General features: G+C 39.5%; 10 protein-coding genes and 1 long non-coding RNA gene across 20 annotated transcripts; 9 read left to right on the top strand and 2 right to left on the bottom strand.

The window, feature by feature from the left end:
* The first annotated feature begins 2,548 nt into the window (after positions 1-2,548).
* On the top strand, positions 2,549-17,930 carry LOC124644972 (phytanoyl-CoA dioxygenase domain-containing protein 1). Its single transcript, XM_047184669.1, has 6 exons — positions 2,549-2,651; positions 12,700-12,849; positions 13,186-13,302; positions 13,932-14,082; positions 14,799-15,044; positions 17,129-17,930. The coding sequence occupies exons 1-6, from the start codon at positions 2,628-2,630 to the stop codon at positions 17,314-17,316; spliced, it is 876 nt and encodes a 291-aa protein (XP_047040625.1). The 5' UTR covers positions 2,549-2,627; the 3' UTR covers positions 17,317-17,930.
* A 4,218-nt stretch (positions 17,931-22,148) lies between these two features.
* LOC124645467 (cubilin-like) lies at positions 22,149-27,601 on the top strand. The gene is made up of 4 exons (XM_047185277.1): positions 22,149-22,293; positions 26,101-26,232; positions 26,722-26,847; positions 27,378-27,601. The coding sequence occupies exons 1-4, from the start codon at positions 22,245-22,247 to the stop codon at positions 27,434-27,436; spliced, it is 366 nt and encodes a 121-aa protein (XP_047041233.1). The 5' UTR covers positions 22,149-22,244; the 3' UTR covers positions 27,437-27,601.
* Positions 27,602-32,357: 4,756 nt separating this feature from the next.
* On the top strand, positions 32,358-52,170 carry LOC124645226 (solute carrier family 35 member F6). Of its 2 annotated transcripts, none has more exons than XM_047185013.1 (8): positions 32,358-32,530; positions 33,948-34,095; positions 34,333-34,482; positions 37,860-38,007; positions 48,212-48,376; positions 48,727-48,891; positions 49,877-50,003; positions 50,334-52,170. In XM_047185013.1, the coding sequence occupies exons 2-8, from the start codon at positions 33,949-33,951 to the stop codon at positions 50,542-50,544; spliced, it is 1,113 nt and encodes a 370-aa protein (XP_047040969.1). In that variant the 5' UTR covers positions 32,358-32,530; position 33,948; the 3' UTR covers positions 50,545-52,170. The 2 variants fall into 2 exon arrangements, with proteins under 2 accessions (XP_047040969.1, XP_047040970.1); XM_047185014.1 differs by having other exon boundaries at positions 32,358-32,538; positions 50,334-51,074.
* Positions 52,171-60,107: 7,937 nt separating this feature from the next.
* Positions 60,108-65,226, top strand: LOC124645093 (L-lactate dehydrogenase-like). Its single transcript, XM_047184834.1, has 8 exons — positions 60,108-60,716; positions 61,003-61,223; positions 61,393-61,510; positions 61,737-61,861; positions 62,106-62,331; positions 62,511-62,752; positions 64,466-64,709; positions 64,930-65,226. Exons 1-7 carry the CDS (start codon positions 60,620-60,622, stop codon positions 64,637-64,639), a joined length of 1,203 nt encoding a protein of 400 aa, XP_047040790.1. The 5' UTR covers positions 60,108-60,619; the 3' UTR covers positions 64,640-64,709; positions 64,930-65,226.
* Positions 65,227-69,341: 4,115 nt separating this feature from the next.
* On the top strand, positions 69,342-78,360 carry LOC124645096 (L-lactate dehydrogenase-like). Of its 2 annotated transcripts, XM_047184838.1 has the most exons (7): positions 69,342-69,499; positions 71,232-71,359; positions 76,053-76,170; positions 76,248-76,372; positions 76,615-76,837; positions 77,146-77,387; positions 77,563-78,360. In XM_047184838.1, the coding sequence occupies exons 1-7, from the start codon at positions 69,454-69,456 to the stop codon at positions 77,725-77,727; spliced, it is 1,047 nt and encodes a 348-aa protein (XP_047040794.1). In that variant the 5' UTR covers positions 69,342-69,453; the 3' UTR covers positions 77,728-78,360. The 2 variants fall into 2 exon arrangements, with proteins under 2 accessions (XP_047040794.1, XP_047040792.1); XM_047184836.1 differs by lacking the exon at positions 69,342-69,499 and having other exon boundaries at positions 71,080-71,359.
* A 1,696-nt stretch (positions 78,361-80,056) lies between these two features.
* LOC124644988 (kalirin) lies at positions 80,057-225,728 on the bottom strand. Of its 6 annotated transcripts, none has more exons than XM_047184696.1 (47): positions 225,544-225,727; positions 223,359-223,636; positions 222,226-222,418; positions 222,029-222,142; positions 221,269-221,449; positions 220,034-220,257; positions 219,295-219,398; positions 217,904-218,055; positions 214,555-214,769; positions 214,394-214,474; positions 214,118-214,312; positions 213,857-213,979; positions 213,432-213,623; positions 204,763-204,932; positions 168,972-169,131; positions 166,354-166,485; positions 165,715-165,919; positions 164,786-165,014; positions 164,445-164,673; positions 164,135-164,335; positions 159,636-159,901; positions 159,261-159,428; positions 158,984-159,110; positions 158,460-158,671; positions 155,805-155,937; positions 151,266-151,526; positions 151,029-151,190; positions 150,731-150,813; positions 150,524-150,620; positions 132,397-132,658; positions 104,574-104,646; positions 100,088-100,217; positions 99,841-99,975; positions 98,000-98,065; positions 97,830-97,913; positions 96,601-96,798; positions 95,999-96,096; positions 95,166-95,358; positions 93,249-93,446; positions 92,627-92,815; positions 92,137-92,375; positions 88,252-88,459; positions 82,682-83,464; positions 82,172-82,450; positions 81,822-82,055; positions 81,403-81,594; positions 80,057-81,017 (listed from the first exon to the last, which is right to left on the bottom strand). In XM_047184696.1, exons 2-47 carry the CDS (start codon positions 223,538-223,540, stop codon positions 80,907-80,909), a joined length of 8,463 nt encoding a protein of 2,820 aa, XP_047040652.1. In that variant the 5' UTR covers positions 223,541-223,636; positions 225,544-225,727; the 3' UTR covers positions 80,057-80,906. The 6 variants fall into 6 exon arrangements, 5 of the variants coding, with proteins under 5 accessions (XP_047040652.1, XP_047040651.1, XP_047040653.1 ...); XM_047184695.1 differs by having other exon boundaries at positions 223,359-223,574; XR_006986132.1 differs by lacking the exon at positions 97,830-97,913 and having other exon boundaries at positions 82,682-83,708; positions 223,359-223,574; positions 225,544-225,728.
* Positions 225,729-232,144: 6,416 nt separating this feature from the next.
* On the top strand, positions 232,145-241,988 carry LOC124645119 (E3 ubiquitin-protein ligase MYCBP2-like). Its single transcript, XM_047184866.1, has 15 exons — positions 232,145-232,274; positions 232,749-232,858; positions 234,102-234,348; positions 234,427-234,573; positions 234,917-235,123; positions 235,769-236,092; positions 236,176-236,352; positions 236,428-236,703; positions 236,776-236,910; positions 237,061-237,210; positions 238,519-238,671; positions 239,516-239,627; positions 240,526-240,688; positions 241,358-241,491; positions 241,957-241,988. The coding sequence occupies exons 2-15, from the start codon at positions 232,767-232,769 to the stop codon at positions 241,986-241,988; spliced, it is 2,349 nt and encodes a 782-aa protein (XP_047040822.1). The 5' UTR covers positions 232,145-232,274; positions 232,749-232,766.
* A 2,707-nt stretch (positions 241,989-244,695) lies between these two features.
* Positions 244,696-245,478, top strand: LOC124645064. The gene is made up of 3 exons (XR_006986148.1): positions 244,696-244,774; positions 245,148-245,195; positions 245,431-245,478. It is a non-coding gene; the product is annotated as an uncharacterized LOC124645064 (long non-coding RNA).
* A 309-nt stretch (positions 245,479-245,787) lies between these two features.
* On the top strand, positions 245,788-267,823 carry LOC124645117 (E3 ubiquitin-protein ligase MYCBP2-like). Its single transcript, XM_047184863.1, has 19 exons — positions 245,788-245,974; positions 246,114-246,289; positions 246,373-246,598; positions 246,679-247,174; positions 247,295-247,461; positions 247,543-247,727; positions 247,807-248,691; positions 248,765-248,869; positions 249,083-249,319; positions 249,428-249,637; positions 250,662-250,796; positions 251,148-251,326; positions 261,493-261,736; positions 262,929-263,089; positions 263,241-263,406; positions 264,088-264,209; positions 264,804-264,908; positions 265,527-265,696; positions 267,411-267,823. The coding sequence occupies exons 1-19, from the start codon at positions 245,788-245,790 to the stop codon at positions 267,551-267,553; spliced, it is 4,299 nt and encodes a 1,432-aa protein (XP_047040819.1). The 3' UTR covers positions 267,554-267,823.
* Positions 257,617-258,585, top strand: LOC124645062. The gene has a single exon (XM_047184803.1). The coding sequence runs from the start codon at positions 257,702-257,704 to the stop codon at positions 258,452-258,454; it is 753 nt and encodes a 250-aa protein (XP_047040759.1). The 5' UTR covers positions 257,617-257,701; the 3' UTR covers positions 258,455-258,585.
* A 5,151-nt stretch (positions 267,824-272,974) lies between the features above and the next one.
* Positions 272,975-286,888, bottom strand: LOC124645060. 3 transcript variants are annotated; one of them, XM_047184799.1, is made up of 3 exons: positions 286,641-286,888; positions 274,611-274,796; positions 272,975-274,463 (listed from the first exon to the last, which is right to left on the bottom strand). In XM_047184799.1, exons 2-3 carry the CDS (start codon positions 274,755-274,757, stop codon positions 273,288-273,290), a joined length of 1,323 nt encoding a protein of 440 aa, XP_047040755.1. In that variant the 5' UTR covers positions 274,758-274,796; positions 286,641-286,888; the 3' UTR covers positions 272,975-273,287. The 3 variants fall into 3 exon arrangements, with proteins under 3 accessions (XP_047040755.1, XP_047040757.1, XP_047040756.1); XM_047184801.1 differs by lacking the exon at positions 286,641-286,888 and adding an exon at positions 275,042-275,238; XM_047184800.1 differs by lacking the exon at positions 286,641-286,888 and having other exon boundaries at positions 274,611-274,975.
* Positions 286,889-287,762: the final 874 nt, after the last annotated feature.

Here is a 287,762-nt window from a genome sequence, read left to right as displayed (position 1 = left end):
CGTTCGAAAAGTGCTGATTTATCAGCCTAATTTGAATAAACGATTTTGAGTTTGAGTTTGAGTTTGAGTTTGTCATGTAGCAATATAATAATGCCCGTGCAATGTGATAAATAATGAAGTTAAGATAGTTATTAATCATTTGGCCCGATAAAGCTAGACATTATTCATAATGCTCGGGCATTATTTATAATGCCCGAATTAATCACATGGTCCATAACATATTCACTCAACGTTTTTCAGAAACATTACGTATGACGGTTAAATAGCATTTTTCTAGAAGATTTACTGCGGTTTCTTTCGCATCCAGAACTTTTTAATCTACTTTCACACTCGGGTCAAAACATCTTCAATTATTTATCCTACGGAAGGACCTAGTTCATCTCCATTCTCGATTTATAATCTATGTATGTGTATTCCACGGATTTTGCGTAATATAGACACCATTTAAAAGATATTTTGGCTCGCAAGAAACTTTATTCATTGCCGGGACTAATTTTAAAGACTTTATAGAGTTAGAGAAGTAGGTAATGACTAGCTCAAGTTTTAGCTGAAAATGCAACTAGGTACTTTCAGCAGTACCCGAATAATGTTAAAATTAAGAGAGCTATGCTAAGTAGCTTTCTCGCACTTCCTTTGTTTTAGCTTATTATTTCCTAAGTGTAATGTCGTTATAATCAGACTTAGAAGATGTCAGTTAGGTGACAGTATCTGAAAGTATTAATACAGAAAGGGTTCATATTCGAGTACAAAAGTATATAAAATACCTACGTGAAAAGTTGCGCCTATTATAAACGCCCATGCAATCAGAGGAAGGACAAAATGAGTCTCCGAGGAATCTGACAGGATTTATTTTTTATTAGTATCAGCGTCCATTTATCGTTCGCTTAAAGTACACACTGCAAACATATAGTCGGCCGACAGTTTATTTGTACACATACAGTCGTGGACAACTAATTAAAGACACTGTGTTTCTTTTTTCAGATTGCCATAGGAATTTTCTTTTCTATTTTAAAATGTTTAAGAAGGCATTGTAAATTGTTAAAAATAATGACTATATTCAATAATCCCTCGCACCTAGTTTTTTTCGCTTTATCCGAATCTCTGGTGGTATGATCCATAACGAGGCCTGGCCATCTAATTAAAGCCACTCCATTTGCTCAGAGGAAGAAATACAAATTATTAATATTATTGGAGTTACTTTTCTACAACAAAATTCTCTACACTATAATTAAACATTCCAATAAGTATTAATATTTGGTTTATTTCCTTTTACCTCAAGAACAGTACGACATCCCAGAACGAGCAAGCGGTCAGTTTTGTAGAAGTCGCTAAGGGAATTTTCTTCCATGCTTAATTAAAATCTGAATAAAATTGATCGATGGTCCATGTACGACTTATTGCCATGGTATTTTTCGCCTATTACCGGTTTTTGTTTTACAATTCAAGTGGTATGAATGAATCCGCATGACAAAACTTTATTTAAAAAAGCCTAAAACATTTTACTTACCAGAATTTTTGTTTTAGTCGTATTGATTGGACTAAAACGAAAAATTTTAATGAAGGGAACCTAAATTATTACCTAATTTGTGTTCTCGTAAATATTTTACTCACTTTAAAAAAAAATGGCGACTACTTCTGTCTTTCTTTTTTTTTCTTAACTCGGCTTTTACTGTCTTTAATTAGCTAACCAGTAAAGTAGCCGCTACAAAAGTTAGTGTTCAATTCCCATAGAGCGTTAAATCTAAAGTATTAAAGAAAGTAAATATTTTTTGTCCTTAATTTAAAGAACACAATGTAATGTTTGTTTTAATAATAATTACATTACATTTTATACCGTGGCTAAGCTCATGTCATTACCATAACTATTTATTTCACTACGAGTTACGGGGTGTCTTTAATTATGTGACCACGACTGTAAATCAGTATGAAGATGAATGACAGCATGCGAATTACAAAGATCAAGCATTTCTTTACATCAGACCATTGATTTTAATAAAAATTTTCTTTAAAAAAAATGCCTCTGTCAGTTCGGATGACTATCTGTAGGTAATGTACGTTTGAGAGTTGTGTAAAATTGACTGGCTTTTTATGACACAGAAAATCAAAAACCTTTTGGCATTTTGGTATAAATAGTTGTTTGGCATAACGATGCTTTATTCATAGAGCTGTTGCTTTCCAAACTCTACTTTATTATGCTTATGTCACAATATACATTTCATTAAGCTAAAAGTCTACACATATATGTGTTATCTTATCGCACCCGAAAGGCAACATTTTAAAATAACTGGCGTGTCCTGTACGTCGCAAAAAAGTCAATCTTTCACAGATGGCGTGCCCCCCGCACTCGCTGTCGGCGCGCGCGCACATCTCTCACACCGCTTCGCTCTGAGTAACGTCCACCGCTGGCTGTAAATTGCTGTTTAGTCATCGTTGGGGAATGGCACAGACGTTGTATGCTATATTTCTGTTTGACGTGACGTAGGTTCGTGTGGGAGTCGCGACGATATGAACATACGAACCACAGAGTCAGTTGCACAGAGTACTTTTTATATGGTCAGTTGTGACTCGTTTCTCGTAGAAGCCGCTCGTTAGCGCCAGATTTTTACATTGACCAGCACGCTGCCACCATGCACGACACAATACGCCATCAGGTATTTACTCTTCTCCATTTTAATACTGTTTATTGCCCGGCAAATGTTTTATTTGTTTGCTTTTAGAACTGTATTTGCAACGCTATGTTTCGGTTGTCATGTTGAGATTGATGTGTTATATCCTCTCGTCTGTGGCGGCCATTTTGCGCGATTCGGCGCATCTGTGTCAGCACTAGACATGGGCAAAATGTGTCATTGAAAAGAAAAGATAGATATGCATCTTTCAATCACTGGGATATGAATCACTCTTTCATATCTTTATATCAGTAGCTCAGTATAACTCAGTACCTAGCTCGTTTAAACTCGCAACTCGTGTGCGGCTCACTCATTCAAATAGATCATTCAGATATAGTGATAGGTTGGTTGTTGTTTGCATCTTTCTGATATATTGAGCGGTTGCGATTGAACAACTTTTTTCTAATTAAAAAAAAATTGTATTCTTATGACTGTAGGTACAACCTACTTCTTTTATGTTAATTAGTTCAATGAATAGTCAATCGCAATCTAGTATTGAGTATAAGCATTAGTTTAGTAAGTATTAGAAAATAAAAATAGAAATAGCCTTCTGATTTCCCTTCATACTTTACACAGGCTTAGGACTGTCTACCTACGAAATTATTTACGTGAAAATTAAATTTTAGTCCAAAATGTGTATTTCGAGTCAAAACATGTTTGTTCGGATTTGACAAGATTATAATACCGAAATATTCACTAAGGACAAACAATTATAAGCCTTATGCGTGAGCAATAGAGTTAACAACTTATTATTGGGTGTCAACTTATTGTGGTCAAAGTAACGACATTCGTAATCGTATGGGTGCGAGCGAGACGGCTCGCTTGACGTTCAACCAATGGCGCGCGACGAAGCTATCCGACGCCACAGATTAGTTAGTACCCGAGGCGATGACCGACGAGTGAGTGAGGTGTAAAGAAAGATATACTGAACTACTGACACATTCGGATATGTAAAGATATGAAGAGTGATTGATTCAAATGGAATGATTCATATCATTTGTATCTATCACTCCTGAGTTACCCATCTCTAGTCAGCACTTCGTGGGTGGTCCGCGCGATACCGGCGCGTGTATTTAAAATTACAATATCTCAAAAGTCTTAATAAAAGCTTATATAAAGCTTATATCTTTGAAATCGCAAAGAAATAGGCTAACATAAAAATATGTATTAGTCCAGTTTCAATTTGTAATGTATAATTAGTCCTAATTTGAAATCACGATGAGCTATTATTTTCCCAGTTTATAGTAAAAAATACGTCATAAAAAAACAAAAAAAAAAACGATTTCCAAAGTTTTTTCTTTACACTGCTGAATTAACATTAATTAAAGTAAAAAGAAAACAAACACCACTTGCCATATGTTTTATTTACACAAACACGTTTAACAAAAACGCATCGACAGCCGTGAGCCGGCCGACTACTTTTCAAGTGTCTAGTATACGTCACAAGTGGGTTCCAGTTACTTCAAGTGCGTGTTTATGCATAGTTAATGTTCTTTCCCGTTCAATTCGTACAAGTAAGAGCAAGAAAGGTACAGCATTACGTCATAAAGCGATAAGATAAAGCGACGGTTCGCAGAGGACTCCTGGAGTCACTCGATATTGCGTTTTGTTTTAGTACATGAGAAATAATGTTAACCTTATCGAAAAAGAACCTAAATTGTAATGTAGAATACTCTTGGTTCTATAACAGATAATGAGATCGATTTATAATCGATACGCGAATTAATCATTTCAAATTCAAATTAGTGTCGTAAGTTGCTCAGTCAAGGCGAAGGTCGGTCTATCATCTCTGTTACCATAACAGGTGGCCCCACAGGCTCCATTTATATTTATTATCTTATTGAAAGATATACATATATGTAGTTTATAGAGTTATTTGTTTGTTTTGTTAAACCGTCACCGGTGTACGTAGCAACCGTATTCTTGCCAAAACAATCATTTGCATGTCCCTTTTTGCCAGAAAGCTTTGCGAATATTAGGTATTATGAGTCTGTCATTATCAAGTAATATCATATTATTATGAGATTGTTGACTATTACTAAAGCAATAACTCCGGGATACAAATACTCTCAAGTGCAGTGCGAAATCGTAATGCGTACAATTATGATGTTTCTTTAAAGAAAGGAAAGTTTCTGTAATTTAGGTATAGGCATCTTCCCAGCCTTTTTCCAATTAAGTAGGAGTCGGCTTCCAATCTAACTGGATGCAGCTGAGTACAGGTGTTTTACAAGGAGCGACTGCCTGTCTGACCTCTTCAACCCAGTTACCCGGGCAACCCAATACCCCTAGGTTAGACTGGTGTCAGACTTACTGGCTTCTCACTACCCGTAACAACTCCCCAAGATGTTCAAATGACCTGTGAATCAAATGAATAATTTTCGCATTAGTGTGGTTTGGCACATTATGAACCCAAACGCGATTTGAATCATGTACCTATGTATCTGAGTCACACGCGTTTCAGATTTCTGACTAGTAAGCAAATAAGATCATTTACTGAATCCCTGAATTCTGACACATCGATTCAGCAGAGCATTCTCTTTAAAAATTTGAAACCTCCAGCTTGAATAATGAGTAACACTGTTGACTAAAAGTAACACAGTAAATAAAGCATGTTGTTTTAGTACTTATCTCAAATTAATAACCAAATCGTATGCAAACATTCCAACTGAGTTGGTAAAGTCAGATAACGGGGTCAAAGGCCCTATTGGTTCTCACAGCGTAGTGAACGTTACATCATTTCTTGACTATTGTTTACACAAATGTTTAACTGTTGGTACTATGTATACAATGTACCTATGCGTATCTATGTAGCTACTCGCATTTTTGGATATTTGATATATAATTTTAGCGCGCTCAGTTTATTTAGAGTGAAGTGAAATTGATATCAATATATAAACGTAGATACGGACTTGTGATAAGCCATGTAGCTACAACTACTTCCTTACATATTTGAACAATAAAATGCAAACAAATGGAAACAAATGGATGCAAACAAATGTTTCATATCTAAAATACCTACTTATCAAAACACTTTACAATAACTGGTTTATACACTGCGAACAAGACGTAATGTTAACTCCTATAGCTTTGGGAATATTCGTTTATTTTAGATCAAAATAAACTATCGTATCTTGGCATCAACATCGTTTCACACCTAGCGAACACCTGAACACAAATACATTCACACAATGAGGTACAATTCTACCTCGTACTGTAGTGACGTAGTTATATAAAAAGATAGGTCAGTCCTGTTTCACACGCTGTAGGTAGGTACTGAAACTTCGATGAAATTCACTTTGTACGTGACTAGAGTAAACACTTTGGTCACATCATTCGAACTACAATGTTCAGTATTTTTGGAACTTTCCTCTCGAAATATGAGCAAGTTTGTATAGCTGTGATCATTTAGTGAGTAATCCCTTACTGTGGAGCTAGCCAAGCTACGTAGACTAACGTGGGTCGGTGTGAGCACTATGCTAATAATAATTCATCCTGTATACGCTGCACACGTCATTACAATAATTTTCGAGAAATATTATGAAATATGTCTAAAGCGGTTTGAAAAATATTGCAGCCTGTTATGAGTTAAATTGGTTTATCATGTTATATAGCTTGTAGTGGTTCTCATCACCAATTTATATTGTATTGTTTCAGTCAAAGAACGAAAAACAATTGTAAGATGGCGATTAACATAATTGAACTATCATTAAGCTCTGCTTTGTAAAAAAAATAAGCTAAGGAAACTTCATTATTCGTCATTTTCTAAGAGATATCTCTTTGAATGAATACGTAGGTGTACGTGATGGAAAATAAGTTCACAACGCCACAAAAAAACAATACTGTTGAAAGTCTCAGTAGGCTACTAGTAAGCTTTTTTAGACTGTGAAAATACAAATACTAAACTGTAGAAACTTATGAAAACCACTACAAGAACCTGCTCTTGTATCGGAAGCACTCTAACCATCAGCCGACTTCAACTTATACATACACGTAATCGAAAAGATAATACCTAAGTATGCTAAAGAACATATGCAGCAGTTTTATCAACACGTTATAAAACATTTAGTGGTACAAACCGAAAAGCAAAATCAGCACTATATAATCAAAACAAAGAATGTTCTCAAATGACTCACGCGCCGATATGATCCAGATTTTTGTTGGGTGACATCACCCTGGCACAGATCACTTACAATCATTCAATTAGGTACTACATAAGTACGTATATGGAGGTGGCCCTTACAGAGTAACCTCATTGAAAGCATCTATACTAAATTATAAAGCTGAAGAATTTGTTTGTTTGGTCCGATTTCAAACTCCATTTATACATCGAGGAAGGCTAAAGACTATTATCAAGCTAAGGCCAACAGGAGCGGAGCACCAATAAAGAATGGTTCAAAATCGGGGAATAAGTATTTTCCTATTGAGAGAGCTTACGCTGCGTGCGCTGCGTAAATGGGTAGTTTCGCAACAATCATGTATGACAGAATTGTTACCCTATAAAAGTTCCAAATAAACTTTTTGTCCGGGTTCATGCAGAGGTTCCTACGGGATAAGCCAGTCATACATAAAAAAGTGAACTTTTTGCGAAAACTTTGGCAGGGAAAGGATGCTCATTATACCTATTTATTAGTAAAGAGTGTTGAGCACGAAACAAAATATCAGATGTAGTGGCAATATGACACTAACCTTCCTTCCTTAACCATTCCTTTGTGAAGGATTTCTTTGACAATCCCTGTGAATGAATGAATTAATCTTTTCATTTCCATGTTCGACAAATATGCTCTGCGATAATTTGTAAAGTATTATTGATCACTACTAAAACGCGACTTTATATGTATGTATACAATTTGTCTCCTTTTTTAATATAGTCTACATCGTTCAAAAATCAAAGATGACTTTGTAAGAAAGCCTGAAGTTATTTTTTTTTTTTTTGTAAATAGATAGGTCGAATAGTTAGATTCTCTTTGCAGAAAATGCAGTTGTCAATAAAATAAACAAACTACTAAAAAGAGTTTAAATTGTTGTGGCGACTATCGTTCACAGGCATCGTTAGATTTTTTGTTTCAAGTCAGTTTGAAACCCTTTGTTACAAAGGCTCATTCACGTTGATTGAAATAACAATTATTAGTATTTCGCTTATAGAACGGCTTTGACTGCAGTGGACAGTTTTCAAGACTAGAATATTTCATTAAATGAAGAAATATATTTTTCATGTTCAAAAATATCTTTCGATCTCTTTTAGTTCTTGTGGTAACTGGGATATGTTAACGATGGCCGCTTTTCCTACAGTTTCACCCGCGTCAATAACAGAATAAAATAGACCTACATTACTCGGGAAGAGTGTAGCTTTCTTTTTTTTTTTAAAATGGTTTCTCTTTATTTTAGCAGGTGGCAGTACTAATAAAAAGTCGTATAATTAAAGAATGCATGTATAGTTAAATCAAGCAGATGCGAGCATTTAAATAAATAAGTGTTGTTAAATTAGCTGACATTCATGCGCAAAGGAAACAGTAATTGCTTAATGATCAAGATTCGCTTTAAAAATAATTATTGTCCTGTACAGCTGTCAGGAAAGATGTGACGACGGATATATTTCACATTATTTCCCAGAAACTGCTGACCGGAGAATAATGTCCTTTGGAAACTCGTTCTGTAGCTACTAAACCCCAATAAAATTGTGTCTTTGTCAGAGTATATTTCAGTTTCGTTATAGACCGTTCAAATTCGTTATCCATTATTACTTCTAATTAAAAGAACTACTTCATTTTACCAAGAAGTATAAAAAAGACAATAAATAGGTATTCGATATAAGACTCTCTTTTCTGGAAGTCGGTTGAAGATGGTATTTATTTATCTGTTGATATCACGGGTAACTTTAATTAGATTCGTAGTCAACTTTCACGGCACCCAAGGGAGGGTGAAAGAGTATCCTTCTTCGCCATCGCTAGCAGTAAATATCCCGTTGTTGGTGTGACTATTAACTTTCATCATTCATGCGATTCCTTCAAGAGAGTTTATGCCAAATAATAAATAATGTCGGGACACCTTTTCACACAGGGTCGATTAGCCCCATGCTAAGTTGTTACTTAACTTGTGTTCTGGGTGCTAACACAACTGATAAACAATATATATAGCTACACATATACATATTTATAAATACACATTGTAACACCCAGACCACGGCCAACAAGCATGCTCATCACACAAATGTCGACCGAACCGGGAATCGAACCCGGGACCTGAGGTTCGGCAGTCCGGCATGGTGACCATTGCGCCATCGAGATCGTCAAATAACGTTACATTTAATTTTCCTCGACAATATTTGAAGTAGTGTAAACGTGCACAGTCAAACGGGTAACTTGCAAAGATACTTGCAACTTAAAAGAAAGATCTCGATTTGTGCTCCTGTACTTAGGTAAGTATGTTCGGGTATGTTTGTGCTCGATTATCTCACTTTTGGCTGAACCGATTCTGTTACGGTTTTCTGCATAGCATTTATCAAAGTTTTAGGTATATTATTGAAGTTTTATTTTATTTGGAAAGACAATTTTTTTAAATAAATTGACACTTCTTAGACATGAAATGTCATTTTATTTTATTTTATTTTTATTCATCATGGGACAATAAACAGCTACAATATAAATGTTACAAAAATAGTTACTAATAATTAAACAATATTGCAGCCCACTACATTATCCACATATTAGCAAAGATATGGTAATAATGGGTGCCGCGCTAGAATGGCAATACAATAAAATTAAAGTAGAATTAAAATTAACAGTACAATAAATATGAGAAAAGAAAAAAAAAGAAATATCATGCAAGTAAAAATTAATAAATTAATATAGCATGTTGTCATTGGCAGCATTTTATAACAACCTAATAGTAGCTCGTTAAGAGGCTACAGAAATAAATTGCATTCCTTGCACTCATAATCACACACGTGCTTTTATATCACGTTGTAAGACCAGCAAGGTGAAAGATGCGTCCTGTCTGTCCCCATTAATTACAATAATTGGCCCTAATTACCCGTTCACTATGTAATTACAGCTCTCCAATGTTTGAGACAAAGCTATTGTATTAAACGTATACCGTCTTACCACAAAAACTTTTTAACGTCCGTTTAAGACCTGTCTAAAAAAATGACAAATTATGACGTTGACATAAGGTTCATTTTGGAGACACATTTTTTTTAGACAAGTGTAAAACAGTTGTTAAAGTTTTTGTAGTAAGACCAATAGTAACGTCCGCTTTGTACGTATCATTTGATACGTATGTGCAATATTCGTGGAGTTATAAATATTTGACTACGCAATGCGATTGAATTTTCAAAAGAGCATTGAACGTTGATGTTTTTTTCTTAAACCTAAGATTCGTAGTGAATATTTTGATACTTAGTTTCCCTATAATAAGATCATTTTATAACAATTGAGATGTGTTACAATAAATTGTACTAAAATTAAAATCTTCAGATTCGTAGTAGAATTATTTATCGGCTTTTATTAGAATAGCTTCTACCAGCGATTTTACCCTGAAGAAATACTTTGAGTACTTGGATTAAAAGTAGCCGTCGTAATTTCTCAGTAAATGGACTATCTAACACTGAGTTTTCAAATCTAACAGTAACAAACAATAAAGTAAGAAACTACAGCATTATTTATACCTATAATAGTTCAGTTACCTGAAATCTTTACACGTTCGTCACTGTATTTATTTCCCCTTTCTTGAATAGGTATCGATTCTATAAAATTCAGACTACAACTCGCATTTCACTTCGCTATTCACTCTCACTTCGCATTCGGTTCAAAACGTTCTAAAAGTCATCGCATACTTTATCTGTCAAAATCTCGAGTTTAATTTCGTTCAACTCGCAAACACGCTCGCAAGAGTAGCGCTAGTGTAGTAACTCACAGCGGATTCAGATGCGAAGTTTAGAGTGAAGTCTTATATTATATTAATATATTAAAATTTTATTAGACAAGCGTAAAACAGGGTTTAAAGTTTTTGTAGTAAGACCAAATAGATTTTATTTATCTGGTCTGTTTTGTGATGGTATCTGTTCTTTTTTGTCTTCCATTGACGTTATATATGTATATATCAACGTCCTTCACTTTGGTACTTGTTTATAAATAATAATTAAAATCTCTTATGGCCTTACTACAAAAACTGTAACCACTGTTTTACGCTTGTCTAAAAAAATGTGGCTCCAAAATGAACCATATGTCAACGTCATAATTTGACATTTTTTTAGACAAGTCTTAATCTGACGTTAAAAAGTTTTTGTGGTAAGGCGGTTACCGTCTTACCACAAAAACTCATTTTTTTAGACAAGTGTAAAACAGTGGTTAAAGTTTTTGTAGTAAGGCCATTAATGTTTAACGCTGAATATTCTTTCAATTACAATTTTTCTCTAGAAAAGTATACCAAAAAAGTTTTAAAAGATACTCACAATAAACTTCTAAAATAATTCACAGAAAAATACTAAGAAAAATTGCTCCATCAAACTTTTACATGCGTTGACTCATCCTTCTTTGTACGAATTTCATGTTTAAACAAAATTAAATAGTTCCCACTAAATACGTCGAGAAAGTGCATTGACATCGACTTTATTATAAATCCGTACATATTTTAAAACTACCTTTTTTCCGCAGTTTCACCCGCGTCCCAAAGGAACTTCTACCACCTGAACACAAAAACCTGAAAAAAATATTGCCTATGTTCAGCGGGGATAATGTAGCTTCCTACAGTGAAAGAAGTTTACAAATCGGTCAAGTAGTTTCGGAGCTTACTCATGTCAAACAAACAAACAGTCAAATCTTTCCTAATATTAGTGTACATTGCATTTAAAAGAACGCAGACTGTTTGTATGTGCAAATTTTTTAAAATGTCGTGAAATACCTGTCTCAGGAAGAGATTCGAACCCAGTAAACATCTATAACTGGTAACATTCTAGTAAATACATGTCGTAAAATGAATGTATTTATTGGTTTTTATTTAGTATTTGAAACCAAGGCCCTCCGCGTCGCGTACAGTGCCCAAAATAGAGCACCACGTGGGGGCGCGGTAGTCGCGTGCGCATCGCCTTAACGCACACATAAACAATACAATTTACGACCATTTAGTATTAAAAAAAGGAAGAGAGCCATTTAAGAAAGTGTTTTGATATAAAATCCAAACAAGTAATGTCACAGCCGACCTGCAGATCTTTATTTAGAAAAAACTAGTTGTTTCTACGTGGGAACTTTTTGCCAAGATAAAATATAATAGCCTATCTTTACCGGGGATTCAGTAGCTGTAGCTTCTGTACAGTGTGAGAATTTTCAAATAGGTTCAATTTCGGAGCATTAAGAACGTAAACAAACAAAGAAAGTTTCCTCTTTTATTAGTCTGTATTGCTTATCTTACCACCTAAGTATTGTGTGTTTCTACATTTTGTCGACTCAAACTATTGGCTAAGATTACACGTAACGAGAACAACAGAATAGGTACTATGCGATAAGCATATTATTATCCAAATGTATGTCTATATTGTCTGATTTATGGTACTATAGTATATAGCTCCGGATGTTCCTGGATTTCTGCCTAGAATAGCATTCTAAAACTAGATACATTATGAATCATGGAAACTAGTCTATATAATGACGTGAGATTACAATTAGGTGCTACATTCAGGCCCAGTCTAACCGGGTGCGGTTGAATACCAGTGCTTTACAAGGAGCGGCTGCCTGTCTGACCTCCTCATCTCAGTTACCCGATCAACCCAGTACCCCTCGATAGGACTGGTTGTTAAGCTGTCTGACTCCTTTTACCCGTAACGACTGACAAAGATGTTCAAATGACAGCCGGGACCTACACTTTACTGTGCCTTCCGAACCATGGAATTCTTCAGCTATAGAACCAGAAAAATATATTATTTATACACTTGTGAGATAAGGCCCACATTCAGAATTGATCTTACTTCTACAAGCCTATTGCGACTTTACTATTATAATGTTTTTTTTTTATAAATCAAGTATATTTGTGATAATTTCAGTTAGAACAAGACGGCTATACGATCTTAGAAGACTTCCTGCGACCAGCGGAATGTGACGAGATGCTGGAAGCCGGGAGGGAGCTTACCAAGAGTATACCTTCCAAAGAAGACAGGGTCATATTCTCCACTATCAACTCCGCTGAGAAACCGGTGAATATTTGCATAGTTATTGTTGAAATTCAGTAAATATCTAAGGGTATATATAAGATTACAATGTCCTAAATTTTTATCCTCAATTTCTATAGGAACAATCAAGTTTCTGCTCCTCAAGCATAAACATACATGCTCCTCAAGCATAGACATAGCATAGCTACCAAAATAACCCTTCTTCTTCTTTCTCCGAGCCTTTTTCCCAAACTATGTTGTGGTCGGCTCCCAGTCTAACCGGATGTAGCTGAGTACCAGTGCTTTACAAGAAGCGACTGCCCTGACCCCCTCAACCCAGTTACCCAGCTACCAAAATAATCCAATCTTCAACATTTCCAGCATCTGAAAGAAGACTACTTTCTAAACAGCAACGACAACATAAGCTACTTCTTCGAGGACGCCGCAGTCAAACCCGACGGGGAGCTCACCGTCGACCCTAGCATATCATTAAACAAAGTAAGTTTATGTTAACAAAAGTCATGAACACCTTAGCTAGCACCAAACTATCACACCGACTAAAAACTTCGATTAAATTCACGATTCTCTGAAAAAAAACATCGCCGTGCTACAGCCGGCCTACTGTTAGGCGACAGTGTGCGCGTAGGGTAGCAATTAATCTTATTATATAATTAAAATAATGGAAACGTATTTATTTTCTTTCACAAACAAATAACAACTAAGGTACACTCAATCTTTGTTGCATTCTATCTTAGTAAATATATTTTATCAATTTATAAAATACTAGCCGTTTTCCCGCGGTTTCACCCGCGTCCCGTGGGAGCTACTGCCCGCACTGGGATAAAACATAGCCTATGTTACTGGCAGATAATATAGCTTTCTAATGGTAAAAGAATATTTAAAATCGGTCCAGTAGTTTTTGAGTTTATCCATTACAACCAAAGAAACAAACAAACAAAGTTTTCCTCTTTATAATATTAGTATAGACATCATCATCAGTTTTCTGTTGGATGTAACATTGTAAGAAATCGCTTTTAATAGCTATAAGACCTCCAATTGTACTGTTTATGGTTGAGATTTCCTGTTAATTTTCTTGGTGTACAAAATTTTATATCTATATATTTCAGGTGGGGCACGCGTTGCACCTTCAGCACCCGATCTTCAGATGCTACACGTATAGCGAGCGAGTGAAGACAGTCTGTCGCGAGCTCGGCTTCCAGGAGCCGGCTGTGGTGCAGTCCATGTATATTTACAAAAACCCCGGTATTGGAGGCGAAGGTATGCATCTATACACTGCCTCGTTATTCTACAAGGCACGGGGTTCGGTTGAGGGTTTTAGAAACATTATCAGAGCAGCCTAGAGTCTGGAAGTTGGTTCAGTTAGTTGAAGTCCTGTGCAGCTGGCTGATCTCCTTATATAAGAACAGGTGCTTGTTTAGGTGGTGTTTAGGTGGTGTTTATTTTTTATAGTGTTAGATAGCCTTTTATCGAGTATTATCCTTTCGAGACGCAGACGAATAAAAAAGGCTTGTAGGTAGGTATTAATATTTTGTAAGAGCATTTAAAAACAGATTTAGGTAATCTTCACTACTTAGTAAAAAATATAAAATATTTTCCAATACTAGTTAAGCTCTAGAATGCTGAATATTTGTATTATTAATTTTTAATAAATAAATCCTATTAGTATATCGTTATCTCTTTTAAAAACAAGATTATCTGAGCTTAACTTTAATAAAAATAAAGGCAGATACAGATACCTACAGTCTGAGACTATAATAACTTAGTAAGCCTGAAGTAATCCTTCAAATTAAAGCCCGTTCTGCATAATATACATGAAAACTTTGATGAGAATATTATTTTTTAACGAAGAACAAAGCCAAATAAACAAATTCTACTTTTTGCTACTTTAATACGCTTTACGAGATATCTTATTATCCTCTTGTTTTTGTAAGAAAACGCACACAACACCAATAACCAGATCTATTTATCCGCAGTCACTCCGCATCAAGATGCGACATATCTATACACGGAACCGGTTCCTCCCATCGGCTTCTGGATAGCCCTGGAAGACGCCACGGTTCAGAACGGCTGCCTCTGGATGGTGCGAGGCTCCCACACGTCAGGGGTCCATCGGCGACTCATACGGAACCCGGATAAGACCAGCCCAGAGACTCTGATTTACGACCGGCCGGCACCCGTGTACCCGCAATCATGCTTCACTCCTATACCTGTTAGCAGAGGTAATTATATAGCCATTTCATATATCTTAGAAAAATTGAATGAAATTAATAAAGTATGTTATACTACCTCTAGCTTCCCCTCGCGGCTTCGCCCATGTGGTGTGTTGGTACAAAGTGGCCTATGTGTTAATCCAGGGTATCACCTATCTACAAACCAAATTTAAGCCAAATCGGTCCACCAGTTTTTGCATGAAAGAATAACAAACATACATCCATACATTCTCACAAACTTTCACATTTATAATATTAGTAGGATATTAGTAGGGTTAGTTACCCGGGTAACTGGGTTGAGGAGGTCAGATAGGCAGTCGCTTCTTGTAAAGCACTGGTACCCAGCTGAATCCGGTTAGATTTTAAGCCGACCCCAACATAGTTGGGAAGAAGGCTCGGAGGATGATGATGATGATATTATTAGGATTAGATAGGTTTCCTAAATAACCATAGGAAATGTTAAGGTTGAACGAATCATTTTGAAAAACGACGAACCTATTCTTTCCGTTATTGTGCAATAAAGAATAGAATAGTAAACGTTCAATGCTACAGTTTCGTCGTAATAAATACCAAAACATTTGCCAAGGAGAGAATGAAAGAGAAACCATTCCTCGTTTTTCTATTGAATGCGTTTCAATGCAGGTCAAGTCGTGTGTAAAGAAACCTTGAAACATCGGCAGGTTCTTAAAAGAAAAATTATTTCTCGAGAAATTCAATTATATAACTATACTCCACACTTTTTTATAAAGAAAATCAATTTTTCCTGATAAAGGAAAATTTCTATAGAATTCAATCGTCAGACGACCCATTTAGCCCGGTCAAAATAGACATTTGAAATAACATAAATTCCCGGAAAACTGAATTTTGGTGGAGAGCTTGGATTTATCATTATAAATAAAATATTAAAAGTCCCCATCGATCCCATGTGTGCGTCAAAAGTTATTCGAGGTTAAATGTCAAAATTTTAGGTTTTTTGATTTTTTTTCGAAAACGGAAAGTTTTATCAAAAAAGAACATCAGACCAAAGTTGTAGATCTTAAAATTTTCTACAAAAATACCATCAACACTTTTCTCCTAAATGATACCATTCCTGAGATATCGCGATTCAAAGAGTCACACTACACATGATATTCACATATAAGCCACGTATATACGAGGGCTTTGAGTGTCAGACTCTTACTGACTAAAAACCGTCGTGTCGTAAGCCTTTTATGTCCCAGGGCTGCGGTAACTCTTTCGAACAATCCCGCAGCTTCAGCAGGCCTTGGCCCTACTGGGCCCCGCTGGGGTTGCTGACACAGTCTACCTGGTCCAGCACGGCAGCCGGGATGAGAGGTGCGAACTCTTTGTCGTTCCGCCTCCTCCTTCTCGAGCCTGACTGCTTCGCAGAAGGAGGCAACAGCATCCCATTCCCTATCGCCCCGAGCCATGGCCTAAACCAGGGCCGGACGCGAGAGGTCGCCGCCGCCTAAAGCCTCGACGAGGACCCGACGGTGCTCTTCCCACGCACCTGGACTGTGTGGTCCACCGTGCCATTGGGGCTGTCCCGAGCCATTCCTCAAAGACCGACACTATAGTGGCGTGCTCTAATTTACAACATCATGTGTAAAACAGAGATAAAGTTAGGAGTTAGGAGTTAACAGTTTAACTTTCAGTTGCATTGTATAATTTTGTCAGCTTACCATTATTTGTATGTATGTACTTTCTAAGTATATCTTAGACACCATCGATGGGGACTTTTAATATTTTATTTATTATGATAAACCCAAGCTCTCCACCAAAATTCAGCTTTCCGGGATTTTTTGTTATTTGACCACTACTTTTATGTCTTTTTTGACCGGGCTAATTATTATTTAATTTCTAAGATGATTTGTTATAAAAACAGCGTTGCAGAAAATAGACAGCTAAGCGTAGAAAATTCTAAGATAATGCCTTATTACAGCGATGAGAGACTACTGCAAAACTTCTAGTTATTTCTAAATGTAATCCACGTTGCCTTCGGGCTCAACAATTCAATTCTACGTGGCCTATAACGATGCCATATTATGATTATTTCCTATTTCAAGAATAAGGTCACTTATTATTATTTCCAGGTACATGTGTCCTGATCCACGGTAACGTCGTGCACAAAAGTGCTCCCAACAAGTCTGAGAAGAGTCGCCACGCGTACACCTTCCACGTTATAGAAAAGAAGAACAACAAATTCTCAGAAGACAACTGGCTACAAGAAGGGGAGAAAGCACCTTTTGTTAACATATATACCACGCCGCAAATGATTTAAAAAGAAATACTGTTGTATTTAGGACTTAGCACAAATATGAACCTGAACATTTAAGCTGGATTCGGCGTGATCGATGAGATTACAGTTTTTTTTTTTTTTGACATTATTAAGAGCCATGAGTGGCCACTGCAGACTAAACGGTCAGTCGACAGTCGACCCGATGGTTGACATTTTTTTTTAAAGAGATCTTGATTCCGATCAAGTTCTCAAGTCTCAGTCGGTTCAAGTCTGGCGTACATAAGGTTGCTTTATCAAAAGCGTGTATACCACATTAAATGTTGCTTTTCACTTTTGATTCTTGCTCATAAGAATTGAATCGGTTGGGTGTGACAGTCTTAAAAGTTAAAGTTGATGATTTAAAACATTATATTTAATTGAAACAACACTATCTTTTAAAAGCAAGTTTTTTGTTGTAATTAAGATGACAATGAGTATTGCAAGTACCACGTTGGATTCAGTGAAACTGCTTCAGAAACAGAGAACATGGTATTTTGGTTACCAAGCAACGATGTTAACGAAGACTTTAAAATATATTTTTTGATAAATTTTCTGTACACATGTGATACTATGTTTGCCATTTTTTGATTAAGAATAAAAATCATTTTACTTTGTAATTCCGTTAGTTTTATTAGTGCCAATTTTAACGCGGCTCAGTACAAGGTTCTTCAAATAACTTGTAATCATCCAGGTAACCCGCGGCTTGTGAAAAATGTCATAACAATTCCCTCGGTGATTGCAAGATAATTTTATTTAATAATAAAGAACAGCTGATGGAAAAACCTCCATCTTCATAGAAGGTAATTTTCTTCTGACGTAACAACCATCGTTTTTCATAAACTTCGAACTGGATGCAATTCTTATTTCCTTCAGTTTGACTTTGAGAAAAAACTTCTTATTACCTTATTGCTGATTTTTTTTTACCTTCGCATCAGTTATTAAATTTCTCGGAAAATAGTAATTGTGATTGTAACAAGCCATAAAATTGCAGTTTCTATACTAATACAAAAACAAAAAATAACAATAGATAACTTTTTTTTCTATTTGTACCGTGAAGGCTCCGAAGAGACTACCAAACCGATTCCAAAATTTCTTTTACTGTTGGGAAGCTACATCAGCATCCAGAGCGAGACACATAGGATAAGTTAATATTTTGGGAAACCTATATAAGCTAATATAATAAAGAAGATTTTTTTTGTCACAGTATTTTTGTACCTTAAAGGCTCCGAAAATTAAATTATTTTAGTGCTGGGATGCTATACTATTCCCGAGACACTGGGGCTATATTATCCGGATATGGGAATAATCGAATTTCCCCTGGGATGCCGGTGAAACTGCAGGAAGGCAGACATTAGAATATAATTTCAGTGGTTTCATGGTACTTGTATCAGTACTACTTAGTTCCATAACTTAGCCAACACCATTACCTATCTCCCAAGCCTTTTCTTAACTATGTTGGGGTGGTTCTAGTCTAGCCGGATACAGCTGAGTACAAGGAGCGACTGCCTATATGACCTCCTCATTCCTGTTACCCGGGCAACCCAATAACCCCCTAGGTAAGACTGGTTATCAGTACCCGTAACGACTGCCAAAGATGTTCAGTGACAACTGAAACCTATGGTTTAACGTGCCGTCCGAAAGACAGTCATTGGTGTCCAATATTCATATACTTAAAAAGTACACATAAACTTAGAAAAGTTGCATTGGTACTTGGCCTGACCTGGAATCGGTTCCATAACTTAAGTTATGTTAAAAGAATACGACACCTTACTTACGCCATCAATCGACTAGCTTTGTACCCAGCATCATCAGACACAGCAGTTACCCTTTGTGAGATACAAACGTATGTAGAGGGCGCTAGTATACCAACCAATTGTAAACAATTGTACCAGTAGAAGCTACTACACCACTGACCTCTATATTTACTACACAGTTGATTTAGTTCCAAACGCCGTCGGTAGATGTCGTTGACCACTCAACACAGCTGTCTGATTTTAGACGATCCTAGTAATGTTTAATGTGCCTTCTGCATATTACAGTTATATTATGTGAGGATGAAGCTTCAAAGTAAAGTCCGAAATGGCAAGATCTATAAAAAAAACTTTCACACTAATGACAATGGAAGCAAAGTGCAGTTTTGGGAACTCCTTAACCCTGGTAAGCAGCGTCCTTGTATTTCTTTGTTGTCCTTTCTTAAAGGTATTTTTGACGGGATTATAATTAAATAGGTAGGTATGCGAACAAAGGAATCGTGATCATTACCAAGGTACATATTTCAAAAAGCCACATCTTGCAATGCTATGCTTCCCTCAAGAACCAACACAAAAACGTTCAAATATCATTTTACTTTATCAGGGGAGAACTTACCTTGTCAGTTCTAGAGAATGTCGGCAGAGGGCGCCCTCAACCCCTCACACTGTTAAGCTCTATGTGACCCTGGTAGCATTCGGGCAATTTCTGCAAAAATTATACTTTCCGCACGCTAATTTACCGTGCGGAGGAATGGAATCTTTTTAATATAAAATGAAATAGTACGTTTTTTTAAGCGAACAATAAATATGCTTTACGCATACTAGGTACTGGCGTTCGGGGAAAAACGAGATGGTCAGTGCCGGCTTTAGGGTGGGGCCAACCGAGGTGCCGGAGCTCGGGAGGCGACGGGCGAGCAAGCTCAGGCCGCTGTTAGTCGGGACGAAGGTCAGTATTTTTTCTGTATTTACTTTTCAATCCCCAAAATCCCTAAGAAATCCAAAACATTCAATTTTTGTGATCTTCGCGCGAACTTTCACATAACCTTTTCATATAGGTAGGTGCTACATAGACACACGTTGAGTTGAGTACCTCTTCTTTATAGGTAGCTGGTTGATAAGGTTGGAAAATACTCGACCGGAGTACCAAGGCAGCTAGAGCCGGCTCTGAAGATAGTTATGAGGGACTTACACCAATTAAAAACTCCACCGTCTCACGTATATCCAACTCCCGCGTTCATAACATGAGGAGTCACGAGAACGGCTGTGCATGTCAATTTTGGGACATATTAAATACTATTTTCGATCAACGGATGGTGTCCAATCCGAGTTTAGGACTAGTATGTACCGGGGCACGATTCTGCTAATTTTACTTAAGCGACATACGATTCACATCCGACTGAGATCCAATCACCACTCAATTACGATTGAAACGTATATATTATGTGTTTTTCATTGAAATAAACGTTTTTATCCTTTTCTGTCATTTAATAACGAATCATTTTGTCTGCAAACTTTAACTACCGTATAGACCAAAATCACCAAAATGGCAGACCAATCGCAAACCAATGTCGAATGTCGTTGGAATACGATTGGTCTTATATTACTAATACGCAGAATGCCCGATACGGTTAAAACTGCTATTGCGATTCAATTTCTCTTAAATTTTGACATTATTAACTTAGCAGAATCGGGCCCCTCACTGCCTTTTTTTCTTCCCTTCAAAGTATCTAAATCGCCACAATATTTCAGGAGATTTTCTGTATTTAGGAGTGTGGTCAGGGAACATGATAAACATCATGTCAAGAGGTCGAGGCAGGTTCATTATATCAGCTTATTACCCTTATGTCAAACATAAGCAGTAAGTACACTTAGCTTTCAGATGTTCTGATAACAGCAAATGTATAGAACAATACTGTTTTTGTTCGAATTTCCGCATTTATTAACTTCACTAAAACGTGGCATTGTTTTTACGGAATATTCCGAGAAAAAACATACAGTATAATACCCCTGTATTTTCTGAGGGTGAGCAGAGATAATAGCCAACCGTTTTGAAATATGAGACTAATACCTTAAAGTAAGAATTACGCATATCGATGTAAGATATACTTACGTTATTTTGTCGGAAATCATGAAATCATCCAACCCTTTTGGAACAGATTACTTAATAATTACTACGTTCTTTTGGTGTGGGTGCAGTGAAAGGAATTGTAAGACTTAAAAACTGGGAACTGGGGTCCTTCTGGAGCCTTTCGTGTGTCACCAGGGCCGCGGTAACTCTTTCGAACTTTAGCGACAAACAAACGACTTTAGCGCTAGCCCCGTGAAGCCACGACTCCAAGGCCTAAGTTGTCACGCAAAACTGCATCAATTATAAGTCTTCTTAGCTTATTAAAAAAAAAAAAAAAACAAAGAAAATCATCTGCATCACGGGAAAAAGATTCTTGTGGTCTCAGTTAATTTTTAATTCAGTGATTAAAATTTTAAAAATAATATGTTCTAAGTATTTAAAGGGACACAAAAATACATTGTTTTTAACTGATAAATTCAATGCATTATCCACATGCGAGATTGGAACACCGCCGGGAGGACATCGACCTACGAATTCGACAATATTTTCATTAAACACAAACAACATGGACAGAGATAAAAACATTAATTTTGAACTTTTGTGAACTTCGCTTCACATTATATTTAAAGAAGATACCTTTGTTTATTTATTTTTTATACGCATTTTTATCTTTCACGGAATAACAGAAAGTTGTTTTGTTGATGCAAAATATCTTTAGTTCTTACAAGAACTCTGATAAAAAGATCAGTTTGTTACCAGGAATCAGTATGACGCCAGAGCTCCATTTAAGAAAGTTTTTCCAAGCACATACTTTTTGGGTATGGTTCCTGAAAACTTCTAATTCAAGAAACAGCCAAATTAAATTTCGTTTGACACACCCTAAGCATTATTTTTAAAATAACGTGTTACATGCTTTTAGACAATCAATGTTACAAATGTTTGTAACAAACTAAAGTGAAATAATAATGTAAAGTGATATCAGACGCACTCAAATTTAGGGGTGTTAGTTAAATAGGATGATAGATACGCCGTGATACGACGGCCGTTCACACTGACGGGAGGAAGTGCGTATCAGTCCAGTTCGGAGCTCCACAGTGTGCACAGGTCCTACAATGCGTGCCAGCACCGCTCTCGTCTTCCTCACCTTCGCTTGCATCCAACGTGAGTACCAACGTCACCACGCGGCCAAAGCAAATGATTCTTTAGTTGAAAAATCTGCGAATTTTTTCTTTTTTTTCTGTAACTAACCTGCGTGTTTTACAAAATACTTATTGATATTATGTAGAAATAATTATCGCTATGCATAGTCAAGTGTTGTTTGGAAGATAGATATCAAGGGTCATGGGTTCGTTCGGGCAATGTGAGACATATTTTACTATGTTAGTGTGTGTGTAGTTTTATACCGTGTAATCTAGGCAGGTGATCGTAACTTATGAAAAAGTTATACTACTTACATGGGTATTTTACAGCCATGAAGATTCAGTATTAATTATTTACAAAATGTTTTTTGTCTATTGTAGAATCATCAGAAGTTTTATAATTTGTTCAGTATTTTTTACTGATAAAATTCGGCTCTCGTTTTGTACCTTATTAATTATGATAAATGCTACTAATTTCTTATCCATAAAAAAAATATTAATTTTACTTAATAAAACATAAAAAATCAAGTTATTATCTAAAAATCGATATAGTACCTATTTTGATGAAAATAATGGCCTGCCTGAGCCTTTTTATGCAGCGACTGCCTATTTGACCGACAAACCCATGAAAATTATGCTACTTTACACTTCATGATCAGACTGACTGAAAATGTAAGTTATTTTTAACTGTGTCATCAGCTTTTTTATCGTCCCACGGCTGGGCGCAAGCCTCCTCTCACACGGAGAAGGATTGAGCTTTAATCACCACGCTTGCTCAACGCAAAAGCATATTTAAATTAAACAGTTAAAAATAAAATAAAAATAAACCACCATGAAAATAAATAAAAAAGTTAAAAATTATCATAGATTTAAGTAAAGACATAACGGATAGACTTTGAAATACCTTTGAAATGCCTCTAAAAACGTCGTGCATCTACATTTATCAGGTAACATACCTACCTCAGAAACCTACGTCTGGTAAAAAAATCTATTCTATTAAGAGACTGCACGTTGCACTAAATGCATCTGAATACATTGTCCTCGCAATTTGAATCAATCAGATAAAATAACTAGGTCAGTGCTATCTGTAGACGATGCACTAATGCACCAGTTTCTAATAGACAATAAGGTACCTATTGTACACTTTTGTACATGGCAACTAACACTATTAATGATTATATTTCAATGTCACTTTAATACGTAAAATATTATCTATTTAAATAATAATTTTGACACCTATTTCCTATTATTTTCCCCCGGATTCAAGTGCTTTTATGGGTAGTTTATTTTTAAAACAAAGGTTAGTCACCTTATTTTCTTTTCTATGGCCAGTTTAATTATTTAGAAAATGAATAAAAATACAAAGTCAAAATTGATAACCTCCTCCTTTTTGGGATGTGGGTTAACAACAAAATACCTTAGTATTTATCATCTAATTAATACAAAATTTATTTATAAAAAAATATATATAGTTATGTTAATGTTTAGGCCTACGTTTTCTTCTGAAATCCTCTCGCCCGTATTTTATAACAACTGAAGAAATAATTGTTTTCTAAAAGCCGATGCGAACAAAACTTCAGTCGAAACTTTGTAATCGATGTAAAAACTTTTAAAACAAAGGATGTATTAAATCAGAATGGACGGAAGCTGCAGATAAAACATCCCGTAGTTGGCCAAACGCTTACACAGCGGTCAAGGAACTTGCCCAACAATATACTAAGTTTTAAAGTTGTCATTAATTCTTCCCGGACTTTTTACAAAAACAAATTGAATCTGAACAAGGGTTGTCAACAAAAGTACCTACTTACGAATATTATAATACTAAAACAAACTTCCTATTTTCTATTGCTGATTATATGATTGAAATATAAACTATTTACCTACTTAAAGCACAGTTCATTAATTACTTGCGATGATCTTATTAAAATAAGTAACGCTTACAGACTTCCGTAATGAAAACAACTTGGCAATCTATACTTATAATAAATCTGTAGAGAGGTCAATTCTGTACATTGAATATATTTCCAAAATAATTATTAGGGGGTGATAAGTGATCGATACTGATGCCAAAAATGCAATCAGAAAATTTTTTGTCTGTCTATCTGCCTGTCTGTCTATCTGCCTGTCTGTCTGTATGTTCGTTATGGAAACAAAAACTACTTGACGGATTTTGACAAAACTTGGTACAATTATTTTTCATACTCCTGGGCAGGTTATAGGATACTTTCCATCACGCTACGATCAATAGGAGCAGAGCAGTGAAGGGAAATGTTGGAAAAACGGGAGAAGTTACTCCATTTTTTAAGCTTTCGTCGCGTGTGCAGTCGTTATGGTTAAAGCTACACCAAAACCATGTATGACGGAAATGTTCTACTTAAAATTATGTAAAACATACTTATACCGTGGCAGCATATGTCTAACTTTTGTGGTTGGCTCACAATAACACGTGTAACTCTCGATAGCTTAGCAGTTCGAAGCTCTCTGATTATATTTGTCTACTAATTAAAAAAAGTTAACATTATTACGTACTTATTCAATAAAGAAAGAATCATATAAATCGGTAAAGAAACACCAAAATTATACATGAAATACAGTAATAAGCCATCACGCGTGGATATCGAATCATGCTATAAGGATCATTTCTGAGCAACGAATTTGAACTAAGAAGTCAGAGTGTTCAACCTTATTGACCGACAATAATTTTATTGACGACTTTAGAGACATATCTACATCAAACTTAAAATACACTTATTTATACATTACAACTTCAAACATTTTATTTATTTTTACCATCTTTTGTTGTTATTTTATAAAATAGGCAAGTATTACTTATTTTGACAATGTTTAAATATTCGTTCAAGTTTCAAATTATTAATTGTTTACATTTTATTGCTATTTAGGTGAAGTAGTACTTAGTAGGTACGCATAGATTTAGATAATTGGATAGACTGGTTATTATTTCGTCCTCTTTTTGCACAAAGCCCGAATCTAACGACGACGAAGTCGCTGGCAGAAGCTAGTCTATACTAATATTATAAAGATGAAAACTTTGTTTATTGGTAATGGATAAACTCAACAAGAACTGGACTTATTTTAAAAATTCTTTCGCCTTTAGAAAGCTGCATTATCTGCGAGTAACATAGGCCATGTCTTATCGTGGGGCTGTAAAAATTGTATTGGCACCTGTGTTAAGCAAGAATAAAGTTTTTTAATGGGTAAATGTAACTTACAGAAATTGAGACTAGAAAAGCTTTGTCGTCTATAATACTTAGGTACTTACCTATCCACGTTCATGACTGTTGTTTGTAGAAGAAAAAGCAAGCATACATAACTTCGGATGCAGAAAGCTAATCTATAGGTACTAATATATTTTAATTAGGTTCTGAAACCACTAATTTGAATAATTATTTATTTCACTGTTGAGAACTATCCTAGAGTTATTAAAAGACTAAGTATATTTGGTCCGGGTACCAGCTGCATCCGGTAAGACGGGAAGCCCACCCTAACATAGTTCTGAAAAAGGCAGGTGATGATTAAATAAAATTGTTAAAAATATGATCACAATATTAATTGACACAAATGATTCAGTTTAGGACATTTAAAGGGTTGTAATAATAACAATTCTAGACTAACACATAATAAGCTAAAAGTTATATCACAGATTATGTTATATTCTAAATCTAATGTAATGCCCACCCGAACTACGTTTATTTAGACCTTTACATCTAATAATTTAATATTTAATTTAAAGTTTAAATTGTAACATAAATGGATAACGACTGAACTAAGGCTATATTTCGTTACTAATGGGAGGTGCAACATGTTTCAGTGGCATGGTGCTGCGAGCCTGACCAGACACACAACGGGTGCAAGATATACGGAGCATCGTGCACCTGCGGCTACGGGTGCCGTACCGAGTTCATCTACAGGACACGGAGAGCTTGCCTCAATGCGCTGAGAGGTCTGAAATTGTATCTAAACTCCATATAACTTAAAACTAATAAGTGGCATAAAAAAATTGCTCCTCGTCGCTGTCACTGGGTAATGTATTTTTAAATAGATCTTTAACCAACAACAGCACAGACAGTTTCAAGTAAACAAAATGGGCTTGAAAATGACAACGTGAGGTTTTTTTTTTGAGAAATTAAAAAATGTAGTTCCCAAGAAAATGACAGATGGCGTTGTAGGTACCTACTGCGTTACTAGGCTTTTGCAAAAATGCCAAGGTTATAAAATAACATTACACCGATCCCTTTAAGTAGCTTGTTTCAAGAAAGTCTTTCTGGACTTGGTTATACGACCTCAAAATAAGATGTAACGCTCCGTTCCATGTAACGTACCAAGATCAGCGCCATCTAGTCATCAGCTAGGAAAGCAATAAAAAATAGCATCCATCATTACCTCATTACATTCAGCTTTTTCCTAACTCTTCTCTATTCCACGTTCGCAGAGAGGAGTTCAAACGTATGCAGCCGTATGCCGTGCCTCAGGGGTAACTGCATCCAGACGGTGCAGGACCCAGGATTCACGTGCAAGTGTGAAGGCACAGGCTTTTATGGCCAGCGGTGCGAGAAAGGTAATCTCTTAAATACGTACTAATACGAATTACTGTACGTCAGGCGAATTTGAGGGACCACCTAAGTGGGTATATATATTGTCAAAAGCAAGATCAAATTGGGGTAAACCTTGTTATGATACAACTCAAAGAGTATCGGGCAGTTAGGGGGCTTTCATAGAAAATCAACTGTCCCAGCATTGCCAATTGTTCCAAGTTCCTAGTTCACCGACCACATAAACGTTCTCATAAAACTACTGTTTACTTTAAACATAGATCGTCAAAATTCGTACTAAGCAGTTTATATTGTCGGTGAAAGCCATAAGTAAGTGAAAGATTACCAACCAAGTGATTTCACTAAAGTTTTTGCTATAAAAATGACAGTTCAGTCAGGCATAAGAAACATTTCTTTCATACTATGTTTATGAGAATTCAAACGAATGCTTGAAATGAAGCTATTCCTGAGTAGTCTGAGCACTTAATAAATGAGGTTCGTACCCCTTTGAATAGTAACCAGTTTCTGGGTTTTAATGATTTGTTTGTTATTTCAGCATGCCCCACGGTGCCAGTGCGAGGAATGGTGTTCCCCCACGAGTGTATCGTCATCTGAGCCATGGACGACAGGAGCCACGCATTATATTTATTTAGTCATTAAAGCTTAGCTTTGTGTACACTGTACAGTTAAACCCTATCATTACATAAGTTATAACAATATTTTATCAGAACTATTTTATTATTTCACAAAATAAACTTTAAATAAATAGCATTGTTTGTATTTGATCTTATTTTTTTTTTAATTACTTCCTCTGTCTATCTAAGAAATTGAGAAAAATATAAATAGGCTAAAATAATGTGAACAATGGTGCCCTTTAATTCAAAGATTCAATCATTGTATTTTCAATCTCAAATGCAAAAAAGCAACCAAATACAAAGACTTATTATTTGTCTATTATAGTATCCAAGTTAACACCTGTGTTTATACTTAGGTACTATATAATCTCAAAGAACACTATCTATTAGTAAGATCTCAATAGATAAAACTACTAATTTCAAAAAGCCCGCCTTGTCCTAGGTTACCCAAAATGTTAGGTCTTATATTTCTTAGTAGCTTTTGGTAGAATTTTCGCAACGCACAAGTACCGAATACCGAACACTCAGTATATTTTGAACTGAAATGAATATTTTTTTTTATTAAGAATAGGAATATGAAAGTCTGTCGCTTCTTGTAAAACACTGGTACTCAGCTGCATCCAGTTAGACTTTAAGCCGACACGAACGCCAATAGGCAATAAAAAAGGCTCGCGAGATGATGAGAATAGAAATATAGAAGCTATGCCTATGCGTACATTTATTATAATAGATAGTAAGACAATAAAGGAACTAATAATTTACCTACGCTTCTTCTTTGGATCTAACTTTGCTTATCTAAAATCTGTAGGCACCTTCAGGTCCATTCAGTTCATTTGCAATATCTATAAAACGCCATCAAAGGTACCTACTAAAGTAGCTCCCGAGAAAATGCCAATGGTAGGCCTTTTTATTTACACCTCAGCTACACGACTACCCAGCTGCTAACATTTTACTAGAAATATTCTGATCTTGAACTTGATGAACTTGAAATATTCTGTTATGTTTTTGAAACGTTAAAATAAGCCGTTAGGGATGCAAAATACGTCTTCTATATTCCCGAATTTTAACGAAAACTAATTAACTGATGATTGCATAAATATAACAAAATTTTAAAATAGCATAAATAATATCATTCGTCATATTATTATTAATATGTTTTTATTTGTGAGCCTTTAGCCACAAAATTCTACATCGATATTCTTGGTACTCTGTAGCATATGCGTAGTAGAAATGACAAATTATGTTTGTGCAACACTGAATACTTCACCCCTACCCTTTCCAAAGGGTTGCCACTATAAGGAAAGGGTGGACACTAGCCTTCCATCCTTTAGGTCATTTTAAAATATATCTGGCTGCGGGATCGCGCGGACGTCTTGAAACAGTTCACTTCCTGACCTCACTCGGTGTTGAACAGTTGTGTGACTTCGACTTCGACTAACAATGGCCGATGTCAACGAGCGCAATCAACGTCTCGAACAATTGTGGAAGAATTTGGGGCTGGACATGCACGACTCCGGAACTATGATGGACCACCCATTCGACCTGAGCTGGAACTTCGCATATTTGTATAAATACCATGCCAGAAACTGGATCAAGGCCCTGCAACGGGGTGAGAACCCTCACGACGGTCCTGAGAAGAAGCAACTAGAAAATTTAAAAGCCCACATGATAGCCGCACATCTTCATCTGCCTGACAACGCTCCCAAATTACAAGAAAAGGACTTCGAGGACCTGTTTAATACTATCTACAAGCTGTAAACGTTATTCGTCATGACGGCGCCGACATAACGTTGAACGCTACGCTGCTATAAACCCCCGCTTAACTCGTATACGCGCACAGAATTAGTTTCAAGTTTTAAACATTCGAGTCAAAAACGAACGTCAAAAATTTTGGTGTTGCTACACCCATTCCAGTTATAAGAAGATTATAATTAAGAAGCCAAATGGAAGTAAGGAACGCAAGATTTCTTGCGAAGAATAGCAGTTGGCCGATGTGCAGACAAATTGAAGAGAGGATGGAACGTGGAAGGAAAAAAGAAGATCGACGAAGAAGAGACTTAACATCTTGTAGAAGTATGTGGCACAGAAGCCAAGGACAATCCTAGTTTAAAGTATTTGATTAATTTGAAGAGATTTTCGGAAAATTAAGTTCCAACTACGATTTAGTTAATACTAAAAGTTTTTGAAGAAAAGTACATTTGGCAATGTTTCGGTCAAAATTAACAATTAGCATTAATGTACCCCTGTATATCCCGGCTTTGTATGTTGTGGAAAATAAAACAAGAAAATGTAACTGTTGTTTCATTTTTACACCTGCTTTTTTATGGCAATGTTGCCATAATAACACAAGAATAAAAAAATACAAGCACAGCTCAGAGCGGCGTAGCGGACAGCCAGTCCGCTGCCCGGAGCAACAATTTTGCCACCCTCAACTTTAGGAATCCCACCCCTCTACACCACTTGCACAAATGATAACTTAGTAGATGATATAGGTACCTACCCTACATTGCTCGCACCCCTAGTTATGCTACAAAAAGGGACAAATCTGAAATATGTGCTATAGGTACGTAGGTATGACCCTAATCATCGAGTAAGGATTTGCTATAGAAATATCTGTAGGCTTTGATCTTAATAGCATAATAGAAGCCCAGTGGCGGATTAAGAGTATCCGAGGCCCTAAGCACAGAGCCTGTGTAGACCCTCTATTGCTTAAATGGAAATGGAAGGAATGGAATGGAAGGTTGAAGAAAAGCGAGCGTGATGCCCTTGTAATTACAAATGCGCGAGCGAAGCGAGCGCGAAATTTTTTTCTTACTCTTACGAAGGTAAAATGTATCCCAATTTTTTGTTTGTTGACAAATGCAAAAACGAAGGCACATAATTTCTGAATACGCGAGCGAAGCGAGCGCGAAATTTAATTATTTTTAAGACTCAGAACCAAAATTACGTAAAAGAGCTACATTTCTAACCTTCATTTCTTTCTACAAGTTTCGTTGGACAAGTAAGGTGGATATATACGTAAGATCGATAACAACGTCAACGCGACGTTGGTCCGCAGACCACTTGGAAGGCCTCCAGGGACCACCAGTCGTCCGCGGACCACCGGTTAAGAACCACTGATCTAAAGCATCCAAAATTTTCGATATGTTTGTTGTATTGCACTCGTAGTTACAGCGTGAGCTTCCCAACGAGTGTCCGATAGCGACTTCAAAACGCTATCGTTGCCTATTAATTCTTTTAAAACTGCCTAACGATGAGTAGAAGCCGAAAAAAACCGTAGGTATAACAACTGGGGCCCGATTCTCCTAAGTTAATATTGTCAAAATCGAATAGAAATTGAATCGCAATATAATCGGAATAGCAGTTTTAACCTTATCGGGCATTCTGCTACTAATATAAGACCAATCGTATTCCAATGACATTCGATTGGTTTGCGATTGGTCTGCTATTTTGGTGATTTTGGTCTATACGGTAGTTTGCTGTACAATCATTTTGCAATCGTAAATCATTTGCAGACAAAATGATTCATTATTGAATGACAGAAAAGGATAAAAACGTTTATTTCAAAGAAAAAATAGCGGAATGCCATATACGCTTAAAGGCTCGAGCAGACCGGATGCGTATGCGTAACCACGCGCGTAGTCACGCGCAAGCGGTGTGGCCTGTCTCATACATTTCCATACATTACAACTCATGGTTACGCCGTAACTACGCGCGTGACTACGCGCGTGGTTACGCATACGCATCCGGTCTGCTCGAGCCTTAAATCGTAATCGAGTCAGGATTGGATCTCGGTCGAACCGAGTCGAACGTGAATCGTATGTCGCTTAAGTAAAATTAGGAGAATCGGGCCCCTGCACAATTGAAAAAAAATCTCTGCGATCGTACAACAATCAACAGCACTGTGATTTCAGACATATTGTGGATGAATCTCGATAAAATGTAGTTATAAAATGAAACGCCAGCAGGGGATGGAGGCCCCTGGAGAACAGGGGCCCGAAGCACGTGCTTGTAGTGCTTATACGTTAATCCGCCACTGTAGAAGCCTGTAAGCCCTATAAGACGTTCTAAATATCAGTATTATCACTGGTTAACTGTCCGGGACGGTGGCTTTGTATCTACAATCCTAGGCACTTTTGCGAACCGGTGGGGGACTGGACGCCATAGATTCCCAGACCCCCTCCACTCAGGCGAGGTCGGAGTGCCGCTGGGCCTTTTTAGTGGGTATACCGGGAACGTCTTTACCGGGGAGTCCCACATACCCCTCTCCCATCCCCCGACGGGAAGGGGATGCGTAATAGCATTTTTAGCCCAGCGACAACAAAAAAAAAAAAGGCACTTTTGCGAAGCGCCACCAACTTTAGACTCTGGGGTGCTTCCTAAAAGTTTCTGAAAACCCACAAAGCGATTTCGGTGTGAGCCAGTCTTCAAACCCAGAACCCCATGCATAGCAGTTGCCCTGGCAGCCACTGAACGTGCAACTAGGATACTAGGATTATTATTTGAATCTATTTTTCAGCCGTTTGTAGTACAAAATGGATGGGCTGGAAGCGTTTCATGGAACTATGTATTAGTTTGTTGTAATGCTGAGTTCTAGGTACCTACATTGACTATTCATGGAAATGTTTCTTCTGTTAACTTAGCACACAACTCATTGCTGTATTTTTTTCAATAGGCACTTATACGGGTACAGTGTAAATAATGTGTTTTTTAACATCTGCCTTCTTCACTGTATTTAAGCTGGAAGTTGAATTCCAGGAACTAGCGATTTGATATCAACTTAATTATAACAAAGTGAACTTATCATTATTACCACCAACAAAATTATTAACTTCAGCAAACTGTCGGTACTAACTTGGCAACACTGACAAGAAAATTGTGTCAACTGCAAAAACCGACAAGCTTGCTTTGTAAAAGTCATTGTCTGTCTTGCTTGACGCTTGTGGTTAACATAATTTTATCTTTTGTTTTATTTTTCAAATGTTTTATCTATTTAATTAAAGCTAATTGCTAATTATCTATAGTGCTTGTTTACGTGATCATAAATTTTGACATCAGGATAGAGAACGCCCAAGTAAGAAGGTCTTATTTGCTTTGTTTTCCATATTGGTTGCTAACAACTGCGATGTTCAAATGTTTACGAAGCTCAACTTTCTGTCATTGTTATCGTAAAACACAAAATATTACTGTCAATTGTTTTGTAAATACACGAATCCAATATCAATTTCGAACAATATAAGCTCTTATAGCTTAGAATTCAATGGTATTAAAGAAACCGGCAGGAAAGTACTGAAATGCAATTATTGTTTAAACTTCACTTTGAAACTTTAAATAATGTAGAAAACATTGTAGTAAATTAAATTTACCTACACGAAAACACTGTTATCTTATTGATTATTTACATACAATCAGCTATTGGCCTATACGGCATATCTTTGTTCTGGTTACAAGCCTTTAGGTTCAAGAGAAAACCACTTACCATAATTCAATGTAAAATTAAAAAATGTTGGTTAAGTTTGACCTATAGTTTTGGGAAAACAAAAGGATGGATGTGTAACCATGGAGATGCTATAACAGAAATGATAGTGTTGTCATCAGCCCCTCTGCTGAGCAAAGGCTCTCACAAAGAACAATTGAATGTTAATCACCATGCTTGCTCAATGAGGGTTTATGATTTCTGACTCTATAGTCCACGTTTCCTCTGGATGTTTTATTTTACCAATAAAATATCATTGGTGCAAAGTTAAAGCAATACCACTTAGAAAAGTTGCAAGGGTACTTGTCTGACCTGGAATCAAACCCACACCTTAATATTGAGATGTTGGTGCTTTTCCCAATAGGTCAACAATACTTTGACGTTGATAATGGTTTTGGTTTCAAAGTTTTTGATGTAACTGAGTATAGTAGACAGGCCAGAACCATCTCACAAGAACTGCAGGCAATATGAAATCAGTCAGTCAGTATGGGAGTCAGAACGGAATGTTAGTAGTTCAGTCCATTCTACGTTAATAGTACAGTTCTGGCCATTAACTTTTAAATGATTTCTCAGGTATAAAAGATTGCTTTTATGACTTTTGCGTTTCAATGTGAGGCTAACTTTCGTTACGGTCAGTCAACTTTTTTGTCTCAATAGTTCTAAAAAAACTTTTAAGTAAAATACGCTTGTAAAATAAATTGAGGTAATAAATTTTGTCTTTGATTTTTGTAATTATTATTATTGTATAAAATTTCATGTTTTCTAAATCAAGTATTTGAATATTTTCTTGAGTAAGATTACAAAATAGGAACGAGGATTTAAACAATCCTAGAAGTAGCTCACATTGTGTAATAGGCCTAGGCTAAACTGCTTACCATACTGGGCTCAGTTCAAATTAGTTTGGACTAGGAAAAGGATATATTAGTTAATTCTGTACCATATAAAAAGGGCTAGTGTTTAGGCAATTGTGAAATCAGGTTTGGCCGGTATTTCTGCATTTAAGATTATTTTGCAGCATGGCGTGGACAGCACATCAGAGGTTTCTCGGCGTGATGCTGGTGGTGACAGGCTCCATAAACTCACTGAGTACTAAATGGGCTGACAAGTTGCAAGCCAAGGGCTCTGATGGACAGGTCCGGGACTTCGAACATCCATTTCTGCAGGTAAAGTGGACACTATTATTTCATGGTATACATTAAATTAAATATTTCGTAAGTTATACATACAAATGAGCTAATATGTTACATTATGAATGTTTAAAAATAATTACTGAAGGATAATTGTATTATGAAAATACTGTAGTAATTAAGATTTGATTATATAAGCAATCTTTGAATTTGTAATACAAAAATATTTTTAAGTATGTATGAAGAGTTCATTATAATTTTTCTCTCAAACAGGCAGCGGCTATGTTTCTGGGTGAAATGCTGTGCCTGCTGACATTTAAACTGGTTCAGTATAGGACTAAGAACTCGGGGGGCCATGCTCTCACCAATGGCAACCAGAACTTCAATCCCTTCGTTTTGATGCCTGCTGCTATGTTTGATCTGGTAAGTTTCTTTGTGTAACCTTACCTCATTCTAAACAACTTTGGCAGTTGTTATCGGTAGTCAGAAGCCATTAAGTTTGACAATCTGTCTTACCAAGAGGTATTGGGTTGACCGGGTTCAGGAGGTCAGATAGTCTCCTTAAGAAACACTGGTACTCAGCTCCATTCGGTTCATCTGAAAGCAAACTCTATAGTTGGGAAAAATGCTTGAGAGATGATGACTTCTTTCGTTAAACACTAATTAAATACATTTTGTCCATTTTCATCAATAATTGCATATTACATTAACTTAAACCTTGTGATAACGCATATTTTTGTTACATTTGCAACATGTCTGAGTTTTCCCAAATACTTGCGACTATTAAAAAGCTTATAACTCAGCTTGGTGCTAAAAGAATCAACTCAATTAGTCAAGTGAACTTCACATTGTCAGATGTGTTCCCGTATAAACTTAAAGAAAAGTTTGATAATATTTTGAGCAACAACACAGGCTTTGTGTCAAAATTATGGTTTTATTAAAGGGATGGGTGATCCTTTGCCAGAAAAAATAAGTGCTAACTAAATCACCCAAATCCAAATACTGCCCAGTTATCTCAGTGGTTGTTGAAAGGATACTAAAGCTAAAAATGAAAAATTGTTAAATTACCCCGTAATTTCATGTAATTTTGGAATAATTGCTTTTTTTTAAATTATACAATGTTTGTGTATTTTGACACCTATCATACATATTTTAAGTATTTTTCGTGCGTATTTGCGGTCTAGAAATCGGGAGCGAAATAAATATATCTCAATTCTCTAGGCACCGAATTATAAACCCGATGCACCTAATTATCTTTGTTCCTTTTTAGTATTTTTATATAGTAGTCGCTTTTTTTTTTAAGCTTTCTTTCGTGGGTTGGTCATAGTCAAACTTTAATCTAATGAACACCATGATTAATTCTCAGTTATATACTACTATTAGGTATTATATTTATTTATTATATTTTTTATAACTTACTCGCGAAGGTGGGTAAAAATATATGTATTTTTATAGTTACGCTTTCACGCAAAACTATTGAATAGAGTAAAATAAACTTAGCAGAAGATATAGTTTATATTTCTATTTACGTGCGAGAAGTAGTTTGGTTGAGTCACAGGTGAAACCGCGGGAGAGAACTTAATCGGCCTGTATTATAGATTATTGGCGGAAAAGGTATAGAGCGCATAAATGTTCACTGGTACTGTTGGAAATGAACAAAGGAATGCCATTATAATGCATTGCATAAATAATTATATATTTTTTTGTTACTATAATATTATAATGCAATGTTGTTTAAAATGGTAAAATGTGTAATTAATGGTAAAAATTAAAAAATCTTAGTCGTATCATGGAAATTAATTCAAGGAAACAACAACAGAATAAAACGTGATTAACATAAAATAGAGAATAAAGAAAACTAAATGTTGTTGTTTTTTATTGCATAATACAATATTCTATGTGTAATGATGAGGGTGTATTGTGTCCTACGTGTACGGGCACTTTATAATAAAGGTTCTTTCAGATCTACAGAGTGTGAGCGTTCATAACACTTGACGCAGTCGAATAAATAATATTCTTTCACACACTTAGCATATTAAGTATATGTAGCCGGCACCGAGCAACATTCTCCAAAATACGCTGCTTGCTGGTGATCTGAACGAACCTTTACATTTGGTGTTTCGTTGCTTAAATAATGGTATAACTTTCAATGTTGGTTTCAAATTGTGTATTGTAGTAAGTAATGCGAGTGGTGATTGGGATCGGAAATCATATCATTAAAATGTTCCCTCCATGTGGGTATATGGATTGAGCGGTAGTCAGTCTTTTGCTGGCTACAACCCACTAAGGGTCCTGCTTAGTTACCCAGGAACAAAGAGCTGTATCTTCGTTTCGGATGAACTATTTAGCAATGCGTGGTGTCAGACCCGAAACTTAATAAAAGTTATATATCCATGTAGCTTAGATTACTAAATACTTTAGCTTCGGACAAAAATATCTCTTTGGTTCATGGTTCTAACAGCAATCTCATAACATTACTTACGAAATTATTTTTTATAACAAAGAGCCATTTGATTTTATCGCGGCGCGCGTCATAAACAGCGAGATGAATTCTGTGACATCACATGAATATGCAATATACCACAGAGTATTAATTTTAACGATACACACGATCGAGTGTAATGGACGGAACTGATAACACAACTTTTATTTTATCGTTTTACGGAAACTGACTAATGTTACTATACTTAATAGTATAGTTTTTATGACTCTATAAAAATACAAGACCGAGACTATAATCATTTTCTATTGAGAGTATTTATAATAGAAGAGTCAAATCTTGAAACTGATTAATTAAGAATCCCTCAAAATCAGTCCTGAATATGATCAAAAACTAGCATGTGTGCGATACATAATAACGTTTTGTCAAAGGTGATGTTTTCAAAACCGAGAAGACAAATTAGTTTTCATAATTAATTGGTCGGATTTACATCAAAACAATGAGTACGGTACCCAAACACTGTCATGTATAAGATATTGAATTTGTTTGCATAGTCGGCCGATTGTTGATAAAACACGGCCGTGTTGGAAAGGTCAGCTGAGCGATTGAGACATAAACATGTGGTCGGCGGTTCTGCTTAGCGCTTTGTTGAGCAACAGGCTACTGCGAACTTCCACAATGTTACCTGTTGCATGCCCACAGCGATTTGTCATTCATGAGGCTTATAACCTGCGACTTAAACGGTGCTATGTCGAGTAAACGGGAGCCAGTAAAACGTTTTGTGGCTTGTGATGTCGATACATGAACTTAGTTAAGCACTTCTATTACAGGGATAGACTTGGTTAAATCTGATTTAAGTTAGCGTATCTTGAGTCTGTAATTAAAGTAGCTACAGTTTTTTTTCGATCTTTTTGGTACCTCAACAAAGTCACCTAATTCGTGCGAGGGGCGTACTTACGTCTTATTTTATATTAGTCTGGAACTATGACGTATTTCAGTGAAATAATGATAGTTCGGTGAGAACAAAGGAAATATCTGTCGGAACGATGTGCTCTCCCGGTATCTAGCTGCAGCTGAAAAATCAATAACTGTAACCTAATTGCAGTGCTTGCATCTGCGCAGTACATCCCTCTGTTATTTCATATTCCGAGAATCTGAGCCCCGGCTGCCGGCGTTATATGTATAACACTATGTACCTATGTACTCCACCTCCCGTAGTCATTGAATTCACTTACATAAAATTGCTTGCTGCTAATGCTCTGAAACGCTAGCGTACACTATCATCGAACAACTTAAGATACAACAAAAGCCCCTTATTTATTTTTTCTTGAGTACCCATGAATGCTTATGCCCCCTACAGATTGGAACTTCGATCATGTACATCGGCCTGACCCTGACATACGTGAGCAGTTTCCAAATGTTCCGAGGCTCCATCATCATCTTTGTGGCTGTGCTGTCTATGACCTTCCTGGACCGGCGGATCATCAGACGTGAATGGGTCGGCATAGGTAAGTTTGTACATAACGTAGGCAAGAATTTTTATTGAAGTATCCTTTGCGACAAACCAGTGGAAACAATTGGTCTCAAGTATCGGTTCATTGTTGAGGGGCTGGCTAGCAACAGGTCCATGTGTTGTGAGATCTTAAGTACGTCACAACAGCTGGTATAAAATAACTCTTGAAGAAGAAAATTGTTACTTTATTAATTGAAGACTGCTAAGAACTTTCTTTTCATAAAGTAGAATTTATGCACAATATTTAATTTAAATGAATACATGTAGATATTATAAATATTTTTGAAATATTTTTTGTCAAACCTTACGAGGCTGGTAAAGCGCATCAGCGCTAAAGCCTCATACAATAAAATGATAAAAAATGAAGTAAAAAGTTCAGGAGCAGTAGTAATAATTGGTCGGAAAATGACACAAAAGTTATGATTTTGAAATCAATAATACATAACAAGATTTGTTCAGTACTTATTTATCAATGGCCAAAGATCAAGTAGTCTTAGTAGTCTGGTGCGTTTTGTTTTTCACCTAGCGATATTAATTTAATACATAAATCATTGCTTATCATTTCAATGATCATATAATTATTAGTAATAAATAAATAAATCATTTTTGCCACAAAGGTGAAAACATAGAACATTAATTAATTAACTACACAAAAAATCATGATTATGTCACCTTTGTGGAAAACGTATGACGAAAACCGTGTTACCTCTGTTATAAGTGTAACCTGGCTTGAGCGAAATACTGACGGCGAATTCATTTTCAATGTATAGTTTGATGCACTGTTGCTATGCAATGCTGGTTGAGCTTTATCGATCGGCCCGGAGCTCTCGCTACTACATACACACATACGAACAATCATTGTGCCCCCTCGTTACTAGACGAGTACATACATTTGTTATTACTGGCCATGGCGGCCGATAATAATATTGAAACACCAACATTGAGAGATCCAGATTCATAATGTCCTTGATATCTCATAAGATTTTTATTTCATTTTGTTCATTAAAATTACTTCTAGTTGGTCCATGTTTTTTTTTCATTGCAATGAAAAGGGGAGAACGTTCTAGTTTGCCAAGTTTTGCAATACTAGGAAAGGAGAAAAACTTTTAATTTAGTTCTTAGGGTTTCAAATGTCGAGCACTTTGCCTCCGAGGTGCTTCCTTAGAAATAGAATTCTTGAGACTTCTTAGTACCTGACGTTTGCTTTTGCTTGGAAATTTAATTTTCTCTCTGGAATTCCTTTTAAAGTTTTTTTAATCGTTTTTGTAGAGAGAGACGCAGGCAGATTATTTGATATTCTGAAATTCAATCATGTTTCTTTGTGAGATGAGTTGTATGAATATGAATGTAAAATCATTTTCACACTGGCGGATTTTCTGAGCGACAGCCATTGTTTGCTTATACAAAAATAACGTTGTAAACGGCGCGACATGGCCCGACATGGCCCAACATGGCATGACCAAGTGACCGGTGTCGCGCGGAAAAACCGCCAGTGTGAAAAGGTTGTCAGGAGAGAAAGGACTGGTGGACGTCAATATGTGTCTGAAATTGGATGTCTTAAAGTATGGAATTGAGAGATGCTTAGTTGGAAGTTAGTATGTCAGGAATCATCATCATCAGCCTATCGCAGTCCACTGCTGGACATAGGCCTCTCCAAGTGCACGCCACTGAGATCGATTTTCGGCTTCTCGCATCCAGCTCCTGCCAGCCGTCTTGCGCAAGTCATCACTCCACCGTGCCTGAGGACGTCCTACACTACGTTTGCCGAGGCGCGGTCTCCACTCTAGAACTCGTTTACCCCAACGGTTATCGGTTCTTCGGCTAATATGGCCAGCCCACTGCCACTTCAGCTTGCTGATTCGGTAGGCTATGTCGATGACCTTGGTTCTCTGACGGATTACCTCATTTCTGATGCGATCCCTCAGAGAAACGCCGAGCATAGCTCTTTCCATAGCCCGCTGAGCGACTTTAAACTTGTGGACCAGCCGTACCGTCAGTGTCCACGTTTCGGTTCCGTAAGTCATGACAGGTAGGACGCACTGATTGAAGACTTTTGTCTTTAGGCACCTCAGTTTTGTCAGGAATACTACCTACCTATTTGTGCGTGGACAAAAATAGGTGATCCTTATAAGTAAACTTTCACTGGTGATTTTGAACGTGGTCTCGGGTTAGACTTCCGAAGCAGTATGGAGTCCAGCAGTGTACACCAGCGGGGCATCATAACCCTTCGTTTCTCACAGAGCTACATCTGCGCTATAACAAGTTAGAGCTGTATTAAGACATTTTTTTGAGGAGAAGATAGTTAAATGAGTTCTATAACCAAGATAACCAAGCCCTGACCCTTTTTTGGTGCAGTTGACAGTCAGTCAGTATAAAAAATGTTATTTAACTGCACAAAATATTCGGTATCCCCTATACTTGAAGACGAGATCTAAACGGTAAACGTATTTTTTTTATACAGGGTGTGTCGTTCACAATCACATTAAATCCCATCGCATATAGTTTATGTAACCTAATCCAATCAGTGGCTTAACCACAGGAGTCATTTTTCGTTTTTATAATTTACAACATCATGTGTAAAGCCGAGATAAAGTTAGGAGTATCGAATGTTTTGATCAGTTGACAGCTTTCTGTTTTCAAGGGAGAATTTCAGTTGTTTGTAATGACAGACTTTTATATGGTGTTCTAATTTTCGCACATTTTTATTCTATTTACTTTGAAAAATTCATTTTTTAATTTTTACGAATTTTTCTTTTTTCTTTGTGCTAGTCGACATACATATATTAACTAGTATATTAACGCATTTCATTTAATGTGATTGTGAACGACACACCCGATATAAATAATCATTTCACAATAAAGTACGAATTCGGTGGCAAAAGTGCCGTACGACTCTAGGTCTACTCAGCCACACACTGTCAGAATCATCTTTGAACCGTCTAGTTGTCAATAGCACGACTGCTGTGCACGGGATCTCGGGTTCGATTCTCGGGACGGGCCGGAATCCCTTTGTGGGTTTTAGAAACTCACAAAGCAGCCCGGAGTCTGGAAGTTGGCGGTGCTACACCCCCGTGCCTATGACCGCTCATTATCAGTCAGTATCAGTCGTTGTTACAATTCCACGTCAAAAGCCTGGTTTTGAGATAACTCTGACACCAGGGCTCGCTAGGCGATTAAACCTACAGCCCACTCCTTAAGAAGAGATCTATGAAGAATGATGTGAGGACAGAGATAATGATAAACAAATCGGTGTCTGAAATCTGAGGGTTTACAAACTAAACATGTACCTGCATTACAGTATAGACAAATTTTCACACACATACTACTAGATGTTTGGGTTTGTCGCACATCTTCAATGACAATACACATACGAACAATACAGAACAACGAGACGCTTTAAAACATGTTGACAAAACAGTCGTCTGTGTGTTACTAAATAACCGTAACATTATACTTGCCCTTCTTTGTTCGCATGACCTAATTCATATGCAATGTACTATATGTAATCAGATTACTATAATGTGTAAGTTTCGCTTAGTATATTATACATATTATGTAAGGCTGTCGGTGTCGAAGCTACGGGATTGTTCGAGAGTTAACTCGGCCATAACATGTCTACGAAGGAACATGGTGGGTTTTTCAGCAAGTGACTGACACTCCCTCACGCTGCTAATACCACAGCGGGATTTAGTTTAATTTGATGATTTCCCATAAAACATTGTATTACGTAAGAGTTAACTACGATCGACATCTATTGAACACCCTTGTGTAAGTCCGCCGATATACATTGTGCATAAAGTATGAATAAATTGACGGAATGTAACAATTTTGAGATGCTCCAAAATGTTGGTCTTGTCTTATATCTCCTTCCTTCTGCGTTTGGTGTAATCCCACCCTTAGTCCATGTTTGCCATCGACAAAAATGACATGGAGTTCCTGTTAAGGTTGTTGAAAATATGCAATTTCGAAATGGTCAAACAATGTGTTATTAAACGTCATGTGTCAGACGTCGAAATAACCGATTGAGTGCCCAGGTAGATTAAAAAGTTCTCAGCCCTGTATAAATATAAATAAATAATGTCGGGACACCTTTTTCACACACGGTCGGTTAGCCCCATGGTAAGTTAATAATTAACTTGTATTATGGGTGCTAACAGAACTGATAAACTATATATTGCTACATATACATATTTATAAATATATATAATAGCACCCAGACCACGGCCAACAAGCATGCTCATCACACAAAAGTCGACCGAACCGAGAATCGAACCCGGGACTCAGGGACCTCAGGGTCGGCAGTCTGGCATGGTGACCATTGCGCCGTCGAGGTGGTCAAATAGAGATTTCTATAGATGTATGTATTCAAATACAAAAAAACAAAGTAGCCATTTTATGTAGATTAGTTTGAACTTATGAACTGTGCGAAGTTGTAAATATATGCGATAGTTTTTTTTTTTTTTTTTTTAATTTAGCAATCTGCCGTAATTTACGCAAAAAAAGCAAATTGCTGCGCGCTGTGATTCAGAACCTTTTTTAGAAGAAATATCACCAACGGCCATCCATTATTGTTTAGTCAGCATTTTAGTCGTCATCAAAGTACCTACATATATTGTGAATGACGAACCTTGCACTGAAAGACTTGTAACGTCTGTCACCGACCAAAATGTGTATGAAATACATATTTTTAGAAGGATTTTTTTGCCACTTTTTGATTGCTAAAATAGAGAGAAAGCAAATGTGCTTTCGACTTGGAGATAGCTACCCAATATAATAAAAATGTAATGAAATGTGTTTATTGTCTTTGTGGGGCCGAGAACTTTCCAATCGTAGCTTCTGATAGAACTTCACCATCAGCCCGCTAGTTCAGTGTTCATGGAACGTGAACAAAGGATTGCAGCATGTAACCAAAAACATTTTTTTTTTTCATTTTCACATTCATATTATCATCATAGATCATGTAAGACGTAGATCTTTACGATAAAAACCTATTTTGCAACACGAAATAAAAATTTACATAAAATACTCGTTCCAAAATTCGGTAACCTAAATGCAGGTAGCTGAATCTGGGACTAGCTCTGCCTGGGCTAGACGGCTGTGCCCCCCTATAAATCAATAACTTGTGTATGTACAGAGTACAGATTGCAAGCCCCCTCTCCGCCCCACCCCGCCCCGCTCCACGCCCCACGCAATTCATCCCGGGGAGGCGGCCACCCCCCGCCTGCATACAGGAGATTGAAATTGTAAACTACATGTACCGGTTATTATGTTTTTAGAGTTCCGCCGCAAAATTCATAAAATATTTGAATATTTTTGCATATATGGGCGTTGTTGCTTGCACTCACTCATCATCATCCTCCGAGCCTTTTTCCCAATCATGTTGGGGGGGTCGGCTTCCAGTCTAACCGGTTTCAGCTGAGTACCAGTGCTTTACAAGAAGCGACTGCCTATCTGACCTCCTCAACCCAGTTACCCGGGCAACCCGATACCCCTTGGTTAGACTGGTGTCAGACTTACTGGCTACTGACTACCCGTAACGACTGCCAAGGATGTTTAATGACAGCCGGGACCTACAGTTTAACGTGCCATCCGAAACACAGTCATTGGTGTCTAAGATATACTTAGAAAGTACATACAAACTTAGAAAAGTTGCATTGGTACTTTGGTACTTGCCTGACCTGGGATCGAACCCGCGCCCTCATACTTGAGAGGTTGGTCCTTTATCCACTAGGCCACCACGACTTTTTTTTTTGCTTGCACTCACTATGTGCATAGATTCAGAAGTCATGTTATGTAGTACATCAGGATACAAACGATTACCTGTTTTTATGCATTTCCGACATAAAATGACAGTATTGTAGTATAAGGTTTGGGACCTTACTAAATAAGGTTCCATAGTGAGTGCAAGCAACATATAAGTATGTATGTTTATTTAACTGTCATTTTATGTCGGAAGTGCTCTCTTGTTTTACTGTCATGATTGATGGTGTACATAGAACAAAACACTTTCAATCACTACTGCATTATAGTTCGGCCATTCAGAGAATGCGTTCCTGACACGTCGCGATTGAACTGACGACGTAACTTTGCAATGGCGTTGCAGTTACGATAAAAATATTTTTGCTGGTTGTTTACCGTTTTAACAATTGAGGAGCATTAAAACAACATTATTATATCAATAATCAATGAATGTTATTACGTCGTCAGTTCAATCGCGACGTGTCAGGAACGCATTCTCTGAATGGCCGAACTATAAGGGCTTCCACACGAAACAGTCATGTGTACTTGCCATGCGAATATCCGCGATGCGATTTTGTCCGGCAAACCGTTTAATAGCGTAAACATACCTACGAGTGTATCGTTTTTGTGAGCATGGAGCATGGTGATAATAAACTCAAAAGCTCTTCAAATGAAGATTTGCTCATTCTAAAAAATAACTGGTCGTTTTACATTTGCAGACTAATTAAATAGAAAATTTGGCTTAATTAAATATAAAAATGGTTCCGTAACCTGGTCGTGCTTGACCAGTGCGGGGTGTAGGGTGGCTGCAGGGCGGCCGATGCAACCCATCACAGGACTACATATAATTTGATGTTGTGATACCTCTTCGAATTTACGATCGATAACAGTCCCTGCCCCCTCACCTTTGATATTAAAGTGCACTACCTCACACCCGCGCCCACCTGGGGGGTTGATAAGCCCTCCCTTCAATTTCAATCATTAACAGAGATATTTCATTTACTGAAGCAATTCATAATTGAATGTTATTGTTGATTGGTTTCCCCTTTTCGCTAATTATAGTTCGGCCATTCAGAGAATGCGTTCCTGACACGTCGCGATTGAACTGACGACGTAACTTTGCAATGGCGTTGCAGTTACGATAAAAATATTTTTGCTGGTTGTTTACCGTTTTAACAATTGAGGAGCATTAAAACAACATTATTATATCAATAATCAATGAATGTTATTACGTCGTCAGTTCAATCGCGACGTGTCAGGAACGCATTCTCTGAATGGCCGAACTATAGTGCTCTGGCTACTCGCGCAGTATCGCATCGATGCATTGCAGACAAAGGAACTTTTTGCTTAAAAAAAAGTTGGGCACGCTATGGTTACGAAAGTCTGAGACTTGATGTCTATAGAGACATTGTAAGGTTCGCCAATTACAGGATTTCAGGAGCAATTCTATATGTTGCCTGCCTCCCTTCCGTAAAGTCTTATCCTTCTCGTCTCAATCCATTATAAAGTTGTCTGGAAGAGATCGCTCTTGCGTCACCTACTTTAATTAGTCATGAGGCCTACATAATGATGTACATTTTTTTTAATTAAGTGAAAAAAATATTGAATCAGAACTTTGTTATCATACAAATTATGCATATACCTACTATGTAAAATAAATAAATAAATAATGTCGCGAATAAATAAATAAATAAATTGGGGAGCGTACCCAAAAGCCTGGCAGCATTGCCACATTGGATGGCAATGCTTAATTTTGACCCAAAATAACAACCAGCCCTTGGGTCACTTGAAGTGTCAGCAAGTCATTTCGTCTTCGCGTGTATACAATGGTGTACCTAATAAGGAATATATGTCTATCTATCTAGGTCTAGAATACAGAATATTTCTCATGGATTAACCCAATATCACATCCAACTTTATTTACTACGCTTAGACACCTAGTTAATCTTATGGTAATAATACCTGCAAAACCATTTAATAGAATAACTTGGCAAGCTTCCCAGTTGCACTCTCACTTCTACGTGACGACCCGCATGCGTTAGGGTGTTGTAACAACAAAAATATACACAGCTTAAATATGAAAACAATATTACCTAAGTTTATTTACGAAAATGCCATTTTGACAACTAGTCTTACCAAGGAATATTGGTTTGCCCTGGTAACTGGGTTGAGGAGGTCGGATAGGGCAGTCGCTCCTTGTAAAACACTGGTACTGCAGCTGCAACCAGTAAGACTGATGATGGTGATTTACGAAAATGGCATTATAGTGCCTGGCTAGCTAATTTAGTAAGTTTCACTAACACTTCTAAAGTAAAGTGGTAGAAGTACTAATCTCCTTGATACGTCACAACAATATGTGAACAAGACATGCATGGCTTCTTTGTTCGCGCTATGCCACCTGAAGTAGAAACTTCTGGGCGCATGTTTTACTCGAGACCAAAGCAAAACTATACAAAGATTTTAATAAATTGCTGACATCTTTCCAATCGCAACATTTATTCCCTAAAATATATAAATTGACCCAGATAAGGAGAAATTTCTAACAATAAATTTATTTACATTAATTGAAAATAAAATAAAATAAACTTATATATATATATACAACTTAAAACTAATACAGTGCATCAAAAAATTGCTCCTCATCGCTGTCACTGGGTAATGTACCCAAAAGACTGGCAGCATTGCCACGTTGGATGGCAATGCTCAACCTCTGTGCGAAATAAAAGCCAGCATTTGGGTCCCGGGAAGTGTCAACAATAAATAATTTTCTTCTACACCAGGTTAAATAGTAATTGAAAAAGTGTAATTTATGTTTTTGTAATGTATTTAGTAGGTACACAAAGTATATGACGCTACTTGCCATCTGTGCCGAGTGATTCATTCATGTTTGCTGTAACATTATCTATGCAAATGACTCACATGGCATTTGTTTCAAATGTTCCAATTAATGATTATTGTTACTAGTCGCTAATTCTATAAGTCAGTTCAGCGATTAGCTGCGAAATCGTTCTTGCAATTACAAATCGTATTACAAAGCTGATTAGCTGACTTTAGCATAACTTACTATCTATTTTGGACAATACTGCAAAATAGGTAAACTTTGTAGCCTAATGTAATGTGTCTTCGCAAGTGCTCATAGCGTAACTTATAACAGTACCCAAATTAAATTCTTAGACATCGCTCGTAATGTTATGTGCACGCATAATGTGCGCTCAACTTCGTGTCTTGTGACCTGAATCACAAATGTTGCGAATTACTTACATATTTGTTTAGGTGGCTCATCTATCGGATTCTCCGTAACTTATTTGTTGTAGAAAATAATTCTGTTCTGTGCTAGGTAGCCGTGAATATGGTCAATGCCCTCTACGAGTCTGCCAGCTAAACAAATCGCAAACATTTTTGACATAACAATTAACAAGCATTTGGCTTATATGTAGCAATGAATTCGCCATGAATGTAATTGAAACCAAAGCTAATAAGCAAATAAAGCACCACCTATAGACTACAGCCTCTAGCTGGACCTATAGACACGTACACACAAACACCGCTCAACCGAACGAAAAATCGCTGTGGTATCCTGTCGTGTGTGAATCGACAAAAGATACATTTCCCAAAGTATTACAAACAGTAGTACAAAGCTTCGCAAAGAAATAGAATTTAGCAAACTTTGATCCTTAATGTACAGCAATTCTATTAGTGTATCAATGAGAGGTCTTATTATCTCGCCTACGTCAGAGTTGCACTTCTAGGTCGCATTACTAAAAATATCCGCCAGTGAATACGTACCTACGACCTTATCGTGTTATTTTCCGCCAGTTAAGTTTTCTCGGAAATCATTATAAGTTAAAACCCGCGCAACTCTTCATAAATATCTATTTTTGGAAAGAACGGTCGCGTAGGGACCGAGATCTTCTACTAGGTACTTTAATAATAAAATCTTCTTTAGTAGTAGTAAGAAATCTTCTTTTACTTTGTATCGTTCATTCGACGAGCTCGATGGCAGAACTCACAATCTCAATTCTATATATTTATTCATTCATTCTCAATTTTATAAGAATAAAATTTAAATGAATGTCCGTCTTTTGCAATAGCTTTAAATTAGGCAGGATAACCTCTACAGTTGCTCTGTGATGAAGTTGTCGCAATACGCGACTGCTGTGCACGGCGTCTCAGGTTCAATTCCCTGGTCGGCCCGAAATCACTTTGTCGATTTTAGAAACTTTTATAAAGCAGCCGTTAGCCTGGAAATTGGTTATTGATACACCCGTGCACCCTCTCACATTTCGGATATAAATATAGAAAGTGGACTGTCTAAAATTCGTGCAAAGCGATTTGTTTATCTTGTTCTAAATGGTTTTACCCGCGCTTCGATCAAAATCTATTCAATACTTTTTGCGTGAAACCGGAACAGACATCCATACATTTATTACATTAGTGTAAGTAACGACTTAATGTTTCAGTGAGCGTGATCATCGGTCTGGTAGTAGTGGGTGTGACAGATGCTCTGTACCAGAACCCCGGCGAGTCCAAGGGCAGGAACAGCCTGATCACTGGTGACCTGCTCATCATTGTAGCCCAAGTCATCTCTTCCTGCCAAATGGTTTACGAGGAGAAATACGTTGCAGGTAAGCTGATGAACCTCAGTGCTGTATATCAATATATGTGCTCAAAACATGATGTTACAAAAATGTATTGTACAATTATTTTTTTACAATTTAATAGCCGATGTTTTCTTCTGTAGTAGAAGGTCGGAGTGCCCTTAATGCTCATGACAGCTCTAAAATGCCAGAAATGAACTACTAAATGATCTTAAACAACTTGATTTATTTTTAACTATTTTCCAAAAAAGGAGGAGGTTCTCAATTCGGAAGCAGCTTCTATAGCATCTCAAGATAAACAATATTACAATTTATTGAATCATGAAAGATCGTTCTAGAAAGTCACATCTTTATTTCATTGTGACAAATATTTCCAGGACAGAACATTCCTCCACTGCAAGCTGTGGGTTGGGAGGGGGTGTTCGGCTTCTCAGTGCTGTCGGGTCTGCTGGTCATCTTCTACTGGACCCCTGCGCCCCCACACTTCGGCAACAACGCTAGAGGCACCGTGGAAGATGTCGTCGATGGATTAGTGCAGATCGGTAAGATGCAAACTCTGAAAATAACTACATGGTATAAAACAAAGTCGCTTTTTCTGTCCCTATGTCCCATTATCTCTTTGTACGCTTAAATCTTCAATACTACGCAACCGATTTTCTACCGACTGCAATAGAACAAATCAAAAGTGCTGTCCGATTGCAATCGAATTGCAGTCGGCGTGCAGTCGTGTTCTAGAGTTGATTTGCAGTTCTATTGCAGTCGTGTCAACTGCATTCAAACTGCCCTTGAACTGCAATTTGCAGTTGAAATGCAGTCTGTCTAGAGCCTAACATACTGTAATTTGTTTTGGCATAAGTTTTACAGCCCTCCGGCTGCCTGTCGCTAACCCTCCTTGAGAATGCTATTGAGGTGGTTTGTCCGCCATCTTGCGGATAGCCCAATGTCCTGGTGGAATACGCTAGGCCTTAGCTCCCTTGGTCGCATTTTACGACACCCACGGAAGAGAGATGGGGAGGTCCTATTCTGATCCGGCAGAGTAAAATAATTTTTCGATACGGCTTAGTGGTTTCAGGTTTAGGGTACGAACAAACAAAAAAAATGTTTCGTCTTTATAAACTTGGGATAAATTGAGTAACAAACAAGTAGAACAGAATACGCATAGCTTGAAAATACACAAACTGTGAACTCACAAAATAGTCTGCCACGTCGTATCTTTGTTTCATGTTTATCGCGCATGCATTGATTATTCGATTATATTCACTTCACTCAATAATACGTTAATGGAACAGATAAAACACATCCATTGCATACTAGTTGTTGCTGGTGGAAGCACTCGCCGTCCACGATACCACATAGAAGATACACATAAGAAGTGGTGAAGGGTGGCAGTCTAGGGCCTTTTTATACCTCTATAATAAAAATGCTTTTGACGTCTAAAAATTCATGAATTTCGACTTGCTTTGATTAGAATCAGTCAATGTTGCGTTTGAAATTAATTGATATAAATAAAAATGTGATTTATTTTAGGAAACAATCCTTTGATCCTGCTAGCAACCTTGGGCACTATCATCTCGATCGCGTTCTTCAACTTCGCCGGAATCAGCGTCACCAAGGAAATGTCTGCTACCACCAGAATGGTCCTGGATTCTGTCAGGTAAACTTTATTTATTTATCCAATAGTTTATCTACACACCTTCCTTCTTAATGCTTATCAAAAGTAGCTCATCATTCGGTCATGTGATTTGAATATTAAGATAAGTGTGGTCAGATCAAATGGAATGATTATTGTTATTATACTAATCCTAGTTTGGGTTCACTTATTCGTGTCCGTTTTCTGTACTACACATAGTGTTTCAAAATTTTTTTAAATACATGAAAGCCGCAGAAACTGAACAGTTAAAGGCCTTAAAAAATACTCATTTTAAAAACCAATTACAAACCCATGTATAAAGTCTGTTTCGTATTAAGTGAGCATATTCGGCAGGACATTCGTGATATGGATGGTGTCTCTCGCGGTGCGCTGGCAGGCGTTCCACTGGCAGCACCTGATCGGGTTCGCGGTGCTGATCTTCGGCATGTGCGAGTACAACGGCGTGGTGCCGCGCTGCTCGCGGGCCGCCGCCGAGCGTGCCGACGACGCCGAGAGCCCCGTCATCGCCGACGCCGACCGACCCACCCCCGACAACGAACAATAGGGAAAGCAGTCGTTACCAATTCCGTGCCCACCCTCTACGCACCCCATCCAGGGGACTCTAGACTGGCCACTGAATTTGTAAACGCAGTGCAATCAAAGAACATTCTTAACATGTTCACAAAAGACTTGGCTAAATACTCTTTTTGAAACTTAAGAAATTTTAAATCGTGGAAGTCTCAGTGTGATAAGCAATACCATTCAATTATATTGTGTGTCCTTCACTAATGTTTCATAGTTCTGTAGCGGGTGAATACAATTTTATTAAATGCAATTTATTCCGTGTTGACTTTGCTAGTTAAGTAGATATCTCTGATGTAGTGTTTCACGTTCAATTATATCGATACACTTTATAAAACATATATTTACGTTATGTACTTGCGAACAGTTTGTTAATTCCTAACTTCCGTGTATTAAGGGTAGAAATATTATTTTCACTAACTTAGAGATTTCATATATTTTATAAAACTATTGATGTTTTTATCGAATAATGAATGTTTTTATATTATGTATGTTCACTAACGGCCAGTTTCTTCATCAAAAGTTAAAGTTAAAGTAATGTCTAAAGTAAAAGTAACGGTCAAATATGTTTTTTCAAGGCTAAAGTGACAGCAAAACTAATAGAAAAATTGAATTTGACCGTTACTTTTACTTTAGACATTACTTTGACTTTTACTTGGGCTTTAACTTTTGATGAAGAAACTGGCTGTAAGTAATTATACCGTAGATAGGATGATATTAGTCGGAAACAAATTGACTAGGTGTCACTACAGCCTTCGCTAAAGATACTTTATATTAAGAAAAGATTCATGCTACATTTTTGCGAGAATAAATATAGGAATTAAAGAATGAAATCTGAAAAGGAAGACAATAAAGCAGCTGCACCTTCGAGTAGAGTTAGCGTCTCGCAAGAATGCAGGCAACACTAATTCCTTACATATGGCAAGTGCAGTTTGACGCTGCACTCCATATCCGCGGAATTATAAGAGAAATGTTTTAGCTCAATTCGTGTAAATTATATTGATTACGAGTTATTATTGTAGTATCACTAACTTTATCAAGAACGAATTAATATTGTAACGAAGAATAGGCAAACAGCAAGCAATGTCACGAATTTGTTTGTGGGGCGAACTTAGTGTTTAATATTATATGTGTACTATATCTCCAGTAATGGCAGTTTCCATTACGTCATTCGATTTTTTATTAAATAAATAGTGATGTACATTAAATATACAACAGTGTTGTGCTAGCTCCCTAAATTCACTCATAATCTGAGAGGTTTTTATAAAGATCTATATGTCGAATCACGTTTTACATACATAGAAATATAAGCAGTAATTTCAAGTATAATAGGTGTACATTCACGAATTTTTTATTGGTTTTTTATATAAATCTTTATCAGGTATTTTACAATTTATACTATATACATACAATGAGCCATAAAATGAATTGTTATTAATTATAGCAGGATACTATTACTATTGTCACACTATGTTAACTCATATTGTTTACAATTATACTCATTGTTCACTGAACTATACATTGTTATTATGCAACTGTTAAATATTTCTGTATTTATATAAGGTCGGTTCATATCAGTCAATTATATAATGTTTATATCACCGAAAAATACTTATTACCTCTATCTAACACTAAACACTCCAAAGTAGTTATACGAAGATATTATCATGTTATCTATAACACAGGGACACGATTCTTCTAATTTTACTTAAGCAACATACGATTCACGTTCGACTGCGATCCAATCCCGACTCGATTACGATTGAAACGTATGTGGCATTCCTTTTTTCTTTGAAATAAACGTTTTTATCATTTTCTGTCATTCAATAATGAATCATTTTGTCTGCAAATGATTAACTATTGCAATATGATTGTAGAGCAAACTACCGTATAGACCAAAATCACCAAAATAGCAGACCAATCTCAAACCAATCAAATGTCAATGGAATACGATTGGTCTTTTATTAGTAGCAGAATGCCCGATATGGTTAAAACTGCTATTACGATCATATTGCGATTCGATTTCTATTCGATTTTGACATTATTAACTTAGGAGAATCGGGCCCCTGTACTATATTCATATTAATTCTCAGTTAAGATTACATTTCCAGTGTTCTACATATTGTTGTGTTCCGGCCTTGAAATTTCTTCCTTCTATACTATTGTAAATGTAAAGAACATAAAGTCTGTTTGTAAGTTCACGAACTCCATATCCAACCTGAATGCCGTCGCATAACTGCAGGTGAATTGAAGTTTTATACAGTTTTACAGTATATTTGAATTAATTATAACTATGTCAGTAGGCCAGCTTGCAATCGCGAGCAGTTGTAAACATCTAAAGAGTGCCTATTGTACACGATCGCGTTAGGCGAATGAAATTGCTTCGTTTTGTAAATAATGCATTGTATTATACTTCGGCCGTTCAGAGAATGCGTTCCTGACACCTATCAGTTAGTCACGACTAGTGATGGGCACAACATAACACTGAGTTCGTTACCGTTCCTTCAAAATGAACCGCCGCATTATTTTAAGATTATTTTCGTTTTAAATTGGCGGAATCATTTGTTTTATATTTTAGTTATTTAAGTGGAAACCAAAAAAAGGTAATATTCATATAATAAAATTGTTTTATTTATTCTTTGTTACAAGTACATTGAATTGAATGTGCGAACAGAATATTAATCAGACTCCGATTTGCTTGAGGAGGTGGTGTATTCATCATCATCTTCGCCTACATGTATAATTATATTATTATCAATAACAGAATCAATCCTGATATCTCGGTCTAACAAAAGCCGGGTAATCAAATAAAAACAGATCGAAAACACTTGAAAAACGTGGTCTATGCGCACGAAACGACAACGGACGACTGTTTTAGCGTCACAAAATGGCGGCCCATAACGCCATTTGGGGTTACCATTTTTAATCTAAGTATAAAAATGCGGTTTGGTCATAGTTTTATTTTTATATTTCATAAACGTTATAATTAAGTCTTATAGTCCATTATTTTCCAATTCTTAAAAAGAAAATCAAAACGTATTATTTTATATTATAACTGTATAAGAACAGATTACGATACTTGCCTGTTATTTTTAGCACAGCACTACAAAATATAAACCGCTGACATAACCTTGTAATAGCGCAGTATAGATTTAGAAAAATATTGTTTACCAAGTTATTTGACACTCAGTTTGGCACAAAATTATAACATTCATTGATTATTGATATAATAATGTTGTTTTAATGCTGCTCAATTGTTAAAACGGTAAACAACCAGCAAAAATATTTTTATCGTAACTGCAACGCCATTGCAAAGTTACGTCGTCAGTTCAATCGCGACGTGTCAGGAACGCATTCTCTGAATGGCCGAACTATAATGAATCTTGAGAAAACCTAAAAATAAGGAAAAATAAATTGCAAACTCAATATTTTTATTCGATGTGTGCGTAATGTCCATATTTGGATATTACTTATACTATTGTTCACCAGCAGCACTCCATCTAATTAGAATGTAATTAAATTGTCACTTATCTAGTTAGGAAACGGCTCACAAACATTCCATCGCGTCCGGTAAGAGGGTCGATGGCGATAAACGAAATGGCGCTATGTATAATGTAAATAAAGTAGCTGAACATAGGTCCCGCCTAGCGTGAACTTATCTATGTTCCATCACTCCAGTAATTATACTTCACTGTCTTTACTAAATGCACTGCACCAAAACTTTTTGATCAAACTGGACACCAATTCTGAAAATAATTCATAAAAACCCAAAAACTGTCATCTATATTATAAGCTGTATCATAAAGCGACGAACTTTCGTTCAAAATTGCCTGGTAGGTACTTTTGGCTCAATAAAACCACCAACATTATAGGTGTTGGCATATCAGAGTACTATAGACGCCATTGTAATCGACGCTGGTAATGTGTTTATGACAGTTTTACGATACAATCTTCAGAATTAGGGTCCAGTGGTGACGTCATTAAAGAGTCGTGTTCACGCGAAGGAATTTGATTCCGTACATCGATATCAAGCAATATGCTAAGAAGCCGGCTTATGCGATATACCTAATGTATGGCAAACATGTGGACTGAATAGGTTTTTTATGACCTGTATTTAATTGAATGTGCTATTATTGTAATAAAATGTTGTTAAGCAAAATGTTTTTGTTTTATTGTGTTTTGGAAGACAGCACCATCTAGTTTATGAAACGACACACGTATGATAGAATATCTTGACCATTTTGTGCAATTAAAACAATTAGAATTGGAGCAACACTAGATGTCGCCCTACGTCACTAATCTCAAAATCAAAAGGCTAGTTAATGTTGTTTATAAAAAGCAGCATGTATTTTAAACTAGGTATTACAATGGGGTCAAATTAAAACTATCATTCAAATGGTTTAAATACTCTGTAATCATAATTGTAGGAACATTTATTTTCTGTCAAGGACATCAGGATACACAGGCTGTTGGCTAGAATTCTACTATACAAACCAAAAAAATAATGTTTCTCATTCAGCAAATATTTTTACGATAAGTACATCACAATCCCATTATCTGTTCAGAATAATTCATACAATAGTTTGGTGTTAACGACAAAATATACCTCGTCCTCGCCTAATCACTTTTAAAATAAATTATTTGTCTAGCGATTATTGAAATAACACAAAAAATGAATGAAAGATAATAAAATAAATAAATAATTCGGGTTTAGCAATTTTAACTTATATTTTTTCAAATTGCTTTTTATATTTATTTACCTGCATTCTATTTATTTTATTCATTTCGCGCATTAGCTAAGTAGGTATTTGAAATATTCTTTAAAGACAATTAAGCAAGAACGGGATAGGTACGCGTGGTTCCTATTTATAATTCGGCCAAGTCCGAGTCGGCCTCGCGCACGGCATTTCGTAAGGTCATTAACACGGAGAAAAATCTCTTTGTATGTTATTTATTTGATTCTGTTATGTGACATATTATGAGAAAAGAAGTACCTATTTAGTGGTAGACGGACTGATGAATAGCAGATATACGATTCTTAAATTGGGATTCCGTGAAGAGATCAAAAGAGATGACCATTAAAAATATTTCCTATAATGTATCCTACCTTAAAGGATTTATATAATATTAATATACTAACTAAAAAATGAACCGTAGGTACAAAATAAATATCAAGCTTTTCCCTTTTCGTCTGGCTTCGGCTTGTGTCCCTCGGCTGAAAATAAATACAAACAGCTATTACCTAGGTACTTAATTAAGCAAAGAAACATAACGGGATTAATTACTCGTACCTATACTAGAAGACTACAGACATCTATACTAATATTATAAAGAGGTAAATTGTAAGTTTGCATGTAGGGGGCAATCTTTGGAATAGCTTTTTAAAGGAGATTGGGCAAGAATGTATGAAGTTTGGTCCAAATGTCCACCACGAACGAGACCTATATAATTAAATACTCCACTTAATTTAGAGTAACTTTTACTAAGAAAGTAAAAAAAAAACAATGCCAAAAAAAAGTTATAGCCAAAAATGTATTCTTAATTTTCGGTAGTTTTTGTATGTTATCATTATTATTTTTTATTTTATTCCACTTCCATTTCCGCACTTTATCTAAAACTAAGATGAGTAAGACACATTTGCATATAAACAGCCCATATTTTTGTACCCGATGGATGTACAAATCACTAACCAATTGAGGCGCCAGAAGTGCTTGAATATACTCAGCGGTGCCTGGATCTAAGAAAGTTCGATGTAACTGGTGGTGTCTTCTCTTTAATAATGAACAATTCTATTTTATCAGAAGTTACAGAAAGTACGAAAATCGAACATCACGAAAAGTAATTGAAAAAATCTATAAAATGTTTTATTTGATTTTGCTATAACTTTTTTCTGGCATTATATATTTTTTTACTTTCATAACAAAAAATGTTCTATATTTAACGGGCTATCTGGCCATATAGGTCTCGTTCGTGGTGGACATTTGGACCGGAATCGCCCATTGTCCTTTCCAAAATTCTTTCACTGATAGATAGCTACAATGTTCCTGAGTGCCATAGACTATATCCCGGTACGGGCAGTAGTTCCTACGGGACGCGGGAATACGGCTATTGGTGAAGAGACTCACGCAGCGGTTCCCCATTGACCCAGTAGAAGTATCTGATGGTGGACTGTCCGCGCTTCATGGCCGCCTCCTTCAAATCCGCCTTCAGCGATCGACGCAAAATGTTCGCCGCTATGTTCGAGTAGTTCACGTAACTGACGAATGCAGAATAAACGTAAAGAGATAAAGGATTAATGTCTGATCATGTTCATGAATACATAAGAGACAGTCTTGAAGCAAGGCTCCGAGTTTCAATTTATAACAGATATTGAATAAGTGAATGTTAACATACTTCAAACCGGCCATTCTCCACGTACTCATTTTCTACGCAATGATTAGTGTTTCGCAAAGTTAAGAGCAAACAAGAAAATATCTTTTTAAAAGTGATAACTTATTTCCTTCCATGAACGCAAAGTCGCAAATTGGCAAATTTGACAGAAACGTGACGTGTTAAAAATCAGACAAAAACAACACATTTTATTCTAATGACACATGACACCTTAAAAAGGTCTTCTGTGCTCAAACTACTTATCTATGGTACTTACCTATAGGTACTTTAAATACCAAATAATATTTGTAATTATATATTACTAGCTGGTGCCCGCGACTTCGTCTGCGCAGGTTTAGTATTTCGAACAATATGTTTACAAATTGTAGCCTATGTGTTATTCTGATGTATAAGCTATATTATTGTAAAGTTTCATTAAAATCCATTCAGTAGTTTTTGCGTGAAAGAGTAACAAACATCCATACATACAAACTTTCGCGTTTATAATATTAGTAGGATGTATGTATAGATAATGGTGAAATAACATGAAATGTTAAGCTCGATTGCACAATTAGATAGGTACTTATTGCTCACCTAAGTAGCACAAAGGGCTATGTGCCAGGTACAAAAGGTATCAATTGGTACTTAAATGTTTGTTACCATCAAGAAAACATGGTGATATTAAGGTATGCTTATATCAAAATGTACCTATTTGGTGGATTAAATGTGTGTAATACTGCACTATCATATGACAAAAGAAAGGCCAAATATTGAGGAATAGTTGTCTGCGTTTCATCATGCATGAATGCGGGTTTTAAGAAATTAGCGGGTTAAAAGAAATATAAAATGGGTAACATTAACGGTTGAACAAAGGAGTTGCATCACATACTGATGCAAAGACGCCAGGATAAGATGACATTCAGACGACCTCTAAGATTTTATTCGAGTCTGGGAGTGAATAAACACTTGCGACTGGTTTTACGACATACTTATGTCGCCGGCGTTGGTACAGTTCTGAACAAAAGCTTATTATTGTCCCCTACTAGGTACATAATGTACACAAATGCACTTTCTGAAGAGTTTCAAATCAAAAATAAATTTACATTGTTCGAGTCAGGACTATTCACAGTTTAATAAGTAGGTAGATACTTACCTATGTTTACATTGTTTAATTTTGAAGTCCAGCACCTAATTTTGGGCTGTGACCTTAAATCTGTTAAGGGTTGAAGGGCAATCAACTTCTCACTGAGCAGGGTTTTGAACTTGCCTTAGACAAGGATCGATATTGTGTGTTCTAAAAATTAACTTTCTACTTGATACTTCTAACAGTTTTTCAGAAATTCTTGACATTTTGGTTAATAGTCCGTGTTCGTAGTCTTTTCTTGACTATTTTTATCTTTATAAAATAATGTATTTACCTGAAACAATTCTATAGGTACGTATAAGTTGCTGCGCCCTAACAACGTAATGTAAGTATACTTACCTAGGATTATGATGCATTTCTGTAACTGTATAAATTTTGCAATAAATAAATATTATCTTTAAATTTCAGTCATATTATTATAGGTATGTATTCAACATTGCTGCATTGCTTATTGTAGGTAAGAAAATTACATATATTACCGGATAGGCACCTAATAGGCAATTTTATTTATTATCCACCTACTGATAGAGAAGTCATAAAACGTTAAACTAGTTTAAACCAAGTGTTATTTTTTCTTTTATAGAACTGAGCATGTAAACTGATAAGAGCGATAAGATTTTTTCATATGTAGGTCTAGATATAGGCGAAGACCAAGAATCTACAAAACGTTGAATATAGTGTATACGTGACGTGTATGTAGAGCCGACTCTAGCGATCTCGGCCCACTTCACGCACTAATAGAAATAGTAGGATCAACATACACGTCCTACAAATGATCGGTCGGAAAATCCTGGGGCCCGATTCTTCTAATTTTACTTAAGCGACATACGATTCACGTTCGACTCGATTCGACTGAGATCCAATCCCGACTCGATTACGATTGAAGCGTATGTGGCATTCCGCTATTTTTTCTTTGAAATAAACGTTTTTATCCTTTTCTGTCATTCAATAATGAATCATTTTGTCTGCAAATGATTTACGATTGCAAAATGATTGTAAAGCAAACTGCCGTATAGACCAAAATCACTAAAATAGCAGACCAATCGCAAACCAATCGAATGTCATTGGAATACGATTGGTCTTATGTTAGTAGCAGAATGCCCGATAAGGTTAAAACTGCTATTGCGATCATATTGCGATTCGATTTCTATTCAATTTTGACATTATTAACTTGAGAATCGGGCCCCTGGTCCTTAAACCATCGGTTCGATTATCTGTCCTACAAAAAGTCGGACGTGGGCGTCAACGGGAGTATACGAGCGCTTTTATACCAGCGGATTTTCCGCTCGGATTTTCTCATAGCATATGGGCGCCTGAGATCTCACGACAGGTTTGTCGTACGTCGAAAAACTGCGGGACAGACTCTGCCAGTGTGGGAGTGCTCTTAGTGACGTTTTTGCGTTACATGGAATAGGTACAAACGTAGTTGGTTATTATGTAAATAAAATTTATCACCGTCTTGATAATGACATTCACCCCGATATATATGGACGACCTTTTAACACCAATTTGGCAAAGCGACACTAACCAGTAATTAACTGGCTTTTATATGGAGCTTATTTCATATGATAACAACCCATAAACGTCACATCACTCTCTTGTAATTAAACATTCAAGTGTATTTAGTATATCTAAGTACAAGTGTTAATTAATGTGTATTTTGGTTGATTCAACTACAGGTAGTGTTCAGTTAATTCGCAGAGAACATTCAGATTGGAAGTCAAGCACCGCACCTAAGCATATAAATATTAGTTTAACGCTAGAATTGAACCCACGAAACCGAACACAGCAGAATGGAATGGAGCAAAAGCATAGTAGGTACTAGATCCGAATCTCCGAATCAGATATATGACAATGACAGTGAAAATAACTAGGGAATCACATGAGTTGCGTGTACGTGCTCTTTCAGAAGCCTGCACAGACGTACGGGAGCGCCATTTAATTATATCATAGCTTGAATAGTATGAGTCATCCGCGGCCGCGAACGTCCGACCGGTTCCTCGGAACTGTACACACTTACGTGATAACTATCATCTACACAGCATAACTACTCACACCGTCTGATCGTTCTGACTAATATCTTGTGAAATTCAGACGTAACGACGTAGCATTGATTTCTCAAAAAAATAATAATGAATGAGGCAAAATCTGTTATCTCTTAAATAATCTCTTTCAAAAACAAGAATGTCTCATTTCTGACTGCGCTAATGCGGTGCATTCCGAATCCGCTAAATGTGAACCGCTCATGATCAGTTATTTTTGGAATAAGCCGGTTTTTATTTGCACTCGTTCGCTTTTAGGATATATGTACCTCATAATTTTATTCATAAACTACCTAGCCTGGCTACCTATATATCAAATTTTTCATCAGTGAAGGTTTTCTCGCACTTTACAACTTTTAGGTACCATCCAATGATCCAAAACTATAACCGATCTCTTTAATGTTTCAACGTGGCCAATAAAACATCACAGACTTTCAAAAACTCTTGCTGTCAACAGTTTAAGCAAGTCAAGACAGATTGTTTTTATTTTATTTGAACAAGTAATGTTCCCTATAATCAGGGATTTAATACCGCAAATAGGCCGCGGAGCTAGGAAACACGTCTTAAAAGCACAGTATATACATGTATATACCCCTTCCCGTGAGTATTGTGTGCATACTATTAATGTATTGTGATGGATATCATTTATTTATAACATAACTTGCAGGTATGCTGCACAGGTATTTGATTGCATGGGCTCAGAATGCATATCTTTACTTTATCAAATTATGTATATTTACGAATGGCCTTAGGATAACTGGGATCTTCTATGCACCTAAAGTATGTCTAGTCAGCACTTCAGGCAATAAGAAAAAGCTACTTACGGGAGAAGCTTACGTACTCCGGGGCCTGTCACGGATATTTAAAAATATTTAATTAATTACAGAATCTAAGTCTATCATCTGGAACCATGCAAACTACAGCACCAGTGTTGTCGTTCCCCCCGAACCGAGTTCTAGAGAAAAAGATCGGAGTTGCAAACAGTTTACCACGATAGGGAAAATATTCAATTATAACACTCCGAAGGAGTTCGGCTCAGGCGATAAAATAAGTATAGTTGGACTCGATGATATCGGAATGGCTATAGTGTACACTCTGCTTGTTAAGGTAGGTACTGAAATAACCGTCTGTATTTGTTTTGGTGCTAAATTCTACTGATGTTCAGTCTTCCAGCTGGAACTGACCCGGCAAAGATGATCAGTTTAGCATGCTTAGCATTAGGTTACATAAAAATAAATACAATGCTGTAATGACATCTCATCATGTTTTATTTTAGGAAATCACAAACAACATATGTATGATTGACATGAATGAAGAGATCCTGCAAGGAGAGCATATGGATCTCCAGTCTAGCGCACTTTTCCTTAATAATCCCAAGATAACGTCTAGCAAAGGTAATTTTGAAGTCATCTGAGATCATGAAAAGTAAATTTCATAAACCCCACAATATGAATAGCAAAGCTATACTAATATTATAAAGAGGAATAATTCGTTTGTTCGTGTGTAATGGATAAACTCAAAAACTAGTGGACCGATAAAAAAAATGTTTATATAGGCTAGTGTATTTATAGGTAAAAAGAAGTTGATATTAGGTAAAACACTGATGATGGTTGCTCCCAGATCCTGCAGACACGGTGAACTCGAAGGTGTGCATCATCACGACCGGCACGTACAAGGGCCGGGACGAGAACGAGCTCGACTACGTAGCGCGCAACGCGGGGATCATTAGAGCCATCGTCGGACCGGTAAATCATTTCACAACTATTGTTACACTGGGTAAGTATACAGCCAAAACAATCATCAGGAAATATGAGTTTTGCAACAACCGCTGAACAATGCAACTTAGGTATTCATAGTTTTTTTCTAGCTTGGTATATCCTTCTCATGCCTATCAAGTCATCAGGCCTACAAACGTCTTTATCTGTGAACACAATGATGATAAATCAACAAAAAATCATGCCAGCACTCATAAGAGTTGTCCTTCCCCAGCTAGCGAAGTACAGTCCAGACGCGATATACATAGTGGCGAGCGATCCAGTGGACATCCTGAGCTACGTGACGTGGAAGCTGATCGGCATCAGGAAACAGAACATCATCGGCACGGGCACCATGGTGGACACGGCGCGGTTCCGCTACATGCTGGCCGAGAAGTTCGGGGTCGCCCCCGAGTGCTGCCACGCTTACATCATAGGACAGCACGGCGTAGCTAACAGCGGTAACTTCGCACTCCAATAGAATTACTTCAGATAATACCTACCACAGATTACCTTACTACTCTAAATGACATTTCGTGTGTAGTGCAATGGGTATTGTTTGTAAAAACGTTGACTCTTCTGGATTATAGCTAGGAAGGTAATAGGTTTCACGCTAAATATTTTTGTGTGTTGTCCATAGTTCCCGTGTGGTCGAATGTGAGCATAGCCGGGGTGCGGCTGGTAGATGTGAACCCTCAGATCGGCACAGACAAGGACCCGGAGATGTGGAACGAGGTGTACCGTGATGCCGTGCGGTGCGACGGCCTGGTGCGACAGCTGAAGGGCAACGTCTGCTGGTCAGTCGGACTCGCTGTGGCCGAGATCTGCAAAGCCATATTTACTAACTCTTACACCGTGCTTCCCGTGTCTACTTATGTAAAGGTATGTTCAATTATTTAGTTTGGGATTAGTCTTGTTGATTTCCTATGTGGCGTAAATAATAATTTTAGTATATTACGGTGATTCTGCTATGCTCTCCGCGTTCGGTACCAAAAATGAAAGGGTAGTATTTAAACGCAAATCAAAAAATATCCTTTTTCTATGCAATAAGATTCCGAATTCCCATCAAAATTACTGATTGCACAGCAAAATATTCAACTCAAAATATCACTAAACACACTACAATTTATTTTCGCAGCGTACAGCGATTTTTCCTAAAGCAAAAGCTTTTTCATCAATGCACAGCTAATAATCTTAATGCACATTATACATGTTAACTCTTTTTCTTTTAAATATAGCTTCTATTTTTATATTATTTACAGCAGTTTTTCTGAATAAAACGGCATTTTATTAGTCACAGTCATCTTATTATTTATTAATTACCACATAATGAGATCAGCAAAAAAATATAAAATTAAATACAAAATTGTAATTTATTGAATTATTAAAGCCAGTAATTTATTACATTTTTTGCCCAATAGGCACATTTTTAGCTTCTACAGGTGGCGCCACGTACTTGAGTCGGATCGCAAGTCCGATGATATGCTTGCACATATACCTAGTTCTTAAAAAAAATGGGGCAGGTGCATTTTCAGTCATTGTCAGTACTTCCTTTTGGCATACATTTCATAATATAAGTAGTCATTAAAGGCAGAACTATCATATTTCAGAATGTTTATAGTCAGAATCATCTTTTGGCATAGTTTTGGAATTTTTATTTTCCTGTAAGAAGCATGCAGCATGTAAGCAGGCATGCAACATGGAAGTAAGCATGCAACATGCAGCAAGCATGGCTTCTGTCACGGCTCCGGCGCTTCGTGGCTCCGGCGGTCCCATGCGAGCTTATCGTCGCAGATGGTTTTCACGCTCACCACCGCAGTTTCGGCTTACTGGCCGGCGGAGCCGGCCAGCCTCAACCGCGTCGGCGAGCGTTAAACCTACCTGCGCCTCAGCTCGCAGACCGCCTCGCCCCTCCGCGCCTACGCGGTTTTGAATTGCACTCTAGGGGTAGGGCAAACAAGACTACGTGGAGTCGGTTTTGCAGCGATTCGTTTTCGTTACTAGCTTCAATTTTTAAAACAATGTTTTTTAATTGAAGGTTATAAATGGCAATTTGCAAAATAAATTCAATACAAATAAAATTCTACCATCTTCACAGTACGCTGAATGAAATTTCAGTTAATTTGTTCTGCTTTTAGAAATAATGCAATGTAACAGGATTTTTTTGTTATAATAATCATTAAATTTGCCGAGCATGGCTTCTTGAAAATTAAGACAAATATGATAAACAGGTTTTGTTGTACTTACTGGTTAATATGCGATTGGGGTAGTTATTTTGCTATGAAATATGGAAAATTTGCTGTGCAGTCAGTATTTAATGCTTGTATGTAGTATTTTTGTACAAGAATAAATTTAACTGTATTGCATTATAAGGAAAAAAGTAATGTCATATTGATGTGTAATTTCGAATTATCTGCAGTTTGTTAGTAAGTTATTTGATGTAAAAAATAATATAAATGATGAGTATTTATTGATAGGCGATTATTTATTTGATATGCAATTTATAATATCCCAAAATGAAATAACGACTGACAAAATCAGCTCTTCCTTCTTTACTAAGCCGTAATAATACCCAAGTTCCTCTTTGTACACCAGGGCGAACACTGCATCAGAGACGAAGTGTTCCTGTCTCTACCGTGCGTGGTGGGCCGCGCAGGAGTCATAGACATCATCAGACAGACGCTCTCGGATGAAGAGGCGACAGTCCTGCGCCGGGGGGCGGAGAATGTCGCCCACATACAAGAAGCTGCCAACAAAATTATATCTTAGTACATGACTCCTGTTATTTAGTCACGAAATGATGATAGAGCAAGGTTCCTTTAATGTGGAAGGTTTACAGGTAAATACGAATAAACTTTTTAATGATTTAACACTCTGATTCGACTTTCGCTATCGGTTCTCTCAGTGAAGGCGAGGGGGAAACACAGAGGACACTCGTACATACCATTAATGCACTAAATGTTTGAAATGGGAGCAGGAAACTTCTTCAATTTGTGACGATTTGATAAAAACGTTTTTGTTTTATAAGCTTTTTATTATTTAACTTGGTTTCATTTCAGGGTTTGCCTGAGTTTGAAGACAGAACATCTATTTCACTCAAAAGGAATTTCAGACTTACAATATATCTTCCCGGAAGTCGGGGAAAAGGTTGAATGTTTCTTTCGTAAGCAATTTCTAATAGGTATAGGTACTCGTATCTGTATGTTTTTCTTATTATTTTAATATTTTTTAAATATTTATATGTGTATTGATAGACAAGATAACATCTTTATTATTTTGATTATGTGTCTAAATATTGTGCTTGTAAAGAGACGTGACAAAGCCACGTCAAATATGAGCCTTTTGGAGGATAATTATTTTCTTTCAAAATAAAGTCAGACGTTATTCAAAACTGTGCAGTTTTCTTCACGAACGCTACGGCCCTCAGGTGTGTTCATTCATTGAATTCCCTATTATACATATATGTTACAGCCATAGTGATTAAATACATATTATACATAATCACTGGTCATTGTATATAATACCCAGATTGACTTGACAATGTGATAAATTAATCACTTTGTCTGGACATTATTCATAATAGCTGGTCAAAGTTAGCCAGAGTAATAAATATGGTATAACCAACTTACTACTGACTATTATTAAAAACGGTTTAAGTTATTGTCGACTTTTTTATGATAAATCATCAAATGATTCCTCCCGCTGTGGTTTAGCAGCGTGTAGGAGTGTCAGACTGTTAGTGACTTAAACCCACTGGGGTTTGCTGAATCTCTTCGTGGAGCGCGTGGAACAAGGCCGCGCTGCCGAGACGGGCCTGTGTCTTTAAAGAGACGGTAGGACGATGAGCCACCCGAAACTCACCGCCCACAGACCCACGCCTACGATGGTCGGGAGACGTCACTCGACACTCGGCGCCCGTGGTGTCTTCCACGTTCATCTCTCACCCCGGACCATGGCTTGAACCAGGGCCGTGCACGAGAAGTCGTTGCTGCCTATTGCCTCGACGAGGACATGACGGTGCCCTTCCCAGGCAGGGCACACCTGGACTGTGTTGTTCACCGTGTCCTCCGGGCTGTTCGTATAGTGGCCCGAGCCATGCCCGAGCCTCACTTTAAAGGGGGAATTTTCGCTACTATAATGGCGTGCACCTGCACTGGACTAACTAGCCTTTTCCAAATTATATTAAGGTCAGCTACCAGACACTTTAGTTAGTTAACATGAAATTATATATGGTCTTACTACAAAAACTTTAACAACTGTTTTACACTTGTCTAAAAAAAATGTGTCTTCAAAATGAACCTTATGTCAACGTCATAATTTGTCATTTTTTTAGACAGGTCTTAAACTGACGTTAAAAAGTTTTTGTGGTAAGACGGATAATCTTTACATGCTTGTTTTATTACATTATCCAAGTCTATGGCGATATTATATAAAATTGCTAGTTAATGTGATTAATTCTGTGTCAATTATCACTTTATCCAAATTGAGTAATTATTATGAATAATAGCTAGATAATATATATAATATGCAGACTTATTACTTTGGCTGTAATATATACATCATACGAATCTAAGATAGTGAATGTACAATAAGATAGAAGAGAATAATTGATCAAAGGATTTTTTATAATCGAAGGATAAATTTATACCTCTATGTATAATGGAACGGTATGAACTTCAATAGGAATTTCGATCGAGATTCGAAATCGAGATCGAGATTCCTATTATCGGGATCGAGATCGATTTCCGCAAGGTAAATTATATTCGACCTTATAATATATTTATTTAATAAAATACTTATGCAAAATGTTTTGGACAAATCCTATCAGATAGTTTTTATTTATTGCTTGCAAAATAAATAGGTGACTGATACTGAATTTTCTGTTTATATTCTAATGAAGGTGAATGAACTTTGTCGTTAGTTCTCCAGCACTTTGCCAAATGATTTTCTATCATTGTATATATATCAGCCGCGACAATATGGAATCTAGACCTGATGTATTTGAACTCTCTTGTGTCGAAGTGCTATAAAGCTGAAATTGGGCGGGAGACAGACAGACATTTCGTAATTGTAGTCTTGTATAAAAACCTGGCTGTTGCAAATCAGATCGTACGTTTTGTGATTATGGTGTGTTTTTGTGGGAGCGGTCGCTTTAATTCGGTCATGCGCAATGGCGTGGCATCCAAAACGGAGTTTTGAAGGTCACCTTGAGCGTGAGCCGGAGCGGGCTCGACGCGGCGCGTGCTGGCGTCGGCGTCCGACAACAACACTACGTGACCCGGTGCACGGCCGGCCCCGGCAGTCGGCACACCAGTGTGCACTGCCCACTATTGCCTTCAACACCTGTCGTCTTTAGGTACTCCTTCTTCACTTGCTACCTATGCTTCGCAGTCACTTTACTACGAAAGTACGAAGCCAGTGGAGTGACCTTTCATTAGTTTCACCATTTTAAACTTAGAAACTGTTCCGCGCTTACCTAGGTACTAAGTATTAAACTTTGGAATAGTTAAGTAGGGAATCTATTCGGAATTTGCAAATAACTAATGCATATTTCCCTATATCCTGGTGCACTTATGAAATGCATGGGTAAGTATATACCGATTCTTCAAGTGCAGCTGGAAAGAGGAAAATGTTCAAAAATAACAATTGACCTGGCACAGTTCATTATAACCGGATTTAAAAAATATGTATTTTATGACCGAGAGCGATGCCAACATTTGTGTAAATACACTTTCCTCTTTGATTTCCTGAAATTATTACGCTTAGATACTGATTATTTCATTATTACTCACAAAATTAGAGTTTGACATCTAAAGCTTAAAAGGGTGAATTTCCCGAGACCAAAAATTGCGTGGCATCGATGAAATCGGTACTAAAAATCATTGTTATAATATTCTAATATTTTTTTCTAAGTAGGTGAAATAGTAATCTATGTGTAGCACTAAATATTTTGTTAATAGGATTAATTGGTTCTCCAAAAAAAAAAAATTAAACCTCAATATCTTTCATTGCCGTGTTTGTCCACACGTCACCTTGATGTGTACTAGACCTTATTGATAAAAATGTATTAGTTATTTATATTAAAACCTACTTTTATTTGATTCGTGAATAGTTAAAGTATTGTTACGGACTACATTTGTTCAAATATTTAAACAATACAACAAATGGTAAATAAAAAATAGTTTGTCCCAGAACTACCATTCATCGCCATGTCCTAAACATATTTGAGAATATTGCTTTTTCTAACGGTTTGCGTCCCTCCCGCTATGCGCTAAATGTTGCATATTAGTGGACGTCAAGTGTTCGACGTGGAATGACGTGTGTACGTGCCTGCGTTTTCGCGCCATAAATGCAAGTATGCAATTTTTTTATCACTGGACATTTTTTCTTTCATCGCCGTGGATAGGTCTTACTTCTGTTTGAATAAGTTTGTCCTCTTAATTGATCATTCGGTACAATGCCATCTATCTTATGTTTATTTGTGACGTGTTAATTACTGTGAATTATTAACAGATTTTTAGTTTTTTGATGTTTTTGCCTTGATATTCATTGCCGTGGTCTCATTGCCGTGGTTTCCGTGGTCAAAATTTGCTATGGAAATGAAAAAAAATACACAGCAATGAAAAAACTTTCATTGCCATGCCTTGTAAAACAATTTCGTTTCATTGCCGTGGCCGCATGTTTCATTACCGTGACTTATGTTTTCATCGCCACGGCATGATTAAGAAAAAAAACAATTTGTACTATAGTACAAACTTTCAAACTTTTTGTAGTTGACTATATATAGTCAATTACAAAAAGATATTTCCACGTTCACCTCACAAAATGATAAACTTACACACACACCACTTCAGGTTCAGGTTCACTTAGGTTGTTTTACTAGAGGAGTATTTAAGAAAAGAAAGAGAAAGATATGTCAAAACGATGGCTGCAGGAATAGTTTTCATTGCCATGGACGCATGTTTCATTGCCGTGCATGCAAGTTTCACCGCCGTGGCATGAAAATTTTAGTCTTGTATATCTCGTTAGTTTTTTAAGCTATCTACTAGATATTAAGTAAGAATACATATCTTATCAAAAACTTTAGTAAACACTATTTTTTCTTGTTCTAAAGTTGAAGTATAAAAAATCCACGGAAATGAAGATTTTATTGGACCTGTTGAAATTCACCCAAAAACAATACAACTCATGAGATTTTCCTAAAAATATTATAATTTCAAACTGTTTTGAACTGAATTGACGAGTATGACATTTGATGTTTCCTTTGACCCCTGGCTCCTGATCCTGTCCTCGTTGACCGCTGTGACCTTGTCTCGTGGCGAGTCCCGGTGGAACATGCGCGATCAGCGGCCGCGCCTGCCACCCTACATTTTCGCGCGCACGCAACAAAATCATATGGCGATAGTTCCTATTCGTTCGGTCATTCACTCATTCAGAGGAAAACACATAAAAGAAGACCGGTTTTCGCCGCTCATTCAGTCTATCGTTGACGGCTGAGAAGTGAACGTTGAATTTTGTATTCCATTTTTATCTACGCTTAACGATAACTTTGTGTTTGGATAAATATAAATATTTTGAAAAAGATGGCTGAAAATAATTCGAACAATCACAGCAATGGCGCGAGTGATGGTAAGTTTATTATATGGAGTTGCATTATTGCATGATAAACAGATGCCGTTGCATGGGTCTGCGAGCTTTGTACTTTTAATTCATGGAAAACGATTATTATTTCAATCATGGCATCAGTAACCCACTTTGGCGCTGTCATTGACTGACAGTGATGAAATAGTAAATATTATTAGATAAATAATTATTTGTAGCAAGTGGCATTCAAGGAAAACTTAAAGCTGTACCTATTAGCTTTAGTACCTAAGTGTTGTCTGTGAAGGTTACTTTGCGTGCCGTCCTTTTATTACTAGCACTTTTTAATAAAAATATCTCGAGACACAAGTGCTTACATTGTGCACATTTTTTGAGTGAATACTTAGCTAGTAATATTGTTGTGGGGTTTTGTTCTCTGTATACTTAGTGACCGCAGACTTTTTCAAATCGTTACTGTCTCCTGTCCGCCCGTGCTATTCACAACTCACGTCGGATCTGTGTCAATAACAACCTGCTTTCAGAACAAATAAACGAATCTAAAGGGTGTGCGATGAAGCCGCGTAGGTAGCTATATAATTTCCAAAGATCACATCATTCACATCTTTATAAATAAATACTAAAATTCTAGCTGCTGCACCTGAATTACCTAATGACTCGCTAAGTCCTGCCATCGCTTACAATATTAATGATACAGTGATTAATGTGCTCTATCAGTTAGATATCACTGTATACCTACGTATTATCTACATGCGAATGTTTCGAGCATAGTCACTATCTCTGTTGAAAGTACATGTGATATTCAAATTAGATGAAATTGTAACTGACATAGACACACTTTATTCCTTGAAGTTTATGCATAATTAAATCACAATGTTAAGAAATGATTATCGCTTACTTATAGTTAACTACCTAGGCCTGACGATAATGGTTACCTACCTGTGAGAAGCAACTTTTGGTGTAGATAAAAAATGGATAGTACAAATAATGCTTTAGGGCCGTCCAAGGCTCTGTCGGGCTGCGGTATTGTTCGGAAGGTAATCGCGCGCTTTAAAATGGCCTGTAGCAGGGACCGAGTTAAGTTCGACTCGGTATAATATGTCTGACACTCTCTTCCATTGCATCCGCAGTAGAATGGGTCATCTGATGATTTCCCAACTCAAAAAAGAAATGCTATCCTGTAGACGTAAATCTGGAAACAGCCAACAACCTCAAAAAAATGCTTGGACTACTTATTAAGCCTTAAATTATAGCCACTAAACACAACTTGTGCTTTCAACGAATAATCCAAACCGAACATAACTTTGACTGCAATATAAAGAGATAAGTCGGTAAAAGTATTGTTAGAAGTATGTATAATTGTGTCTACTGTTAACATACACACATACATAATATACCTATATATTACTGACGTGATTTTAAGGCTTCTAGAAATAAGTAAGCATGTCGTTAGTTGCATATCTATACCAATTACCAGAATAACCTCTTGGAACACAAAGAGCTGAAATAAACTTGAAATATTGTGTAACCCATGTAGGGAAGGAAATTTATGTGGAAAACTTTGGTATAAAAATGATGTAGCAGATTTGATCGGCACGTAGTTCGAAGGCCACGGTCATAGTTAGCCGAGAGCGAGTAGCGGGAACACAGATGCTAGTCTGCGTTTGGCGTGGTCACACCATGAGGCGTGTGCTGCCACTGTTGGCGTGTCAGTGGTCGCGTCCTCAGGAGTTCCTGGGCTCACGGCGCCTTGTGTTGTCAGGTCAGATGGCGACGATCAGGAAGCTGCTGCAGGCGCGCCAGGACAAGGAGGCGGAGCTGGGCAACAAGGTGACGGTGGTGGGCGCCGGCCAGGTCGGCATGGCCACCATCTTCTCCTTGCTCACGCAGGTATGTCAGCCTTCTTTGTATTCATAAGCATTGCGAACTTTTCTGACGTAATTTTTTGGCAGCATTTTATTTTATTTATTTTTTCGGGTAACACTTGTCTCACTTGTGCGCTTTTTTATTCAACTTATTTTTTTTTACAAAATAAATTAGCAACATGTTAGCTAACGGGAAAATGGAACAATTAAATTATTTTCTATAGCAGTTTATTTTCTATTGATGTATTTTGTGTTATCGTTAGTGTAAATGTGTTTTTTTTTAAGTTTTCCTTGTTTTTTATGCAAATATGCATAGTAGGTTTAGCAAAAATGTTTTAGTAGCTACTTTAGCAGATAAATAAAAAAAGTAGGAACTTTGTTACTTAAGTAATTATTAACCGGCTTCAAAGGAGGAGGTTCTAAATTTGAACGTTTTTTTTTTTAATTTAAAATAATTCATAAATTGATATTATTTACCTACCTACTTGCTGAACAAATACAGTAGGTATCGCGTGTGATGTATTTTACCTATGAATTACAGAATAGGGACAAAAACAAACTTGCCAATTGCAATAACTTGACTGGTGACGTTGATATCCTAAAAAACTGATTAAAATGAACAAACAATTTCGTAGCTTTTAGGCATTACATCATGATTTCGAGTAGTGGGCTATTGTTGCCAAGCTAGATGTGGTTATACCTATGTGTACCTACATATCTGCGAGCTTATTGACGCGCGGGAACTAATCTGAGCTGGTTTTTCCTTGTTTTATGTTTATGGACTTAACGTTCGTTTTTAGGGTTCCGTACCCCCAATGGTAAAAGGGGAACCTAATACTAAGATGTAAGTAGCTATCATTCTGTCGAAATTTTCACTGATGACAACAAATACAAAAAATCTGATTAAAATAAGTATCCCATAAAACAAACGGAATAATTTTGCAAATGTTTGCTCGATATTGATAATAGCAATGCTTTAACTTACTACTTTACCATTACTTTAAATCTAAATAATAAAAAAATAAAAACTTTTTCGCCGTTCGCTACTCTCTATTCCAGGCACTAAACTTCCTCACCGCTGCTAACCCACAGCGGGAGGAGGGGTCTTTTGATGATTTTTGGCGTCGTTAAAAAAAAGGCACTAAGCTATCCTATCGCAGTTACCAAAGTACTGTTGGAGGCCAAATAGACCATTAATTTTGTCGTTTTCTTGTGCTTGCGTTTAAAGATTATTGTACGGAAGCCTTCGCTCCTGACTCGCTCTTGACCGGTTTTATTATCCTGCATAACTGTGTAGGTACGAAGGATAAGATTTGGCAGCTTGCTGTTTTGCAATCAATGCATATTTTACATCTTCTTTTTATTTTTCCAGACATCTTACTATGTAGTTTATTATTTTGATTACTTAAACACATTGAATACGTTAGAGTTGAATAATATTACAAATCAGTATTCATGAGGAGTTATCCTTGAAACTGCTGCATTTTACCTGTTTATGTGTAGTTTACTTGATCGATGTAAAATGTTTGAATAGTTTTTTACCGTATAAAGACTAATTGGCACTGAGCATGGCGAATATTAATTAGTTAGTTGAAGCAGGATAGCGCGACGAGCGACTGTAGTGTTACGGCAAATATAAATAACTTTATCATTGTTTGCCCGGAGGCTAGTAATTCCCTCGGGGCGCAGGTAATCCCAACAGTCTGTCTCTCTGCGATGACTCATGTACGTACTTCACTACACACGCAGGTACTTCACACTGATTCACCACCTTCAGCCATATTTCATCATAATGTCGATAGTTTTACTCTCTCTTTGAAGGGGAACTACCTTCGTTATTAGTTAGAGCCATCATTATCTGCCATGCTTCGACGGTTATCGCTGAATTTATTGTAATGTCTGTAGAGACGACTGAAACCTTGTGAAGGAAATTGCTATTCATCGGGCTTCGTCAATTAATTTATCTTCGGGATCGGGATACCATTTAGTTATACATTAATTACCGTTTTTAGGGTTCCGTACCCAAAGAGTAAAACTCTCTATTGTTTTCGCTCCTCTGTCCGTCCGTCAGTCACCAGGCTGTATCTCATGAACCGTGATAGTTAGAGAGTTGAAATTTTCACAGATGATGTATTTCTGTTGCCGCTACAACAACAAATACCTACTGAAAACTAAAATAAAATAAATATTTTAGGGGGCTACCATACAACCAACGTGATTCTTTTGCTCATTTCAAATAATAGTACGGAACCCTTCTTGCGCGAATCCGACTCGCACTTGGCCGGTTTTATTGCTGTACGTTTGCTTTCTTGAAATCAATCCAAAATGTTCTGAAAAGTAATATCAAGAGGCTTCAAAATTTCAGTGAGTCATGATCACGAGCGGCTCGAACGCATCGCACAAATAAACGCACTCCAGATGTTTGCAATATTTATAGATTACGGAGATAGCAACGCAAATGCTGATTTATTGACTCTGATATCAGCCGCTAATAAACTACGATAACTAGTTTCGACAGACAATAACAACGTAGGGAGGTACACCTAATAAGGTATCTTATCTCAACATGTAAGTAAATAGTATGACTAATTTGTAATTGTAGCCAATTTTTTTTATATCATCTTTATTCTTGAGAATAAACAATCGTCAATCTTTCAACACGGTATCTACTATCTAACAGGCATTTACTTGAAAGTTAGTTCTTAGTAACAGTCTTCACTTTTTCAAACGTTTGTGTGAAATAAGTTCGTTCTCTAAATGAGCAGCTCCGAGCCACACAATGCAATAAACACAGCAAGACGTCATCAAGTCAGACGAACGGCGGCCGCGTCTATTTCTACTTACGGCGAGCTAATAGACTGTGCCTCCTTATGGGGCTACGTTCATTGCCCCATGAACATGCCATCGCTAGTCTACGTACCTACTTACAGCATTCAATTCGTTGTCAATGTCAACAGTCGGTACATGTGTATGTATGAATAAACAACTTTGTTGGAATTATAATTTTAATCGTTTGCATCATGATAAAGGGGCTTATCTTTCAGATTGTTCTGCTGTAGCGAATAGTCATTCCCGTGACTGCACAGCCATTCTAACAATTCGTTAATTAGCTTTATTCAAAGGCTACTATAACGCGATTTTGATAAGGGTTCCTGTGATTAAGATAAACATCTGACGCCCGTTAATGTACAGTACCTTATTCAGTATCTGCTCCTGTCAGTAGGTACATCACATATACTACAGAAACATTCCGAATACTACCGATTCCAAATTGTCTAATATGGGCTTGTCAGCGAACTTATTCGTCAGGCACTCGAGCGCAGCGTGGATGCGCTCCCTAATCTAATCGCAAATACTTGGAAACTGATTATAAATGAGTATAACGTCAAATAAAAACTTCTGACTAATAGCTGGCGTATAAATAGAGCTGCGGAAATTATGATTTCGTATGTGAGTGCATGCGAGGACCATGATCTATACATGCTCAACGATTGGCACAGGTACCTAAGCTTCATTATTTTGCGTTAAGGGAATTTTACGACCTCTGCTGATAATATTATTGTATAAAGTTAATACCATGGTTCGCTAAAATTGGCCATTCAAGAAAATCATAAAGTAATAAGGTAAAGCCTCAGAGAGCATTCCGTGATACTGTTATCGGTCACCATGCGACAAAGGCTAGCTGAACCATATTGATAAAATACCTACTTAAATAACACCGGCAAAGTGCGAGTCAGACTCGCTCAAGAAGGGTTCCGTAGCATTATTTATAAAAAATCACGTTTATTGTATGGGAGCCCCCAAAATATATATTTAATTCTAGTTTTCAGTATTTGTTGTTATAGCGGCAACAAAAATACATCATCTGTGAAAATTTCAGCTCTCTAACTATAACGGTTCATGAGATACAGTCTGTTGACAGACAGACGGACGGACAGAGGAGCGAAAACAATAGAGTCCCGTTTTACCCTTTGGATACGGAACCCTAAACAACATAACAATAAAAAAAATGAAAATGGGTCCAGACGTATTTGAGTAATCGGTGAAAAAAAGATCCCGATGAATTCGTCGCGATTTTTCTCTTTCCCAAAAAGGAAGTTCTCAATCCTATTTGGTCGGTTAAAAATGTATGTCGGTACAAATATTGCTCTGCCTTTGAATTTAGGATAGTTTTGCTTCTTCATCAGACCAAGTTACTTATGTCGTATCAATGTTGCCTCTAAATTGGGTTGTAAGAGTATTTGCGCCTAGAAAGAAACAGTGGCCCGATTCTCCTAATTTTACTTAAGTGACACACGATTCACATTCGACTGAGATCCAATCACGACTCAATTACTATTGAAGCGTATGTGGCATTCCACTATTTTTTCTTTGAAATAAACGTTTTTATCCTTTTTTGTCATTTAATAATGAATCATTTTATCTGCAAATGATTTACGAATGCAATATGATTGTAGAGCAAACTATCTACCGTATAGACCAAAATCACCAAAATGGCAGACCAATCGCAAACCAATCGAATGTCGTTGGAACACGATTGGTCTTATATTAGTAGCAGAATGCCCGATATGGTTAAAACTGCTATTGCGATTCAATTTCTATTCAATTTTGACTTCGAATATTAACTTAGGAGAATCGGGCCCCAGGCCACGACGTGAGGTTACGTTTGTATGCCTTTTTGAATTGGAACTGATATGGCCATTGCTGTGACGTTGCAGGGCGTTACTAACAACATCGCGCTGGTGGACACCAACGAGGACAAGCTCAAGGGCGAGATGATGGACCTGCAGCACGGATCCGCCTTCCTCTACAACGCCAACATCCAGGCCGGCGCAGGTACAGAATACTTGTAAATGGCACAACTGTTTCAAATCACAAAATAAATACATTTAAATTGGTCTGTCTCATCATAGATTACGAGATAACTGCGAACTCTCAGATTTGCGTCATAGCGGCCGGTGTGAGGCAGAAGGAGGGCGAGGATCGCCGCAACCTGGTGCAGAGGAATGTTCAAGTGCTTAAGGGTATTGTACCTAAGGTAAATTTGATCTTTAAGTTACCTTCATCTTATGAATACGATTGCAAACACTGGTACTTAGCTGAATCCGGTTAGACTGGAAGCCGACCCCAACATAGTTGGGAAAAGGCTCGGGAGATGATGATCTTTTGAATACGATCCAAAAGAATCGGGTCACATTGAAGCTCCCAATAATACTTTCTAATCAATTTAGTGCTTCGTGCGTGCATGCGTCGTTGAATAGTTGAATGATATATCCACAGCTTCTGCAATATAGTCCGAACGCGATCCTGCTGATCGCCAGCAACCCTGTGGACGTGCTGACGTACGTGTCGTGGCGCATCAGCGGCCTGCCCCGTCACCGCGTGCTGGGCTCCGGCACCAACCTAGACTCGGCGCGGTTCCGCTACCTGCTCTCACAGAAGCTGGGCATCGCGCCAACCTCCTGCCATGCCTACATCATAGGAGAACACGGCGACAGCAGCGGTGCGTATCACACAATCACCTGTCATAATAAGCGTTCGTTTATAGTGCTCATTTAGAGAATGCATGTAAAGTTACCTCAATGCAAGTTTGATAATATAATTCAGATCACTGCGCTTACGTACGAGTACCACCAGTATGTACGAATGCGACAGCTTCAGCTGCGTTTACATTGACGCCAATAACTTCTATCCTTAAAAAAATGATTTGGCTGAATGCCAGGCAGCATTAGCGAAAGTATTAATACTGGATAAACAACACCGCTCTACTAGAAGCAGTCGTAATATAATCAAGATTGATGAAACCCCCAGTGCCGGTGTGGTCGAGCGTGAACATCGCGGGCGTGAGGCTGCGGGACCTCAACCAGAACTTCGGTCTGGAGACGGACGAGGAGAACTGGCAGGAGACTCACACGCAGGTGGTGCAGAGCGCGTACGAGGTCATCAAGCTGAAGGGGTACACCTCGTGGGCCATCGGCCTGTCGCTCACGCAGCTCATCAAGGCCATCCTCACCAACGCCACCAGCGTGCATGCCGTCACTACTTGTGTGCAGGTTGGCGACTCATTTTTATCCACATTTTCTTACTTGTCTTCTCAAAAACACTATCTGCCTAGTGTATTTCCTACAGTGTTGCGGTCGCTATTGAGTTTGTGTGTTTTAGATAAAGCGACTGCCTATCTAAGGTCATCTTTGTGATCGTGTAATAACATGTGTTGTGTGTGGTTAGGGCGAGCACGGCATAACGGACGAGGTGTTCCTGTCGCTGCCGTGCGTGCTGGGCCGCAACGGCGTGCTGGACGTCATCCGGCAGCCGCTGTCCGACACGGAGCGCAAGCAGATGTACCAGTCCGCCAGCGTCATGGCCGACCTCCAGGCTAAGATCGTCTTCTAAACACGCCTCGCCCAGCGAAGATAATCCTGTTGCGCTCCTATCAGGATATACTGCATTTATCTCGCAAATTTTGACTGAATTGGACGAAACGTGTTTTGTCTATCATTATGAATTTTCTACTTATAAACGTGTTGACGTCTGTGTAGTGTTAGTTTAAATTAAATTTATTTACATGAGTACTTTATACGGTATTAAAATAACATTTTGTATTGTTAGACAATTATCCCCATCTTTCAGCTGTAAGCTGTTTGTATTTAGCTGTGACTGTACAAGCCAACGATCTTTACATAGAAGTAGGTACATCTACTAAAATAAGATAATTTCACTAATAATTTAAATAAATAGCTGTACTTACTTTCAGTATTAATAATTACCAACTTCTGGAAGTAGTTATAAGTTTCCTCGTAAGTGATAGTAAATACCACAAACAGTAATTTCATTGTTAATATTTTTGTAACTAAATATTTAGGAAGAAAATTGAGTATTTGGCTTTAAATCAACATGAATTGATGAAAATAGCAAACATGTTGACCATGTTTTTGTGATTATATAAACTCATATATATACAGAGTGTGTCGTTCATAATTACATTAAATCCTATCACATACACTTTATGATATTCTATGGCGAATTGTAAAAAAAATAACCTAATCCATTCAGTGGTTTAACCACAGGAGTCATTTTTCGTTTTTGTAATTTACAACATCATGTGTAAAGCAGAGATAAAGTTAGGAGTATCGAATATTTGATAAGTTGACAGCTGTCAGTTTTCAAGGGAGAATTTCAGTTGTTTGTAATGACCGACTTTTATATGGTGTTCTAATTTTCGCACATTTTTATCCTATTTACTTTGAAAAAATCATTTTTTTTTATTTTTACGTATATTTCTTTTTTATTTCAGTTAATCGACATATATTAACCAGTATATTAACGCATTTCATTTAATGTGATTATGAACGACACACCCGATATATATTTTTTTTAACCTTTTCTAAGCTCCATACTGATAAGGAAAGAGAAGTGTTTAGAGATACACAAGTGAACGTGAAGAAATATCATTATTTAGTCCATTATGAGTATCATCATCATCCTGCCTGAATCCCAATTGTGTTTGGGGCCGGCACATGTTTTCTTCTTCGTTACTCTTTATCTGCCGTTCTTGGTGTATCATGATGTCAAATAAATAATGCTGATAACGCTTGTCTATCATTTTCAAAGCACTTTTATGTTACAGGTTATGTTTCTTTATTTATGAATAAATGTTGCTTATAAATATGACTGTTTCATTTATTTTAATAGTTTAATGTATTGCAAAAGTTCCAATGAACCCAGTAACAGCGGATGTCTAAGTTTCAGCAATGGTGATGATGAAAACGTATCCTGAAACCCTATGTCATTCGAGGCTTAGACCAGTTTCACAATTCATTTTATTATTTTCAGAATATCGTTTAATTTTCTTTTGTGCTATTAGATTTTACCCACTATTTTACCTATATATCTAAGGGTCAATTCCCACTGAAAGAGCAGCGGCCGGCAGCGGCCGTAAGAGCACGGAAAATGTAAGAGCGCGGCGCGGTGCGGCGCCGCGCGGCGCCGCGCGGCCCGCCGCGCTCGCGCTCAATCCCTTGCAATTACGGCCGCTGCCGGCCGCTGCTCTTTCAGTGGGAATTGACCCTAAGGGTTGATTAAAACACAGCAGTTTTTTTCAAAAGTATGTAATACGATTTTATAATATACATCAGCTTTAGACAATATGATATTTGTAGAAATGACACTGATGGGTAGCTTGCTTATTGATACACATTGAAGGCCCTGGGGGAGCACGCGGCGTGGACCGGTTCACATGTGTCACAGCTTTGTTCCACGACAAGCAAGACTCGTTCTCACTCCGACACTCACAGAATAGTTACATATTTGATCCCTTCAGGCAAATGTACACGTATTTAGTGGCAAAACGATTATATCGCTGGTGTGCGTCAACGTGAGTCAGGTTTGTGCGCGTGACACAGCGGGAGCTGACACCTTGTAGGACACACGGCTTCTAAGTGATCACAGATCATAAAGGCGTTGTCTTGTATGACGACCCATTACTGTCAATCAATACATTTGAACATTTACATCATTTGATATTTTTATAGTTAAAATCATATAATAGGTATTAATCATTTCATTTTGATAAAATCACTTACGAATGCCAATGTTCAAATGAGCACGGTGAATCTATAAAAGGAAATTAAAATCATGCATAATTAAGGTACCTATTTCCATACATAAATGATCGGATGCAAGCCCACTTGTATGTCATTCTGTTTACAATTAAAAAGCAGTATACATTGTCTTAGTGTTTCCTTTATAATATTTGATTGTTGCATATAAACATACATTGTCCAAAGTAATACTTGACTTACAATATCTAACGTTAGGAGTAACATTCGGAAGGCGTGGTCGCCCGGGCAGAGCTCGGCAGTGTAGCGTACATTCCATCGTTAAAACTATCATATACTAAAACATTATATAGGTATCTCACGAATATAAAATAATGCGTCGCGATACATCAAACATACACGAATTAAAAGTTTGCATTTTGGTCACAAATTAAGACGAAGAACGACGCACTAAAACTTAATTCTATATACATTTCATTAGTGTATAATCAATTTATTTCATTTATTTAACAAGTATTACGATAAGATTAGGAATAAGCAGCAAAAATTCATTTTAGCATAAATCACAGACACTTTTCTTTAATCGGCCACTTTAGGAATAATATTAAAAGTTTACAAATCGCCAACAGCTCTCCATTGGTTAACTCGGTCCACATCGGTCGCGCTGACTGGGCGACCGACCGGTCGTAATTTAAAACATGACATGCTTCAAGTCGACAAACAAATTTCAAGTAACTAAAATACCAAACTGAATAGGTGGGCACATTGACTATAGAACAATTACAGTAACTACAGCTATTGAGTGAATAATGAATAAGATCTACATTTGGCCAGCGCCTTTGTTCCTTAAATACATACAATGTCGGCTACAAGAAGGTTCTAACTAACATTGTCGGGCAACGTTCAGCTAGCGCCTCGAATGACAATATCAGTTCGGGAAGCGAGGCGTCAGTAGCGCAGTGGCGAGGCACGCCGCGGTATTCAGCAGTAGTGTGCGAGGCAGTCGGCGGCGCGTCAGGTGTCGCTGGGCGAACGCAGCGAGTGCAGCGCGTTGCCGTGCCCCGCCGGCCGCCGCCGGTCCAGGAACGTCTTCAGCTGCGTCGCCGACAGTGCCGTCGCCGGCGCCTGCCACATATACTCATTGCAAGTCAAGCTTCAATCCGGTTCAATAGCGGAGGGAACTCTACATATGCACATTGCAAACATTAAATCATTATACAACGTGTTACAATGGTTGGTACTCGTAAAACCGAAAGGGGGTTAAATGGCCCCTTATAAACAGTCAATTAACCTATTTTTTGTAATTATTTTATCGTTTTTTAATACTTTTGTAACACTTTGTTTAAGAAGGTATGATTCAGAAAGAAGTATTCCTCGATGCCAGCACGTATTGTGAAAGTTCTGTTTCTGGAGTCCTAACTGTTACTACCTTCGATCCTGGCAAACAGAAATAAGTGGATATTTCATAATAATGGGGGTACAAAGCTGTAGCATGTAAGGGGTGCCTGACCTCGTCGAACCAGGGATCTGCGAGCGCGTCCTTGGGTGTGAGGCGGCGCTGCGGCGCGGGCTCGAGCAGGCCGCGGATGAGCGCCTGCGCGCGCTCCGCCACGCCCGCCCAGTGCTCCGGGGGGAAGCAGTAGTCGCACTTGATGATGTTCGCCGTCGTCTCCTCGATCGACTCGTCCAGGAACGGCGACAGCTACGTCATTACAAATACGTATGCAAATTAGTATAGTATTTGTGAAGGGACTCTTGATCAAAATGAAAACATTAATTAATTAAAATCTAATTGATAGCTTTGAAAAATATCAAGACTCGTAACTGATTTAAAAGCCATCTTTGTTTCACTATACAATTTACGTTTGATTTTGATGTGTAGTTTTTATATAATATGTTGGACCAAATGAGTAAATGAGTGTCAGTTACCCCTGTGAGGAATACGTATAGGAAGACCCCGGCGGCCCAGGCGTCCCAGGCAGTGGCGGGCGGCCGGCCCAGCACGCACTCGGGCGGTGCGAACTCGAGCTGCGCCGGCGCAGGCGGGAGCACCTCGCGCGCCGCCGTGCCTGCGCCGCCCTCGCCCGTCTCCACCGCCGAGCCCAGGTCCACCAGCTTCAGCTGGGGAACAGCTCCGCCTAACTCCACCAGAATGTTTTCGGGCTGGAAAGTATAGGAATATGTAATGTAGAGTAAATTCCAACGTTGTCCAAAACAATGCGATGAAATGATAAGAGAAATATCCATTCCATGCGCGAGGAATTGTAATGCTTGTGTACCCTGACGTCGAGATGCGCGACGTTGATGGAGTGCAGCCAGTCGAGCGCGGACAGCAGCTGGCGCGTGTGCAGCGCGACTTGGTGCTGCGTGTAGAGGTGCGCGTGCGCCGCCGCCCAGTCCAGCAGCGCGCCGCCGCCCACCAGCTCCAGCACCAGCGTGTGCGCGCCGGCGCGCGGCACCTCCGCGAACAGCGCCAGCGCGCGCGCCACCGCGCCGTGCGCGCTGCGCGACAGCAGCCGGTACTCGCGCAGTGCGTCCGCGCCGCGCCCCGCCACCACCTGCCATCGTGTTACACCGAATATCTTCAACATGAACGTGGACGAACGCGGACGAACCAGGACTATTATTATTGCGTAGAAATTATGGATGAATTATTTGAAAGACAATATGGTTAGAAAGAATGTTGCTTGTGAGACGTCTGATACGATACGATGATGGAATTTTGCGTCGATGCCAAATAAAAATGAGATTCAGGGACAAGCATAGTGATAAATCTAATGTAAGCTGACCTGCTTCAATGCGACTCGCTGTCCAGTGCCCGTGTCTCTGGCGGCAAGCACGCGGGCGGTGCGGCCGCGGCCGATCTCCTCCTCCACGCTGTACCGGCGCGCGAACTGCTCGCGCTGCCAGGCGCCGCCGCCGCCGCACGCCGCCGGCCCGGACGCGGGCCCCGGCGCGCCGCTGCGACTGCAGATCAGCCGGAAGCTATACTGTCCCGCGGGCAGCTCCTCCAGCGCCAGTGTGTTGGCGGCGGCGGGCGTCTCTGTAGCGCGCCTCCACTCGCCCTCGCCCACGCGGCAGTACTCCAAGTGCGCGGGCGCCGGCTCGTCCCACTGCACCACGAGGCCGCCGCCCGGGTGCGCGCGTACGGCGGGCACGCCCGGCGCGCCGCCCGCGCCCACTGTCAGCCGCGCCGAGCTCTGCACGCCGCCCAGCTCGTTGCTGACCAGGCAGCAGTAGACGCCGGCGTCGGACGCACGGCACGCGTGTATCGTCAGAGTGGTGAGCCCGTCCGGACTCATGGTGATGGCGAAGCGGCCGCCGTGGCGCAGCGCGCGCGTCTCCGGCGCTGTCTTGCGCCACGAGGCGGTGGCGCGAGTGGCGCCGGCGCGGCACGCCAGCGTGGCGGTGGCGCCGGGTGCGACGGTGACGTCGGCCGCCGGCTCGCACAGCTCGGGCGCGCGCAGCTCGGTGACCACGCCGTCGCTGGGCTCGCTGGAGGCGCTGGGCGCGGCGGCGCCGGCGCTGGCGCCTCGCCGCAGCTTGATGCCCCACGGCCGCTTGGACAAGCCCTGTCGTAGGAGACAGTGAGGTGGCGCTGCCGACGGGGAGCCCGCGCCACAAGCGTCGCATGCATGCTCACCCGCGCCCCGCACGTCGGCATCGTCCGGTTACATTGGTTACATCTACTATTTACAATGAATAACTTAAAGTCAAGGGCGGTAATTCCATATCACTTAGCACAAGAGCTGCGCGTCAGTCAAACGGCCCGCTATCACAGTCTATATTAGAAATGCATTCTCGTGTTTATCATACCTACAACAAAAGAAATATAGACAAGCGTTAAAATAATACATGCAACAAATAAGATAAAGCAAAACACCCAAGAGTGAATTATAAAGTGTGAAAATAATATTAAATACATAAAATAAACAGAATAAAAAAAATTGTTAAAGGAAAGGAGATTGGGCAAGAATGTATGAAGTTTGGTCCAAACGTCCACCACGAACGAGACCTATATAATTTAATAGTCCACTTAATTTAGAGTAACTTTAAATATGACAGTAAAAAAAAAACAATGCCAAAAAAAAGTTATAGCCAAAAATGTATTCTTAATTTTCGGTAGTTTTTGTATGTTATCATCATTATTTTTTATTTTATTCCACTTCCATTTCTGCACTTTATCTAAAACTAAGATGAGTAAGACACATTTGCATATTAACAGCCCATATTTTTTTGCCCGATGGATGTACGAATCATAACCAATTGAGGCGCCAGAAGTGCTTGAATATACTTAGCGGTGCCTGGATCTAAGAAAGTTCGATGTAACTGGTGATGTCTTCTCTCTAATAATGTACAATTCTATTTTGTCAGAAGTTACAGAAAGTACGAAAATCGAACATCACGAAAAGTAATTGAAAAAATGAAATTGAAAAAATCTATAAATGTTTTATTTGATTTTGCTATAACTTTTTTCTGGCATTATATATTTTTTTACTTTCATAACAAAAAATGTTCTATATTTAACGGGCTATCTAGCCATATAGGTCTCGTTCGTGGTGGACATTTGGACCGGAATCGCCCATTGTCCTTTAAATTTGATTAGAGAAAGTGGACAAAAACTGTTTCTTTAAAGTAAATTTGGTCAAAGTTGTCTATCGCAACTTTTACAGTGGTATGTACTTGAGTCAACAGTCATAATTCGGTAAGTGCAGTGACGAAATGATGTTTCACGTAAGGACGACTGTCAACTGGCAACACATTGTTGCCAGTTGACAGTCTCAAGCAACCAACATTTGTATCGACCAGCATCGTTGTTTACTTAACACCGAGTCTTGTCACATTGAATAATCCTTCAGATATGTACAAGCTAGATGTAAAGCCTACTTTATAAGTTCTGTGCATTTTAGAAATAATTGAAACTGAGAAAGTACAGAGAAGTGCAGGATTGTTTTAAGAACCACTTATCAAAGTTCATCGTCAAATGGCTAGGCGAGTCCACGACATCTGACATTTATTGATTGGTCATATCCGGGGGTCGGAATAACGTAGAGTTATTTATGTACTTTCAAATGTTGATATTAATATGGATGGACCTTCCCGGGATTTCTAATGGACAACCCCGTGTGGCCAAGAATATAACAACTAAATAATAATAAAAATGTCAGAGATAGACAAATAAGAGATATATATATAAGTAATATAGATAGATATATATATAAGTAATATATAATAAGTAGTAGTAATATATATATAAGATAGACATATAAGTTCTCATTAATTCACAATACAAATTATTGATAGTCTTAATTTTTATTAGTTTTCATTAATTTACAATAATTTGTATTGATTAAATGATAAGTAGTCTTAAAAGTAAATATATTTTTATTTAAAATACCCGGGGATGTTTTTCTGCTTTTTTAAATTAATCTTGGGGTTTGAGGCATATCCAGTTTTTTCTTTCGATGTATAAAATCAGTGTAAGTACATGCATTCATACATATTTCATACATACATTCCGACCTCTGCTCATATCTGAAGCGATAGTTATTTTGTCTGTTGAATACTTACTTATCCACATACTAACTCTCTTACATCAATTCTGTAAATTATTTATTTCAATATGTGCAGAAGGATTGAGAAATTCTCATATTCTGACATTATCCTAATATCATTGTCTGATGTAGTTTCTTCTGTCGATAGTATCATATTCGACGAAAACACGATTTTATTATTTTGGCTTTTATGCCAAAGAAATCCCTTCATATTCCAGGAGCGGCTATCAAAAAACTAGTAAAAAGATTTGGATCAAACTTAAATCAAAAATTATCTGGACAACTCACACTGAAGTGCAGAATGTAAGTATGTGTTTGTGAGCTTTCTTCCTTTCCTCTGTTACAATTTGTGTCTTGAAATATTCCTTTCAAAAAATTAAATTATAAATTGAAAAAAAAAACCCCGACCCAAAAAAAGTAAGCAATTATTATAAAAAAGTTAAAAACGCTTAACCCTATAAAAAGCAAAAAATAACTTTTAACACTACGTAAGAACCTACTAAAGCATGTCAGACTAAACTAAATTTTGTCGTGTCGGGGGACCGCTCTAATTTATAAGCTTAACATTAGAAGTAATTATATACTACTACATTATATATACTACTTATAATTTTGTTTAGATACGTGTTTTTATACGAATGTTGTAATTAGGTAGTTATCATTTGATTTATGTAAAGTATTTTTGAAGGTAAAAAGCGGATCGCCGACACGTTAAAATTTAGTTTAGTCCTCATGACAAACTGGCTCTGGGAGAATTGCATAGATTGAGAAACAATAAAGATTAACCTTTGGTCATCTTAGATTTTCAGCAAAAATATAAATCGGTTTATCCGTTTCATTTCGGCATTCCCGGGTTTCATCCGCCACATCCCATTTCCAGCGTTAGGTTCTCGTCAATAAGAAACATGAAGAGAACTAGTCAAGACAAATTTAACGAGCCCAAACTCGATCGTTTTACTAAAAGGCAGTTCTGGGTTACGTCTCCTATCTTCGTGCCTTAACAGCAGACCAGCTCAGTGGTTAAAGAAAACATTAGTGTTTCAAATTTCAGATCCCACATATGCTTGCAAGTAAACTGAAACTATCACACCTAACAAACGAGCTGATGACCTTGAAGACCTGAACCGATTTCCACCAAACATAGCTAAGAACACTCTCGACTGATATTCCTTTTAAACTTTGGGAGCTACGATGCCACATACACACACACACACAAGCACAGACTCGTAAGTTGATCAGTTTTCTAGATAGTTGATCAACGCTCGGAAAATAATAAACGGCAGTTGAAATGTACTATTTAATGCTGTAAATTTTAGCTAATTGGTCAACTTGCGGTACCTAGTCGTAACTTAATAATTAACAATATTACTACAAGTAAAATCATCCACAAATGGGCCAATCGTTGTCCAGTGTACTATTTGACGGTACACTATTATCCGTCACTTAATAAAATTTTCTCTGATTGGTCGACAACATAGAGCTTTTAACCAATCAATCAACGTACACCTCGCCTTTGTCGGATGATTTAACGGCAAGACACCGTAAATTAATCAACTTACTAAAATATATTCGTTAAATAGTACATTTCAAATGCCGCTTATTATTTTCCGAGTACTACTAAGTTGATCAACTTACGATTCTTGTTATTTTCCGTTGACATATACAAATCACTCTCAACTTTATCAACAGATAAAGTTTTCCTGGCAATACAATACCTATTGGCACATTGCAGGTAGTATGTACTAGCTTCCACCAGCGGTTTCCGCGTCATTTAGCGGAATCGGCCGGCTAAGTAACTTTAAATTTTTATACAAGCCTCTGTCCGCCTAGGTTTTTATACAAGCCTCTGTCCGCCTAGGTTTTTATACAAGCCTCTGTCCGCCTAGGTTTTTATACAAGCCTCTGTCCGCCTAGGTTTTTATACAAGCCTCTGTCCGCCTAGGTTTTTATACAAGCCTCTGTCCGCCTAGGTTTTTATACAAGCCTCTGTCCGCCTAGGTTTTTATACAAGCCTCTGTCCGCCTAGGTTTTTATACAAGCCTCTGTCCGCCTAGGTTTTTATACAAGCCTCTGTCCGCCTAGGTTTTTCCCAATTATGTTAGGGTCGGCTTCCAGTCTAACCGAGTAAAGCTGAGTACCTACCAGTGCTTTACATAGTTAGAGCGACTGCCTATCTCACCAACATGACCCAGTTACCTGGGCATCCCGCCCCCCTAGGTAAGACTGGTTGTCGCACTTTCTGGCTCCTGACGTACCTACCTGACGTCCATCTAACGTACGAGTCTACTAATTATCAGAAACTTCTCTGTTTAAAATATTTGTAGGATAAAGCTGTTAGTACCATTTCCATGCTAGGTGAGAGATATAATTATTAGAAACCCAAGCCAGAGTTGCAGCATGTTATAGAAGTCCTACCTAGGTGTGAAAGCAGAAGTCTACTGAGCAGTCCGCGTATTGTGATAGGTAGATTACTTGAAGTTATTTTCGTTTATTATTCTAGTAAGTAGTTGCACGGACCATTCGCTACTAACATTGTTGGTGTTACCCATTTCGACTGATGACTAAGTACCATCAATACATTTATTTTGATAATTGATGTGAGAGCCCATAAAATTATTCTCATTTTGAAAGTCACTTTTTTCACTTTAAAGTTTTGTTAGACTACTTTTTTGTATGTTAGAATTAAAATACTGTGCTATACATTCTTTTATAGCCTTCGATAGTCTTAATATACCTGCAGAGCGTCACAACGTTTGTTGTATGCTTGTCAAGCAATAAGCAGCGATGTCCCCGCGCGTACTTACATTGGGCTGCGGGGGGGAGGTGGGGCTGACGGCGGCGCTGCCCCCCTTCTTGCGGTCGTCGGTGCGCGCCGAGCTGGTCGGCAGGTTGATGGTGTTGGCCTTGGCGTGCGGCCGCTGCGTGCGCGCTCGCAGCTCCGGCGCCAGCCGCCCGCCCACCGAGGGCGGGACGCTCTCAGTCTTGCGGAGGCCGCACCAACCATCCCCTACACTATCGGGGCGGGAATAGGAACGTTAAAATTAAAATAAAATAAAAAAAAAGGGTGTACCAGCTTTCCCTGTCCACTGCGTGAGATTACTTTCTACTTGAAATGTTTTTCAACGCTGGCTGTTTTACTTGCATTCTAATTAATGGTAATGTGTACAAAGTAAATAAATCATAGGTGTGTTATACCAACTATTTAATTTTTAATGTAATGGCTTTGAGAATCTAAATACTTGAAGGTCTCTGCACACAGCGGGCGCGGCGCGGCGGGACGGGGCGGGACGCGACACTGAGCAGTTGTAATGTACTAAATATTACGCGTCGCGTCGCGTCGAGCGGGACGGCTCTGTTTGACGTCGTCCTTAATATCTAGTACATTACAACTGCTCAGTGTCGCGTCGCCGTCCCGTCCCGCCGCGCCGCGCCCGCTGTGTGCAGAGACCTTTACTATGTACTACAAATAATGTGAGTGTGGTTTCTTCAGCAAATTTTTATTGCAAAAGTCTTTCAAGTAGAAAATAGTCGTAATAAATTTAAAAAAGTTAAATTTATATAAAGTTAACTGAAATGATGAATGGTTAGTAATAGTTAGTTTCATGTTAGTGTAAATAAAGCTGATCAAGCTTTGGTTAGTTAGCTGATTGAGACAATCTGAATAATGTCTATGTTAGTAATATAGTGCAGTACATATAGAGCGCTAGGTCTGTCAGTGGGCTGCCTACTGCGCTAGGCTCGGGTCTACCCGCGCCAGGTAGACGAAGCTGGCCACCAAATCATAAACATAACGGAAATAAACAAGCATGCGGGACTAAAAGCACAAAACCACAAGCGTATTTTATTGACATTTAATGGTTACTCGTGTAACATAGTAGTCAAGTATTACAGTGTTTGTTAGTTGTTAGTATTATATACATAACTTAGGATAAAATAGGCGAATATATACATACGACGACAGTTACAAAACTATAATACCTAAGTGTCAAAATTAAAACTTTTTGGTCGCAATTGGATAGCAAAAGTTGATTCAGGTTAGTATCTAACTAAAATACATACTAGTACAGATCATGATAGCCACGATCATACGATCATACGATATCGTGGAAGTGAAGCTACACATTTTATTATGAATAAGTTTACAATGTTAGCTAATTAGGAAACAAAAGGCAGGCCGTGATCGAGTCTGCGATGATACAGTCTACAGAAAGTGCTTAGTTAACTAGATAGCGATACGAAGCGGCTGTCGGCAAACAATACAATACACAACTTAGTCTGTACCTTACATACTAGTATTATAACATCCAAAGCTGATATCTAAGCATTTCATGTTAATATAGTTCAATCTTACTCACTAGCTGGAATTTCGTTAAGTTATTACATGATACATACAAATATATGTTATTCAAGGGAAAAGCAAATAAACACAAGTCTTGGCCCCTATACGTCAATAATGCACAGAGTACGGAACAAAAGTGTTTGATGTTTCATTATGTTTGTGTCTCGGTAGGGGGTGCGACTTCACGAAGCAATCATACGGTGAGTTCGCGCTCACTCGTCTCATAACTCTGGATATTTATTATTATTTATTCATTATCACTAGTAAACATACAAGTCATTGATTCGAAGCTAAATTACTGTAAATACGATAAACACCTAATAAGTTACATCACGTTGATGAAAGGATTGTCGTGTCGGGCGATGTCCCGTCGACGACGTGTCGTCACCGGATGACTCTATGCTGCTCTACTGGCTCTGTACGTATGAAATGTATCAGTGACTTACCTAAGCATGCAATACTTTCTAAGTCCGTTCATTCTATACATCCGTCGTTCACTTGTTTAATCCAGTCTTCTTCGATTCCTACTTAACTAAGCAAAACTCGTTTGTTCGTCAATTACAAGCATTCCTATAGTCAAGGGTTGGGTATCGTGCGCAGATACACTACGAACATTACTCATTACATGTACAATATGTTACAGTGTACGTCACGAGGAGGCGTGCCTCGGTTTGCCGACATCAAACATATAATATGTGTTCCCCCGTGCATGTGTGCGCTGAGTATATCAAGAGTTGAGTAGTATTTGAGATTATTCGTTGAGTAACCGATAACATTGTACACAGACGGCGCGTGTGACCGGCGACAGCCAGTGTTCATCGCGCTCAGTTCATAACCACACGTTTACATCTTAATCTATTCAATGCACTAAGAACTAGACGTCGACACTCGAATCTCGGCAGTGATCACTAAATGCAATTGTATAATGGCAGTATGTTATTGCTAGGTGTGTGTGCGGTGTAAGGCGTGCGAGACGCTGGTCTCGCGTCGTCCCCATAGCAGCCAGAGGAACCTACACCTACGTCATAGCTTTTGGAAATGCTAGAAACATTGTGTGTGCCACTGTAACACGACGTTTGGCCAGTGCAACAACCAAAGTACGCGCTACGATGTCTCTTGGGCATCCATGACTAAGCATAGTAACATCACCTGCACGTTACTCATTAGTGAACATGTTCAGGTGTTTAGCGATAGGACGTAGGTGTGGCTTGCTCGTGCCTCGTGCCCTAGGGACGGGGTCGTTGGATAGTGACAATATAATCATCTCCATGTCGATGAGAGATTTCAGTGATCGTGTCGCCACGACCACTGTGCAATAATTCATTTATTATTGCTACTTTTTAAAAATAACGTACCTATATCAAAGTTAAAAAATATCTAAATTAATATATCTAAATATCAATTCCAGTGTTTGTTTAACCTAACATGGACAACATATTTGCTAGTGAACGCGGCGCGCTGGCATCATTCGCCATCCCTTCAATATGTAATATGATGACATTCATCAGCTCACTACGCATGATATAGTTAGCCGCGCAGCACACTGCGAGTGCTGGCCCAGTGCCCCCGCGCCCCGCGCTCTCGCCGCACACAGTATCTCACTAATTTGTCTATCACAACTATCATACACACTGTACCTATTTTATGAAATTCTACTTCCGGATTACTAGCACTTGTTAACGCAAGATTTCGATAAGTTAAAATTAATTAATTATGTATCTTATAAAGATTGCCGACATGTCCGGACAGTCCGTTTTTTAATTCGAGATAGTAAATTAACATTCAGAAGGTTGCAAGTTAGGTTAGAGCTGTTTTATTTAATTGTTTTAAAATGATGAGTCTCTAATGAAATTCTGTAAAGAATTATGATCAATAAATACAACGAACAAAAACCCAAACACAACCGATAGCTTTGTCTGACTATAACTTTTGATGACAATTCTTAGTTTTTAGTATATTCGTCAATATTGATGACTTAAGTTAAAATTTTAAAAAAGAATGTCAATTTATTATTCCGAATTATAAAACGGAATGACTCGGCTCTTTTAAGATAATTCTGTCGATAGCTATATTTTTTCTAAGCATTTTTGTATGTACAGTTGAAGGGCGTTTCCACGCTAGCAGATTTTGGCGCGCGTCTAAACTTGGTTTGGCTTGTGTTAAGCACAAACCTCTTGCTAAGATCTCGTACACTTGCATATTAGCTAGTTTGAAAGCGCTCCTCGGTAATACATTAGTGGTTATATGGTGGAGTCGTATACAGTATGCAGTTAGTACAATGTTAGTAGAAGCGGTCCGGTAGGGCGGCGGCGGCGGTGCGGCGCGGTGCAGCGGCGGCGCGGCTACTTACGCGGCGGGGTCGCGCGGCGGCTCGCGCGTCAGCTGCTCGCGCAGGTAGGCGCCGGGGTTCTCGAGCGCGGCGCCGAAGTTCTTCTGCAGCGTGAGGATGCTGGTGAGTGTAGCCAGCCAGTGCGCGCGCGTGCCCTCCGACGGCCGGCACAGGAACGCCAGCTTGGGCTTGCTGGGCCCGTCCGTGCGCACGATGAACCCGCCCTGACTCTCCACCTCCTCCAACTCCATCTTGTTCACCTAAAATTTCATTCAAATTAATTATTATTGACCTGTACTGTTGTAACAATAATTCAGTCTAAATGTTGACCATGAATACAGTCATACGTTAGGTTTGTCACAATTAGAATAGAGTACAAAGTAGAAACTCTTTATATATTCATTACAATTCTTTGAATATCTATTCATGAAATGTTTAGGCAGTATGTGCAGGCAGCTCTACGTAATCGAACAGAGAGTACTAGAATAAGAGACATGTGTGATGAGCAGACCTGAATGTGCGCTTTGTAGTTGTATGCGGGACTGCTGTACTGGCTCTTCTTGCCGACGGGCTCGCTGAAGATGACGCACTGCTCGAAGAGGAACACCTGCAGCTCCTTGCCCTTGTCGGAGCCGCCCGACACGTCCGCCACGCTCATCAGCTCCTGGATCAGCAGCTTGCCCTGGGCAGTGATGTTACCCTGGAACACGCAACACACCCTGCGTTAGCTGATGATGCCACGCTCATCTCCACGCGCAGCGACCAATGTGCTCACACTCATCTACTGAACATGATTGTTCTTTCTGTTATAGCCACACTGGACACTATAAACAGTAAGTTAAACACTGACGAGTGTAGTACGTATCATATCAACCTATAGCCCAGGCCGACTAGACATAGGCCTCCCATAAAGATCTGAATGTTTGTTTAACCAATTAATCTAAATAATAACAATCGCTGCAAAGTTCAGTATAACCTTTATAAGATCGCAGTGCTAATTACCTACTTATACAGTAACAAATACGCAGATGCATTGCAATGCTAGATTCGCTTTGCGCTAACGGCAAAAAATAATCGCATTTGCAGAGAAGGTATCAAATAGCATATAATGTTATGTGTTTGGCGATGCCTACCGCGAATCCTTGCAGGCGGCCGACGTCCATCATGTTGTTGGCGTTCTTGGGGATGATGTCGGTGCACTCGACGGCGTCGCGCAGGGACGCCAGCACGTGCGGCGGCGCGTTCGCGTGCTCCGAGTACGAGAGGATCTTCTTCACCAGCAGGTGGTACTTCTGGATGCGCTGGATCGGCTTGATCAGCAGGTCTCCCAGCTGCAACACCACGCTCGGGGTTAACGACCGCGCTCTCGCCCCAGCGGCGCACGCATGCAACCACACTAAGCGACGACATTCCGCTCATAGCGTATTGCCTGTGTCATGTGCGTGTGTCATTGATGACAAAATAAACGTAACGACCCCCCAACATAAACAGTAAATGAGTGGTGGCGTGAGTGTGATAGTGGTGCGGCAAGCGACTCATGCAAGCAGTTACCTGTGTACCATCGAGAGCGGCACTAGTGCATGATAGGGACATACGAGTAGCACGCACACTTCACATGGTGAACGCTAACTTCATGAGCGGTACATAGTGTGGGGCCTGGCTACATCGCATGTCCGACTGTCCGCGTCGGTGCAACTCGCATCAACGTGAACAGTACGTAGATATGAACAATATGAATAAAGCAGAGCTGGTAACACCAGATTCATGTGAAGAGAAAATTTTGATGTTTTAACTGTGATTTTTTTATTTGATAGTTGTGTCGATGTCCAAAACTGTAGAGGCCAATGAGTCCTGTCGACAGGTGTAAGCAGTTGGGCACGTGTCGATGTGCACCAGCACAGCTCGGAGTTGTATAACAAAGTGGACTAGTACCTGCGCTAGAGATAAGCGAGCCCCGGGGAGGGAACACCGTTCCCTGAGGCGGACCTACAATCAAGCACGTGTCACGCCAGTTGTGGATGTCACGCTACACTAGCTAGTTGCAATATGGGATTATTGCTTTATGTGATAAGCCATGATTTATCAGGGCAACAACTATAAAATCCTTTATTCTATACCTATCAACTTACTCGTAGCTACATACTGATATACTGTCCGCGACATACCGACATGGCAAATTTTAATGGACCATACATCGATAAGTATCGTTATTGCCACTCAATATACTAAGTCTCGATATAATTCAATATGTTGACTATTTTGGTCGCAATTCCCTTAAGAAAGAAAATATTATTGTATGAACTACAACAAATATCAAAGGAACTCATGCTATCGTCCCTGCAAGCGTGACTCTGCGTCACAAGTTTAGCGACATTTTCCATGCCTATATCTCTTTTCCAGTACCCATCAATTCTCTCTTCTTTTAATTCGACATTTTCGTAACCCAGGACGTAGGTAAGTTTTGTTGAGTATCGCATCGCGTTGATTAGCTCACACAAGACACGTAGTGAGACTAGGACTACGTGGCGAACCTACACGGAAAAGGGGTTATCCCCTCCCCCTCTTACCATGGCCTAATTACCACGTGGATCTGTCGCTAACAGTTCTTGACATTAACATTTTAACATTAGGAATTTTAAAGCTGTTAGGGAAAACATAAAACTGCGATGAGCGGTCGCGTCCTAGAGATGTACAAGACAATTTCAACAACTTACAAATTGATTATTATCTCAAACTGGTTGATATTACTGAAGGATAATCCTTTAGCGCACAACATCACTCGCAGCTTCACGTCAATCCCATAGCCCTTATGTGCTCATTCAGTCTATGCATAGTGCATTTCGTATGTGATTTGATTATGATACATGCGATGATTTCTGTTATTTGCAGTAGTTTATACGATCTGATGATTACATGACTTCTCTCAGTAGTTATACAATACTAGGTGTACAGACAGATACACGGCTATACTTGAACCAGTTGTGTGTGACCGGTGATGAAGTCCGTGTATGAGTGCGTACAGTTTGGCGCGGAGGGCGAGGGCGACGCACCTGCAGCTTCTGGCCGAGCTTGACGCGCAGCTCCTGGAAGTAGGCGTCGTGCTCCGACACGATGTACTCGGACACGGGCTTGTTGCGGCAGTACGCCTCGTACAGGAACATGCGCTTCTCCAGGAAGCGCCGGAACAGCGGGCCCAGCAGCTCCGGCTCCGCCACGCACAGGTGCAGCTCCCTGACAAACTTACTGCGCACAACAAAACAACATAATGTATACACGTCCCACCTCACAATCGCGCCACCAATCAAACTAATACATCTTACAATATCTTATATCTTGTATCAACAACAACTATTATTCATTTACTAACCAAGAGGACTATATCCATACAATGCAAAGCATCCAACAAATGTTTTGACAAAAATATAGTTTCAGCAATTTTAAACATTATGTTTAAACATATGATTAGCGTTCATGTTTACACAATGAGTTGGTAAAACTTCACGAACGCGATAAATTGATATCTAATCAGTAAGTGGATACTCAATACAACGAAAGAAAATGGCTGAACGTGTTAATCCTACGACTCTGATGAAACTATAAAGTTTTTTTCCTGAAATAAAAACAATCGCACAGCGCGGCAGCACATTCGTTCGCACAAATAACACATTAGAGACAGGCAGACAGTGTGATCTAGCAACAGTCTATTATAATCTGTCATAACAGTTAACGTAGCAAGCCTTCTGGTCGTCAGCACCGATGCCGTTAATGTTGTTACAAGGTATATGTATATACATGTATTTAATTGTCCATTGTCTGTTTCACTGTATGGTAGTAGCAGTTTCCGAATGTTAAAACGAGTGTACAAAACATAATAGGTACTCACTCTCGGTGCCACTCATAAATGGCCTCGATGTTTCCGAAGATCATGCGGTGCCTGCGGTCCCGCAGCCCCTCGGGCAGGCCCGGCTCGGCGTTCGGGTCCTGTGCCACAACATTCAATTAATTGCATCATACACTCGCAATAACAACCACCTATGTTGAGTGTTTTCCGATGCAACCCTTTTCAATGAAAATCTATGCGGAAATTACCATGAACATAAGTTGCATCGAGCTATTTTATTTTATAGTAATAGGGTTGCTTTGATTTTTATAGTAATAGGGTTGAAAAAGTCGTGGTGGCCTAATGGGTAAAGAGCCTCTCGACTATGAGGGCGTGGGTTCGATTCCAGGTCAGGTAAGTACCAATGCAACTTTTCTAAGTTTGTATGTATTTTCTAAGTATTCATTTAACATCCTTGGCAGTCGTTACGGGTAGTCAGAAACCAGTAAGTCTGACCTCAGTCTAACCAAGGTGTATTGGGTTGCCTGGGTAACTGGGTTGAGGAGGTCAGATAGGCAGTCGGCACACTGGTCCTCAGCCGCATCCGGTTAGACTGGAAGCCGACCCCAACATGGTTGGGAAAAGACTCGCTGACGGTGGCGTACCTGGACGTGGCGCATGTAGCCCTCGCAGACGAGGCGCAGGTCGGAGACGTAGATCTCCTCGGTGTCGACGAGCTCGCGCAGCACGTACTCGCGCTTCTTGAGCGTCGCCTCGCAGGAGTCGGGCCCCGGCGTGGCCGGGCTGTCCGAGTCGTCCGCGTCGCCCGCCCGCCCGGAGGACGAGGCGACGCCATGTTGTTCCTGCACACCGACACCACACATCATCCCCTACATTCTAAATTTCTATCAAACATTCATTTGAGTCTAAACAACACTAAAACTTACAAAATGCCAACAAGTTCAAGTGGAAACCATACAGGGCTTCACTCGAAATTGTTAATTTGATTACTCATAAGAGCTTAATTTGATGCTCAATAATTAAACTTAATTGAGGCAGCTATCCATCGGATAAATAACTTCATGCAAGATACCACAAAAATAACTCAACCAACATAAAAACATGCGTAAGCTATTTTCGACTAATATACCGAAGTAAAAATAAGCTGCAAACAACACACGACTCTTCTAATGCACAATAATCTGTTGGTTTAAAACCACAATGCTTCTTCAGGAATACCACGAACTTGTCAGAGACGTCTAATGACAACGTGGCCCATTAATGTTCTACTATAAACAATAATCATATCAATTTATAATCACATCAAATATATGTTTATGCGACGCCGATATTTTTTACCTGACTAGATACTTTGAGAAGAAAGTCAACGGTCATAGTCTCTTTTAAAGTCCAATCAAGTTAAAAAGCCTGCTCATAGGCTCATGTCTGATGTGAACTGTAGTGTATCACCAGATATTGTTCGAAGCAGTTTAATCGCTCTGCATAATCTGTTTTTATAACAAATGTGACGTTGGACGAATGAAAATCTTATTCACGAAAACGTTCGGAAAGAGGCTCCAGAGCCACGAAGCAATTATATGATTAGTTCGAACTTTAACGTGGCTTGCTTTGACAACGAACTGGTCATCAATAGGATCGTAAAGTTCGACCATCATGTAAGGAACTTCGTGCCTCAGGAGCTCTATTTCCTTATATCACTTTAACTCTATTCAATTGAACTGAAAGCAAGTTGAAAACGTCGCGCTTAGCATCTACAAAAAAAACTTGTGCCTTGTTCAACGGCGATTATACTAACAAATTCAACAGTGCAGGTAGTGTGAAAAACAATGGAAAACCAAGCATGCACACAACATGCATTGATATGGAGCCAAACCATTTTTTCTTTGACAATTTGAACGATCTCGTCTATATCGGCCGCTCCTCCGTTACTGTCCATAGCATCCATAGCCAAAGAGTTCTGAAAATGTTCACCAGTATACAGAGTGCGTTCCAATAGCTGATACCCGAGGGCAATGGATCGAGTGGGGACAGGGCGGTACTCACGCGCGCTGCCGGCGCTGACGTCACCGCTGCCGGCGCCGGCGCCTGCTGCAGCACCGCTTGCGGGTTCTGCACAACAACATCACACTCTTTACTAGTTTGCTATATCTTTGCACAACAGATATTTAATCTTACATGTATATTTGCAGTTTGTTTCAAGTGTTACTTACTGTCAGCTAGTGTTTTGTTTAATAACAAACATAATTATTTTGTTCTGATATTCCTATTGTTTTATTTGACTTTACCATCAACTATATTTTTATAACGTTTAACTTCTATGATATATGCGCCACGTTGAATGCTAATGAAGAAGGAAAACAAACCATTTTTATAGACTAAACAAGATCTAATTTTGATGGGCGTTACGTCACCCATTATATCGGTAAATAAACCGCATATTTGGTTAAAGATGTCGAATAAAAATAACAACACGGTCAAGTGCGAGTCGGATACGAGTACAATCTTTATACTTTGAAACAAGAAAAAACATTATGATGTTATTTTCAAATTTTCTTCCGACCACGACAGGTCGAAGACTGCAGTTTGAGATTTATTTTATCTAAATCCAAAGTCAGTTTAATTTTATTTATTTATTCATTCTGGATTCATTGATTCATAAAGATTACAATATGAACTACTCAACTGTATTACTATGAAAATGGTTAATAATAACATTCATAAACCATGTCTGATGGTAAATAAAAAAGTACGTATGTATGGATCAAATGAAGATACGGGTTGGTTGCGGTGCGTGCGTGCCTAAGCTCCAGTCTCGCGCAGTAAACATGTCTATGTATCAACAAACGCGCCGCGTGTGGGGAGTTCAAGCGGCGCCGGGGGCTCGCCTATGCACTGCCCGCGGACATAAGGCCTCAGCTCACTGACACGACTCAACCACAACACGCACAAAATAACATTCATACAAACAAACATCGGCTTTCAGGTATTGCTTTATGTATGTACTTTACTTTGCTTCCATCATTTGGTAGGCAGCTGTGTTCCCACGAGCTAACCGCAGTCAGAATGTTCGCTAGTGGATTCGTTAAAGTGAGCCATGACCCGTATTTGCCCACCACATATTCACCCTTTCTACCCGATCACTGCACCGAATGCACTGCCGAATAACGGCAAATAGCGAGCTTTGGGATTCTATCCTGTAAATCTGTGAGAATTACGAAACACAGAGAGGGCTTTAGTGCGCCTATTGCTAAATGTTTACTAAAATACATTAGCGGCACTCCAAAACAACATGTATGTACATATATCGGGTGTGTCGTTCACAATCACATTAAATGAAATGCGTTAATATACTGGTTAATATATGTCGATTAACACAAAGAAAAAAGAAAAATACGTAAAAATAAAAAAATGAATTTTTCAAACAAAGTAAATAGAATAAAAATGTGCGAAAATGAGAACACCATATAAAAGTCAGTCATTACAAACAACTGAAATTCTCCCTTGAAAACTGACAGCTGTCAACCGATCAAAACATTCGATATTCCTAACTTTATCTCTGCTTTACACATGATGTTGAAAATTATAAAAACGAAAAATGACTCCTGTGGTTAAACCACTGAATGGATTAGGTTATTTTTTTTACAATTCGCCATAGAATATTATAAAGTATATGCCATAGGATTTAATGTGATTATGAACGACACACCCGATTTAATGTTGTTTTGCTTGAAAACTTTAATGTTCAGCTTGGTTGTAAAAGCCAAGAGGGCTGTCCCTGTGCCTATGCGACTTGAACCGTAACAAGTTCAGGATTAAGGTCAAAGTGGCCCTTCAGCGAATAATGAGAGGTTTTCCGAAGGCTTTTGCAGTGGTTAGGGGCTGACCTGAATGGGCTTCATGGGTGGCGGCAGCTCGACGTCGGCCGCCTCATCCTCGGCCTCGTCGAGCGCGCCGGGCGCCGCCTTGCCCACCTCGTGCTCGTCTGCGCGCCCGTTATCGCCCACGCCGCCGTACGGGAGCTGCATCAACAATAAATATATCAATTCAAGATTTTTTTTGTCTGAAATATGTGTGTGAATTATTAATACAACAAAAGTATTGAACAGTTAAAAGTCGTAAGTAAAAGCTAACCTTGAGTTTCTTGTCGGATAATGTTTTCTTGAGCGGCACAGGTTTGTCTGTAGTGGCGGGTGACTGCGCTCCACTCGGACCCTTCTCGGTCTTCCCCTGTGACTGTTTGCGGAGCCCCAGCCATCTTTTCCTATTTGACCATAAAAACAACACTCATATCAAACCAAAACAGAAGGATTTGAACAATATCATCACAACCTATACTGCAAGATATCAGTTTAAATCTAAAACTTACATATTAAGTTACACCACTAATAACCAATATTCTTAATATTGATTTCATTTGATTATTGACCGGATAAACTGGCGTCTAAATACGTCCTCAGCACGTATATGATCAGCAAAATATGAAATATGTTAGATTAGCTAACATCGTATCCGCTCTATTGACTCATATTTTGTTGCGGAAAATTTAATATCCACCAGTTCATTTATAAGTGTTATTTCCCTAACATGAGAAGTCTTTTATGTGTAAAACAAAACTAATTACGACGAAGTTTAATATGCCCATGAGAGCGTTCTCGGATGAACTCACATTTCCGATAAAATATGAAAGAACGTTTAAGTACCACGCAATTGAAGATAATTTAATTACCGATACGTACTCGAAATGATTAAAATCAGTACAGTCTAGTAAGAGGCTTAATTTAAATTGAAATGTTCAATAATATTGCGGTAGGAAAATAGTTGGCTCGTCCTGTTATACACTAATGGTGAAATGATTGAAATGCGTTCATGAATGGGTATAATATGTAGTTACGCATGATTGAGGAGTCGGTACGCACACAAGCGCACAGTGCTGGAGTTGTGTCGGCGCTGCAGCTGCATCCACTTAGCACGGCGCTGAGTGTTGCCCACGGCCAGTGCCGGACCACAATCACACATCTATGTAACCCAATACGTAAACCGCATTGCGTGTACTCGATATATCGTGCCTCACTATTCATTATAGTTTTCCTCGTATTTGATTGACACAGTCACTTCTAACTTTGTATTCCTGAAGTGGTATTTTTTATCTTAACATACTTATGGTTATTGTTTGTCTAACCAAATAACAGAAAACAATATATTGAGTGTGTAATGAACGGATAGTGGAATCTTTGGTACCTTGCAATTGCAGTATTAAGTTTAGTTCTTTGCGGGATATGTAATATGATGTGTATATTTGGATCGCGATCCTCAAAATCTAAGTTATTTAGCCTTCTGATGATTTCGAGATATGAAAAAATTCACAAGTTCCATAATCCCCGAATTTACCTCAGTGGGTCACTTGACACCCAGTCGTTTTCCTTAGGGACAACTAGCCCAGCCATGAAAATTTGTTTCATTCGAGCGAATCCGGGCCCAACGTCTGACTAAAGGGGACATCTCGCCCTCGGGACAGATTTCATGTGAGCTAGATGTCGCCTAATCCATTTATTCTCTAATATTTATCAATCCTTGAACATAATATTTGCACAGATTTTGTTGTTAAGCCGGCATTAGTCGGACGTTCTTAATCAATCGTCCTCTGCCAAAAGCAAATCAAATGCATTTTGCTATACATACGTACACACGATATGCGTACAAGGGGAGCGCGTGACTTACAAAACTGACATGCAGTTACTGTCTGGCTATACATCACTCTATGTGTCATGTTTATGAGAAACTACACCATAACAGAGGATCTTCTCGTAGCCAACTCTTTTTTAAGCAGGATTTGTAGGTATGGACTAAGTGCACGCGAAGTTTTTGTACCGTTAGACATTAATGTCCAAGACTCGCTTACAGAGCATTACAAGCAAACCTAAGTTTGAAAACATAGGTATTTGCCAATCGAACCCGCGGCCTCATAACTGAGAAGAATTCTACGCAAATTGTACTTTACAAATACATAGCCAAACTCGACTACGAAAAACCATCCATTGTAACTGGAATTATTCAGGCATACATACGTGCAATAAGGCTAATAAACTTTGGTATAGTCAAGTAGTAAATGCTAACGCTCTGAGAGATCAAGTTCGAGGCGTGGGAAGCACTTGCTAACATGGTACCTACTTCATCTGAGCTTTTGCTCTGTACCAGAGTCTGGGAATAATACGAATTGCGAAAATGTGAAGCCAAACTTGAATTGCCTCAATAAATTGTTGCTTTTTTTTCAATAGTATGAGTTTTCCTTTGACATCACCACCAGATGAAAATCAATTTATATTAGACCGATAAATGAGCACTTTTTGATCGTTAACAAAAGGCAACGTATTCCCTTAAATACTCCCTACGGAAGTGTTCCTCAGGGGTTACTTGAGGGAAGACGTTGCGGAACAACATCCCCAGCAAAACCACACATGGTGATCACACCAGACAGCTAGATCCGCAAATAAAACATCATCATTGATAGTAAATTAAAGAGTTGATATTTGAAACAGTCAGCGCACGATATTTACCTACGCTTTAAAACATTGGAAGACGCCGTGACAGTAATCACCCACATGAAAATGTTTCACGGTTGCGATTAATGATACTGATACGAAACATGTAACGATAAACTTATTGGACCTGCTGGTGTCACATATTAAAATTTCGTCAAGTGTTTTCACGTATTCATGTGCAGTGTTACTGCGGACCGCGGTCAGATCAGCAGAGAGCCAAGGCCCTGGCACCGCATTGTGGTCGCAGTCCGGCGCCGCCAGCAGAACATTCCCCAGCAGCGAGCCGTGACCCGCACCGGCTCACATCACACTAGGATGGCTACACTGGACACTTACTTCACACAAACGACTTGATTCCACATAACTGTAGCGGCGCGCTAACATCACTGCGACACGCTCACTGCTGCGGTCACGTGTGTACTGACTCACATGCAGAACGTGCACAAACACTCTTATCAAGCTGTTCGGAAGGAGTCGATCGGGGACAAGGAGCGGTATCGGCCGAGATACTCGCCGATACTGTTGCAATTGTAATGAGCGCGTAGGGCGGCGCGCCCGGCCGCCGACACCTTAACTACATCCATCAATTAGGTAATGAACTCATCGGCCCGTCGTCGCTCCTCACTACAAATATTCACCTAGCTACGGCCGCTCTATTGCCCAAATCGATGAAACATATTCATTTACAGCTTTTTACTAAGCTCACAATGATTCTTTCCTTTGCCTACGAATAATCTATTACGATTTTTTATATAGTCTTCTGTTAGGTATATGCAAAATGGACGCAAAATCTTCTAATTTGTCTGTTTACTGGTGAGGCTCACTGAGGCGAGATAAGATAACGAAGGTACATTGTTGAGATTTGATAAGAGTGACATAAGAGTGTTTTTGTATCAGGTAGGTGCTCGAAATAGTACTGAAGTAAGTAATGTTGATATGTAATGAAGTGAATGATTCAAAAACTAAAACTTATCCATACAACTAGACATGAGGTGTCTAATGCGTGAAACGAGTACCTACTTAGCTAGTAAAAATTCGGTACAATTGAAAAGATCAATCATGTATCTTATACAAAAGTAATGTGAAACTGACGAAATATTCCTATGTTCCTATGTTGTAGGATTATTGTTTGGTGTGTCCTTTCAAGACGGCACTGACAGCACCGCATGGTTCAGGCGGAAGCTAGGCTAGTCGTTTGTTGAATCGCAAGCATTACGCTTTACAATGTAGAGGTAAAAGCCGCGTCCTGAAGTGTTCCGTGTGATGTGACACGTCAATAATCACGAAGACCGAGTGCCGACGAATATATCATGCACCCGCTAGAATCCAACAAATAAGTTAATCCATTCGTCTATGACAAACCGTTACGTAATGTTTAACGCTCATCATGAATATGATGCATTTGGTAAACACCTTCGCTTGTTCAAAGAACAGCACAGCAGAAAGTACATGTAGACACTAACACAGCATCGGTGCACTCCGTCGACGTTTTCCGAAATAAGAAACGAACAAAATGATTTTAGATGTCCGGGAAGATAACGGTGAGTGGAACAAACAACCTGATATGATGGAAACAGTTGGCGCAACAGAGCCGCGGCTCGTCCGCGTCGGCGTGCATGTCGTCTGCGCGAGCGACGCCTGCGCAGCACTGGCGCGCGAGCGACTGAGCCGCCTATCGTCGCGCAATTAGATAAAACCATACCGAGATAATAAAAAAACGAAGAAGTAGAAAGCGACCGAGTTACCTATTCGCTTTAGTATTCATCAACAGATAGGAATACGCATTGCCTTTTCTGAAAAACCTCCTTGCTAATTTGTGATGATGTTTAGGGTTCAAAACAAATATTTAAATGAAATGGCGGAATTCAGTGCGTGTGAGCCAAACAGAACATTATTGAGTTATTTGGGGATTCATTTTCACAACTAAACATTTGTCTTGTTTAGATCCTTTGCCAAGGATGGTACAGTATCGTGCGTTAACGTTTAGTGCAGCTTTACTAAAGGTCATCTACCTAGATCTTTCTCAACGAGCTTTGATGTAAGTATTTTTAAATAATACAAAACTTGAAACCACTTACCCGCTGAAGGCCTTCCTTTGTTTGACGGGGCTGGCGGCGCTCACGCTCCCACCGGGGTCCGAATTGGACGCTTCTGCAAATAAAAACATTGCCTTAGTAAAATTAAAAATATGCTCAAGGGATGTCCTCCTAGCCGATTATCGGCTACGGCGGCTGTTCTCATGTAAGGAGATCAGCCAACTGCGCAGGACATATTATAGTGCACAAGCATTTGCGCAGACACAGGTGCACTCCCTGTTCCTTCACTCAATGCTCAAGTAATAGTGCATCTACACATGCCGCCGGCTAATGTGTCAGCCGCAGAAAGTACCTACTATCATCGAAATTGCCATGCGTGGCGATATCGCAAAAGTCGACACCAAATTAATCTATAAATCCAACCATCTTTCACCATTAGAAAGCTATATTATCTGCGAGTAGTATAGGCTATATTTTATCCCGGTGCGGGCAGTAGCTCCCACGGGACGCGGGTGAAACCGCGGGAAAATGGCTAGTAAAATAAATAAAAATCACAAATACGAATGGAGAAGCTTTCTGTGTTTTTTGCTTACTATTCAATATCCAACGCCAGCAGTTTCATAAAATCATAACGTTTAAATTAAACAAGTAAAAAAATATGCAAAATTGCTTTCAACTCGAAGTGCTTTTTTGCTCTTTGATATGGAACCCTCGTTTCAATATATTTTGTCAAAAAAAAAACAAACGTACATGGACGCAGATCGGCAGATGTACCGGTAAATGATTGGTAACGGTCGGCAGAAGCCAAATAAAAGCCGTACACCTAATCGAAACCGAGCGGGAATGAAAATCGCACGTGAAAAGAAGTACATTATTGCACCGATAGCATAGGCTCGCATCATTCTCGTAGAATATGTATATGAAGCACGGAGGCTGGTGTCCGTGTCAAGTATACTGATAGTTAGACAGTTGAGATTGTAAAACGTGAGTAATAAAGGCGCAGAACCTTTCGTGCGCAACTCCGAATCGGACTTGGCCGGTTTTTTCTGTACCTGTATTTATAAACAAACTAGCCGTTTTCCCGCGGTTTTATCCGCGTCCCGTGGTAACTACTGCCCGAACCGTATAATATATAGCCTATGTTAATCGTGGATAATGTAGCCTTCGAATGGTGAAAGAATTTTTAAAATAAAGTTTTCCTCTTTATAATATTAGTATAGAAGTATAGATTAAATTGAAAATCTTCGATCGAATTTTTTGAATGTTGGCTCGAAACCCTAAATATACATGTTTTTCTTAGTTTACGACTAGTATAAAAGTAATATTAAAAGTAATGAAGCAGATTGTGCGTAATGAATGTGCTTTTAAGGTTGTTTGATGCAGGTTCTTTGATTTGCATCGTTTGTGTAGACAGAGTTAGTCCAACAAAGCATTTGCAGTAATTCTGACTAATCTTTTGTAAGTAATGTCTACGCCGCTTATTCTGGCTTCAGAACTCCACAATTTCAGTTTCAGCAACAACTATGTTATGTATTTTATTTTTCAGTTAATGTTGTGAAGTATCGTGCTATTCTGGATTCGTACGGTTTTTTTGGATCTAATTGGTCATTCTTATAATAAATATATATCTACGTGTACGTCCACCCTTGCAGTCTGCAAGTGTTCATAGTTCATAGTATTATAGTGTTGATAGTCAAGTTCAGTATCAGACCGCACTAGCCATTATGCATGGCCGGCCTCTCGAATCCCGACTGATGAGATTTCCGCCCCCATGGTCCCGCATTGTACCAACTCTACTGCGAGTGCGGCGAGCGGATACGAGTACGAAGCGCTTCGGAAAACTGCCAAGATACCATTAAAGCATGGCTACAGCGTTATTATACAGAAAAGTGCGTAACAAAGGTACAGCAGTGAACCCAATATGTAAGTGGCAGTGTGCAGTCTAAAATGGCTGGATACCGTATTTACTACGTACCGAGTAGTCCAACAACGTTTTGCTTTGTTGCTTGTCAGAGCCAGCTCTATTTCGCTGTTTCAAATTTGGCTTTGCACAAGCTCGATATTGCGTTGCAAGCAAATGATACGGTCAGTATGCAATAAGTGCAGTTTGGCGCACAGTTGCCGTCACAGTAATAAAGTTCATCATGTTTGTAGGCTCACCAAGCGGCCCGTCACGTCCCGCGCCGCAGGGGTCTCAAATAATGAAGTTCACGTCAATCGATAGACATGTCGAGAGCACCTCATGGTACAGTCAGCACCAAAAGTCGATGAACAGAATCAACATGACAAAACACCTGTTCACAATAAAATGCCATAAGTTATAGTCTCAACTAGGAAACAAAATAGACTGTACACCAGAAACTTACAAAAGTCGTTAAACACGAGTATTTCAAAAGTATCTGTGCACTAGTATTCCTTAAGTCGCTTTACACCATCAATCCAAATGTCGCTGAACATCATTGTATCAAAAGTCACTAAACAGCAGTAAATACAAAATTAGGTTAACAAAGTATATTTTTAATGTTGCCGTGTGTTAATGTACTTTTGACGCTTATGTTGTTCAGCTACTTTTGGGACAGTACTTGCATGACCTTAATAATGTATGTTAACGTTAACGTCAGTATCTATTTCAATAATTTTAATAATTATTTTGGAAATACACTCTTTTGCAAAAAAAGCGGGCACCTATGCGAAATCTTAGTTTTAAGGACTTTACGTGTATTTCAAAGGGTTTTAATGATTGTAGTATGTTTCTAGCATCAAAAGGGTTAGCCAAGCATGCGTGAGAGTGTATTCGAAATTGGTTAAACCTTGTTTTGAACTAATTGCTGGCAGAAAGTTCGTCGGTGTTTTGAAAAGTTTTTGGAGTGATTTTCAGAAAACTGATAATGCAGTCTTAATTAATGTACCTTTTTGTTAGATCAAAACGTTTTTGAAAAACTATGCGTATTTGATACAATTTTCTCTAAATGGGCTATACTGATGATTGATGGCAATGTTAAGAGTTTCGGTATTTTAGTGTAAAGCGTTCTTCTGTTTAGATATTATACCCACGTGTTTTAAAATATCGCTTTTTCATAATTAAACACTATTTAGAGAAGTATCAGTACTTTGGGCTGCGACAAAACCAATTTAAAGTAAGCAGTGCCGATCACAACTCGTCTCCTTTCGGACATTAACATTTTTTAAAATCTTGAAATTCTACAAAATACAGAAAATAGCGCATATACTGTGAGCACGAGGTCTTAAGGTCTCGTAATCACTGATTTTCAAACAATCTCGTCTCTTGGGAAACTCCCTAGACCTCCGAAGATCTATGAGTCTGAGCGTTCAAATAGCGTGTTTTCATCCCACTGACATTTTATTAAATAAACTTGCCTGCACCGAGATTTCCTAGCATCTACAGCACTTTACTGCTTAAATCATAACAATAATTAGTTATCTGCTCATTTCTTAAGAAACATACGTTTGGTCAATACTTTTGAATTCTTGACTCCCTTTCAGCGAAATCATCGTTTAGTAACCAGATACCTATGGAGTTATAGAGAGCTTTTTAGCTTTAGCGCGGCGACAATTAGACTTTTTAGATAGCTTAAACCCTCCTAACATTGCCATCCATCATCAGTATAACCCATTTAGAGCAGGTGAAAATTTTATCAAATACGCATAGTTTTTCAAAAATGTTTTATCTAACAAAAAGGTACATTAATCATTAATTAAAACTGCATTATCAGTTTTCTGAAAATCACTTCAAAAACTTTTCAAAACACCGACGAACTTTCTGCCAGCAATTAGTCCAAAACAAGGTTTAACCAATTTCTTAGCAATTGTACAAAATTCTAATTTAGAATACACTCTCACGCATGCTTGGCTATTCCTTTTGATGCTAGAAACATACTACAATCATTAAAACCCTTTGAAATACACGTAAAGTCCTTAAAACTAAGATTTCGCATAGGTGCCCGCTTTTTTTGCAAAAGAGTGTATTTCCAAAATAATTATTAAAATTATTGAAATAGATACTGACGTTAACGTTAACATACATTATTAAGGTCATGCAAGTACTGTCCCAAAAGTAGCTGAACAACATAAGCGTCAAAAGTACATTAACACACGGCAACATTAAAAATATACTTTGTTAACCTAATTTTGTATTTACTGCTGTTTAGTGACTTTTGATACAATGATGTTCAGCGACATTTGGATTGATGGTGTACAGCGACTTTAGGAATACTAGTGCACAGATACTTTTAAACTACTCGTGTTTAACGACTTTTGTAAGTTTCTGGTGTACAGTCTATTTTGTTTCCTAGTTGCGACTATAACTTATGGCATTTTATTGTGAACAGGTGTTTTGTCATGTTGATTCTGTTCATCGACTTTTGGTGCTGACTGTACATACGCAGACATACACACAGTCGCCTCGCGAGCCGCCCACAATACGCGCCTCACACAACCAAAATTACTTTCATTTGCTAATTTAAAAGAAACTATTTTTAAGATATCTTACATTTCTCTGACTGCTTAAAAGGGTTGTGTTTTTCCTGCATATCTAGTATGTTCGTATGCACCTCTAGCATTCTTTATATTTATCTCATATCTTCTAAACAGCTGAAGGGATTACAACAGTGAGGGTATCGTTAGATTTGCCCTATTTACCCCAGTGTTTGTTGATATGTGAATCAAAATGACGAGCATAAGACGCCATAGACGGAAATAACAAAAAAAAAAACAATGGTAATTTTGGAGTCAAATTAAAGGGCTCATCATCATCCAAAATATGATATCGTAATATGCTTATAAGATATGACTAATTAAGATATGATATGAATAATTATATGTTGAAACCTACCTACCTACTTTACCAAATAAGCAGAGATTGAAATAAAAAATATTTCCTAAATAAAATGAAAAAACCTACGTGCAAGATGAATCTCAAGGAACGTACTGAAAAGGCACGCAGAAGCTGAACATTAGCTCATCTCGCTAGGAGGTACCCAACTGCGACTGTTCTACTTGTTTCCGGCTTTTCAGTTTCGAACTTGAGCCGTGTCATACAAGCGGTTTCTTATTTGTTAATTATAAAAAGTGTTTGCAATTTTACTTGAATGAGGTTGTTTAAAAGGTTGCAGCGATGGCCGATACTGTGTCGCATGCAAATGTTGCTTCTGGTCTGCTCAACAGTCACCAATTGCGTGCGAAAATTTTTTAATTGTTTGTGAAATTGTTATCTTTGTGCATGAACAATTTTGGTGGTATATCAGTTTGACAATAAAAAGTGAATTTAGGATGTATGCACGTATGATTAGGAATAACATTTTCTCAGTTTACTTACTTGTCGTAAGGTCGGAATTAAGGATACCAGCGTTAATTCCAAAACGTCCATTGCACTGGACAGCCGTCATGTTTAATCGTCACACGTCCCATAAGTACCTATTGCGAGGTTTTGCAGTAGGACCATTATGCAAATAAATATAACGGAATTGTTTTCAAATACATTTTCTCCTATTTGCATTTGAATATGGAGACGTGTTAATCCTCCAAATACATATTGGAATGCGTAAACGCGTAGTGTTCGTTTAGCCGCTCAAATTCATCAACTGTGACAAATAATATCCGCCAGCGTAGTGAGGCGAGCTACGGCGTGCGACTATTATGACAGCCGTGTACGCTCAATTACCTACAGGCGTGTGTCGAGCACGACGTGCCGACAATGCGGTAGCTCGCCTGGTTTTCCTCTCGTCTGACGTTTCACTCAAATCTCTTTAGTCGAACAATGCACGCTATTAAACCTATGTATGTGTAGGACTTAGCAGGATCGTGAAATGGCTATAAGTGTGCATAACAACTACAGACGCAAATCACTGCAAATATCACAGTCTAGGCCACGAAACAATGCTACGTTCTGGAGACTGCAGGATTGCTTAAAAAAATAAAAGTGACTAAAATCAAAGGGGTCGGTATATTTATCTACATTTAAAGTAGTTTCGAAAAATGAAAACAACGTAGCTAGCAGGAATAATTATTCCTGGAAACTAAATTATAATTTAAACGCACCCTACATGAAAATTAGTTCTATTACAAAGTTGGTGTATGATCAGCAATTCGGAAACAACACATCAGTTCACTGCCGAATTAATGGCACCGAGTGTTGACTTGACGAATGGAAACTAAAACATGTTCCGCTAATTGAATGGGATTTCATCGACGATTTACTTCTGTAGTGGCACAGATAAGCGTGAAATATGACGTGCTGTTCACACATTCCCACTCTCCGGTTTACGGCCACATGTTTATTGGACGATGTTCAACGTATAATGATCTATTGCCTAACATCATTTATGTTTGGTCCATTTAAAGCGATTTCTTTTTAAAAGGAAGGGTTGGCAATGCGAGGAAATTACCTGCCAGAAGCAGCAACGCTCTGTAACACCACGAACAGAGGAACATGTGGGGCGGCGGGTGTCGTCGCCTCGACTGTCAAACGAGGCGGCGCGACGGCCACGCGCCCTTTTAGTGCTGTGCCTTTATTATTCCGCAACACTTTTATAACTTCCTATATATTTCCATTCACAATTTACTTATTGTGGGAAAATGCTTAAAAACTGTAGAAATGTGCATAATTTGTAATAAGTTTTGAAAAAACAATAATGGACACTGTTTTAATGTACAACTACAAATTAATTCATCGGTACAGTTGTCAATATTCAAATGGTACCATTTTTTTACTGTACTCTTATAACTAATAATGGTGGTGACACACTCAAAAAAGTTTAAATATGCAAAAAAATGAAAGCGAGTGTGTCTCGTGCCTACTGGCGAAGGCTGGATGTAGCCGAAACCAGTGTTCCGTGAGATCGGCTTCGGAATCGGGCGACGTGTTTACAGAAGCTTCATCTATCGATTCTCTTGCGAGAGCTTCGACTCAACCTGGACTGACAGTCTTGCTACTACATCAACACTATTTAGACAAGTTTTATTTCAATTCAATCAATTTGATTCCTCATCGATCTAGTTTCGTCATTTTGCAAATTGCTTGAAATCAAAACTGAAGGGGCATATAATATTTTTTTTTTAATATTGTACCTATTTGTAGACATGAGTGTCTCCAGCTAAATGGGCTGGATAAAAGCGCAGAGACGCTACAGCTCTAGTGCAGGCATCGCTTAGCGAAGCCGAGTGCGGCTGTTGACATTTCACGTTCACTTCAAGTCAGTACAAGCCATCACGGAATCGTTCGCTTGGCAAGCAGTAAAAGCGTAACGATATCTATAATCTATTTGTTACCGATTAGCCGGACGTGCGAAAACGGTTGGCGTCCGGCCCAATTGTTATTTTTTCACAGCAGAGAGGTAATGGTGCGGTGGCTGGCGAACAATAACATTATGGTTTCACGGCACTGGCGTGTCGGTGAGACTTCGCATGATTTCTCAACAACTGAATTGTTTATTTTCTCACTCTAAGGGCTTTCAAATTGTATTCTTTATTTGCCCGAATACTTGGGCGAGATTTAAAGTGTACCGGCCGTTCTGGTGTACCTGCACGTTGCATTTTATGAATAGTATATGAACTCACGTTATGAATAGTAGATGTTTTGAAACTTTCAGACATTTGCAATATTTTCATGAGTTGTTGGAACCAAACTTTGAGCAAAAATGTTCATGTCCGCGTTGCTATAATGGATTAAAAACTTTCGAATTCATCAGGCCCTTTTACAAATATTAGGTATACGCTTTACGGCGTTTCTGGGGTACTGTCCGTTTGTATGCTTAACGTGCAAAAGAGCTTATTTAATTAGCCTAGTTTCAGTAAAATGTGACATTATATTGCATAATCGTTACTGAGAGACCTTAACGAATTACTTTTTGATTGGTATGAACGCATACCTATTAAAAATGTTAAATAGCTTAAAGAGAGAGCGTGATAATTGAGAATAACATGAATGGTTTTCGGAAAGTGGATGAACAAAAAATATTTGAGCAAGGAGCGATAACTACACGCCACACGCTGTAGTCGGACCGCGTAACCCAGTGGCCGAGTGCGGTGGTGCGGCCGCGCGCGATACTACACTAATGTGGGGGAATAGAGTTTAAATTATATTGTTCATCTGGCAACAAAAACTCCCTACAAGTACAGATGCGGAGTTATATTTAAATCACGGTGCTCATCTTCAATGTTAAGGTTGAATTCCGGAACGTTTGCGTCACATCACTACGTGTATGGTGTTTGTTCTACTCTATAACACTAGATTCGTACCTACTACGCATTTGTTTTATAGCATGTCCATTATTACTAGACTTGCATTTTGTTTGCGACTAACATTTGATCGTCGAGTTCAATTATTGTTTTTTTATTAGTAGATAGCTGGTTTCCAAACTGCCTACTATGTTTGGTCTAGTTATGTAGTAGACGCAAAGCGCGACTGCGGTGCACGGGCTCATCAGACTACAATTTGTAAAAAGTTTGTAAGTTTTTAAAAACTAGAAGTAGTTGATATTGAAGGAAAAGAAGTAGTTCTTACAATAATTGCAATCCGATTAGAATAAGGATAACGATACGTTGAGCGTACCGATCTGGCTCTTCGATAAGGTAGGCACACCATCAAATACCTACTAGATTTTAAAACCAATATGGTCGCAAAATCATTAAAAATTCAAACTGTTTATACTTTTGATGATAAAAATTAAAAATTGTAGAATAAACGAAATAATAACCTGTTCATTGATAAGATACTGCGCAGGCAGACATTTGCTTTTTATATTGATACTAGCTTTTGCCCGCGGCTTCGCTCCCGTCAACTGACTTCTCTACTTTACCCTATTTTTTTTTCATAAGAACCTTCTCCTGACAATAACAAACACAACAAAAAAAGAATTAGCCAAATTGGTCCAGGCGTTGTTGAGTTATGCGCTTACCAACACATTTTGCGATTCATTTTTACATTATAGATTTTATAATAGCAAACGGAAATAGTACAAAAGTGATATACAATGATGATGACACAGGCGGAGGATTAAAATAATATGAAGTGATGTATTTGGAGCGCGTGGGGCGCTACACCGGCGCGGGCGCACCACTGACACACATCATAAATAAATGAAAATTAACCTTGTACTATGTAATTCACGACGTTTTAAGCAGGCTGACATTGACTGCGAATAGTATTCATGTGGATACCCGCTGATGTATTTATATGCTTAGGCGCCACACGAGTTTGTTTGCACTGTTATTTTTTTCTATTTGATTTGAAGAGAGAATACGTTCCATTATGCTGCTTAGAAGTGTTCGTTAAATTGGAGCACAGTTCGGCATACTTAGTTAAAAAATGTAGGCGGAAGTTTTTGTTAGTAAATTGGCAGGTTATTTTATCGATATCGGCGAAACAATAATAAACACGTGAATGAACAACTCGGCAGGCGTGGGGTGGCGTGCTTTTCGCTGACCTTCGTTATAAAGCCTGCCCCACTGAGTTACGCGATTGGATCGCAAATTTCCTAGGGGATCGAACTTGTTGAGTGCTCATTGATGGCTGCTCCTCAGACTAATGACCTTCAAATGCCGGCTACCTCTAGGGTTCACTATCGTTACTCTGATAAAAGTGAAAAGGAGATTGTCCAAAAAAATATTATCATTGTAACTACTTTGTGTGATAGGCATTTACCTAAATTGTTTTGCACGAGCGACATATTTAAGCTGACAAAAAAAATGGAATTTACGTCAAAATTAGTGAATGAACGTATCGCACTAAACAACATACACCAGCAAGTTTTAGCATACATTTTAATTTATCAAAGGATATAATACGAGGGGTTTATTTGTTCAAACAAACTAACCGGTATTACTACGGAGTTCCAAAAACTTCGTTTGTTTAATTTAACGAAATTTAATTAAGCAAAGTGCTCAGATCCTCTCTAGTATTTATCTCTCCTGAGAGGGCTTACATGTACGAGTCACACGGAATAAATATAAACGCATACCTACAAAGGTTTCAACTAGGATAAGTATAAATAAATTACTAAGTTGAGATGCGACACTACATCGTCATTAAGCTCGGAAAGGAGTAATAGAAATAGTAGAAACGACGTACCCACCCATTCATAAGCTTCTTAGCGATACAGGGAAATATGTAATGAATGAGGTGTTAGCAAGCCGCGTGTGTTGCGGCAGGCTGTGGTCACCAGCACGGGACGGACACTGGCGATCAGGCGGCTAGGAGCACACGCACGCGGACCCAGCGCTGCCGCCGCGCCGGCCGCGAGTTCACTGCTCGCACATTATTGTGCAGCCCTCGTGCGGGACCTATTCAATTTCTAATATGGTAGCGCGCGCGCACGTCCCATTGGACAGTTACAGCATAACAACTGAATGATCACAAATCGTATTGTAAATAAATCATTTGATCATGGCTATTAGGCAACCAACTAATTGGTACTATGAGTTTCTATTTTGGACATACAAATTCCGGTGCTGTCGAGTAGGAGGAGCGCCAAATAACTGTACCCTTACCAGAACTAGCAAGTGCTGTGCACAGCTAATCTACATTGCTGTGAGTATTTGAGTTCAACTAGTGAACCATTACACAGGAAGTTTGTTACGTAGGTGTATTAAGCTAAGCGGGAGACTACCTACCTATTAGTGTAGACAGGTACTGACTGAGAATGAAAATATCGTTCCGCTTAAAACTATGGATAAAATCGTAGCTTTTCAAAGGAGATCTCTGTTGTACCAGTTTGAAAGCATGTAAGTAGCAATGGTGAGATAAAAAATCGATATAAATATATTTGCATGATACACGTATCGTTTAGTGTATATGCTCGGAACTAGTCGGTCGGGTGACTCATTCGTCTCTGTTTTGTGTAAGCCGCAAGTTTGAACAACATTGCTCAAACGTTGACTTTTTTAGGTTTTGCATAAGAAGCATCTGCCACTAGGCTCTTGCCTGTTTTCACCAAGATCGCGTGTGTTACAGATTTGTTAGAAATATTTCTGAGTTGTCGCCTTTAAAATAATATACCACACGCATGGTACAAATGTGTATGATTTTTTCTTGGACAACATATGTATAAAAAAAGGATATTTTATATAGATATAGCTTAAAGTTGTTGAATTGCTTTGCCTTTTCCTTCTACTATGAGGTTTGATTTCTCGTAGCACTTTGTAGTCCGACGCGTTCCTGAATATTTCATGACAGACAGACGGGTAGTCAAATGATTCTATGAAAGTTCCTGAATTGCCCTGTACATCCGGAACCCAAATACCGAGTTGCATGGAGACTTTTGAAGAAATTCGATTTTTTTAGTTGTAATGCCGTCATCTATATCTATTATAATAATATAAACAGTTGCTTAGTTTTCTTTAAGTTACATAAATCAATGAAAATTTATTTTGTTAAGGAGAATCACATTATCTTGAGATTAACAATTATTTAATATTTTCGTAAAAGATGCGTGCGGGAAAAAACTTCCTCACTTCCCCGTAAGGAGAATTTAGATCCAGTATGACGTGTTGGTATTTCTTCTTTATGCTCCATAATATTAAATAGCTAGCTAGAGTTATTTTAAAAATAAACTAAAAAACTTACCACCATTAGTACTGGAGTGGGAATTGTACGGCAAATATTTGGAAATTCTATTATATGCTGATCTTATGGAAAGTGTCCGAGATGAAGTATCAGCACTTGATGGCGGCGAAGTGTCATTGTCCTGATAATAATCACTGTCACTGAAGGATGACGGAGTCGAATCCGTATCCATTGAAAATAACTTATTGCAAGAACTATAGCACGCCCGGAGACAAATTTTGACTGCTTTTATTTACTTTTTAAATAGAAAAAACTTCAACAAAGTGTCGAAGTGATACTTGGGCACTGGACTTGAGTGTAGGAGACCGAGCGGTCGCGGAGCCTCGGCAGGCGGTTGCAATGCGTGCAATCAGTCCGGAAGTGGAGCAAGTTATGGACACATCCGCGTAATGTGTGTCCCGGGGATCTGGTAGGCGGGCCTTAGTTGCCGGGGATGCAGGATGCAACAGGAGGGCCGGCGAGCTGCGGGTCAGAGGCGCGGCGCGGCGGGCGTGCGCCTGCCGCCCGGCCAGCACGCCCATCCCTCACGCACACACTGTCTGCTCTACCACCACTACAGCGCCCTTACCACTCGCATGCTCACAATACCCGGAAACCACTACAATACTTCTATAACATGTACATTTTCACATAGGTAAACGATGTTCATGTGTTCCTTTATTGTAATAACATAGTCATTTTTACATGTATGTAAGTATTAAAACAATTAATTTTCAATCAAATCTCGCGGCGCGGCGTTTATTTGGAGCGCCGAAGACACAACAAGTCTGCGGGCTGGTTTTCTTTGCACTGTGTGTTATTTAACCGCGATTATAAGCGTCACGACACTAATAATAATAGTAGAGGCGGCAGCGGGGAGCGTACTACTGACAGCGTACATTTTGCAATCGCTACGTGTGCAGCGTGCTGTTCACAATAACAACATCGTTGTCTGTGCGACCAGCCAGCACATAGCTTATATGTTGCTATAAACAACACTCATTCACTATGTAGTGGGCAACAAGCTTGCCATGGTACGTACGACACTACATACGATTGTGAAGTCATAAGGTCGGATCATGATTTATTTTATAACATTTTTAAAAAGTTTTTAAACTTGTTATGGTGTATTGTTTGACTGGTAGCGGGACAGTACATATAATCAAAATATTTTTAATAACTTTATTTAACTCTGAAAGTTCCTTTAATTCAAATGTAATTCTCTAAACTTTTTAATGTCAAAAATATCACTTTATCGCATTACATTGTTTTGTAAGAACTTTCGTAATAAAACAAAGATTGACTATTACCGCGAATGATCAGATCACGAGTTATACCAGATTGTTATCTTCACTGGCTATTGGCTTCAAAGATATTTAAGCAGGCTAGCATCTTGATTATCTTTGCATGCATGGGATAATCAACTAATACGTAATATTGAAAGTAAAGTTAACATTGTTATAACCACGTCCGTTTTTCAAGTTTAGATAGAATAAAGTTAGGTAGATACGTAAAGATAAAGAGCCAACTACACGCCAGCAAGTACTGAAATCATTGTAAGTAGATACAATTGCACAGGAAACATGTCATTTGCTCCCAGCTGACCTCCTAGTCCCCCATGTCTACACAATAATTTGTAAAAGACTGCTAGAGTATCGTTGACTATAGCCGACGCATACAGGCAGTCTAGCTACTTGACGCAACTGGTACTTGTGTGTTATACACTGGTCAACTCGTCTTTCAACCTTACTTGCTTGCAAATTTACTGAATCCTAATTATACTAATCTTACTGATATAAGAAATAAAAGAAACGGTCCAACTGCAAGTCAGACTAACCCACTACCCACTAAAATACTTATGTTATACTAGTTTCCAGTATTTGTAGTTAAAGCATAAACACAAATAGGTACATCATTTATAAAAATTACAACTATCTAACTATAACGGTTATTACGGACAGCGAACTCATAGTAAGTGTAAGATAGGGTCCAGTTTTATATTTTGGGGTATGGAAACCTAAAAACTATTTGAATTATTAGTAAATGAACACCTTTTTGTGTGGGCAGCTTGAGAATGCGACTTAACAGTTTGATTTCCATTCATAACGGAGTACACATCTCCACGAGACCTTGGAGAGATATTTTCAGAGTAGAGTGAATCATCGCTATCCCCTAAGTGGAATACTAACGACTGTTGCACCCGGAATTTGTTTATGTGCTAGTTGTATAGCGATGTTCCTTCAACAATAATTGCCAGACTGACAACAAATGTAGAGTGTTTTACTTTAGTTCTTATAAGTTGAGGAATGCCTTAGCAGTGTCAACAGCAGCATGCAGGCAACAGACGCGTCTGACACTGTGTGAACATATTTCGCTGTGCAAACACAATCGGCCCGATCGATGGAGCCTGGAGTACGACGATACACATCAGATTATCTCTGGATTTCATACATAGCTGTCATAACGACACTGATTTAAATACGACCCTGATTTAAAATTCAGTGTTTGTTAAAGTCATGATAAACAGTATTTAAATCAAAATTATAAATTTAAAAAAAAACCCCGACCCAAAAAAGTACGCAATTATTATGACAAAAGCTTAAAAACGCTAAACCCTATAAAAATCAAAAAATACTTTTAACACTACGTAAGTACCAACTAAAGCATGTCAGGCTAAACAAAATTTTGAAGTGTCGGGGGACCGCTCTAATTTATTAGCCGAACGTTAGAAGTAGGTAATTATATACTTTTAGGCAATGTATAGACGCTTTCCCGCGGTTTCGCCCGCGTCCCGTGGGAGCTACTGCCCGCACCGGGATAAAATATAGCCTATGTTACTCGCAGATAATATAGCTTTCTAATGGTGAAAGAATATTTAAAATCGGTCCAGTAGTTTTTGAGTTTATCCATTACAACCAAACAAACAAAGTTTTCCTCTTTATTATATTAGTCTAGAAGTATAGATAAGGCTTATGTTTAACTGACCACCGATATAGTAACAAATAGCATGATAGTAAATGATCACCAAAATGAAACTCGCATTTAAATGTAATATTATAACCAAAGTTTTAACACTTTGCTATCCTATTTTTAAGTAAAATTACTCCAAGTAAATCATGAGTAAGCCAAAAATAGTAAATGATCACCAAAATTAAACTAACATTTTAAAGTAAAATTATAGCCAAAGTTTTAACATTTTGCTATCGTATTTAAGTGAAATTACTCCAAGTAAATCATCAGTAAGCCAAAAATAGTAAATGATCACCAAAATTAAACCAACATTTTAAAGTCATAATACTTTTTTTTGGTCGGGGGTTTTTTTAATTCATAATTTAATTTTAGTTCATGCTTTTTGAAGGAGCTCCTTAATTTGTCATTCTTTCATTTCATTTCTTTCATTTTAAGATGGGGTCGCAATATGCGATCTCCGCCAAAGGAAGCTGTTTAACAATCCTCATGACAAACTGGCTCTGGGAGAATTGCACAGATTGAGAAACAATAAAGATTAACCTTTGGTCATTTAGATTTTCAGCAAAAATATAAATCGGTTTATCCGTTTCATTCCAGGGCTTCATCCGCCACATCCCATTTCCAGCATCAGGTTCTCGTCAATTAAAAACATGAAGAGAACTAGTCAAGACAATTTCAACGAGCCCACTCGATGGGTTTACTAAAAGGCAGTTTAGGGTTACGTCTGTTGGGGCGTCAACAGCCTGTTGGGGCACGAAGATAGGAGGATGTGGGAACTGAGCGTGTAACATTCTTGTCAACCTAACAGAGGAGCTGATGACCTGAACCGATTTCCACCAAACATAGCTAAGAACACTCTCGACTGACATTCCTTTTAAACAAAAAAAAAACCGCATTACAATCGGATCAACCGTTTGGGAGCTACGATGCCACACACACACACACAAACACACAGAGACAAGTCAAACTTATAACACCCCGTCGTTTTTGCGTCGGGGGTTAACAATAAGATCCATGAAGCATGACTGTAAGTATGCGACAGTTACTTTAGCTTGACTAATAAAAATCCTTCACAGAAGTGGGATACATGCACATGATTTCCTGAGAGACTCAGAAACTCATCCGAGATTTATTTAAGTTATTGAATTAGACTTGAGAGCCTCTAAACACCCTCCTCACCGAATAATAACATTAGCAGCGTATAGCACAGCGGCGTGGAGTGAAGCTTAATATACAGCCTTGGCCAAAAGTATTGAGCACCCATGACATCTTTCAGTTTTATGCGGAGTATCAAATAGAAATAAAACAAAACTTTTTTTTTATTTGTAATTTACTATTTATTAATTGAAAATTAATATTTTGTGGGTCCACCCTTTGCCTTAATTACAGCAGAAATTCTTTTTGGTAAACAGCTAACAAGATTTTTACAGTCTTCAGCAGTAATCGCGTTCGATTCTAGGCGCAGGTAGCGTTTCAATTCTTCTCTGTTGTTAATTGTGTGGCTCCTAACTCGACGCTTTAATAAACCCCATAAATGTTCTATGGGGTTCAGATCTGGCGACTGGGCAGGCCAGTCAAGAAGCTCTATGCTATTTTCCCGAAACCAAGTCATAGTGCGGGCAGACTTGTGGCAAGGCGCGTTATCCTGCTGGCATTTATCACTATCCATGTTCGTGTCACCGAAAAGTTTCGTGAATGAAGGCAGCAACGCAGTTTCTAGCACATTTATGTACTTAGAAGAGTCCATGCGGCCCTCACACACGAACAATTCGCCAACTCCAGAATCGGTCATGCAACCCCAGGCCATTATACTGCCGCCGCCGTGTTTTACGGTTAGGACCACACACTCTGGCTTACATTCTTCGTCCACCCGGCGACGCACAAAGGTCACACCAGGTGTACCAAAAATCTGCAATAAAGAGAAAAATATTGAGTTCCGGAAATAAAAAGAACTTCCTCTATGCGTTTAGAATTTAAAACATTTTATATTATTGTGTGAGGGCATTATATTGACTTACTCACCTCAAAGTTTCATTCGTCTGACCACACAACATTTGACCAATCTTCAGCGGTGAGAGTTCGGTGTTGTAAGGCCCATTTGTACCGAGCATTTTTGTTGCTCTCGGAGAGCCATGGCTTCTTCTTAGCTTTACAGCCTTTCAGACCAGCTTCCTGAAGCCTTCTACGAGTAGTTCGAGCAGAAATTGTTTTCTTCAATTGTTCTGAAAACTCAGCAGCGAGCTCTGAAGATGTTTTCTTGCTATTTCTTAAAGACTCTCTCAGTAACTGACGATCCTGACGGCCTATGGTGATGCGTTTGCGCCCGGTTCTCGGTCTATTTTGATGTGATCCGGTATCAGAGAATCGCTGAATAGCATAATGCACGGATCGGCGCGAACATTTCACAGTTTTGGAAATCTCTACTTGTGATTTCCCTTGCTTGTGCAGAAGCTGTATCTGCACTCGTTATTCTAAAGAAAGTTCGTTTCATTTTGGCATATCGCAACTATAACACCTAAAACTTTGAAATAAAATACCAAAGGCGCACTAGATCACTGGATGTTGTCACAACGAGCGATGGTACCGAACTAGAAAATAAATTCAAAAATTGTAAAAGACACATTTTTTTGCACCCAGGTGTTTTACTGTCAGCTGCGGCATAAGTCATTGTTTTAAAATCTTTGTAGATAACCGATAAAAGAATACTTCAACGATAGATTCGGGTTTCTCCCATAATTACCGTGATCTAGCGAAATTTGTAAGGTGCTCAATACTTTTGGCCAAGGCTGTAGGACACATTAAGCGAAGCTCATCTTCAATCTGCAGATAAAAGGAGCTGATTCATGGCAACACTGACAATCTTATATACTTATGACAATATGTATTTCATCATCAGCCTTTACTGTCCCACTGCAGTGCAGAGGCCCCATTTTACACAGAGAAGGAACGATTCTTTCTTTGTAATGTTGGTGTCCCATGATGCACTTACAAAGAAGCTACATAATAACAAATTGAAACCCTCGATTACATTTTCGGAAGTACCTACTTATTGTGAGAAGAAGGTACTATAACTATGAGGCCCTAGGACACCGTGACTCATACAACTTCAACATGTACGATAACATGTTGAAGTTGTATGAGTGTACTTGCAAAAAAATGCACTTAATGTACTTGCAAAAAACAGTACCGTAGTCATGGAAACCAAAATACATCAGTTTATGAATGTTACTGACACACTCGATGTTGGGCAAATGTTTCGAAAAATACTTTTATTTTAAACACGTTGTAGACAGTTTTATTGCAAAGAGTTACGACGTATAATAATAAATAGATCGTAATACCTTGTGGTTATGCTGATGTTGGGACTTCTCGGCTGGCGCGGAACTACGCCGAATTTTGCACTGAAATCCCACAGTAACTTCCGAATTTTTCACGGATTGTTAATTCATTCCTATTTCGTTGGATAAGACAGAATCGTTTAAGTCCTGCACACGCCACACTTTTTGTAGGACAGATATTGGTGCCGATTTTTTGTAGGACTATCTAAGATTTTATGACCTACTCTTTGTAGGACGTGTACGTTCCACGATTCTGAAACATGTTCATCATTATAAATTCCTCTAAACCTCTTGATTGTCAGACCATAGTTTCAACTGTAACAAACTGTTAACTGCTAACATAGTAATGGTGACATTTGATCGGCGCAAACTGAACTCGGACATGTTACCACCGTCAGTGGTGAGTGTGACATGTGGCGTTGCGCACAATCATTGTAATTGCACATAGTTGAGCGTCCCACACGATTGTGATTCAGCATTAATTAGCGACACGCCGAGGGGTTCGTTATTCATTCTCTCGCCAACTGTGATTACTTTTTAGTGTGTCAAGGAGTCTGCTCGTCATTACCGGTCAATTGGCGAATAACCTTACATCTACTCAATCGGTTTCATGAGAAAGTGTGACTGTCAAATAATTATCTTCATAGACATCGTCATCACTATAATAACGACTCACCAAACATTAGTCTGTAAAGCTGAGAGGATCTTCATCAAAGTTCAAATAAGTTGTAACTACGGATTCTATTAACACCCTTTTATTAGGTCGAACTGTATGTATCTATACTTCTATACTAATATTATAAAGAGGAAAACTTTGTTTGTTTGTTTGGTTGTAATGGATAAACTCAAAAACTACTGGACCGATTTTAAATATTTTTTCACCATTAGAAAGCTATAATATCTGCGAATGACATAGGCTATATTTTGTCCCGGTGCGGGAAGTAGCTCCCACGGGACGCGGGTGAAACCCCGGGAAAACGGCCAGTATATTATAAATATGTCATGGAATCTCATCCTCCGAAACTTTTTTCCCACCTATGTTGGGGTCAGCTTCCAGTAAATATGTCATGGAATCTAAGGTAACTAATTCAACCATCTTCTAATGATTGTAGCGTCATGAAAATTGGCAGCTGCATGTAGTTCTGATGTCGATACAATAATACCGTCCTGTCGAACGTATCTGATAATAGAGCTGGACGATATGAAGTGAAATTTCATGACAGAACCTCGTCATAGTTGTGTTTAGATTTGTTAAAAAGGTGTTTTAATGAAATGTTATGTTACAAATCTTAAGTTAAGCATTTATAACAGCGTGTTTTTCTAGTGCTTTTAATTTATTCATTACATATTTCGACAACTATATCAATTAGTAAATAACAGCACTACCTCATAAAATGTTGTAATGGAATCTTCAGTTTTCAGTAAGCCTAAGAATCAATGAACTTCCTACTCATCACCGCTCTGGTCAAAAACTTTTTTAAAGAAAAGTCATAACTTAAAAATTAGGGATACGATCGTCGACTATTGTCGTAGGTTCTGAACCACCTTGCCCACCAGTTTAGTGTAAGTTGAGACGATTTTTGTTTCATTTTCCAACTAGTGACTAGAATTATAATGAATATTATTAAGTATGTGCGATATACAAGGTGTTGATTTGCATTTGTGCCATAGTTCAGGAGGAGGACATAAAATACGTAAATAATCGACTGGAATTACAGTAGACGGGAAATAGCTAATATGTACTGCTTTTTTTATCATTGTAATCTTGTAGTATTTCAGAAGTAATCCAATTTTATGAATGAAATTTATGAAAAATCGTTGTGTATGCTTTGTGTTTGCGTTTGTGTGAGGGCGCAGCACGGTCTTAAGGCCAGTAACACACGCGCCAAGTTTAAATACGGCTAGACATTGACGGAATAACAAAAAAAAAATTACGTACCAATTTTTTTGTTGATTTGGGCGAGAATCATTAGCACAATTACGTCCTTGAATATGGCACGGATGCAAATCAACAGCTTGTACAGATATAGTGACTTAGTGGCATTCCGAACAGTGGGGACTGAAGATTAAATCCCGTTCCCTTAGATTTACCGCTACAAATACTTGATGGATAATATTAATACTAGTTTGTGGAAATGCAATAATTACATACGCTATATATATCTATATGGGGCTGCAATATGGGCGTGGCCTTTCGACACACCCCCCGCTTCCAGGAATTTTGCAAATCTACTATCTGTCAGCCATATTGGCTTGTCATAGTACGTATAGAGCTGATACAATAAAAGGTTTTAATACAAAAGAAAAAGCCATTAAAACGTATTTATATTATGGAGACTGAGAGATATCATTAACCAAATTCTCAAAAAGCAGTGCTTTTTAATCTGGATGTTTGTATTTTTGTTTCGATTCTATTTTGAAGGCGACTTTCGATCTAAATACATTGATCTCCATTTATCATAATAACAATATGAATACGTGATTAACATAGCAGAATATGGCGATCATCATCATCTTCCGAGCCTTTTCCCAAGTACGTTGGCATCGCCTTCCAGTTTAACCGGACGCAGCTAAGTACCAGTGTTTTACAAGGAGCGATTACCTATCTGACCTCCTCAACCCAGTTTCTTGGGCATCCCTATACCCCTACGCAAGACTGGTTGTCAGACTTCCTGGCTTCTGACTACTCGTTACGACTACCAAAGATGTTCAATGACGCCTTAACGTGCCACCCGAAACACACTCATTGCGGTGCCTAAGAAAGGTACACTTAGATAGTATGTACATACAAACTTAGGCCCGGTTCGAAGCTCGGTTACGTCAAGGTTAGGATTAAATTCTAGTTAAAGTAAAATTAACAGGGTTTAAATTCAAAAAGCGTTGTTAAAATTTTAACTTTAAAGGTTATGGCACATTATAGCGGCACCGCAACAGCACGGCTCCACACCAGCATTTAAGTTGTCATTCAATTTAGAGCAGTAAGGACGTGGCACATTACAGCAGCACCGTAACAGCACGGCTCCACACCAGCATTTAAGTTGTCATTCAATTTAGAGCATTAAATCGTGTATATTATAATATATTTCGTAATGTCAATATGAAAAAGCCAACGGCGAGCAGTCAGCGTGCTTGCCGCTTCCACACAACTCGACTCGCCGCCCGCGTGTTGCAAGCGAGCGGTCCTCATGCGTACAGCGCGCCGACGGCGTGCTAATTGCGCGCCGACTCCGAGCCGGCAGCGAAACAACGTCATTACGTCGTGTTCAATCATAACATCAATCTTAATCGTCTTAAAATAATATTCAGTTTGCGGTCACAGCAAGCTTACACCTCGCGGCCGGTGCGCGGCCGGCGCGCCGACGGCGAGCGGACGGCGCGCCGACGGCGAGCGGACAGCGCGTGGTTGGCGCGCTGGCAGCTAGCCGTAGTCTTAATTCGAGGCGACGCCGTGCTGCAGCCGTGCTGTTGCGGTGCTGCTATAATGTGCCACAAGCTTTAAATCGTGTATATCATAATATATTTCGTAATGTCAATATGAAAAAGCCAACGGCGAGCAGTCAGCGTGCTTGCCGCTTCCACACAACTCGACTCGCCGCCCGCGTGCTGCAAGCGAGCGGTCCTCATGCGTACAGCGCGCCGACGGCGTGCTAATTGCGCGCCGACTCCGAGCCGGCAGCGAAACAACGTTATTACGTCGTGTTCAATCATAACATCAATCATAATCGTCTTAAAATAATATTGAGTTTGCGGTGACAGCAAGCTTACACCTCGCGGCCGGCGCGCGGCCGGCGCGCCGACGGCGAGCGGACGGCGCGCCGACGGCGAGCGGACAGCGCGTGGTTGGCGCGCTGGCAGCTAGCCGTAGTCTTAATTCGAGGCGACGCCGTGCTGCAGCCGTGCTGTTGCGGTGCTGCTATAATGTGCCACAAGCTTAACTTTACCGTAACGTACGAACAGCTGGGCCTTAGACGACTTGCCTAAGTTTTTGGTACTTGTCATTGGTGTTTGCCTGCCTCGGAATCCAAGTCACATACTCATACTTGAAAAAGGTTGGTTCTTCTATACGGAAATAAATGAAGCATATCGACGCTGTTATTATTGCAAAAAAATTTCAGCCCGTAAATCGTATTTAAAGGGCCGGCGAAGTGCGATTCAGTTTCGCGCAGGGGGGGCGGGGGTTCCTAACGATTTAACAGTTATTAGAAATTAGAGAGAATTAAAAGCTATGTGCTGGTGTATAGCTCACAGAGATAGACGTTACAAGTTTGTAACCAATACAGTATAAAGAAGTGAAACGAATTCAACTTGCTGAAAAGAATTGCAGTGGATTGCGCGTACCGGGCCGGGGGCAAAGTGGTGGCTGGCGACGGCAACTTTACTTATATTAACTGGGCGATTCAATGGAGTTACCATGCGAACTAGTCCATCAGTTTTGTACTTTGATTTAAACTTAAAATGTATTTCAATAGAAGATAAATTACACGTGCAATCGGTGCAACCATTTAAATAGAACACATACTTGAAAATCGTAGTGCAGCAGTTCAATTGAACGGAAGTTGTAGACAAAAGTTAATTTTATCGATTTGGCACAGTCCAAATGTGGGCGGTGTATCGATCCCGTCCCGAGCGCGCCCTTGAACCTGCCCTAACAAGTGGAATGCAACATTTGACAGATCATACGGCTTACAGTACCTAAGGGTGTTGTCAAGTTCACCCCCTTCTATTAGCATAACTTCATAAAAGTCGTGTTTCTGACCTGAATTGAGTTTAAAATACCGTTTAAAGCTAAGCGTCCACTTGTCGGTATCGTGCGCAACGGACGCAACGCACGCAACGGATCGTAGTATTATTTATATAGAAACTCAAACAAGATGTGCGATGCGTACGATGCGGACAGGTGGACGCACTTGTTTGAGTTTCTATATAAATAATACTACGATCCGTTGCGTGCGATACGTCCGTTGCGTACGATACCGACAAGTGGACGCTTAGCTTTAGACGATGGTAGGACTCTAATAACAAATGATAGATGTTTATAGATATAATACTGTTCGAAATTATTATATTATTTCGTCTCCATGTTAAGTTTGAAATACTAGTAAACTTGTATCTTGTATAATTTGTTAACCTACCTAACCTAACCTAAGGATTACATTTAGGCAGCAATACGTTCATATCTTATCGACTGACAAAACGTTACACGCACATTAAGGCAGTGTTTTCACGCGCGAATGATAATAAATGAACATTACATTTACTGTTACATTATGTGTTATTAATATCAGTTGTTGATTAACTGTCGTCGTATCGAACGATATGCGGGTCCCGTTACTCGTCAAATATTGATCAAACCTGAATATACTGCGTATGTTACTCACATAAGACCACTAAAAACACCCAGCAGTTTGGAATACAAGACCACGTCACAACATGAAACTTCAATCGCATCAGTCGAAGCTTTTGATTTTCAAAAATGCTTTGGCCAGTTTTCATTTGAACACAAAATCAACAAGCGCTGTCAAAGGCATAAAACAAGAGAAACATTTTTTGTAATCGAACAGTATTGCAACAAACGTAAAACAGCAAATTGTATCTGTAGCGGTCGGACGCGGGAGCCACCCCTTCCCCAGCCCGCGCTTTAATATCAATCTCACTCAATTGACATATTCTCTATTCCGTTGCGCTTACGTTCCATATGCAGTTTTTTTTTTTAAATATGAATACGAGGAATCTTTGAAAGTATGCATTTCGTGTTTCAAAATAAAATCACAGTTAGGTAAAGTAATTGAATTGATGTCAGGCTTCTTCAGTCGTCTTTAGTACAGAGCAAGTCGGAAAAGCCTTGGGAAATTAATTGACTTCCAATTACCAATGTGCATCTTTGAACAGAATTCATTGGTTAAAGTAAAAGGTTTGTTGAGGCGTCTGGCTCCGAAACTATTCAACCGATAATGAAAAATTCTTTCACTGTTTTAATACAATTTCAAATAGTTTTTTTTTTATTATTATTATTTTGTCCAGGTCTGCGGGATAAAAGTTAGTTTAAAGTACATTCATACTCGTACAACCGCAATTACGCCTACATTTTATGTAAGTACCGGTTCCGGAAAACTACCCTAGGCCTACGCTCTTACATCCTTATGATCTCCGATCATCCATCCAAGCCATCATCAAAGTTGTAATACAACTTATGTATTGATTTCAAGATTTTTGCCACTAACTGTTTGGTGAGTTATACCTACGCAGATGAAATCACATTGTTTTGTTGGCGAAATGATATTTATGTTATCAGTGCGTAGGCAGGGCTGGCCCGACCTGTGACGCCACGCAACACAAACATCTTAACTGAAGTGCTAGTGGTGTCGCGTTTCTGACATCCAGCTCGATTTATATTGCTGCTAGGCTGTTCCAAGTCGAAAGACATGTCTTCCTTAAGCCATCAGTGTGTTAAAACGTACAGAGGTATGTCATGCGATAATAGTAAAAAGATTGATAAATACTAACAACAAGCTAAACGCTATGCCACGATACAACAATAGGACATTCAAAAACCGAAGATAAATATGGCCTCGGACGTATCTCTTGGATGGTTTCAATGGTTTTCTCAAAACCTGAATATTAAAAACTTATTGAAAGTCACACAGAGAACGGCATAAGACGAAGCATATTCACCACCTCAGATATACGAGAGGTATACAAAACGACTTGAAAATATTTGATTTAGCACAGTCTGACAGAAAGGCCATGTCTAAACTATGCAGGTTCATTTCGGCTATCCGAAGAATGTTCCATGCTCGCCCCGGAGATTATTACGAGTTCCGAGGGTTTTTGTATTGCTATCACGATTTTACTCATTATTGTACCTGTACAAGCTTTTTCAAAGTTCGATTCAAAATAAATAGTTCCTAATTGACTACGGAACCCAAACAAAAAAAGCTTTGATTAAGAAAAAGTATTATTACATATTCATATGAAAAATAATTAACTTTTTTGTGATAATCCTCTCGTATTTAATTCTGCAGTACAGCCGCCAGGTGCCGTTACACGTAACTAGTACTAAACCTACAAACAAGTACAGAATCTCAAGTTTCATCACTACTGAATAGGAATTGGAAACAGCTACCTACATGAATTTGAAAACAATGCAATTGGAATACTGGGCTAAGGACATCAGACTAGATAAAGAAAAAAGAGAAAGAAAAATAGAAACATTGGTAATAAACACAATAACATTTGTGTGAGTCATAGATGTATTTCTCAAATATTGAGCAGCATTATAGCACGGCAGCTCGCACCTAGCATTGTGAAGAGATTTGGCGTGAATGTTACTAGTGCACTGAGCACATATACAATGCGGATCATAGACCAGAACCACACACTCAATGTTATAAGAAGTACTTAACTTTCTTCGTGTTCTCTCTTGAGCCATGGGTAACAACTCTTATATCCCTTTTGTGAAATAGAAAATGATGTTTGGTACGTTCGACAATGGAAGTCGCTCTGTAGATAGTGACTCAAAAGGGAATAGTTATTAGTTAGTAACACGTTACGAGCAAACGAAATCAATCGTGAAATAGGTCATGCAGTAGGTACTCGGCTTCCGGGAAGTGCTGAATCGAGGTAAAATATCTTTATGCCACGACTACGAGTCGGAAGCTGATTAATTGCAGGAATTACGGTGCTATTAATACTGCGCAGAATCCATAAATGTTTTTCGATTTAATTGGCTTTACTGTTATGTAAATAAATACCTTTACTAAAATGATAAGTAAGCTATCTTTTGATCGGCAACCCCTTACTATTCCGACCGCAATTAAAATAAAAATGATTTTTTTGTTTCGGAAAGCACATTGAATTTGTGGGTGTCGGTTAGGGTTACAGAAGGCAAGGTTAGTACTGGTTTAAGAAAACAGAAAGTTTGTCAACCAGCCTAAGCATGGGGCACTTATCACTCGAAGACCAAAATAGATCGCGGAACATATTATATGCATACGTAAGGAATATAGATTTTGCGGTATACACCCCTTTTGCACCGCCCTATTTATTAAAATACTAGCTCCCATGAGATGTGTAACAGTTGAACAGCGGCTGACATTGCAGTAAGATGAGTTTAGCGTCGCTCGGCTAATGATTCTAGGTTACGAACATACTTTGAACGAGCCAGTCTCATCTGCACAAACTCCTCATTACGATTGTACAAGTGATGCTCGCTCACCGAAATGTAAATACGTTCATATGCAGTTTAGGATATAATTTGCCAGGTTTCGCAAATGTCAGCATTGCAAACTACAACTAGTTTTGGAGTTCAGAGAAAGCACACAATGAAGTTGAATGAGATAACAAAGCGTCGGTAATGTATAACTATGCAATTGCGCTTTGCGGTAAGGGATCTAAAAAGATGAATAATTTTACGCCAACGCTCAGACTAAACGAAACAATTAACTATTACTATGTAGAGAACAGCTTCTGTAGGTCTAAGAAGAGCTTTAAGATAAAAATTACATTACACGTAGTAACAATATTATATGCGGGCACGAAAACGCAAACACTAGCTTTAGATTGGCCATAAAATCCATGGTGAAAGTACTGCAGTGGTGTAATGCAGTGTGATCACGTAGAGCGGGGTGGATCGTAGCCGCGGGCAAAAGGCACGAGTTTATTAAACGCTGTGTCAAAGCGTGCAGCCGCGGTGCACTTGTTTGAATCGATGAAGTGTGCGCGCGGGCCGCTCGTCCCCGAGCACTCACGCTCACTGCCGGCTGTTCACTATTGCCTGCTAGTTTAATACGAGCCGCAGTCCGGCTACACCTCTTCTCTCAATACTAGATATATTTTATATACGAGGTGGATGGTACTATCAACATCCTCGGAGATATAACTTTTTGAAATTGAACTTAAACTTAAGAAAACCGACAGAGCAAAAGAGAAACGTTTTTTTTTTGCGTCATTATATTATTTCTACCGGCGTAACGAGTTTAGTTAAAATTTTAGAGTAAAATAAATTGACGCTTGGCATGTGGGTAACAAAATTTTTCTGCCTTTTCACTTTGTGGCACGCAGGGTTTTTTTTACTATATTTCTTTTTTTTTGGTGGAGTGATCATCAAATGATGAATAATTTAATTACTCTGTTTTGGGCTTGTATTCAGTATTTAAGAAGTCCTCAAAACAGGCCAGTCCGCCTTCCTCGCGAATCAATACGTCGTGTAATTATACTCGTATTCAAATAGTAAACTGTAACATAATAACCGTAGGTATTGATAATATCGCAGCAAATGTTAGATGTTGTGGATCAACTTGTATATTGAAGCTGGCTGCCAAATAGTGTAGCTCACATCGAGGCAGTGGACGTGCAACTGATACGCGGCTGTCGAATAATAGCGGGCTGGCCGCAGCCGCCGCCTGTCAGCCCGCTCCCTCGCAGGCATTGCAACGCCAGATATTCGCCCGCAGGTCACTTGTCCAAATTTAAATTAACATTTACATATGTGATTGACTTTGCCTAGATAACTGATGATTTGCGATTTTAATTTGCTATTATTAAAAAAAAGAACTCTTGTTTTTGACGCCAGGCATTTCTAGCTTTTAAAAATCTTTGGTTGTAAATGGGTTCCAACGAACCAATCACTTAAAAGATTGTAGACGTTTTACCAATAATCCTCTAGTTGGACAAAACACCCCCGATGGTGTTTACCTAAATCAAAAGTTTTGAGAACAAAGGAAACCTCACTAAAGAAGAAAAGTTGTGTTGCCATTGTCATAACGCAATAACATAAGTGTTTCGGTTTTGCAGTTTGTTATCTATTTTATCGTCAAATAGATTTGAAAATAACATTTCGACCTAGATTGTAAGTACATTAGAGCACGGGAAGTGAAAAATGCATGATGCTTTCTATCCAATTAAAAGTGAAAGTGCGGTGCAGTGTAAGAGGCACTAGGCGCAGTGCGCGCACAGCCCTAACTGCGACCTAGTGGAAAAGTAGTGAGGGTGTACTGACCTAGGGTCTCGTCGCAGGGCTGGCTAAGCGGGCGGCGGGACGGCGACGTCTTCTGCTGCGGCAGGTGGTGCGGCTGCAGCTTGAGCACGTGCGCGGGCACGGCGCCCTCCTGCGGCGGCTCGCCGGGCACGCGCACCAGCCACCAGTCGGCGCGCGCCGCCCACGGCTCCAGCACCTCCACCTGCTGCCCCTTGGACACGGACACCTCGCCCGCGCCGCCCGCGCCGTGCTCCGCCACCACCCACGTCATCTCTGGACCGGCCTGACAAAATACAACACAATACAATATTACTAATAATGTGTTTTTTTAATCTCTAATTAAGACCTCTTTATTTCAACTTGGATATCCTCCTAGGCTAAGCTACAATCGTACTTGTTAGGTAGATATCTAAACGATCTTTAATATTTTTCGAAAACCTTCCATATTGAACATCTGACTTAGTAATACTTCCTTCTTTGAAGTCAAAAATTGAATCGAATTAAAAATTAAATGGAATCTTGCAAGCATTCCATTCAATTCAAAGGTTTCGTTTAATTAGGTCGACTGGAATTTCTTGAAATATAATGATACTACCTCCAAATGAATATTGCTGTGAATGAATAGCAAGTGGCACAATATTGCTCAGCAAAGAGCAATGGGAAGCAGATGCTCCAGAAACTGAGGCATAGTACAAAGCCAGACAGGTAAGCCTGTTGAATCATTATTCCTAGACTTTTGCATTTTCACGTGGATTTCATTGAACTACAATTTCTTATGAGGACTAGCGGACAAGGGCGGGATCGATTGTGGCTCAATACCAGTTTACAGATAACAGAATTCGTCAGATAGTTGATAACGTCCACTGTCGACAACAATACGGACACTGATAAGCCAATACATATACATAAAGATAACGTTTCTAGTGGTTAACAGCGACCTTTCCTATTATACAAATGTGGAATCGCGTTGCTCGGAACAATTGTAAAACATAATGCGAACGGATCTGTTCGTGATTTGATATGGGATGGATGAAAAATGTTTGGAACTTGTGCTACGTTTGTATGAGTCATAGACTCCGATTTGTAGATATTAGAAGAGCGTCGGTGAGGCAGACGTAAGCACATCGACGTGTCGTTTCCGCGGCATCGTGCAATCGCGATAGACGCTCGCTCGAATCTGCCCATCATAAACTTTTATATGAATAGCTTTTAAATCGACTTGGGCTGGTATTCGATATTTGCCAATGGAAAACATGAATATATTATTTGGAATGGCTCGTCTATTTACTTGAGCGTTATGTTTATAAGTTTTCATAAACCAATTGAATGGAAATATCAATGTACAGGCAAAACGATAAGTATACTGTTGAAATGAAAGATTAATTGCCTAGCTTTTTGTTTCAAGAGTATTGGAGAGATTCTAGATTATTTGTTTCATCTATAACGTGTTCACCGCTGCCGCCAGAGTCGTTAAACTTTGCTAAGGTAGAAAGCATCGATCGGCGATGTAAATTTCCGTACGTCTTAAAATATTACGTCCATTACTTGATTAAGATCCTTGTAAGTGACGTCTCATTCTATGATTAAGGCAACGCAATAAATAATAACATGTGTATGGAAAATAGTAACTCAGAAGAGACCAATCGACTTCACTATATCGATCGTAGATATAGCTGAAAGTAAACTACGTTGTAGTCTATTTATGGTTGTTACCTTCATAAATAATATAAGCTCGGCAATGATTGAATATATTATAGCGTCGGAGGCAAGACACAACGATGACATCTGTATTTTATAAAAATTTACACAATAGGGTTGTTTCCAATTTTCGGAAACCTATTTAGATAGCTTCTAAATAATTTTAAGATCACCCTCTCTTTCATTTTTCGTCTCAAATCTTTTTATTTTTTATGTATTACATGTTTTTCTATTTGTCTTAAAATATTGCTCAGAAAACGCTAGATCTGACTGAGACTGACTGACTGAGACTGTGACGTCAACGTTCTCTGTTCATTCCTTTACATTTTAAAGGAGAGAAAACGAGAAAAAACTAACATACCAACTAATGGATTTCTTAATTTTAATAATGTATTTTTATAAAATAGCTACAAAAACTATAATATTTTATACATATAGATTATTTTTATACATTTGCACAAAAATAAAATACCTCAAATGTTTTGAGTTGTGCACGCGGAAAAATGAAATGGTGCAAAGAAACGTAAAGTTTTTGTTTATTTATATTGAGGTTATATTTGTGTCCGCGTTCGAAAAGATTTGATGCTTTTTCAAAAAACTTAAATTAAATGAATGTCTACAAGGTTTGTGTTGTGCGAGACTGTGGAAATACGACCATTAGTGCTCTAAATAAACTGTTCATCCTCGTACCGCTGAATAAAAATCTTGGTTATTGGCAAAGAATTGAGCGACCATAAAAGAGTCTACTCTTGGCAGATTGGAACTATCAGCTTTCATAAATCCTTTCTCCATAATTCTTTAGCAGTTGTATCACTTAAATGCAATTAAGACACAGAACTTCACAGAAGCAAGTAAACAAAACATTAATTCTGAGGTTATTTCGATATATCTGTCACTGTCAAATACTTGTCATTGTCAAATATAGAAAGGATGACGTCATCGGTCTCTTCTCGTCGTTTTTAATGGCGTGACGTCACAGGCTCAAAATTAAAATTTCATAAATTAATTAAAAAATATATGGTCAGTTATAAATAATATAATATAGCTTATCGTGTTTCTAGTTTTGTGAACTTTCGGTGCATTTATTTAATTTTAACTAAATGAATACTAGGAAACAACCCTATTACTGCGAAGTGCAACAGGGGTCTCTAACAAAACTGTCCTTTACGACAAAGCAATTTTTATAACATTACAATAATGATTGTCTTGATTATGAAAACACGCGATAATAAAGACGGTATTATCCCGACTGTGTGCGCAGTGAGTATGGCAAGCGGGTGATGTCTGTAATGCGAGCTCTTACACCGAGCGCTCGTTACTGCTGGTGCTCTGACAGCCTCTGTCGGGCCTGCGGGGCTTCACAAATATCTTACCGGAAATCTATGAAATCCCTCACTGCGTACCATTCCTACGAACGTATGTATTATACAAGGTGTTGATTTGCATCTGTGCCATACTTCAGGAGAAGGACATAAAATACATAAATAATCGATTGGAATTACAGTAGACGGGAAATAGCTAATATGCACTGCTTTTTTTGTCATTGTAATGTCGTAGTATTTCAGAAGTAATCCAATGTTATGAATGAAATTTATGAATAATCGTTGCGTATGCTTTGCGTTTGCGTTTGTGTGAGGGCGCAGCACGGTCTTAAGGCCAGTAACAGACGCGCCAAGTTTAAATACGGCTAGATGACGTGTCAAAGTTCACCGAAATAATAAATGGAGTATTAAATCTGTCAGCCTTAGGTGTAGTAACCACGTATAACTTATGATTGAAATAAAAAAAATTAACTGTGTTTTATTTGTTAATGTTAACACTACGTATGAAGGTATAGGCGAAGTGATACGCTGAAGTTCCATGGGCTAGACTTAAAATATTCATCCCTAAAGTAGCTATTCTTATGCTCCGCTATTACATTATTCACAGTCCTCAGTGGTTGTTTTAGATTGCGTGAACCGATTCGAATGTTTTTTTTTTTTATGTCAAAGAAGAGACGTTCACTATAATGAAATATGGAAACTGAATTTAAAAAAAATGTTTCTATGCACCTACTTAGGTGCGTTAAATTACTAACTTAGTTCAGAAATTATTCTGTAAGTTTACCAATCTACTAAACGTGAAATTGTCTCTGACAATGAAACAAGCTGCATCACTCTCCGGTATATATTTTCATCGTTCTTTTATTTTTTAAACTGAATTTAAAAGCAGCGTTCACGTTGTATTTATATTTTGTGAACAGAAAGTTGAAATAATATCGTATTTCTTTAATTTCAACATGTTACTGTTAAACGAATACAGGTACAAGATACAAATATAATCATCGGCAAGGATATTGAGCTCTGACCTTCACCTGCGCAGAAGTGATTTATTGGTTTATTGCCATAAGTGTACAGTGCGCAAAGCAATCCCCACTCTTCCGCCGAGCGCTCATTATCCGTGCCGATAACTATAAGATTCCTGGGAAGGTTGCCACACTAAGATTGTTCACGATGCTTCAGGGGAGTATCGGGTTCCGCTCGTCGACAAACAGTATCAGCATCGTGCGTCCCTAGGGCTCCACTAAATAATAGCTCTGATATTTTATAAAGCCGCAAATTGATATTCCCTGTTACAAGTTTGGCGTAGAGTATGACTTGCTTTCTGCTGTGAGGCACGCGATGTCAACACAGACGTGCAAGTTCATTATTCTATGGAAACACCTACAAGTCAGCTATGTTTGGGACGACACTGTCTGTTACTGTACCAACTCACGTTACAAGCTGAATACATTTTCACAATTTTACTGTATATAGATAGATTAACTTCTTCTTAAGAATCGCACTTGGCCAGTTTTTTTATTTTGATTAACATGTGATAGAAAAGTGTCTTGTCGTCAAAATTATATCGCGTACGCAGGTGAACTTACACTAATTGCCGGCGCGGATGAATGCGAAACACCGCAACTAGGTCGACTTCACTTCGCATAAGCATTTAGCTTTTACCAACATTTTTATTTTGTAGTTTAATTGATTATACACATGTATAATGAAAGAAAATCGTACCTACTACTTTCACACAAGTGAATTTGTACAATTTTGTACCCTCTGCAATGGAATCGCGAAGCCAGCCTGCCAAGAGTGATCAATCAAATCAATATTGCCTCGCTAACTTGTATCAAAATGAACATTGTCGTGTCTATTAATTTTGAGTTATTGTTTCGTTACTTCACAAAACACAAACACAGACAAAATGCAATCAAAGCTATTTTGAATTGTATTTGTCTCAGATACGTGTGTGAAGCGATACTATTCTATGAATACCTACATATATGCATCATTGATATACAAAAAACCCAAGATGCACACTCAACGTCTCAAAAACGTCCTCACCAAATGAGCGCAACATTCAGAATTGTGCGCTCATTTTCTCTGTCCTAGCCGACCACTTCGGTCGTAAAATTTAACAATTTAACAGTACAAATAACAACAATTTTTTATTGCTTTAACTACAGTTCGTTGTAATAACGACTTTAAGCAATTCGCGTAAACTTGAACTTGCAATAACGTATGCTTGTACCTTACAGAAAGAGACAAAATTATTGTTCGGGGACACTTACGAGCGTTACTTTTATTCGAGACTCCGCATCTTGGGTTTTTGTATATCAATGATATGCATTCACATAAAAAGATGCAATTGGATTCCACTGATTAAGTATGTTCTTACTTGTATTACATAATAATGAATGATAGTGTAAGATATGTTCCATCAGACGAGTTTATCACACTAATAAAGGCCAATGCTTGCGAGTGTTTACTTACTATACTAATAACTACTGTAAATTACAATTGTAAGTGTCAAAATTAATTAATTTGGGTTATATAATTACTAAGTGAGCGACTGACTGTAAGTGACGAAAAATCAACAGAATAGTATCTTACAAACATTAATTTGAGTTACTTAAAATACAAAATGAGCAGCTTCATAATATTTGAGCGACTTAATATTTGTTTGAGTGTCAACGTTACGTCCTGCATTTTTTTCAATATTTGGCAAATGTTTAGTTAATTTTTCGCTTACTCAAATTCGTTTTTTGAATCGCTCGTTTTATAATTCCAAACGTCTATAATTCTTTAAGTCTATTTTTATTTTTATTACTAGTCAGGTTATAAAACATGGCTCAGTTTCCAGAGCCTTCAATGAAACAACCTAACCAAAAAAGATAACTTTCCCGGCCCTTTCGTATTTAGAAACTTCTTCTTTTTGAAGTCGGTAATGTTTTTTCTTGTGGCATTACATTTATGAAATAGCTCGCTGGTCTAGCGTCGTAGCCAATTATTAATTTAATTCCCACGACAGGTCATGGCAGGTATGGATTTTCAGTTTTCTTCGTTTGTAGCTGAATTGTTAGTATGTATTGAATGTTCACAATTCAATAATCTATGTTAGTGTATCTGTAGTGATGATATGATCATAAATGACAGTGTCATCGCTAGTATAGAGCGGTAATAAGAGTCTCACCTGAAAAATGAAAACTTTAATCTGTTACTTTGGCCCAATTTCGTTTCTTATATTAATCAAGTTCATCATCATTGTGCGGGTCTTTAGAGCTTTGTACCAAAACTACATATACATACATACATATTTTTCCTGCCTAAGGATCTCTGCCGAGTTCTCTAGTAGTTCTGGTTTCATTTGCTGAACTCTTCAGAGATGTCGAACTTACGGCGATGTACTTTATGGTTGTGTCCATGTACTTACTAACATCGTTATCTAGTTTATTCATTTCTTTCTAGCAAGGGTTGGCTTCCTTAAATTCAGCATATTTTTTTTGGATATTCAGTAATAGAGTTTGACCTTAACTCGTTCACCTATTTGTGACCACCGCATAACTAGTTGTCAGTGTCTCATCATGGGTACGAAGGCAAGTCACCGAGTAGGCGCACGCCATACCTATGTCGATACACCTGCAGCCCATGCAATATTAATAACAGATTCAAGCGTCATATTATCATTTACAGACTTAAACGAAAGAAGTCATTATCTGCCTAGCCATGTTCTGCTCGGCTTCCAGTCTAACCGGACGTAGCTGATTACCAGTGTTTTACAAGGAGCGTCTGCCTATCGGACCTACTCAAATCAGTTACCCGGGCAATCCAATACCACTAGGTAACACTGGTTGTCAGACTTAATGGCTTCTAACTACCCGTAACGACTGCCAAAGATGTTCAAATGACAGTCGGGACCTACAGTTTATCATGTCATTACACGGAAGAACTTTTTATGACAAGATAGTCAACCATCCGTGGACCGACCGCGTCAGGCGTTGCTTAACCTTATGATCGATCGATCCGCGCGGCTTTGGCTTAGCCACGAGCTCTTTTTAAACGAAATAAGTATGGTTGACAAGTTAATATGATGTCGAGATCGGCTTCAAGCACACGGGATTTGCTGTAACTTAGCTCAGAGCCGCGAGTCCTCAGTCGCCATTTTATTACCACAAGGCAATTAATCACGAATTTGTGTCACCTCGTAAAAGTGGCGCATACATACATTTGTGTGTATAATCTGACGCAGTCCTATCGAAATCGATACTAATTTGAATTGTATTTTAGCAATTGCTTGCTTACTAAGTAGTAGTAATTATTTATTGTACCTATGAGGCCGAACCCTATCTCTTAAGTTAAGATACAGGCTAGACCTAGTTTAAGGGATAGAGTCTATACAATAGGCATGATGACAGTAATCAAAAATCATTAAAATAATATATTTATTAAATTAAACTTGAAGCTTGGAATATAAAACGCGCATTGTTTTCTTTATTAATAATGTGATTAATATGTATTTTTATAAAATAAAATTACGAAATAAGGCAATCCGCCATGATATCTTGAACACCAATCAGAGCTCGTGACGTCATCTCTGAAAACAACTCGCGCGAAAGCGCGCGAACGTCACATTTCGTTATTGTGAACTTCCACTGCAATCTTTGTTTTTAATTAATTAATTGTTTATAACATGAGTTATGGAGCCCGGATTTATCAAGGCAAACAGCGCTAATTTGCCTAGAATTGATATCATAATGCTGGGAGAGTTTTTCGCATCAAATAAAGATTTTTGTTCAGCTGAATTTAGAAATGTTAAAAGTTCCATGTAAGTATACTAGTTTAATTAAAAAAAACTTCCATGTAAGTGTATTAGTTTAATTAAAAAAACTTCTATGTTAGAATATTAGTTTAATTAAAAACAATTTTAGTTATAAATAATTCCTTAAAATTACTTTTGACAATGTATTTGTTATCAGGTGTAAATGTTAATGAAATCTATTATCATGGTTCTACCCTTTATTTATAAATTGATTTTTCTTTTAGGTCCTCCAGGCCATCCTTTGGTGATGACGCTGTGAGTTACGTACAGCTGAAACGCAAAAAATAAAACAAAAAAATAAAGTTGTACCCTGGGCAATATTGCTTTTGAATCTCGCCTTGCAAGTTTAAGCCACTTGTTTCGTATTTTTTTATTGTGAGGAACGTACACAAATAACTTATCAGGAGTTGTTTTGGATGTGTTCTTACACTGGGGGACCCCACAACACCTATGCACTTTCGAATTCATATTTAATAACACAAAAAACTTAATTATTGCACGAGCGTTGTTTACTTGCGTCTTGTAATTTCAGTCGTGACGTCACAAGTGACGACATGACACTGACAAGCGTTTTCGCGCCGGATTCAAAGTGGACAGAGAAAAATGCAATTATTTGATAAAAAAACTTCGCATTTTCTTAAAATTAATAATTTTTCATATAAAATAGACGTATACCTACATCATACAAAGGAATTTAAAAATTTGTCATCATGCCTATTGTGCTAAATGTGACAAATATAAATTAATGTTACGCAATGTTTAACAGTGCAATGTGTTCATGTTTTTGTGAAATAAATATTTTATTTATTTATTGTCTTACATTATCTTATCTTAATTCGAGGCAAGCCTGTGGAATTACTTAAGAGCCCTGTGCATGATACGCGTATGAGAATTATTGCGATTCAATATCGTAAGTACCTACACATGTACGAACGGACGGTAAAGGCACTTTATATCGGAAAGCTTCAGTAGGTAACGAAATATTGCTTAAGTAAATCATAATTTAGTTTATAAAGTAGATAACAAACCCTAGTATCCCTAATAATATTATAAATGCGTCCCTTCTAATATTACCTATAAGTAACTCTGTCTGTCTGCTTGTTACGCTTTCACTGAACTGATTTTGATAAAATTTAGTACAAAGATAGAGTTGACCTGGATAGTTTTTATCCCGGACTTTTGAAGAGTTCTCTTGGAAACTCGATATTATCGAACTCGACGCGGGCGAAAGCTAATTAAGAAATAATTATTTAGTGATCGGTAATCCGCTTTTCCCATTCTTTAAGGTACCGCACCGACTGCATGAAATCGGCCGTCGCTGCATTACTGGTTTGTAGGTAATTACATGAAACAATGTTGGCTCGAAGCGGCAGCAGCATGACGAGCAGCCGGATGCAGCTATCGACTGATTTCATGCAGCCGCTGCAAGTGTGGTCAACAATTGCAGTCGGCAGCTCGCTTTAGAAACGCGCTTTTAAGGTTGAGTACTAAGTTCAAATATCTTTTCTTTTTGAAAGCACGCTGACAAATACTTAAAGGTTACTTATTTACCTGCCATATGAGGAGTATGTTCAATATAATGAAGTCTATGAAATCCACTTAATGAAACTAGACTCGTTGTAAACACGGTCTAGTTGCCAATCTCTACCTACATGGTATGAGGCGGTTATGAGTTAGCGGACAAACCTAGCATTCTTCGTGGTAAGTCACCAAATTCAAACTTATTAAAGACTTCACTTTGATTTTCATTGCTTGAATTTTCCAGTACAGCTAGTTATACTGCCCCATATACAAGTTACTTCAAAAGCCTCAGAGAATTGATAATCCTCTATGAAACAAAAACGCTAAATGTTGCCTGTGGTAGACGCTGTGCGTGGAAATGCGGGACTCTTGGGCACAGCAACAATACCTGGGTACTGAGAGGTTAAGCAGTATTATATACTGAATTGCTCATTACATCGACATTCGTCATTTTATCGCCTGAAGCTTGCAAATTATCGTTACGCAGTTCCGTCAATTTTTCTTTCAAGATTCCGCAATCCTGCACACGATACACAGATAATAATTTATTGTCATGGCTATTGGTGTCAGATCTAAGTAACAGTATTTCTACTAGAATTGCTGTTATTCTAAATATTTCACGGATGGCATGTGCGCATCATAATTTTTACCGCACATCGCCTTGGCTACATTCCTGAGCATTCGGATATCGTTATTTTCAAGCATTTTCTGTTTAAAAAATGAATCGTTGTAGGTATTTGTGGTTACAGTTTTTACAGACCAAAAATAGGAACATAGCTCGATTCGTTTTACGTGAGACAGTAGGCCAACCTCTTAAATGTTCCCTGCATCTAGTTGGAATAGCAGGATGGCTTAGCGGTAGTGTGTGTTTTCAGACGGCACATACAGAATGGCTGACACACACATTATGTTTACAACAATAAATTATCACTTGTTCATTAGGAGCTAGTTAGCGCTTCCACCGCAGCCGTCTTTGTTATATATTTATTTACATTTATCCGTTTTCCTTGTTGTTTTGAAAGCGGTAAACGGAGCATCGTAAGTTTATTGTATAGCAAAGTTATGCATGGTATTGGTGTTGAATCGAGCTTTGACACAAGTGATATAATTGAGAGGAAACGGAGATTATTTATCGCTTTATCGGCCGTGGCAGAATCTATTAACTCGAGTGACAGATAGCCGATTCGTTATCTCGGTCAATTGGCCAAGATTACTCGTGTCGCACCACTTGTAAGTGTTTGTTCTCACCCATCTGCTTCTAATTGATTGTTTATTAAGCAAAATGCATTAATTTAAGATGAATTTATGGCCGATTTTAATGGGGCAGCATGCGAGTGGATTACAAAACGAAAAGATACGAAATATTGTGCCAATTGGTAAAAATAAAGTTGATTGTTTGGCTAACGACAAAAGTAAAATAAAAAATAATAATAAATATACACTGTATGTACATTAATATTTTATTTCTAAGTAACAATATATATTTTCAGTCATTTATTGAATAGGTATATTTAAAATCGTTCAATCAATAAATGAACAGACACAATTTTTCGTTCATATTTTTAGGTTATTTTGATAACCGTACATTTGTAAGTTAATGACGAATGTTAAGCCAACAGTTCCAAAACAAAACAATGATGAACTTACATACAACAACATACACAACAACATGAACTCGCACAAAGTGTTCATAATTGAGTAACAATGTGCTTCGCTTTTCATTTTCAGAGGTACCTAGTTATTATAATCGGTGTAGTGGAAAAGCATTCTCAGCACGAAATGCGAGGAGGACTATGTGGATGTCGGTAAGTGGTGTTATGATGTAGGATGCGAGTGCAGGTGAGTGCAAGCGCGGGAGTGGCCTGCGGTGCGTCGGACTGCAGTGGGCGGCGGGGCGGCGGGGCGGCGCGGCGGTGATCACCTGGCGTTGCCGGCTGCCCTTGAGCAGGCGCGCGTGGAACGAGCTCGGCGTGTCGATGGTGTGCTGCCGGGACAGCATGGCGTGCGGCGCGCTCACCGAGCTCTGCCGGAACCACGGCAGGGATATCTTCCGCCGGGTCTTGTGTTGTTTGGCGGCGGCGGGCGGCGGGGTGGTCCCCATCGCGCCGGCCGACACGTGCCGGCGCGGGTGTGCGGTCGCGACGCTCCGTCCGTCACGGCGCGCGGCGCTGTCGCCACTGCCGCCGCCTCGCGTCTCGCCCGCGCCGCCCGCTCCTTCTCGCACGCCTGCCTCGTCCACTCACTACGCAGCCTCCGTATCGAGCTACATTTCCCGAATTTATTCCACAAAGGCACACGCCGCAGCGTCATGCGAAGGACGCGCCTAATCCGTTCCTAGCGGAAGGAGAAGCGGTTGTTGCTTTAGCGACGCAAGCCACGAGCCCCTGCTTCGTTTAGCGCCCAATAACATCTCGCTTATACCTTAGCAGGTATCGATTTCTAACATTAAATCGCCTTATTTTTGTCACTTAGTTTAAAGATACTTGGTGTATCAAAACCTAGTTAGGTTCTGACTGAAAAATGATTTTGAACGAGTGGCGTTAATCGCGCTAGTTAGACGAGATCTGCGCTCTGTATAGAGAGATCCCTCTCGCGCGCTCAGGTTTACAGCTTATAACTTGATGCAAATTACGTGCTCGAGTTTAATTAGAGCATTACCAAATAAAAGGCTCGTCAGTTTCTGCTCGCTCTATGCCTAACATAAAACTGTTGCAGAGTTACGGCCCTTTCACACGGCAGTCCAGTTTTTTGCAGGATCCCGTTTGATCGCAAAAGATATTATATGCTAGTGTTCACACGAACAAACCGCATGCAGGATCCTGCAAAATGCGGGATCAAAAAGCGGGATCCCGTTTAATGACACATATTTCTATGGCAGTGTTCACACGGCTACCTGCGTACGGTTTTTTGCTGGACACTGTTTTTTGCGGGAAGGTGATTTACAAAAATACCTGTCGAGCGTTGTGTTGTGTCACGATAGGATGAACCCAGAATCTTCTATTTCGCTGCCGACGACGTCGATAATATCAATAGACTAGCAAAGTATTCACGTCCATTTCGCCTGATCACTAGCGTAGGCATGGTCAAAAAACAGGATCAGCCCTTTCACACGGCAGTCCAGTTTTGCGGGACCGGCCTTCCTGCAAAACTGAAATACGTGTGAACACAGCGTCCGTTTTTGCAGGATACAGTAAAATGCCGGTCCCGCAAAACTGGACTGCCGTGTGAAAGGGCTGTTAGTAATGCAACTGCCAACATTGCACCAACACGAACGCGAGCCCTGGAGGCATTAACTGTTAAAGTCGTTCAATATCAGCATTTGGGAAATGCCTACGCCTATTAAAACTATTATCTGTTAGCGACCTATAAAACCGAAAGTATTTATTAACTATGAATTGTGCATAAATTACTGTTAACTAAGTGTTAGTCACGTAGGACATGTCAATTTAGTTGGTCTGGTGACTGCACAATGTCTGCAGATTTATCTGACAAGTTGTTCATTGTATATCTCGCTTCAGCTAGAATGTTATTTTGTACCGGTGTCGCTTTACGCGGCTACATGGCGAGCAGTGAGTGAGATCAGAGTATTCATCATTAAATCTGCGACAGACGCGAAGAATGGCGCTGCGGGTTGTTCGAAAGAGGTCCCGCGGCCCTGTTACATAAAAGGCCTATGACGGAACACGACGGTTTTTAGTCAGTAAGAGTCTGACACTCCCCCACCGCTGCTAACCCACAGCGGGAGGGTTGATTGACATTTGATGATTTTTGACGTCGTTAAAAAAAAAGACGTGAAGAATGGCTCAAGTTAAGGATAAAAAACGATACATTAAGTAGGTATACAGTAGGTACCTTTGATCTACTTGCCATATAAATAGGTACGATTTTAATATCGTAATTTTCTAATCATGGGAAAGAGCGACATTATATAATTTTAGGGCACAACTGCAAAAAGTTCAGAATTTGTGCGTGAGCGGAAAAGGCTCTTAGCAATTGTATCATATCAGTGATAGTTCCAACTTTTCATATTTTGCATCAGTAACTGACAAACATATTCGTAAGGCAAAAAACGCCACCCCTTGCAATGGATTTAATTATCGCGGGGCACATATTATAGTGAGGTTAAGGGGGCTTTTGTTAGATCTCCGAAATCATTTATGCACAATGTTAAATTGATAGTAATTTTATTTCAAACTGTCTTTGGCGGTTTCACTAACCAGGGGTACGACATAGCTGGATCAAAGGTCGTCTCAGATTAAGTTTCACCAGAGTGTATAAATACTGTCAAGTGTATATCTAATCTACACTATTTTTATAAGAGGAAAGATTTGTATGTGAGATCTAACGTATGAACCCAAAAACTTGAGTCATTCTCGTTGGATCCTATTTACCAGCCGCGTCTAGTCTAGACCAATGTGTTACAAAAACTATTTCATTCGTTATTTGAATGATTACATTATCCGGAAATGATTGCTGATCTACATATTTATCCGGGCACGGGACGTTGTTAGCTGCGAGATACACCCAGGGTCTAAGGCAGTCATAAAATAACAACTTGCCTTTTTAGATGTTCTATTTGATTTGTGAAAGTATTGACTAAATATTTATCAGATTAAATGACGTTACTCAAAGATTAATGACATAAATGTTGGAAGCTGATCGATATTAACCTAGACCCTGAAAATAATCTTGTGATCGTTATACTAAGAGCAAGTTGAATGAGTTTATTAAAAAATAAAAGAGCAGTAAGCTTCACAGTCGGTCGGGCGGAGCAAGGGGCTGGATAAAATTGATGGGCGACGGTATAAGCGCAGGGTCGCGAGACAATGCCAGGGGCGCCCCGCACTCGCACGCGCGACGTACACCTGCGCCTCCATTAGCGAAACCGTTCAGCCTCCCACATCTACTACTACTCGTCAAGTGCATCCCTTCACATTATTATCGTTTTGCTACATTTAATACGCGATACATTTGTTGAGATTGATTCAGGTAATTTGATGACATCCCACAGAGCACTTTGGCTTTTAATTATTTTATTCAAATTTTAACACTTTTTAGCTAAAATGTTGATCTAAATTCAATCGGACTTAAAAAAATATATTAAAAAGTAGTAAATAAGAAAAATATTTATTAAAAAGCGATTTTTATGTCCTTGAAAATCTTACACCGTTCCAGTGAGATGTAAAGTAGGGAATATACCTACAGACTGGGCGTTCGAACATAAATACGCGTGTTTTGCTACATGTGCACAATTTTATGCACCGCGAGGTGTGAGCCGGCACGAGCGCTCAGCTTCTATACGTACCCTGTGCACAGACTTGACGGAACCTATGACGAGACCTGATAATGGGGAACTTTTGCAATTCTAGTACAGTTAATAGTGGTAAATAAAAATATGTCAAAATCAGAACAATTTAAACTAATTCTAAGTGTAAAAGCAAAACGTAAAAGTCCGCCCTCAATGATATTTGTCGTCGGCGCTGCAAACCTTCCCCTTTCATATCTATTATACGTCATCTCACAAGTAGCTTTGCAGCCGTCTTTCACACAATCCACACATCGTTTCTCGATTGCCCAACTCCTGTATATGCATTTTGCATGAACAAGACTCAAGACCTTGGTAACAACTGAGTCACATCGCTCTCATCACATGCTCAATGACAGCCACGGAAGATAAGTTTTATGGTGCACACACATCTAAGTATCAGGAAAAAGAAAAAATTTGTCCGGACCAATCGGCTCTGATGAAGTGAAAATTGCCACTACCGTGATCTATCTATATCCTGTCAATGGCACCGTAGAATTATATAAATCCAATATTCTTTCTACATAACAAACTCTTTAGTAAGGCGTTACCTAAACTCTGCCAAAACCCAAATGTGTATTTCAAATACATAAACACCAATCAGTCCAATAATCCATCCAAAATTCGTCCATTCAAGCACATAATGGAGCGCAGTGCAGTACTAGCAACAAATTCCGTTGAACAGCGCCGACACACACGTTACTAATTAACGGCTCGACCAATTTGTTCGCAATAAATATTGGTAAATATGAAGAGCTGCTCTTCAGCCCGACCGGAATATGCGGCGGTTACTGATGATACTGTAGCATTGCGCTGCTATGATCGGAATTTAATATTGCAAACAGTTTCCATCTAATTGAAACATTCGAGTGTCGTTTTATGTGCAGCATGATTGCACTCCAATTATTCCGTCGTTAATTTAATTAAAATATATATTGGTAGTGTATTAATTGAGTCGATCAATTTGTCAGGTAATTTGTTAAGAGCGATCCTCTTAATGGGAATTCAATAGTTCGATATTACAGGGTGCTCGGCTTGGCGAACTCGCGGAAACATTTGTCACGTAACACACTGGACACGAGTAATCTTCAACTTATACACAGGGTTAACATGAATAAACAAAAAGCATTTAATAAATGGTCAAAAACAAAACCATCCAGCAAAATGGAATTAGATGTTTTTAGAAATTTTACGTTACCACATTACCTAGGGTTCGTACACATCGCCTTTCTCATATCATTGAAGCGAATTCTGTACGTTTGGTTATGACGAGTCCTTGTTCAGCCGAGGTCAATTAGGTAAAAATGTAGCGTACGTTTACGTACTAGGGTATGGTTTACATAGTTCTCTATAATCAAAAGTGGGCTTCGATTAAACAGTTTGATAAAGTAACCCCTCTATTAAAAATGAACTGATGTGTAACTGGTTCCGCTTTGCGCTTTGCTATCAATCAACTCGACGGCTATTTATTTTTTTTATTTAACTTTGTGCAAAAATTCATTACAGAGGCGGACTTAATGCAGTCTCTAGTCAACCTTAAGGTGATGCAGAGATGATATGGTAGGTGCATCTATTAATAAAAAAAAATACGTGAGTACGACAACTGAAGAATGACAAAACTGAATGGATTTAATGAATTTATGTATCCAAAACAATAACTTTAAAGACACTGTTAGTAGAAAAGTGCACAATATTGGTAACAATCAATCTGAAGGAGTACTTTTTTCCAGGCGAGTAATTTTTTTATATAACATATCTATAAAATACATTTTAAAATTCGAGTAAATGGCACTCTATGATGCTTCTGCAAAGTGGTTAGTTTTGGTACCATACACATACTGGTTTTCAGGTTTATGAGTCTCATACAAGCGTTCCTGAGAAAAGGGGCCTTGACAGATAGACATACGACCAAAGAAATGAATTTAAAAGGGCAACTTTTTATTTATCGGTCCGGAAGTCTAAAACTCATAGAATAGGAATTAAGTGTAAACGGTATCAGCCGATCGTGTCTCAAATTATTGCAGTTGACCGTGACGACATTTTTATTACGTTATTCATAGAGTTTATAAAGTCAAAGTCAATCATTTATTTCATTTAGGCCTTTACAAGCACTTATGAACGTCAAAAATATAACTAAGTTTGATTCTAGTTGCCCATTCTAAAAGTAGCTTCCTATGGAGAAGAAAGGGCAAGAAACTCCATGGTTACTCTTTTTAAAAACAATATGGTATTACAGTTTGTATGTATTGATACATACAGTAACAGCATGCGAAGATCGTGTAGAATCGCAAAGACAAATGAGGATAAAATGACAATGAAAATGCTACATGGTGTTCACATTTACAAATTGGTTTATATTTTGGTACAAAGTTACAAACAAACAATCAAAAGATGAATACAATTTTACTTGCTGGTGTAATTTTAATTTGTTAATTAATTAGATATTGTCAGTATGTCCTATGGAGCAGGACCAGCATGTTTCCAAGCATTTTTATCTTGAATGTAATCTTCCAATTTATAATATGCTTGCTTACAAAGTGTGACTTTTATATGAGTTTTAAACCGCATGTCATTCAGAATGTTATCTGGAATTTTATTATAACATTTGACACAATATCCCATGAAAGATGTATGTACTTTAGATAATCTAAACTGCGGGATAGCTATTTTGTTTTTATTTCTAGTGTTATAATTATGTCTATCACATATTTTATCAAAGAAATGTAGGTTTTTCCTAACATACATGATATTTTCATAAATAAATTGGCAAGGTACGGTCATGATATTAATGTTTTTAAACAGTTCCCTAAGAGATTCCCGACTACGTAAGTTGTACATAGCTCTGACAGCTCGCTTTTGCAAGATAAATATGCATTCAATGTCAGCATATAAAAGCAGCTATCTCTTCACCGTGGAGATCATTAAATAGTAGAAATAGATATGTAGGAGAGTTCGGTTGCGATCATTTGTCTACGGTATTGTAATACGTACAACAATCAGTTGGGAACTGTCTGTTCGTTGTTGTCTACTGTAAAGTGAAACATCTTGATATGGGAAACATTTAACTGGCGCGGGACAAATAGAACATTATGTGGGTCTCTATTAGTCTCATTGTTATGAAGTGAGGGCCTGTCTTGGTAGTGGCAAATTTAAAAAATCCATATTGCAACCAAAACTGCGCGAATATTCAGATCAGAGCTGGTTTTTCTTCATTGACAAGATTGAATTGGAGGCTAACTATGCCCGAGAAGTGGTAAAACTTTGAAATCACGCAGCAGCGGAGGTTCTCGGTAATACTAATTGTCGCTTGCCTGTAGTGGTTGTATTTAAATAAGTCAAATATTACAGTTTCTGTCTGACGCTGGCGGCCCAAAGGTTTCAACGGGTGTAAACACACAAGCCGAGCTAGAAAACATATGTCATGTACCCCGCGTTAAGTGCGGCTCGCGTATATCGTTTCAGCCTAAATGTGTGAAATACAGTCACTAGAGCACTTACCTTATCGGAATCGGTGGTGTTCCCACTGCCGAAAGACGCCAGCGAGTTTCTGTCGAGATTCTCTGTCGTTTCATCGAGTATTGTGTCATCCAAATCCCTGTGAATAAATATCTTATTTTATTGATGCGATGCAACAATGTGAACAATACAATTGAAAACGTAATTTAAGAAGTGTAACAGTACAAATACGTAGGCAGTGGCGCTTACCTGCTGGAGCGCTGCGAGCTGGTGGGACGCACGCGCGCCGGGCTTCGAGGCGGCTGCTGCAGAGCACCGCTGAAGTACGTTTCCTGTTCATACATAGCTGTCATTAGTCAACTATTTTAATCGATTAATTAATTTTGGTAGCCGAATTTAACTGTTAGCTTAGACGATGGAAATACTGAATCAGGAGAATAATAAGACCAAAAATAATATTGAAATGGTACTGTAACCGCTGTAAATGTATACTTGAAGCAGTTGAGAAGGAGTATCGATATCAAAGTAATGTGAAAGTATAAGTTACCTGTATAACTTCTCTGAGCCTCCGCACCCAGGTCTGCTTGACTTCGAGCGAGGGCGCCTTGAGCACGATGCGGCAGTCGCTGGCCATGGGCTCGCGGCCCGTCCACACCGAGAACTTGCACTCGTCGCCCTCGATGTGCTCCGTCACGCCCAGCTCCGACGTCTGTCCAACATTACATTTATTTCATACCTTGTTACAACACCGAAGGGCGGATTTAACACCTATTCACCAACTTACCATGAACTTGGTCTTGTAAATGTATTTCGCTTTTCCGTGCGAGTCCTTCACTTCTTTGGCGAGCAGCAGGTGCAGGTCGAATAGGAAGACGCGGCGCTCCCGGCCTTTCTTGATGATCTGGCGCAGGTCCCACACGTGAAAGGAATCCTGCAGCACCACCTCGCCCAGGCTGTCGGTGGGCACGTCGCACCCCTCCAGCAGAGACAGGTGCATGGCGTCGTTCGCCTTCTTTGGCACTGATAGCATAACTTCGAGGCCGTCCTGGACAATCACAAAATATGCAAAATTTATAACTAGATCTTATTGATTATTACCTCTCTAGCTTTCTAAGCACACTTAATGAGAATGTCTAACGACACGTCAATACAAGGATGTGTGTATGTTCTATATATTTTTATTTTGTATGTATATGTATATGTATATTTTTTTATTTTTGTTTAACTGTATATCTATGTGTCACACGCGTGAATAAATGTATTTTCTTTCTTTCTTAGATGGGAACATTGTAAAGCAAGTTATATAGTTGACAGCTTTGATAGGATAATCCTGGAAAAAACTGTTAATGCGAAAGCTTGTGAGGTTGTGTTTGGGAATGTTTGTTACTCTTCCGCGCACAACTGGATGGAGTGAAGAAACTTGGCGGTAATACACCTTATACAACGAGTAACAATGATTCCCGTGAAGCCGAAAGGGTGTTAAATGGCACCTTATAAAGAGTCAATTAACCTAATTTTTAAATAATTGTACCGATTTTTTATTTACCGCCAAATAAAATAAGGTAAAATACGCACACGCTACATTTTTACCTAATATGAATTAACCGCCACGAGGAAAATCACAATATTCAAATGAAAATAATTTGCTTAGATGTAACAAATTAAGGTAAGATGAGAAAGTAGATTTGTATCTAACCTAGAGACTGTTCAGGTTCCACAAAAAAGTTTATTTTCACAATAAATGAGCAACTTTACAGAAATTGTTTAAAATATGTATGTTTAGATGCCAGAATTTTATTACTAAAATGACATAGGTAAATGTGTGTCGACTGTTAAGCTTTTGTGAACGGAAGCAAAACATATTTAGGTACAAAACTGTTAAAGTATGTATTACCCCTCTGTTGCATTTATATATTATTGACATATTTGAATGATGTCATTTTGCACGGGTTGGCGACGTTTTTGGCTATGATATTGCATTGCGTTTTTTAATACTTTTGCAACACATTTTAAACCTACATCAGAATAAATTTAAGGTAGGCTAGTTAGTGCAGGAAATCCATGTTAGACTTAGTTCCAAATAAATGAATAATGCGAGAAGCCGAAAATCGATCTCAGTGGGGCGTGCACTTGGAGAAGCCTATGTCCAGCAGTGGACTGCGATAGGCTGATGATGATGATGATGATGAAATAAATAACATTCACAGCTTGTCGCCATTTTGCTACGATTGACGTTTTACTGTATAAGTCATAGTTTGACGTGCGTCATTATAATCATCATATTCAGCGAGATGCAAACATTTATAAATACTGTGATTGGAATAAGCTCTTCCAAGGTTTAGACCCGACACACAATACTACACACTCATGTGAGATACAGAAGACATTCTGACATCAACAAGTCGCTGAGCACTCACGGATACCAACGCTTCATAACAAATTACACACATATAACAAAGTGATACATACATCTTTAAGAGCAAGTGGACAGATTCTATTTCCTCTTGAGTTCGTTATATACCTCAACATGATCGATGTAAGCACTTCCACTCCCGACAAAACCATTACATTTTTAAACGAATAATCAGAAAACATTAGCGCGACGTGCGAAACCGTCTGAAGGAAACCAACTGTGGCACACGAGCGCGCGGGGACTGACTCACCAGGAAAATATTGAACTAAATCTATTGTTAATTACCACTAAGTGAACTAGTTGTTTAATCTCAAACAAATCCAGCGTCCACTGCTTGTCAACACTACTACGAATGTCTGATACAAGGTAATGAGTTGACGCCATTGCCGAACGCGTGCGACGGTTACCTACCAACTTAATCACGACATAATGTAGCCAATCCCGTATCTACAAGGCCAATACAAACCAAACTAGTAAACCAATTTCGGTAAACATGCTCGTAGCGTAGCCTTATGTCGCCATTAACTGAAAAGTCCCTGTTGACTCATATCGAACGCATTAACGATGCGAACAGAATATGCAGCGGACTGCGAAACCCCATTTATTCATGCATCATAAGAAGCCCTGAGTACAATGCCAATACTTTATAAAAACACTAATTAATTAGTAATTCTTCAAAGTGTATAAAAAGACATTGTGGTGCCATGAACGCTTTATAATAGAGCACTCTCTCCCTAACGTGACGACGACAGAATTTGTCGATGAAAGCGACTTTAAATTAAAATCGACTAGCTATTCCAATAATACTTAGAAATGAATGCTAAGAAGAAGTAAGCTGCTTTAAACAGTATGAAACACTGTGTTGTCTAAATAACCAGTCCACAATTTCTTACCTGTTAAAGATACTGTGATAAGTAAACACAATAGTGAGAGGTTATCAGTTGTGAAGCTAAACACTAATCTACACTAATCAACATATCACTATATATACTATATAACAATCTACAATAAATCAACACTAATCTAGATTGTAGATGAGATAAAATTCTTGCAAGTCCCGCGACCTTAGTTTTTATGATATTTTTTCACGCAAATTGTTTGTAACATATTCGGTCGCTGTCACGTCTGGCGAGAGACTTGAGTTTTCCTGCGTCTTTATCTTATCGCTATTCGTAATCTTTAGGCATACACATTACGATTAACTGTTACGTACTACAAAAATACGTCTCAACAAACGTACTAATGGATTCCCGATGTGTGCTTGTTTATAGCGAAATATGGATGACGAGTGTTGACGCCTAAAGCTGACCCTGAATACATGATATTGTGGCTTATACTGAAGCACTTCACTTACACGTCATGCAGATCGACGATGTCAGAGTCTTACGAGTTTTGTACTTTGTGTCGACTATAAATTAGCATTACATAAACCCATATTCTCTTCTACAAGCTGTATTTTATATGCGATAAAGCGTCGGTAATCTGAAATTAAACGGTGGCTTGAAATGATTCTTGATTTTAAACAAATAATTTTACCTATTTATACTTCTTTCGCTATAACATGATATGAAACTGAGTTTGTGTCGATGTTTTTTTTTATTTGTCTTTATACAGGTCAATAGTAACTCGTGTACTTTCATTTTAACTAGATGAGATACCACATATATGATGATGGTACCACAAGATGGCATGAATTCGACAACTTTGTAGTTTTTCTTCTAATGGCACGTAAAGAAGTTAATGTGTTTTTGAGTCTTCATTACCTAATTACGCTACTTCCGTTAATGCAAGCAAACAGGATAAACAATTTAATTAAATATACATTTTCCTAGAATGTATTTAGAGCACTAAGCTCAGGTTAGGTACATGTATGCAAATATTATAATAGATTAATAAAAATAATTAATAAATATTATAATAAATAATAGATTAACGGAACAGTTTGTAGTATTTCCTGTATTATTTTAAACCTCGGTATGTAAATATTACTCGAGAGTTTTATAGTATTGGGAAAACAAAATATTTTTCTAAAATTCCTATACCATGTTTTTAAATGCTTATAGGAGGGATTGTTAATCACACGTGCATATTTATTTGAGTCAATTTCGACACAACAGAATGTTTACTAAATTATACAATAGAACTTGGCATCAGTCCTGTTTTTATATAAATACAAATCCGCACAGACCAGAGAAAGAACGTAGTGTTATAAATATTGCTTGATACTACATTGCTTATAATAAGAATAATAAAATTGTTCAACGTCTAGAACTACGCTCTATTAATGTGAAATTACAGATGAACTGATTTGTTCAAAACATGTGAGGCGCAGACGTCGGCCATAATGTCCCAAGCATTGAAGTCCTATCTGCAGTATGTCATTAGATTATATCGATGAAGCTGATATCCATGCCAAAAATGTACACAAGTTTAAGGTTCCTTTTCATCATCATCATCATCAGCCTATCGCAGTCCACTGCTGGACATAGGCCTCTCCAAGTGCACGCCACTGAGATCGATTTTCGGCTTCTCGCATCCAGCTCCTGCCAGCCGTCTTGCGCAAGTCATCACTCCACCGTGCCTGAGGACGGGACGTCCTACACTACGTTCCTTTTAATATCACAAAATTTTGTGTTGTTGTTATTTTTTTTCTTTTGTACTTCAGTGAATGATTTTGAACTTTCAATCAATTTGAAACTTCAATTTTTTTAAAACTTTTAAAGCTTCAGAGGACCCTACTAGGTACTTCAGAATATAGTATCAATTTCAGCTTTTTTAAGAAAGTTCTTGATTTGATGGATAAACAGACTGAAAACGAAGTGAGCTTATAAACCTACATAATTTCCAGATATAGTCTTATGTATATACAAGCGACTTGTCACTTGTAGAATAAAGAACATATAGACTGACCTTGATCTCGCCCTGCCCCTCGGCGCAGCACGCCTGCAGGTCCTTGAGCAGCAGCTGGTACTTGGTGATGCGCTGCACCGGCTTGATGAGGTACGCGGCCAGCGGGTGCTCCAGCTTCTTCTTACGCTGCACCCTGCGACACAACACACAGATCAATGAGCCCAGTCACGGCTTGACAACCTAACGACCACCATTATCTCCACTACTTAGTTAATGATTTCGATAACAGAATCTCTAAACAGAATTTGTATTGTTCGTGTGTACAGAGCGATGTCCCTGCATCCATGCTTACAGCACGACTATAATACGTAACAAAAACTAACATTTGCCAGTTCAAAGAACGAATGGCGATGACGGCTGTTACGACGATAAGTGCCTATTGTTCGGAATACGCAACGCTTCTATGGAGCTATTCTTATAAGGGATGATAAGATTGTAACTGTCGCATACCATCGTTTCCGGCCATGTAGAATGAAAGTTTCAAGTATTGTCAATAGTGGAAACTACTCAGATTGTCATTAGAAGAAAGATTTATCTTAGATATGGCCGCTCGGGCGTACGACGTGCAAACGAACAGCGGAATGATGTGGCGGGACACTTTTCTAGGAGCGACTATCGGACCTGTAGTCCTATAGATTAGCGCAGTTCACCAAACAAACAAACTCTTCAACTTATAACTATAATATTGGCGTGTAAGAAAATATTGTTCTTTAGCACTTCATGAGGGACTATTAACCCCTTTTGACTTTGAACGGCGTACAACGAAATACATGTTTATTAATTTCTACACAAAAATAGGGAAAATTATCGAAATTTAGAATTGTTTATATGAAATGGTAAAACACCTCGCACAGTTGCGCTCGTTGAATCGATGGAATCATCAGAACCTGGAAGATTCACAGATGTGACAAATGACACAAGTCGAAGTCGCGGTCGATTGTAGCGGTTGTGCGTACACCATGTATCGGAAGGAAAAGTTACTTGGAATGACTATAATACATAACTACATTATACTTGAATATAGTGCAACACAAAATAATACGACTCACTTGATAAGGGAGCTAAATGTGAACTAGTTTATCGGCGACCACAAATAAACCCGCGATGACTAAGTAGAATGCAACACCTATCTATTTGTTTGCGTCACTTCGTTCGTACAGACCACTGTTGTACGTTACTTTCTAAGTTTCCTTTATAGTTTCATCTACTTCGTAACAAATAAGTTCAAATAAGATAACAACTAAATTATTGTGTAAGTAATACAATAATATTGTAAGCGTGAAAGGACTTGTTTGGTGATGCAACTGAAATTGCTGAGGTATAGATAAACCTGGTACGTAAGGAAATGTTAGCCTGGAAATGGATGAAGTTACTTTTTACCCGGGCAAGTGGAACAGGTCTCTGAGAGCTCTTGCACACTGCACGTCATTTATAAAGATAGATCCATGCAAAACTGACCGCCGACCGTGCCTTACATACGGCGAATTTACCGTACATTTACACTGCAAAAAGTATTTGAACATGTCAATTGTAAACAACAGTATTAGTTTAGCCGAACAGCCATTTAGGGTCCACCAGTTTAGATATCTAAAGACATCACATGAGCATGATCCTCTGCGGGTTGTTCGAAAGAGATACCGCGGCCATGGTACATAAAAGGCCTATGACGGAACACGACGGTTTTTAATCAGTAAGAGTCTGACACTCCCTCAGCGGGAGGGGTCATTTGATGATTTTTGACGTCGTTAAAAAAAAGATATCGTGATCCTCTCTAATGGAATAAGCGTCTGCAAGTTATGCATATAACAGATTGTTACTATTGAGACTATGATGAAGTAAAAATGACGGCAGGCCCAAAATGGAGAAGGGTTGCTAGAGACAGAGTACAACGGAAATTGTTAGAGGAGGCCTTTGCCATGAGGCACACTGTACTCAGAGATTTTTTATAACTTAAGAGACAATCACATAACAAGGAAGGAAGCAGTTTAGGATAAAAGGCTTATTATTATACTATTGAGACTGTCATAAAAATATTCCTAGTTGAATTTGTTGTGTATTCCATTAACATGATGACTATTATTCCAGCACTGATAGCTTGACAGCAAGCAACTTAGTCAGAATCGTGAGTTTTTGGGGCTTTTCAAGGTTTCGCGAAGATAGCTGTGTAGCCAATTTATTGACTCTGAAAACTCTGGAACGATGAAGTGGACAACGTTGCAAAAGCAGCAAGCGGAGGAGTCGTTATGACCTTAGCGTAACCTAATTATTGTTTTGGTTTAAACATATTTCTAATTCTTCTTTGACGAAATAGTGGCGATATCCATCTTCTTATGATTTTTTAACATTACGATATGTAAACTCTATTTTACACACAATAGATTAATTTAAAATTAGTATTGAAATGGAAAGCGCGAGTCGAAACATTATTTTTGTCACTAAGTTGTAAGATGTTAACTAATTTAGAAGTCAAGACAAAAACATATCGAATAAAATTATCGACTTAGCTACCACACTATATGAATGGAAAAGATATTAGAAATACCCGGGCCGCGTTTCTCGCAACCCCCATTCAAACACTCGGTATATGCAGTATATCGGTAGGTAAGTAATGTTATTACGCAGTATGTACTGTAGGTATGTGAGGCTTGTGCGTACCTGTCGAAGTAGTCGCCAGCGTGCTGCACGACGGCGGCGTTACTGTCGGGCTTGTTGCGGCAGTAGGCGACGTACATGTCGAACTCGCGCGCCCACGTCACGAAGCAGTGCCCCACGTCCTCCGGCATCGTCTCGTACTTGTCTAGCTCGCGTAAGAACACGCGCTCGTGGAACCGGTGGATCTCCTCGATGTTGCCGAAGATTATTTCTTCCTGAACATACAACCCAATACCCCTTGGTTAGACTGGTGTCAGACTTACTGGCTTCTGACTACCCGTAACGACTGCCAAGGATGTTCAATGACAGCCGGGACCTACAGTTTAACGTGCCAGCCGAAACACAGTTATCGGTCTCTAAGACATACAAACTTAGAAAAGTTGCATTCGTACTTGCCCGACCTGGAATGGAACCCGCGCCCTCATACTTGAGAGGTTGGTTCTTTGCCCACTAGGCCACCACGATTAATGATATACATTAAAAGACATGAATGTATGAAGTGAATGCGGCGAGTGTGCTTGGCGTACCTTCCCCTGTAGCGCGTGCGGCACGGCGGCGGGGTCGGTGCGCATCTCGCGCAGGTAGCACGTGATGCACGTCTCCAGGTCCTTCACGTACGCGCGCTCCGTCTGCAGCAGCTCCGCCATTATGAACCTACAACCAGCACGCACTGCTCAACAACTATCATTCACACAGCTCTACAACACATAGCGCAAACTTCCAGGTATATTTGTTTATTGAATTTGTGCGAAGCAAAAAATAATGGTGTGATGCAGACGATAAATAGAAACAAATGTGATGTACTCTTTGCGCCTGGCACTGCGCCGCTTGTCGTCGCCGAGTGCGGCGGGCGGCGGCTCGGCGCGCGGGTCGTGCTCGGCCGACTGTGACGACGCAAGCGACGGCGCCACCCCCGAGTCGCTCTCCGGCTCGCTCTCGCCGCCCTCCATCGACCCGCTGAACTCCGCATATCTAGACATGATAAAAATCAGATATAAATTTTCATACATCTTATTAAATAATCCAAGATGATACATTTGGCAGCAGTTATCGAGTATCGATCCAAACGTTATACCAGTAAAAGTAATGAAAGTACACTAGCGTGTGAGTTGTCACGATGCCAACACGTGCACGCATAGATTGAATCGAGGCAAGTAATGAATGAAATGTGTGTGCGACCTGGCGTCTACGGCGGCGACCCACTCCTTGATCTGCACGGCGTGCGGGTGGCCCTTCTCGACGAGCCCGTCGGCGAGCTGCGCCAGCAGGCGCACGCGCTCGCGGGACTCGCGCGCCACGCCGCCCGCCGCTGCCGCCGCCGCCGCGCCGCAGCGCTCCTGCGTCTCCTTGATCCATTCCACGGCCGCGCGCGCCGACCGCTCGAACAGCGCGAACTGCTGGCACTGCTCCAGCCGCTTCTTGCGCACCGTCCAGTGCTCCAGGACCTGCGCCACAGTAACACCACGCTTACACCCTCTTGCGACCACGACTACATTCTATACTCAATCTATTTACACTTTGAGTTTAGTATGTATGTACCGGTTGTATGACCACCATAAGAAAACTCTTTATCATGTTGCCGGGGCGGGCGCGCTTGAACTAGACCCATGAGGCGCGCCGCCGACGCTCATGTGGCGATAGCATCGCGCGCCATTCAGCGCAGCCTCATTGTTCCACCGAGAGGTACCGCCCAGACACTGACACTGACAATGCCGCGCACGACTAATAGTAAGTGCGATACATGTGATGTTTTGCATGAACGTTTTCTTGCCACATATTCGGGCTGGTCAGTAAATGTGTAAACAAATAAACAAGTTTGTCCGCCGCGGTGTTAATGTTATTTGTTTAATAATAGCTTTGCGCAAAAATGCCTTTGCCATGAAAACGTCCGATTGATATCTTTGAAAGGCTTCTATTCAGTATTATTTTTACATTTCCTGTGAACAATATAATTATACGAACCTGTTTGTTTCATCGACCTTGCCGGCCAACTACCGTAAATGTGTTATTTTTATCAACTGGAATGGAATGCTAATTCATTACTTTATTTTTATTTTATTTTATTATTTGAAAAAAAAAAACAGTGACACATTACATTTTACTTCGTGTGTATAATGTTGTTTTATATAAAATATGTATTAGTTAGTATCACGGAGGAGAAAAGACTAGCGGAGATGCCCTAACGAAAAATCTCCTAACAAAGCAGCGCGCCAAAATTCGGGTGAGCGGGGGACGAGGAACGTTACTGTCTCCACCCGTGCTCCACCCTTTTACGCCTTTTATGGGAAGCCACCCATTTTTTGTAAATCCATCTAGCGTGGAATAGGATGATTAAAATCTAACCCTAAACTAACTTCGACCACTAGTGACATACTCAAAAGTAAAGTAAATACTCAAAATTAATAATTCTTTTAAAATAGTAATTCAATTAGAAAGTTTAAAGAAGCATTCATTTAAAATGAACGAAGAAAAAGAGAGAGATAAAAAAGTTTGAAAATTAATTGTTATATAAGTATTATTTTGTGCAGAGAACTTGCCCCACAACAATTTATTTACTCCTAAAGAAATGAAATAGGTATCTAGGAACCATTAAACGGAAACTCGATGAAAAATCATTTTTATTCACCACGGGTCTAAAATACCCCCATGGTGTAATATAAGTATCAACTTATGGCATTGTGTTAGTTCGTCTACTAGCCACTATGGCATCACAAGCACGAAAATTCGTTCTATTTGTTCCAGAACCGTGCTGCGATGACTGTAGTTATTTTCGATGTTGCCACATTACGAAATTCACCAAGAAAAATCGGAATTAAAATTATAGGGACAGTGTTTATCAAATTAGAGTTTTCACAACTGTATCATAACGGCGCATCCACTAAATAAGTAGCAGACTTTATGTGAGTCGGATATTGCTCTGAGTAAAGGTACATTCAAAAAGTATGTACGGCAAGAGATATATACCTATGTAAAACATTGCTGATCTATTCTAATATTATAAAGAGGAAAACTTTGTTTGTTTGTTTGGTTGTAATGGATAAACTCAAAAACTACTGGACCGATTTTAAATATTCTTTCACCATTAGAAAGCTATATTATATGCAAGTAACATAGGCTATATTTTGTCCCGGTGCGGGCAGTAGCTCCCACGGTACGCGGGTGAAACCGCGGGAAAACGGCTAGTGATGAATATAAATAAATCTACATAGTTAGAGTTATGATTAATTTTAAGATAATTGCAGCTTTTTTAAATAAGATCTTTTTTAAGAATGGGTGATTGCATTTTCGATGTCTGGTAGCACTTAATTTTGTAACGGGTCTCTCTGTCTTGATGAACACAATTTTACTTCAAATATACGTAAGTCGACTACTTACCGAAAGATGGTGTTTTTATAATATTAAATTTTCATGATAATATATCATATGTTTTGGTTTGTAAATAATCTATAAAAAAACTTGTAGGATGCAAGGAAAAATGAAGCTGCTTTTTAAGGCAAAAATTGGTACCAATAATATACATTGATACAAGATTGATACGAAAATAATACAAATTCACTTAGAGGTTCTAGAAATGCAGCTATTCGACGACAGATGTCTCTAGCAAAAAATATGTTTTAAAGCTAAAATATTACTTACACGTGAAATGTTATCCTATGGTATGTTTGAGTTTGGATCCTGAGCAATTTCTACAATTAATGATAGCGCATTTCATCGTTTTAATCGAGTAACAAATAAAATCTGTTGAAATTGTGGTAAAAATACTTAAAAATACAACTATGACAAGATGTCAGTTTGATGTAAAGGACGGTATATGGGCGGTGTCCAGCCACGCCTGCCGTGACGTAGTCGTGACGTATTTGACCTACCTGAAGGCGCGTGACCTACCTGCGTTAGGGCATCTCCGCTAGTCTTTTCTCCTTCGTGGTTAGTATATACATATTTCAATGTTATAATATTTATGTACAGTAAAATAAATAACTAAAACAAATAAGAAATTATTTTTCTGCGCTTTTCAATAAGATAATATTTGATTTGCCTAGGGCTTATATGAACTGAAGTCTTGGTACCAAGATGACATCTTACTATTCTGTTCCTAATTTCGTTCTGCGCTTATCCCACTTTTTTATTTGTGGTCGGCGCAGCATGTCTTCTTCCATACTCTTTTCACAAGTAACATTGTTTCTTAACCATGTCGACAAAAGTTCTATTTCTAATTTCTTCAGGCTAATTTTTATCATGTTTCTGTAAAGTGGTTATTAGTAAATAAAATGTATAATAACGTTTTTAATGTTATTTTCCTCTCTTTCACTCACAATGCAACAAGTCTAATCAATGTTCCTTTTTGTAACCGAAAAACATTTATGAAAAATTGCACACTCTCATCCTGCCGCTGCGATGGACGTGGAAGACACCACGGGCGTCACGGCCACGAGAGTTTACAAACCCCAGCGGGGCCCACCAGGGCCTGCCGGGGCTGTGGGCTTTTTTCGAAAGAGTTACCACGGCCCTGGTACATAAAGGACTACGAAGGAACATGCTGACACTCCCTCACGCTGCTATCCCGCAGCGGGAGGGGTCATTTGAAGATCTCATAAAAAAACTATTTAAGAATATACTTCTATCAAAAATAAACACGATTTAACCCTTAATCATCATCATCCTTCTGCCTTCATTCCAATTTTATTTGGGGTCGGCGCAGCATGTTTTCTTTTTACAAGGGATTTTCTTTTTTTTCCTTTTCCGAGCACATGCTTAGATGGCGCTGATCTTGGTACAGTAGTACAAGGGGAGGAGTCACATTATGTTATCAACGTCATATCATTTTGAGGTAGTATAACGAAACTTAGGTACTTGTCATCAACAATTTCATAAATCTATATATACAGGAATGAATTTTAAGCAGTGCGCAAAAAAAAACTGGTGGTCCAGAATCGTTAACAGAACATATCTGCATCAACAGTAAAAAAAAAAATTTCATTCCTTTGTCCGCCCTAAAATCAGTAAAATATGGATACCAATTATTCTTACGCGCGCTGAGCGGAGCTCCGTCAGTAAACCGGTTTCGCGTTGCCGCCGTGCATACTATGACGACTGTGGCCGTACTATCGGTTACAAAATAAACATCTTTCGATATCAATAACTTTTCTTTTTTGTACTAAAACACTACAAAATAAAAATATACGTATCTATAAAACTTATTAAACTATAAGTTGACAAAGTTTGCGCACTGGATAAAATTCATTCCTGTATAAAAATGAAACCTGCTTTCCGTTGTCACGATATAGCATGAAAACGGCTTGACCGATTTGGCTGAAAATTAGAGGGGAGGTAACTTAGACCCATGAGAAGGTTTTAGGATCGATTAGGTCGAGTTTTTGTTACCATCCGGCTACGGGACGCGGGTGAAACCGCGGGCGAAAGCTAGTAGAAAATAAAAAAGGAACATAATGATACAAGACGTATTGAGTAAGTAATGTCCGTCCGGAGGTTCGGTTTTGCAAAGCATCGGCCAAAAAAAAGTTTCGGTTTCGGCCACAATTGGCGGAAAATTGTTGCAACGATATGTGCATGAACTCTGCCACCCCTGTTGCCTATGTCCCTGCTGTGGCCTAGTGCGTGTGATCAACGGGAGTGCCACGTGGTCCACTTGGGGATGTTAGTTTGTTGTGTTGGCGTACCTTGTTCTCCTGCGCGAGCAGCGTGTCGAGTATGGCGCGCGTCTGCTCGTGGTGCGCCTTGCTGGCGGCGGCGGTCTGGCCGTGCACCTGCGCCGAGCGCGCCGCGTACTTCAGGAACGTCTCGGCGGTGCGCCGCGCCAGCGTGCACGCCTTCAGGAATGCCTCCTTCTGCTCGCCGTGCTTCACTATTAGGGCGGCCACCTGGATGCATTTCAATATGTTATTGAAATGAATGTAAGGAATTAAAAAACGCTTTGTTCCTCGTGATTATATCAACTTTGAATGAAGTAAATAAAAGCACTAAGTCCACCTGAGCGGCCTTGTCGACAGCGAGCTGCAGCGCCTGGTCATCGGGCGGCGCGGCGGAGGAGCCGCACCAGTCCTCGTCGCGGCGGTACTCGCGCTCCAGCGAATCCAGCACCGAGCACACCTGCTCCGCTGTCTTGTAGAAGTTCAGCGATGCCGTCACCAGCTTGTGCCGCTCCTCCGCGCACGTCACCAGCCGCTGCCACCGCTCCGTCACCTCCTCAGATATTTCACTGCAATCAAATACATACAGAAGTCAGAAATTAAAAAAATAGTCATACCAGGAGGCATGAGGTCAATCAAGTGATTATTGAATAGTTTAGTGAGTGTAGGAGAGCAACTGACCGGATGGTATGCGGGTCGTAGTGGTTGGCGGCGCGCAGAGCGTCGGCGCGGTACTTGACCTGCACGGCGCTGGCGTGCGTCTTCTCCACGGCCACTTGGAACTGGTCGTGCTCGCGCTTCAGCTGCTCCGCCTCGGACAACGTGCCCGGGATCGAGAACGACGCCGCCAACATCGCCTCGCCGTTGCGGATCCAACTCACTACCTGAGCCGCGTCTTTTTGGAATTGACCTGAAGTCAACACAAACTATTATGTATCGATAAAACCGTTGGACGTCCTGCGCAGACGCAACGTATCAATATTTTTTACTCGTGCGAAGAAAATTACACAACCAACTGTTCAACATAAAGTAACCCTACGTTTTGTGTACAATAATAATTGATTTCCTTGTTGTCACAACTGAACTAGTCATATAAAATAGCTTTGTTAGTATTTATAGAACGTAATTATTACTATTAAAACCGAGTTCGAATTATTATTAACATGAGTTACCTAGAGATTAAATTATATTACGATGCATTGGTATATTTAGCCAGTCTAACCAAGGGGTATCGCCGTATCGGGTTGCCCGGGTAACTGGGTTGAGGAGGTCAGACAGGCAGTCGCTCCTTGAGGCACACTAGTACTCAGCTGAATCCGGTTAGACTGGAAGCCGACCCCAACATAGTTGGGAAAAGGCTCGGGTGATGATGATGATGCAAGGGTCCTTTATGTCGGTCCTGCGTATGATCTCTCTCCGTTCGTGTCGGATTGCGGTCCTATCGAGCTATGAGAATAACGAAATAGTGAGTGCACCTGTGTCTACGCAAATGCTTGTGCACTATAATATGTCGTGCGCAGTTGGCTAATCTCCTTACATGAGAACAGCCACCGTAACCGATAATCGGCTAGGAAGACATCATCATATGTAATGTATAAAGTAGTAGTTACCGAGCTGCACGCACTGCTCGAAGCGCGCGCGGCGCTCCTCGGCGAGCTCCTCGAGGTCGAGCTGGCGGTCGTGCAGGAACTCGAGCAGCAGCTGCACCCGCGCGTGCGCGTCCAGCGGCGCCGCGTCCGCGCCCTCCGCGCCGCCCGCCATCACGTCCGCCGCGTCCGCGATGTTGGCCGCCAGCTCCTGTCCTTGTTGCACCACCTGCACACGCATGCTAAACTACTAACCGAACATCGTTGCTATCACCAAACTCACTTGTAAATCTATATGTGCTATTGAGCATTGATCGCTTTTTCACACCCATCATTATTACACACATACACCTCACAGCATAACACGACGCCGACGCTTCGTATGTATTAGTGTATGATTTAATGTTAAAATATTTAAGTATTGTATTTTCTATGGACTTCAGATGCCTGATAAAAATAAATAAATTAAAGTCGCTCCTTGTAAAGCACTGGTACTCGGCTAAATCCGGTGAGACTGGAAGCCAACCCCGACATGGTCGGGAAAAGACTCTGGAGATGGATACGATGCATTATTAACGTGTCATGAACAGATGAAAACCTTCCGGAGCAGTCCGATTGTAGAAATAGTTTGAGTGATAAAATGGCATTAGGGTGTGAGGGTACCTGGAAGGTGGCATGTTGCATCCTGGCGACGCTCTCGTTGTGCGCGGCCAGCGCCTGCTCGGCTTGCTGCGGGTCGCGCGGGGGCTCCGTGCGCTGCAGCTCGTCGCCCCACAGCTCCAGCCGAGACGACACCTGCCCAGATAAACTCACGTCACTCCAACGACATCACACTAACTTGCACTACGCCCATTCGGTTGCACCATCTGTTGCGTTACGTCACGAGTGCTCAACAGCATCAAGTGCAGAGCGCACTATGGCCGAGTTAGCGCACTTATCTAAATATTTTATTTGTAAGCTCCGGCTCTCTCAAAGTCAAAAACATATGGAGGCTAGTTTTTAGCACTTCTTGACGTTAAAATAACAAAAGGACAGCACTCCCAAAACATTTCACTACTTCCTAGTATTATGGCTGAAAATAAGAAGCGGTGAAGAATAAACTTCTCAGCAAGACATCTGTCTGCTATAATCCTACTTATATTATAAATGTGAAAGTTTGTGAGAATGTGTATGTTTGTTATTCAATCACGCAAAAACGGCTGGACCGATTTGATTGAAATTTGGTATGTAGATAGGTGATACCCTGGATTAACACATCCTTTTTATCAACATACCTCGCGGGCGAAGCCGCTGGCGGAAGCTAGTGTAATTATAATTTAACAACTAGGTTTACAATACAATATAATTTTAAAATCCCTAGCACTAGGTGTAAAACTTCATTTGCTAGAAGATCACAGAAGTTTATGTTTCCATACCTGTACAATAAAATTGCAAATAAATATCAGCTACAGCATAATACGACTCGTGAAGCCAAAGTCAAAGATAGGAAATTAATCGCCACCGAATCAGCAAGCTGAAGTGGCAGTGGGCTGGCCATATTAGCCGAAGAACCGATAACCGTTGGGGTAAACGAGTTCTAGAGTGGAGACCACGCCTCGGCAAACGTAGTGTAGGACGTCCTCAGGCACGGTGGAGTGATGACTTGCGCAAGACGGCTGGCAGGAGCTGGATGCGAGAAGTCGAAAATCGATCTCAGTGGCGTGCACTTGGAGAGGCCTATGTCCAGCAGTGGACTGCGATAGGCTGATGATGATGATGATGAGTGTAAACGTTTTTGTTTGTAAGCCACGATTCAGGCTCTGCCTAGTGTGGTTTCGCTGTTATTTTTGTAACTTGTAATTTGAGGTACTAATAAAGATTTATTTATTTATTCATATTGATTTAGACTTGATTACATTTAGGTCTGTAGGTTTGGTTTTTTGAAATTAGTACGTATATTTATAGAAAGCACAAAACAAAAATACTATACTCCTTATAAGATCGGGAACATTTTACTACTAAGGTAGGTTTATAACCTTTCGATTACTTACGTTTTTGTTTTAATGTGTGTGTTCATTGTCTTCGCATACATGTATGTATGATGTAAGCAACAGTGATTCCATTGTCTACGGGTGCGAATATTTATTGTATAGATACACAGTATGCTGAATTCCAACGGCAGCTGTCAAAAATACTACGCACGTAAACATTGGAAACAACTCTGTAACCTTAAAGTGGCTTAGCGCAGTATTAATGAGCAGACTCCGAGTCACTGTGTTAGGGCATTATGGGCATTGGCATATATGAGCCTATAATACAGAAAGCTAAATCCTTTCAGGTGGACTTGTTCTTGCAGCACTATGCTCAACTTCTTATCGTAGGTATCTGATGGTCACCGAGGAGTCCTAAAAGCTGATGTTCATCAGCGCCCCGATTGAGCACCGCGGTGCGCGCTTGGCACACTATGCTATATCTACAACGGTATAGGTATACTTATAAGCAAAATAGTTCACATACTCGAGGTCTTCTAAATAAGAAAGATACCACTGTCACACATAACATAGGTAATATTTAAAGGCAAACATAATTGAATCACGGTCTTAGTTGGACGGTAATTAGTATAGCATTCAAGTAGGTTAGGGTCGGGCAGTTAGCTGCGCCGGCCACTAGGTCTCCCGGGTCTCGGGCGGTCGCGCGACCACCCTACGCAGACCCACCCTCCCGATCCGTCACGAGCAATACACATGATTACAAAACTAGCTACTACAAATACAATCGATAACATGCGTACATACTGAAACCCTCTCGTCACGTCCACAATTTACATATGTACTCAGTTTCCAATTGAACTTCACCTTATGGGCAATTTAAATTTAACGCGGTACCTTAGTGATAACATAGTTTTAACTTGAAAGGTTATCGGTAACCTAACATAGAGAGCTTGAGCTCAAAAAGTTTTTAAGAATTTCCGTCACAATAAACCCAGGGGGTTTGGGTGTAGGTAGTTTCTAGTACCTAAGTTGATGCATTCTTCATAGTTAGATGATGTTTTTAAACATATTTACGACAGTTATTATAAAGAGTGACACAGGGGTCAAACGCGAGCCCATATTTAATAAAAAAAGAGTTATCGAGACGGCACGCATTGTCCGGTTTTTCTCTATGGAGCCCTGACCGCCGGTAGCTTGGACCAAGTTTCCGACGCCGGTGAGACACACACATTCGGGTACCTATACGATTTTTTTTAATCAATATTGCAATATGTAACTTCATAATCATATACAAAAGGATAATAAAATTACCTCCAAAGCGTCTCTCTCAAAGTGCCTGAGCTGCAGAGTGAGTTCGAGCCTCCTCTCGCGGTCAGACCACAGCTCCTCGAGGGCTCCGCGCGTGCCTCGCAGCCGCTCCAGCGTGGTCTCCACGGCGGCAGTGCTGGCCGCATCCGAGTCTCCTGATGATCTGCACAACATACCACAATGTTCAGTATAATACTCAGAAAACACCGGTCATCATAACACCTCTTAAACAATTACAATGTATAAATATTTAGTTTATTCATACTTTTAATCGCCAATTCGCCTCTAAAGAAAAACGAGAAAGTTCCCATATTTTACATTACATATGAGTACAATTCAATATATATAGAATGCACATACATACAAAATTAATAAGCGGTCAGAAGTAACAAAGTTTTGGCTGTTTTTGTGGATTGATTTCATGGTGATAAGCGAGAAAGTCCTAAAATAGACCAGCTGGATCTACTAAGTAAAGAAGGTATAATAAGACGAATGAGTTAACCGTGGAGTTTTGAGAACGAAGCACACGGTAGGATTAACGCACTGTCGTAAGTAGGTACCAAATTACACAATAACCGGTCAATTTATAACAATCTCATTGTAACAATACTGTAATTGAAAATCTCGATTGTTCATATGAGACTTCATACTCATAATACGGATAAGAAAGCATTTTCTTGGCTGTTACCCTTAAATTACTTAAGCATTTAGCCATGTTAACGGGTTTTGTAAACGGAATAGGGCATGCTGAGTACGCACGCATACTTAATTACCTAATGTAGATAACATTATCAGACTATTGGACAGCAAACCCCTAGTTTATATTTATACATCATCATTCATTATCATCCATCAGTTATTCGCCCGTATCAAATACCTTAATTAGAGCTAAAATATAATAACAGTAAAAGTTGCATCAATCAACCGAACGAAAAACTACAAAAAAAAATGCGGAATTTTCTTTCATAGTGAAAATTTAGACATAAAGTAGAATATTTATGCGACGTTTGATAAATTATCATTTCCGTATCGTGCAAACAAAGTTGTAATTTGTTGAGAGCTCGTTCGCGATTATAGACAGCGTTAATTGGAAGACGGAATATCATGTTCATTTCGTACTGCTTGCAAAATGTAAATGCATTTCAGAAATTCCTAATGATGTTCTCTGCTCCATCGAGCACCAGCGCGTAATGCCGAACTAAATGTTATTTTCCCTTTGTTTACCTTTACTATGTATATTAGCATTGTACTTATATTTGTTTAAAGCAACTATGTATCGTGCAAAAAACTACCCAATACGCAGCTGATAATGTAGTTTCGGCGACCCTAATGTATTTAACTTCGGAGCGCACCTCTGCTTAGTCAGAGAACCCTCAAAATTAGGTACTCACATCAGTTTAAAAAAAGTGCACCTGTATACTTAGTGATCAGTATCAAAATCATTATAGAGTAAATTTTTCATAAGCCGCTTTACACTTGAAGAGAGGTTTAGCCTTACAATACTTTGGAAGATTAGCCCAACGTACGGGTCTTCTGAACCGATTTTGAAAATTCTTTTTCTAATAGAAAATTACATTATAGAACTATGTGTGACTGTGCTAGGCCCTACAGGAAGTGCCCCCGGAACGCAGATGAAACCTATTTAAAAACTCCACTTTAACGAGTGCAGCACAGGCGTTGGATAGAGGTGCATGTAACAGAATATATTTGTCATCGGAAAATAACGAGATCCGTAAGTTTATCAATTAACTAGGAAGTTTATAAACTTTCGTAAGATGCTAAACGGGAGATAAATTGTAATATTTTACGTCCACATTTTCGTAAATTTATCAATTTCCGACGTCATACGGTAAATTTATAAACTAACGAATATCTATTCGTAAGATTTTATATGGTTCGACCAATCACAGAAACTCTTTTAAATATACGATCTTTGAAATACGTAAAATAATACACTGCTCTCTGATTGGTCAATGTTCATAGTGGCAATGCTTGTGTCCATAGACTTTGGAATAATCAGACTTGACAAACTATAAATTGGAAGCAACAATGCCTGGTTCCTCTCTGGCACGGATGTAGTGAGTTGAGTTTTCTATTATCAGTTTAATATACAGGAATACTCTTATAAAACACACGAATAATAACTAGTTCTATGTGTTGTTTCCAGACTAAATTATCATCCAAGATAACTCCCAGATACTTTACTGTTCTTGATTTATCCATAATTATACATGAACAAGGCACGCTGGATGAGTTACACTCATGATATCTTACGTCTATTATTTCAGGTTTGAGCTTAGAGAAACTAAACTGAACTAGAGTAGATTTCGTAACGTTAAGGATGAGCAGGTTAGCTCTGAGCCACTGGCTCACCCTGAACAGTCCTATCTCAGCGTTTTGTCTGACCTCATCCCAAGTGTCTTATGATGTCCAAAGTGGCGGTGAGGTGGACAGGGACGTTACGCATCGGATCAATTCTGGATGGATGAAGTGGCGACAGGTCACTAGCACTATTTGTGACACACGGATGCCCCTCAAACTGAAGGGCAAAATTTACAAATCCGTAATAAGACCTGTCGTCCTGTATGGATCAGAGTGTTGGGCATTGAAAAAGAAGGATGAGAAAAGAGTGCATGTAGCAGAGATGAGAATGTTGAGATGGATGTGTGGGGTTACCAGAATGGACAAAGTGAGGAATGAGTAAATCAGAGGAAGCCTGAAAGTAGCGCCAGTGACAGAAAAAATGCATGTGATGAGACGGTGTGAAACGCATGCTACAAAGAGTGTGCTAAGTATGAATGTGGAAGGATGGAGAGGCAGAGGTAGACCGAGGAAAAGATGGATTGATTGCCTAAAAGAGGACATGAAGCAGAAGGGAGTGGATGTAAGTATGACGTCTGACAGAGAGGAACGTAAGAAAAAGACATGTTGCGCCGACCCAAAATGACTTGGGAACAGGGCAGGAAGATGATGATGATGATGAAAAATACTTATGATTGATGGCAATGTTATTTTCTTTTTTGTTTTGTCAAGATTGTTCAAAATGTCAAAGTCTGATATGAGAGTAGTTGCGACCGGTACTACTAACTTTAAATTGGTTTCATCACAGCCGAAGGTACTGATACTTCTCTAAATCGTGTTTATTTATGAGAAGGGGATATTTTAAACCACGTGGGTACAGCAACCAAACAATACACAAAAATACTGACACTGTTAATATTGCTATGAATCATCAGTACAGTATAGATAGACCATTTAGTACATACAGGTGAAAATTTTAGCAAACGTACTAGCTTTTCAAAATGTTTTGATGTAGAGAGGTACAGTAATCACTTATTAGAATCGCATTATTAGTTTTCTGAAATACATATAGTTTTCAAAACGCCTCCGAACTTTGTACTAGGAATTACTCCAGAACAAGGTTTAACCAGTTTCTTAGCCATTCTCTAAAATTCCAATTCAGAAAAACACTTACGTGTACTTGGGTCATTCTTTTGATGCTAGTAACATACTCCAGTTATTAGAACCTTTTTAAGTACACATAGTCGTTAAAATCAAGATTTCGCATTTGCCCCCTTTTTTGCAACAGATACTTTGGTGCGGTAAAACAACTGACACTTTAAGGTGCACTGCTTTGAACAAATAAGTATGAAGAAACCATACCTCCATCGTAAACACTGTACCGGTGATTTATGCCTGTGAGAGCGCCGATGATATTTGAGCATTTTGCACAAAAATGTTCATTTCCCCGGCGCACTCAGATACGATAAACTAACCGTCGCTAATCGTTGTACGAATCACTGCACTCACACTGCGAATACTAATTGCCAGCATTTAAAGCAACAGTTATATTTAAAGCACGTAAGAAGGTTGTTATGGGCTGCAATTACTTGAGCATAGTTATTAAAGCCAGACGGTGGCCCACAATGCGCGTGCGCCTACTGTTATGTTACGCTTGGATAGTACACTTGTTACAACGATCTGCTTCTCCAGGACGTTATCACACAATTGATTCAATAGGCGCGATTCAATTCCGCGCTCTCTATAAATATGCTTGCTGTTTATAAATATATTACGTAATAACGGAGAATAAAATTCTTTACACGATTATAATGGCAGCATTGTGGAAATTAGAAATAATGTGTAAACACGAACGGAATGTGAGAGAACCACCTCAGGCCCGAGTTAATTACAAATTATGTTCAACCACGCCTCCGTGAGGAATATAAAACACATGCAAAACTAACGAGATGCACTTTGTAAACATAAATCAATCTTGCAGGTATTGTCCGCAGAGACTAAACTACCTATTCAATTAATGTGTAGGTAAATGTAATACTAGCAATAAAAATCATACGCTTTTTAATTATGCCTCTGTATTGTAGTACACACATATTTTACGTCAAAAACACGCAAACCGCAGTAAACGACACTCAACCGTTCCAAACTACACGGTAGTAATGCTTCAAACTAAAACTGATATCAAGCGAACTCAACGTAAGGTTCATCAACTAATAGACATATTTTTGTAAGAGCTAAAGGTATTGGAATTAGCAACCTTTATCTGTAATGATTTATTGAGTAGATCTGTAGGTACAGGGACGACTGTTGAGCAAGGCGCGCAGTAACATCCCGTCATTGTGTTGGAGCGCCGTCCGCCGTCCAACTAGGCTACGACAGATTACCTTAATTTTAATCATTAGCGTATTTGCAAGGCTTCGTGACAGACTTTGCAATCAAGCGGTCGCTGCAACGGTACCAGTTTTACAATGTTAACATCTTAGTAGGCACAGTTTAAGCGCTGACATTCGCCACAATATTTACATAAAACAGCTGGATTATGTCTGTAGTGTATGCAGGTACATGTGCATCATTGTATAGGTTATGTCATTATTATGACGCCTCGTGCGCATACGTCACTCGGTTATAAATACCGGATCGAGCGGTGGGGAGTCAGTCGTTGTCAGACTGTCGACCTGTGTGGTGGTGCGTTGGCGAGTCGATTAACATAATAAAATGAGCGTACAATACATTGGCGACGAGGATAAAACCGTGAGTGTTTGGACCAACAGTTACCTATTATCTAATTTTTATAATTTTGAACTACCTATTAGTTCTGTGATCCAGAAAAATATTTGATATACAAGGTTATACTAAATAATTTGTCCTATTCATGCCTATACCAAATTAATGTATGCTAAATAAGCTTTGATAACAAGTAACCTCTGACCGATGTTAATATTCAATCATATTAAAAAGTGCAAAAGGAAAGAAGGAAGGGAAGAGAGTAGAATGACAAAGTATACATAACTTTTATGTTCATGTATGTATCACCCGAATTGCAAACAAATTTTAACCTTTTTACGTAATTCTTTGTTTAAGTTTACCTTGCTACAATTCTAATGGAAGTAGCAATATTTATTGCAGGTGTTAATATTTATCAAATGAGTAATTTATAATACAAAATCATTACTTGGTGATCAGTTTACTCATTCTTAAACCTGCATCAAAGTTTATTCAATAATAGGCATTTATTGGAAGCAATATAAAGTTGCTGGTTGTTGAATTGTCGTCAAGACGATTTTAGCAGTGGTGGGATTTCCTAGAGGATATAATACAATAACATATTTGCCTTATAATCAATTGTGTTTAATAATTGTTGTGCTTGCATGCCAACAAGGCGGAATGTACACGGATCTTATTATGTTGTTTACAATCCTATTTTGTAAGTGCCTGCATTCTAAGCAAATAAAGACCTATTCTATTCCAAAAATCTGCTGGTCATTAAATTGACAGCTTGACGGTTAGCAGTAGTGTATATCTACTGGTCATTAGATTGACAGCTTGGCAGTTGGCAGTAGCGTGTATCTACTGGTCATTAGATTGACAGCTTGACAGTTGGCAGTAGTGTGTATCTACTGGTCATTAAATTGACAGCCTGATTGTTGGCAGTAGTCTATATCTACTGGTCATTGAATTAACAGCTTGATGGTTGGCAGTAGTGTGTATCTACTGGTCATTAAATTGACAGCCTGATTGTTGGCAGTAGTCTATATCTACTGGTCATTGAATTGACAGCTTGATGGTTGGCAGTAGTGTATATCTACTGGTCATTAAATTGACAGCTTGGCAGTTGGCAGTAGTCTATATCTACTGGTCATTAGATTGACAGCTTGACAGTTGGCAGTAGTGTGTATCTACTGGTCATTAAATTGACAGCCTGATTGTTGGCAGTAGTCTATATCTACTGGTCATTGAATTGACAGCTTGATGGTTGGCAGTAGTGTGTATCTACTGGTCATTAAATTGACAGCCTGATTGTTGGCAGTAGTCTATATCTACTGGTCATTGAATTGACAGCTTGATGGTTGGCAGTAGTGTATATCTACTGGTCATTAAATTGACAGCTTGGCAGTTGGCAGTAGTCTATATCTACTGGTCATTAAATTGACAGCTTGACAGTTGGCAGTAGTCTATATCTACTGGTCATTAAATTGACAGCTTGACAGTTAACGGTAGTGAACGTCTACTGGTCATTCAATTGACTGTACACGCATAAATTATCTGGCGATAGTTGTCAACTACTGCAACAACTAAATAGTAAATCTTGATAATTTTTATATTTTCTGTGCCCGGTGATTTGGATCATAAAAAGCTTCCAAACTTAACTTCTCAGAGTCTAGTCAACAACTTATACCTGCTATATTGTTCTGGTACTTAACTAACTTAATTCAAGTGCTTGCAATATAGAGGATATTACAAGAACAAACTGGTGGGTTATATACTCAACGGTTCTACAAATGACAAACATGTGCTAGGTATCTAGTTTAACAAACATCACATTGAGGGACCGTAGTAGGTTGGCCATGTATGTTGAAGAACTCGCCCAGCTATACTGGTATGTATTCACCTATGCACAACATCCAAGTCCACCAACACCTCTAGTGGGTTGCCTACCCATAATAGTGTTAATTATAACAGTTGCTCAGTCACCCTAGGTATAATTTCAATACTTTTACTTTATTTTGCTGTATTAAAGAGGTTGTTATACAACAGAGATATTCCAGAAGATACAGAACAGTAGAACAGCATACAAGCAGCAATACTAGCTGGAAAATGTGGATCAAAATTTTGGTATCCAATAGATAGAATCTTTGGTAAACATGCTAGCTCACAATTGTAATTTCAGTACTTTAGGTTGATATAAAACTCTTAGATCAAAAGAATATGGAACTAAGCATTGGAGCAATCTGTGATTTATTTGACAATGCTACTTTATCTACCCAACTGCCTCGTTGGTCTAGCTGTCGCAAGCGCGGCTGCTGAGCACGAGGTCTCGGGTTCGATTCCCGGGTCGGGCCTGGAAGTTGGTGATTGATACACCCGTGCATCGGAAAGCACGTAAATGTTGGTCCTGCGCCTGATCTCTTTCCGGTCGTGTCGGATTGCCGTCCCATCGGGTTATGAGAGTGAAGGAACAGTGAGTGCACTTGTGTCTGCGCAAATGCTTGTGCACTATAATATGTCCTGCGCAGTTGGCTAATCCCCTTACGTGAGTACAGCCGCCGTAGCCGATAATCGGCTAGGAGGACATCATCATCATTTACCCAACTGGGCCTTCTCATCTGTGACAAAAAATCTTTTAAGGATGATACCTGGAAGGAGTTCCAATGTAGATACTTTCTCTGGGAACTGTCTAATGATGATTAGCTCATGGATGATTGTTGCAATCAAGTTCTCAAAAGTTGATGATTGCGTGTGCTTTTAAAACCTTCAAGATTCAGGCTTGAATGAATTTTAATTGGTATCTTAGCCTCTTTTTATTGATTTACATTGGTGTTTACAAATAGTTTAACAAAGTGGCCCTCATTATAATATTGTTATTTGCAAATTATGTTTTACAGTATTGCAGTACCAATAAGCAGTATAAGTACATTGAGAGTTGTGGAAGAATATGCTTCCATAGGGGCGAATAACATAACCATATATGAACATATATGAAATAGAATCCATTTATTGATCTCAAGTTAATAAATCATCACATTAATATATTCTTGAAGTGCACACCTACTTGTAATATAAAGTTGTGTAATTTCCTCAACCCATCCCATAAGATAAGATCCATATGGGTGGTGGGATGGATATCTATTAACAAAATAATGTCTTGTGTCCATAGCGTTAGGGTTAATAATAATTGATCTTAGAACACCAATCTTAGGTTACCGTAAGACAATTGGACTCGCACGAGAGGTAAAGAACTTTATCACTATTTACATTTATCGACATTTATTACTCTTTTGTGCTAATTAAACTACACAGTTGCGTCGACATTTGGTTAATAATAACTAAAATATTAGAAGGCAGTACTCCTTGATACGGCACGTATTGTGAGGAGGTTTCTGTCTCTGGGACCCTAACCACCGGTACCTTGGACCCTGTGCCCGATATCGGTGGTAACCTATTTTTTTATATTTTTAAATGTTTTTATTTTTATATTTAATATTTAAAAATGTAAATTATATGTTCTAAATAAATAAATGACCACTAAAATATTATTAAGTTCCTAAGTCCTACTGCAAAATATAATCTGAGTAAGTGTTCCTTAAAGTATAGGAAGTAAAATTGCCCTTAGTCACCAAATCGTTTAAAAATTTACTGGGGTGCTGTCCCTATAAAAGATAATAATATTTTTATATTCTGGTTGTCTAACTGAAACAACGTAGATAAAGTCAGCTGCAATAAAGGGTAAGCGCTTTTGAACGAAACTATAAACATACTTATGCAGCCAACTATACTTACATAAAAAAAAAAAAAAAATATTACGTTACCTATACGCGGTCATGAAAATTGGAAAAGCGTAAAATATTAAAAATGGAAGCAGCACAAAGCTGATCATCAAATTGATGAGGTCAAGTATGACATGAGAGCAGCATAGCTGCTCATGAAATTGAGATATAGAATTAGAATCCCACATTTATCTATGTGTAGACAGATGTTTTAGAAAGGTTAGCGGTTGTTTTGCAAAAGGAAAATTGCATCGACTAGAAAACTGTTTGTGAGCTGCTGTCACCTTGTTGAAAGGAAGAAGAGCATGAGTTGAGGGTCAGGGACTCTTCTATTTTATGGTGATGCAGAATGTCACAGCTTCAAAATATATAGTGCAAAGTTAGTGACACCTGTTAAAGTGCGTTCGTTGCATAATATGGTTCTAATTAGTTAAAATCTGATTCGTAATGTTACTTTACACCTTCGTTATAATCAATATGTAACCATGATACTAAAAAGCTTACCATCAAAGCATAATAATTCTTTGACTACTTAAATTTTTGAAAACCACATTAGGAAAAGCAAACAAACATTACAGAACGCAATGTCCGGTGATAATAGTGTTCTTGGATGCCTAACCGAAATATAAGTATTCCTATCGCACTATTATATGCAGTAAGGTATTCATATGTTGGGTGTTGAATGCTAAGAAGCTTACAGTTTCTTGACTAGATATTGGACATACATTGATGTAGGGTATTTAAAGCCTATATCAGAATTTCAGCGAGTGTACTAGCAGAAACGTGCAAAGTACCAGCGCTGATCAATAGGGTTGAAGACCAGATTGTTTGTTACATTGCTGAGATAATGATAGGCTTTGATATTCCACTCTCAAATTAAAAACTACATATTACCAAAATTAGTTGAGTTAGCATTCTCTTGCTTACAAGGCACACAAAGTACTTAACTCGTACATAGAACTACAATTTAAACCATTAAATTGGTGACAAAATATGTGATCGCCATTAAATTGGAGACAAAGTATGTGGTCACCATTAAATGGGTGACAAAGTATGGAGTCACCATTAAATTGGAGACAAAGTATGTGGTCACCATTAAATGGGTGACAAAGTATGGAGTCACCATTAAATTGGAGACAAAGTATGTGGTCACCATTAAATGGGTGACAAAGTATATGGTCATCATCAAATTGGAAACAGTCCATCTAGGTCACCATTCAATTGGGACGATCTTATGTGATTACTTTCCTCGTACGGCTCGTACGGTTTTGAATGAGTGAAAAGCATTGATGAGGTACCCTAATGCCGATCTTTTACCTTGGAACAATGCATTCTGTATCAGTTTTAAGTGAAGTCGAACCAAGCAAGATGAGTGCTCATTATCTGAAGGTACAGCAATATTTGAGACTTGCTTGATTTCACATGGACTGATTGGCGGGATGTCTGCCAAATGGACGGATCATCTCTAGTGTAGATATAATACAGGGCCGGAACAGCGGCTACAAAACCTGAAGTTAAACTTGCCGGCCTGATATCACTGCTACGAATTTGTCTTGTTGAGCCTGAAGCAGATGCTGGTATGTTACCGTCTGCAAAGGGACGGATTTTTATTTTTGTTTATTTCACAAGGGAAGGGATGTAGTGTCCTGCAGTATCACCGATATCTGTCGTCTCCTTAAATGGAAAGGGAAATGAAATGGAAACGGAACAAAGTAAATCAGTTTGATGGCAGTGTGATCGGGATCTGATAGCGTGGTTTTGTTGTGCTGCAGGTGTTTGATAGATCTTTAAGAAATTACCAAAATATTTATGAGTTTGATTGTTGGACTTTTTGAAACAAGGTTAAAATCAAAACAACAAGGGAGAGATGTAGTGTATGCAGGTACATGTGCATCATTGTATAGGTTATGTCATTATTATGACGCCTCGTGCGCATACGTCACTCGGTTATAAATACCGGATCGAGCGGTGGGGAGTCAGTCGTTGTCAGACTGTCGACCTGTGTGGTGGTGCGTTGGCGAGTCGATTAACATAATAAAATGAGCGTACAATACAATGTCATTACTTCGCTTTACTTTACAACTACTTCACTCTATCTTCATTTTATTAAGAACCTTTACGGTTGCTCGCCCACGTTCGATCATCGGAGACCGTTTTTTTTTTGTAGGAGAAAAACAGAACACACTAAGAGCAATTAGTGCACACGTCCTACAAAATAAACTGTCAGATAATTCTAGTTAGGACGTCTTAAAAATGATCGGTCCTGTTACTCCTGTCCTCAGTTTGTAATAGAATGTAAGTAGTGGTCATTGTAATGATCTGCAAGACACAACAGTTAAATGCAATACGAGTTCAGCAATCATACAATGGTACTTAATTTAAAAACATTCAGCCAAATGTTTTTGTTTACCAACAGGTTGGTACAGTTATTCCTTGATGAATTAGACCTCACATACAAGTGGCCGAACATGGCTCCGCCGGCACGGCAGTCGTGAGGAGTGCATTTGTGGTGACACGAGTAACCGACTCACAACAACAATTATTAGCTATGTGTGCGCGCTGATTGTAAATGTTGATAACGTTAGCCACCAGTGAGACGCGACCTGCGTGCCTAATATTAGAAGAAAGTTCCCGCAGTTCGTATATTTTGCCAGCAAACGTTACACTACCTAGAGTTGTCATACAAAACCAGTTAACTCGGCGCAATCGTGCGACCATCTCTGACAATGATCACGACATGCAATAAAAATGTTCGCCTAGTTCTATACCACATCGCACCTCCACAATTTGGCACTGTACCTACTTGCAATATTATCAAATGAGTACATATTAATATTGCGCGTACGAGGTGCATAACCATCAACTATGTACACTGTTTACTAACTATGTACACTGTTTACTACGCGCTTGTGGACTCGTTACTTTGTTATGGACTGACCAGCTACGGACGCACGTTTAAGACATATTTGGACAAAATAAAACTAATACAGACCAGGTTCTTAAAACTACTTGTGAACAAAAAAGTAAAAAAGAAATGTAAAGCCAGTGATTATGAGGAATTGTTTATTGAGTGTAAAATGCTGCCAGTTCATGACAAAGTAACCCTGTTGATGGCTGTTCAGCAATTCTGCAGCGACGAATTCAAAATTTGTATTAATAAACCTATAGGGCGTAGAATACATAGCCACAAAAGATATGAAATACCTACCTATAGCAATTATTATGGACAACGTAAAAGAAAGTATATGGTGCCTAAAATGTTTAATGATTTGCCATTAGCATTGCGAAGCAATAATTTAACTAAGAGATCGTTTAAAAACAAGTTAAAAAAGAAACTTCATAGTGATCTCAAAGAAAAGATTACATGCTTATATAATATCCAACTTTAATTGTCCACACGCAGCACATCAGTAGATATGATATTAAAAATTATGTACCTATAATAATATGCTTAGGATGGGGCAGGAGTTCCAGAGTATTGGAATTCTTGCCTCATCCTGACCAAAATTATTTGTTGTTTACTGTTTATAATAACTACATAGTGATAAGTAAATAAACACGAAAAATGTAATAACAGAGTAAACGAGGAGCTACATTTGCCAACAAACTGTTTTGCAGTTTGGCAAAAGTATTAGTAAAATTTTTTGTAGAATTTATTCGGAATAAACGTTTATTTATTTATTTATTTATTTATTTATACATGAGCTTACGCAAAAGACGAAATAAAAAAAAATACGTCATACTACTACCTATCTAAAAAACTTACATTGCTCCCCAGAATCATCTTAAATAATAGATTTTTCAAAACTACATTTTTTTGATTGGCTAGTCTAACTGCAATGAAATTTTATAAAATGTAATTAAATTGACCTGCTTTTTTCAGCATTCAATGGCAACTTCCTACTTTTTTCTAATATTTAAACTCTAAAAAAATTAAGATAAAAAAAAACCATTTGCTCTATATATCGGATCGTTTGGCCAGCCCTATGACAAGAGCTCATGATAGCGAGTCCATTATTTGGGTTATTACCACATGTTACTAATAGTTAAAGTATTGTCTGGGAGTCCAAAAGTAATTGATTGCAAACGATTGAATATGGAAGTATTAATCAGGTAGAGACAAGACGCGAACATTCCGCGCACAAGACAGTTTCTAGTGTCGCCGGAGCGAGGCGCATTCCGCACGCGTCGCCGCCCAATCGGAACCGACAGATTTCCACCACATTCGTGCCAGCTTCGTTCTTATGCACTATTCATATGATAAACTACTTGTGTCACAACACTATGCCGTACTGTTCGGGAATAAAACGCCTACCTGGTAACAACTCGCTACTTTTTCTTGTGGATTTAGAAATATGTTATTTCCCTTCTTATATTATAATGTTTTAGTTTTTTATGTATACGTTTAGATTAATTCTCACAGCCGTCATAGTCTTCTTTCTTTACTTTTCATTCATAAAATATATCCACGTTGAAGTAGTTTATTTATATATTTGGATGCAACCTGCTGGTGGCGATAATCATTCTATAGTTTTTTTCAATAAATACTAACGAGATAAAAAACAAAAAGTCCACTGATGGAGTTAGAGTCAAAGGGAGATAACTATAATATTGTTGTATATAGTGTAAACTAACATTACTCATGTACTAACGCGAAGGGTAAATCGAACAAGTGTGGTTTGGTTGTGTGTTTTATTTTATGACCATTGTACATCGTAAAAATGCAGCTCATGACGCTAACAGAAGTCGTCGAGAAGAAACTCCTTTCCACCCTACAGTTAGGGCTCAGTGGTGCTTTTATGTGCAATTAAAGCGCATCCATCGACAAGCATTTTATATCCGGTTTTAATGACGCAAGCCATCCGTACATCGGGATTAAAACCTAAGCATCAGGCGCCTTCCTTATTTCGCATATTGCTTCAAGACTAAAGCTGCCAAATCTATATCTATAATATAAAAATGAATCGCAAAATGTGTTGGTAAGCGCATAACTCAACAACGCCTGGACCAATTTGGCTAATTCTTTTTTTGTTGTGTTTGTTATTGTCAGGAGAAGGTTCTTATGAAAAAAAAAATAGGGTAAAGTAGAGAAGTCAGTTCACGGGAGCGAAGCCGCGGGCAAAAGCTAGTATATATATAAAAACGAAACCCGCTTTCCGTTGTCACGACATAACATGAAAACGGCTTGATCGATTTGGCTGAAAATTAGAGGGGAGGTAACTTAGACCCGGGAGAAGGTTTAGGTAGTTTTTGTCACCATCCGGCTACGGGACGCGGGTGAAATCGCGGGCGAAAGCTAGTTATTAATAATTCAGAATACATATACTTACGGGATGTTTGGCGCATGGACCGGTAATTTTATTTTGAGTATTAGGGAGGATCTGAGCATGAGCATTTCACCCATAGATCCCATGACCAGAGTACCTATCACTGTAATCTCTGTAGTGTCTCTCAAATCTTTATATATCACTGGAAAACGTTTAAGTACTACTTAGCACGTATTATTGGTTTACATAACAAACCCTACGCATTTCTTAAATATGGTTATGAAAATTTTATAGATTGTCGGACCAATAAAAACAATATAGTAGCGTACTGTTGAGGTATCACTAGTCACCATTGTATCCATGTAGGTAGGCCAGCGCAAATACGTGAACTATTTTTTGATAAACATTTTGGTCGCTTACATTCTTGCTACGTCAACGAGCCAAGGGCATCAGATATAAATTTTAATAAGGCGACAGACCAAATTAATAACAATCGGACACCACTCAGCTATGGATCGCATCCAATACGCATCGCTTCGTAGCCGACCGGCGGCACCGCGCTCTCTCACAGAACCTGTTTCATTTTCTTATGTATGTATGTACATGCTCGTATTTATAAATAGTTTCAGTCTTCAAAAAACTTATAAATTTATTCTAAGTGTATTCTAAGTTAGGGATAGATTCCGGGGTCGGGCAAAAATCACTAAAGTATCCCGGAGTTCGGAAGTTGGTGGTGATACACCCGTGAATTTAGTTAAATGTCGCTCTCCTTGCCTAATCTCTCGGATTGCCATCCCATCGGACTATGCAAGTGAGACAATAGCGAGTACACGTCCTGCGTACCGATCGCATTAGAAAACCATGAATTCGGGGTAACTCTGCGGAAACTCCACGGACTTGGTGACATTTACAATGATTTCTCATCGAATAACTATTAACCCGACAGCTACATGCATCCTGATAGATAGAAAGGTCTACAGCAAAAAATACATAGGAAGTGGTGAAGGGTGGGCGTTTTGGGGGCTGTCTTATGTAAATTCCTGACGTTCAAAAAGTGATGTCTTGCAGCCAAGTCTGAATAAATGATTTTTGATTTTGATTTTACACTTGATAAATCAATCACAAAATTATAGTCAAAACTAAAATATTAATAATGTTTCAATTGACCGGTTAACAATGGTGCCGTAATAATGATATTGATAGAATAGTTTTCATTAGTGCATTTAGTAATGTCGCTGTATGAGCAGATGGAAAAAGAAATGAATACGGTGGCAAGGGGTGGGGGCGGCGCGCACAAAGCCAGTTTTCACTGCATAATGATTAACCCCAACGCAAAGCTCCTTACGATCCCATCAAGACCACTTCAAACTGTTCACTCCAGTGCACCGCGCTAGACTTCAATACTTATGTACCTATTTATTAGTAATTACGATTTACTATACACAATATAGTAATTACAATTCAATAACAAATAAGCCACTGATTTATCATAGTCAAGTTTCCGCGTACCAACTTAAACCTCATTAGGAATGTTTCAAAGTCTGGAAATTATGACAATAAGTACTTGTCATTGCAAACACAATAAAACGGTGGGAAAGAGCTTTGACTTCATAATAAAACAAATCAGACGGTAACTTTATCGTGGCAATCAATTATAAACAAAGATAGTTATTCGTACTTTCGAATTGCAATAGCAGGAGAATTTTTCCCATATCGACGGGTAACACAATGATTTTCCATAACGTAATTTAATAACAACAGTCGGGTGGTGGATTGTTGTTGGCAACAATCGAGACTATTTGTCGAGAGGGTATTGGTTCGAGCGCACGTAGGTGGGGACCGGGCGCGCGCCCCCGTCGCCGCGCGGCCCTCGGCGCGTCCTTAGTCGCAGGAGCGAGCGGAAGAGCCGATTGTGAGACAATTTAAATCAGTCTCCGCGACCCGTCACCCATTGTTGTCGACTTCCCGACCACAATCGCTACACCGTCTATTACAGAGCAAGAATATCACTAGCCAGTGATATACACCGCCACCGCTTATTGCATTAGCCGCTTCACTTCAGGAGACACTGCAATCATCAAACCCTGCCCAGGGTGCCTGAGTCTTCACGCATACGATAAATGCAATAGCATTCATTATTGTCTTGTACATATATGTACTTATACTATTGTTCTGTAGCGACCTGGGCCTTGTTTGATCAATCTTCTGAGAGGTTCTTATTGAAAAATCCACTTTTCATATGGCGATGAAAACAATAACACCAAAAGAACGAAAGTTGGGCAAACACTTGGTGCGTTTTTGCACTGTCTCCGACCTCATTGTGTAGAGCGAGAGTATGATTGAATTAGTGGTAAAGCTGCTTCATAGTTTACTCACGAATTTTTTGAATACTATTGTAACAAGGTGCCTAACTTAACTACAAATAATCATTTAACGATTGAGATAGCAAGTTCACGAAATAGTCGTTACAGTTTTTTGTGTGCCCGTGAGAATCAATTAAGGACGAAGAAAAACCACGACAATATCAGTAGCTACATAGCTATTAGAATGAGGACTTCGTTTTATAACAATGCATTATGAGGGAACGTAAAGCGCTCCGGGTCCGCACTCCTCAGAGCTTGTTGACCTAAGATGCAAACTGGCAGTTTAATAAAAGAGACTGTGTGGACTTTGGTGACGAGGCCAAACAGATCCGCATCTGTCCAATATTTCGCTCAAGGGGGACTCGGCTCTTTGTCGTTATAGAAGCTACCGGACAAGCTATTTTATGTTTAAGAGAAATGGATCAAAATTGTAACAGAGTGGTACCCAATAGATGGTACAATTAAAAAAGCGACAAATTAAACGATGGGAAGACTTGACTCGAGTGGCAAAGTCACGGAAATAATGTTTAGAGGAGGATTTACTTTTAGGAGAACCAATTTTAATTTCAATTTGGGATTTAACTTTTTATGTATATTAGATCCCACCAAAAACATTAAATGTAAAAAGAAGCCAATCCTCTACGCAATTCCTCCACCGTAAAAAGTTTTGAGATCGCATAGAAGCCAAGTCCTGTTCAACTAAATTTGTAATAATAAATCAATATTTTGTGACTATATCAATACTTTCGTTCACATTACAATAATATTGACTTGGCCATGAGCACAAGTTAAAAGTCGCTCCTTGTAGTAATGTGTAAATACCATTGAATTGATAAATCCTAAATACTTAAACCAAGGAATATCCGTCGGGGCTGTCATTAAACCAGCTAAAGGATTTCTAGTGTTGTGAATACAACTATTGAACAATTGTAGATGTTTAACGATGACATAAAATACACTCATGAGTATGATTAATTGTTGTTTCATATAGAAAAGGCAGCCCCCGAGGGTTATTTCTCGGTTTAAGTAGTTAAGTATATCTATTACCGATTTCTCGAGATATCAACTCTTTTAGAAAATATTTTTACGTCTATTATAATATTTAGTTACATAATAATTGGGTTAAGTCGGGGGTTTTGAGTTATTTTATTATTTTTCGATAAGATTTTTACCGTCGTGGGTTTTTTTTTATTTTTTAATTTAGCTTAATTTTATTTTAGACTTTTTAGAGAGCTTATACGAATTATAGTCTATGTAATATGTAGGTAAGATCTCGCAAAACAATGGATAAGTATGATTCATCCTACCACATAATATTAAGTTCCTTTTAAAATATTATACAGTTGATTTTGCACACCTGTTTAAGAACATGAACTCATCAAACACAAACCCGTTATTGAAAACCGCATCAAAATCAAATCATTAGTTTAGAAGATAGGTGAGAACATTACTTTGCACAAAAGCACACACAAACGCACATCTCTCACTCAAAACGCATATACCTGCTCCGTTCCGTCGTGGGTAACAACAAGGTGTATAGGTAAATCGATAGGTATGATCGGATTGATGTTGATTAAGGTGATAATTAGATGAGTTGAAGATGTTATCGCGTCGCACAGAGACTCAATGGGAAGCTAACTCAGGTCGGCAGTATCCGATGCACTTAGCCTGGCCATCTTCATTATTGTCAGCAATCTGTACACGGATATCCGTACCCGTCACTCTGCTACGTATCTGAACAACAACCTGCCACTTCTTATTTAAAAACCACATATATTTATAAGAAAGACCAGTTCTAATAAATTGAAATTAACTTTCACGCAAAGTTGCACGTTTAAAAATTGGAGTATGAAGAGAAAAATGACATCAACATTTTCATAAGCACCAGTCGATATTTAAAGAATGCAACAACTATTGGTGTATAAACGAGGTAGTTTTCCCAGGACATACCACACGTTGCTGTGTTGAAAACAATAAGCGACTGGAGAAATAATTACTACATGTTTATCATTTTTAATAAAAAAAACAGAAAGGCCTGTTTTTGTATGGACCCCTTCCCCATCCACCTACAGACTTAAAACTAGTGTCATCGGAAGCGCCTCTTTTGATAGACTATGAATATTATGACAGACTAGCTTCTGCCCGCGACTTCGTACGCGGATCCTGTCCCTTATGCCAGCGACTACGGGGTCAACAAAATCAAAGATCTCTGATATTGAATTTTAAGGGCCCGTTGACTTGAAAACACCGGAATACGCATAACCATTAGAAACGTTCCATATATTTAATTTTTGTACTTTAACGGCAAAAGCACAGCAGACTAAACAAAATGCTGAGAACTGAACCGCAATAGACGTGACCATAGGGATAAAAGTAGTAATTCTAATTAGTCGGCATTTAAGTTGTGTGTGGCAAAAATATTACACGTATTATTACGTAAAAAACCATTAAATAGATGACAAAGTCGTGGTGACTTAGTGGAAGTCGTGGTGGTTTAGTGGGTAGAGAACCAATCTCTCAAGTATGAGCGTGGGTCTTTGATTCCAGGTCTGGCAAGTACCTGCCAATGCAACTTTTTTAAGTTCGTATGTACTTTCTACGTATTTTTTGGATACCAATGACCGTTATTTGGAGGGGATGTTAAACTGTAGGTTCCGGCTGTCATTGAACATTCTTGGCAGTCGTTATGGGTAGTCAGAAGCCAGTAAGTCTTACCAAGGGGTGTTGGGTTGAGCGGGTAACCGGGTTGTGGAGGTCAGATAAGCAGTCGCTCCTTGTAAAACACTGGTACTCAGTTGCATCGTGACTGGAAGTCGACCCTAACATAATTGGGACAAAGGCTCTTGAGATAATAACGACAATAATAATGAGATATAGGCACCGCAGGACATCTAAGGCTGATGACGGGGAGTAGCGACCCCGCGGGGCTATATATACTGAGTTCTCCAGGGAGAGTATACTGTCCCCCATCTCCGGCCGGTCAGAGTGAACCATGACGGGGGTAGGTCTCACGCCTCTGGCTTGGCTTGGCCGTCCAGAGTGGAGTGGAGTGCTAGAGCAGGATTAGTAGCCCTGCTCGGAGGGTAAGTACAGGGAGCGCGTAATCTGCGTTTAAAGTCCGCCGAGGGATCCTCACCCTTCAGCCGCTCATGTCCCTGTTGCCCTCTTGTTGCTATTCAGTGACTGGTTCCCGGGGGCCCAGTAAGTGAGGTGGCGAGTCTCCACCTGCCGTTTTTACATGTACCAAATACATTGTCATCCACTAACATCCCATCACAATAGCCCAAGTAGTTTTCCTCCATAGTTAGCAATAGTTTAGCACCCAAACAAACAGATTACCTACAGTTCAGTTCGAAGGTAATTAACTGGCGGAGAATCTTAACACCGCGATTCAGAAATGAGACGAAAATGCACAGCGTTCATCATCCCTTATTTTATCACCCGTGGGGGTTGAATGGGGGTTGAATTAATCAAAATCGTATTTAAGCGAACGTCATCATAAAATTCTGATTCGTCATCAGGACTTCTTCATAAAATCTAAGAAGATGTATACAAAATTTCATCCCCTATTTTATCCCCTTAGGGATGGAATTTATCAAAATCCTTTCTTAAGGGTTGCCTACGCCATAGTAGCTTTATGCATGCAAAGTCTCAGTCCGATCGGTTTAAAACTGACAAAGTTTCATACAAACTTTCATCCCCTATTTTATCCCCTTGGGGGTAGAATTGATCAAAATCCTTTCTTAGCGGATGCCTACGTCATAACATCTACCTGCATGCCAAATTTCAGCCCGATCCGTCCAGTGGTTTCAGCTGTGCGTTGATAGATCACTATGTCAGTCAGTCAGTCAGTCAGTCACCTTTGAGTTTTATATATTTAGATTACTCCAAATGTATTGGGTTTAGAAAATATACAACATTTTAGTAACCTTCATATCACGATATATACAGGAATATTAGGGATGTATATCAGGAAGTCGGATAGGCAGTCGCTCCGTGTAAAACACTGGTACTCAGCTGAATGCGATTAGACTGGAAGCCGATCCCAACGTAGTTGAGAAAATGCTTGGGAGATGATGATAAGCATCCTTTGTATTTGATTTACTCCAAGTTTGTTAAACGATGACACAATTTTCAAGTCTGATGGAGTGTGAAGGCATTTTAGGCGGGAGGTGAGTCGTTTCTACCACAAGTCATTATGAAGAGAGATCACAGAACTACCAGATAGCTGAGACACCACTTATTTACTCTCTAATTCAACCTATGCCATAAAATAAACTTCGGACGTTGAGTGTATATATGTTTTTGTTAATTTGTATCGACAGTCAATTCACACATATCGGAACCGTAGCAGGTCATCAGTACTGAGAAAATAAGTCATGTCTGGCGGTGCTGGGTTCCTGGGCGCTGGGGCCCACGAGATTTTGTGTAAAAGCCCACCGCGCAGTGTCAATTGCTATCGAATCAACTTTATCAAAATGGTAAGAAGTCAGATTAGCGTAGGCGACAGACATGACAGACATTTATTAATTTAATTGTTATGTGTGTAACTAATGAAGTGCTGAAGAACCAAAGTTAGTTCCAAATCAAGCAACTTGGTCGGTGAACGGTGAACTTGGTCCTACAAAAAGTACATCTAATAAGAGGATGGAAGACTTTAAACTTAGCCATAACAACTTGCACGCTTCGTCGCTTTGATGCGTCAATAAATGCAAAGTAGAAAGTATTCTGTACTACTGGACGAATACACGCTTTTGTACTACGAAAAAAATATTACTATCGATAAGTGAATAAAGCTGGTGTCTAGAGACGCACTGCTACGGCCGCCGAGCCAGTAGTGGGCGCCAATGTTAGTAGGTACTCTACACAGCAGAGTAGCGGGAATTGTTGCAACTTTACAATACTTCACATTCATCCGTGCGTCCATACACTCCATGTAGTTACGAACGAACGAATTTTTTTGATGTTTTCCATTTAAACTCGAGCCCAGGCAGTTTGTTTTTTAGATAAATAAATGCACGTACGATATGCAGTTAATTAAGTTTGCAAACTCCGCATTTCAAAAATAAAAACATAGCTACTGATATTATTCAAACTATTTTGTTGCAGATGTAAAATTCAATTGATATCAAAATTGGAAAAGTTTGTGAACACAAATGGTCTGATGCATTTAGCTACATCAATCTAAGCCAGGTAATAAATGTGAATGTATATTAATTTTTGCATTCGTGTACTAAATTACATATGATCATAATTTGTATAGTCAAGATTTTTTCATTTACCTTAATCATTGGCATCTCGTCGCCCTCAACACTGCGATTCTAAGGACCATCGAGCACCTACTATGCGCGTATAAAAATAATAATTGAGGTACCTAATGAGTGAAAACAAAAAGGTAAATAATAATAGTTCCGACAATCAAATTAATCTCCAGCTGTCTATGGCTACTATTATTCTAATTAACCAGCGTTATAATAATTTGGTACCGACAAAAAATTCAAAACATTAACGAAAAAAATATCCAATTTGACAACAAATAATCAAAACGATTTCTCCTAAAAAAATGGATCTTCGAATAATAAAACTAAACTGCCGAATAGAATACTGAACCTCCGACAAAATTACTGAGTTATCAAGAACAGAGTTTTTGTCAAAATAATCATATTTTTACAACTTGTTTGAACTGTTTTAATTTCTATTGTTGGTTATCAAATTTAGTTTTTAACTCTCAATAATGATGAAAATACCTCAACAGTTCGGCCCGCTCGATCGGGTCCGGGTCGCGTTCGGCTGTTTCCGCATGTCCTTAACATTGTCTACTCACCTATGAAAACTATATTTTCATAATAAACTGAATTTTGTATTATTTTTATTACTGATCTCGCTGACATTATAAAAACTAGGAAATTTTTCGAATAATAATACAGTAGGTACTTATAGGTAACAGTAAAATATTCCAGTAAACCAAAGTCTACGCGGTTTTAGATTAAAGCGTGTATACGACTGTTCTAGAACTTTTTAAATGCACGAAATAGGTACTGACATCGAAGCATACCCGTGGTAAGAAAAAGTCATGTTATCTGATCAAGTAATAGTTATTTGTTATACAAGAGTGCAAAGTTGCTTTTTAACCGCGGGCTCGATTTTGATGACCGAGCAAGCGAAGGATTCTAAAATTGAAACACGAGCGTAGCGAGTGTTTCAATAATTAGAATCCTGAGCGATAGCGAGGGAATCAAAAGAGCACAAGGTGAAAAATCTTTGCACTCGAGTGCAACACGTAACTTTTCATCCCACCTCATCGAGGAAATTACTAAATGCAAAAAAACAAAATGGCGCGCACATACGAGTATCAAATTAAAAAGATGTACCTATTAAAGTTAACATATTTGAAAACTCACTTTAAAAATGAAACGACGTTAAAAATCTGTGTAAAAACAACAATAAAAAATACTTAATTAATTGAATAATTATTTTAAGCAGTATTTTATTTATTTAATATGTTTTTGTTTGAAAAGTCTTATCAAGATTGTCACAAATGGAGTACTGCACACGATGTTCTAAATTCAAATCACTTTGCCGCTCTAGAGGATAAAAACGACTTTTGCGCTCAGATATCAAAGGGTAAAACTACTCTTTCCGAGATGGTGGGATGAAAAAGTTATTATTACATAACATTTTTATATTTTTTATGATTTTCTGTATAACCACTAAGAATATTATTTTCAAAACCGTGTTACAGTTAAAGTAGCACCACAGTCTATGAAATATGAAAGGTAATTTATGAATTAATAGTAGGCAAGTAAAGATAAAAAATACAAAGCATAGTTTTCAGTAGAACGTAATTTATGCTAGTAGAAAAGTATTATAGCGATAAACAGTCATGTTTACCTACTTTTCGAAGATTTCAGTTTCGTCATTTTTATTCGGACAAAAGTAGTCGAAAAGTGTATTTTAGGCAGTAGATTTAGTATTTTGAGTAAGGTCCATTTTTTGTCGGAGCTTTTATCACTAGCCAAACAAAAATAAAGTATACTTGGAAGAAGAAGATATTGATTAAGTTTGTTTTCCCCCTGAAATATTATTTACACATTTTATGTATGGCATTTTAGAAAACACATTATTGACCGGAACATATTATATTGGGAATCGATATAGATAAATATCTAAACTTATATGATAAAAAGGTAAGTAACTTTACGAACTTTCAGGAAACTTTCTTGTGTTAGTTTAAAAAAATTAAAATACTTATTTAGTTTTTTTTTGGTTTGATTCTACCCTAGAGGCTTCGAAAATATTGAAACAATTTGAAATATTGCACTGTTTGAAAGCTAGAGTATGCCCAAGTAATATATTTTGTCCGGGTACGGGAAGAAAGTTCCCTGGGACGCGGCCGAAACTGTAGGGAAATTATAAGTCTTATAGGTACATATAACCGAAAGACGAGAGTTTATTTTAATTCTAGCTGGTCTATCTAACCAATAAACATTTCAATACTCTATCATTCTGGGTAAATTGTATGAGAAGCTTTAAATATTATTTTACGTTTAATGACGTTACTGGATATATATTCGTTCAGGTCATTAAAAAAATGCAAATAACCGTTGCAGTGCACGAATAGTCCGTCAGACTAAATCTAACGTCAGACTAACTAAATCCCCTCTGCGGAAATTCAATCATAGCCACCAGAGTTATCGATATAATTAAAAGGGGACCGTTAGCACTGACCGGTGACCATCGATAGCGAGCCCGGTGCTTAAGCCGATAAAACTATTACTATACATCAAACTATAGCGTGATGTTGTTAACTGATGCCTGCTGATCATCGCTCAACTAATTTAAAAAACTGATGATGTCATGTTATTCCTATTTTGCCCGCAAATAATTTTCTTGCATATTTAATTGATCGTCGCGTCGCTTAGGAGTCGATCGCAAAGCTTCTTTGGTTCGCGAAATAACACAATAAATAAAGAAAAATAAATTTTGAAAATAAATTGCACCATCACGAAAATAAATGTGACACAAAACAAACACGCTCGATTAGATGAATGCTGGCAATTATTATTGAATAAAAATAAATGAACCGAAAAACAAAATACATTCGAATTAAAACAAGAGAGTGGCGCGAAAACGCGTCGGTATCGTAGCGTGTGCGAGTGGCGAGCGCACGTCACACCGCACTCCTTCCCGGCTGCAGACTGCGAGATGCATGCAGCTGTGCAGCCGCGGCCCCGAGCCTGCCTCGAGTCCGATTATGAGTAAAGCCGCTACTACGACTTGTTTTCCTGAATGTTTTCACTAGCTCAGATAATGTTTTTGTGAAAATAAATAGCTGGGTAAAATTGCAGATGTCTCCTAAGAGCAACAGTATGCCAGCGCTACGTTTTCTTTTCTATGACACTGAAAATGTATCATTGAAGCAGAGCTTGGAACTTGATGTTGAATGCAATCGATAGTCAATTTCAATAACTAACATCCTAGATAGATAATGATGTGTCAATAGCAGTAATAATGTCGCAAGGATCACACAAGAGCCCTGCTCTGGGAATAATTACATACACAGTTGTATCGACACGTTTCGAAGATATACATTATTGGCCTTAGTACAAAAACTTTAACCCCTGTTTTACACTTGTCTAATAAAATTTTGGCTGCAAAATGAACCGTATGTCAACGTCATAATTTGTCATTTTTTAGACAAGGCATAAACTGACGTTTAAAAGTTTTTGTGGTAAGACGGTTTTTGTTTTATTTCAAGTAGCCATCGCCGCATAAATATGAACACTGTGAGGTGAGTATTAGTTAATGCGAGCTCAGCGGGAAGCCAATGTCTTTGTATTTAATATACGTCCCCACACTCCCCGCAGAGCTAGACTTAAAAACAGACTGACCTAGGTTTAGTGCTAATATTTGTTTGAGGGGCTACTATCAAAACATTGCAGTGCATAAATAACGACAATGCTATTTGTACTGTACAATACAATGTGTATGTGTAGTACTCAATACAATGTTTTAGTGGTATTGTCTGAAAAATATTTGTTGACTAGACCCGTACCTAAAATAGTTCGGTTTTTTTTTCTCTAAAATACCTCAAGAATAAAACGTACCAGCCGTACGTAACGTATCGGCTACCCTTGTTATGAAATATAACCCTAAGGAATGTATCGTCAGCAAGCAGGAGTCTGTGCTGTGGCCTCTCAAGAGTACAAGTATCTATTTCAAGTTTGAATAAAGTGACAAATCGGTACATCGAGGTGTTGAAGTGTTTGTATAATAACGCCACCATGTCAGTCCGAGTACAGGAGCATAGCACGAAACCGATTCCATTGAGAAGAGGCGTAAGACAGGGGGACGTAATCTCCCCGAAATTGTTTACCGCCGCAATGGAAGACGCCTTCAAGCTCCTGGAATGGCAAGGACTTGGCATTAACATCAACGGCGAATACATCACTCACCTTCGGTTTGCCGATGACATCGTAGTCATGGCAAAGTCGATGGAGGAACTCAGTATGATGCTCGAGGGCCTCGACCGAATTTCACAACGGGTGGGCCTGAAAATGAACATGGACAAGACGAAAATTATGTCAAATGTCCATGTTCAGCCTACCCCAGTCTCTGTTGGAAGCTCGGTACTCGAAGTTGTTGACTCATATATCTACCTAGGACAAGTAGTCCAATTAGGTAGGTCCAACTTCGAGAAAGAGGTCAACCGCCGAATCCAACTCTGCTGGGCAGCGTTCGGGAAACTACGCAATGTCTTTTCGTCCGACATACCTCAGTGCCTCAAGACGAAAGTCTTCAACCAATGTGTGTTACCAGTGATGACTTCATCATCATCATCATCATCATCAGCCTATCGCAGTCCACTGCTGGGCATAGGCCTCTCCAAGTGCACGCCACTGAGATCGATTTTCGGCTTCTCGCATCCAGCTCCTGCCAGCCGTCTTGTGCCAGTGATGACTTAACCACCTAATCTAAACGTGGTCTCTCACTATCGGCCTCATCTCAAAGCTCAAAGTCGCTCAACGAGCTATGGAGAGGGCTATGCTCGGTGTTTCTCTAAGTGATCGAATCCGAAACGAGGAGATCCGTAGACGAACCAAAGTCACCGATATAGCCCACCGGATTAGCAAGTTGAAGTGGCAATGGGCAGGCCATATTGCTCGCAGAGCAGATGGCAGATGAGGCCGAAAAGTGCTGGAGTGGAGACCACGGACTAGCAAGCGCAGCGTAGGACGTCCACCAACGAGGTGGACAGACGACCTTATAAAGGTCGCCGGAAGACGCTGGATGCAGGTCGCTTCCAACAGGTATCTGTGGAGATCAAAGTGTAAGCCTATGTTCAGCAGTGGACGTCCTATGGCTGAGATGATGATGATGATGATGACAAACATTGGTTGCATCTATTATAATTAGACACTACTACTTTTCGTGGCGACCATTAAGTAGGTTAAACCGATTCTAAAAGTTTGAAAGAGTTGAGCACGTTAATGTAATCTTATAAGTGCCTCAGCTGAAACAAAAAAATATACCTGATATATGACTGCTAGTACTATAAATGATTTTCACGTGGAGCTTGTATGGTTTACTGTGCAGCAGTTGTATATGTATATATAGTGACGCACGACTCGTCACCACGGTGCACTAGCAGGTACCGCAAGTGCATGCATGATGCATTTTTGATATGCTTCCGTTCTGGAAACTTCAATCTGAACAACGCTTGAGCTTCGCAGGACACTTAAGTAGAAGATAAACAGTGTTGGGAATTGTTATATTTATATTTTGTGTCTATGATATTGATGGAAAGTACGTCTATAGAGTCTATACATATAATAAAATGATAGGAAAGTCAAAACTGTACATTGAATTTTTTTTTTAAAGAATACTTGGGGGGTGATCCATAATCGATTCTGAACCCTTATTTTTTAGAATTTTTGTCTGTATGTCTGTTTATCTGTATGTTTGTCCCATGTTTGTCTCTGGATAAACTCAAAAAGTACTGCATGGATTTTGTTACGAAATGCGAAGGACGCGAGCAGCGCCATCTTTTGGTTGGATTATGTAAAAGTTCTCTGTGAGGTTATCTAGCATGACGGACGTTTTGTCATTGTGTAAATTGTGTTGTGTGCTCTCTCAAGAATAAAATAAGATAATCCCAATAGCTGTTTTCTTTGGCCATACCCTTCAGGTTATGGGCCCAGATAGAGTCACGTAGTCAGTGAGTGAAAAACTCGTAATATAAATGCACAATGCAGTTATTTGAAAAACAATAAAATTGTCAAACGGAAAAATTTTGAAGTTTGTTCGAGGCTACGAGAAGTTGAAAAAGCTTCGCCATGGCTACTATCAAAATTGATCGTCTCACTGGCGATAATTACGATACATGGAAAATTCACATGCGTGCCATACTCATCAAGAATGATTTATGGGATTTTGTTTCGGGATCGTCGCCCAAACCGCCGATAAGTGATCCCAAATATGCAGAATGGTCGAAATTGGATAAAAAGGCAGAAGCCGACATATTGTTAGCGGTAAGTCCAAGCGAATTGGCCGCATTGGATGGTCTAGAAAGTTCCAAAGCTATATGGGATAAACTCAAGTCGATGTACCAATCGAGTGGTCCGGCTAGAAAAGCATCGCTGTTGAAGAGACTGGTATTGACCCGTATGCAGGAAGACGATGATTTGAAGAAACACATCGCAGATTTTTTTGATGCAGTCAAGAAATTGAAAGAAATCGGATTGATAGTGATAGATGAATTACTAGCTATATTATTGCTGTATAGTCTACCCGATTCATTCGCCATGTTCAGAACAGCAATGGAATCACGAGACGATTTACCGTCTACAGAAACCCTAAAGGTTAAAATTATTGAAGACTATGAGGCTCGTAAATCAAAGACTACGACTGATGAGGGAGCTATGTTCGTAAAACGCATCAACAAAAATTATAGACGTTTCAATGTGAAGAACAATGAACAAACAACCCACACTCATAGTCATAGAAATAATATTGTATCAAGTGTAGATTGTCATCGTTGCGGGCGTCGTGGACACCTCGCAAAAGACTGCAGAACCAAAACCAAGTTTATAAAACATAGACAAAGTGCACAGAATATAGAAAATAGAGGAGAGGACAGAGAATCAACAACATTATTGACCGAAGAGGCTTTATTGGGAAGAAAAAATAATGCTATTTGGTGCATTGACAGTGGATGCACGGCTCATATGTGTAATGAAAGAAAATTCATACAAGATTTTACAGAAGTAAATTCAGAGTTAAACTTAGCAAATAGCGAAAGAACTCAAATTACAGGTACCGGAAAGGTTAAGCTCTCCGTGGATACTGGCAGTGAAGAACGAAAAATAAATATTGAAAAAGTATTTTATGTTCCTGATTTAAGAACGAACTTAATGTCAGTTGCCATCATGACAGATCATGGTTTTGAAGTTCGGTTTAGAAAAAATGACGCAATTGTCGTTGACGAAAATAACAAAATTCATATACGTGCAGATAGAATAGGAAATCTGTATCATGTTCGGATGAGTGATAATTATGTGTGTAATATTGAAACCGTGAATAATTCAATGGACATGTGGCATCAAAGGCTCGGGCACCTAAATGAACGAGACCTTAAAAGTATGGTAAACAATGGGTTAGTACATGGAATAACATTTAAGGATGGCGAAAAGTTATCTCAATGTGAGGTTTGTATTAGCGAGAAGCAAACTTGCACACCTTTTCCTAAGAAAAGAGAAAGCAGTACCACAGAACTACTAGAAATAGTTCATAGTGATGTTTGTGGCCCTATGAATCATAAATCATACAGCGGTAAAAGATATTTTGTCACATTTATTGACGATAAGTCGAGATGGTGCGAAGTTTATTTCATTGCGAATAAGAGTGATGTATTTAGCGTGTTTAAAATTTATAAAGCCTATGCTGAGAACTTAACAGGGAAGAAAATAAAAAACCTTCAGTCCGACAATGGTAAGGAGTATGTGAATAATGAATTTAATGACTATTTACAGAATGCTGGCATAAGGAGAAGGTTGACGGCACCATATACACCTCAACAGAATGGTGTAGCCGAAAGAAAGAATAGGACATTGGTTGAAATGGCACGGTGCATGATGCGACAAGCTGGAAGCCCTCCCGCATTTTGGGCTGAAGCTATAAATACCGCCAATTACATAAGAAATAGATGCCCAACCACAGCCTTAAATGGTGAGATACCGTTTACACTATGGAAAGGCAAGAAACCTACGGTAATATACATGCACGTGTTCGGTTCGAAGGTATATTATAAAGAAAAGGGAAAACCTAAAGGAAAGTTTGACTCACGTTCGAAGCTAGGAATATTTGTGGGCTATGACATACAGTCCAAAGCATATAGGATACATGATCCTACAACCAAGAAAATTATTATAACTAGAGATGTGAAATTCATGAATGAGACAGCATTCAGACATGAATACAAGGAAATCCTTGACGAAGAAGAAGGTATTGATGAAGAAGAAGTGCAAATAGAATTGAATACGAACAATAAAAGGAAGGAAACATTTGAAAATAGGAAAAATGATGCTACTCCAGGAAGTTCATATAATAAAAGTGATGAATCTGAAGAAGATGACGATAAAAATCCACCACGTTCGGTAAAGTCTACTATATCATGGGAACACTTAATAGAACCTAAAAGAGGAAGAGGAAGACCTCGCATGATACGTACTGGTCAAGCGGGTAGACCACGGAAAGAATATCATACAGTAGAGGAGACGGATAAGGAATCAGATGAATGGTTGAGTGCTGGAATAGCAACAGTAGAACAAGTAACGTGGAAAGATATACAAAAAGGAAGTGATGAGCATTTGTGGAGATCTGCCATGGAAAACGAATATTTGTCCCAAATCAAAAATAAAACCTGGGAAATTGTAAAAAGACCGAAACAACGCAAGGTAATCGGTAGCAGATTTGTTTTTACCACCAAGAGTACTGGAAAGAAGGTGCGCCTCGTCGCAAAAGGATGCTCACAACGGCCAGGGGAGGATTTCCATGAGATTTCTTCGCCCGTTGTGAGATCCTCATCAATAAGAATTATAGCTGCTTTGGCAGCTGAAATGGGTTTGAAAATCCATCAAATGGATGTAGTCACAGCATACCTAAACGGTTACCTAGATGAGGAGGTATATATGGAGATTCCAGAAGAGTTAAGCAACACTCTAAAGAGAATTATTGCCAAAGAAGAGATTGGTTCACAGAAGAATATAGTAACAGACACAGATATACTACAGACGGCTAAACGTTGGTATGAAATGATTCATGAATGTGAGGATAGTGTGTGTTTGCTAAAGAAATCTTTGTATGGCTTGCGACAGTCTGGTTTACAATGGTATAAAAGGTTATCGGGATTTTTTATTGATATTGGTTTTGAATCTTTGCCACAAGAACCTTGTGTATTTGTTGCACGTAAGGGTGAACGAATAATGATAATTGGTATATATGTCGATGATATGATTTTAGCAACTAACGATAATGCATGGATGGAACATGTAAAGAACCAGTTAGGAAGTGAATTTGAGATGAAAGATATGGGTAAGATATCTAGTTGTTTAGGTATTGAGTTTAGCCGTGATGATGAAAGTAGAGTGTATTTAAATCAAAAATCTTATATTGATAAAGTGTTAGAACGCTTTGGTATGAGTGAGTGTAAAGCTGCAATTACGCCTATAGATGTGAATGTAAGATTGGAGAAGCCTGAGTGTATTAATAATGATGTTATGAGAGATTATCCTTATCAGAATTTGATAGGAGCTTTAATGCATTTAGCAGTGTCAACGAGGCCAGACGTTGCATACGCTGTTAATTATTTAAGTCAATTTAATACAAACTATGATATTGCGCATTGGAAGGCTGCTAAGCGTGTATTGAGATATTTGAAAGGTACGTCAAATTATCGACTTGTTTATGAAAGAACAGGCTTGCCTCTGTTTGGTGTAGTAGATGCAGACTGGGCAGGAAACACAGTTGATCGTAGGTCTTATTCAGGTTTTGCCTTTATTCTTGCAGGCGCTCCAGTTAGCTGGGAAGCGAGGAAGCAACGAACTATTGCTTTGTCTAGTACCGAAGCAGAATATTTGGCTATATCAGAATGCACGAAAGAAGCGATGTATTTGCGTGAGATACTTAATAGAATTGGCGTGCAGTGTGAGTGTGTGACACTTTTTAACGATAATCAGGGTGCCATCAAACTTGCTCAGAGCAAGAACTTTCATCCTCGCACTAAGCACATTGATGTGCGGCATCATTTCATTCGGGATAAATGTGAACAAGGTGTGATTGAACTAAAATATATGAGTACTGATAAAATGCCTGCAGATGTGTTGACCAAAGGTTTGAATGGATCAAAGCATCTTGAATGTGTACGTAATTTAGGTATGTTTGCTGATGAATGAATTTAATTATAAAATTGTATATTACATTAGCACTGCTCACGACTTCGAGGGGAGGTGTTACGAAATGCGAAGGACGCGAGCAGCGCCATCTTTTGGTTGGATTATGTAAACGTTCTCTGTGAGGTTATCTAGCATGACGGACGTTTTGTCATTGTGTAAATTGTGTTGTGTGCTCTCTCAAGAATAAAATAAGATAATCCCAATAGCTGTTTTCTTTGGTCATACCCTTCAGATTTAAATCAAATTTTGCATGATTATTACTTGGAGGCCGGTTCAACACATAGGCTATATATTATCACGCTATCACCCACGGGGGTTGAGCAATGAACGATTAAATAAACGAAATTGGAAAATTGGAAATGCTATATTGCCCACGCAGACGAAGTCGCGGGCAACAGCTATTAATAAACAAATATCCACACAAAAAAACGTCATTCTATATAGTGAGGTCATCGACACCTCTACTGTTAATCCTTATCGATGTTTTAGTTGTTGCAAACAAAAACCATGCGAAAGTTTGTACGTACTCGCGATCGCGATGCACGCACGTGGTGGCTACAAATTACTGCCTAAGACGCTGCCACACAAGAGGTGTCATTCAAAAAACCGGCCAAGTGCGAGTCGCAGCCGAGAACGGCTCCGCTTGTGCTTCGCTCGTGCTCGGTTCGCCTAGCGTAGACCCGCCTTTATATGTCTAAATATAGATGTGGTTTCGCAGGGCAGCTGGTGGCGCTATGGCAACGAGCGCCATTGTTTGGTCCCCGTCATCCTACAGGATCGCCGCCCGTCGCCCTGTCCACTTTTCCTGTTACGGTAAACAAGTTAGACGGGGGCTGATTCATTTTGTATTGCGAACCAATTATTTTGTAATGCTTACAAACGAGTTTCGCCATAAAAGGACCACTAGAAGCATTATTATTAGCTTCGCATAATATGTAATTTTAATTGTAAAAAGTAGTCAGGCCCTAATTTAGATAACACTGCACATAGTAATGTTTCGTATATTTAGAATAGTGATGTTTTAATGATAGTTTGCTGAACCTAAGTAAGTAGTCAGTTTGCAGCGATCAAAGAAGGAGCAGTAAGTAGTGACAAGTGGTGCGTATATTTGGCATCGCGCAAAACCCGGTCGGTTGAGCAAACGGCAAGTTTTCCGCGCGTTGAGTAAGACGCGAACGCGACGGAAGCACGCCGAGTTCTCCGACCTTTTAGGGAATATCTCTCGGTATCATTTAAATGCGCCGAGGATATAACCCAACTGATTGCAACTATCAACTTACGTATACGAGACAAGATTTCTTTATTTAGGACTTACTAGCAATTCCTAGACACCTGTGGCGGGGGTGTTTTTATTAGCTTTTTGCTTTTCTTTGTATCCGACTTCTCAAAAAGGGGGAGGATTCAAATCGTCGGAAGCTTTTGTTGTTTACTCAAAGACGCCTTAGAGAAATCGAAATGAACTTTCGAAAATTGTAGGCATGCGTAGGCTAAAATCTAACACTTACGTGTATGTCTGAATACATCACAAAACAGTGAAGGTTTAAAGCTGACCCGATGATGGAGAGGATAGACTGTTGGGGGAACTCCACAACCGTTTGTATTAACTAAGTACCTCGTATCTGGGCTTATTATACATTCGTAGCGATGAGAATTTTTGAAGCAATGTTAGCCAGAAGTCCTGGTTCTTATTTACTGAAAAAGGATACTACTATAGGTCTGTAGACAAAAATCATATTATCTAATTTAGAAGACCACATTCTTACGAGAATACTTAAAATATAGCTTGATTATATTGCATTAAGTTAAGACAATGGCAACTTCGAGCATCGCTATGAATACGCATCGCGGGAATAACCATATCAAGTCGTACTCGTCCCGCAGCGTAGTCTACACAAAACACTCGGCGCTCCACACAACGGCGCAGCGGGCTTTCATTCAGCGCGCAACACACTTGCTTACAAACAATCACTTCTGTATTCAAACCACATAAATGATTTTGAAAATTCTCTCTATGACTCGATTATCATATAATTGAGTAAAAAATATTATAGTTCGGCCATTCAGAGAATGCGTTCCTGACACGTCGCGATTGAACTGACGACGTAACTTTGCAATGGCGTTGCAGTTACGATAAAAATATTTTTGCTGGTTGTTTACCGTTTTAACAATTGAGGAGCATTAAAACAACATTATTATATCAATAATCAATGAATGTAGTTACGTCGTCAGTTCAATCGCGACGTGTCAGGAACGCATTCTCTGAATGGCCGAACTATACCACATCTGAATCTACGAAAACTAAAATAAATAATCAATTAACGTGATGATGTATTCATTCGTCAGTGATTTACTGGACTTCGTTAACGATAGTCGGGTACAGCAGCAAGACAATAATTACGCACAGACAGCCGTCAATCTCATCCGGTAAGACGCTAAGATAAATGATACATTGTTCGAGCCACATATCTGCATCGCGTGTCCACACTAGGATTTTCACTGAAAACAGAGTAACGCTCTGGCAATGCGCGTTTTCATAGAAATTGGGTCGCATACCGTTGTGTAACGTCCCGACGACGATGCGACGGCCATTGTGTACCATTTTTTACCATCGGAAACCAGGATTTGCATACAAATCATGCTACCTTTGTGACTGAGTCTGAAGCCAACAGAAGAAAACACATACAAACAGAACTATATGCTGCCGAAATAAAAGTGTCCCGTAGGATTTTTCGCAATAATGCCTGAAATCTGTCGGCACCATCGTCACTCTTTTTATAGTTTGTGGCCCGGACGGGCCACGGATCATGCACTGTGTAATATAAACACATACAAACGCCCCGGACACGGCCCGGCCTCATATAAATCATCCCTTAGGTCCGTTTTTTAACTTCCTTTCCTTTCGAGCCTTTTCCCAAACAGTCATTGGTGTCCAAGAAATACTTAGAAAATTGCATTGGTACTTGCCTGACCTGGAATCGAACCCCCGCCCTTATACTTGAGAGGTTGGCTCTTTACCCACTCGGCCACCACGACTCCCGTTTTACACACGACACGACGACGTCCGTTTTTAAAATAGACCTTTTTGTATTTTTAAGTGCTATTATTCGATAATGCTGATTGCTGATTCTGCCGTCATCAAGTCGAGCATATGCAAGTACTTTTATGCACACGATTACAAATACCAACGTAATCAGGATCGATGTCGCAAGCATAAGGAATCATATTGCGTGAACTATTTTTATGGCAAGTATTAGTAGATTGACAGCAATCGAACCAAAGCAATTCCGAGTAAATGAAATAGCCCACATTTAATAAAAACATGGTTTGGAGTTCCGTACCTCAAACGGAAACCTAATAATACCAGTTTGTTTTGTCCGTATAGTGTTGACAGTAGGAGTGAGGTAGTGTGAACGCGGCACATGTCACAAGGAAACTATAATTTATCTGTTGCAGAGATACGAGGCCCAGTGGGAAGTTTGCGCTGAATGGCGCGTCCCCTGTCCGCCGCAGCCACAAGTCGGACAAGCGCACTCCACAACTTTACCCATAATGTATGTATCTACATGGGCGTCTTCTAACAACTGCGTTTTGTGCTACTTTTGCTGACAGAGCCTAATGCGCAAGCCGGTGGGAAAGAGTTGCGGATACAAAAATTATACATGTTTATTACACAGGATTTTACAAAACTCCATGATATACTTAGTTTAAAATCAATAAACTTTCTTCAAGTTGTTGAGAAATCGAAAATTGATTCTTGGGAGTGTGTGATTGTTTGTTCTAACAGGTAGGTAAATTGTTTTTTGAAAGATTTGGCCTGAGAATAACTTTCAGGCAACTGTAATATAATCTGCCCGATTTTAAGCAATCCTTCAAAACTCAAATTTGCTATCTATTGGTAAGTAAATTGGTGAGCGCTGTGCACATACCTGAGGTCCTGCAGCAGCGCGTCGCCCTGCGCGAGGGTGGCGGCGCAGGCGTCGAGCGAGGCCGCGCGGTGCTGCGCACACTGCTCCAGCGCGCGCCGCGCCGCCTCCGCCGTGTCGTCCGCCGCGCACACGCCGCCGCCGCTGCGCAGCGTGTCCAGCCACTGCACCAGCTGCACCACACACACTTACATATATACAGCGAGGTGGCGAACCATTTCAATCCTACACACACTTCGCACGCGTCCTGTCTGAGCCGAATAAATCGTTTCCATGTTGCTCTAAGCCTGTCCATGGCATGAGGAGGTCAGATAAGTAGTTGCTATGTGTAATGCTCTGGCACGCAGATGCTTCAGTGAGAAGGTGGAAGAGCGACAACAAGTAGTAAAAAGCGTATGCGTAAGCGTTGCGCCTCTCTAAGGCATAGAATACGCGGCAGCTCCCACAGCATACTCAGAGCATTGAGCGATCGGTGGAACTGTCCAATGTTAGGCCGATGTGAGACTGCACACACAGGTCGGAGTTGGATGAGTGTGTATTTAAAAATATTCATGTGCAGTTGTTTTTGTTTCTCTATGTATACCTACTAACAATAGTTTAATAAGTTTTAATGTATTTACTAATACTATGGACCGCGGTTTGCAAATAAATGAGTAATAATAAAAGTACCCTACTATAATAAGCCACAAGCAGTCTTAGAGAATGTTAATTTTAAATTGTACTGGAATAGGACCATACTCACAGATTAAACTATTTATAACAATAGAGCAGACATAACTATGGTAGATAAACAAGAAATTAGTATACATAATAGATACAGCTACATGCAACACCCACAACCTTACTAACACACACACTGAAAAAATAGACAAATACACAATTTATCAATAAACCTCAAAACGCAGTGGAATATCACACACACCAAAACTATCCCCATCATAATGTCCAGCACTGGAGTTATCCCAAAAACCTTGCACAAGAGCCTAAATACATTAAACATTAGCCCATCTACCTATCCCCATCATCCTCCGAGCCTTTTTCCCAATCATGTTGGGGTCGGCTTCCAGTATCACCGGATTCGGCTGAGTACCTGTGCTTTACAAGAAGCGACTGCCTATCTGACCTCCTCAACCCAATTGCCCGGGCAACCCGATACCCTTTGGTTAGACTGGTGTCAGACTTATTGGCTTCTGACTACCCGTAACGACTGCCAAGGATGTTCAATGACAGCCGGGACCTACAGTTTAACGTGCCATCCGAAACACAGTCAATGGTGTCTAAGATATACTTAGAAAGTACATACAAACTTAGAAAAGTTGCATTGGCACTTGCCTGACCTGGGATCGAACCCGCGCCCTCATACTTGAGAGGTTGGTCCTTTGCCCACTAGGCCACCACGACTACCATCCACCTATATATAGTCCATCTACCTATCTACTACTACAAAAAGCAGTAATCCTGAATACATACAGATTAACAAGAAGATTTTTAAATTCATAATTTATAAAAGCACTTGGCTTCGGCCCGTGCCATCAAGCCACACATACCTACTTCAGAGGCAATTAGATTTAAGAAATGTTTGATATGAATTTCAACTTTAATATCTCTACGCGTTCATGTGAAAAAGGGTAGGTAGTAAGTTTATGATTATTAAAAAAATGTTTATGTCATGTAAGCAAAAATAGTATTGTAATATTTTATGTAACTTCAAATTTATCATTTTCGCAATTTTTATTTATCTGTACTATATAACGTTGCTTCGTGCCGAATTTCAAGATTCTGAGTTCACGGGAAGTACCTTGTAGGTTTTGATTCCCTAGCGTGTGACGGAAATTCGTCGAAGGTGTATAAACTGCATATCTTTTGTTCGATTTCTTTTGTTGTATCTTTTGATCGCGTTGACTTAGAAGTTTGATTTTTTCACTGTTTAAAGGAACAATAGACCTAGGTATTTGGTATAAATTTCAATTGTATACCTTTGCGAGTGTCGAAAATTTGTTGAAAATATCGACATAATCGGCTGTATCTTTTGATTGGCTTGGCTTAGAAGTTTGATATTTTCAGAGTTTAAAGAGACAATAGACCTGAGAATTTCAGCTGATACGTCCACGCGTTCTTGAGATAAAAGGTCTTGACAGACAGACGGACAACAAAGTGATCCTATAAGGGTTCCGTTTTTTTCCTTTTGAGGTACGGAACCCTAAAAAGGCCCCAAGTCTAACTGCCGACTTTCGACTGCCTTTTTAAGGACAAAGGACAGTTAACATCCTACGAATTTATTGTTAGAATAGAATTAAAGGCTAATATTAATGATGCGGTGAAACAAGATATGAGTTAGTGTACATCATCTTCATTTCAATTTCTTCGATCAATGATTGACATAAATCATGATCAAGCACAATAAGTGTGAATTGACATGTATAGTAGCAGAAGTAGGTAAACAGTGAAACCTTCATTTAAATAAAATAGATTGTTGATAGTCGGCTGCCAGCATACAAATATACTAAGTGAAAGTTCACCTGGAGCCTGGCGTGAGTCCAGGGCACACAGTGTTTCTATACATATGATGGGTTTGACGGGCCGCTCGATTAATCAAATACGACTTATATGCAGATGTTTCCCGAGTGGTCTATTTGGTGAAGCACTATCACTACTATCATGCGAGCACCCGCCACGGAGCCATACATACAATAAACACGATGTAATCAACACACCTGATTTATGACCTGTTTTGCCTATAAATCATTTGAAAACGACAAAGATTTTAATGTGCGTAAATAAAATAAGGAAATTATTTCAATGGGTTATCTGTATCCCAATGACAAATTCAATTTTAGGCCTCGACCGTTTTTTGGTGCAGATGACAGTAGCTGTCAGTCAGTACAAACAACGATGTTTTCCCTTGAAAATTGACAGCGAAACTGTTCGAAACACTCTGTACAATCGGTACCTCTATAAACTTTGTCACCACGACAGTAACTAATATCTCGACAAGTTCCTTAAGAAAGACCTTTGGCCGAGAGATGTTGTGTACCGCCGGTTTCGTGGCCGGCTACGTGACACCAGTCAGCGTAACACGACGCCGATGATTCGTGTCCACTAGTTTTTATTTACTTACTTTTTTATTTTGTATGTCCGTATAGTAACTTAAGTGAATTATAGTAGGTATTGTGTTTATTGTATACAGTTATCATGTTGTTATGACTGCCTCGTTGGTTTAGTGGTCGCAAGCGCGGCTGCTGTGCTCGAGGTCTCGGGTTCGATTCCCGGGTCGGGCCGAAATCGCTTTGTGGGTTTTCTTAAAGATTCACAAAGCAGCTCGAAGTCTGGAAGTTGGTGATTGATGCACCCGTGCATCGGAGAGCACGTAAATGTCGGTCCTGCGCCTGATCCCTTTCCGGTGGTGTCGGATTGCCGTGCCATCGGGTTATGAGAGTGAAGGAATAGGGAGTGCACCTGTGTCTGCGCAAATGCTTGTGCACTATAATATGTCCTGCGCAGTTGGCTGATCTCCTTAAATGAGAACAGCCGCCATTATACTGTTATGTATAAGTATTCTTTATATTTTTGAATTGTATTTTTATGGCGTTTTTTTTTAGTGGGTTAGCAGCGGAGAGGGAGTGTCAGACTCTTACTGACTAAAAACCGTCGTGTTCCGTCATAGGCCTTTTGTGTACCAGGGCCGCGGTATCTCTTTCGAACAACCCGCAGCCCCGGCAGGCCTTGGCCCTGCTGGGCCCCGCTGGGGTTGCTGACATCTCTTTGAGGAGCGCGTGGAACAACGCGCGCCGTCGACACGGGTCTGTCGTCTAAGTAGACAGAGAGGCGATGAGCCACCCGAACTCACCGCCCACAGACCCACGCCTACAGTGGCCGGGAGTCATCTCGCGACACCCGGCGCCCATGGTGTCTACCTGGTCCAGCGCGGCGGCCGGGATGAGAGGTGCGAACTCTCTGGCGTTCCGCCTCCTCCTTCTCGAGCATGACCGCTTCGCAGAAGGAGGCGACGGCATCCCATTCCCTCTCGCCCCGGACCATGGCCTAAACCAGGGCCGGACGCGAGAGGTCGCCGCCGCCCAAAGCCTCGACGAGGACCCGGCGGTGCCCTTCCCATGCGGGGCACACCTGGACTGTGTGGTCCACCGTGTCCTCGGGGCTGTCCGCACAATGGTGACACCCGGGCGCCTCCTCACTACCGATTCGGTGCAGGTACCTCCCGAAAAAACCGTGTCCGGTGAGGACCTGCGTCATGCGGTACGTGAGGGCGCCGTGACTCCTCCCGAGCCACTCCTCAAAGAGGGGACTTACCGCCACGATGGTGGCGTGCCCTGTATTTTTATGGCCTTAGTTGATTGTAATGAAGGAATAAATAATATTTTTAGGTATGGTAGTAATACCCACTCATATTTTTAAATGTAACTAGTACAGATGGCTTTAATTTCCGAAATTATGTTCCAAACTCTTTCTATTATATATATCATATAATATATCATGAATCCTGAAAGTTTCAAAACTATGCAAACTTATGAATAAGTTTATATTGTGCATCTCGCGAAATATTAGGATATCTCTGTTGAATCACCATACACGCATATTTCACATAGGTAAAGGGAGATTAAAGGATTCATCGTTTGACTTTATACTGATACTAGCGACCCGCTGCGGCTTCGCCCGGGATAAACAAACTGTCTACTTACCAAAATACCATCTTTCAACTGAGGTCTCTCTATTTTCACTACACAATACGTGGGAGGAGACTTTAATGGCCATGTTGGCAGAATGAGAGGGAATTATGAAAGAGTGCATGGAGGGTGGGGGTTCGGTTGCCAGAACGACGAGGGTGAAGCCCTGCTACAGGCTGCTACTGCGTTTGACCTAGCAGTGGTAAATACGTGGTTTCAAAAGAACACCGAACATCTAATCACCTATAAAAGCGGTCACCACGTGACACAAATAGATTACTTTTTGGTCAGACGCAGTAGTTTAAAGAACATCAAAGACTGCAAGGTGATACCAGGCGAAGCTGTAGTCTCGCAGCACCGACCCCTAATTATGGATGTGATTTTAACTTCCCGGCCAAAAGCCAAAGAGAGACGGCCCCCCAAAATCAAATGGCATCTGTTGGGGAAGGCTGAGTTGGCCCGGGAATTTAGAAAAGTAGTGGTTGATAAGATGATTGAAATGGGAGAAATGAATGAAAAGAATGTGAATGAATGCTGGAGTGGAATGGCGACGTGTATAAGGAAAGCGGCAAGAAGCATTCTAGGAGAATCAAAAGGGAATGGAGTGATAGAGAAGGAAACTTGGTGGTGGGTGGAAGAAGTGCAGAGTGTATTAAAGGAAAAGAAGATGAAATTCAAGGAATGGCAGCGGACGGAAGACAATGATGATAGTGAAAAAGCACGAAAAAAGGCTGAATATGATGAATGTAAGAAGAAAGCAAAGAAGATTGTGGCTGTTTCAAGGGCAAAAGCGCACGAGAGGATGTATGACTCCCTAGATAGCCCAGCTGGTCAAAATGACTTTTACCGATTGGTTAAATCTAGGGAGAAAATGACAAGAGATGTATGCCAGATAAGGTGTGTAAAGAATGGAGACGGAACGGTCCTTTCGAATGATGTGGAGATTAAAGGTAGGTGGAAGGAATATTTTGAAAGACTGATGAATGAAGAAAATGAGTGGAGCGGTGTGCTCCATCATAAAGCGGTGAACGAGGGCCTTGTAAGAAATGTATGTGAGGATGAGGTCAGATTAGCAGTGAATGGAATGAAAAATGGAAAAGCGATAGGGCCAGATGGAATACCAGTGGAAGTGTGGAAATTATTAAAGATGGATGGATGGAAATGGCTGGCTTTATTCTTCAATAAGTTGTTGCAAGAGGAAACTATACCAGACGAGTGGTGCAATAGTTTCCTGGTGCCCATTTTTAAGAACAAGGGTGATGTGTTGAATTGCAACAACTATAGAGGAATAAAGCTAATGTCACATAGTATGAAAGTGTGGGAGAAAGTTATTGAAAGGAGGCTGAGAGAAGAGAGTGATATCGCACGAAATCAATTCGGTTTTATGCCTGGTCGGAGTACAACGGACGCTATATTCTGTATTCGCCAATTGTGCGAAAAGTACAGGGGTGCACACAAAAACTTGCATATGGTGTTCGTTGACCTCGAGAAGGCATATGACCGGGTGCCTCGTGAGGTTTTGTGGTGGGCCCTTGAGGAGAAAGGTATACCAGGGAAGTATGTGCAGTTGATCCGAGCGATGTACGGCAGATGCCGTACAGAAGTCCGGTCCGCAGCGGGCACTACCACCAGCTTCAGTGTAGGTGTTGGCTTACATCAGGGGTCGGCCCTCAGCCCGTATCTCTTCCTGCTTGTAATGGACGCGCTTACGGCAGATATACGGGAGGAGGCACCCTGGTGTATGCTTTTCGCCGATGACATTGTTCTGGTGGGGGAGAGTGGGCCAGAGGTCCAGAGTAGACTGGAGGCATGGCGGCTGAGACTGGAGACAGTGGGTTTAAAGGTGAGCAGGAGTAAAACCGAATACCTTCATTGTGATTTTGGCGGTATTTCGGGACCCATGACCATAACCCTAGCCGGCATGCCCCTACCAGTTTGCTCCGACTTCCGGTACCTTGGTTCACTCGTCCAAAGTGACGGTGAGGTGAACAGGGACGTTACGCATCGGATCAATACTGGATGGATGAAGTGGCGACAGGTAACTAGCGCTATTTGTGACCCGCGGATGCCCCTCAAACTGAAGGGCAAAATTTACAAATCCGTCATTAGACCTGTCGTCCTGTATGGATCGGAGTGTTGGGCATTGAAAAAGACGGACGAGAAGAGAGTGCATGTAACAGAAATGAGAATGCTGAGATGGATGTGTGGTGTTACAAGAATGGATAAAGTGAGGAATGATTACATTAGAGGAAGTCTGAAAGTAGCGCCAGTTACAGAAAAGATGAGAAGTAGAAGATTGTCGTGGTATGGACATGTAATGAGGAGGGATGATACGCATGCAACAAAGTGTGTGCTAAGTATGAATGTAGATGGATGGAGAGGAAGAGGAAGACCTAAGAAAAGATGGATGGATTGCCTGAAAGATGATATGAATAGGAAGGGAGTGAGTGTCAGTATGACGAGTGACAGGGGAAAATGGAAGAAAATGACATATTGCGCCGACCCCAAGTAATATTTGGGAACAGGGCAGGAGAAAGAAGAATACACACACGAACTATGTAATTTCCAAATGATACACTCACTACTAAATTCAATTAATACAACGAACAAATTGTAAATTATCTTAAACAAAATAAAAACAATGAGAGTGAATTTGTTTGTTTACATTTGAGAGCTCTAAGCGCTGTCACTCGCGCGTAGACAGATACTCCACTCGGAACGCGTTCTTTCTTGTTCACTCGCGCTTGTTCATTGGCTAGAAGCCGCTCGTGTGCCGGCTTACCGAGGGCCCCCATATTTTGCGAACATCGCGCGGCTGCGATGACGTCATGCAGGCGTAGATTTGTATGGACATTTTCGAAGAAGGAAGCCGAGACGTGTAACGGGTTGTTTAGGAGCAAAATGTCTTAAGTAATTTATAGACAAAACGATGGTATGCATTTCGTTATACATACATACATATTTAAAGTCGTGGTGGCCAAGTGGGCAAAGAACCAACCTCTCGAGTATGAGGGCGCGGGTTCGATTCCAGGTCAGGCAAATACTAATGCAACTTTTCTAAGTTTGTATGTACTTTCTAAGTATATCTTAGACACCAATGACTGTGGATAGCACGTTAAACTGTAGGTTCCGGCTGTCATTGAAAATCCTTGGCAGTCGTTACAGGTAGTCAGAAGCTAGTAAGTCTGACACCAGTCTAACCAAGGGGTATCGGGTTGCCCGGATAACTGGGTTGAGGAGGTCAGATAGGCAGTCGCTTCTTGTAAAACACTGGTACTCAGCTGAATCCGGTTAGACTGGAAGTCGACCCCAACATAGTTGGGAAAAGGCTCGGAGGATGGATGGATATTTAAATTGTGTGGTTTAAATTATTATATTAATTATACCTATACCTACATTATTAATTATACCTATGCTTCTAAGTTGAAATTGGAAAGGGAATCCGACAGGAATCGGCTTATACAGGGTTATTGGTAAAACACTAACAACCTCTCAGGACCATATTACTAATATCATAAACTAAAACTTTTGTTCTATGACTTTTAATAATTCTCAGATTTTAGTTCATCAAATTTTCACACAAAAATTAAAACATTTCAATTGTACGCTCTAAAATTTACGAAGTCTATGCGAAGCAAAAGAAAGCGCTAGTTACAAAAGACGTCGGAGGGGAGCGGGGCTCGGGTGGCGGCGGAGCGTTTGAACTTGACCTATTTACGAGCGGCCGTCAGTCATTTTTATGCGCCCGCGTCGCGTCGTACGTGTCCTTGTAGCAAATTTTATCTCTACAGCAAAATAGAGTTGAAATGTGTTAGATGGAACAATGAAATCTTGTAGGTTTGTTTTTGGCAAATGTATTATGTTTTATAAAAAGTCATAGAACAAAAGTTGTAGTTTATGATGTTAGTAATACAGTCCTGCAAGGTTGCTAGTGTGTTACCAATAACCCTGTATAGACGCCTCGCCACTGGTAGTGATGATATGAAGTACCTCCTTCTCGTGCGTGTAGAGCATGACGGCGCGGTCGAGGCGGCGGCGGCGGCGGTCGACGCGCGCCGCGAAGGCCGCCACGTGCGCCTCCAGCTCGCGCGCCACGCCTAGCACCTCCTCCGCGCAGCACTCGCCCGACCGCGCCAGCTCCTCCGCGCCCGCCAGCAGCTTCTCCGCGTTCGTGTACGTGTTCTGCGTCACGATAGTTATACTCAATACACCTGCTCCATTTCACTAATAGTTTCGTATACTTCAGGTTATTTCGATATGCCTACTTATGCACAAGCCGGCTACAGAGTTTCTTTCTGTAGTCGGCCTAAGAAAGCTTTGACTCAGTCGTAAAAACACTTCTATTAAAACAGCATTACGAAACTACTTTTCTTAACTATATATGACAAAACAATATATTCATAAAATAAACTTACTTGAGCAACATTTTCAAAATGCTCATGAGATTTTTGATATACTCTAGCTTTATGGAGATTCCTTCCTATTCCAGTGTTCTTCTGTAAAAATACTTCACCGTGATTCGCCAACCAATCGAGCACCTGGAACAGTGAATAACAAACACCAAATATTGTATTATTGCGTTTTATTTTCACGAGTATACATATTGTTTGCGCTCGAAACTCGAACTACAGAGATGGTTTAACATGTAGCGAGTGCGAGCTAGCATTGGTACGGACCTGCCTGCAATCTTCTTTATACAAAAGCAAGGCGAGTCTCTGGTGTAGCTTGAGACGCGCCTGGTGGTAGCGCGCCTCGAGCGCGCGGTGGTGGCCGAGGATCTGGTGGATGACGGCCAGCACGTGGTTGGCGCCCGAGCTGTAGTCCGCCGCCGGGTCGCCGCCGCCGCCCGCGCCGCTCGACGACCCTTCCCCCTGCACACACATTACACTTCATCCTTGTTCTACAGCATACATAACACGCTACAATTATACTATCGCTAAATAGACTCTTACCATATCGGCAGGATCCGTTTGATGGCACACTTGGACAAGATGATCCAACTGATACAACAGTTTTTTACTTGTCGAATGGACCTGAAACCAAAAACAATCTAAGCATGTTTGGTGAATCCTTTGTTGAATTATGAAGTGTTGTAGTGGCGACAGTTGCTAACCTCGGTGTAGGCCTGGCACATGTGCTCGTAGAGCTGGCGATGGCGCTGCGCGTGCTGCTCGAGCGCGCGCGGGTCGGCGCAGGGCGCGGCGCCGGCGGCAAGCGCAAGCGCCGCGCCGCACTGCGCGCCCCACCCGCCCACCGCCGACACGTACGCCTCCGCCTTGTGGTGGAACACCACCGACAGCGACAGCACCGCCGACCGCTCCTCCAGACCTGCCACCCAACACATTTACCTTAATACACGCTGACACTTGTGACACGTCATCATCTCAGCCATAGGACGTCCACTGCTGAACATAGCCCTCCCCCTTAGATCTCCACAGATGGAGGCGACCTGCATCCAGCGTTTTCCGGCAACCTTTATAAGGCCGTCTGTCCACCTTGTTGGTGGACGTCCTATGCTGCTAGTCCGTGGCTTCCACTCCAGTACTTTTCGACCCCATCGGACATCTGCTCTGCGAGCAATATGGCCAGCCCATTGCCACTTCAACTTGCTAATCCGGTGGGCTATATGTGTGTTTCTAGTTCGTCTACGGATCCCCTCATTTCGGATTCGATCACGTAGAGAAACTCCGAGCATAGCCTTCTCCATAGATAGCTCGTTGAGCGACTTTGAGCTTTGAGATGGGGCCGATAGTAGAATTAATAGTAATAGGTTTAGCACCCCTGGCTTGCTGCACGCGTCGACACCTCGCTTTTGTTCTCTTAATGAGTTTGTTTGTATGCTTTATGGCGCTGTTCATTTTAAAGGAAACATTGCTAAATTTATATTTGTCTCACTTACTCTGCCGTGTTTTGTCATTAATCTATCTTATTCGTTTTATTGGAAGATGTATGATGCATTTTTCGCTTGCTTTTATGTATTATTTTATACATGTGAAGTAGTGTTTAGTTGGTTGTTGACGTGCCTGATGGTTGCTTGTATGATTGGGGGAGTATTAATTCCTTTAGTTAGACTTTCGCGTAATTGGTTGTTATTTATAAGTTACAAAAATGAATTCATTGTGTGATTTAAAGGTGTACTACCAGAATGTTCGGGGATTACGATCCAAAACTATGCAATTCTTTAGGAATTTAAGTGTTACTTCTTACGACGTTATATTACTTACGGAAACATAATATGGTTATTGCCTGGTGTGAGTGACTCAGAGTTGTTTGATGATCGCTATATAATGTGGCGTCGGGATAGGGATTACGATTTCACTGGACAAACCCACGGTGGTGGAGTGCTCATTGCAGTCCGAAAGGAGTTATGTGCCTTGCCTCAACCCTATTACGCAAGTACTGCGGAGGACTTGTGGTGGACTTTGCCTATTAAACAATGTAGTATTAGATCTTCTAACAATTTCAATTTAAATGTTTGTGTTGTGTATTTGTGCCGGCAAAATTTGGGTTTGTCCTTTTCTAATCAATTAAATAATTTTCTTTCAAGACTGGAGAAGATAGTTATAAGTAAGCCTAATGATAAATATTTAATATAATTGGAGATTTTAATATGAGTAGCATATCGTGGAGGTCATATTCTAGTGAATCATTCTTGACACCAATCAAGGGCCGACGCCCACTGACGGCCGGGCGTGGCATGGCATGGCACAGCAGGTCGTGCAGTGGCATTCCGCGGCATGCAGTGGTATCCCGCGGCGTGCGGTGGCATGCCGTGGCATCCAGCTGAAAGCTCAGCCACTTTGGCATTCATCAATTTTGCGCCCTGCGCCCCACCGAAATGCTGTACAAGTTTCAACCTTATTTCAACTAGCTAGCAAATATAATTCCTCGACCCCTAAGTGTCCCATACGTCTCGCGGCACGCAGTGGTGCGCCGCGGCATCCCGTGGAATGAAAAAGCAAGACACGTCATGCCGTGGCATTAAAAAAAGTTATTAAGGAAAAATAAAAGTATAAATAATTCAAAAAGTTAGAGTATGGCAATCATTCTGATAAATCTAATCTAATTATCACACATGAGAGAAAGAGTAAAAAGTTAGAGAGTGAGTGCTATTCAAACTATATAAATTCAGTGGAGCAGTCAATAATAAACAATCCTAAGTACTTTTGGAAAGAAGACGGATCACAATCCATACAAAATTGCCCCACATCCTATAACAATGTGACGTATCTCAAAAAAAGTTAAAAATGTTTAAAAAAATATGACATACTCTCTAATTTTTTTTTTACACCTTCATACGAAAAAAATGCTTTAAAAATTGTTCAGGCGCTGTTATGAAAACATCGCTCATAGAACTATTTATAGACTATTTTATTAAATTATTTTTTTGTTTGATAGGGTATACCTCACAGGTGGTCCCATAATCTCCAGGTCAGGATCTGATGATGGAAACCCTGAGAAATTCAGGGGAACTTTTGAAAGTTGTAGGCATGCGCAGGATAAAAACTTGACTTAAAAATGTAAACAAGGTGTATGTCTTATAACACTATGTAACAGTGAAGACTTGGAGCTGACCTGATGACGGAGACGAAAGAATGTCGAGGGAACTCAACAACTGAATATGTAAACTACCTCGTGTTTGGGCTTATATTATTTGTATTGAATAGAACTTTGCAACAGTGAAGGTTTGGAGCTGACCCGATGATGGAGACCAGAGAAGGTCAAGGGAACTCGACAACAAAATATGTAAGCTACCTCAGAATTCGGTGTCTAATGGATGTACCTAAGTTTATTTCCCCACCGACTGCCCAACAAAACATTAAGTATAGTACGCGCCAAATAAACGTGCAATAAAGTTTGTTCACCTCCTTCTACTAATGTATCCCAATATTTCAAAACGATACGAAAAAGATGTATGAGCAGTGTCGGTAACACGATCAAAACAAGTGTATCGTGGTAAGAGGCGTCCTTGTCGCAAAGGATTACAAACCTTTGGTCAAAATTATGATCAGTCGTTTTTAGTTTAAATATGGGCAGACAAGCGCATTCCAAATTCGGAATGACGGAAGGACATTATTACAAAATGGCGCACAGGTGATGCGCCCCTGACGGCAGGGCGGGTGAATGACATTTATTGCAAGTTTATTTGGCGCTTACTATAGTTACTGTCATATAACAATGACATATGACAAAGGTTGAGAGCAGGGGGTCGTGACGTCACATCTATGAATAATTTGTACTCAAAAGTGACGAAAAACTAAATTCAACCGTGTTGTATCTTCATAGTGATTTGTTTGTGAGAGCAAAATAATAAGTGTGTATATTATTTTAGGGTTATCTAAAAGATGGAATAATAACTTTTCATTCGTCATGCCGATTACTTACATTAGCATACCGTGCAAGCCATACCTATCAGTTTACTAGAATAAGTATAACAAAGTAAGGTTTGGGCTGTGACTTACCGGCGGAGAGCTGCTTGTAGGCGCGCTCGAGGCGGTGCGCGAGCGCAGTGATCTCGGCCTCGGCGTAGTGGCGCTTGTCGGCGAGGCGCCGCGCGGCCGTGGTCACGCGCGCCACGCTCGGCCGCCCGCCGCCCGTGCACGCCGCCGCAAACCTGGTAGTAAAATATTTCTTATCTATAAACCAGCCCCAGTCACATATTGATAACCCGATATCATACGTTACACTACGGAGTCATAGTCACATAGTCGTGGTGGCCTAGTGGGTAAAGGACCAACCTCTCGAGTATGAGGGTGTGGATTCGATTCCAGGTCAGGCAAGCACCAATGCAACTTTTTTAAGTTTGTATGTACTTTCTAAGTATATCTAAGACACCAATGGCTGATAAAAAGGTGAAGGAAAACATCTTGTGGAAACCTGGACTATAAAGTCTGAAATCACCAACCCGCATTGAGCAAGCGTGGTGATTAATGCTCAATCCGTCTCCATGTGATAGGAGGTCTGTGCCCAGCAGTGGAACGAAAAAATAATGTTATTCTTTCAATAAACTTGATTTACTATAGTATGGCCATAACCGCTGTGCACTCCCTGAGGTATGCAAGGCGAGGTGGGAGGCGAGGAAAAAAGATCATAAGTTCACATGAGATCAATACACGTCAGACAAATCTAACGATATCAGTTTTCATTGCTAAAGCAGGACTTGTGGCGGAACGGTGGTCGGAATCTATATTATGCTCGATATTGTATTAAAAAACCTAGACAGTTGATGAATGAGAACTAAAGTTAAAATTCAAATCAGGATTTTTTTTATTGAAAATTTACTATAATTACAAACAGATAGATATATGTAGATAGTATAAGAAGTTAAGTTATTCCGACATAGATTCTGTTTCAACTTCATCTTCCATTTCGTCATCATCTTCATCGTCCGTGTCGCCATTGGAACTTGAATCAGAGTCTTGCAAATTTGTTATGAATGAATCGATAATATTATCGAACCTAAAATCGCGATTCCAGTAATCATTTTCATTTTTCTGGACATGATATTTCATGATCGGAAAGCTTTCTCTGTCTACTTTTCTTTTCTTGAAATATTCAGCCACTTTAAAAATCACGGTTTTTACATCTCGAGATAACGCACGACCCATCTTTGAATTTTTATCTCATGTGCATCTGACATTGACGGTCCGATACAAATGACACTACCTGCCGCCACGAGCGTTGACGGCGGACTGACAGACTGCGTCACCCTCCGCCTCTCCGCGCGTACCTCAGGGAGTGCGCAGCGGTTATGGCCATACTATAATGGTCACAATGAAAGTGATTTGTCTCAGATAGAAAGTACGCGTTACGCCGATCAGTAAGTGTGTGTGTGAGTAGACACTGTGGTTACCTGGCGTGCTCCTCCTGCAGGCGCTTGGCGGCGGCGCAGGAGCGCCCGATCTCCACGTACGTAGCCAGGAACGCGGTGCGGTGGTTCACGATCCACTCCAGCATCTGCCACGTAAACGAACTTCCTTTATACATTCATGAATTTCAAACAATTTTCTAATAGCCCTAAAGTCTGAAGTTTACAGTAAATTCACCATATAGGTATAGAGTGTACGTAATACATCATATGTTCTATGAATGAGAGCAATAGTACGAAGATATACACGGCAGCACCTCGTCAAGTGCCGTCTCTACACAGTTTTTAAAGAACGGCTCGTTGTTTGTAAAAAACATACCGTGATCAATAGGACATACTCGAAAGATGTGTATGTCCTATGTATGAGTATGTCTATAATGTGTATTTCTTGTTGGAAATCCAAATAAATAAATAAATAATGACTTCGCTGTAAATTAAAACACGTTTAGGGTCCATTAAATTGTGGGGAAATACTGATAACCCGTGCGAAGCCGCGGAGGGCCAGTTTAAAATATAAGTAACGCGAAAATACAGTTCATAATTACTGACAGATAGCTCCTATTGTCAAGCATACATGTTGCTGCTTACGGGAAGTTACTGGTCGGTTTCTAGAATAAACCCCGCCTACCGCGGTGTACCTTTCGTGGAGTCACTTTTTTGTGGATATCATCTTCTGTAGAGTATATTATTCTTAGGCATAACAAGACAATTGAGAGAGTTGAACCTTTTCGCAGTCCTGTTCGAAGAGGCGCAGCTGGAAGCATTGGTCGAGCTGCATCTTCTTGTGCTGCCAGAGCTTGTGCGCGTGCGCGTGCGCGGACCGCACGGCGGAGAGCTGCGCGCGTACGGCGCCGGGCGAGCCGCAGTGGAAGGCGGGCTCGGCGCCGCTGCCGCTCGCCTCCGAGCCGGCCGCCTCCGCCGCCTCCAGCCGCTGCAGCACGCGCTCGCCTGCCACACACACATCGCAACCATCACCCACCACTTCTTGCCACACTTTCTTAATAACTAGACAACATAATACACACAAACAGGTAACTATAGTGATTGACGCGATAACACGCTCGCGTTACAATAAATGCTGTGCGTTAGAACGCGGCTAACTCAGTCGAAAAGCGGGCCATCACCTTGCATCAACAGCGATGCATTTGAAATGCGCATGTTACAATTATAATAGCAGGTGGCTATTTGGGTGTAAGTGTCTGTACTTGAATGTAATATAAACTCATGAAGCATTCTGATGAGAGCACGAATAATGTAGCAAGAGAGAATTGAGAAACACAGCGAATTAATGCATAGGTATGTAATTAAAACTGCAACTTATACACAAAAATATAATAGCTACTCAGTAGTAAACAGTCGAAGAAATGCCATACAAATGTTAAATTCTTAGTTAGTGAGATAATAGGACCGTCAATATGCCTACACGGTAATATGTTATATAAAAGTGTATACCAGAGTGTTCAGGGCACCACAAGCAATCGAAACACATGACTAGTTCATAACACGACACCCTTCAGCGTAGTGGTGTATAATGGCGCGTGCGCAATGAGCACTGAAACCTGATGTTATACAACAACGCGCCTGCCTGCCTGCCCGCCGGTCAACCATGACACTAAACGTTATATGAATCAAAAATAAATAGACAACCAATTCCGCAATTTAACGTTTTCTAATGCACGTCGTCGTTTATTATGTGCATACTTTAAACATATATGGATGCGTAATAATGCGAGCGATCATTATAACGTATTACTGAACACTTCTAACTCTTTGATTGCAGATTTTAATTAGACCTTTTAAATAACGTTTTCAGTTGAGTAATTAACACTTAATGGTTGCGAAATTGAATAGAATTAATTTGAAGAACTCCCATGTTAATCAGAATGAATTGATTTAACAGGAGTACGAATTGTGGCGAATGTCTTAGCGACAATATTCGGTTCATATACAGGCGCATACCTTGGGCCTCCAGCTCGTCGACGGGCACCTTGGCGAGCCGCTTGCTGATGTCAGCGTGTGCGTCGATGGCCCTCCTCGCGCCCGTCACATCGTCCGCGAAGTCTGCCCTCGCGACGTCTTCTTGCAAGTCATCGAGCCTGTCTAACAACTCGCCAGCTTGCCACATTAGCTCTTCCAGTGCCTACAAAAATACTCTGCGTTAACTTTCATATCACAAATAGCAAGTGACCTGCTCAAACGTTAAGTTCACCTTTCGGCTATGACTTGTTCACTGTCTGAATAAGGGGATCCAACTAACAACATTGCGCGGTCGCATTGTTTACGTGTCGCTTGCTCGGTTGCGACGAGTGGTGGCGGGTGGAATGGATTATGGACTATCGATATTACTTTGTACTTTTCTAAGAAACGAATGTTTACAAATTGTGTCATCACAACAGTTAGCGCATTCGATCTACAGATCCGCTAAAAGTGTATTCAAAGGTAATGTTTCAAGTGTCATTTTTTCATGCCGGCGATGTGCCGTGGAGTATGTGTTGTATGTGGAGAAATTGAACTATAATTATAGTATAAACTCGCTGTAGAGCAGTGACCGTGATGGTGACGACGTCACTACTGCAGGAGCGTGGGCCGCGCAGCACGCAGCACGCATGTCGCATGCGAGCCGTGCGCTTGTGGGAAGTATGATAGCGTTGCTCACGCTCCTCAACAAGCAATTCCTGTAATTATAGCACACTTCCGAATATTGCATGATTATGCTTACCAATCTTAGGTCTATCCATTGAGCGTGGTCATATTGCAGTGTACCATCTAAATCGGGGGTAAGCTGCGAACTATCTATCACTTTCGGCAATGCTTCTAAGCTAATCATTGTTGTCTGAAAAAAAACATTAAAAACAAGTTTTTGCGATTATTTTTCACTTATCATACCTTAAAATACATTTACTAACAGTTACTTACCTCAAACTTGTACTTATGAGCTCCTATGGTTGTGCGTTGCTTTTGCCAAAAATTGTCAGGTTTAACTACCAGTGCCTGGTGGACGGATGAAGGGAAGTGTTCTTGCAGAACTTTTAAGATAGGTTTTATTGCTGCCCATGCTGACCCTCTCATATCAATCAATATTGTAAATCCATGTGATCTCACCGAATCACTAAAACAATACGAAGAAATCAACAATAATAAAATAAAATGCAATCTACATATTGAATAATGTCACACTTCGTATGACCAGCAGCACTCAGCATAATTCATAATACAGCAGTCGGTAGACTGGTGCATATAGGAGAATGAACGAGAAAGAAACAAAGACTGACACCAACTTAGTGCGCCAAGTACTATGTTGCTGCGTATGTTGACACTCGACATTGCACGAGCTTCACGTGTTCTGCAAAAACATGCAGCAATGTTACCAACGATCGTGTCAACATGCGGCTTTAGCCACAATTATTGAACTCTGAAATAAAGGGTAACATAATGTCGGGAGCCCTGCTGGCTTCGGGTATTGAGCGAAATATTATTAGATAGGCTTCTGAATTTACATAAAAGTTTATTTTTAGTATGAAACAGAAATGTGTCGAGTGCTTCGTAGGCAATCCCAGAACCAGTTTAAGCACTAACCCACTTTCCCTTGCGCTCATATAAATATTTAGATAATTTGCTTTGAAATTAAACTACAACTTTGAGTTGAAAACAAGTACTATAAACTGATACTCGAAGCTTCATTCGACACCCTTTATCTCGAAATGAAAGGTATCGAATGCGGAATGAATTCATTAGTAAAACGATGTTGGCATCTTTCTGTCTGAATACAAAATAGACGAATTCCCATGAGACCATAAACCACCACAAAACAGGAAAGGCTGGTTAAGCAACTGACACACTCCTTGGCTGACCTGCGATTGATCAGTTCATTTCTTGCCATTCCAGCCTAGTTGTGTGAACATTTTGAAAAAGAAATTTTACCCATCGATTACCCATTGGAGTGAACATTCATTCGAGTGAAGCGTCTGATATCAGCTCAAGGATTTAAATAATTGTGCTACTTCGTTGTGTAGCTAGATCAGTGACACAGGTTGGTTATACCTACTGACCTTGGTATACTGATCAAGTAGTGCAGCAGTCGCCTATAGTCATCTGGGGCGACGCGGTCTCGGCGTGAGTTGGCGGGGAAGCACACGATGGGCCCGCCGCGGCGGTCGCGGCCGCCGGTCAGCGCCGCGACGCGCTCCTGCAGCAGCGGCAGCACCTCCAGCGCGCGCGCCCCGGCCTCCATCGCTGCCGCTACTCGCTGCGTGCGTCGCACGTGCCTGCGCCAACCAACATATGACGCTTTGTACTAATCATGCTGTCACAGTGTCGGCCTGCATACCTTTATAATAAAGACGAAACATTTTGATTTTTTGTACCCTAAAAGCTCCGAAATTACTAAAACAATTTGAAAAAATATTTTACTGTTGGAAAACTACTCGTTCCTAGTTACCTATATGGTGGGTGGCCTCGGTTTCCCCGGGACGCGGGTGAAATCGCGAAAAAACATCTACTAGGTATTCTATAAAAAGAAAATCATGTTTTGACAAAACTCTAAAGACCTCTTTGACCAACTCATACAATGATAACAGGAATGAAATGGTACTGAAACTCCCTTGATAATCCCTGAATATTTCAAAACATAATGCAATACTTATTTATTTTCTGTTGTCTCTTAGGTAACAAATGCCAAATACCAGTGTAGTCTTAAAAATAAAATCTGTTCATGTGAATATCTTCCTTTATTATTCTTGTTCTAATTGAATTAAAAACAACACAACTCTTGATTTCATAACAAAGTCAGAATTCGGTACATTAAAACAATAAAAATATAACAGAGAATAATTTAAAATATTTTTGTCGAGTTTAAATGCACTTCCACTGTAGCGACCTTAGTTATCAGGAAGGAGCTATGGATTCCTAACAATTACTGTTTATAAAACTCTAATTAACCTGATTACCCAACATGCTTATCAAATTAATTAGTATATTTAAATAGTTGACCTACAATGAGTATCGCTTATATTTTGTGATACTTGTGTTAAGCATACTGAAATAATTGCTTACTTCCACTTGTTGTACAAGTTTCCTTCAAATCATATTATTTGTTCTTTTTGTTATGTCTGTAACGAAAATGTTAAGCAATCCAATGAAAATTCATTGAAAACTATTACCAGTTCAACTAAAAATGTATATGAATATTATAAATGTATATGAATATTATAAATGTGTATGAATATTATAACGGCTCTGGAACTATTGAACTGATTAGTCACAGAGTTTACATGTTTATGCTTGATTATGTCAGTGAATTCTTTTCCATGAGATGAGGTTGAAATTGAGAGAAGCAGTAATTGCTACACTCAGCAATAGTTAGTGTTTTTTAATTAAGAGAAAGTAGAGTTATTTTGAGTAAGAATTAAGTAGAGTTAGATATTTTCATAACACACTATATTATATACACATATAGATTCCTTTGAGAAAGGATAGGTAATCAGGTAAGGCCCTGGGTTGATAACAGGTGGAATAGTCGGAAACAGCTTGTTTTGTTTATTTGTTTACTAACATTATTAATAACAACAAGAATATCAGGCATGCTAACACTAAGTTAGTTTAATTTAGCATTGCAGGTACACTTGAACACTCACATTAAAATTCAAGTACAGCAGCTACAGTGAAAATTTAAACTATTAAGTTAGAAGTGTCCCACAAACTACAATCGGCAATAACTCACATAAAAAGCAATACACTGTGATTAAGTATTTATTTAAAATTAAATGTAATCAAGTATGTTTACAAGCAATGTATCTTCCAGCTGGTAATAGATAGGTGACATTCACATGTATCATATTACTTTGAGGCTCTCATTGTTGCACTGACTTGCTCTATACATATATTACATAGTCATCTAAGAAAATAGTCAATTTTACAAGCTATATCCACATTACTTAATAATAAGCTATTCTCTAGCAATAACTCAAATACGTCAAACTGAACAAAATAAGTTCTTTGTAAAGCTTACGTCCAACGCCAAGAGTCGCGGTGCTTTCATTAAGTAAAATCATAAAAAGAACTTTAGCAATTTTCTACAAATACTGATAAACTGCTTCCATTAGAGGTAAATCTGTGTTATAGAGAATGTGGACATATTGTACCATTATTTTATTAACCACTGATGACAAATTGTTGCAGATATTATATAGCTAGCTATGTCACAACAAATAACCTTAGCCATCAATTTGAACTCACCGTGGTGACTCAAAGCTACTCGTTAATCCGGTATAAACGGTTCGGCACGCATTATTGTCACTGTTGTTTTTAGCAGTTTAACATACGTATAAAATATATTCATTACTGTTCCTATACTTATTAAAAACACACAAGCTGTACTAAAATGACAAACCGAGGAAACACCAACCACCACAATGGCGCGCCAGGGCTGTTCAAACTTCAAAAAACCGAAACTTAGTAACGGAAAATTATATCGATACTAGTATTTTGATTCTGAATCGATTGTAATTTTTAAGGTTTAGTGTATAAATGATAATTTTATGTGTTTTTTAATTAAATTAAAGTGAACCAATGTTTATGAAATTTGCTTCCATTTAAGAATGTCAGCCGGAGGCACTAGAAAAAAAAAACACATAAACATGTTCCTAAATAAGTGTTTTCTTTTCATGTAGCATAGAAGTGAGGGTGGGGCTGGGCAAGATTAAAAAAAATTAACATGCGACAATCAAAAATGCTTTGACCCATTTTTTGTGATTGCCGTTCCAATTGTTAAACTGTAAATGTCCAGCTTACTTGCCCCCAAGCTTCTTTTATCTCAAATTATCGGTAAAACACCACTCAAGTGTGAATCGTACCAGCGCTCGATGAGATCAAACCGTAAAAATATTTTTTTTACTATCCTCCCTGAATGTTTTTTTATAATTATTAAATATGATTTTTATGTAGGTATATAGACTCTAAGTATGAATGACGCATACGTCACCACAAAATATACAGAGATTGAAGCTCTTTTCTCCTGTTATTCAAAATTTATCGTCGAGTCTTATCTAAGCAATATCAACGTAACTTAATTGTACTATCATGTCATGGAACATACATGTCATCAACAATTTAAAAAAGGGAGAATAGGGAATAAAAGGATAAAAAGGCATGTCCTGAGAGATTCAGTGGTTTAGCCACAGGAGTCATTTTTCGTTTACATAATTTACAACATCATGTGTAAAGCGGAGATAAAGTTAGGAATATCGAATGTTTTGACCAGTTGACAGCTGTCAGTTTTCTAGGGATAATTTCCGTTGTTTGTAACATAGACATAATATTAGTAAACAGGACTGCGCATATAAACCCAAAAAACGAGCCGAGTGAAACAGTTAGTACGGAGGCTGTCTGTCCCTTTCTAATAGGGTGACTATGAGATTAAGCTATGTGAGACAAATCCGAATTTGCTAAGATTATTAAACACAGATTAGTATTGAAGTTTTAACTTACGCAGTTTGTGACCTTAAGATACTAATAAAGGCTTTTAATAATTAGCGGAAATTAGCAGTATAAAAGCAGGAAGATTCGAAGTGAAGACTGTTTTTTTTGTATTTCTACTTCATATATAGACTGCTGAGCCATTTATGTCGCCTTTCTTCATTTTTTGGGAAGCTATAACAATAGTACAACAGTTTTAAAATCCATCACCCATATTTTGACTCGTTACAAGAATTCATGGGCACCCTAGTTGTTTGGTTTACGAAAATGTTATTATTAGCTAACCTGTGGAACGATATATTGCAACCACCATAGGATTCACTTTTGCAAGTAGAAACGCAACACTTTTTCACCATTTTAATAGTTTAAATTGATTTAATACAAAAAAATATAAACAAAATTTTAAATGCTGATTACGCGCCAAGAATGTTTAGGGTTACCGCTAGAAAATAAAAAAAAGCAAAATAAAAATTTATGTTGTTTATGTTTTAATAATAAATACGAATAAATTAATGCGATTGTTATTAATTTGTTGACTTACAATTGTTAAAATAAGATAAAAATATAAGTGATTCAATTGTTTTTGGGAAGACAAAACTTTTGATCACAACATTTTTTTATGCTGGCAAGGTGTTAGAAAGAGACAAACAGCCTCCGTTCGAACTATCCCTCTCGGCTCGGATTTGCCTCTGTGTATTATACAACCAATTTAGTACCTTATTGCGTTAGAATAGAGTTCATTTTCGTAAATATATATTTTGAGCGTGCGCAATCTTGTTTAGTAATATTATATCTATGGTTTGTAATGACTGACTCTTACATGGTGTTCCAACTCTCACACATTTTTATTCGATTTACTTTGTTTGAAAAATACATTCCAAAATAGCTATCCCGGAGTTTAGATTATCTAAAGTACATAGGTACATCTTTCATGGGATATTGTGTCAAATGTTATAATAAAATACCAGACAACATTCTGGAACTGAATTACATGCGGTTTAAAACTCATTACACCACACTTACACCACACACTCGTTACTCCACACTCATTAAAACCACACTTTGTAAGCAAGCATATTATAAATTGGAAGATTACATTCAAGATAAAAATGCTTGGAAACATGCTGGTCCTGCTCCATAGGACATAATGACAAAATCTAATTAATTAACAAATTAAAATTACACCAGCAAGTAAAATTGTATTCATCTTTTGATTATTTGTTTGTAACTTTGTACCAAAATATAAACCTTTGTCTCTGCGATTCTACATGATCTTCGCATGCTGTTACTGTATGTATCAATCATAGATGTAATATAATAAACAAGATTGCGCACGCTCAAAATATATATTTACGAAAATGAACTCTATTCCAACGCAATAAGGTACTAAATTTGTTGCATAATACACAGAGGCAAATCCGAGCCGAGAGGGATAGTTAGAACGGAGGCCGTTTGTCTCTTTCTAACACCTTGCCAGCATAAAAAAATGTTGTGATCAACAGTTTTGTCTTCCCAAAAAAACAATTGAATCACATATATTTTTATCTTATTTTAACAATTGTAAGTCAACAAATTAATAAAAATCGCATTAATTTATTATACGAACAAATTATTATATAAATTATTATTCTTAAAACATAAACAACATAAATTTTTATTTTGTTTTTTTTTTATTATTTTCTAGCGGTAACCCTGAACATTGTTGGCGCGTAATCAGCATTTAAAATTTTGTTTATATTTTTTGTATTAAATCAATTTAAACTATATAAATGGTGAAAAAGTGTTATGTTTATACTTGTAAAAGTGAATCTTATGGTGGTTGCAATATATCGTTCCACAGGTTAGCTAATAATAACATTTTCGTAAACCAAACAACTAAGGTGCCCATGAATTCTTGTAATGAGTGAAAATATGGGTGATGGATTTTAAAACTGTTGTACTATTGTTATAGCTTCCCAAAAAATGAAGAAAGGCGGTATAAATGGCTCAGCAGTCTATATATGAAGTAGAAATACAAAAAAATCAGTCTTCACTTCGAATCTTCCTGCTTTTATACTGCTAATTCCCGCTAATTATTAAAAGCCTTTATAAGTATCTTAAGGTCACATACTGCGTAAGTTAAAACTTCAATACCAATCTGCGTTTAATAATCTTAGCAAATTCGGATTTGTCTCACATAGCTTAATCTCATAGTCACCGTATTAGAAAGGAACAGACAGCCTCCGTACTAACTGTTTCACTCGGCTCGTTTTTTGGGTTCAGGTGCGCAGTCCTGTTTACTAATATTATGTCTATGGTATCAATACATACAAACTGTAATACCATATTGTTTTTAAAAAGAGTAACCATGGAGTTTCTTGCCCGTTCTTCTCCATAGGAAGCTACTTTTGGAATGGGCAACTAGAATCAAACTTAGTTATATTTTGACGTTCATTAAGTGCTTGTAAAGGCCTAAATGAAATAAATGATTTGACTTTGATTTTGACTTTTACATTTTTTTTATTTTTACGACATATATTAACGTATTTAATTTAATGTGATTAGGTACAACACACTTTGTATGCATAGCTTGATATCCACAAATGTCTTCAACTCTGGCCAGAGGCCTTAAATTCTAGGCAAAAAAAAAAGTTCTGTATTAAGAGTCTGGCTACTCAAAGTAGAGACTGGAAAAACGCGGAAAATTTTAAAAAAATAAGCATGACTACCCCAACTTGGAAAAACCTAATTTGATCCTTGAAATATTTTTTTTATTAATAATTTTTTTATTTTACTCCAAATCCGTAAGTTTTTCAATAGTTTTTACTATTTCACCCACTCCTGCCACATTCTCCAGATTTACTATAAATGTATTTAAATATCACGAATGTCGAAATAGATAATATTCGAGGCAAAATACTAAAGTATCAAAATTACAGTGTCATACTAACCTACACAAACGAACAATTGACTTTGACATTTGTCGAACGTTTGACAGAAATTGAGTATTACCATGCGAAAAGTTTGTAAATAATGCCAGTGTCTATTTTCATTAGCCAGACTCTACTTATGGACTCGTTAATGTTACAAATTTTATCAATGTACGTTGATAAGTAATACAGATATTTCAGGAAGATCATCTTAGATGTACCTAAGTTTAATTTTTTTTTGTATCGAGAAAACTTTTCAAAAACGTGTTTTGAAATTAACAGTGTTCTCAGAAATATGATCAAGATTAATATATATTTTTTGCCGTCAAAATCTGTATGGATTTGGCCAAAAAATTGTTTGAGACAAGCCAATTTTGGCATTCAGCTCCATAAACATGGAAAGTCTGGTAAGGCAGTTGCTATATCGGGTGTGTCGTTCATAATCACATTAAATGAAATGCGTTAATATAATGTCGATTAACACAAAGGAAAAAGAAAAATACGTAAAAAAAATGAATTTTTCAAACAAAGTAAATAGAATAAAAATGTGCGAAAATTAGAACACCATATAAAAGTCAGACATTACAGACAACTGAAATTCTCCCTTGAAAACTGACAGCTGTCAACTGATCAAAACATTCCATACTCCTAACTTTATCTCTGCTTTACACATGATGTTGTAAATTATAAACGACACACCCGTTATAAAAGAAAACAACACGACATTATTGTAGGCATAGATATAATATTACTAAACAAGATTGCGCACGCTCAAAATATATATTTACGAAAATGAACTCTATTATAACGCTATAAGGTACTAAATTGGTTGCATAATACACAGAGGCAAATCCGAGCCGAGAGGGATAGTTCGAACGGAGGCTGTTTGTCTCTTTCTAACACCTTGCCAGCATAAAAAAATGTTGTGATCAAAAGTTTTGTCTTCCCAAAAACAATTGAATCACTTATATTTTTATCTTATTTTAACAATTGTAAGTCAACAAATTAATAACAATCGCATTAATTTATTCGTATTTATTATTAAAACATAAACAACATAAATTTTTATTTTGTTTTTTTTTATTTTCTTGCGGTAACCCTGAACATTCTTGGCGCGTAATCAGCATTTAAAATTTTGTTTATATTTTTTTGTATTAAATCAATGTAAACTATTAAAATGGTGAAAAAGTGTTGCGTTTCTACTTGCAAAAGTGAATCCTATGGTGGTTGCAATATATCGTTCCACAGGTTAGCTAATAATAACATTTTCGTAAACCAAACAACTAGGGTGCCCATGAATTCTTGTAACGAGTCAAAATATGGGTGATGGATTTTAAAACTGTTGTACTATTGTTATAGCTTCCCAAAAAATAAAGAAAGGCGACATAAATGGCTAAGCAGTCTATATATGAAGTATAAATACAAAAAAAACAGTCTTCACTTCGAATCTTCCTGCTTTTATACTGCTAATTTCCGCTAATTATTAAAAGCCTGTATTAGTATCTTAAGGTCACAAACTGCGTAAGTTAAAACTTCAATACTAATCTGTGTTTAATAATCTTAGCAAATTTGGATTTGTCTCACATAGCTTAATCTCATAGTCACCCTATTAGAAAGGGACAGACAGCCTCCGTACTAACTGTTTCACTCGGCTCGTTTTTTGGGTTTATATGCGCAGTCCTGTTTACTAATATTATGTCTATGATTGTAGGTACGACGAAGTCCATAGATAAAACAAAAATAACTTTTAAACAAACATGATGATCAGAATTAGGAGTTAATGACGGTCCAGTATCCTGTATCTGATTAAGGATTTAACGAAATGCTTATAATAAAGTCAAAAGTTATAATAAATCAATGACTGCGAATTGTTCGTTACAGCCTTTTTATCGTCCCACTGCTGCATGTATGCTATTGGTACATACATGTACCAATGCGACTTTTCTAAGTTTGTATGTATTTTCTTAGAACGGTAACTATATATATCTTGGACACCAATGACGTGTTTCGGAGGGCATGTTTAACTGTAGTAGGTCCCGGCTGTAATGAAACATCTTAGGCAGTCGTTGCTGGTAGTCAGAAACCAGTAAGTCTGTCAACCAGCCTTTCCAAGGAGTTTTGGGTTGCCCGGGTAAATGGGTTGAGGAGGTCAGATAGGCAGTTGCTCCTTGTAATGCTAGTATGTACCTACTTAGCTGCATTCGGTTATACTGGAAGTTGACCCCAACATAGTTGGAAAAAATGCTCGAGAGATGATGACTAAATTCATCAATACGAACCTAAAACTTCCTTTATAAAAACAAATTTAACTAGAAACGTACATAGGACAAAAAAAGGAGGAAAAAGGTACTACTCCACTCGATTATTAACTTGGCGCCAGGACATCACTATTCATAATTTTCGGTTTTGCTCAGAACATCGAGTCAATCACTAGCTCAGAGTGTTTATTGATTTTTTGACGTTACTGTACTGTACTGTGTACCGCAAAGTCCAAACTTTGAATAAAATCTGGAAGGATTTTAAATCCCCTAAATCGTTTAAAGTATGTGTAAAACAAACAGAATGCGGTTACTAACGAGTCAGGTACCTATATCGTTAAGATTTTATTATAAGAAATTGTATAATAAATAGTTGCATTATACACAAAAAAATTACTGCATTTAATAGCGAAATAAATTATTTTAATATTGCCAAATAATTACTTTCTTTACCTGTTATTGAGAGCTACTGCGAATTTGGGACATAAATTAACCAACATTGTGTTTAAAGTGGTATTAAAGAAAATTCTTATTCATAGATAAGTAATTATTAAAGTGCTATTCGTAAAAATTAAAATTACTTCGTATGATCTTCCAATCAATAAAAGATTACCATTTAAATAGACATCTAAGATATAAATACAAGGTGCTCTCCTATACTTATGCTCAGCAAATTTCTCATAGTGATATCTAATCATATTGCGACTGTGTGTTATTTCATGTAAATTGTTATAATAAAATAAAAATAATGTCAAACCGATGAATTAGTTTGTTATGATGCACGCTGGTGACATTCCAGAAGTGAAAGAAATCCACCATGGCTCTAAGGATGCAAGTTCCGGAGCTAAGATGCATGGAACCGGAGAACTACAAGAAGTATTTCCGTACACTCTGTTGGAGTGGGACCAAGTAAGTGCACTTTTTTTCACTGAACACCCAAAAGCAACAAACATGCTGTGTTGGCATCAGTGCAGTGCAGCACTTTGCATCGGCTCTGGGACAATTGTTACAAATGTGCTGTACTGGCTATGATATCACAATAATTTATTACCCGGTTCTTATCAATTAGAAACTGTTTTTACTATAGTGCATCCTAACTGCAGTTAACTTTTCAATTTCCAAGTTCTAGGAAAAAAATCTGACAAAAAATATTGATTGTTAAATTAACATAATGTTTTAACTTTCTTTAGCATTCTATTATCAACATAGAAAAAGGTAGAGAAAAATATAAATAGAAAAAAAATGCGAAAATTTTACATAAAGTTGATTAGCTCCACAGTAAGCTACTTATTGGTTTGTGTAAAGGGTGCTAACATGATTAATAAATTACATATTAAAACACCCAGAGCATAGCAAACAAGCATGCTTATCACACAAATATTGATCATACTGGCAATTGATGCCGGTTTAGTTCTGTAGTCCACCATTGAAATCAAAATCGATCAAGACAGCACTTTTTGAACATCAGGAATTTACAATAGACAGCCCCCATAACGTCCACCCTTCACTGAGTCGACAATGTTGTAAATATTACAGGCAACTTAAAGCTTCCACATTGAGTAGTGTTATTCCACCAAAGTTAACTGTAGCGTGGATGCTTGGTTCCAGATGGCAGGCTTTTGCCACAAGTCTCAGAGCAGAAAAATAAAAAAATTGCCTTAACATTACAGTTTCATTCTTGCCTTTAAAAATTGGACACATTATGTGCTTATTTAAAGTTCAATTGTGTTCAATTTAAAATCTTGATAGACATTTGGGACTACAGTTTGGCAGGCTCGTTAACAACGCTCCCATGATCCGCAGGTAGCGGAGGATGTGGTGGGTTATTACCATGAGCCTAATTTTATTGTTTCAAGGTAAATTCTTTGAAATGCGGTCATCATTCCGAATCCCTACAACAATTAGTTACTCAAAACAATATTGTAGGGATGAAACCCCCGTGCACCAGAGTGGACCATGAGATTGTTGCCAACGTTCATTGAAGTAATATATATCTTTAGTCCACCAAGTAACAAGTCTTAAGTACACGGGTTTCATTAGTTCTTTCGATATAATCCAGATTATTATGAAAGTTTGATCTAATATATATATATGTAATGTACTATTTAGATAGTTGCCATATTCCATTTTCTAAAAGGAACTCTAATTGTAGGAAGGAAAAAAGATCCCATAAAAGAATCAGCAAGAAGGAAAAACTCCGGCGGCTCAAAGCAGCGAACGCACTAGCGGTTTGCTATGCTCCGGCACTTCTCGGTAACCCATCTCAATTCGCCGTGTATGCCAGCGTGCGCAAGTCCATCCTGTCTCGCTGGCGACACCTCCACGGCGCGGCGTCCGACCTGTCCGACGACAGCGACAGCGAGGACTCCTCGCCACTGCCAGTCAACAAGCTACCCAAGGTAAACCTCACAATATCTTGCCATAAATACAGTTAAACATCTTCAATTATCCATTCATGTATTGTTATATGTTCACAGATCACAGGAATAGGTCTTCGCTCCGTGTTTTCCCTTATATCGCAAGCGCGCTTCACTAATGCAGATTTCTGTGAAGTGGCGCTGGCCGCATTATTGGACGTGCTGCAGGGTCACGCTCCTGAAGAACTGGCGCAAGAACCCACTGATGTATGTGTGTCTTTAAAAATATAGGTATTTTTATATTACAAAGTATGGCATGGTATGGGCATGTAATGAGGAAGGATAAGATGATACACATGCAACAAAGTGTGTGCTAAGTATGAATGTTGATGGATGGAGAGAAAGAGGAAGACGGTGGATGGATTGCTTGAAAGATGACATGAATAGGAAGGGAGTGGTTGTCAGTATGACGAGTGACAGGGAAAAATGGAAGCGAAAGACATATTGCGTCGACTCCAAATAAAATTGGAAACAGGGCAGGAGGGAGAAGATTTTTATAGTACAAAAGTAAAGTAAGGGCAGGCTAGTGAAACTTATATATTATTTTCAGATAATAATCAACCTGCACAGCATGTTGGTGGAGATCGCGAGCGGTAGCGGCGCCGGGGCGCGGTCGGAGGCGGCGTGCTCGCTGACCGCGCTGAGCGCGTCGTGCCTCGTAGCGCTGTCGGTGGCGCGCGGGGAGGCCGACCTCATCCTCAACGCAGTCGCCTCGCTCATCATGACCTCCACTGATCTCTCCGAACAGTACCTACAGGTAATTCTAACAACTCATTTTGTTCTGTAGTTTCGCCCACGTCCTAATATAACTACAACTACTTCCCGCAGTCAAAATGAAAAGTTTAAATATTATACTGACGGGGCCTTGTATATTAATGCCAAGTTTCATCAAAATTCGTTCAGCGTTTTGCGCATGAGGAAGGAATAAACACAAAATCACGAAGTTTCACTTTTATATAAGTGTAATATAAGTTTAGAATGTGCAATATCCAAGACCTACATATGTAACGCCATTGACAATACCGTGTACGTGGCGTCCTTCCACTGCCCATAGTGGCCATCCAAAAATTTAAGTCGCCTGCTATTGACTCGCCAAGAAGAAGAAGAAGAAATTACATTTTAACGATTATCGAAGTTAACTTTTTGATTACTTTGAAAAGTTGCCCTCAAGGTAGGCTAAATAAACTTGAGCTTCCTTCATAAATTGCTGATTTTCAGCTTACTTTAAATAAATGATTTTTTATCCTTTATCTTACTGGGACCATTTCGGAAGTTTGTAACAAAAAATAATTGTTTAGATCGTAAAGAAAATTTTTGGAAATCTATTTAAAAATATTGTCATCAATCAGTTTAAACCTCTGTCGTTACCTTGCTGGTATAATTGCCTACGTATACTTTTCAGATCCCGGCGAACCTCATAACTCTCCAGCGGAGCGTGCAGTCGGTGATACTGGGGTCTCCGTCCCGCAACCTGTGGCTGAACTACGGCGTGCCGCACCAGGCGCTGGTCAGCAGCTTCCCTGTGGAGCTGCCGCCGCAGCTCACCGGCCCCGGCGAGCTGGTGGTGCGCTCGCTCGTTTCCGACGGCTGCTACCTCTACGTCTTCACCTCCAAGGGCCTGCTCAAGATAGGCTCCGGCTACGGCAGCTCCATCAGGCAGCATGTCTATCTGCACAAGCCGGACTTCTTCGCGAGCGATCGTCACGGCTGGCTAGGGTTTTGTCAGGTCGGTCTGCTACCTTATCAACTTAATGTTGCAATACAACTATGCAATAATATTTAATGCCATTGTGTTGTTTTCTATTGCAGGGTAAATTATATATAAGGATAGGCAGGAAAAAGACTGAAGTTTATGAAATAGATAGAGAGAGTTTCGAAGTAAGGAACATGATACGACTAGACCCTGGTCAGCCGGCCCCTGTGGAACCCAAGTCAGCTGTTTTCACGGATGGGAACCAACTAGGACTGATAGTACTAACTAATTTTGTAAGTGAGCTTTGACTGTTTTGTTAATGAATTTGTGTATGAGCAAAAGCTAATGTAAGTAATGATGTTGTGTAGGACAACCTTACGATCCGCATGTACGACACGGAGACGCAGCCCATGCAGAACGAGGGCACGGCCGCCATCACGCTGACGTCGCAGAAGGAGATGAACGTGCACCTGCTGCGGCGGCGCACGCTGGTGCTGGGGCGCAGCGCCTTCGAGGAGGGCGTGCCGCGGCGCGGGGACGCCGACGCGCCGCTCGCCATGCAGCTCGACGACTGCGACGAGGACCCGCTGCTCAGCATCTACGCCGGGCAGGACTTCGCGCTGCTCACCACCGCCTCCGGGAAGGTATGCTCGCCCGCTGCTGCTGCACCACTCGCCTCCTCACATCCTGACATAAACCATCGCTCATGTTTTTAGGTATACTATACTGGAAAAGGCGCCAGTCTCGGCTACAAGGCGGCTTCTCCGCAGACCGGTCGCTGGACTCTCATGAAGGAGACTATATTCTCTAGAAACGAAGCGCCTAACGTCAAGAGATGCAAAGTTATACAGGTAAACATTTCTAGAAGTTTTAATATATTTTGTTATTGTTATTGTATTTTCCATATTGACAAAATGGCATGGAAAGCTCACAACACGGATAGATGGTTATGTTATGTAATATATCGGTGATAGAGACATGAGGTATTGCTGTGTTGGCAGGTGGCCGTGGGCCACGAGGGCGTGCACGGCGTGCTGGTGCTGGACAACGGCTCGGCGCTGTTCACGGGCGTGGCGCGTCGTGGCGAGGACGGCGACGCCATCCGCCACCGCCGCCAGCCCAAGCCCACCAGACCCAAGAAGATATTCAAGGTCACCACTCGCGCACTAACACTACAACTAACTGACACTTTTTGTTTCGTTTATTTCAGGCCCATAAAAACACAAATGCACATTGCACGTATATTATGAACATATTAATATATGCAATGCATCTATAAAAAAACTTAAACAAATAAATACATAACAAATATTCGTTGGCGTCGTGTTTCGCTGACTGGTGTCACGTTGCCGGCCACGCAACCGGCGGTACACAACACCCTTCAGCCAGAAATCTTCCTTATGCTATGCCAAGCGTCACACTGACACACAATAAATTAAAGTTTTTTGTTTATCTTCTATGAAAGCTAGGGCTCAATAATTATGCTAATGTAATTGTGGCGATTATAGTAGTTATTCTGCTACTAGCTGCTTAGCAGGCACTCTGCTACTAATATAAGACCAATCGTATTCCAATGACATTTAATTGGCTTGCCATTGGTCTGCCATTTGATCTATGTTATATGTATATTAAACAATGTTTAAGGTTCTTCCAACCTACAGACAGACATGTATTGCTGGGGAGTTTGTTGCGCCACTTCTTCTTCCCAGCAAAATACATAGGAAGTGGTGAAGGATGGGCGTTTTGGGGGCTGTCTTATGTAAATTCCTGACGTTCAAAAAGTGCTGCCTTGCAGCCAAGTTTGAATAAATGATTTTTGATTTTATACAATATTTTGATCTACAATTATATTGCAATCGTAAATCATTTGTAGACAATATGATAAATTACTGAATCACAGAAAAGGATAAAAAAGTTTATTTATAAGAAAAAATAGCGTAATGCCATATATAATATGCTTAAATCATAATTAAGTCATGATTGGATCTCAGTCGGATGTGAATCGTATGTCGCATAAGTAAAGAAAAATTATCAGAATCGAGCCCCTGGTCAGGGTTCCGAGGGTAAAACGGGACCCCGTCCCTCCGTCCGTCTGTCTGTCACCGGGCTGTATCTCATGGACCTTAATAGTTAGAAAGTTGAAATTTTCACAGATGATGTATTTTTGTTGCCGCTATAACAACAAATGGAGATCTAAGGGGGAGGCCTATGTTCAGCGGGGGACGTTCTGTGGCTGAGATGATGATGATAACAACAACAAATACTTAAAACTAGAATAAAATAAATATTTTGGGGAGCTCTCATACAACAAGCATAATTTTTTTGCTCATTTTTGCTCGATATCGATAATGGCAACAGTTTGATGCTTGAAATATTCACGGTCAGTTTGTTTGAGCTGCTTTCTCAGAACACTGATAAGATTGTTTAGGTCGGAAGTGAGTAGATGTAATGATTTGCAGGCGGAAGGTCAGTTCGTGGTGTACGCGGCGTGTAACTACGGGTCCACGGCGCTGGTGACGCGTCAGGGCCAGCTGCTCATGTTCGGCAAGGACACGCAGCACTGCGACTCCGCCGGACAGGTGCTGGGCCTGCGACACGAGCGGATCATACAGGCGAGTCACACATGTTCACTCTCAACTATATTGTCAAATATGGACATATCTAAATAAAGCTACTGTTCCGGGTTATATTGCACACAACATCCTGCTGCAAGGGATCCGAAACGTCGGGATTAAATACAATTAATTCAATCGCGATAAAATCCGTCAAAGTAGTTTTTATTTAGGCATCCAATATTCGCATAAGTGTCAGAAATCTATATCTGAATATCTACCACCAAGGTAATAGTTTTCATCCAATAACTTTGCTGGCCCGACCAACAAACCCGTTCATCTTTCGTCGAATAACGTCGCCGCTCTGTGAAACCTTTGTGATACACGAGTTATGACAAGTCAAAGTTAAAGTTTTTTTAAATTCAATTAGACCTATAGCAGCTCTTTCTAAACAAAATGATAAATCGTTAGATCATCATCCTCATCCTCCGAGCCTTTTCCCAATCACGTTGGGGTCGGCTTCCAGTCTAACCGGATTCAGCTGAGTACCGGTGCTTTACAAGAAGCGACTGCCTATCTGACCTCCTCAACCCAGTTACCCGGGCAACCCGATACCCCTTGGTTAGACTGGTTTCAGACTTACTGGCTTCTGACTACCCGTAACGACTGCCAAGGATGTTCAACGACAGCCGGGACCTACAGTTTAACGTGCCATCCGAAACACAGTCAATGGTGTCTAAGATATACTTAGAAAGTACATACAAACTTAGAAAAGTTGCATTGGTACTTGCCTGACCTGGGATCGAACCCGCGCCCTCATACTTGAGAGGTTGGTCCTTTACCCACTACGCCACCACGACGATGATAAATCGTTAGATATTAATTGGATATTTTTTGCACGCAGGTGGCGCTCGGCAAAGCTCACGCCGTGGCTCTCACGAACTTCGGTTTGGTGTACACATTCGGTATCAACAACAAGGGTCAATGCGGACGGGAGTTTGGATACACTAAAGAGAGTAAGCAATTTATTAGGAGTACAGTACTTGGCTCATTGACTAATATACTATTCTTCTACTAATATACTATATTTCAATTTTGAGATTTGACAGTCAACTGATAGAGAGCTGGTTTTTAGGATGTAGAAGAGATGTATTCGTTCAATGTGTGGTCTTAAAACTACAGACAGTTGCATACCATATTTTCAGAAATATAAACTTCTAACTTTTCCTTCACTTTACATTTTAGAAACCGCACTGTTTGTCAAGTGTAATCCACAACAATTTCTCAAAATATCTGATGCAAAAAAAATGCCCACGCGTTCACAATACATAAATTGTGTTACGTTAATTGTAAGACTTCTTTACTCAAAAAGAGCTTTTATTTGGTTTGGCTCCAAGAATTTACAATAAAATTCCCACCTTAATCCGAGATCTACCTCTTAGTAAATTCGAAAGGGCTCTTCAGGCAGTATTAACCGAAAAATGTTACTACTCTTTGGATGAATATTTGAATGATATGTTTCTGAGAATTGTATTTATTGTTGTTTATTTTGTTTTCTGATGATTTAATTACTATTTTTTTGTCAATTGAATGGTAAGTTTTTTTTCTCTCTACTACATTCGTACGTCTTAATGACAAAATATAGCGTTCTAATTATACATACGTAAGATCTTTATTTTGTCAATACCTATGTTTTACAAATAAAAATATTCTATAATATTCAATACTATTGCTGTATTGTTATTCTTGTATCTTTATTTTTCGTTTATTGACCATTTATATATTTATTCTTTATATCTTTGGTATTTAATGTAAGAAATCGCTGTTTAGCCATAAGACCGCCAATTGTACCGTTCTTTTGTAATTGTAAATGTGAATGTGTAATAAGTGAGTGAGGCACGGTGTGGTTCGCAGAAGCGTGGGGCGGGCGACGCGGCGGCGCGGAGGGTCCGCGCGCTTGCGCGGGCGGGCACGCGTGGGGTGCGGGGCAGTGCCGCGTGTGCGTGCTGTGCCGCCACTGCACCGGCTTCGCCAGCGCCTGCCACTGCGCGCACCTGCCCGACCGCCTGCCCGGACAGTCAGTTAACAACTACTTACTCTTTACTTTTTTTTTCGAGGGGAAAACCTCATGGACATCCTCCGCCTGGGCAGAGGCGGAGTGGTGTGCCAGCTAAAACCCCCTGTCCTCCTTGCACGTGGGTGGGAATCCAAATTTACACCACTCACACTGCTCCAAACACTAAATTATACTATACTACCTTATAATGTTTCTTTAAACATTATACAATATTCTGGGTGGAAACTACATGTACCCGGATAGAATATAGCCCATCTTACTTAAAGGTGGTGTTGCTTCCTAATAATTAAATAATACCTGTTTCAAGTCGGTTCAATAGCATCGCCTGTACAAACAAAACATCCTCTTTATAATAATTTATTTAAAGGCTGCTTTCTTAGTCTAGTTGTTGATAGCGCCACTGCTGTGCACGAGATCTCGGGTTCGATTCCCGGGACGATCAGAAATCGCTTTGTGGGTTTTAGAAACTTTTGCAGAAGCATGTCCGAAGCCTGGAAGTTGACAGTTCTTCAATCAAGTCAAGCTTTAAACTGTAAAATACATCTTTCATTTGGTTCATCTTTCCTCTATTTATACTTAACATACTTTTTGTAAGATGTATTGAATTAGTTTAGAATGAATATGTCCGTTGAGATAGCAGAGGAAGTAACGTGGTATGGTTTGTTTAAGGCGCTGCGGTTGCGGCGAGGGCGACAGCGGGTGCTCGGCGTGCGGCATCTGCCGGCGCTGCGCCGACGCCGCGCCCGCCCGCCGCGCCGCCCTCGACGACGACGCCGCCGCGCCGCCCTCGCACTCCACCAGCGGTCAGTCACACGCCGCTACCCACACCAAATCTCTCAATAACCAATTGTCTTTGGCCGATTTTCATTTCGCTCATAATGATTCACCACGTTCCATTCTGCTGGCTTTTTGGTGCAACTGTTTGAATAAACTTAATTTAATTTAGCACCAATAACTCATAGGCCTATAATATTATGCTTTGCTACAAGTAGCGTACCAAAGCATAATCATATTAGGTATGGAACGCAGTGGCATCACAACACGGCCAATTTGCAAAGAACATACGATATCACGGTACTTACCTGATTAATTTCAAACAAGTATCTCCCGGGCTTGTAACTGGTAAAATAATATAATTACGTTCTAAAATTTACAATTTTGTCAAACTGTCTTTGTTAATTGCCGGTACTTACCTAATTCTTTTCAATTCAGCACTTTTCTATTGTTCTTGCATTTTCTACATTCTGACTATACCCTCGTTCGTGTAGAATCTTTCGCGGAAGATAGTTTTGTCTCTTGACATTTGAAGGTATCGCAGCTTAGCCAATTATAGATTAGCATCTGTAATAGGTGTCCCTATACGAGAGGTGGCATGCACGACACGAGTCACGCTGGCATTACCGCTTGGCGCTTGTAGCCGCTGCCATTCTGCCACGCTTGCTGCACTCATACGACAAGTGCTCCTCCTTCATGCTTTCATTTCAGATATAACTCAGTTACTAAACCTAGCAATATTTACCCCGCTCGAGAGAACCTACCGACTTTCAAAATGTACCATTCAATGCTCCACAACCAAAAATATAATTAGTCAAGTTTTACATGTTTTACAAAACATGTTGCTAAAACAATCAACGGGCTCAGGCCCGGCACAGCTGCTGTACGCGCAATGAAATTCGACCAAAAATAATTGTGTGATGTGAGACGCGTATGTCGTTCACGTGAGAGCTAAACTGTATTCCGTCACTGCGCAGATGTTGACGACGACGGAGAGGCCTCTGCTCTCGGCGACGCCAACCGCGGTGAGCACTCTCTATGTTTTGTACACCTAAGCTCGCAACAACTAGCTATTCAAATTTTCTCGCCACACTAGATATGACCATTTGTTCATTTGCTAGGGAAACGTATCCCGGTATTATGAAATAGGTACATTATTATGCGTCACCGTTTGTTCGCTGAAAAGGACAATGCTATTCTTTGTATGGAAGTTGGGCTCAAGTATTGCCCACAGTAACTGCATAGTGTATTATGTTCCATAGGCTTATATTAGGTCCCAGACCAAAGCATTTCGAAATCTATCCCGGGAGTCCTGAGAAAAAATGGTTTGACTATTATTCAATATTACATAAAATAAGCTTACGAACTCTTAACTGTTCCACTTTTATTACCTTAATTGAAATGAATTATATTCATTGACAAATACGAGGTATTGTACACGACAACTTTTTTTTAACCGACTTCCAAAAATGGAGGAGGTTCTTAATTCATTTGTATTCTTTTTACGTTTGTACGTGCAGAACTCCGTCGTTTACCAACCGATTTCAACAATTATTTTATTGTTTGAAAGGGCTTACTTCCTCAATGGTTCCTTTGTCATCCGGCCCAGGGTCTGGTGATGGAATCTCTAAAAAAAATCGGGAGCGACTCTCGAAAATTGTAGACACATATCGAGTAAAACCTTGTCATTCGGGTATATGTCTCAGACACCACAAAACTGTAAAAGTTAAGATCTGACCTGACAATGGAGACGACAGAGATACGAGGGAACTCCTCAACGGTATCTACTAACTACCTCATGTTCGAGCTTATTTTATTCGTCTTGATAAGATTTTTTTAGAAGATAGCTCATAGCGCAGGCGCCTTGTAGATTTAAACCATAAATTCAAAAATATTGCGGTAATTACCTTTTTTCAGAAAATCATTGTCAGTTCTTATTAGAATCCAACGCTTTTAGAATTTATTTGAAAATCACAGTAAAAAAACCCATTCCAACATTTTCCAGTACTGGATCCTGACAGCGAGATCCTGAGCATTGAGATTGACAATATACATATGAGTAAGACTTATTTGGCAGAAAAGTCTTATCAGATTAATTTCTCGGGACCCCTGGGACCGATTTCAAAAATATTTTGATTTCTTGTTAAGAGTGAATTAAAGAACCTATTCCAACCACTTCCACTACTGGGCAAATGGCATAGGCTTTGTAAACAGACTGTTCATGTGGAACATTTAAACCGGTTTTCCTCGGGACCCCTGGGACCGATTTCAAAAATATTTTAATTTCATGTTAAGAGTGAAGTAAAGAACCTATTTCAATCACTCCCACTACTGGGCAAATGGCACAGGCTTTGTAAAGCGACTGTTCATGTGGAATATTAGAACCGGTTTTTCACCCGGACCCCAGGGACCGATTTCAAAAATATTTTAATTTCTTGTTAAGAGTGAAGTAAAGAATCTATTCCAACCACTCCTACTACTGGGCAAATGCCAAAGACTTTGTTAAGTGACTATCTAAGGAGAACATTTGAACCGGTTTTTCTCGGGACCCCTGGGACCGATTTCAAAAATATTTTAATTTCTTGTTAAGAGTTAAGAGTGAAGTAAAGAATCTATTTCAATCACTCCCACTACTGGACAAATGACACAAGCTTTGTAAAGCGACTGTTCATGTGGAATATTAGAACCGGTTTTTCTCCGGACCCCAGGGACCGATTTCAAAAATATTTGGATTTCATGTTAAGAGTTAAGTAAAGAACCTATTTTGACCACTCCCACTACTGGGCAAATGCCAAAGACTTCGTTAAGTGACTATCTAAGGAGAACATTTGAACCGGTTTTTCTCGGGACCCCTGGGACCGATTTCAAAAATATTTTAATTTCTTGTTAAGAGTGAAGTAAAGAATCTATTCTAACCACTCCTACCACTGGGCAAATGGCTCAGGCCTTGTAAAGTGACTCTTCATGGAGAATATTTGAACCGGTTTTCCTCGGGACCCCAGGGAGCGATTTCAAAAATATTTGCATTACGTGTTCAGAGTGCACTAAGGAACCCCCTGGAACTACTCCCATTGCTGGGCAAACTATGAGCCCAGACCCTGGCATTGTCCTTTCAACCATTCAGCCAAGAAATTCTTGGATGAAAATTAAACAAACATTATATCTACAATCTTAAAATTTATGATATATTTGAAGTAGAAAGGGGACTAAAAGAATGTTACGTCATTATCACAGATATTGATAACGACGGTGAAGCCTCTGCTATCGCCGACTCAGCAAGCGATGATCAATCTCAATGTTTCGTTGAAATAAGTAAGTGAACAGCGAACATTTCATATCATAACGCTTAACAGAGTCTAAACTTCTACGTGACCGTTCCGTAAGGTGCAACCATCACTCATCAGGTTTGCCACTTCATATAACTGACATCTAAATATTGATAAAAAAAAACTTTTTCATGAGCAGTTCAGCTGAATGAGCGTCTACAAAAAATTGCCGATGCTTTTTTGTTTCGGCTGGCAAATCGTGGCTGATTAGACTAGAGACAAGCCTCGCGACAATGACTATATAGTCTGTAATAGGATGATGTTAGTAGTATGATGCGACGCCACACAACACCTGCTTGTGTAGGATGTCAGAGGAGAGCAGGCAGTGATACTAAACAAATATTTCGTCGCTGTCACAGATCTTGATAACGACAATGCAGCCTGCGCTAGAGCCGACTCAAGGAGCGGTGAGCATTCTCACATTATGTAAACTTTAGTTCTTACCGTATACATACAACTTGCGACCGAATGCGGTCTGCTGTACTCACTACCGACATCATGTTAGCTGAAGAGCTTTATGTAGCACTGTTGAAACAGCAGAAAAGATTTTAGGCCGTAGGAATATGTTGAAAATACTTTTATTAAGTGTTAGTGTTTCAATAGGCATTGTTTGTACACGAGTGTTTTTCGTCACTGTCGCAGATCTTGATGACGTCGCGGAAGCCTTCGCCAACCTAGACTCGAGGAGCGGTGAGCATTCTATCTTACATGTATTCAATAGATTTAAATGGGGATTGCCTAGTAAGGTTTCTGATCTATCAAAATCAATGACAAGAAGAATTTTAATTTGACAACTTAAATCAAGGTAATGTATGCCCTAAAGCGCGGCACATTATTTGCTTCGGTGTTTAGTTACACATAGGGTCATTAAATATTTATTTGAGCAAATCATATACATATATAACCTGGCTTGCTTAGCGGTTGATTATGCGCCTCCTTAATGGGTGTTCCATCGTCAGTGGTCAGAAGTGAATGTTCGGTTCAGCTGTTGGCGAAGTAATGTATGAGTATGTTGACGCAGAGGCGGAGGGCGGGCGGTACGGCGCGTGGGGCGGCGGCGCGGAGGAGCGCGACGCGGCGCTCAAGGTGAGCAGCCTGCCGCCCGCGCGCGTCGCCGTGCCCGGCGGACACCGCATCGCCGCGGTCGCCTGCGGCCTGCACCACACCGTGCTGCTCACCGAACACGGTACCTACACTGTCTCTTTACTCGCTGCTCTTATGATGTAATGCAATATTATTTGACAGAAAAATAGCTAGGTATGTGTTAGTTACGGTACCCAGTTGGTTATCGCAGTGTAGGGTAGCATTGAACGCTGGTGTTGCAGGCGAGGTGCTGACGTTCGGCTCCAACCAGTACGGGCAGCTGGGCGCGGGCGACATCGCCGTGCATCACCGCATCGTGCGCGTGCGCGTGCCCAAGGCGGCCAGCGTCGCCGCCGGCAGCAACCACACCGCCGTGCTCACGCGCGACGGAGAGCTCTATACCTTCGGCAGCTACCAGGTGCGCCAGCAATATCACTCCTACATGTACTACGATACCGAGAACGAAGCTTTTATAAACTAGTATGTTTTTATGTACATCAGAAAGGCTCGCTTGGCCGGCCACGTATGGAGGAACCAGTGAGAGCGGACCGAAGCCCCATCTGGTACGCCACGCCCGGCCGCGTGCCCAGGCTAGGTCCTCGCCACTCGTGCAAAGCAGTTTGGGTATCTGCATCTGGAGACCAAACCTTTGTCCAAGTTTCTCAGGCGCTGATCAAGACAGACACCCTGTTCAGTTCTACCATCTCAGCGAACAGCAACACCATCAGTAAGTATAGGCAGTGTGCGGCGGGTCATTGCCAGCTACTGAAGAACTCCCTGTTTAACTGGTACTTGTTTATTTGTCAGTAATTCTCCCGAACCGGCCGGAGCACACATTCAAGTGCATCACTATAAACCGAATGGACGGCACGTGCAACACGTGGACGGGCCCCGAGCAGGTGGACTTCGTCAACAGCCTGGCGTGCCTCGACCCGCTGTACGACCTGCTGTGGTGCTACCAGCCGCAGATGAGGGTCATCAAGTGCTACAACATACTAGCCTACGACTCGCACAAGCTGCAGAAGTGTTGCAATGATCCCGAAACATATTTCGATGAAGGTGACTTCGAGTACCCCAACTACGGGAGTATGAAACGCTTGGAGGACTTTAAGAACTTGGAGAACTTTGACCTTTCGTGTCGAGACGAGGATCGTCCGACGGACAACGTAGCGCTGTCGAACATGTCGGTGCTGAACCAGGAGCTGGCGATCCCGTCGGTGGGCGGCTGCACGGTGACGCGCATCCACGCCGCCCTGCATCTGCTCGGCTGCTTGGACTCCTTGACTTATGCACATGACATCAGGTTTGTAGTGTTCGCACCTACATTGTGCGACTTAAGGCCTAAGTTTCAATCGTCAGGTAACTCATATTTGAAGAACGTGTTCGTAATACTATTTGTATTTTTTGATTTTTAATGTTTTAGGTTAAACCAAGCGGATTCGCGAAGAGAAAGCTTGGGCTCCCCTATATTGGCGGTGAAGGAGGAGTTTCTGACTGTGAACCGATTCGATAGCAACGGCGGTGGCTGGGGATACTCGGGACATTCGGTAGAAGCTATTCGCTTCATGTGTGACACTGATATCATACTGGGTAAGATTATTGAGTGACATTACGTTGATGTAATTATATAGAATGAGTATAGTGTAAGTTGAGTGGTGTGTTGGTTGGCAGGCGGCATCGGCCTGTACGGCGGGCGCGGCGACTACACGGCGAAGGTGAAGCTGTTCGACCTGGGCATGGAGGGCGGCGAGCAGGAGGGCGACGGCGAGCTGCTGCGCGAGACCGACGACATCGTGTACGAGTGCCCGCCGCGCGACCGCTACCCCGTCATGTTCGACACGCCCGTGCCGCTCGCCGTAACTGTCGCCCTACTGTGCATGCTGCATGCCGTGCCGACTCCGCTTCGCCACCTCACCTTCACTCGACTGCTTGCAGGCTAACCGCTGGTACGTCGCGTGGGCCTGCATCAGCGGACCCTCCTCCGACTGCGGCTCGGCGGGACAAGCCATGGTCATCAATGATGAGATTGGTTTCCATTTCAAAACCTCCAAGAAATCTAATAACGGAACAGACGTAAACGCCGGTCAAATACCGTGTTTCATCTACAACACTGTCAATCCTGATCATGCATTACCCCTCAAAGTAGTGGACTTCGGAGAACCAGTTGTCGTCCTAAGCAAGAATCTATCCAGAAAAGTGACGGTGGCGTGTTTCAAGTCCCTCATAACCTTATTACAATGGAGCTGGACTACTTTCAAAGAATCCAGTCTAGAGACAAACGGAACGATTCCGATTAACTATCAAAAGTTGATGATAATGAAGCATCAGAAGCGACTGGTTTACGTAATCAGAGCATGTCTGAGACTCGTCAAGTCTTACATCAATGAGATATATCCTCAAAACAATAGGAAGCGTAACTCGCACGAGTACATGTCGTACTTCGAAGCTATCGCGGAGGTGCGGAACCTGATCCAGTCCATAATGGCGGAGCCGACGCCGACGTGCGCTATGCTGGCTCGCAAGCCGGGCAAGAGCAAGAGCAACCGCGCGTGCTACGTGCAGTTCGCGCTGGAGCTGAGCTCGGCCGTGCTGGCGGAGGCGCACGACACGGTGACGGCGTGCTTCCACGCGTTCTTCCCCACGGCGGCGCTCAAGTGGGCGCAGGCGTGCTCGCTGCTGCAGGCGGTGCGCGGGGGCGCCGTGCCGCCGCGCGTGCGCCAGGAGCTGGCCGCCACCTGCGCCGCGCTCTGCGCCTCGCGCTGTCTGCGCGACCTGCTGCACCACGTCGTGCCGCTCACGCCGCCCACACCCGACGCCAAGGTACGCCTCACCCCCACTACGCGCGGACACATCGCCGCCACCGACATACATCATCCTTCTATGTATTTCGTAGGTAATCAAAGAGGTTCCTTCCAAGTCCGCGACCGTGCCTCGTGCGTCGCACTCACAAAAACCACCCCCGATTCCTCCAAGGGCTAACAACAGAGATATGCCAAAGGTAATATTTCACATCAACAATTTCATTTAGATTCTCACTGTCGAAAGAACTTTACAACGTTGTGTTGAAATCATTAATTTGCAATCACAATATTTTTACATACCAATATATTATTTCGAAGCATGTTCAGCTTTGTTTGTCTCAACCTTGCCTTGCTCTTGGACCATTAGTATGAGAAATAATAGAATGATGAAATGTGATCTGGTTGTGCAGCAACTGGAAGGCGAGGCGGACTCGAAAGCGAATCCCGCAGAGTGGCACCTGCTGGACGTGATCCCGCGGCTGCTGGACATCGTGATGATCCCCATCAAGGAGCAGATGACGTCGCGGCCGTGCGGACAGGCGCACGACCACGGCGAGATCAAGCAGAACGAGCGCCTCGCCGAGTTCTGCTGCAAACTCATCGCCAGGATCGTAGCCGAGCTCTCCATCAGCGCCACCAGCGTGCGGGTCAGTCTACGCACCAGACGCCGTGCCTACTGTGCTTTGCCGCTATACCTATCATTACATGTAGTCAACATGCTAACTCCGTATCTAATGTAATAATGTGTATTGTAGGAGGAGAGCGAGTCGAACACGGTGAAGAACCTGGTGACGCCGTCGCGGTTCATGCGCGTGAACCAGACGCGGGCGTGGAACACCGGCAACGGCAGCCCCGACGCCATCTGCTTCACGGTGGACCGGCCCGGCGTCACGCTCGTCGGCGTCGGCGTCTACGGCGGCCTCGGCAGCTACGACTACTCCATGGAGCTGCTGCACGACGTGCGGGTAACCTTACTCCCAAGCCTCAAACCGACCAACAACCAGTCTGTACTGTACGGATTGGGTACACTGATAACTTTGATTGATATTTATTGATATACCTAAGTATAATGGAATGATAGACGAGTGCACGAATTCACCGACTCAGAGCTGGTAACATGCTTACTTATGACATTGACAAAATATAAAACTGTGTTTTAAATTTTACAGGAACCCTCTTAACATCATATGTTTGTTATAATACGCTTATGTTAGCTTCACTTGTAACTATGTAGGGTCGAGTTGCATAAATTGGACCGGCTCGTAAATTGTACCACCTCAAAATCTACTAAACTGTAATGTTCAGTTTTAAATTGATTGATTGAAAAATAAACCGAAAAATAAAAATTTAATTCCAAATATTTTTCCATATTTTATTTTATTAACTACATAAGTAATATTCAAATCTATTTGAATAATATTTTTCATAGACATGTTTGTACTTTTAGTTAATAAGAATCACTTTAATCTCATTTAGAATATGAAGTACAATTTAGGAAACCTATGGTACAATTAAGGAAACCATATTCCTAAATTGTACTTTTTGAGACTTTTTTAAACTTTAATTTTCATATTTATTTTTGAAATTCCTCATTTTCTTTCAATACAAAATTTTTGCTAATAGAACAACCTTTTTATATATAGTAATATATTCCTTTAAAATAAAGTAGTTTTTGTGATAGCTTATGAAGTTTGTTAACTGGTACAATATAGGCAACTCTCCTATATGTAAGAAAATTTTTGTATCTTAATTTGACCCACTTCCCGGTCTTCGATCAGGATGACATTTTGCACTCGCTCTGAGTTCTAATGACAATACATGACTAGCTACGAAAGGACATTATAAATCCAATATGGCGGCCTCTCCAAGATGGCGGACTGGCTGTTTGGAATCAAAGTCAAAAGCGTGTTTTAGACTATTATGGTTTAATAATTATACATAGCTGCTTTATAGTAGAGTAGCAAGTAGTAGTAAGGTGTTTGGTTGCAGCTGCGCGCGGTGCCCGAGGAGGCCAACCCCACGCACTGCTGGGTGAGCGTGGAGATCGCGCACGGCACCTACAGCGCCGCCGACCTGCACCACGACATGGTGCAGCTCAAGTTCGAGCGCCCCGTCGTGCTCAAGGTAAACTTACACGATACTGCTAGTTGAAAGAACTCCTCATACAGACGACGATACTATTATGATTACGATATCTGCTTTAAACGTGTATATACTTTCTGAAGCTTCATTATATTAGAGGCATGTATTACATCTGCCGGGGCTGCGGGATTGTTCGAAAGAGTTACCGCGGCCCTGGTACATAAAAGGCCTACGACTGAACACGATGATTTTTAGTCAGTAAAAGGCTGACACTCCCTCACCGCTGCTAACCTACAGCGGGAGAGGGGTCATTTGATGATTTTCGAAGTCGTTAAAAAAAGGCATGTATTAGATGTGGTCGAATAGTGGCATATTGTGAGACTGCGTGTTCAGGAGGAGTTGCGCTACGCCATCCGGCTGTGCAACCATGGCGGGCGCACCGCCAACGGCGACTGCGGGCTGCCGTCCGTGAAGGGCCCCGACGGCACCACCTTCCGGTTCGCCTCGTGCTCGCTCAGCTTCAACGGCACCACGCTCGCCCGGGGGCAGATACCCTGCCTCGTTTACTACGGGTATCCCTCTTACTTAGCGACATTATTTTTAAGTACATATATTATTGCTAATGATGTCCTCATTTTGAATCAATTACATCATAACACTAATATTATAGACCACGGAGGACAAAATAACTAGCGGAGGTTAACGTAAAATCTCCTAACAAAGCAGCGCGCGAAAATTCGGGTGATCGGGAGACGAGGAGCGTTACTGGCTCCACCCGTGCTCCACCTGTTTAGGTCTTTTATGGGAAACCACCCATTTTTTGTAAATCCATCTAGCTTAGAATAGGATAATTAAAATCCAACCCTAAACTAACATCGACCACTATAGTTCGGCCATTCAGAGAATGCGTTCCTGACACGTCGCGATTGAACTGACGACGTAACTTTGCAATGGCGTTGCAGTTACGATAAAAATATTTTTGCTGGTTGTTTACCGTTTTAACAATTGAGGAGCATTAAAACAACATTATTATATCAATAATCAATGAATGTTATAATTTTGTGCCAAACTGAGTGTCAAATAACTTGGTAAACAATATTTTTCTAAATCTATACTGCGTGTCTGCGCCATACCTACGCCTAGTGATTTTTAATAGCAACAAGTTACACTTTGATGTGATACTATCAAATAATTATTTTTTGTTTTACGTTCACCCGCAAACTTTTTTTATTACTCACTTCTATATTGTACACGGTTGCGTCGCCAGAAAATCTATAATTTCATTTTGTAAAATGTCAAGAATTCAGATTATTAAACCTGTATTGCGAAGAAACTGAGGTTTTCATTATTAAACTTCCAAATGTCCACCACTGGACATTAATTGGCGACCGTGACAGGACGGATTTGCAAAAATTCGGATCGACTACGAAGACAAAGGAATTCTCACTAAAAGGAAATCTACCAAAGATTCATCGTGGAGGACTACAGACGCAAGAACACTATAATAGAAGACAACTAAGCCAGCCAGGTCGGTCAGAAGAACTCGCCGCGCCCAGCCTTAGCTTCTACTCCGTCGAGGTTCACCGTCAGCCTGCCACGTCAGTCCGAGAATTTCGTCAACATCTGCGAGCAGCTCGTGTACCTATCAGTACCACAGCCACCAGCGAGGACCAGTGCGGCCAGAAGCAGCCGTCTCGCCTATCAGTTAAGTGCCATTCCTACGATTTACCCTAATACCTGAACCCATTTTTCCTATCGAAAAGGTCGCTGTTTGGTACACTCCACTTGTGTATTTCATTAGTTTAACAAAATATCTAGCAATTTTAAGGCTTATTTCAAGTAAACAATCAGTAAATCTCCTAAAATAGTACAATTAAAATCCATAATTTATTGTCAACTACCTACGTAATCATTTGTAAAATCATAAATTCATTAAAATAACAGTAATTTCATGAAAATAAGTTCATAAATAAATAATACTTGAGTATCTAAACACCTATTAGTAATTACATTCCCGATATTTTCATTCTGCTAGGTAATCTGAAGGCCTAAACTTAGCCACCCTCCCAATAGTGCGTGTCATTATTCTAGTTCACATTATTTCAAATATTTTGGCCGACTATTCCAGGGAATTCGGCGCCGCCCGACGTTGACTACCGCTAGCCGCGTTCGGGTGACGAAGCGTCTGCGCTTCGCCACGCGCCGCGCCGAGCCGCCGCCGCGCTGCTGCCGCGCGGTTACCGCGCTGCTGCCGCGTGGCTGCGTTCGGGCCCCAGGTGTCGCCGAGGGAGTATCAGATAAGAGTTGAACATATAACTTTATTCCTTCATTTTGCATTAGTGTGTTACTGTTTAGATTACTCAATCACCTATAATACTTTCTTAAGTACTAGTTTGTCGTTTGTTGTTGTTACATACTATTAATTAATAAACAAAATGTCTTTAAGCGAAGATAAAGACAGTAATGCAAAACAATTGAAGGAGCTATTTGCTAAACGTAGCTCGGTCAAAGGTCGTTTAACGAAATTTAAAAGGTATTTAGATGTAGTATGCTCTTTAAAATTATCAAAAACCCAAATTAAAGAGTTAGAAATTAATATTGATAAAATACGAGCTATGTCTAGCAAATTCGATGAACTACAGGCTCAGATTGAGGTTATTAATTGCGATAATATGGACTCTGAGATTGATGAACGTGATGGAATTGAGCAGATCTTCACCTCACATCTGGCAATTGCTGAAGAGCAACTTGACAAGTATAAGACTACTTCTCACTATTCTGATTCGCACAATTCATCACAATGTCATCACGATCAGTCAACTCATTGTCATCATGTTGATTTTAAATTACCACAAATACAAATTGCAAAGTTCGATGGCGCTTATTTCCGCTGGCTTGAGTTCCGAGATACTTATTTGTCGCTTATTCATAACAATGAGCGTATCAAGCCTATTCATAAGTTCCATTATTTGGTATCGTATCTCGAAAATGAAGCTGCGCGAATTATTTCTAATTTAGAGATTTGCGAAACTAATTATGAAACTGCATGGCAGCTTTTGTGCGATCGTTACGATAACAAGCGCCAGCTTATAAATCAACACCTCAATTCATTGTTATATTTTGAATCGACACAGCAACAATACAAACGTGAATCAGACAAATCACTGAGGTTTCTAGTTGACCACGTAACAAAAAACTTGCGAGCATTATCAAGCTTAGCTAAACAAGATGAGCTGCTTGATATGATAATTATCAAAATTCTTATACCTAAGTTAGATAATCGTACTGCTATGAAGTGGGAAGAACACCGTAATAGTTTGTCCGATCTCCCCACTCTAAAGGACTTCAATAAGTTCCTAACTGATCGCGCTGATGTGTTAGCAACTATGTTCCAAAACAAGTCTGACACACCCAAGGCTACACAATCACGCCAAAATAATAATAATAATTCTCGTAGCACTAAGTCGTTTTCATCTACAGTTCAGAACACCGGCTCTGTCACTAAGCAGTGCGTTGTCTGTAAAGGTGACCACTGGATTTACGACTGCCCTACATTCCTAGCGAAGAGTGTTCAAGAACGACGAGACGAAGCATTTAAGTTGCACTTATGCTCCAATTGTTTACGAACTGGGCATCGTGCACGTGATTGCAAGTTGGGTCCCTGTCGTGAGTGCAAGCGTAGACACAACTCACTCTTGCATTTACCTAATTCTAACAATGCTAGCACAGGTAATACTAGTACAGTCAGCAGCAATAGCACTAACACAGATCGCGGTTCAAGTGAAATATCAGTTAATAATTCGATTAGTGATAATTTCGTAGAAAATCATATTCTTTTGTCAACAGCCATGGTAAACGTTATCAATCCTCAAACAAACAAGCAATTTCGAGTGCGTGCTTTATTAGACTGTGGAAGTCAGTCCTCATTTATTAGCCAGTCACTCATGAACAAGTTATCATTACAGGTATGTACTATAAATACTATAAACGTTATTGGTATAGGCAACAACTTAGCGGAACATGTAAATAAAAGTTGCATTGCCCGATTAAATTCATTTAGCAACGACTACAGTGTTGTACAATCATTTTATGTGTTGAACCAGTTAACAGGTGCTATTCCTAAACAATCTATAGATATTAGTCAACTTAATATCCCACGAGACATACAGTTAGCTGATCCCAATTTTAATCAGCCTTCGGCAATAGACATCTTGATAGGTGCGGACCTATTTTGGGACCTATTAGGATGTGATCAGCTAGCATTAGGTCATAACATGCCCAAGCTACGTAGCTCAAAGCTAGGTTGGCTAGTCGCCGGCCCTATTTTTCCAAGTTTAAGGAATCGTTCGTTACCAAAGAGTATTCCGTGTCATGTTTCAATCAGTGATAGTGACGAATGCAATAATTCCGATATTAATTCTCAATTAACAAAGTTTTGGGAACTGGAGCAAGTTCCAGATAAGCAATATTTTAGTAAAATTGAGCAGGCTTGTGAAGACCACTTTTATCGTAATACTTACCGTTTAGAATCTGGCAGATTTTGTGTTAGGCTGCCTCTAATTGATAGTCCAGATTGTTTAGGAGATTCTTACGCAATGGCCAAGAAACGATTATTGTATTTAGAAAAACGTTTCCGTAAGAATCCAGAATTAAAGTTACAATATTCAAATTTCATTCAAGAATATTTAGAGCTAGGCCATTTAGAGGAATGTCCGATTATAAATCCCGTTCCATCCTATTATCTTTGCCATCATGCAGTGTTTAAACAAAACAGTGAAACGACAAAGACACGTGTTGTCTTTGATGGATCGGCACGAACTTCCTCAGGTTTCTCTCTGAACGACCTACAGATGGTCGGTCCCAATGTTCAAGACTCAATCTTTTCTATTTTGATTCGAGCTCGTCAGTACAAATACATTTTGACAGCCGATATTGAAAAATTCTTTAGGATGGTTGAACTAGATGAAAAGGATCGTAATTTACAATTAATACTTTGGAGAAGTGATGAGTCAAATCCTATCAAAACTTTACGTCTAAAAACCGTCACTTATGGTCTCGCAAGTGCTACATATTTAAGCACCAAGTGTTTGTCAGTATTGGCAGAGGATTGCGATGATCAATTTATAGGTAATATTATTAAACACGATCATTATGTCGATGATTTGGTCACTGGATCCAACTGTGAGTCCGAGCTGTTATACATTCAGCGCAAGGTGTCGGACACTCTAAAATCTGCAGGGTTTAAACTACGTAAATTCAGGTCGAATTTACCAAGTATTTTGTCATCATCAGTCATTGATCAAAATGACAAGGTTAGTTTAAGCGGATCCACTAATACTTTAGGATTAAATTGGAATCCTAAAACCGATACTCTTCAAATATCAATTGTAATTCCCAACAAAGGTGATGTAGTTACCAAGCGATCTATACTGTCTACATCATTCAAGATTTTTGATCCTCTCGGTATTCTCAGTCCATGCGTGATTATACCTAAAATGTTACTTCAGTCCTTATGGCTCAATAAAAAGGGCTGGGATGAACCGGTTAGCTCTGATATTTTGGAATCCTGGAACAAGTTTATTAACAATTTAAGTTTTTTATCAGATCTACAGATCCCGCGATTAACGCTATGCGAAGCTCCTAGTTATATAGAAATACATACCTTTAGTGATGCTTCCCAAGTCGCTTACGGTGCATGTGTGTACCTGCGGTCACACAACTTAGCTGGTGATGTAAAGGTTAACTTACTGTGTGCTAAGTCTAAGGTGGCGCCGTTGAAGCCGACGACAATACCGCGTCTGGAGCTTTGTGCTGCTCTGTTGGCTGCAAAATTGTGCAAGACAGTTACCAGTTCTCTACGATGTGAGGTTGATCGTATCATTTATTGGTGCGATTCTAGCGTTGTCCTCAGCTGGTTGAATGGTAATTCTGCAAAGCTAAAACCATTTGTAGCAAATAGGGTTGCCGAGATTAATGAACTTACCGATAGTTCGTCGTGGCGTTATGTGCCGACTGATCAGAATCCAGCTGACCTGATCTCAAGAGGCGTAAGTCCAGATCAAATTACCAATCTTAATTTGTGGTGGTCAGGTCCAAAATTTCTAATACAGCCTGAATCTGATTGGCCCTATTTAAATAAATTAATAAATGAAACAGACTTACCTGAGATGAAATCCACTTCCGCTGTTGTCCAGGAACCTGTAACAGAAATTCTAAAAATAGATAAATTTTCATCGTTTTTAAAATTAAGACGCATATTTGCGTATGTAAATAGATTTATACATAATATTAGACATAAAAATCCTAAAGATAAATTATTTGGTAAATTTAGTGTTACTGAATTAGAATCATCCTTTACTAGCCTATGTAAAATTGCTCAGCAAACTTCATTTGCTGTAGAGTACAATATTTTGTTAAAAAATAAAAATTTAAGTAGCAAATCATCTTTCTTGTCACTTTCACCCTTTTTGGATGATGACAAGGTGATGAGAGTCGGTGGTAGAATAGAATTATCAAATTATAATTATACTAAAAAACATCCCATACTTTTACACGCCTCTCATCCACTCACCAAATTATATTTCAAACATGAACACTTACGGAACATGCATGCCGGGCCTCAACTGTTGCTGGCCTGTGTAAGAGAAACTGTGTGGCCTATAAACGGTAGGCACTTGGCCCGCCGCACAGTACATGCCTGTGTCAGATGTAGACGTATTCAAGGTAAAACATTAACTCCCATGATGGGAAACTTACCTGCACAGCGCATCACACCTGATTTTCCATTTCGTACTGTTGGCGTTGACTTCGCTGGTCCGTTTCTCACGCTAAATAGAAAGGGTCGAGGTGCGCGATTAACTAAAACCTATTTATGTTTGTTTGTATGTTTTCGCTATAAATGTGTGCACCTGGAAGCCGTCAGTGATTTGTCCAAAGACGCTTTTATTATGACATTACGCAGATTTATATCGCGACGGGGCAAGCCAGCGGAGATATTTTGCGATAACGGCCGCAACTTTGTTGCAGCTGCTAAGGAAATAGGCAATTTTCTTAAAACCAATCATGAGCCTGTAGTTGATTTTGCTACCAATGAAGGTGTGAAGTTTGTGTTCTCTCCCACGTATGCTCCACATTTCGGCGGCATCTGGGAGGCTGGCGTTAAATCCGCGAAATACCACTTAAAACGCGTTATGGGAAACAATCATTTAACATTTGAGGAGATATGTACTCTTTTCACACAAGTGGAAGCTGTACTCAACAGTAGACCTTTATGCCCACTCTCCCCTTCCCCTAACGATTACCATTTCCTAACTCCCGGTCACTTTCTGATAGGGCGTGCCTTAAATGCATTGCCTGGTCCATCGCTCGAGCACGAGAACCAGAACAACCTTCAACGCTACATGAAGCTTGAACAAATACATCAACATTTTTGGCAGCGCTGGCAAAGGGAATATGTAGCAGAGCTACAGCAGCGCTCAAAATGGCGTACTAAATCAGCATCCCTAAAGGTCGGCGACTTAGTTCTTCTCCATGAGGATAATGTCCCACCACTCAGTTGGCGAACGGGACGAGTCAGCCGCCTGTTCCCGGGGACCGACGGAGTCACGCGAGTCGCAGATGTGCAAACTACCAGAGGTTGCTTCAGGAGACCTCTCACTCGGATCTGTCCCTTGCCTACATCTTTACCGGATGAAGACTGATGTAGTTGAAAGGAGTCTTTCAACGGGGGGGAAGATGTCTGCGCCATACCTACGCCTAGTGATTTTTAATAGCAACAAGTTACACTTTGATGTGATACTATCAAATAATTATTTTTTGTTTTACGTTCACCCGCAAACTTTTTTTATTACTCACTTCTATATTGTACACGGTTGCGTCGCCAGAAAATCTATAATTTCATTTTGTAAAATGTCAAGAATTCAGATTATTAAACCTGTATTGCGAAGAAACTGAGGTTTTCATTATTAAACTTCCAAATGTCCACCACTGGACACTGCGCTATTACAAGGTTATGTCAGCGGTTTATATTTTGTAGTGCTGTGCTAAAAATAACAGGCAAGTATCGTAATCTGTTCTTATACAGTTATAATATAAAATAATACGTTTTGATTTTCTTTTTAAGAATTGGAAAATAATGGACTATAAGACTTAATTATAACGTTTATGAAATATAAAAATAAAACTATGACCAAACCGCATTTTTATACTTAGATTAAAAATGGTAACCCCAAATGGCGTTATGGGCCGCCATTTTGTGACGCTAAAACAGTCGTCCGTTGTCGTTTCGTGCGCATAGACCACGTTTTTCAAGTGTTTTCGATCTGTTTTTATTTGATTACCCGGCTTTTGTTAGACCGAGATATCAGGATTGATTCTGTTATTGATAACACTAGTTTACAAAATCAAACTTTTTGCCTGTTGCCGTGGATTTAATGGCTGGTAACATTCACTTATGTTTAGTTTTTATTAATTACACCCGCAAAAATTTTTTTGTAGCTCGACTTTACTTGTTATTGACTTTCTCTTTTCTGAACCTTTTTCAGTCGCTAAAGTACGTATTTTATTGTAATTATACAAATATGTGAAGTTTTTACAACACGAGTAGTTCAAGGAGGCGTTGTTTGAACAATCCAAACCATGTTTGTTACTTATGTGGAGAATATGTGTTTGAGAAGAGTAGAAATGTCATCAGAGACGCTTAAAAATACTTATTTTTTATATTTTGGAATGTTGTTAGATAAAAATGAAAAATCTTGGGCTCCTGATTGTGTTTGTAAATCGTGCGTTGAATAATTAAGATTATGGAAAAGTGGTAAAAGAAGTACTTTTAAACTTAAAACACCAACTATTTGGAAAGAATCGAAAAATCATCTCGAAGACTCTTACTTTTGTAGCGTGAACATAAACAGCTTAAACACCAAAAATCGAGCTAAATGGCAAAACCGAAGTAGTACATGTGTTCAGCGTCCAGTGCAGCATTCACCTGAACTTTCAGAGAATAAAAATTATATTGAATTTTGAAAAAATATAATGAAAATTATGTTGATCTTGTCGAAGAACTGCTTTTACAATTAAGAGATATGGGATGCAATTTCAGCATAAACTCACTTCGTCTTCAGTCATCTGGACAGATTTCCGGAAAATTTAGGAGATATGAGCGAAGAGCAGGGAGAACGTATGCATCAAGATTAACGTGTCATGGAAGAACGTTATCAGGGTTTCTGGGATGTAAATATTATGTCTGACTATTGCTGGTCTCTGATACGCCATTTCCCAAAGTCTACACATAAGAGAAGAGCTTTAAAGCCAAGTTTTTTGGAACTTAACAATTAATATAATTTTTAAACAAATATTCTTTAAGGTAAATACACGGTTTTTCTCTTTAAACCGCACTTAGCTGAATCTCAAAAACTAGAGCTGATAAAAAAAAACTACTAATAGTTTTAAATATGGTTAAATATGAGTAGTCAACAACAGCTTAAAAAATCCCGGCAACAAATGTACTGTAAACTAGTGTAATAATATAATTATACATGTAGGCGAAGATGATGATGAAGACACCACCTCCTCAAGCAAATCGGAGTCTGATTAATATTCTGTTCGCACATTCAATTCAATGTACTTGTAACAAAGAATAAATAAAACAATTTTATTATATGAATATTACCTTTTTTTGGTTTCCACTTAAATAACTAAAATATAAAACAAATGATTCCGCCAATTTAAAACGAAAATAATCTTAAAATAATGCGGCGGTTCATTTTGAAGGAACGGTAACGAACTCAGTGTTATGTTGTGCCCATCACTAGTCGTGACTAACTGATAGGTGTCAGGAACGCATTCTCTGAACGGCCGAAGTATAGTGACAGTAAAAAGTTAATAATTCTTTAAAAATAGTAATTGAATTAGAAAGTTTGAAGAAGCATTCATTTGAAATGAACGAAGAAAAAGAGAGAGATAAAAAAAGTTAGAAAAATAAAACTTATATAAGTATTATCGTGTACAGAGAACTTGCCCCACAACAAATTATTTATCCCCCATAAATGAAATAGGTACAATTCTACTAGGAATCATTAAACGGAGACTCGATTAAAAATCTATTTTATTCACCACGGGTCTAAAATACCCCCATGGTGTAATTTAAGTATCAACTTATGCTATTGCGTTAGTTCGTCTACTAGCCAAATTTGTTCTAGAACCGTGCTGATGATGATTGTTGTTATTTTCGATGTTGCCATATTATGAAGTTCACCAAGAAAAATGGGAATTAAAATTATAGGGACAGTGTTTATCGAATTAGAGTTTTCACACCTATATCATAACAGCGCATCCACTAAATGGCAGACTTTATGTGTGTCCGATGTTGCTCTGAGTAAAGGTACATTCAAAAAGTATCTACGGGAGATTGTTTATTATTAATAAATTGTTTATTACTTCACTTTCTACATATCTATGTAAAACATTGCTGATGATGAATATAAATAAATCTACACCAATATTCGTCACATCTTATATTTGAAATAACACAGTACCTACCTATAATTTTTAACTGAAAAATATTCATTCTACAGGGTGTCCAGTAAATAGCACGACATACTGCAGGGGATGATAGCTTGGGTCACTACCTATCCAATTTTCCGTTGTGGCACCTCCGCTAGTAATTTTGTTCTCCATGACAGATACAGTTTTAAAAGCTAGTCAGTAAGAAGAGTTGCACAAGGTGGTTGATGTGATGCAGGTCGTCGAAGTGCGTGTCGAACGCGATGGAGTGCGGGCGCGGGCTGGCGGGGTCGCTGCGCGGGCTGGCGCAGCTAGCGGCGGGCGCGGTGCTGGGCCGCGCGGCGGAGCTGCTGAGCGCGCTGCGCAGCGAGCTGGCGCCCGACGAGCTGCGGCGCCGCGCCGCCGCGCTGCACGCCTCGCCCGCCGTCTCCGTGCTGCTGCCCTACACGCTCGCGCATCTCGACCACCTCGACGACCCAAAGGTAAACCATTCTCTTCAATTGGCTAATCATTAGTAGCAATCGCGGCTGCTGTACCCGAGGTCTCGGGTTCAAACTCAAACTCAAAATCGCTTATTCAAATTAGGCTGCAGCACTTTTCAAACGTCAAAAACAATAGACAGCCCCAAAACGCCCACCCTTCACTACTTCCTATGTGTTTTTGCTGGGAAGAAGAAGTGGCGCAACAAACTCCCCAGCAACACATGTCTGTCTGTAAGGTTTGAAGAACCAGAATGTATACAAAACAAGTCAAATAAAAATATCATTATCACATGATATCCATTATATAAAATTAAGAAAGAAAAAAAAAAACAAACTTAACACAAGTAGGCTAGCACACAGATTTACACCTATAAAGACTAAGTACTCAAGCATTACTTATAGTCTATCTATTAAGTGTATCCAAAGCCTCCTGTTAATAAAATAAAAATGTATTTTTAATATAAGCATAAAATCGGCGTGCCCACCCACATGCGCAGATGCTTATGTTGTAGCTGTACAACACAAACAAGGTGTACCTGCTAGGACTACAGTATTATTATTTTCTCCAAAAAAGCTAATAGAAAATCATACTATTATTAATAAAGTGTCAATAGCCACCAACACGACCTGGTTCCGCCAGCAACACCCGTTCACGAGTATAACGCGAGGATCAGCCATCGCCCCCTTCGCACATTTTTGAAGGAAGGAGACATCCCGACCCCCAACGCTACCGCTGGCCATACCGTCTAAGGGAGCATGACGTGCTTGCTGCTATTCAACAAAAGTAGAAAATGTAAGAAGTACTGCAGTCACTAGCAAGCCATAAAGAAACTAGTTCGATTCCCGGGTCAGGCCAAAATCGCTTTGAGGGTTTTCTAAAGCTTTCGCAAAGCAGCCCGTATAAGTTTGGAAGTTGGTGATTGATTCACCCGTACAACATCTCTTTCCGGCGGTGTCGGATTGCCGTCCCATCGGACTATGAGAGTGAAGGAATAGGGAGTGCACCTGTGTCTGCGCAAATGCTTGTGCACTATAATATGTCCTGCGCAGTTGGCTGATCTCTTTTTATGACAACGGCCTTAGACGCCATTATTATATTAATGAATAATAGAGTTTGTGAATGCCTTAGTATTTGTGGTGAGTGAATTGCGTGATGCTTATAAATGCATATGGAACATTGTGTGTCGAGCAGAGCGTGATCAAGCTGCTGGAGCAGATCCACGCGCTGCTGCCGCACGTGGCGGCGCTGAACCTGCTGCTGCCGGGCCCGGAGGAGGCCAGCACCACCGGCCACTACTACACGTGGCTGGAGAGCGACCACCCTTACAAGCAGGCCACCGTCACCAACATGCGGTACTGCCCCACCACCACCAATACACTTTGTCTTACTTCCTACACGTTTTTCACTATTTTTTTTGTTTTGAAATCGTAATTAAATTGTAGTCTAAAGTACCCAGAAACTTATTATTCATACATATTATGAAGTGAAGTATTGCGTGGTCAGGGTGCTGTTCCCGCGCAGCGTGTCGTGGGTGGTGCTAGAGATGGATCCGCGCAGCATCACGGCGCAGCCCGAGGACTCGCTGACGGTGTACGCGGTGGCCGGCACTCCCAAGCATCGCTGCCACTGCGCCGACGAGGTGCGCGTCTCCGACCCGCCTTTCAGAAAGGTATATAAGGTAGAGGCTCGTCCATCACTCACCTCATTCATTTTACTATTATATCTGTCAATATATATCCACGCCATCTGCTTATACTTACCGCGGGTATTAGGTATACTCGAACTTTTCAAATGACAATCAACTCTCCATTGTTTTGAACCGGTGAAGACTTCAGAAGCTTTGTAAAGTAGGTATACGACGCAAACTTCAGGCTCGCGTTATTTCATTCATTGTAGCAGTCATGCATATTGTAGGAGTGCCGCGGCGGCTAAAGCTGTCCGGTACATACAAACAGCCTAGTGTACAGCAGCAGTGATATGCATTAGCTTCACTTGTACTTGCTTATACCTAGTGTGTTCATAAGTTTTGAGATAAAATAACTTATGAACACACGAGGTAATTTGGAAAATTCCTCAGTAACACTCCCATGGACCGCGCGGGGACATAGCTAGCTGACAGGACTGACTGTCACTGGTGATTTAATTATAATGTTTTGTTTCATTTCAAGTGGAATCCTTAGAAAAACAAACATCATTCCTAATGCCTTGGTCTTTTTTTATTCAAATAAATGTAAAGATGAAGGATAGTAAAAATAATGATGGTAGTAGGCCGGTGACAGTCGTCCCACACCCTAGTTCACCATGGGAGGGGTTGTGGAGTTGTTTCTGAGCGGGTCGCGTGTGTGTGCAGCGGCTGGTGCAGCTGAGCGGCACGGGCGAGGTGGAGGAGCTGGCGGAGGACGCGGACGCCGACGCCGGCTGCATGCACTACAACTGCTCCTACGTCAGCGTCACGCCGCGCCTCGCCAACAAGTGAGCACCCCACTAGCAGCCATTCATTCCGTCCAGATGCTCTCGCGCCTTACCTCCCACGCTTGCAATGAGCGGGAGTCTCGACGAGCTCGCTGCAAGTACTGCGTGCGAGTTCGTGCTTATAACTGACCAAATCCGCCGCATCACATGCATGCGACATCGCGTATGATTTTGCAGCATCTGGACGCGTGCACAAATCGCGCTTTTTGGACAGGCTCTAACGCCTGACATACATTACATAACGTCATTATGACGCCATAGTGTAGCTTCTCAATATGATTGCGTATTACAAGCCTGAAGTATCCCACTGAAGGGCAAAGGCCTCCATGACTCTGGACTCTGGACGACTGACTGGAAAGCTCGGTCGAACAATCCGGAAGCCTATTTTCAATCTTATCTTCCAATATCAGAACCCTCTCAGAGCCTATAAATGATAACCGTGACTAAGTAGGTCATTGTAGATCCTCGACGGCGATCCTAACTGATGAAAATATAAAAAACCTCAATGTGATTCTAAAAAAATACTGTGACGCTTTACATTACGCAACGCTCGTTGCTATGAGAGCGTGATGCTGACGCGTGCTGGTGTTGTAGCGCCAACGACTGGCCGCAGAAGGCGCTGCTCATCCCCGGGAACGAAGTCATCTTCTCGCTCGAGACAGCCTCCGACTATTTGACTGAATACAATAAGTCCAACAAGTAAGTATAACTACAAAAAAACTTTTTCCTCTATAAGTGGTTTGCTCTGTGTTTCGGATGGCACGTTAAACTGTAGGTCCCGGCTCTCATTGAACATCCTTGGCAGTCGTTACGGGTAATCAGAAGCCAGTAAGTCTGACACCAGTCTAACCAAGGGGTATTGGGTTGCCCGGGTAACTGGGTTGAGGAGGTCAGACAGGCAGTCGCTCCTTGAGGCATACTGGTACTCAGCTGAATCCGGTTAGACTGGAAGCCGACCCCAATATAGTTGGGAAAAGGCTCGGAGGATGAGGATGTATAAGTGGCTTCACAATACCTTATTTTGTCATTTATTTTAGCATACGCTAACTTTAAGAAATCTGTAGCACGCGTAACATAACTCAACGGATAATTTGCTAGTTTTAAAGATTTTTAATTTGGGATGGTTTGTTTGAATATTGTGTTGAATCGTTACATGAATTTAATACTTGTCTCATGTTTACTAGTTTTCCCAAACTATCTTTGACGCTTTGAGGTTGGATATTATCGATAATATGATAGTCAAAATGTAGGAACAAAAGTGATTTGACATGTGCAAAGTAATTAGGCAAGAAAAACGTAAGACATGGTTGTGTGCAGTGAGGAGAACCGGTTCGGGTTCCGCTGCCTGTGCGTGGGCTACTCGGACGCGCCGATGACGACGGCGCGCCAGGGCCTGGCGGCGCTGGAGATGGAGCTGGTGCACGCGGCCGCCGCCGGCGCCTCCAAGTTGCTGGCGCCCGACATCGACCTGCCGCCGCTCACCTTCTGTCAGTACACATCACGCTATACTAACACCTCGCACAATTTAAAAACGAAACATGTGGACGGTCGCTCATCTATCTATGCATCCACTATGATACTAGTATGAACGTTCAGACAGCGCTTCACCTTTGACCAACCTTGAGCTCTGTCTCAACACGTGACCCCTGTATTATCATCTCATCATAAATACGATATTATTGTTAGTTAACATTCAGTTGTGACCGTTACATGTACTACGACAACCTTGCCAAACTATTTGTGTAGCTTCTTGTTTAGCGTACAAAGCCAATACATGAATCGTTGATTTGCGCTCATTATAGCAAGACCCAGACACTACCCACATACATTATATCTCCTGATACAAACTACCTTTTCGCACTAACAATATTATGAATGTGGAACCGGTTTGTTTGTTACGCTTACTTGCTGAAACGGCTGAACCGATTAAGATGAAATTAGGTCTTAGAACGCGGATGAAGGTGCAAGTTAAATGCAGTGTGTGTAAATAGTTAATAAGTAAAACCTGGCAATATCCCCTTGGTAAACTCCCGTAGATTAGACTAGAAGTTCACACAAAAAGCTTGAAACGTGATATGCGTTGTATAAATAACAGCCAAGACATTTATAAAGACAGTATTGATAAAGATTTACTTGTGATAATCCGGCAAAATTATTATTGCAGCGGCGTGCGCCGGCGCAGGTGTCACGGGCCTATTGTATTGGTCGCACGATATTTGTGCCATACTAATCGCCTATATACTTGACTTATACCTTGATGCTTTTATATGTATTGATGCTTTTATATGTATTGATTTGATGCGTTTAATATTTTTTAAATTCTAAACTCTAAAACCTAAATAAAGGCTTATCACGAAAGGTGAAGAAAATAATAATAAAAGCCGTAGGTACTAATGTCTACTACTAGGCGGCAGATAGATTAGTCATTTTGATTAATTAGTATGTAATAAGTATATAAGTATGGGAATTTATTAAATATATATAATTATACTACAATACATAAACTGGTTCTCAGACTTTCCGACAGGACACAGACAGAGTGTGAATATTTTATATCTACACAAATAGATAAAGATGTTGTTGTGTTAATGCTAAAATTATAATAAATATTTTCTGTCTGTCTGTTTGTTCGGTATATCGTTCAAAATAGCTCAGCAAAGGAGACTGGGCGTTCCTGGGCTATGGGCGGTCATCCATGAAATTGGTATCAAATGATAGCTCTAGAAATCGGAATAACTTTTACAATGTCTACAATGTCCCGTGGGATCTTTAAGAAAGAGATATTCGCATATTTGTGCATCAGAAATGTATGAGCTAAGCAATTTTTAATTATTAGCAACTTTGGATGTTTACTTAGTTCTGTATATATTACACATTACACCACGGGAATAAAACTTCGAAAAAGTAATTATAGAACCATACTGCATCCGCTAGTATCAAAATCGTCACTGGCTGCTTATAGCTCAGGGTATACCATAGAAGTTTGTCCATCGTCCTCTTAATAATATTTTGCTACCGGGTATTATACGCCGCATAAAGCGTAATCTTGGCTATACATATTTGTTGTAAAACCTTAAAAAATGGCGAAACCTGAAGCCTTATGGATTACAATTGGTGGTGATATGTATCGGGAGTTTGGGCGGGGTCCAGGCAGCTGGTACTGTGCTAGAGGTGGTGGTGACGATGGCGGTGTGTGCGCAGCGACGCTGGTGGAGGTGCAGACGGCCGGCGCGGACGGCGACGCGCCCGACACCAGCGAGGCGCTGCTGCTGGCCCGCGGCCTCGAGCTCTCCTCGCCGCCCACCGTGCACCAGGTGCTCGACGCGCAGCCGCTCATGCGGTGAGTCAACTCTTCCTCTATACTCACTACTCTACCGAACTACTTGTGCTAGTTTCATTACATCAAACAGTTCACCCACGTTTTACGGTGGCCTATTGTTTTGCTTGCTACAGATCAGTAATTTACTTTCATGTTTTAACCTGAATGGTACTTAAAACATAAAATAGCTGAAGTAGTACCTACATATAATATCACCCTCTACCACAATGAAATAGATGACGAATTCGAGTTTTAAATATTTGTGGTTAAAATTCTATGAAATTATTTTGTTTCGATATAATTGGTCAATGAAAATAAATTCAACCTGTTTGTATCTATACATATAATAAATCTGTAAAAAAACTGTGTCTGTACATTGAATATATTTAAAAAATAATAATTGGGTGGGGTTTAGAAACAGTAATGGAGCACAAATCCAAAAAAAAAATTCTGTCTGTATGTCTGTATGTCTGTATGTCTGTATGTCTGTTTGTTTGTACACGCTAATCTTCGGAACTACTGAACGGATTTCAATGATTTTTTCTGTGTTGTATTAGTATTAAGCCTGGTCAACATATAGGCTATAATTTATCTTCGAAACTTGAAGACCTGATGCAGAACACCAACAGACCAACAAAACTATAAGAGATACAAAAATGATGCCATGACAAAAATTGTTTCATATGATGAGCATTTTCAGCTGAGATAATAAATTTTAAGATCTGGAACACCTGATGTGGAACCCCAAGAGCCCAGCTTCTCTGTACCATATACAGGTATGACGTTTTAGCAAAAGTTGTTCAATTTGATAAGCACTTTCTATTGACTTATACAAATTGAAGATCTAAAACACCTGATGTGGAACTCCAGGAGCCCAGCTAGACAATAGCATATAAAGATATGACGTTTTAGCAAAAGTGGTTCAACCTGATAAGCACTCTCTATTGACGTATATACATCGAAGATCTGGAACACCTGATGTGGAACTTCAAGAGCAATACTACACTTGAAATGTATAGAAATGAATGTTATGAAATAGGTATGGTGAATCAAAAAAAGTAATTAGTCCGTCTTTTAGATAATCCTAAAATAATGGACACGTATTTTTTCTTTTCTCCTTCTCACAAACAAATAAAAACGAAGATATAACTTGAATTTCGTGTTAAGTCACTGCTTAGTACAAATTTTACATACCTAGACGTGGCGTCACGAGCCCCCACTCTCCGACTTTGTTGCGTTATATCTCATCATTATTTTGTATGTCTCTTCCAGACCTCGGGACTACAGAGTTCCGAATTTTTGGGAGGCAAACGTGGGGCCGAAGCCAACACTCTGAAGCCCTTTTGAGACAACTTTAATGAAATGGTGAAACAAAACCGACGATTATTCCTTTATACACTATAGAAATGAACCCGAGGACAATCCCCGGTGGACGTCGTTAAAAAAAAGTCAATCCCCGGTTCTGTGCTATACCATTGCTAACTGTTGATGAAAACTACTTGGGATATGAGCGGCTGAAGTGTGAGGATACCTCGGCGGATTTTAAACGCAGATTACGCGCTCCCTGTGGGTCACTTACCACGAGGCACCTATCCTCCGAGCAGGGCTACTTACCCTGCTCTAGCGACTCCACTTTGGACGGCCAAGCCAAGCCAGAGGCGTGAGACCTACCCCCGTCATGGTTCACTCCGACCGGCCGGAGATGGGGGTCAGTATACTCTCCCTGGAGAACTCAGAATATATAGCCCACCGGGGTCGCTACTCCCCGTCATCAGCCTCAGATATCCTGCGGTGCTTATATCTCATTATTATTGTCGTTATTATCTCAAGAGCCTTTGTCCCAATTATGTTAGAGTCGACTTCCAGTCACGATGCAACTGAGTACCAGTGTTTTACAAGGAGCGACTGTCTATCTGAGCTCCACAACCCAGTTACCCGCTCAACCCAATACCCCTTGGTAAAACTGGTCAGACTTACTGGCATCTGACTACCCATAACGACTGCCAAGAATGTTCAATGACAGCCGGAACCTACAGTTTATACGTAGAAAGTACATACGAACTTAGAAAAGTTGCATTGGCAGGTACTTGCCAGACTTGGAATCAAAGACGTACGCTCATACTTGAGAGATTGGTTCTCTACCCACTAAACCACCACGACTTACACTAAGTCATCACGACTTTGTTATCTCAGTAACATTTAATGTTTTTTAACGTATTAATACGTGTAATATTTTTGCCACATACAACTTAAATGCGGACTAATTAGAATCACTACTTTTATTCCTATGGTCACGTCTTTTGCGGTTCAGTTCTCAGCGTTTTGTTTAGTCTGCTGTGCTTTTGCCGTTGAAGTACAAAAATTAAATATATGGAACGTTTCTAATGGCTATGCGTATTCCGTTGTTTTCAAGTCAACGGGCCCTTAAAATTCAATATCAGACGGTTCAGATCTTTGATTTTGCTGACCCCGTAGTCGCTGGCATAAGGGACTTTATCCGCGTACGAAGTCGCGGGCAGAAGCTAGTACCTAATATAACAAAATATGTTACTTTGATGTTTCGGATTCATACTACGCAGTGTTAATTAAGTCTTCGATTTTAAAAGCCATTAGATCGATACCTGCGTCATAATAACCAGTCACCGATATAATAAATAGTATAACTGTTACAGCCAAAGTAATAAATCTGCATGTTACATATGTCATCTATCCATTATCTATAATATGTACTGAATTTGGATAAAGTGATTATTGACACAGAATCAATCACATTAACTAGCAATCTTATATGACATCTTCAAAGACTTGGATAATGTAATAAAACAAGTAGGTAAAGACTATAATTTCATGTTAAATATCTAAAGTGTCTGGTAGCCGACCTTAATACAACGCCAAAAGGCTAGTTAGATAGATACCGCAAGTATCAGCATCGAAAGTCGGTCGGTCGGTCGGTAATGCGCCTGTACTACTGGCACGAAGAGACACTGCGCTGGGGGGAAACGCATAGGGTAGAGGTGGCGCCCGGCTGTCACCACTGTGCGGTCGGCTCGGAGGACGTGGTGGAGCACACAGTCCAGTTGTGCCCTGCTTAGGAAGGGCATCGCCGTGAACTCGTCCAGGCAATCGACAGCGGCGACCTCTCGCGCCCGGCCCTGGTTTTTGCCATGGTTCGGGGTTAGAGGGGATGGGATGCCGTCGTCTCCTTCTGCGAAGCAGTCATGCTAGGGAAGGAGGCGGCGGAACGATTGAGAGTTCGCACCTCTCATCCCAGCCGCTGCAGTGGACGTGGAAGATCCAACGACTGCCGGGTGTCGAGAGACGACTTCCGGCCATGGTGGGTCTGTGGGCTGCCGTTTCGGGTCGCTCATCGTCTTCCGTCTCCTTGGAGACAACACGCTCCTCAAAGAGAGTCAGCAAACCCCCGCGGAGATTTTGCCAGTAAGCGTCTGACAGTTTGATGATTTCTTATATTAAAAAGCCGGTAATAACTTAAGCCGTTTTGAAGCATAACTCAGTAGTAAGTTGGTTATACAATATTTATTACTTTGGCTAACGTTGACCAGCTATTAAGAATAATAACTGGATAAAGTGAATAATGCATCACATTGTCTAGTCAATTTGGGTATTATATATAATGACGAGTCAATATGTATAATACCTGTTTAATCACTATGGCTGTAACATAAGTACAAAACTAATTCAAACACGCGAAATATACTAATATGTATTGTTTATGTACATAAAACATATCTACGTTAAACATATTTATGTGGTTGTTTCGCATATGCGAGGTTTATATACTAATATACTAAATAATATAATAAAGAGGGGAGAAATTATACCCTAACGGATCCGGATCGATTTATAAAATTCTTTCACTGTTGGGAAGCTTCACTCTTCCCGAATAACATAGCATGTATGTATTTCATTGGGGTTGAATCCCGGGTCGGGCCGGAACCGCTTTGTGGGTTTTAGGAACTTTCCCAACGCAACCCGGTGCCTGGAAGATGGTGGTTGGTTCTCTCGTGTATCGGAGAGCACTACATCTTTTGCGCCTAATCTCGTTGTGTGTCCCATCGGGGTTTGAGAGTGAAGGATTTTGAAGTGCACCTGTGTCTGCGCAAATGCTTGTGCACTATAATATGTCCTGCGCCGCTCGCTGCATGAGAACAGCCGGTGGTTAATCGGCTAGGAAGCCAAAAATGCCCCCAGAGAATTATTCGCAACAAGGGGGCAACGGGTACTATTTATCGCCAGATACTGAAAAACTAAGCTGTAAAAGATTAATAATTTTTAAATAGCACCACGTAATAGAATCTAGCTCTGCAGAATGTTGCACTTGACGTTAGAACACGGATGCAATATGGATGACGTGCACCACTCGACACCAGGACTTCATCAGTCGCGTGTTAGTGAGTGCTATATGCTGCTCTGTGTGCTCCACTACTGTCGAGCACACGCTCACTGCCATTAGAAACATATCGTGTCGCTATTCGCATCAAGGACTGAGTAAAACCAAAAATTATATAACAGTTACTGTAAAACACAAGTTAACGAATTAGTCAGTATTATTCCGTAATTTTGAGTGGTAGGTAGGCAGCATGCTGGCAATGGCAGCAGCGCTGCACATAGTTGAGGAGTAACTATTATATGATCTGTGGTTGAGCGCTGTCCTCGCCGGGCCGCATATGAGTTCATTGATAGAGCGGTAAATAACGTTGCCGTTGTGGCTATACGACATGTATCAATGTTGAGTGATTGTTTGTAACAAGTAAATGGCCACGTTACCAATAAACCATTATTCTTATTTGTACGCAATATGGCTGCTAATAGAATAGCATTAGTAAGTTCAAATGGCCGCAGGTCGAGTCGCCAAATGTCAAATTCGTGCACAAGTCGCAGCAGCTCTCAGCAAGTACATATAGTAAGACAATACAATATTGCTACAACATTAACCGCTCCCATAGAGGCAAGCAAGCTATTACCTAAGCCTAGGTTTAGACATGTCCTATGCGAACATCGTTAGCTATATCATACTCTAACCACAAAACGAACTGCTCACTCAATTTATTTAGTGTGATCAAATGAAATGTCATTTCATTTCATGTAATAAGTGCGAGTTTATGGTCGCATTCAGCAACAATATTAGTTATATCTTAGCAACATAATAATGGTATTGGTGGCGGGCGATGTGTGGTATCATTTGGTCAGACCAAGCACATATTGTCATTTTAGAAATGCGTCTCCGTGCAACTTGTACGTAAACAAGTAGGTCGCATAGCGCTGGAACTAGGTACTGGTAACGTACGCAATTTTATAGGTAGTTATAAACTGTAGGTCATTTCGTCACGTTTGCAAAGCAGTGCGTCATTAAATACTAACATCATTGTGGAATTTCGCAATATTAACTAAACATTCGCTTAGCTAGAATCAATAAAACACATGATTCGTTGTACTTACTTTTTATTCATCACAATAATTTAATGCTATTCTCAAAAAAGCCCTAAGTAGTATATTTTGCAACACCACATCGCGTAATACTGATCGGTGTAAAACAAATGTTGGCACTTATATACTGACGCAGTGCGCCACACCACGGTGCTCGCTGATGGCACTCTTCACATCGAAAACCCATGTCCTATGAACGTATTGGAACATCAGCCCCTTGAGGTAGAATATATAATCGGACAGATTATTCGTGTAATGTTTGTCACCGGACACACAATGGCAGACATCACTTTGCTCCCTGCACTAGCCGATTACAGATCGGTGGTCAGAAGCTCCGCTCTTTCGACAACTATATGGAACTCAGTTTCCCTGTAAGTCTTTCCATCGGGCATAACTATCTGTACTTTCTTTTTCTTCTCGTTTTCTCGTCTTACTATAAAAAATATGGCTATGGCCGCTAGAACTAAAACGACGATAACTCCTATGAGTACGAAAATCCAAAAGTTTTGTTTAAATGGGCCACACCTGGTGTCGAAGTAGGTGGGCAGCGACACGAAGTGCCCCTCCAGCGGGTACCAGCAGGCGAGCGCGCCGCCCTGCTCCGCCAGCACGGCGCGCCACGGCTCGGCCATGGCGCACGAGCACGACGCGTTCAGGCGCAGCCCGTCCACCCGCAGCGTCAGCCGCGTGCGGTTGAACACCAGCGAATCGGGCCCCAAATTACTCACAGTGTTATTGTCTATTAGCAGTTCTTGAGGCCCCATCACTGATGCTATCTCTAAGTCAACGGTGAATCCAAAAAATGCACCCTTCCTCAAGTTGGTTACCGTATTATTTCTAAAGGTAATGGGCCCTCTCGTAACTATGTGAAACCCGTCACCTTCCAACGTTTCAATGTTGTTACTCTCTATGAGGACTCTCTTTGGTGAATTGACAAGAAAAGTTAAACTAAACAAATACTTAACAGTAACACCTTCCATCCGGAACAGGTTGGTCACCTCGACATCCGACAGGAACCTGCTCGGCAACGTATCGATCCTGCCACCGCGCAATATGAAGTTATCCACGGTGAATTTCTTGAAAGCCTGAATTTCGATGTTTTCGAAGACATTGTCCGATAAGTCAATATTGTTGACACCAGTAAGGCTGGAGAATGCAAAAGGCTTCAGTGCTCTTATCCTGGAGTCGCTGATGACGACGTCGTTCACTCGTCCCTGTATCGCATGAGAAGCGATTTCGTCTATCGTACTGTTGGTTATCGAGATCCGAAGTCCTGGGTTCATTTCGTTTCTATTGGAGAACGGAGACCAGGAGAGCGCTCGCTCGTTAATCACCACATGGTCCACATTCCGTAGTTGTATGTTGCGCAGCTGTATGAGATTGCGGACTGTGTCTGGTAAGAAGGTCACTCGAGAACAGTTGTCGATGATGATTGCAGTGGCTGTCGACGGAACCCTGTATGCGCCGTCAGGCCGCAATGTCACCTCCTGCACCAATTCATTATTTTCATAATTTACTCTAATACAGTCGCTATATTTAAATAGTCAAGTAAAACCATTTCATCATTTAGGAATCATCTTTTTGAATTTGACGGAATGTGTATGAGTCACATTACAATAGATGAGTGTACTCACGGAATATTCAGTGGTGCATGTGCAAATGAGTCTGGTGAAGGGGTCGCAGCGGCAGGCGTCCTCCTCGCAGGCCGTGGGCGTGGCGGAGAGCGCCGGGGCGCGCGCCAGCAGCCCCGCCAGCGCCCACCACCACACCGAGCAGCGCATGCCCCTGCCTCACCTCACCATCGCACTCCTTGTCACACACTGAAACCCAACCAATACGTCATTTGTTATTGCACCCACAATTACGCACATCGACACCACACTACACAATTGACATTAATTTTCCTCCTCTCAGGTTTAATTTAACAAATAGCCACTGCGTTTACGGACTAACCGAGTCAATCTGACTCAGCTAGGTATCGGTCGTTATCGCGCCGCTCTTATCAGATACGCGAACGTACCTACGGGTGACACTCACAGAAACTCCAATGACGGATACATCGTACCTGATTTAATTCCACATTTGAATATAGCGTTTGGAATGGTAGTTGTTCAGAATGAAGTTTGTTGGTAATGTGGGCTTGTTTAATGCGCCGCGCGTAGTAGACGTGGTGCAGTAGCGTGGTGCGCCGGCACACTGGTGCGGCTCGCTCGTACTGAACCTACTGCACGTCGCCTGCGAGTGCCTGCGCTGCGCACCTATCGGGTCATGTGAATTTAACAACTCCGCCAGGGAGATAGCGCTCCGATGGCTAAGTGATATCGATAACTCTACTAAATTGTGTTCATTAATGTGTCAAGAGTTGTTTTTTTTTTAAGTTTTTACAATTTCATTGATAATGCCAAAATAGGTCATTCTTTTCTCATAGGTACATAAAATGAGATTGGATGAGTATTAATCATCACTCTAGTTACATCACTCCTTGAAAGTCCATAATATCCCGTAAGGACTGTTTGATATCTGAGGGCACGGCAGTGCCCCAGCCAAGACTCAAGCAAAACGGGCACGGCGGTACCATCTTTTCTCGAAGCGTTTCGCGGCTATTTCAGCCCCCTGTATCTTCCATGTGAACAAAGCTAGGAGTTTAAGTTTTCGATTACCAAAGTATTAGAACAAGCTCAGTCTCAAAATTACAAGACATTTGAATAAATAGTTTACGAGTTATGAGCGATCAAAGTTACACCATTTTGTCACTGACTGACTCACTGACCGATCATCAAAAGTCTAAGGTACTTCTAGCAAACTTAGAACCTTCAAATTTGGCACCAAGATAGGTTATTAGTTACATATAAAGGGAAAATTATAAAAACCTTAAAACTTAATAAAAAAATAGGAAACAAAATATTTGCGGTTTTTCAAGAACATTGTGTATGAATTTTGATAACTTTGTTATTTATTTATGTACAAAATGTTGCTATTTGTTTTATTGTTACGTAGTACAATATACCACTATTGTTATTATGTATTAAATATACATACATACATATGAATAAAAAAGCTAGGTTAAAATGAAATGAATAATGATAAAATCTTTCATATTATTGCAGTGCGATAAACACTGCATGCTCGCTCGATAGATGGCGTTGTCCTGGTCTAAATCGCGCTATGGTTTCGTTACATAGCTTAGTATAAGTAGTACTTAAAAAAAAACCAAATAATTTCATGTAATAGCGCCATCTACCTCTGAAATAAATCTCTTTAATTCTAAAAGATATTCGATTAAAAAATTCGACAATTTCGATTTTTTTTTAGTTTATTTAAAAAAAATGTTGTTTACGTGCTACTTTAGGTGTACATATTTAGTTTGTTATATATTTAGAGAAGAAAGAGACCTACAAAAAATAAATTAGATCCTACCAAAAACATCAAATGTAAAAAAAGCCAATCCTCTACGCAATTCCTACACCGTAAAAAGTTTTGAGATCGCATAGAAGCCAAGTCCTGTTCAACTTTATTTGTAATAATAAATCAATATTTTGTGACTATGTCAATAGTTTTGTTCACATAACAATAATATGTATTGCTTGGCCATGAGCACAAGTTAAAAGTCGCTCCTTGAAATAATGTGTAAATACCATTGAATTGATAAATTCTATATAGACATGATTTTTCGATTGGACTGATTATGGACTGATTGGAATTTGAGATCACCATGGACTAAACATGCGCCATAGTACATGTGCAGTTCATTGATGTTGGATGATACTGACTGTCGGTCATTTAGTAACAATTGAATAAACTAAAAGTATTTAATTCTGTGATATTAAACTTCATGTTTGACTTTCACCTCTCCAAGATATGCTGTATTATATTTGTAGTTTATTGTGCTCATGGCCAAGTCAATATTATTGTAAAGTGAACGAAACTATTGATATAGTCACAAAATATTGATTTATTATTACAAATAAAGTTGAACAGGACTTGGCTTCTATGCGATCTCAAAACTTTTTACGGTGGAGGAATTGCGTAGAGGATTGGCTTTTTTTACATTTAATGTTTTTGGTGGGATACATTTATATAATATTATAAAGAGGAAAAATTTGTTTGTTTGGTTGTAATGGATAAACACAAATCTACTGGACCGATTTTAAATATTCTTTCACCATTAGAAACCTATATTATCTGCCAGTAACATAGGCTATATTTTATCCCGGTGCGGGCAGTAGCTCCCACGGGACGCGGGTGAAACATAGAGTTGGTTACATAGAGGTAATTGTTGTATGCTGATAAGATGATGATACTATAGGTTTCAACCACATCTCTGGGAAAATTATTCAGCGTCTAACCGGTGCCGCGGCGACAGTGCCGGTTTCATCCCGAGCGGCATACAAAAGTAGCAAAATGCTGGCCGGCAGCGAGAATAGGCAGACTGTTAGTTTGACTGGTAGACTGTTAGACCAGCCTCCGGGTCCATATATGTCGGTACGTGGTAAATGTTTGAGTGTACGTTGTCCAGTAAAGTATACCTGGACGAACACTAATTAAATCAGTGTGGCGCGGTACTAGGTACGCCACTCCCTTGAGCGTATACGGCGGCGCCTGTGCTTAATTATAGCCGTGCAATGGAATAATGTACATCTGTAAGGACATTCCATCTTTAAAGTAACTGCTGGCTACGCTTATTACGATCTTCGAGTTATTTCGCGTTAAAACGTCGATGGATTATAAATACGTGTCTGCGCTTATTATTAAGAAATACCGACTTTGCATACGTTTATACTTCCTCTACATGGTATATGTAGATATAGCTGATGCTTCGCCATTGCTATATTATTCGGCCGCGTAGCCAAAGTTTTTGTCTCATATAAGAATGCTATTTTCAGTACCGGTGATTACATGTTGTGAAATATAACTTTAAGCGGTAAGTACGTGGTCAGGACATACACAAGTAAGTAGTCGAAGACATGAATAGAGCGGCACCACACACCAGTGACACGACAACAATTCTAATTGGATTAAAACTCTTCCAAATATCCGTAGGTATTCTTTTATTTTAATATAAAATTTTATTTACCTGTGGTTAATTGTGATTGCGCCCTTCCTTTCATAGATCCATACCGAGGGTTTTTGTTTAATACCTACTCAATTTGCAATATATTTCGCACATATGTGTCCATAGCAACGTGAAACTTGTAAAATAAATAGGTAGTTTCTCAAAGAGTGTTCGTTCCGCCTTTGTTGTCGCTTGCTCCAGGTTTCATATAAAAACGTGTTCGCCAAGCTGAGGCCTGCATTGTTTATTCCTTTGTTAACAAACATTATGACAACAAGTATTTTATTAACACTACTTCCTAGTTGAATATCGGTTTCTCGACGATTTGGTCAGTTTGAAGTGTCGTACAAATCCACAAATGATGAAATGGTTGCATATATTTCCATGTCATTAGCAAATTGAGATGAAGTTAAACAGAAATCAATGTCGCGGACATATTAAATAATAGCGGACCGAGCAAGGAACCTTGAATGACTCCACCCACTGGGTACTGAAACCCTATTTACTTTGTACTCGTAAGAGGAAAACCGTCTGACTTAGACCCCTCGTGTACAGGTACGCTCTAACTTCCATAATAGGATGGTGTGGTCGATTCTAGCAAAACACTTTCTAGAGCTATAATCTGTGTGGATAACATACACCTGTCTACCGTGGTCCACTGTCTCAGTATACTCATTGAGTTATTCAAAATTATTTCGAATTTATTTCTCTTTCGATTAGAGCCTCTTGGAAGAGTTTCTTCGAAATTAATAAAAAAAATAATAAATAAGGATAATACAATATACTTGCTTGTGCAGAAATAGTAGAAACAAACAATGGCCATGAAACCGAAGATCTATACAATGTTTATACGATGAAATCACGCAACGCAACATAAGCAGTTAAACATTATTTTAAAGAAACCATCAAATTATATGTACTTTGTGTTCCGCAATCACAGTTCGGTTAATTACACATACCTATCAAAATTAGTGCAGTTAGTGGCAGTGACGGTTTTTCAACTTTTAAAGCAGTTACCTATATCTAGATACGTAAATATCACCCTAACCATGAGCATTAGCAAACGATTTAGCAAACGTGTCAAAGAAAACACTTAGTAACTTTCCTACATTTATACATATATATGAGATAGATATAATATTGTTGTACCTACATGTATTAGAATGAGATTCAATCGCTCGATTGCAACCAGCAGCAGGTAAATCCAACTATCATTAGTTCTCACCGTACCTACGACACGTGAACATCCAAGAAAAGTATTCTACCATGTTTTATGTATTTTCCTCTTCGCCTGTATAGTCAAAACTAATATGGTTTGAGTGTCATCTTTCAGTGAAACAACAACGACTTCGTAAGTCCACTAAGATCATCTTGTTGATTATTCACAAGTTACGTCATCCTCTAACCGGGTTGTCCTTCAACGAGTCAATTATGTTGACATTGTCACGGTGACTTCATGTTTACCTTACTTCGTTATGATAATCACATGTGAATATTATAATGTAAATATTTCTTCTTCCATCCCTGTTTTTAAGTTATTTGGGGTCGGTGCAATATGGTTCCGCTACCGTTCCTCTCTGTCAGCCGTCATAACAACATTTATTGAGCCCTGAGTGACCGCCTAAGTCGATATAAGTACTACACAATGAGCATGTACCATGGAACCTCATAGGTACCGAAAGTCCGGCCTCATACCGAAAGTAAGTTAAGTATTATATACAAGTCAACTTCTACCCTCTGTTGTTTGACCTGATCAGAATGTTGCTCACAACTCAACTGCACATACCTGCACTTTCCTGACATACCTATTTCCTACACTGCCCACCACTACATACCTACTTACTAGGGCATGTCAGATGGACATAGTATAGAGGTATTACGTTAATTAGTGAGGCCAGGTGCTTAGCCTATGTTTCAACCCGAATTGTATTTTATTGACACGGAGCATTGTGTACACGAGAAAGTGAACTCCCCGAGAGTTCAGTTTGGCGCGTCCCGGTGGCTTTATAGAAAGAAATAGCATTTAACGCGGAACGATAACTCATACGCACGTACTGACTACAACTCTGCAGGATAGTTTTACCTCTTATTTAGGACTTCATAAATAATCTATAATCTAAATATACCTATGTTTTTAGTTTAACCCTTTTCTTATAAAATTGCTATTATATAGTGCGTTAATTTGATTAAAATTTTAAGTATAGTCGTGGGTAAATTAGCTAGTAGTGTAATTTTATATTAATGAGAGCTTTTATTTTAATTCTTTCCCTAGCAGCTGGCTAGATGGCACTTGGCAGATTACTGCAAGGGAAGGATGAACGTCTTATAATTTTGAGTCCGTAAAACGTAACGTACATGTCATCAACAATTAAAAATATTAAATCTATACTAATATTATAAAGCTGAAGAGTGTTTGCTGAAGAGTGTTTGTTTGCTTGTTTGCTTGAACGCGCTAATCTCAGGAACTACTGGTCCGATATGAAAAATTCTTTCAGTGTTAGATAGCCCATTTATCGAGGAAGGCTATATATTATTATAGGCTATATCTATTATCACGCTAACACGAAAAGGAGCGGAGCACCAATGAAGAATGTTTCAAAATCGGGGAATAAGTATTTTCCTATTGAGAGAGCTTACGCGGCATGCACTGCGTAAATGGGTAAAGTTTCGCAAAAATCATGTATGACAGAATTGTTCCCCTTAAAAAAAAGACTGCGACAGCATGTCTATCTTTTAAGGTTAGCTCACTATAACCTTTTATTATGCTAACCAAATTTGTTCTAAAATGTAACTTTGCCACGCGGGCGAAGTCGCGGACGGAAGCTAGTTGCTAATAAAATGACATAAAAGGAGAAAATTAGTCAGTCAGTCTCTTATCCGAATGTCCCGAGAGATTTTGAAATCAATTAGTGCAGAAATCTGTAACTTTATTGAACTACTAGCCGTTTTCCCGCGGTTTCACCCGCGTCCCGTGGGAGCTAAGGTAAACGCGGGTGAAGTCGTCATGCCCCAATAGTCGTCAATTAATCTAAAAACTTTTATTTATTTTTTCTACTGAACTTAAAATGGGCTGGTTTATATGTCAACATATTGTTGATAACATATTGCACAATTGAAATGACAATATGGGGTTTTAACAGTCATGGTATCGGAGATATGTTAGTCGAAACGTGTGGGCCCTAACAAAATCGTTTTTTCGTGAAGTTCAGCTGTCAAAAGTGAAGCTCAGCACGTGGTTTTGTGTTTTGATTTACATGACTCCAGTGGTGTCTGTGGTATGTTTCTTTGTTTAATTGGATAGTTACGTTTATTTCCTAACGATGTAATATGCAATTTGGAATACTTTTAACATAGAAGATTTATTTTTTTCATGTGACATCTATTGGTACTTTAAAACTCCCATTTGACCCAAAACTCGTCAATTTTAGAATTATTATGACGACTACTGGGACATGCTCAATAGTAGCACCTAAATTCGTCATAATGAGGATATTTTGTGTTTTACAGTACAAAATGCGAATAAATAGCTAATATCGGGACTTTTACACAATTGTTAACTCTCTAGGACAAACATATTTAAAGTTTAGACTACAATATTGTTGATAAAACTGTGTTTGACTTGACTGTTCTTACACTATGCTTTTTGTTCGAAATAACTGCATGTCGTCACGCATATTGTACCGCGTCTCCCTAACGTGTCTTCGCCTGTATAAAAATTATATCATTCAACTAGCTAACTGTTTTGATGCAAAAAATATTAAAATCAGTTTTAAAACTAAGATGACATAGCTTCCAGCGCTGTCACTTCTTTGCTTGTCGTATTCGATATTGATGGGTAAAGAGTAATCTTAAGTAAAATTTTTTTATTTAAAATTGTATGTACCTAGTGATTGCATCATCGTCATTTTAATAGCAGATCATGACTGTAAGAAACTACAAGCAAGAGGGCCTTTTAAAAGTCATAGAAGCTGTTTAGAATAGAATAATGAAATTCTAAACCGCCGTGGAACGCCGCCTTCGAATTGAGTTCCCCCAAATCATCCAGTGGGTGTCGTAAGAGGCGACTAAGGGACAAACCGGAGGTCGGGCAGCAGCGCCCTCCGTGTACCGCACACCCTCACTGCGATCGCCAACCCGCCTGCCAAGCGTGGCGATTAACGGCAAATTATATGATTATGATAGGCACAGAAACTAGGCCCCCCGTCCCCGGCAGCTTCGCTATTCCTGGCGCGGGTAGCGGTCAAGGTAACGGCGAAGCAGGGGGTGCTAAGAATCCCCGGAAGAGATCCGGCTACCCACCCCCACGATGACTGGCCCTGGTAACACACAACATACGCACATTGAGGACTGGTTAAAGGATCTGCGAGCTTTAAAAGGAGTTGAGCAAGTTACATTGGGACATTATAGGGTTATGCGAAGTCCGTAGAGAGGGAGAGGACACAGTAATCCTGCAGTCTGGTAACTTGCTCTACTACCGGGAGGGCGACCAATAGTCCCAAGGTGGTGTCGGGTTTCTCGTTCACAAGTCCCTCGTAAACAACATAACATCCATCGACAGTGTATCAAACAGGGTGGTATACCTAATACTGAGAATATCCGAAAGATATTCGCTGAAGGTCATTCAGGTGTACGCACCGACCTCATCACACTCCGATGATGAGGTGGAGACTATGTATGAGGACGTAAGTAGAGCCATACATAGTTCCAAAACCCACTTCACTGTTGTTATGGGGGACTTTAATGCTAAGTTGGGAAAGAAAAGCGGTGATGAGTTGAGAGAGGGGCAATTTGGGTATGAGCAACGGAACCCTAGGGGACAGAGGCTGGCCGACTTTCTGGAGAAAAAGGGACTCTTCATGATGAACTCTTTCTTCCAGAAGCCGCCTCACAGGAAATGGACCTGGTTATGTCCCGATGGTTTCATGAGAAACGAGATAGACTTCTTCATGACCGACAAGAAATGGATACAGCGACGTCTCTGTGATCAATAGGGTAAAAACCGGTAGCGATCACCAAATCGTAAGAGCCTCGCTGAATATTAATGTTAAACTTGAAAGGTCCAGTCTGATGAAGTCTACGCTCCGACCTACTCGGTCCCATATACAAAACCCAGAAAGCTTTCAACTCGAGCTCTCTAATCGCTTGGCTTGCCTTGAGAACCTAGCATCAGTGGACGAGATCAACGACGGGCTAGTGGAAACTGTCCGCACGGTAGGGTCTAAGTTTTTTAGATCCTGCCGTAAAGATAGACCTTAAAAACTGACCGACCAAACCTTAAACCTCATGACTGAAGGACGCTTGCTACAGTTGCAGTCTTCTAGCGACGCGAAGTCATATAAGCAGCTCAATAGACGAATATCTACATAAGTCCTTGCGACACAATCTGCGTCTCTTTAATACAAATTGTGTTAACCGTTAACCATACAGCGAAACCAAGGCTCGACGCCTTCAAGCTCCTGGAATGGGATGGACTTAGCATCAATATCAACGGCGAATACATCATTCACCTTCGGTTTGCCGATGACATTGTAGTCATGGCAAAGTCGATGGAGGAACTCAGTATGATGCTCGATGGCCTCGACCGAGTTTCACAACGGGTGAGCCTGAAAATGAACATGGACAAGACGAAAATTATGTCAAATGTCCATGTTGAGCCCACCCCGTTCTCTGTTGGAAGCTCGGTAATCGAAGTTGTTGACTCATATATCTACCTAGGACAAGTAGTCCAATTAGGTAAGTCCAACTTCGAGAAAGAGGTCAACCGCCGAATCCAACTCGGCTGGGCAGCGTTCGGGAAACTACGCAATATCTTTGCGTCCGACATACCTCACTGCCTCAAGACGAAAGTCTTCAATCAATGTGTGTTACCAGTGCTGACTTACGGCACCGATTCGTGGTCTCTCACTAACGGCCTCATCTCAAAGCTCAAAGTCGCTCAACGAGCTATGGAGAGGGCTATGCTCGGGGTTTCTCTACGTGATCGAATCCGAAATGAGGAGATCCGTAGACGAACTAAAGTCACCGATATAGCCCACCGGATTAGCAAGTTGAAGTGGCAATGTGCAGGCCATATTTCTCGCAGAGCAGATGGCCGATGGGGTCGAAAAGTGCTGGAGTGGTGACCATGGACTAGTAAGCGCACGCTGTGTCCACCAACAAGGTGGACAGACGACCTTATAAAGGTCGCCGGAAAACGCTGGATGCAGGTCGCCTCCAACAGTTATCTGTGGAGATCCAAGGGGGAGGCCTATGTTCAGCAGTGGACATCCTATGGCTGATTAATGAATGTGGCGTTTATTTTTTGTGAAAACTGATTATTTTATTTTACAATTTAAATATTTTAATAGTAATAATTTTACTCGTGCCACATATGCACATGACTGCACGGTTATTATGATTAAGAAATATAACATATAGGTACATATTTTATAGACTGATTTTGTGATTCCAAGCGTTTGATAGTTAGGAACATAAATTAAAATGCAATTATGTATCTGTTATATTGAATACCTGATCTTCTAACAGTATATGACCTGCTATTCTAAATAGGGATTTGATTTTCTATCTATCTACCTAATGTTTCAAAGGCAAAAGTATGCTTAACAAATTCAACCACAAAAAAATGTACAGAACTTGAACTTTATGTTCAAGAGCAGAGAGTTTACATTAGCATTAAAAGTTGACGAGTACTGGGAATATTTGACGAGTATCCGTACAAATCAGACGACTATTGGTACAAATCACCCTTTTTTTACTTTTGCCTTAATAAGTATATAAACCCATCAAAATTATTAAAAAAACATTAGTTACTTAGAATAACGAATAAATACTCTATCACGTCATGCAAAAATTTTCATTTTCTATTGAATATTTAACACACAGTAGCGCTTCAAAGTCAGTGATTTCCGAAATCCGACGACTATTGGTACGTTTACCTTACTGCCCGCACCGGGATAAAATATAGCCTATGTTACTCGCAGATAATATAGCTTTCTAATGGTGAAAGAATATTTAAAATCGAAACCATTACAACCAAACAAACAAACAAAGTTTTCCTCTTTATAATATTAGTATAGATGTTACAGGTTACAAAGGTGTTGGCATTTTGGCAAATGCCTAGTTACGTCATTGGTACAACGTCATCTAACGAGTCTGAAACTTTGGTTACGGAACTAGGGTATCGATACATTTTATGGTGGTTATTATATATATATATATTATATTATATTTTGTCCAGTTTAATAATTAGATTTTTTAATTGATTTTGGAAGGTCACAATGCTGATTGCAGGATGTTTACTGGTACAAGTATATGTTGACCGAAACAACAAGTGCGCATGCGCGAGATATCAAATAAATGACCTCAGTCAAAGGAACAAATTAGGTACCCTTTGACATGAGAGACAAGCCAGTTTTGTGCGTATTGAGTGGTCAAGTCATAGCACCGGTATCCAGCGCTCGCACGCAATCTTCTCCTGTGACCTCTTGCTCCTCGGGGCTAATTACTCATTCATACATGTACGTTTGACCTGATTTGGGTAATGTCCTCTTGACGCTCATTAGAAAGCAACTTCATAACTAACAGTATACGTCCAGGAGACCTACTACGTACATTCTTAAGGTACACAAATCATGTTTTTGATAGATATATACATATATTAAATATTAAAACAATGTAGAAGCAGTCGGTCTGTCGCCATCGGAAGTCGGGATAAAAATTGAAGAAATCTCCAGTCCATTTGTAACTGTTTACAGATTTTAATTTTGATTGAACAGAGTCTCGTGGCCTGCGACTACGAGTGACGCCGCCGTCTGTAGGTTAAGCTAAATCCCCGCCCTTACTGAGTTTATTCAATTAATGCTTAACTGGACATTTCCCGGCCTCAATGAAGCTAGCATACAAAGTCTTTAATATCAATTTCCGAAATATTTTTATGCCATGAGGTATATACATTGTAAGAAAGCAGAAAGTTAGGTAACGGAAGTTACATGAAAGTGAGTATCACTGTTAGCATTTATCCCGCATAGTCTTATATGGCTACGTATGTACCTAATAAGTTAAAGGACTGCTGCGTTTGTGTTCGGTGTCAGTTTACAATATCGGCAGTTCTCAAAACTCGGTCTCGGATTGTTTACACTGAGCAGCAGAGTGCAGTCGGCTCACGGGACAGGACTCGCCACTTTCGCCGCTATGCTGACGGTGTACGTGTAGTAATAGTTCCATGAAACACTCATGGAACTTGAAACATTCGGACGGATTACAAAGTTCTAATTAATCTATTGAAGTACGTATGACACATGGAAAGTAGGCAATCTACATCCCTTTCTCCAAATGACCAGTTATAAAGCCGGGCGAATTCTTTTAGTCACGCGCAGCTTACACACGACTCAGGCATTTTAGATGTACCAAACAGAAAAATTCATAAAATGCAATATTATTATTTGCGTTAACGTCATAAATGATTCAACAGCAAAGCTTGATTTCTGTGTATTCAAACACTTGACTCCAGTATAAGTACTAGAGCCACGTGTTTATTACAAAACTTTGATCTTGAGCCAAGTCATATACCTAATCAACATTTGTACGCTAAAAATCAATAAATAGAACCCACCTCATGAGAACACCGCAATGATTAACTCGAACAACTTATAGGTAAACAGAAGCAAATCACTTGCGTACACACGCGTAACACATCGCGATAACGAGGGTGTTGTTCTGCACTAAGTAACTCGCTTCACTGTAACACTAAAAGACGTTATAGTTCCCAAATGAAACGGAGTAAATAATGTGGAATGTAGGAAGGCAATGCGCGCGTCAGTTGTGCTCACTTCCCGCGCAGACGACTGATATGAGACTTGAAGCGCGCCGAGAGGTGCGCCTGCGCAGCTCTGTGACCTTCGCTCTAGCTACTCCTCTAAATTGTAGTGTGCTAACGGATTTGCTACATTAATACATAAATAAATTAAACTAAGTCCTATACATATACTTACATGCCAGTGTAAAGTGCGTATGAAAAGTATTTGCTATTCGTATTTTTGTACGTGGGTCGGAGGAAGACCTATCGCACCCAGGGACTAGAGGGACGTTCATATTTTGATATAAGCTCCACGCTTGTCTAATCGGGCACAAATTCATTTTGTTTCTTTAAAAATGCACATATCTGTATTATTATAAAACTTAACTGTCACGCCATGCCAGGTTTGTTTAAGCAAGCAGTCAAACACCTATGTAAGCGAAGGTTACAAAGCGCGGGATATAAACCTATAAACAAAGTATTGCCCATCATTAAAATGTTTTGTTCAGTTAGTGCTATGATTATCTACGAGTGTAAACTTCTATATACTTATATATTAAAGTGGAAACTACTTTGTTTGTTTGTCTGTAAAGGCTTCGATACTACTGAACAAATTTGAAATTTTTTACACTGTTGGAAAGCTACACTAATCCCAACTAATCCCAAGTAACATAGCTTATAGTTTATCCGGGTACGGGCAGAAGTTCTCCCGGGACTCGGGTGAAACCGCGGGAAACCAGCTAATAAATACCTAATTTAGGTAAATATGAAATAGCTTGATTCAATTTTTCCACATTGATCGAAAACTGCAATGAAGTGTACGGTATTGTGAACGGCAACGGGACGGTTACAGTAATCAAGTTGGCTCTGATTGAGCCGCGTTATCTCTGTGTCTCTGTTGACTTACACTGATCGGGATAACCCGGGGCTGACTCTCAA

This window comes from Helicoverpa zea, chromosome 31, assembly GCF_022581195.2.
Source record: "Helicoverpa zea isolate HzStark_Cry1AcR chromosome 31, ilHelZeax1.1, whole genome shotgun sequence".
Classification (NCBI taxonomy): domain Eukaryota; kingdom Metazoa; phylum Arthropoda; class Insecta; order Lepidoptera; family Noctuidae; genus Helicoverpa; species Helicoverpa zea.
The sequence above is the reverse complement of the archived record's forward strand: the minus strand, read 5'-3'. Positions and strand labels throughout refer to the sequence as shown.

Bases quoted from the DNA above. Each gene is read 5' to 3' on its own strand.
- LOC124645467 (XM_047185277.1), top strand. From the start codon at position 22,245: ATGCGTGCCAGCACCGCTCTCGTCTTCCTCACCTTCGCTTGCATCCAA. The intron at 26,233-26,721 runs GTCTGAAATTGT...CCACGTTCGCAG, and splicing joins TTGCCTCAATGCGCTGAGAG to AGAGGAGTTCAAACGTATGC. The intron at 26,848-27,377 runs GTAATCTCTTAA...TTGTTATTTCAG, and splicing joins TGGCCAGCGGTGCGAGAAAG to CATGCCCCACGGTGCCAGTG.
- LOC124645117 (XM_047184863.1), top strand. From the start codon at position 245,788: ATGTATGAGTATGTTGACGCAGAGGCGGAGGGCGGGCGGTACGGCGCG. The intron at 247,175-247,294 runs GTTTGTAGTGTT...TTAATGTTTTAG, and splicing joins ACTTATGCACATGACATCAG to GTTAAACCAAGCGGATTCGC. The intron at 261,737-262,928 runs GTAAACCATTCT...TGTGTCGAGCAG, and splicing joins ACCACCTCGACGACCCAAAG to AGCGTGATCAAGCTGCTGGA.
- LOC124645096 (XM_047184836.1), top strand. From the start codon at position 71,120: ATGCTAGTCTGCGTTTGGCGTGGTCACACCATGAGGCGTGTGCTGCCA. The intron at 76,838-77,145 runs GTGCGTATCACA...TGAAACCCCCAG, and splicing joins AGAACACGGCGACAGCAGCG to TGCCGGTGTGGTCGAGCGTG. The intron at 77,388-77,562 runs GTTGGCGACTCA...GTGTGTGGTTAG, and splicing joins CCGTCACTACTTGTGTGCAG to GGCGAGCACGGCATAACGGA.
- LOC124644972 (XM_047184669.1), top strand. From the start codon at position 2,628: ATGCACGACACAATACGCCATCAG. The intron at 2,652-12,699 runs GTATTTACTCTT...TGATAATTTCAG, and splicing joins ACGACACAATACGCCATCAG to TTAGAACAAGACGGCTATAC. The intron at 14,083-14,798 runs GTATGCATCTAT...ATTTATCCGCAG, and splicing joins CCCCGGTATTGGAGGCGAAG to TCACTCCGCATCAAGATGCG.
- LOC124645093 (XM_047184834.1), top strand. From the start codon at position 60,620: ATGTTCCCTATAATCAGGGATTTAATACCGCAAATAGGCCGCGGAGCT. The intron at 60,717-61,002 runs GTGAGTATTGTG...AATTAATTACAG, and splicing joins ACATGTATATACCCCTTCCC to AATCTAAGTCTATCATCTGG. The intron at 62,332-62,510 runs GTAACTTCGCAC...TGTTGTCCATAG, and splicing joins GCACGGCGTAGCTAACAGCG to TTCCCGTGTGGTCGAATGTG.
- LOC124645060 (XM_047184799.1), bottom strand. From the start codon at position 274,757: ATGCGCTGCTCGGTGTGGTGGTGGGCGCTGGCGGGGCTGCTGGCGCGC. The intron at 274,464-274,610 runs GTGAGTACACTC...GAATTGGTGCAG, and splicing joins CATGCACCACTGAATATTCC to GAGGTGACATTGCGGCCTGA.
- LOC124645119 (XM_047184866.1), top strand. From the start codon at position 232,767: ATGGCTCTAAGGATGCAAGTTCCGGAGCTAAGATGCATGGAACCGGAG. The intron at 237,211-238,518 runs GTCACCACTCGC...AATGATTTGCAG, and splicing joins GACCCAAGAAGATATTCAAG to GCGGAAGGTCAGTTCGTGGT. The intron at 240,689-241,357 runs GTCAGTTAACAA...GGTTTGTTTAAG, and splicing joins CCCGACCGCCTGCCCGGACA to GCGCTGCGGTTGCGGCGAGG.
- LOC124645226 (XM_047185013.1), top strand. From the start codon at position 33,949: ATGGCGTGGACAGCACATCAGAGGTTTCTCGGCGTGATGCTGGTGGTG. The intron at 38,008-48,211 runs GTAAGTTTGTAC...TTAATGTTTCAG, and splicing joins ACGTGAATGGGTCGGCATAG to TGAGCGTGATCATCGGTCTG. The intron at 48,892-49,876 runs GTAAGATGCAAA...GATTTATTTTAG, and splicing joins CGATGGATTAGTGCAGATCG to GAAACAATCCTTTGATCCTG.
- LOC124644988 (XM_047184696.1), bottom strand. From the start codon at position 223,540: ATGGAGGCCGGGGCGCGCGCGCTGGAGGTGCTGCCGCTGCTGCAGGAG. The intron at 159,111-159,260 runs GTACATCACATT...TGCTGGTTGTAG, and splicing joins CGCAGTGCCAGGCGCAAAGA to GTTCATAATGGCGGAGCTGC. The intron at 100,218-104,573 runs GTAAGTGGTTTC...ATGGTCAAATAG, and splicing joins CAAAGGAAGGCCTTCAGCGG to GAAAAGATGGCTGGGGCTCC.
- LOC124645062 (XM_047184803.1), top strand. From the start codon at position 257,702: ATGACATTACGCAGATTTATATCGCGACGGGGCAAGCCAGCGGAGATA.